General features: G+C 53.5%; 22 protein-coding genes and 1 long non-coding RNA gene across 69 annotated transcripts; 11 read left to right on the forward strand and 12 right to left on the reverse strand.

The window, feature by feature from the left end:
• Positions 1-1,846: 1,846 nt before the first annotated feature.
• Positions 1,847-11,141, forward strand: PKLR (pyruvate kinase L/R). 2 transcript variants are annotated; one of them, XM_070779713.1, is made up of 12 exons: positions 1,847-1,993; positions 2,182-2,364; positions 2,999-3,181; positions 5,887-5,978; positions 6,076-6,207; positions 6,357-6,543; positions 6,865-7,135; positions 7,257-7,407; positions 7,709-7,861; positions 7,955-8,121; positions 8,846-9,027; positions 9,889-11,141. In XM_070779713.1, the coding sequence occupies exons 3-12, from the start codon at positions 3,037-3,039 to the stop codon at positions 9,993-9,995; spliced, it is 1,587 nt and encodes a 528-aa protein (XP_070635814.1). In that variant the 5' UTR covers positions 1,847-1,993; positions 2,182-2,364; positions 2,999-3,036; the 3' UTR covers positions 9,996-11,141. The 2 variants fall into 2 exon arrangements, with proteins under 2 accessions (XP_070635814.1, XP_019809212.1); XM_019953653.2 differs by having other exon boundaries at positions 3,070-3,181.
• On the reverse strand, positions 10,613-21,122 carry HCN3 (hyperpolarization activated cyclic nucleotide gated potassium channel 3). Its single transcript, XM_019953648.2, has 8 exons — positions 20,650-21,122; positions 17,022-17,451; positions 15,935-16,096; positions 15,313-15,531; positions 14,796-14,942; positions 14,124-14,364; positions 13,129-13,293; positions 10,613-12,665 (listed from the first exon to the last, which is right to left on the reverse strand). The coding sequence occupies exons 1-8, from the start codon at positions 20,931-20,933 to the stop codon at positions 11,962-11,964; spliced, it is 2,352 nt and encodes a 783-aa protein (XP_019809207.2). The 5' UTR covers positions 20,934-21,122; the 3' UTR covers positions 10,613-11,961.
• Positions 21,123-24,895: 3,773 nt separating this feature from the next.
• CLK2 (CDC like kinase 2) lies at positions 24,896-33,708 on the forward strand. 5 transcript variants are annotated; one of them, XM_070785144.1, is made up of 13 exons: positions 24,896-25,056; positions 26,695-26,864; positions 27,612-27,837; positions 28,495-28,579; positions 28,933-28,999; positions 29,176-29,292; positions 30,092-30,258; positions 31,134-31,228; positions 31,854-31,983; positions 32,084-32,166; positions 32,330-32,409; positions 32,583-32,673; positions 33,175-33,708. In XM_070785144.1, exons 2-13 carry the CDS (start codon positions 26,695-26,697, stop codon positions 33,358-33,360), a joined length of 1,497 nt encoding a protein of 498 aa, XP_070641245.1. In that variant the 5' UTR covers positions 24,896-25,056; the 3' UTR covers positions 33,361-33,708. The 5 variants fall into 5 exon arrangements, with proteins under 5 accessions (XP_070641245.1, XP_070641240.1, XP_070641224.1 ...); XM_070785139.1 differs by having other exon boundaries at positions 24,897-25,056; positions 28,492-28,579; XM_070785123.1 differs by having other exon boundaries at positions 24,899-25,056; positions 27,609-27,837; positions 28,492-28,579.
• Positions 33,709-34,162: 454 nt separating this feature from the next.
• Positions 34,163-38,589, forward strand: SCAMP3 (secretory carrier membrane protein 3). The gene is made up of 9 exons (XM_070785154.1): positions 34,163-34,439; positions 34,775-34,852; positions 35,496-35,618; positions 35,703-35,823; positions 36,295-36,423; positions 36,860-37,019; positions 37,129-37,230; positions 37,725-37,842; positions 38,137-38,589. The coding sequence occupies exons 1-9, from the start codon at positions 34,374-34,376 to the stop codon at positions 38,281-38,283; spliced, it is 1,044 nt and encodes a 347-aa protein (XP_070641255.1). The 5' UTR covers positions 34,163-34,373; the 3' UTR covers positions 38,284-38,589.
• A 139-nt stretch (positions 38,590-38,728) lies between these two features.
• On the forward strand, positions 38,729-45,183 carry ENTREP3 (endosomal transmembrane epsin interactor 3). 2 transcript variants are annotated; one of them, XM_070785108.1, is made up of 12 exons: positions 38,729-40,149; positions 40,337-40,393; positions 40,592-40,702; positions 40,809-40,928; positions 41,089-41,196; positions 41,748-41,923; positions 42,051-42,150; positions 42,484-42,553; positions 42,809-43,354; positions 43,951-44,019; positions 44,122-44,375; positions 44,468-45,183. In XM_070785108.1, exons 1-12 carry the CDS (start codon positions 39,925-39,927, stop codon positions 44,639-44,641), a joined length of 2,010 nt encoding a protein of 669 aa, XP_070641209.1. In that variant the 5' UTR covers positions 38,729-39,924; the 3' UTR covers positions 44,642-45,183. The 2 variants fall into 2 exon arrangements, with proteins under 2 accessions (XP_070641209.1, XP_070641216.1); XM_070785115.1 differs by having other exon boundaries at positions 41,751-41,923.
• A 2,110-nt stretch (positions 45,184-47,293) lies between these two features.
• GBA1 (glucosylceramidase beta 1) lies at positions 47,294-69,746 on the forward strand. Of its 3 annotated transcripts, none has more exons than XM_070785185.1 (12): positions 47,294-47,441; positions 61,287-61,365; positions 61,700-61,787; positions 62,196-62,387; positions 62,501-62,647; positions 62,870-63,003; positions 63,201-63,373; positions 63,603-63,840; positions 64,254-64,478; positions 65,164-65,327; positions 65,730-65,846; positions 65,939-66,600. In XM_070785185.1, the coding sequence occupies exons 2-12, from the start codon at positions 61,339-61,341 to the stop codon at positions 66,042-66,044; spliced, it is 1,611 nt and encodes a 536-aa protein (XP_070641286.1). In that variant the 5' UTR covers positions 47,294-47,441; positions 61,287-61,338; the 3' UTR covers positions 66,045-66,600. The 3 variants fall into 3 exon arrangements, 1 of the variants encoding a protein (XP_070641286.1); XR_011565436.1 differs by lacking the exon at positions 47,294-47,441 and adding an exon at positions 69,570-69,746 and having other exon boundaries at positions 61,209-61,365; positions 65,939-66,099; XR_011565435.1 differs by lacking the exon at positions 47,294-47,441 and having other exon boundaries at positions 61,209-61,365; positions 65,939-66,099; positions 66,460-66,600.
• On the reverse strand, positions 66,596-71,586 carry MTX1 (metaxin 1). The gene is made up of 8 exons (XM_019953760.2): positions 71,047-71,586; positions 70,003-70,072; positions 69,794-69,873; positions 68,141-68,233; positions 67,837-68,019; positions 67,633-67,709; positions 67,047-67,201; positions 66,596-66,943 (listed from the first exon to the last, which is right to left on the reverse strand). Exons 1-8 carry the CDS (start codon positions 71,569-71,571, stop codon positions 66,729-66,731), a joined length of 1,398 nt encoding a protein of 465 aa, XP_019809319.1. The 5' UTR covers positions 71,572-71,586; the 3' UTR covers positions 66,596-66,728.
• Positions 71,587-71,703: 117 nt separating this feature from the next.
• THBS3 (thrombospondin 3) lies at positions 71,704-82,621 on the forward strand. Of its 4 annotated transcripts, XM_019953772.2 has the most exons (23): positions 71,705-72,596; positions 73,594-73,800; positions 74,442-74,698; positions 74,805-74,907; positions 75,733-75,759; positions 75,962-76,044; positions 76,130-76,181; positions 76,315-76,463; positions 76,824-76,964; positions 77,205-77,282; positions 77,657-77,809; positions 78,005-78,115; positions 78,208-78,315; positions 78,592-78,751; positions 79,082-79,200; positions 79,337-79,389; positions 79,674-79,867; positions 80,031-80,209; positions 80,319-80,367; positions 80,547-80,743; positions 80,988-81,160; positions 82,091-82,230; positions 82,319-82,621. In XM_019953772.2, exons 1-23 carry the CDS (start codon positions 72,518-72,520, stop codon positions 82,375-82,377), a joined length of 2,871 nt encoding a protein of 956 aa, XP_019809331.2. In that variant the 5' UTR covers positions 71,705-72,517; the 3' UTR covers positions 82,378-82,621. The 4 variants fall into 4 exon arrangements, with proteins under 4 accessions (XP_070641280.1, XP_019809331.2, XP_070641274.1 ...); XM_070785179.1 differs by lacking the exon at positions 75,962-76,044 and having other exon boundaries at positions 71,704-72,596; positions 76,130-76,174; XM_070785173.1 differs by lacking the exons at positions 71,705-72,596; positions 74,442-74,698 and having other exon boundaries at positions 73,671-73,800.
• Positions 82,622-84,934: 2,313 nt separating this feature from the next.
• MUC1 (mucin 1, cell surface associated) lies at positions 84,935-89,245 on the forward strand. The gene is made up of 7 exons (XM_070785199.1): positions 84,935-85,092; positions 85,570-87,023; positions 87,134-87,189; positions 87,306-87,436; positions 87,585-87,706; positions 87,789-87,938; positions 88,872-89,245. Exons 1-7 carry the CDS (start codon positions 85,032-85,034, stop codon positions 88,938-88,940), a joined length of 2,043 nt encoding a protein of 680 aa, XP_070641300.1. The 5' UTR covers positions 84,935-85,031; the 3' UTR covers positions 88,941-89,245.
• Positions 89,246-90,905: 1,660 nt separating this feature from the next.
• Positions 90,906-100,652, reverse strand: TRIM46 (tripartite motif containing 46). 3 transcript variants are annotated; one of them, XM_019953799.2, is made up of 10 exons: positions 100,451-100,645; positions 98,794-99,055; positions 98,217-98,560; positions 97,439-97,582; positions 97,223-97,318; positions 96,269-96,522; positions 95,660-95,781; positions 94,448-94,750; positions 93,082-93,379; positions 90,906-92,047 (listed from the first exon to the last, which is right to left on the reverse strand). In XM_019953799.2, exons 1-10 carry the CDS (start codon positions 100,511-100,513, stop codon positions 91,654-91,656), a joined length of 2,280 nt encoding a protein of 759 aa, XP_019809358.2. In that variant the 5' UTR covers positions 100,514-100,645; the 3' UTR covers positions 90,906-91,653. The 3 variants fall into 3 exon arrangements, with proteins under 3 accessions (XP_019809358.2, XP_019809367.2, XP_070641320.1); XM_019953808.2 differs by lacking the exon at positions 100,451-100,645 and adding an exon at positions 99,838-100,408; XM_070785219.1 differs by lacking the exon at positions 93,082-93,379 and having other exon boundaries at positions 91,875-92,047; positions 100,451-100,652.
• A 521-nt stretch (positions 100,653-101,173) lies between these two features.
• Positions 101,174-103,782, forward strand: KRTCAP2 (keratinocyte associated protein 2). The gene is given in 6 exon segments (XM_019953847.2): positions 101,174-101,223; positions 101,225-101,268; positions 101,600-101,754; positions 101,893-101,956; positions 103,327-103,393; positions 103,630-103,782. Coding segments are annotated over 6 exon segments (486 nt in total). The 5' UTR covers positions 101,174-101,188; the 3' UTR covers positions 103,751-103,782.
• A 15,608-nt stretch (positions 103,783-119,390) lies between these two features.
• Positions 119,391-120,031, forward strand: DPM3 (dolichyl-phosphate mannosyltransferase subunit 3, regulatory). The gene is made up of 2 exons (XM_019953897.2): positions 119,391-119,508; positions 119,676-120,031. The coding sequence occupies exon 2, from the start codon at positions 119,681-119,683 to the stop codon at positions 119,957-119,959; it is 279 nt and encodes a 92-aa protein (XP_019809456.2). The 5' UTR covers positions 119,391-119,508; positions 119,676-119,680; the 3' UTR covers positions 119,960-120,031.
• A 341-nt stretch (positions 120,032-120,372) lies between these two features.
• On the reverse strand, positions 120,373-122,812 carry SLC50A1 (solute carrier family 50 member 1). The gene is given in 7 exon segments (XM_019953871.2): positions 120,373-120,707; positions 120,709-120,768; positions 120,852-120,971; positions 121,231-121,392; positions 121,972-122,095; positions 122,260-122,337; positions 122,645-122,812. Coding segments are annotated over 7 exon segments (666 nt in total). The 5' UTR covers positions 122,725-122,812; the 3' UTR covers positions 120,373-120,665.
• Positions 122,813-123,792: 980 nt separating this feature from the next.
• Positions 123,793-130,366, reverse strand: EFNA1 (ephrin A1). The gene is made up of 5 exons (XM_019953885.2): positions 130,197-130,366; positions 126,190-126,485; positions 125,118-125,183; positions 124,901-124,951; positions 123,793-124,726 (listed from the first exon to the last, which is right to left on the reverse strand). Exons 1-5 carry the CDS (start codon positions 130,286-130,288, stop codon positions 124,614-124,616), a joined length of 618 nt encoding a protein of 205 aa, XP_019809444.1. The 5' UTR covers positions 130,289-130,366; the 3' UTR covers positions 123,793-124,613.
• Positions 124,627-140,756, forward strand: LOC109553770 (uncharacterized). The gene is made up of 3 exons (XR_011565454.1): positions 124,627-124,756; positions 128,495-131,924; positions 133,072-140,756. It is a non-coding gene; the product is annotated as an uncharacterized lncRNA (long non-coding RNA).
• Positions 140,757-169,631: 28,875 nt separating this feature from the next.
• EFNA3 (ephrin A3) lies at positions 169,632-178,406 on the reverse strand. Of its 2 annotated transcripts, XM_019953917.2 has the most exons (5): positions 178,206-178,401; positions 171,779-172,092; positions 171,251-171,316; positions 170,986-171,063; positions 169,632-170,771 (listed from the first exon to the last, which is right to left on the reverse strand). In XM_019953917.2, the coding sequence occupies exons 1-5, from the start codon at positions 178,331-178,333 to the stop codon at positions 170,641-170,643; spliced, it is 717 nt and encodes a 238-aa protein (XP_019809476.1). In that variant the 5' UTR covers positions 178,334-178,401; the 3' UTR covers positions 169,632-170,640. The 2 variants fall into 2 exon arrangements, with proteins under 2 accessions (XP_019809476.1, XP_019809486.1); XM_019953927.2 differs by lacking the exon at positions 170,986-171,063 and having other exon boundaries at positions 178,206-178,406.
• An 11,482-nt stretch (positions 178,407-189,888) lies between these two features.
• Positions 189,889-195,369, reverse strand: EFNA4 (ephrin A4). 9 transcript variants are annotated; one of them, XM_070785378.1, is made up of 4 exons: positions 193,815-195,369; positions 191,406-191,701; positions 190,975-191,015; positions 189,889-190,294 (listed from the first exon to the last, which is right to left on the reverse strand). In XM_070785378.1, the coding sequence occupies exons 1-4, from the start codon at positions 193,925-193,927 to the stop codon at positions 189,971-189,973; spliced, it is 774 nt and encodes a 257-aa protein (XP_070641479.1). In that variant the 5' UTR covers positions 193,928-195,369; the 3' UTR covers positions 189,889-189,970. The 9 variants fall into 9 exon arrangements, with proteins under 9 accessions (XP_070641479.1, XP_019809528.2, XP_019809542.1 ...); XM_019953969.2 differs by having other exon boundaries at positions 189,889-190,572; XM_019953983.2 differs by having other exon boundaries at positions 190,950-191,015.
• Positions 195,370-195,501: 132 nt separating this feature from the next.
• Positions 195,502-205,660, reverse strand: ADAM15 (ADAM metallopeptidase domain 15). 17 transcript variants are annotated; one of them, XM_070785282.1, is made up of 23 exons: positions 205,480-205,660; positions 204,184-204,290; positions 203,485-203,561; positions 202,972-203,050; positions 202,720-202,796; positions 202,435-202,627; positions 201,580-201,645; positions 201,429-201,497; positions 201,183-201,352; positions 200,955-201,039; positions 200,370-200,518; positions 200,120-200,321; positions 199,784-199,876; positions 199,349-199,653; positions 199,061-199,262; positions 198,726-198,803; positions 198,188-198,260; positions 197,917-198,055; positions 197,471-197,540; positions 196,772-196,843; positions 196,165-196,355; positions 195,922-196,046; positions 195,502-195,822 (listed from the first exon to the last, which is right to left on the reverse strand). In XM_070785282.1, the coding sequence occupies exons 1-23, from the start codon at positions 205,556-205,558 to the stop codon at positions 195,770-195,772; spliced, it is 2,754 nt and encodes a 917-aa protein (XP_070641383.1). In that variant the 5' UTR covers positions 205,559-205,660; the 3' UTR covers positions 195,502-195,769. The 17 variants fall into 17 exon arrangements, with proteins under 17 accessions (XP_070641383.1, XP_070641403.1, XP_070641397.1 ...); XM_070785302.1 differs by having other exon boundaries at positions 196,284-196,355; positions 205,480-205,659; XM_070785296.1 differs by having other exon boundaries at positions 196,284-196,355; positions 196,772-196,846; positions 205,480-205,659.
• A 373-nt stretch (positions 205,661-206,033) lies between these two features.
• On the reverse strand, positions 206,034-221,704 carry DCST1 (DC-STAMP domain containing 1). Of its 2 annotated transcripts, XM_019958345.2 has the most exons (16): positions 221,470-221,704; positions 221,008-221,133; positions 220,865-220,939; positions 216,196-216,324; positions 215,706-215,845; positions 214,746-214,959; positions 214,516-214,659; positions 213,735-213,856; positions 213,180-213,337; positions 211,047-211,146; positions 210,825-210,920; positions 210,559-210,685; positions 209,842-209,958; positions 209,208-209,350; positions 208,979-209,092; positions 206,034-206,352 (listed from the first exon to the last, which is right to left on the reverse strand). In XM_019958345.2, exons 1-16 carry the CDS (start codon positions 221,525-221,527, stop codon positions 206,101-206,103), a joined length of 2,115 nt encoding a protein of 704 aa, XP_019813904.2. In that variant the 5' UTR covers positions 221,528-221,704; the 3' UTR covers positions 206,034-206,100. The 2 variants fall into 2 exon arrangements, with proteins under 2 accessions (XP_019813904.2, XP_070641541.1); XM_070785440.1 differs by lacking the exons at positions 220,865-220,939; positions 221,008-221,133; positions 221,470-221,704 and having other exon boundaries at positions 216,196-220,858.
• Positions 221,705-221,802: 98 nt separating this feature from the next.
• Positions 221,803-235,688, forward strand: DCST2 (DC-STAMP domain containing 2). The gene is made up of 15 exons (XM_019954083.2): positions 221,803-222,108; positions 222,277-222,447; positions 222,726-222,827; positions 223,066-223,263; positions 223,822-223,887; positions 224,353-224,566; positions 224,743-224,900; positions 225,635-225,799; positions 226,895-227,062; positions 227,193-227,293; positions 228,226-228,356; positions 231,808-231,935; positions 232,285-232,378; positions 232,484-232,624; positions 235,492-235,688. The coding sequence occupies exons 1-15, from the start codon at positions 221,841-221,843 to the stop codon at positions 235,535-235,537; spliced, it is 2,151 nt and encodes a 716-aa protein (XP_019809642.2). The 5' UTR covers positions 221,803-221,840; the 3' UTR covers positions 235,538-235,688.
• Positions 235,689-235,696: 8 nt separating this feature from the next.
• ZBTB7B (zinc finger and BTB domain containing 7B) lies at positions 235,697-251,453 on the reverse strand. Of its 3 annotated transcripts, XM_019954106.2 has the most exons (4): positions 251,388-251,453; positions 251,127-251,227; positions 238,329-239,485; positions 235,697-237,964 (listed from the first exon to the last, which is right to left on the reverse strand). In XM_019954106.2, exons 3-4 carry the CDS (start codon positions 239,477-239,479, stop codon positions 237,499-237,501), a joined length of 1,617 nt encoding a protein of 538 aa, XP_019809665.2. In that variant the 5' UTR covers positions 239,480-239,485; positions 251,127-251,227; positions 251,388-251,453; the 3' UTR covers positions 235,697-237,498. The 3 variants fall into 3 exon arrangements, with proteins under 3 accessions (XP_019809665.2, XP_019809681.2, XP_019809655.2); XM_019954122.2 differs by lacking the exon at positions 251,127-251,227 and having other exon boundaries at positions 251,388-251,410; XM_019954096.2 differs by lacking the exons at positions 251,127-251,227; positions 251,388-251,453 and adding an exon at positions 245,012-245,051.
• Positions 251,454-258,746: 7,293 nt separating this feature from the next.
• FLAD1 (flavin adenine dinucleotide synthetase 1) lies at positions 258,747-267,233 on the reverse strand. 6 transcript variants are annotated; one of them, XM_019954166.2, is made up of 8 exons: positions 267,097-267,233; positions 266,310-266,534; positions 264,149-264,893; positions 263,110-263,257; positions 262,560-262,658; positions 262,292-262,481; positions 261,471-261,544; positions 258,747-260,291 (listed from the first exon to the last, which is right to left on the reverse strand). In XM_019954166.2, exons 2-8 carry the CDS (start codon positions 266,388-266,390, stop codon positions 260,099-260,101), a joined length of 1,530 nt encoding a protein of 509 aa, XP_019809725.1. In that variant the 5' UTR covers positions 266,391-266,534; positions 267,097-267,233; the 3' UTR covers positions 258,747-260,098. The 6 variants fall into 6 exon arrangements, with proteins under 6 accessions (XP_019809725.1, XP_019809708.1, XP_019809734.1 ...); XM_019954149.2 differs by lacking the exon at positions 267,097-267,233 and adding an exon at positions 267,002-267,069; XM_019954175.2 differs by lacking the exon at positions 267,097-267,233 and adding an exon at positions 266,846-266,995.
• On the reverse strand, positions 260,339-260,954 carry LENEP (lens epithelial protein). The gene has a single exon (XM_019954202.2). The coding sequence runs from the start codon at positions 260,827-260,829 to the stop codon at positions 260,434-260,436; it is 396 nt and encodes a 131-aa protein (XP_019809761.1). The 5' UTR covers positions 260,830-260,954; the 3' UTR covers positions 260,339-260,433.
• Positions 267,234-267,972: the final 739 nt, after the last annotated feature.

Consider the following 267,972-nt stretch of genomic DNA (forward strand, 5'->3'; position numbering starts at 1 on the left):
GCCAGGCTCTTCTGTCCATGAGATTCTCCAGGCAAGAAGACTGGAGTGCATTGCCATGCCCTCTTCCAGGGGATCTGCCTGACCCAGGGATCGAACCCACGTCTCTTATGTTTCCTTCATTGGCAGGCGGGTTCCTATCTAAAACAGAGACCTTGAATGTTTTCCCCTGCAAATCTCTCTTCCCTTCCTTAACTAACTGCTCAAGCCAGAGTCCCTCAGTGCCATCCTTTTGGGTCTGGAAGCCTTGCTCTGTCTCTCCTCACTTGGCACCACCATTCCATTCTGTCTGCTCTTCTCCAACATACATCTCAGATCTGGTTCCCACTCTTCATCTCCACTGCCACTATGCTAGTCCTCCCACCTTGACTTCCCCTAAAATGCCTCACTGGTCCCCCTTCACCTACTGTCTGGTCTCTCAAGCATCAGTTGACTGCCACCCTCCTGTATGAGACCACTGCCCTGTGAGGCCCTGCTTCTGTCTCCAGTTTCACAGGGACCATGCGCCTCTACACTCACCACAGCTTGCCCTCTCTGCTGCTGCTGCTGCTGCTGCTAAGTTGCTTCAGTCATGTCCGACTCTGTGCGACCCCATAGACGGAAGCCCACTAGGCTCCCCCATCCCTGGGATTCTCCAGGCAAGAACACTGGAGTGGGTTGCCATTTCCTTCTCCAATGCATGAAAGTGAAAAGTGCCAGGCTTTTCCTTCCTCAGAGTCTCGGCATATATTATTTCCAACCCCATAGAAAACTCCTTGCGCCAAATTGTCCCCACTGGTTCTTCTCCTCCTCCAAATCTCAACTTAAATATGATCACTTCAGGGACTTACCTGGTGGTCCAGTGGTTAAGATTCCATGCTCTCAGTGCAGGGGGCCCAGGTTTGATCTCTGGTCAGGGAACTAGATCCTGCATGCTGCAACTAAGACCTGGCATAGCCAAATAAATGAATATTGTTAAAAACATAAGATCACATCAAAGCAGCTTTCCCCAACCACCTCATCTAAAACGCATCCCCTTCTCCTCACAGGCTTCTCTGTTCCAGCACCATGATCCATTTCTTCATAGAACTTACAAAGTATATAGTTATATATTTATTTGCTTAACACTTGTTTATAGTCTGTCTCATCTCCATACTAAAAATTCCACAGAAGAGCATGGGCTCTGTTTTGCTTACCACTGCATCCTTAGGAACTGGCACAGAGTAGGTGCTCAATAAATATTGCAAATGGTCATGAAGTAGACAGGAGCCAACGTGATAATGACAATGGTGCTATCAGAGCCCTCCTAGAGAATCGCATTGCATGATCAAAATGTTCCCCATCCCCTTTCTTCAACCTCCAGTCCCTGTACTAGATCCCCTGCTTCCTAGATTCATCTAGGGCTAACTTCAGTAAAGTACAAAGGGACCATAGTGAAAGTGAAAGTCACTCAGTCTCGATCCCGCGATCCCTATACGGTCCATGGAATTCTCCAGGCCAGAATACTGGAGTGAGTAGCCATTTCCTTCTCCAGGGGATCTTTCCAACCCAGGGATCAAACCCAGGTCTCCCGCATTGCAGGTGGATTCTTTACCAGCTGAGCTACCAGGGAAACCCCTCAAAGGGACCATATTACTGGCAAAAAAAAAAAAATCTCTGTTCAGGTTGATGACCAGACAGAATGTATGGATTAAAAATTTATCAGGAAAAATGGATGAGAGAAGGGCAGAAATGCCAGAGGACAGGGGCAGAGAGCCAGCAGGTCCAGGGGAGGGACTCTGCGTGGAGATAGGGGTGGCTCACTGGGTGTGTCCCTTTTCTTTTTTTCTGGCTCCTTTTGATAAGACCAGCAGTTTTGTTATCCTCTCCCCCTTCTCTCTCCACAGTCCAGGAGGCTCCAGCTCTGAATTTTGAAGCTTGTCAGTGCAGAAGAACATGCTCCCCAGCTGGCTCTGGTCATGGATTTCTAAGTCCCAACGGGATGTAGTGAAGTCCATCCTGACTGGCGCTCCAGGAGGTAAGAAGAGGCATCAGATATCATTAAAGAGAAGGGAAGAAATGAAAGTAGGAATCAAGTGTGGGTGGGAGAACAAATAGACCATATTTGCTGCTGGCTAGGAGGTATTTGGGGAGGATCTGTGTTCAGAGTCTCCTCCATGTTAATTTATAGACCCCGGTCGGGGCCTCTTCTCCCAACCCCAATAGGCAAGGCAGAGGGGAGCTTGCAGCCTGGGAGCCAAGGGGCATTCCCATGACTACTGGACTCTGGCCCCTGGTGCACAGGACTTCCAGTGACACTTTAACCAGGATACAGAGCTGATTCCCCACCCAGCTGGCCTCCTGCCTCCGACAGTTAACAGTATGGAGCAGATCCCCGGAGACAGGCAGGTGTGCAGTGGCATGGACGGTGTGGTTGGCACTGGGGCTCCTCTTCCTCTGAGCTGGGCTAGGGCAAGCTACAGAGACTTCAGGACCTGGAGGAGCACTGAAGGGGCTGAGGAAACTCAAAGGAGGGAGTGGGAGGCCAGTCAATTGTCAGGGGCTGGAGGGAAGAAGACAGGAACCTTAGGAAAGGGAACTGGGTGATTCTCAGCCTGGAAATGAAGGGCCACTGTGAACTAGATATCAAAGGGGGCTGAGGCTGAGAGAAGTCAGCAGCTAAAGGGCAAGAAGTCTGAGGATGTGAGGGACCAGACAGCTAGGTGATCAAGAATTTGAGCCTGGAGTTAGTCAGACCTAAATGGGAATCTTATCTCTGTTAATTAGAAGCTATACAAACTTGGGCAACTGATCTAACCTTTCTCAGCCTCTGTTTCTTTACCTAGAAAATGGGAATAATTACAGAGCATATAACAGTACCTGCTTGCTAGCATCCTGGTGACTAAATAAGTTAATGTATGCATAATGCCCAGCTCAGAAGACTCAACAAAAACTGGAGAACTGAGGGAAGGAATAGAAAGCACACTGAGATGAAAGGATGGGGGCCAGCGGCAGGTGCCCACACAGCCCCTTTGTACTGCAGGACCTGTGGGGTACCTGCAGCGGGCTAGTGTAGCCCAGATGACTCAGGAGCTGGGCATTTCCTTCTTCCAGCGGCAGCAGCTGCCAGCCACTATGGCAGACACCTTCCTGGAACATCTGTGCCTGCTGGACATCGACTCTGAGCCTGTGGTCGCTCGCAGTACCAGTATCATCGCCACCATCGGTAAGCACCCCCACCCCTCCTGCAGCGTCACAGGGCCTCGTGTGTTTTTCTCAAGATGCTGCCTCATCTTTTGTGTTCTTTGACACTTCTCCTTGTTTGATTGAGGGATAAATAAATAAATACATATTTTAAATTTTTATTTATTTATGGCTGCACAGGGTCACTGCTGCAAGAGGGTTTTCTCTAATTGCTGAGGGCAGGGGCTACTCTCTGGTTGTAGTGTGCAGGCTTCCTCATTGCGGTGGCTTCTCTTGTAGAGCATGGGCTCTAGGGCAAGTGGGCTCCGGATCTGCAGCTTGGAGTCTCTAGAACAAGGCTCGGTAGTTGTGCTGCTCAGGCTTAGTTACCCTGAAACATGTGGGATCTTCCTGGATCAGGAATCAAACTGGTGTCCCCTGCATTGCAAGGGAGATTCTTAACCACTGGACAACTTCAGAAGCCCAGCAAATATTTGTTGAGTTCTTGGTAGATAAGCTACTGGGTCCTGGAAGTAGGTCAGTGAAATGAAATAAACAGACAGGGACTTCTCTGGTTAGGATTCCATGCTTCCACTTCAGAGGGCCCAGGTTCTATCCCTAGCTGGGGAAGTAGATCCCACCTGCACAGCATAGCCAAATAAGTAAAAATAATTATTTTCTTTTTAAAAAGAGACTTCCCTGGTGGTCCAGTGGCTACGACTCCATGCTCCCAATGCAGGAAGCCCAGGTTCAATCCCTGGTCAAGAAACTAGAACCCACACCCCACAACTAAGACCCAGCACAACCAAATAAATAAATATTAAAAAAGGAAAAAACAGACAAAGATCCCTACCCTTGGGGAGCTGACACTCTAGCTGGGTGCGACAATAATAAATGCAATGTTATTTAAAAACTAAAGAAAGTATTTAGTATATTAGAAACTGATAAGTACTTTGGGGAAAAAAAAAAGAAAAATCACGCATGGTAAGGGGTATTAAAATGCAAGGGCAGGAGGGAGGTTGCAGTCCTAATAGGGAGTCAGGGTAGCCATTGATGAGAAAATTAGACCTGAGCAAAGACAGATGTCTGAGAGAAGAGAGTTCTAGGCAAAGGCAATAGTCAGTGCCAAGGCCCTAGGTCAAGGAGGCTGGAAACCATCAAGGGGAAGAGCAGCAAAAATGAAGAGGTTGGAGGAAGGGGAAGATCGTGCAGGGTTCAGTAGGCCATTTTTAGAATTTGAGTTGCGTTTCACTCCAAGTGTAGTGTGAAACTGAAACCACTGCAGAGTTTTGAGCAGGAGTTACATGCTGTTACTCAGGTCTTAACAGAACTGCCCTGGCTGCTATATTGAAAGTAGATTGAGGTTGGGGGTGGGGGTGAGCCCCAAGCTGCTCCTACAGTATTTCTGGTTTAGACCAGGTGGTGGAAGTGGAGCTGCTGAGAAGGGACAATATTCTGAATGTATTTTGAAGGTAGTGCCAACAGGATATGATGGATTGGATATCGGGTGGGGGTGGGGGTGAAAAAGGAGTCAAGGACTAGTCGCAGTTTTTTGGTGTGAGGCGCTAGAAGAATCCATTATCAACTAAGCAGGAGAGACTGTGGTGGAAATGTTTGGAGGAGAGATCAGTTCAGTTTGGGGCTTGTTGAGTTTGATTGCAAATATTAGACATGCAAGGGTGGTATAGAGTAGGCAGTCAGATACACAACTCTGGTTTTGGGAGAGGGGTCTAAACTGGAGATGTAAATTTGGAAGTTGTTGACATACTGACGGTATGTAAAGCCATGAGACTAGTTGAGACTACCAAGGGGGTGAAAGGAAAATGAGAGAAGAGGAATGGTCATCTGATGGGAGCTAAGGCTGAAAGGGAGCAGCCAGTGAGGTAGAAGTAAACCAGGGGTGGTGTCCTGGAGGCCAAGCCAAGAATGTATGTCAAGGATGTGTGTCAAATACTGTTGGCAGATCAGCTAAGATGAGGACTAACCACTGGATTTAGCAACAACACAGAGGCTGTTGGTGACCTTGACAAGAACAGATGTAATGGAGAGTGGGTACAAGGAGAATAGGGGGGAGGGGATACAGAGATAACTCTTGTCATGAATTTTGCTGCACCGGTGAGCAAAGGAATAGGGCTGTGTAGCTAGAGGGGGAACTGAAATTAGGAGAATTTGTTGTTGTTGCATGAAATAACACCAGGCTTACATGCTGATGGGAATGATCTAACAGAAAAGGAAAACATCAATGACATAGAGAACTGGGGGAACTGCTGAATCTGTTTTTGATTGGGTGAGAAGGAGACCCAGTACACAAGTGGAAGAACTGGCTTAGGGAGGGACTGGAGAGGCTGGTCAGCTGGGTCTCAGTTACTCAGCTGTCCTACTAGCAGGGAAGGAATGGAACTCAACTCTCCTCAGTCCAACAGGAAGGAGGCTCTAAAGCTTGGCACCCATCCCCTTCTCATTCACTGGAGTTCCCCCACACTGCAGCACGGAACATCAAGGCAAGGCAACACTGTCGCCTCAGGCCTGGCTGAGCCCACCCTTCTAGGGCCTTGCAGTGCAAGGAGGCAGGTCCTAGCTGGAGAGGGGAATGTAGTCTCTGATCTGTGTGCCGGGGTGGGGTCAGGGGACAAAGGTCGGGTGACAGGACTTCTGCGGCCTGGGGCGGCCCCGAGGGTGATGATGGGTTCGGTTGTCACTCAGGTTTGGTGAGAAAGTTGTCTGAATCGGGCGGGTCTCTGGTTCCAGGGCCGGCATCTCGCTCCGTGGAGCGTCTCAAGGAGATGATCGAGGCCGGGATGAACATCGCGAGACTCAACTTCTCCCACGGCTCCCACGAGGTTCAGGGCGGGGCCACGGGGAGACGGGTGGGGCTAGAGGATGCCCCAAGGTCCCGGCCAGCTTCCCCTGAAATCCTCACTTTGTTCTGGTCCCCAGTACCACGCTGAGTCCATCGCTAACATCCGGGAGGCGGTGGAGAGCTTTGCAAATTCTCCGCTCAGCTACCGACCCGTGGCCATCGCCCTGGACACCAAGGGACCAGAGATACGCACTGGGATCCTGCAAGGGGTGAGAGAGGACCCGCGACCCGCCCTGTTCTGGGGACGGCAAAGGGGGCGGTGCAGCTTGAAGGAAGTTATCCGTAGGGCGGAACATTGGGAGGGGCCAGTTCTGACCTCCGCAGGCCGAACTCAGTGATCCTCTGGCCCCGCCCCTAGGACCCGGCGTCAGAAGTGGAGATAGTGAAGGGCTCCCGGGTGCTGGTGACCGTGGACCCAGAGTTCCAGACCCGCGGGGACGCGAACACCGTGTGGGTGGACTACCCCAATATCGTCCGAGTCATGCCGGTGGGGGGCCGCATCTACATTGACGACGGGCTCATCTCCCTAGTGGTCAAGAAAATCGGTGCGGACGGGCCTCCCGCCCTGGTCCTGCGCAGTGGGCCCTCTTCCTTTCGGTCCCGCCTTCGCCTTTCACTCCCACCACACCTTCCCGAGTCCCTGGCATCCAGACTCCAGGGCTACCCTGGGCTGGGGCTGGATTGGCGGGTTAGAAGTTTCTTCCACAGACGTCCATGTGCCATTCTGTGCAGAGCCCAGGCTGAGCATGAAGAAACAAATAAGACATCATTCCGTTTTCTTGCGGGTCCAAGCCCGGTGTTCGCACTGCTGTGACTATGCCCCCGCCCTCACCCCTAACCTAAGCGGATTCTTTCCATACCCGCAGGTCCAGAAGGGCTAGAGACCGAAGTGGAGAACGGCGGTGTCCTGGGCAGTCGGAAGGGCGTGAACTTGCCAGGCACCCAGGTGGACCTGCCCGGGCTGTCCGAGCAAGATGTCCAGGACCTGCGCTTCGGGGTGGAGCATGGCGTGGACATCGTCTTTGTCTCTTTCGTGCGGAAAGCCAGCGACGTGGCTGCCGTCCGGGATGCTCTGGGGCCGGAAGGACAGGGCATCAAGATCGTTAGCAAAATCGAGAACCACGAGGGCGTAAAGAAGTGAGACTTGGTCTTTGTTCCCATCAGGCCCTACGTATCCCCATCTCCCTCCTCTTTCCCTGCCTGCCTCTCTCTGGCTTCTCTTGGGTCTTTCCCAGCCCTGACTTCCCCAACCGCCCAGGTTCAATGAAATCCTGGAGGTGAGCGACGGTATTATGGTGGCACGGGGTGACCTGGGCATTGAGATCCCGGCTGAGAAGGTTTTCCTGGCTCAGAAGATGATGATCGGCCGTTGCAACTTGGCGGGAAAGCCCGTTGTCTGTGCTACACAGGTCTGCCATGAGCCCTGGGGGCAGGGCCCTCTATGAGTCTGGGAACACTGAGGGTAAATACACACACCTTAGGTCTCTAGCACGTTTTGCTGTCCAATGTTTGACCCTCAAACAACAAAGCTATGAAGACTTACTGTGACCCCCGTTTTCAGATGAGGAAACAGAGCAGCCAGGATCACACAGTTTGTGAGTGTGACTCTGGTTTTCAGGGCCCTCAGAGCATGGATGTCAGAGACATAGTCGGGGCAGGGTCCCCAGTCAGATATGACTCCTACAGTTCTGACCTCAAGATATCCCCCAGATGCTGGAGAGCATGATCACTAAGCCCCGGCCAACTCGGGCAGAGACAAGTGACGTGGCCAATGCTGTTCTGGATGGGGCAGACTGCATCATGCTGTCAGGGGAGACTGCCAAAGGCAACTTTCCTGTGGAGGCTGTAAAGATGCAGCATGCGGTAGGAGCTCAGAATGCAAGGCAAATGGGCTGGAAAACCACCCTTCTTCAGATCCCAATACCCTTGCCCAGCCTGACCTCCTGGTGCCCACAGATTGCCCGGGAGGCAGAGGCTGCCGTGTACCACCGGCAGCTCTTTGAGGAGCTACGCCGGGCAGCACCACTGAGCCGGGATCCCACGGAGGTCACCGCTATTGGTGCTGTGGAGGCTGCCTTCAAGTGCTGTGCTGGTGCCATCATTGTGCTGACCACAACTGGCCGGTGAGGAGAACACTGGGAACACACCAGGACAGAGCTTTGGGTCCAGGGCAGGCTGGGATGGGCCCCAAGCGTGACTTTTGTCTCATCATCAGAGATCTTTCTGGGGTAAGAAGAGAGGCAGCTATGGGAGCTGGAAGCCTAGAGAGACAGATCTTGGAGCACACCAGGAATTGTGCCTATCTCCTCAAGGGGTTGGGAGGGCAAGGTGGCATCACTGGGTATACTGACTTCCAGGCCATCTGGGCTCCCGGGGCTCAGAAACAGGTCCTCTGCATTTAGCCCACAAAGCCTTGCAATGCTGGGGTATTACAGAAGGCTCCAGAAGGTCTGAATTCAAATCTTTGCTCTGAAACTTAGCTATGACATCTTGGGTAGGTCACCCAGGTTCTATAATCCTCCTCCACTTGCTCATGGGATTATGAGGATTAACAAGAAACATTTTTTAAGTTAAATACTATATAAAGATGCATTCCCAGAAGGGTTTTCTGTTTTTCAAAGAGGTTTCTCCTTATTATCTCATTTGATAGATTTTTTTTAGTCATCTCACAGTTTCCCCATGTGGTCAGAAAGGCAGGTATTCTTACACCCACTTTATGGGTGAGAAAACTAAGGCCCAGAAAAATTATGATGACTTACCTAGGGTCACACAGCTTACTGGTGGCACCTGGAACCCGAACCCAACACTCTTCCAATATTCTGGGCTGACCCTGTCTGCCTCCTTCAGCTCAGCCCAGCTTCTGTCCCGGTACCGACCTCGGGCAACAGTCATTGCCGTCACCCGCTCTGCTCAGGCTGCCCGCCAGGCCCACCTGTGCCGAGGAGTCTTCCCTGTGCTCTACCGTGAACCTCCAGAGGACATCTGGGCCGATGATGTGGACCGTCGGGTCCAATTTGGCATCGACAATGGTGAGACCCCTAGCTCCCTCCCACCCTCCCCTGGATTTGTATCCTGAGTCCGCCAACCCCACTTCCTACACTCCCCCAAGGGGTCTTGCTTCTCTCCTCTGGTCCCAGGTTTTCTCTGTGAGATTCACTAAGACTGAGATACTTGAGTCTCCAAGCGTGGGGGGAACATGCTGAGAGAGGGCAGAGGGAGCAAGGGCAGGGACCAGGGCCATCCCTAAGTGGTTGACACAGCTGCTGCCTCCACCAGATGGCTGGAGCTGGGCATGACACAAGGAGCAAGAGATGAGAGGAGAAAGAGGGACCCAGGGTCCTGCAGCTGCAACTGAAATCGAATTGACAGTTGCTATGCTCATACCCTGGGCTTCCCTGGTAGCTCAGCTGGTAAAGAATCTGCCTGCAATGCGGGAGACCTGGGTTTGATGTCTGGGTTGGGAAAATCCCCTAGAGGAGGAAATGGCAACCCACTCTAGTATTCTTGCCTGGAGAATCCCCATGGACAGAGGGGCCTGGCAGGCTACAGTCCCTAGGGGTCTCAAAGAGGTTGACAAGACTGAGTGACTGAGCACAGCACATGCTCATACTCTCCCTCTTTCCGTCTGCACAGCCATGCAGGTGGATAGACTTGCTACTCAGCAACATGCTCCATGGCACCCCATGGGCACAGCTGCAGCTCACACCTCCTACAGTGGTCACACTCCCTGCAGTGCCCCCGGGGGCGCACTGTACAGTTTGCCTCGGGCCCCTCCTTCCTTATGGGTGCCCTTGAAGAAGGCGGTGAAGGGTGGTGGCTGGTTCTCTTTACAGGGCTGGCCTGGGTCCCTCAGTGGCTGATTATCATCTTCTCTCCTTCCTCCCCTCCAGGAAAGCTCTGTGGCTTCCTCAGTTCTGGGGACCTGGTGATTGTGGTGACAGGCTGGCAACCAGGCTCTGGCCATACCAACATCATGCGGGTGCTGAGCGTAACCTGAGGTGCCCCTCCTTCTCTGACCAAACCAGCCCTGGACCTGCCCCTCCCCACTCCCTCCTGCAGCCCCACATCTAAGTCTTTTCTCTCCCAATCCTCCCTACCCCAGGCCACATCTGCCATCCAGTTTCCTTCCAGGGCACTCCCTCCCTTTCTCTATTTCATGCAGGCCTGAATAGTCTGTATCCAATTAAGCAATGGCCATCCAACAGCACCAATGGTACATTCCCTGTATCTAATGCTCTCAACTGGTCCCTAAGATGCTCTGAGCCTTTAATCCCAGCTCAACTATTAATTCTATTCCCCCAGGTTTCCCATAGCTGAGGGTGGAGGGGAGGGAAGCATGGTAATCATGGCCACAGTTTCCACAAAATCTCATCTTAAAAATCATCTCCCAAGGACAGTGTCACCTTTTTCTTCATTGTGACTGGAAGCTAGGAGAGATGGAAGCCGGGGAGCACCGGAGCCAGGCGGGCACACCTCGTTAGTGTCTCACCAGTTCGAGGCTTGCAGGCCACTCCCCATTTGCTCTCACACCCATCCCATGCTTTACTGGGTCAGGTGTTCTGGCCTCCTCCTGCGCCCTGAAATGCCCACTTTGTTCCCACACACAAACCAGGAGGCAAAACAAGTGTCTCTATTTTCTTTTTAAACCCAGATGTTTGGAAGCCATATAAAACTTCTCCCATACACGCAGAACCCCAGAACTCCCCGCCTAGGAGAAAAGGAGCGTTAGGGTCCTGGCCCCACATTCTTTGATGCTGGAGAGTAGACGTGGGGACAGAGGGGTGGGCTACAGGATTCTCTTGTCCCTGAGAAGGCAGAGGTACTGGCTAGCCTGCCCTTCCCTAGGCTTGGATACCTCAGTCCCTCCCCTTGCTCCTGCACCAACAGCAAACTCAACAGGAATGAAAAAGAACTAAAAATAAGAACAGTCCTTCTCCCCATCTCAGATGGCCCTTCCTGGTCCTACCTAGATAGGGAGAGTGTTCAAGTATTGCTGCTGATGGGAGTTGCACAAGGACCACAAGAGCTGGGATGGAGGGCCCTGTCTGTTCCTGCTTCCCTAGTAGGAGGGGAGGGCAGGGATGGATAAAGGAATGGGTAAATGGATAAAGTGAGTTGATAATAAATAAAATTAGCAAATGAATGAATAAATTATTAAATGAATAAATAAGGGAGGGAGGAAAGAAAAAAATCCCATCTAGGGATTCAGCCACTTGCCCCCTACCTGGGGGGATCTAGACTGGCACACTAAATAAGGGGGTGTCAGCAATCCCATAGCTTCAAGGGGGCCATCACCCGGACAAGGGCACAGGAAGGAGAAGCCTCCTAGTTTACAAAAAGGTAGTTCTACCACAGAGACAGAAAGCACAAGGAACTCGGTAGGAGGTGTGTTCCCCCTCGGGATATAGACAGGGAGGGTCCAGGCATGGCAGTAAAGCTGGGTGCCCACACCAGGGGCCTGAGACATTTGTTGACATCAATGAGGGCACGGGTAGTTGGCAGTGCCCAGCTATGCTAGCCGGACAGGAAGATTAACCATGCCAGGCAGAACCTGAAAGGTCATGGACAGGAAAACAGAGACATCTAGTTACTTGGCAGTACGGTGATGGCAAGTACTTGTGCTTAGTAAGGTGGGCGCATGGGCTTGGGCCTGCACCTGGCAGGACCATGGCTAGGGGAAAACCCTCATCAGAGGACTCGGAGTCGCTTCTACTTGGCAGTGGAGACATACAGCGCCTGGCGCAGTGCCTTGAACATGGTAGGCGCTAAGAACCTTTGATGAATGGGTGCATGGATTAGGATGGGTGTCAGGCTACAGGGTGCCTGAGCTGAGGACAGAGACCATCTTCTTGGTACTAAGGGGAGATAGTCCCATAGGGCAGTGTTTCAGGTCCCCTCAGTGTCCCCAAGAGGTGTCTGCCCTCAGGCGTATGCTACTGCACCCAAGGGCTTACCTAAAGGTTTCACATGTTGGCAGACAGCTGGGGGCCCCGGGGAGTAGCTGGCTCAGGCACTGGCAGCCTGGGGAGCTGGGCTGTCCCTGGAGGCTTGGTCAGGAGCCCTGAAGGGGGCAGGCGTTCACTTCCTGAGCCCTTACGCCCAGGAGAGCCATCACCCGCTGCCCTCTGAGGCAGAGAAGGTTGGGAGGCTGAGAGCGGGCGGCCCCGAGGTCCTAGTCGCCGTCCACCCCCTCCTGGGGGAGGCCCCAGCAGTGACACCTGTGAGCGCCCAGCCCGGGATAGGCTGGCATGGAGGGTTCGGGCGGGCGGGGCCGGCAGGCGGGAAGTGGATGCCCAAGGCCCCCGGGCTAGAGGGCCAGCTCGGACAGGCACCAGGGGGGACGCTGGGGAGCCTGCTCCAGCTGATCTTCGAGCAGAGCGAGCAAGGAGGGTGACTGGAGAGTCGGGCGAGAGGGGAAGAGGGCCCCGCTGGTGCGTCAAGGCAATGGCCACATTGGAGGTCACGGCGGCTGCTTGCAGGGGTGCGTGCACTAGTGGCTCCCACAGCACCGGCTTTCCACTGAGCTGAGCGCCTGTGCTGGGCGCCAGGCCCCGAACACCCCGGGCCATATCCCTGTCGTGTTGAACCAAGTGCTGCTCCATGACGCCCCCGCTGCTGCTCGGACTTGGCTCAGAGCGCTTCCGCTGCAGTATGGAATTCTTCTTACCTAGAAATTATCCCAGGGGGAAGGAGTTAAGGATAGGATAGGAATTCAAGATGAAGGTTGGATATCAAAAGAATGAGGGTAACAAGATGGAGTCAAGGGACACGGGCAGGGTGAAGGTAGGGGATGGGGATCAAGTGTGTGGAGATGGAGTTGGGAGATGGAGATTGGGAGATGAGGGTTGAAGGAAGAGGGTTAGGGGATGAGAGTATGTATCAGAGATGGTGAGCATCAGGGACTGCTACTCAAGCAAGGAGGGTTCAATGCATGGAAACTTGGAGCGATATCTCCAGGGTTCAGAGATGCTGAGTTATAGGGACAGTGAGCCAGTGTGTTGAGAGCCCTACTGGGGGGCATCTGCTGGGACTCGGGTCCCCTGGGGTGTGCCAAGGCATTGGAGCCTGGGCCCTGGGATCCTGGGGACTCCTTGCCATGGACAAGGGTGAGGGCGCAGCCTGGACCTCACCGATACGGCGCAGCCGATCCATGGCCACTGTCTCGAAGGCCCGGCGCATCATAGGGAACTCCTCGAGCACGGCGTTGAAATGGTCCACGCTGAGTGAGTACAGGCGGCAGTAGGTGTCCGCACGCACGCTGGCTGTGCGTCGGCCCCGAGTCAGCAGGCAGATCTCTGACAAAGTTGGGAGGAGGCCTTCAGGATCACTGTCTGCAGAACTCCCTCTTACTGGGCCTGCAGCAGCTGACCCAGATTCCTCAGGCTCCTCCCCAGATGGGAGCAACTTATGACTCCCCACCCATCCAGAGGCCCTGAGTGCTCCAAGCACCCCCACTCTCCCGCATAATTACTGTCCTGCCTCTGTCCAAATTAAAGCTGATAAACAGGCAGGTCTTGCTGCACTCCTAGTTATTCCACTTCACTGTAATTCTCACCCCACCTCCATGGCTTTAGCCCAAGGGGTAGGCCTAGGGCAGTGCCCTCTCTTCCCTCCCCTTTGAAAGAACACCAAGGCAACCCAGAAGGAGAAAAACAGTGCCAAAGGGCAAAGGGCAACACAGTGGGGATGCTGGAAGGTGGTGGGTGATTTGGGGACTGAGAGATTATGAGTCTCAGACCCTTTTGGGCAGCATCAAGGAGAACTGTGGAACTGCCACAGGCTAGGTCCCCGATTCCCCCACCAAGTCATTCCCCCAGGGAGCCACAAAGCTCCAGCCCCTGGGATAGCACTGCTATATTCCTACCTTTCCCTCATCTTGTGGGATCCCTGGATCTCACTGGCCCAGGGATTTTCAACCTGACCATGCACTAGAATCTCTTAAGAAGCCTTTAGAATTACAGAACTCTAAACCCCAGACCCAGAGATTCTAATTGAATAGGCCTGGGGAGGGGCTGGAACTCTGTGGTCCTGGAGCACAGCCAGGTGAAGACCCAGACCCATGGGAGCAGCTGCCCTCCTTTCTCTGCTCCAGAACCCCCACCCACCCACCCTGAGGCCTGCTGACCCCCAAAGTAGGATCCGTCAGTGAGGCGGGTGTCCCGGGCGCCACGTGCCAGCACACTGAGCAGCCCATGCTGGATGAAGTACATCTTCCTGCCCACGGAGCCCTCACGCACCACGAGGTCCCCCGGCTGGAAGACCTCAAAGCGTAGCTTGGTGAGCACGGCCGTGACGAAGCTGGGATCAGCATGGGCAAACAGCGGCATGTGGGCCACCAGGCCCCGGCAGGTGAAGTTAATGATCTCCTGGGCAGGGGAGGGGCCTGTCAGGCAGGCTGTGCCCCCTGCCCCGAGGTGCCCCCATCAAGCTCCTCTGTCTCCAGAAGCCCCACCCCTGGGGTCATGATCTGCCAAAGGATGCGGATGCTTCAGTCGGCCTGGGATCATCTCTAAGCTCCTGCCCTCAGAGCTTTCCCATGAGCCCTTGCAGGACCACACCCCACCCCACCCCAACAGAGATTCCTGCAGCCCCTCCTCATGTATACTTCACCCCTGAAAGATCATCAAGGAAGACCTTAACTCCTAAAAGTGCTCCAAAGGCCTGAACTCCCATGGGGCCCTCTTGCAGGCCCCACAGGCTGTAGGGGCCCCAGCTGACTAATAGTCCCCACCCTAGAGGTCGTCCCTGAAGCCCAGGTCGTTGAAGAGCCTCCCTCCAGGGCCCCGCCCAGTCCCACCTCCCGAAGTGGTTCGCTCAGCTCGCCTAGGATGCTTTCCTCATCGAACATCTTGCCCTGGTAGCGGTGCTCATAGTACTCATGGATGCGTTGCCGTGTATCAGCTGGCAACTTGTGGAAGGACATGTACTGCTCCACCTGCTTGTACTGGAGAGCCAGCCGATGGCCAGCAGGCAAGAAAACACAGAGACAGAAGTGGAGCCAGAACAGTGTGGTGGGGGGAGGGTTGTGGAGGAAGGTCACAGCCATGGGCCACAGCCAGAGGGTAGAAACATGGAGACAAAAGGATATATGAGTAAGGGTGGATACAGGGAGGACACGGCACAGTCACAGGAAAACCCAGACGTGGAGGAGTCCAAGGACAGGTGCATTGGTACAAAGAAAAGGTACACACGGGACAAATGGATACGGGGCAAGGCAGGACACAGAGAGCCAACAGGGATGCATCAGAATGGGCTCCACGTGGAGCTCCCCAGCCGCCAGCACCCCTCCCCTTCCTTTTCCTGCCCCTGCTGACCTTCTCCTGGTACTGACGCCGGGAGGAGTCCAGGGACTGGATGAGGGCGGTGGCATGACCGATGAACATGGCGTAGCACGTGGCACCCACGATCATGCTGAGCATGGTGAGCCAGACGTCGGGCATGCCTACAGGTGCCTGCTGCCCGTAGCCAATGCAGAGCATGTGGCTCATGGCCTTGAACAGGGCGTGGGAATACTGGCGGCCCCATGAGTGGTTCTGGGGGGCAGAGTGTATTGCAGAGCTCGGCACAGACCCCTCAAAACCTCATTCTCCCGCTTCCCACTTTCTCTTTCAGTCCTTCTGTCTGCCGCCTTCTACTTCAACTTGCCTGCCAAGGGAGGCACTGAGGTTTGGTTCTAGGGGGCCCTGAGGCAGAAGGGGCCTCTTTTATAGCATGGGAGCTGCAGTTTCTCCCTAGGTTTCCTTCCCCATATGCTCCCCCCTCCAATACAAGTACTTCTTCTGGGCCTCTTTCCTCTCACCTCCCCACCTCCTCACTTCTGTCCTCTCATGGTCATCTCTCCACCATCGCCCACTTGGCCCCTGTGTTTACCCCTCCTGCTCAGGGAGAAGAGCCCTTGGAAGGCCCAGGAAAGGCTGAGCGGTGGGGAGTTCTCACCACCATGTGGCTGATGGAGACCCAGCAGTCAGGAGGGAAGTCTTGCAGCATGGGGACCAGGAACTGCAGACAGCCATCCCAGTGACACAGCAGCAGCATCATTCCGATGAGGTTGAAGATGCGAACCACAGCACTGGCCAGGTCATAGGTCATGTGAAAGATCTGAGGAGTCCGAGGAGGGGCTGTTGTGGACAGGAACCTCTCCCTGCCAAGACTTTTCCATGCCTGGCCTTGCAGATTCTCTCTTCAAATTTCTCTCTGGCCCTAGCCTCTGTGAATGTTAAGACTGTGGCTATAAAACAGCATATATAACTAATACAAAGGAGGTTGTATTACTACTCTCATCTCATAGATAGGAAAACTGATGCAAATCATGTGCCCCAAATCACAGCAAGTGCCACAGCAGAAACTCAAAAAGGTCTGCTGCACAAGCTGCCCAAGCATAGCCTGGGAAAGGGGAGAGAGGGCAATTCACAGTGTAACAGCCCCAGGGCATGTATAAGGATCAGTGCCAGAAGCTCTCTTCCCTTCCAATAATAATAATAATAGGTAATCTACTGAGAACTTACTGTGCCAGGCACTGCACTAGGTGCTTTACAGGTATTAACTCCTTTAGCCCTTATAATCTTATCATATGTAAATATATTTAACATTTTCATTTTATAGACAAGGAAACCAGGCCTCATATAGTAAATAGTAAAATTGGGATCTGACCACAAGCAATGAGACTGCAGAGTTCACACTCTGAACCACTAAACTCTGCTGTTGTCCTGAAGCTGAAACTCCAGCCTTCCCCACGCTCTACAATTATTAGCTCCTCTTCTATACCTTCCTCCTGGAGTCTAACTAACCCTTCAGTGTTTGTCCAGCAACTATGCTCCATTCTCCTGCACCACCATCCTTGCATCCTGTGAATCCAATCCCCTGAACACTCATTCTGTCCCTGTTTCTCCCCCAGCAACACTGGAGACACCCCTCCCTCGGAAGCCCCACTCATCTGCCCCACCCCAAAAAGTTGCCAGGAGCCCCACTCATATCGCTGTCTGGAGGAGTCTGCAAGCCCCCCCTGCCCACCTCCCCACCCCACCTCCTCCCACTGGTGTATGTAGCGGATGAGGCGGGAGAGGCGGAGCAGCCGCAGCAGGCTGAGGATCTTGGTGAAACGCACGATGCGCAGGGCCCGCGCTGTTTTGTAGACCTCAGCATCCAGTCGTGGCTCCAGCTCCACCACCAGAAAGATGTAATCCACAGGAATAGAGGAGATGAGGTCAACCAGGAACCAGGTGCGCAGGTAGCGTGTGCGGATGGCCCGCGGTGCCAGCAGGATCTCAGCACCCTCCTCTACCACAATGCCTGTGCGGAAGTTGAGCACCAGATCCATCAGGAAGAAAGTGTCAGAGAGGACATTGAAGACAATCCAAGGTGGAGAGTTCTCTTCCTTGAAGAAGGTGATGCCCACGGGTAGCACAATGAGGTTCCCCACCATCAGCAGGAGCATGATCAGGTCCCAGTAAAACCTAAGGTAGGGGTGGGATGGGAAGTAAGACCACAATGAGAGTCAGCCACTAAACTAAGGGCAGATAGTCTCAGCCAAAAGTGGACAAGGATACAGAACAACGGGGTGACCATTTACAGCTAATGGGAGTGTAAACTGGGACCACCATTTGGAAAAATAGTTTGGAATTATCTAGTAAAGTCAAACATTTGCATTCCCTGCAACTTGGCAATTCTATTCCTAGGTATATACACATTCAAGGGAAAGATTCCAGGAGATATATATAGGTATAACAGCATTAAATCTGGAAATAATCCAAATATCCATCAGTAGAAAAATGTAAATAAGATAAACACAGTAGATAAATACACTGATGCCCTGGAATATTATACGACTGTGAAGTCACCCAACTGCAGCCTACATTCCACAGTAGGAATGAATCTCACAGATTTAATGTCAAGAAACCAAAGGATACACACTGTAGGACTCCACACACAAAAAGTTCAAAAATTGATCAAACTCAACTGCATTATTTAGGGATTCACAGAGAAGTAGTAAAACTGTAAAGAACAGTTAGGAAATAAGTACCACAAAAGTTAGAATAGTGGTTGTGGAAAAGGAATGTGAGAGCAGCACGGAGCCTGCCGGGTATCCCCAGTGTAGTCTCTCTTGACCTAGACAATTGTTACATATGAGCTTGTTTTACAGTTACTCCTTCAAATATGTGTGTGTGTGTACACACACACACACACACACACACACACACACACATATACATCCTGGTATACACTATACTATTTATATATATCTGCCTTATCTATTTTGGAGAAGGCAATAGCACCCCACTCTAGTACTCTTGCCTGGAAAATCCCATGGATGGTGGAGCCTGGTAGGCTGCAGTCCATGGGGTTGCTGAGTCGGACATGACTGAGCGACTTCCCTTTCACTTTTCACTTTCACGCATTGGAGAAGGAAATGGCGACCCACTCCAGTGTTCTTGCCTGGAGAATCCCAGGGATGGGAGAGCCTGGTGGGCTGCTGTCTATGGGGTCGCACAGAGTCGGACATGACTGAAGTGACTTAGCAGTAGCAGCCTTATCTATTTACTATATCTCTACTGTATATATTAATATATATGCCTACTAAATATACCCCTAATATGCACATATATATTTTTTAATATAATATATATATGTAATGTCCTCATTATATGTATATAATCTATGTCACTATTATTAAATATTTTTTAAGTTAAAAAAAGATAAATATCTTTTGCTGATCTCACAGGGCTATTAAAAAATATGCACTGATATGGATGTGGATGGATGTGACAGTGTTGTACAAGACTAGTTGGTGTTATGACTCACTTACTCTTTATCCCAAGATTTCTGAAGAGACTGCTGCTTTACCCATCTCCAGCTCTCTGCCCGTTCCTAGTTTAGGACTGAAAATCTTCCCTAGCTTTCCCAACCCCAACCCTCCTTCCCAACACAGTTGGACTCATGGTTCCTGTTTTTCTGCTGGGATCTGTTTCCCAGATGGGGATGGTCTGTCCTGCCTCCTGTTTGAACTAGCTTTTCAGATGTATCCCTCCCCTCTTCAGAGCACTTCGGCAGGGCTGCACATACAGAGAAGCTCCACAGCAGATCCTGAGACAGCAAAGCCTGAAGCTCTGCACTCCTTTCCTCCCCTAACCTCCCCATGCCCACTGAGACTTTGGTTGCACCCAGGCAAGGACATGGTCAGGGGAGAGCCATACTGCTGTGTGGAAGCTGTGAAAAGAAGAGGTCATTCAAAGAAGATCATTGGACAGTCTGAAGGTCCCAATTAGATATGGGGGTTTCAATTTCAGGAGACACCTAGTTGCAGCATCAACCAAGGACCCAGCCCCTTCTGACTCTGCCTGAAAAAAAATCAATCCTTTCAGCCCCTGAATGAAGCTTGGTGGTCCCCAAGTCCAGGCCTCCAGGAAGCCCTGTGTGATTTCAATCAACAGCAAGCCCTGGATCTCCTCTTCTTCTCTTTCCTGGCCACTGGAGAAATCCTGTACTGTAAGCTGGGAGAGGAGAGGGAAAGAGGGTTTGCCTTGCCATAGAGCATCTTCACAGCCTGACTCACAGGCAGTCACAAGCCTGGCGGGTGATACAGAAGAGAGGATGGAGAAGAAGCACAATAATAACGGGGATACATGGTTTATGGGGATACATTTGAGGGTGAAACGGAGGGGGGAGGAGGGAGATGCACAGCAGACTAGAAAAGGTGCACTAGTAGGGTGATATTGAGACAGTAAAAAAGAGGGGAGTGAAAGGAACAATGAGAGAAAAAAGAACATTAAGGGAGTGTGTATGTCTGTGGATTAAAATGACGTCTAGGTTTCCAATGGTGTTTCCAGGCTCCTGATTCACACCTCATCCTCTCTGCTCATTTAGCTCCCCAGGATAGGTGCTTTGCATATATCCTTGCCTCATCTAAAAGCTGTCCTTCATTTCCTCCAAGGACAGGGTTGCTCTCCTCCCCTAGCGACCTTGATGTAGAGGTACAGCCTGATGGGGACTACGGAATGGCCCCACCCCCACTCTTCATCCCTTCTCTCTGGTAGTCACCTGGGCGGTGGTCACATGGGCAGTGGACTTGCCCCTCTGTTGCTGCCTCAAATCACTCTGAGTCCAGGCCCTAACCCGCCGAATCCCGTCTTCAGCACCAGGGACAGCGATCAGAGCTGCTGTCTGGACACTCCCTTTCTCCCCTGGCATCCCTATTTTTTTTTGGTAGCCTGCCCTGCTGAACTAGGCTGGTACTGGGGGTAGAAATGAGGACAGTGGGGACAGCTCGGTTTCTCCTTTAGACTGACCCTGAGTTTCGGAACATGACAAAATTTCCCAGATCCCCAGCAAGCAGAACTGGAGGAGACAGCAGTCCCTAATTCCAATATTCCCCTTGGTCCAGGCGGGGTGTCGGGTTTTTTAAATGGGAAACCCAGGTCTCTGGTGTCCGCTTCCAGGTCTCTTCCAGTGCCCCTAGCCTGAAAAGTCACCGAGACCCTCCGGCTGGGGATCCTTTACCCAAGAATTAGGTTGGGGGAAGTGACTCTGTCGGCCCACCAGGGGACCCCTGGGCCGGAAATGAAGTGTCCGTGGAGGGTGGGGCGGGCCCGGCTCCTGTGTCGCGGCCTTGGGGGTGGGAGCTGTGTCCCCTGCCCACCCTGCCGGACCCCCAGTACCGGAAGTCGCTGTACGGGTGGATGATCCAGGCCCCCGCTGACTTGACCCGCTCCTGCTCGATTTCCACTGCTTTGTGGCTGCCGAACACGCGAAGGGAGAACTTGTTGACCGTGGGCTGGAGCAGGGTCCCGAGCTGCCTCCTCTTGGGCTCGGGCCCGGGCCTGGACCCCGGGACCGGACCCGAGGCTGTGGTTGTAGACGCCGGGGCAGCAGGAGGCGCAGCCTCCAGCCCAGGGGTCGCCCCGTCGTTGGCCCCAGTCGTTGGCCGCTGCTCCGCCTCCATGACGCCCGTCAGCTTACACGTTTGGCCTCCTATACCCTGCTGCGGCCATTCGAGACCTCCCGACCCCTCCCGGAGTCGGAGCGGGAGCAGCCGGGCGGGCTCGGAGCGGAGGCGTAGTCGGCTGGGAACTGCCAGAGCGCCGGGCGGAGGGGGTGTGTGCGACAGACTCCTCCGAGGGCGGCGGGCGGGTCGCGCTGCGCCCCCTGGCGACAGCCGAGCGGAGGCTTGGCAGGGCGGGCGGAGGCGGGGTCGACCGAGAGCCTTCTCGGAAAGAGGCGGGACCAATATAGTCCGTAACCTGAGGAACACTGAAGTAGGCGTGGCTTAGCCAATGTGGGCCGTCCTCCAAGTATAGGAAGAGGAGGGGAAACGCTGCAGAGCCAACAGAGAGGGCGTAGTCTAGGGCTGAAGGGCTTTTATCCACTGAGCGTCAGGGAGGCGGAGCCGTCCGCAACTGGCGGGAAAACCGGACGCTGGCTGTAGCTCGTGAGGCTTGCGAGGACGAGGAATTGGGAACCAGTGGAAGAGATGGGGAATGGCTTTTGAGCTTCCTCTTATCCACTCTGCCTTAAGGACTTCCTGCATTTCACTTTTTTCCCTCGCAACACTCTCCTAGGCATACTCCTTTCCTCTGACTTCTTCATATTGCTCCCTCTAGTATTTAATTTCCAAACTTATCTGCCAGCCCTCACCAAGAGCAACTCCGCCAGTCACTGAGTGGACGCTGAGGATGAACACAAGGATGAACACAAAGTCCTGTCCATAAAGCCAGCGCTCGTCTATGCTTGCAGACAGGACAGGTAAATTACAGCGCTATGGGATGGAAAGGGCTGTAAATTCTCTTTTGGGGGGCGGGGCGCGTGCTGGGCAGCTTGCAGGATCTTGATTCCCTGACCAGCGATTGAACCTGGGCCTTTGGCAGTGAAGGTGCAGAGTCCTAACCACTGGATTGGCAGGGAATTCCCTAAAAGTTCTTAAATATCTCAAATTCTTCCCCTTATCTCCACTTCTTATTGTCACTGCCTTATTTCAAGCGCTCAGAATTTGTTCACCTAGATTATTTCAGATGCCTCTTAAGGGGTCTCTAAACTTCTCACGGCAATTAGTTTTCCAGTCTGCCAGAGTTACCTTCCTAAATCCAAATGTAGCTTTATTACTTGCTTAATGTCCTTCAAACTTCCCCATCTTCTGTGGGATTACAGTTAAACTCCTTAGAATGACATACAAGGCCCTGTAAAATCTAGACTAGTTTTAACAACCTCTCTTCTGATAGTTCCTCTCTTGAAAGCCAGGACTCCAATTCTGTTTAAATGCTTCGTTTTGCTTTGTCTCTAGACCTTTGTATTTTCTCTGCCTGGTCTTCTCCAATTCACTTTTCAACAGTTGGTTCAGATGTCATCTCCTCTAGGAAACCTAGGCACACATTTATAACTCTTTTTTCTCAAGCTAGGGTCTAGTCTACAGCTTCCCTACAGTGACCAGGGCACCACTGTTCATAACAGCTCTTGTCACAAGGCTGCCATTATTTTATGGAACAGGTCTTTCTCTTCCATTAGATTATGGAGCTCTGAAGAACAGGAGCCTTACACCTGACACAATGCTGAACACAAAGTGGACACTTGGTAAATGGTTGTTGAATGAATAAGGGAAAGTGTTCATGGAAGAGGAAGTGAACTACACTTCCTCCTCACCTCTTTATTATCCTTCCTCATCTATTTTAGGAACTTTTTCTAAACTATTTCTGGCCAACTGATGTAAGCTCCATCTGATTATCTTCCATCCTGGCCCCCCTCTGATATTTCTTTACTTGAATATAGTTATCCTCGGGTTATTTTTTTCATTTCCCTTCAGTTCAGTTCAGTTCAGTAGCTCAGTTGTGTCCAACTCTTTGCGACCCCATGAATCGCAGCACGCCAGGCCTCCCTGTCCATCACCAATTCCCAGAGTTCACTCAAACTCATGTCCATCAAGTCGGTGATGCCATCCAGCCATCTCATCCTCTGTCGTCCCCTTCTTCTCCTGCCCCCAATCCTTCCCAGCATCAGAGTCTTTTCCAGTGAGTCAACTCTTTGCATGAGGTGGCCAAAGTACTGGAGTTTCAGCTTTAGCATCATTCCTTCCCAAGAACACCCAGGGCTGATCTCCTTTAGAATGGACTGGTTGGATCTCCTTGCAGTCCAAGGAACTCTCAAAAGTCTTCTCCAACACCACAGTTCAAAAGCACCAATTCTTTGGCGCTTAACTTTCTTCACAGTCCAACTCTCACATCCACACATGACCACTGGAAAAACCATAGCCTTGACTAGATGGACTTTTGTTGGCAAAGTAATGTCTCTGCTTTTGAATATGCTATCTAGGTTGGTCATAACTTTCCTTCCAAGGAGTAAGCATCTTTTAATTTCATGGCTGCAGTCACCATCTGCAGTGATTTTGGAGCCCCCCAAAATAAAGTCTGACACTGTTTCCACTGTTTCCCATCTATTTCCCATGAAGTGATGGGACCAGATGTCATGATCTTCGTTTTCTGAATGTTGAGCTTTAAGCCAGCTTTTTCACTCTTCTCTTTCACTTTCATCATTTCCCTTATTATTGCTCAAGTCCTCCTATAGCGTGTTTAACTCACCTAGTTTTTCTCAATGCCTCCTTCTTTTTCCTTTTTATTTTTTAATTCAGTAAATTTACACTTCTCATATATTATGTGTAAGTACATAACATAAAGTTCTCAAATTTTCCCTTCTTTGGCACTTGATTCTCCATCACTCCATTTTTCAAACCTTACCTCCACGGCGATGCCCCACTCCTCTCCCAAAAGTGCATAGCTTTTGTTCAAGAGGAAAGGTGGGAGCCCTCTTTGCTGTGGTTAGGTTGTCGAACTGCTTTTTAAGAACTGAATATTTAGAGGCTATGCTGGAGAATCACACCACATCACAAGCCTCAAAAAGTTAGCAGAGTGGCGACATCCCGTAAACGACAAGTCCTTCTTTTCAACCTTCAAACCTATCAATCCTAACAAAACAAGACACAGAAGTCTCATGAAATAGGTAAAAGATTGAGGAAAACTACGGAAGGACACCGCCTAAATTAAAAGACACTTACTCCTTGGAAGGAAAGTTATGACCAACCTAGATAGCATATTCAAAAGCAGAGACATTACTTTGCCAGCAAAGGTTCGTCTAGTCAAGGCTATGGTTTTTCCAGTGGTCATGTATGGATGTGACAGTTGGACTGTGAAGAAAGCTGTGGGCCGAAGAATTGATGCCTTTGAACTGTGGTGTTGGAGAAGACTTTTCAGAGTCCCTTGGACTGCAAGGAGATCCAACCAGTCCATTCTAAAGGAGATCAGTCCTGGGTGTTCATTGGAAGGACTGATGCTAAAGCTGAAACTCCAGTACTTTAGCCACCTCATGCAAAGAGTTGACTCATTGGAAAAGACTCTGATGCTGGGAGGGGTTGGGGGCAGGAGAAGGGGACGACAGAGGATGAGATGGCTGGATGGCATCACTGACTCGACGGACGTGAGTTTGAGTGAACTCCGGGAGTTGGTGATGGACAGAGAGGCCTGGCGTGCTGCGATTCATGGGGTCGCAAAGAGTCGGAAACGACTGAGCGACTGAACTGAACGGAAGGACACTAGGTGGGGCAGCTCTGCCCGGTAATCCCCGGCGACTCTCTCCCCGCCCCATGAACTTCCGCCCCCAGCAGCTCCTCTGCTCCAACGGGCCGACGGCAGCGAGATACGCGAGGACGCGCAGGCGTGCGCGGCCCTGGGGTGGGGGGGGGGGAGCGGAGCCCAGGGGTAGCTGGGAAGCGACGCAGGACGTGCGTACGTGCTCGCTCGCGGTGGCGGCGGCGGATCGGAGAGGCCAGAGCCGGAGACCGAGCAGGGATCGGGCCCCGGGCGGGGGCGGTGCGAGCGGCGCCAAGCGAATCCTGGGGGCGGGGACGGAGCCGGGGCGGGAGGGACTGGAGCGGAGCCCGGGAACTAGGCGGGAGGTCCCAGGGTCTCGGGTTGGGGGGGTGGAGCCGCACTTCGTCGCCGCGGGGGTGCCGGGACTCCGGCCGCAGTGCCGCCGCCATCACGGACTTCCTGTGGGACAAGCGCACGGGCCTCGCCGCCAGAACGGTGAGCGCGCGGGCTGGCGGGCCGCGGGGCCGCGCGGAAAGATGGCGGCGACCGTGGGGCGGGCGGAGAGAAGATTGGACTGGGGGCAAGGGCCCCGGACGAGATTAGGAGAGGGGCTGAAAAGCCCCATTCTAGAGCCCCATTTCTAGGGGCTGAAACCTGGAAAGTGGCAGAGGTGCAGTGTAGGAAGATGAGGTGGAAGGTCGACCTGCCTTAGATGTATTTTGGGAAGACCAGTAGGGAAGTTGGGAGAGATCAAAGTAGGAGAAGGAGTGATGGAGTGCGAATAGGAGTGGTTTCAGAGATGAGAAAGAGCAGAATATCAAAGTTGGACCAGAGAACCGTCGTGTCACTTGGAGGGTAAGGAGAGAGTTTGACTTCAGGAGTGAGTTCTGGATTTTCTAAGTGAGAAAGGGGAAAAAATTGATAAAAGAAGTTGAGAAAGGTTGTAGGCTGGAGATACTTGGGGGATGGGGAGAAGGAAAGCCTGTGAGGAACTTTGGTGGCAGTGTGTATGTGATAAGATGACATTTGTGTGGCTGTCCTAAGCACACTTGGATTACCTGTTAGAATAGTGTGTTTGCATCTTCTTGGTTGTCTTAAGCACTATTGGGCCAAGAATGAATCGAATGCCACCCTCCTCCTCAATTTGAGAAGTAGCTCAAAATGGGAGCCAGATGTTGGAGCCTCTTAAGCCTTTTCTGCACCTAATGCTGAAAAACCCCCACCCACCCAAGAAGACTTCTGTCCCTGCTATCTTTGGATTTATCTCATTCTGTCCTCCTAGTCTCATCTTCCCTGATTTTGACTGACTTCTCTCTGATTCTTTCCTTGAAGGAAAAAAAAAGAGTTTGTGCATCATGCCATTTCAATCCAATCACTGAAAGGTGGCCAACTTAGTTTACTGGTGCTGGTATTAATTAAACATCAGTTATTCTGTACTTAGTAAGCACAAAAGAGGGGAGGCTGGATGTGAAGCTGACTGCAGCCTGGAGCCTCCTGTATTGTATTAAGACTATGGGAGATTTGGCCAGTGATGTGAGAAATGATTGAGATAGTTCAAAGGGCCAAACCCAGATTCCTGAAACTTACTTATATTTGGTTTACACAACTATACCTGGAAACCTGGGAAACTGGATTCCTGCCCTCAGGACATGGATGGCCTATTTGGGGAGATAATCTACACTTTGAGTAATTGTAAAACATTTGTGATAATATTGTATAGTAAATCATATTCTCTTTGAGTTGTGAGGAACTCAGAATGCCACAGATCTACCCTAGATACCAGCCAAGGATGAATTGTTGCAGTCTTCGTGAGTTGCACAGTCTCACCTGTAATGAGCTGTGGCCCAGACCTGAGTGTCATCATGAGACCCTGTTTGAGGAAGATCAGAACAGAGCAATGAGCTGAGTAGGAGGAAGATTCCTAAAGTTTTCAACCAGAGTTAGTATACTACTTTATCAAGGAGAAATTGTAAGCCCAGAGGAAGACTGAGGAGTTGTGAGTGGTTTAAAAAAAAAAAAAAAAGTTGGAATTGAAGAACAGAAAACAGCATTTCTAGGGCAGCCAGTCCTTGGAGGGGATTTCGGAAAACTCAGATCCTGCCCCTACTATTTCTCCTTTCCCTATCCTTACAGATGCCTCATCCTCGAAGGTACCACTCTTCTGAGAGAGGCAGCAGAGGGAGTTACCACGAGCATTATCGGAGCCGAAAGCATAAGCGACGAAGAAGCCGCTCCTGGTCAAGCAGCAGTGACCGTACGCGGCGGCGCCGACGGGAAGACAGTTACCATGTCCGTTCCCGAAGGTGAGGCTTCAGGAAGAAAAACTCAAATTAGACCCACTCACTTATTTGTTTATTCAACAAAGATTTATCAGTTTCAACCTAAGTAGTTAATATTACGTGATGCTTAACCCATTTACACTGTGGTGTTAAGAATGTTATCGTAGAGGAAGTATGTTTGAAAGGGGCTAAGGAAGCCTCCAGCAGGTTTGATTGCAGTGGGGCAAGATGTATAAATCAGGGAAAACTTCCCAGAGAACGTGGCATCTAAGCTTGCCTGAATGACAAGAGAAGTGTTGTAGGCAAAGGGAAAGCAAATGCAAAGGACTAGGAACTTGAGATGACTTATCAGTTAATAGATAAAACAGAGTTAGGTCTCCATGGTTTTAATAAGTCAGCCACATGTTCAGTGGAAGGGATGGGTTAAGGATTGTTTGGAGCAAAGCTGCATGTCAGTCAGAAATGGCTTGAGAAAGAAACAGCTCTTCATGCCATTACATCTCTGGAGGAGAGGAGGAGGCCCTCAGGAGGAGTTGTCCCGCAGATGTCTTTTTAGAGGTTACGGTGATGTGCAGATGTGGGGATCATCCTCTGTGCTTAGTTACTTCACTGCCCTGGCTCTTGTTCCTCTCAGAGTGGCTTGAGTGTGTGAGAACTACTTTTCTCACGGTACTGCTTTTCCTCAGTGAGGGGGGACCTCGTTAAATGGTATGGCAAGGACTGTGACCTGAACAGATGCACCTAATTAGGATGTGTGTTGTCCAACAGCAGCTATGATGATCGTTCATCCGATCGGAGGGCGTATGACCGGCGATACTGTGGCAGCTACAGGCGCAACGACTACAGCCGAGATCGGGGAGAAGCCTACTATGACACAGACTACCGGCATTCCTATGAGTACCATCGGGAGAACAGCAGTTACCGCAGCCAGCGCAGCAGCCGTAGGAAGCACCGACGGCGGAGACGGCGCAGCCGGACATTCAGCCGTTCATCTTCGGTGAGTGCTAGCCCAGGCCCTTCCTCTCCCCACTCTTCTTCAGCCCTCTGGGACCCCGGTAAGTGAGGAACATTGGGGCATGAACACTGAGGTGCTCGCTTGGAAGCTCTCCAGCTCTTGGAGGGCCCTGAATCTGCTTCGGAGGTGAATGGGCACAGAGCATTTGTGAATCCCCGTGCCCTCCCTGGCATGCTGGGCTTATTGTGTTGGGAGCAGCTCTTCCACCCCCGAGAGGCCTCCATTTTCTAATGGGGACCTTGCTTTTGAACAGCCTTTTTCCCCCAAGCCCTGGACTCTGGCCCCCTCAGCAGGTGGGCTTGGGTGGGAGCAAGGGGAGACCTGTGCCTGCCTGGAAGGGCACCGTGTAGAGCATGGGGTTGTGGGTGACATTGGCAACAACACCACTTCTCCGCTCTGCCCGTGCCTCTCCCCGTTCCCATTTTGGGTTTGGGGACTTGGGATTGCGCGCCGCTCTCTCTTCTCACCCCGATCCGCCTTACTGCATCTGACGTGTTCCCTTCCACTGTCCCCCATCATTGTCTGTCCCCCCTGGCTGGGCGCCTGTGACCGGTGACCCCTCCACCACCCACCCCGCCTCCCTCCGGCCCCCGCTCCGACACCTGGCTTGCTCCGACCCCCCCCGCCCCCCGACAGCAGCACAGCAGCCGGAGAGCCAAGAGTGTAGAGGACGACGCTGAGGGCCACCTCATCTACCACGTCGGGGACTGGCTACAAGAGCGATGTACAAGCCAAATCGTAACAATCCTATAGCCTGTAATGGTCCCATAGCCATCCTAACGTCCTGAGCCAACCCAAGCCACAGCCTCTTTTGCCTTTTCTCAGTGGTGTTGTTTATCTGGGTGGTTTGAGTTGCTGTTGAGAATTGACCTCTGCTGTCCACTCCCAGCTCTCATGGCCCCTGGGTTAAAGGTGGTGGGAATCACGCAGGGGTTTTCTTCCCCTGTGACCATCTGTATCTGTTCCCCCTTCCTTCATCTCCTCACCCCAGATTGCTGTGCCCTTTTTTCTTCAAACTGAACTCATTCCCCACCCTTTCTTCCCCCCTTCTCCCCCACCCTGCTTTTTTCATTTCAGATGAAATTGTAAGCACCTTGGGAGAGGGGACCTTCGGCCGAGTTGTACAGTGTGTTGACCATCGCAGGTAAATGTCAGCCCATTCCAGACTCCACACCTGCTAGCCATAAAGAGGTAGTGAGGGTTATCTGGGGCTTTTTTTGGTTAATGAGCCAAAGATAGGATTTCTTAATCCCCAGGCAGCCCTGTTCATTCTTAGATATTCTTGAGATTCCAGCAAAAGCCTTTCCTGCCATCCTGTAGGGGTGGGGCTCGGGTTGCCCTGAAGATCATTAAAAATGTGGAAAAGTACAAGGAAGCAGCTCGCCTAGAAATCAATGTGCTGGAGAAAATCAATGAGAAGGACCCTGACAACAAGAAGTAAGCGGTGCTGGAATATGTGGGGCATCTGAGAGGCTACACCTCAAGACGGGAAAACCTTCCCAACATGGACTAGACAGGCAGAGGAGTTGTAGACTGTCTCATCTTCTGTTCATCATCGTAGAGTAGTAGAACATTACTGTTACTGAAAGGAAGGAAGGAGGGGCAGGAAGGGAGGGTCTGTGACATTCTGTAATCCATTCCCCTTGTTCTGAGGACAGTTAGATTGCTCTGCAGTTGAACTCCAACTCAGGATGACCTTTGTAGGAATGTGCCCTGGAAATGGCCCTAAGACTGAGAATCAACATTTTTCATCAAAAAAGTACTTTAAATTTTAATAGAACTATGCTGATGAAGTTGCAGGTGTTTATGTGTAGTCTTTCTGTTCACACACATTGCATAATGTAAAATTTAAGAGGATTACTGAAAGACATAAGTAGGTGTAAACATGGGCCCAGAGATGGCTGATGGTGAGTGAATTTCAAGAGCGGGAGCTGGGGTCGTGTTGATGGAGTGGCAGTTTGACAATTCAGGGTCCACACTGGAGCCTGGCACTCAGCAGCTCCTGTTTAACTATTTGAAATGTTGCAGGAAAATGGTTTGAAGTTTGTCAAGTAGTACTTCTCTTCCTGGGTCTGCCAGAAAGGCCATTCTGTAGTTGAACTGAATTTTCTTGGTGATAATAGCTGGCATGTTTTTATCCAAGTATGTGCAGTCAGCAGCAGTAGTCCTTCTTTGTTGGAGGGGTGGTGGACAGATGGGAGCTCATCAGACATCCCCCTTCCATCTCTTTTCCCAGCCTCTGTGTCCAGATGTTTGACTGGTTTGACTACCATGGCCACATGTGTATCTCCTTTGAGCTTCTGGGCCTTAGCACCTTCGATTTCCTCAAAGACAACAACTACCTGCCCTACCCCATCCACCAAGTGCGCCACATGGCCTTCCAGCTGTGCCAGGCCGTCAAGTGTGAGTGGGGTGGGCCGGGGCGGACTCGGGGCAGCCCTTCCTCCACTGGACCTCTCTGGTCTCAGTTGTACACTGGTGAAGCCCCTAAACAGTCGACTCGATAATCTGCAGTTCTTCTATTCACTGTCGTGTTGGCATCTCTTCCTCTTCTGACTTAACTCCTTCACTGTTGTCATCACTGATGGCTTCTCCTCCACGTTCAACCTAGCAGGAGCTAGAAAAGAAAGCATTTGAAGTCAGAGCTCTTAATTACCTCTCTTCTTCTTCGCTCCCCTTTGGGAAAGTCAGTCAGGCACTAAGCACAAGGAGACAGACAGAGTCCTCGAGCTAGAGGTTTGCATTCATCTGGAGTTGAGGTGCCCTCTGCTCTCAGCAAGCCACCTGGGAGCAGGGGGTAGCCAAGGCTCCAGGTTGAGAATTCAGACTAGTACATACATCCTCCTCAGTCATCAGAATAATACAGTTTCACAGAAGTAAATTCACAGGAGTCAGATAGACACACGTTAAAGCACAAAGATATAACTCATGGGGACTTCTGTGATAGTCCACTGGTTAAGACTCCACGCTCTGTTGCAGGGTTCAGCCCTTGGTTAGGGAAGTAAGATCCCTGCATATCACGAGGTGTGACCAGGGGAAGGAAAAAACCATAGCAAACCATCTTTATACATTGCTTGAGAAATATATATATAACTATGTTAATAAGCGTAGAGTTTGTTAGACTAGGCATTTCATTTGGAAGTAGAGCAGAAAGCAGCCAAGTGCTTCCGGACCTGCCTCCTCACCAGCTTTGAGCTAGGTGACCAAGCTTGGGGTCAGCTGGTAGTAGGTAATTCTGGCCACCTGGACCAACCCTGACCTGGCCTTCTCCTCTGCAGTCCTCCATGATAACAAGCTGACACATACGGACCTCAAGCCTGAAAATATTCTGTTTGTGAATTCGGACTATGAGCTCACCTACAACCTAGAGAAGGTAAGGTGGACAGGGTCTGTCCCTTGGCCAGTGCGCTCAGGCGGCCATCGCCACTTTGCCTTTTTCTTAGCCCTTTTTGTCCTCCCTTTTACTTTTTTCTCCCACACTTTCTGCTCTGGCTCTGAAAAAAACGGAATACCAAAATAGATGGAAAGGGAAAGATTTAAGATTTAGATTCAAAGAGAATTTGGAAGCAGAACTTCAGTTAACTTTCCTGTATAATGAAAATGCTTACAAGGTTCTTGGTTTGGTTTCTTTTCTGTAAGGAAAGCTCAGCTCTACTAACTGGAGATCAAGGGGATCTCAGCTAAGGAAGCTGTTCCTCACTTTGCTATCTGCTATATATTATCGAAAAACTGTATACCAGTCACTTAGGTATACTCTTCAGATGCATGCTATTCTATAGTTACTCCTAAATCCTCTTTCTCCCCCATTCCTAAAGTAATCTGATGGATATGGGGGAGGCTATAAAAGCAGAAGACATGTGTGGGAGCAGGCAGGAGGTCAGAGTTGGTTTTTTAATAAAAGGCTCAGAAGCACTTTAGAGAATAGCAGCAGAATCTTGGTCTGTTTTTTCTCTCAGTCTCGGTGCAGAGGTTCATGTTTTTCCTGCTTTGCCTCCTAGAAGCGGGATGAGCGCAGTGTGAAGAGCACAGCTGTGCGGGTAGTAGACTTTGGCAGTGCCACCTTCGACCATGAGCACCATAGTACCATTGTCTCCACCCGCCATTATCGAGCGCCAGAGGTCATTCTTGGTAAGAGGGGGAAGGACAATCTTGTCCAAGTATGTGAGGTGGTATGGTGGTGAGGGGGGCCCCGAGCCTCATAATACCTTTCCTTCCCATCCTTACCTAGAGTTGGGCTGGTCTCAGCCTTGTGATGTGTGGAGTATAGGCTGTATCATCTTCGAATACTATGTTGGCTTCACCCTCTTCCAAGTAAGTGGTTGGGTGTCTTATGAGACCACCAGGCGTTCTTCTACCTGATTTCCTTCTCTGCTGAGAATCTGCCTGCTCATTCCTCCACATTGTTTAGCTTCCTAACAGCTAGACCCCAGTATCCCTTCTCAGTCCCTTGCTCAGTTCTGTCTTTGTTTCCCAGACCCATGACAACAGAGAGCATCTAGCCATGATGGAAAGGATCTTGGGTCCCATCCCTTCCCGGATGATCCGAAAGACAAGGTGAACCTGGAGTGGGAGGAATGTAACCCTTCTCCTTTTCTCGCCACAGAATTGGTCTCTATCACGTTTTCTTTTGTCTTCAACACCTGGCTTGCCCTCAGCTACTTTCAGATGGGAGAAATCCCATAACAAGAGGAACCTCCTGATTCCTTAACTTCCCCCTTCCCCTCTAGGAAGCAGAAATATTTTTATCGGGGTCGCCTGGATTGGGATGAGAACACATCAGCTGGGCGCTACGTTCGAGAAAACTGCAAACCACTTCGGGTGAGCCGGACTGGGAGTGAATAGTGCCCACCACCCAGAGGTCCCTTCCTTCTTAAGGTGTTTTGCCCCTGGAATGCCTTTCACAAGCAAAGAGTTAGGAAACAAGGGGAGGAAAACTGAAAGAAGACATCTTTTGTTGATAGGAGAGAAAGGGAGTGGTTTTATGGAAGGAATGAGGTTAGACAGCCATTTATTTCTTGAGCCAACCAGAGAAAATAAACTGCCTTTGAAGAGCTTACATTTTATTGAGCTAAAGAAGATTCATGAAGTTGTCAAGGATAAAAATAAGTAGAACTTTCAGAGAGTATGACGGAATAATTGTGCTAGTGGGAAGGCAGGTTGAGCTGTAACATCAGAAATGGCCCTGGTGTGGTCCTAGTCAAGTAGCATCATATGGTCACGAGCAGAGCCTTGGTCCTTGAGGATTGAAAGCTAGGGCCTTGAAGAAGGCGGGGCTTACAAGGCACCGTGCCTCACCTTTTTCCTGCCCTCCACCACCAGCGGTATTTGACCTCAGAGGCAGAGGAACACCACCAGCTCTTCGATCTGATTGAAAGCATGCTAGAGTATGAACCTGCCAAGCGGCTGACCTTGGGCGAAGCCCTTCAACACCCTTTCTTCGCCCGCCTTCGGGCTGAGCCACCTAACGCCAAGTTATGGGACTCCAGTCGAGATATCAGTCGGTGACGATCTGTCCCTGGGCACCCCTGTGTCTCTTAACAGCAGTGGGTGTCCAGTCCAGGACACTGGTGCTTTTTTATACAAGAGAACAGAGCCGGAGCTCACTCCTTCCTCCTGGCTCCCTATGTACCTGTGAATATGTGAAATAGTGTAAATATGAAAGAACTTGTACCACCGCTTCAACCCCTGCCTTGTACATAATGCTATTCCATCTCACACTCTTCCCACCCTCACCTGCCCCTTCAACAGCTGAGTTGGATCTGGGCAGAATGAGGTAACCAGAAGGCATCTACACCATGTTTTATAAGGAATTTTGTACAGTCTTTGTGAAATAAAATGATGTGCTTCACCCGACCCCCATCCCTGGAGTTTGAGGTTTGGAGGTGCTGGGGTGGTGGGATGATTAGATTGGCAACGAAGGGAGTCCCATCTTACCCTTCAAAATTAACCTCAGGCTACCAGTTTATCTGAGCGATGGGTGGGTAACATTTGACTGTAAGAAAGGGTTGTAAAGTTAGCACATATTTGATCTGGAATAATGAGGTTTGGGAAAGAGGTTCGGTTAGTATAGCTGGGCCCCAGGGTAGGGTCAGAAATGCAGATAAAAAACTTCCTGAACTGGGCTCCTGGGATACCGCCACCACCGGTCTGAGGACTCCCATCATACTTCTCTTGCGAAGGCTAGGACGGATCGCGATTCTAACGCGAGGCCTACTGGGATGTGTAGTTCGTTAATCGAAGGAAGTTACGTCGGGAAGGGGCGGTACTTGGCTACTGAGACAGAGTTAGAGATGTCACGTGGGGTACTTCCTTCTTTTCCTTTATTCGAGACGCAGGCGCAACTCGCTGCTGCTGCGGGGATCCTTGTGACCCTTCCGGTCGGTACAACCAATCCGTGCACGGGGAAGCGGGGCGGACCGAGAAGAGCGGAGCGGAGGGAGCTCTGAGAGCCGCTGCCGCCGCCACTGCCGCGGCAGGGGCGTGGAGGGCAGGGGGCGGCCCAAGCCGAAGTTGCAAACATGGCTCAAGGCAGAGACGGTGGAAACCCTTTCGCCGAGCCCGGCGAGCTTGACAACCCCTTTCAGGTGACTTGCGCCGGCCTCTTTTAGGCGGCTGGGGTGGTTTCTCGGTTCTAGAGGGTCGGGCTAACTTGTATTCCTGTTCGTGACATTTGATCCGAGAAAGGGCCGCCACGTGGGTGTGACGACGACTCCAAACCAGTGAGCATCCTTGGGGGGCGGGCCCTGCCCCTTAAGGCGCTGGTACTGGTAGTGTGGGGTGAAAGGTTGGGGGCAGATATATTGGGACAACAGCGTGGCCCCAAGCTGCAGTTCTTGGAGCCACAGCAATTGAGAAGAGGCCCCTATGAGTTCCCGCAGAGGCACCAGGTGCCAACTGAGCCGCAGTTCTCTGCCCACAGGACCCAGCTGTGATCCAGCATCGACCCAGCACGCACTATGCTACTCTTGACGTCTACAACCCTTTTGAGACCCGGGAGGTGAGATTCTGGAGAGCACAGGAAGCCCGGGAAGGGTAGGGTATGCCAACAAGGCCACTGTGTTGAGGTCCAGGGGACGTTTCTGCACGCAAAAGAAGGAAGAAGCACCGTGATCTTGGCTCCCTGGAAGAGGCCAGTCTGCCATGGGATGCCTAACCCATCTAAAGACATCAAGGCCAGAGATCTCAGTTTGAGTTCTAAATGTCAGTCTTGGGATTACCTGGATTCTATCAGGGCCTGATGAAGACCCTGTCTGGGGAGGCTTTTTTAAAGATGAAAAGGGATGGGCTTGGTTGGAGTTGAGAAAACAAAGTATGCTTAGGTACACAATTAGAAAGCAAGGGATGAAGAAAACTAGACCTGGTTGTCTCACTGGAATATAAAAATGTAAGAGTTTTTTAAAAGTTTAAGGAGGTTGATTTCGTAGATGAGTGCTTTGAATCTTGGCTAAGGAACTTGATGTGAGGGTAGCTGGAAGTTATTAGAGAGTTCTATGATATAAACACAATAATTAGCTTTCTAATTGGGGGAAGGGCTGCCACTTTAGGTAATGAGTTTTAGGTCTAAAGGTATTCAAGTAGACTCTAGCCTCCTGTGTTATGGGGGACTAGATGACGCTTAAGGTCTTTTCCAAACTCAACAGCCACCAGCAAGCTATGAGCCTCCTGCCCCTGTTCCGATAGCTCCACCCTCAGCTCCACCCTTGCAGTCCTCAAGAAAACTCAGCCCCACAGAACCCAAGAACTATGGCTCCTACAGCACCCAGGTAGGGGGGCGTATAGGTAGGGGTATGGGGAGAGGGCATCCCTGTGGTTCAGGACTCACATTTCCAGCTGCTCTTACTGGGCAGGCTTCAACTGCAGCAGCCACAGCTGAGCTGCTAAAGAAACAGGAGGAGCTCAACCGAAAGGCAGAGGAGTTGGACCGAAGGGAGCGAGAACTCCAGCATGCTGCCCTGGGCAGCACAGCTAGTAAGTGGATCCTTGATGGGGTTGCGGAGGGCATCTGACAGCTTTGAAGTCTCAAAAAAGGAGCTCAGAGCATGGGCACTGGAGCCAGATTGCAGAGTTTGAATTTGGGTGCAGTGGCTTATTAAGGATGAGCTCTTAGGCAAGTTACTTAATCTTGAGTGCCTCAGGTTCCTTACTTGTAAAATGAGAATAATGTTTGTACCTGTTTAACAGGATTGTTGTGAGGTTAAAGTTACATAGATAACTATATAGTTATATAGATGCCCAAATCCTGGGCATAGTGGTTAGAAGTTATAAGCCATAGTAAACAAAAGTCATAATAAACACTACTAATATAATTTTTCCTATTTGCTCTTGTCTTCCTGAACTCTCGAATTGGAAATAGAAAATCCAGGGGTAAAAGGAAGGGGGAGTGATTTGTTGGTCTCTGTCTTACTAGTGGGACCCTCCTGCTCTTTTTGTGCCTTACAGCTCGACAGAACAATTGGCCTCCTCTACCTTCTTTTTGCCCGGTTCAGCCCTGCTTTTTCCAGGACATCTCCATGGAGATCCCCCAAGAATTTCAGAAGACAGTATCCACCATGTACTACCTCTGGATGTGTGAGTAGTCAGAAACCTTTTTGAAAGAAAAGTATGGGCAGTAAGTTGTACATCATTCCTTTTCCTGGAGCTCACTCGCCCAGAACTAGATACTTTGAATGAAGTATCATTGAAGGCTCATTTCTCTGGCATTTTCCGGATTACTCCTTTTACAGTACTCAGAACTTATTCTCCAGTCTTCTAGTAAATGTACGTTCTTGCTCTCTCCCCCTTCTCCTTGTCCATATGCATAAATGTATTCTGGATCCTTTTAAAAGTCTTTGCAAATGGGATGACACATAGTTGAGATTTGCTGGTTGTCTCCCCTGTTGAGGATCCTGTGAAGGTGGAAGCTGCTTTCCTTTCCCTACTCTGCCGCATTCGGTGAGGGTTGTGGGGTGGGTTTCTCGGAGAAGGAGCTCTCACTGACCCATCATCCTGTCCCTCTGACCCTTAGGTAGCACTCTGGCTCTTCTTTTGAATTTTCTTGCCTGCCTGGCCAGCTTCTGTGTGGAGACCAGCAATGGCTCAGGCTTTGGGCTCTCTATCCTCTGGATCCTCCTCTTCACTCCCTGCTCCTTCGTCTGCTGGTATCGCCCCATGTACAAGGCTTTCCGGTAAGAAGGGGCAGTGGGGATGATGGCAGGGAGGGGACTTGGAGGGGCCCCTTTCTGCTCCTACAACCCTGATTCTTTGCCTACACTTCCCATTCTTTTCTCTTTGCAGGAGTGACAGTTCATTCAATTTCTTCGTTTTCTTCTTCATTTTCTTCGTCCAGGATGTTCTGTTTGTCCTCCAGGCCATTGGCATCCCAGGTTGGGGGTTCAGGTCTGTGAGACTGCAATTTACGCTAACCCCTTCCTCCCACTCTTTCTGATCAAGTCAGCATTGGGTACTGGAGTTGTTCAGAAAAAGGAACTGTGGTTTTAATCCTTGGGAGATGCTGGTTTAATAGGGGTACAGGACACCCTCCATGATAGAGAGCTCAGACAGTACTGTCGACAGACAGATTAAGGGAAAGCTGGCTGGACATGCTCAGTCTGAGGAGGCTTCCTGGAGGAGACATGTTTACACATGTTGAAGAGGAAGCATCCTCAACAGAAAGGTCTGTTTGGAGTGAGGATGTCTGGAAGAGCTTGGAGAGCTAGGATGGTTCAGAAGCTGAGATTAAACTAGTTTGGGACTGTAGTGCATGGCAAGTTGCCAGACCCACAGGGAAACGGCCCCTGGTTTGATGAAGACGGGACCAGTGGAGAAGCTGGAAGGACTGGGACCTAACTGAACAGTTCTCCTCACTTCCGTGTATTTTCTCCTCCTTACAGTGGCTGGATCTCTGCCCTGGTGGTGCTGAAGGTCAACACAGCTGTAGCTGTACTCATGCTGCTGGTTGCCCTGTTCTTCACTGGCATTGCTGTGCTGGGAATTGTTATGCTGAAGCGGGTGAGGGGCTGTAGGTGGGGCCTGGAGAGTGATATCACGTGTCCCTGGGGACTTGACTGGAACATTCAGGAGCAACTGGGGAGGGCCAGGCAGATGGAAGGATTCTCAGCTAATGGACCTGAGCGGCGGAGGGCGGGGGTGGGGGGTTGTAGGGTATGTGTGCGTGTGTGTTGGTAGGGAGCCAGGAAGGAAAAGCTAGAGCTACAGGCTGGTGAGTGGTCGTGATGGTATTAGATTGGAGTGGGATTAACAGTGGCTGGAACATGCTGTAAAGTCTGTGCTTTCTACTTGCAGATCCACTCTTTGTATCGCCGCACAGGTGCCAGCTTTCAGAAGGCCCAGCAAGAGTTTGCAGCTGGTGTCTTCTCCAACCCTGCGGTGCGAACCGCAGCTGCCAATGCAGCCGCTGGGGCTGCAGAAAATGCCTTCCGGGCCCCGTGACCCCTAACTGGGATGCCCTGGCCCTTCCACTGAGGGAGGCGACTAGCCCCCATCCCTGAGGTCTCTGGGACTTTGAGACATCACTGTTTGATGTCTCCACTATAGTACCCCCAATCATACAACCATGACTGCTGAACCTGACTTAAGGGTGTGGGGAGCCCACCGTGACCCAGTCACTGCTTCCCTCCCACCCCTTGATCAGGCCACACTGCTGCCACAACTACACACCCGACCCGCTTCCCTCTGCTGTGCCAAGGCTGTTGCTTCGGTTATTTAAATAAAAAGAAAATGGAACTGGAACACAAATGGCCGTTTCTGGAATTTTAATGGGAACTAGGGCTTACAGAGTCCGGCACGACTGAGCGACTTCACTTTCACTTTTCACTTTCATGCACTGGAGAAGGAAATGGCAACCCACTCCAGTACTCTTGCCTAGAGAATCCCAGTGACGGGGGAGCCTGGTGGGCTGCCGTCTATGGGGTCGCACAGAGTCGGACACGACTGAAGCAACTTAGCAGTATCAGGTCTTACAGAAGATAAAGTGGAGGCGACTGGAGTGGAAGCTGAATTGTGGACTCTGGAGGGAAGGTCGGACCTGGCCTTAGTGTAAATGGAGAGCTGTGGCGGCGGGACAGCAGAGCCCACTGGCTGGCGCAGGAAGTGGGAGGGAAGTCCCCGGTTGGGCGTGGAATCGCGGAGCTGCTAGGGAACTCCGCTCTCCACCCCGCTCCTTTAATGACTTTCTCCTTTAAGAAAGAGCCGCTACCTCTGCTGGGAACGCAGCGGCCGAGGGGCGTGAGAGGCTGGGCGGGGCCCAAGTAGGCGGCCGAAAGCTTTAGCTCGGGCCCTGCGGGGCCGGAGCTCCGCGCCAGACCAGCGGGGGCGGGCAGCTCGCCCGGCCGTCCGCCCCATCCCTCTCTGTCCCTCCCCCTTCCTCTCCCCCTCCCTCTCCCCCCAGGGTCTCCGACTGGGACTACAACTCCCGGGGTGCACCGCGCTCGCCCTCGTACCACGCCCCTCCTCCCGCACCATCTCATCCCCCATCCCCCGTCTCCAGTCCTGGACCTGCTGCAGCCTGAGCTAGGGGAGCAGGAGCATGGTGGGAAGGGGAGTGGGGCTGGCGACCCTGGAGACGGTGGCGCCGCAGCCTCTCCCCACCAGGCGGCCTCGGATCCAACTGGACACTCTGAAGGCACACCGACCGCGCCTCTAGAGTCACCCCACGCCGACCCGACCCTCTTCTCTAGACTTCTTTCCCATCCTTCTCGCCTTTTACCCTCCCACCCTTCCCGGTTCTGGAACGTCTCCCTCTCTTCACTCCCGGACCGGCTCTTTTCGGCGCCCCTCTTCCCTAGGGAGATGCGATGAGCCGGTGCCCCCGCGTCCTCATCGCCGTAACGGGCACGGTGCCCGTCCAGTACCCGTGGTGGGGAGGGAGCACTCCGCGGCCCCTCCGTGAGGCCTCCCCCTTGGACTCCCCCCCAGCTGGAGTCCCTGGGCCATGCCTCAGGGGACCCAGCCAGGGGGTGGGCTCTAGAGGGAGGGGGGTGGAGAGGAGGAAGGACGAGGCCTTGGGCACCTCTGAGATGCTCCCAAGCGCCAGGGGGTGCCGAGCAAGGCTCAGGCAACCGGGCGGCAGGCATGATGCCCTCGCCTAGCGATTCCAGCCGCTCGCTGACTAGCCGGCCCAGCACTCGGGGCCTTACACACCTCCGCCTCCACCGACCCTGGCTACAGGCCCTGCTCACGCTGGGGCTGGCTCAGGTGCTCCTGGGCGTCCTGGTGGTCACCTTCAGCATGGTGGCCTCCTCCATCACCACCACTGAGAGCGTCAAGAGATCCTGCCCGTCTTGGGCTGGGTTCTCGGTGAGTTGGGTGCACAGTTGTTGGGTGGGGGAGGCTCCTTGGGCCCCACCCCTCAACACCAGCTGCCAGTCCAAATCCTGGCCTCTCCTGGTCCTCTTACTCCTTACAGAGCTGGGTACACCCTGTGGTGCGGGGCTCACCCAGGTGCCTCCCCTTCATGCTGAGCCTGTGCCCGCTTTATCCCCAGCTGGCGTTTTCCGGGGTTGTTGGCATCGTGTCTTGGAAGCGGCCGTTCACTCTAGTGGTAGGTGCCAGGGTCTGATGCCCACTGGGAGGCAGGTGCCTAGCACCTGAGGGGATGCCCATTTATGTCCCCAAGAAGGGAACTGACCCTTCCATTCATGTTGACCAGGCATAAAAGCCTGTGCTTGAGAGTGGCTCCCTTTGTGGTAGAGGGTATTTTGGGGGTCTCAGCCCTGAGTCTATGCCCTCTTTTCCCCAGATCTCCTTCTTCTCCTTGCTTTCGGTGCTCTGTGTCATGCTCAGCATGGCCGGCTCTGTTCTCTCCTGTAAAAACGCTCAGCTGGCCCGAGACTTCCAAGAATGCAACTTGGTGAGATCTGAGGAGGGAAAGCCTGAGTGTGCTAGTTGGGGGAGGTGTGTGGAACAGCTCGGCTTGTCCGGGCTCAGCCTGCCTCACTCTCTCCACTCTCACTCAGGATGGGAAGGTCTGCGTGTGCTGCCCCTCTGTTCGTCTTCTTAGGCCCTGTCCAGAGTCGGGGCAGGAACTGAAAATTGCTCTTAACTCCACCTGTGATGAAGCCCGAGGGGCCCTCAAGGTGAGCATGCACCCCATCTCCACCATTCCTTTCCCTCCCACCATCTTCCTGGCTCTGGCTCGCACTCTTGTGTCTCCTCCTGAGTCCTCACAGGCCCTGAATATGTGGGACTTACTGCACCCTAGGCTCCTCTCACATTCCTCTCTCTCGCCTTCCCCAGAACTTACTCTTCAGCGTCTGTGGGCTCACCATCTGTGCCGCCATAATCTGTACCCTCTCTGCCATTGTCTGCTGCATCCAGATCTTCTCCCTGGACCTTGTGCACACGGTGAGTGGGAAGCTGGGGTCAAGGCCAAGAAGGTAGGCTGGGGGCAGGGGTGTTTGTGTGCTGGGACTGGTCTTGGGGGGAGGGAATGGCTGCAGCTCTGGCTTTTGAGCACCAGGGGCTGTGGCTCACCTAATAGGCATGTTGACTGTAGGAATATTTAAGAGGGAGGGTGAGAAGGGGAATCACTGGGAGTAACAGAAATGTGTGATGTCAGCCCCAGGGCATTGGAGAATGGGACTAAAAGTTGGGCAGAGTCCAGAAGGTCTTAGATGGGGGCAGGGATAACGGGTTGATGGGCTGGTGGGGACAGAACAGAGAGTGATTCTGGGTGCAGAAGAGTCCATTAAGAGGAGGAGTTTCTAGATAGGCAGGGTAAGAGGTGAAGGTCCTCAGCTGGGGCAGTTAGAAGAGGAACCTGTTCTGGCAAAGGAAGGGGCCAGAACTGAGCTTCTTGGAGGGGGCAGGGTCAGAAAATGTAGAGGAGAAAGGAATGTGGGAATCAAGGAGCTGTGTTCCCAGAATCCAAGCTTGCTGACCTGCTTGCTCCCCAGCAGTTGGCGCCTGAACGCTCAGTCTCAGGCCCTTTGGGGCCTCTGGGCTGTACCTCCTCGCCCCCAGACCCTCTCCTGCACACCATGCTGGACCTGGAGGAATTTGTACCACCCGTGCCCCCGCCACCGTACTACCCCCCCGAGTATACCTGCAGCTCAGAAACAGATGCGCAGAGGTGAGGCCAAGCAGAGTCCTATTGGGGGAGCTAAGGAAGGAGACTGGGGCTGGGGCCAGATTGGTGGGGAGGGATCTTTTCAGAATAGTTCTTTTCCAGGCTTTGACCCTTTCCCTCCTTCTGCCAGCATCACCTACAATGGCTCCATGGACAGCCCAGTGCCCTTATACCCTACTGATTGCCCCCCTTCTTATGAGGCCGTCATGGGGCTACGAGGAGACAGTCAGGTGAGAGCAGGGCTTGGTGCAGGCTGGGGAGTCCAAGATAGAGCCTGAAAATCTGAGTGAGCTGCTGGTACTGGATAAAGATAATACTAGTTCTCGTGATCTAAAGCACTAGAACATCCACTGTCTCTTTGATCTGCCTGAGAAGGTAGTGAGGTGGGTGGGGTAAGAACAATTATTTCCATTTTACAGACGTGGAAACTGAGGCCCACATAAAGTGACTTGGACCAAGTGACAAAGCTGGACTGGAATCTAGGTCTCCAGAGCTCTGTCAAGCCTATGGGGTGGCCATGTCGGTGTGCAGGGCTGGATGCTTGACCCTTGTGTCTTCTGCAGGCCACTCTGTTTGATCCTCAGCTGCATGATGGCTCCTGCATCTGCGAGCGAGTGGCCTCCATTGTAGACGGTGAGCAGAAAGTGGGGAGGGTGGACCAAGACGGACGCCTGGGATAGCTGAGCTGGTGGGGGGCAGGGCAGAAATTAGACGGAGTTGGTGGTTGAGTGACAAGCGAGGGTTGGGTTTTCCTGGAATCCTGGACTTAGTGGTCTCCTCTGAGGTAACACTGGAGGCAGGCTGGCCCCCAAAGGGCTTGCCCTGAGGAAAGAGGCGCTGCCTCGCCTGGCCAGGCTGATGCTACCCAGCCGCCCCTACTGCCCACAGTGTCCATGGACAGCGGGTCTCTGGTGCTGTCTGCCATTGGCGACCTCCCGGGGGGCTCCAGCCCATCGGAGGACTCGTGCCTGCTGGAGTTGCAGGGCTCCGTGCGCTCCGTTGACTACGTGCTCTTCCGCTCTATTCAGCGCAGCCGCGCTGGCTACTGCCTCAGCCTGGACTGCGGCCTTCGGGGCCCCTTCGAGGACAGCCCCCTTCCCCGGCGGCCCCCAAGGGCAGCCCGCTCCTATTCCTGCTCTGCCCCCGAAGCCCCACCCTCACTGGGTGCCCCCACAGCGGCCCGCAGCTGCCACCGGCTGGAGGGCTGGCCGCCTTGGGTGGGACCCTGCTTCCCCGAGCTGAGGCGGCGGGTCCCCCGGGGAGGCAGCCGGCCAGCTGCGGCCCCTTCCCCCCGAGCCCCGGCCCGCCGCTTCAGCGATAGCTCAGGTTCCCTCACCCCACCGGGGCACCGGCCTCCTCACCCGGCTCCCCCACCACCGCTGCTGCTGCCACGGTCCCACAGTGACCCAGGCATCACCACCTCCAGCAACACTGGTGAGCCCCCACAAGGTTCAGGAAAGGGTAGGCACTGGGAGTGAGAGGGCCAATGATGCCCGCCAGGATTTGGGACATTACTGGGGTTTCTGAGGAGGCAGAAATTCTGGTTCACACCTGCATCAGACACTTATGTCACCTGTGAAAAACACACCAGTCAGTAGCTTAGTGGTTAAAAAAAGAGGATTTGGTTGTTCGAACCCAGTCTCACAGGCCCCAGCTTGGGTTACCTACTCCTTCCAGCCTCGGTTTCTCACCTGTAAAATGGGTATAATAACAGCACCTCACTGTACATACTGTGGCGTTACTGAGGAGAGATGCAGGTCAGATGCTTCCGCCCTGGCACAGAACATGCTTGTCATTACCATTATGTGCCAGGGACTGGGGAGGATGCAGCAGAGAGTGATGGCACCTTAGTCCCTGATTTGGTGGATTGTTCCATCTAGTTGCTGGCAGACATGGGCAGTAACAATGCCCCCTTGGTTGGGAGTGGGCTGTAGGAGCTGGGCTTGGGTTCTCAGGAGGGCGGTGAGATGGGTGGGGGTGTCTACAGCGCACTCGCAACTCCGTCTGTGTTTCTCTCCCCTCTTCTTCAGCTGAATTCAGGGACCTTTATACCAAAGTGCTTGAGGAAGAAGCTGCTTCCGTTTCCTCTGCAGATACAGGTTAGGCACATTGTTGGTGCCCAGGGGGTGGGGGATAGGGCAGTGCTGCCTGGCCTTTTCTGCACCTCCCATTCCACCCACTCTCCCTCTCTCTCTCTCCAGGGCTCTGCTCTGAAGCCTGCCTCTTCCGTCTAGCCCATTGCCCTTCCCCCAAGTTGCTCCGTGCCCGCTCAGCAGAGAAGCGGCGCCCTGTGCCCACCTTCCAGAAGGTCCCCCTGCCCTCGGGCCCTGCACCAGCCCACTCCCTGGGGGACCTGAAGGGCAGCTGGCCAGGCCGGGGCCTGGTCACCCGTTTCCTCCAGATGTCCAGGAAGGCCCCAGATCCCAATGGGAATGGAGCCCATGGGCATAAACAGGTAGAGTCAGGGGAGCCAAGGAAGACACCCAGGAAAGCCTGGAACTTCGAGTTAGGGGCCACACTGATGCTCTCTCCTGTGGCCCCATCTAGGTGCCCCGGAGCCCCTGGGGCCGGCCAGGCCAAGAGAGCCTCCACCTTCGCAGCTGCGGCGACCTGAGCTCCGGCTCCTCCCTGAGGCGTCTCCTGTCCGGCCGCAGGCTGGAGCGTGCTACCCGTCCCCACAGCCTCAGCCTCAATGGGGGCAGCCGGGAGACTGGGCTCTGACCCAGGTGTCCTCCAACACTGAACAGATCCAGATGAATGCTGGGGCCACAGTAGCCCTCAGCACCTCTTGCACTGGCTGACGCACAGAGAAACCTGCTGAACAGTCCCAGAAGTATCCATTTCCCTCCTACCTCTAGGGGCTCCTGCTGCTTGCCTCCGCCGTCTGACCTGGGAGAGTTCCTGTCCTGTGCTGCATGGGTGTTCAGGTTCTGGGGGGCATGCCTGTGCTTCCGGTGCTGGAGGAGGAAAATAAAGTCCAGTTCCTCCAGCGTGACAGTAACTCTGATTCACCAGGGGTTGTGGCCAGGGCACAGGCATGTCCCGGTTGTTTAAGCATAGGGGGCTGTATGCCTGTGCAATGGGGTGGTGAGGCATGAAGGGTCAGAAAAATCAGGCTGGCCTCTCAGCTCTACCACTTCTAACTGCATGACCTTGGGCAAGTTATTTAACCTCAACTGCCTGATCCATAGAACATTGTGAGGACGAAAGTTTGTAAAGCTCTTAACACACTAAGCGTTCAATAAATTTCAGTTTTTCCCTTCTCTTCTGGATCATTCTTTATCACCATTGAGATTTGTGCTAGCATCTCTCTTCGTTATGAAAACTCTCAAGACACCAATATCTATTTCCAGCTACCACACAGTATCTCTTCCCCTTTTCATAGCCAAACATTTTTTCTCTTCCTTCCTTCTACTCAAACATCCATTCTCTCCTCGCCCATCAGGCTCCTTCCCCTCCCTCTCCCTAGGCACTGCTCTTGAAACAGATTTTTCGGTAACCAAAAGAAGTATCAGACCCAGTGGCCGTTTCTCTGCTTGCATGCATTTCACTTGACCTCTAAGAAGCATTTAACCCACGTAATCAGCATCTTTTCTCTTGAATTTTCCCCTTTCTTGTCTTTAAAGACATCACATTGTTGTTGTTTAGTTGCTAATCTGTGTTTGACTCTTGAGACCCCCATGGACTGTAGCCCACCAGGCTCCTCTGTCCATGGGACTTCACAGGCAAGAATACTGGAGTGGGTTGCCATTTGCTTCTCCAGGGGATCTTCCCAAACCCGGGATGGAACCTGAGTCTCCTGCATTGACAGGCAGATTCTTTACCACTGAGCCACCAGGGAAGCCCAGAGACATCATACTCTTCTATATTTCCTCCTCCTTTGCTGTCATGGTATCATTTGTCAGCATTCACACCTCTGCCTAGCTGATTAACACTGGAGAGCCCTAGGGCTCTCCCCTTGGCCCTCTTCTTTTCTCTACCTCCACTTTGTCTGTAGGTAGCCCTACAAGATCCATGGCTTTCACTGCCATCTATGTGTTCATGGATAATTCTCTCCTTTACCTCTCCATGAGCTCCAACCTCCAATGTGACATCTCTCCTTGGATATTTCATGGGTGTCTCAGACTCAACATGGCCACAATGGAACTCTTGATTCCCAACCCTTGTGCCTGTTCCTCTCCAAACATTCTTCTCTTAATACGTGGCACCACCACTCACCCCCTGCACTTTCCATAAGCATAGGAATTACCCTCATTTCTTATTTCTCATCTGGCATGTCCAGTCTTACCCTAAACTCTTCCATGTCTCACCAGCTACCTAGCCCTAGTCACCACCCTCTCTCCTTGCCTCTTAATTGATCTATTTCCATTCTTCCCACAATCCACTCTCCAGTCAGCAAAGTGGTAAGGAATCATGTCATATTAAAGTTCTGCCTAAATGTAATGGCTTCCCATTGTATTTAGGATGATCTCCAAACTCCTTATGAAACTATGGTCAGGTACAACCTGGTCCACTCAAACTGCCATTGTGCAAGAGACCACCAGCCAGCTCTTCACCAACACGAAACTCTGCCCTATAGCTGTTGCTTTCACCTAATTCGAGAGTCTTAGTTCAATATTCATCTTCTCGTTGAGCACTTCGCATTCTATCATACTGCCCTGTTGTTTTGAATACTTAATTGCTATCTCAAATTATCTTGTTTGTGTCGTCCCATAGAATGCAAACTCCTATGAGCAGGGGGTTGCTCACTGCACTTGGTCTAACACTTACTAGGTCCTCAACAAACTCATTAAGTTACTAAAAGCATGAGGTCTTGTAAACAGCTTCGGGACCCTATGACTTTGGGGGTAGTAGTGGGGCCCTCAGGAGAGAGGGGGTAGGGAGGGGGCACTGCCCATAGATGGCGTCAGGCTGCAAGGCTTCTTGAATAATTCACCATCATAACAACCCAGCTTCAGGGAAAGAGGGTTAGGGCGCGGCCAGAACGACAAAATGAGATAGGAGGGAGTGGAGATTGGGGTTCCCAACGGGGCAATTTCTGGGCACTAAATGTTCCCTATCCCGAGACTCCCAAAGGAGGAAACTCAAGAGAACAGCTCAGCTTCCAGTGACTCGGACTCACTGAAGGAAAGCAACCTCCCCCATCCATTAGGGTGTGCTGGCGAGTATATACGGAGGCGCATGCGCGCTTCTTGCTTCCCGCGCCCCCTTTCCAAATAGACCCCGAATACGCTTGCGCCATATTTGGGCTACGGCTGGTCAGCGGAAACAGTCCGTCCTCAGCACTACCAATAAGACGTGCGGAAAGTGCTTGCGTCCCGCCTCCTGAAGATTACGGGTCTCCCTTCCCGAGCGAGGCCCCGGTCCCGCCCAATCGGCCCTGCGCGCCTTGCGGCTGCGCGTGGTGAGGCGCACCCTGCCTCCGCTGAGCCCTGTTCTCCAGCCCCGCCTACCAGCTTTACAGGCTGCTCTGGGATTTCCTTTCGCCTCCGGTTGGGGCTGCTGTTTCGCTTCACCGACGGTAGGCGTAATGGATTTTGCACTGCTTAGATCTTAACTTTCCCTTCCCTGCATCTGCAGCTCACCTTTTTATCAGCACTGTTATCATTAGTTGTAGGGATGGTCGTGTTTTACTAATGATGAAGAGGGGGAAAATCTTCAAATCCTCTTCTACTCACTTGCATTTTTGAGGGCTGGAATGGGGAAGAGTTCTGTATAATTTATCCATTCTTCAATCATCCGACAAATGTTCAGTGAGCACAGCACTAGCGCAGCGTGCTGTGCTCCCTACTGGCGATACACATTGACCCCTGCTCTATTAGGCTTTGGCATGGACAGATCAACAGACAAAGGAGTTAGGCCACTGGGTGCTATTATTAAGTCATTTTTACAATTAACTGCAAGCAGCAAGAGCTACAAAGGAGATGCGAGATTTGTGAGCTTGTGTTACAGGAGTGGGTGTGTGTGTGACAAAGAGAATTTCTCAGACATAATGACAGGGGCTGAGATCTGAAAGAAAGATGAATAGGCATTAACTAGGCCTGGAGGTGAAGAGTGGTGCAAACTGAAGAAGAGTCTGTGAGGATTCTGAGGAGAAAGGATAGAGAACAAGGGGGCCAGTCCATGGCAGGCTGTAATTAGAGATTGGTCCCCGTGCCTTGGCACTTACCCCTTACAGTCTGATTTCTACACAGCAGCCAAAGTGATCTTTTAAAAATATAGACCTGATGGCAGCGCTTCCCTGCACCAAACTGTCCAGTGAATTTCCATCTTGGAATAAAATGCAGACTCCTCACAGTGGCCACGAAGGCCTTACAGAATCTGACCCCCAACCTTTTTCTCTAATTTCACTTCCTGCCACTCCCGCCCTCACTCCCTTTGTCCAGCACTCCCTACCCCTTTGTTTTGTTTAGTAGTGCTCATGGCCATCTGAAGTTCTGTGTTTGTTGTCTATCATCCCCGCTAGAACATACGCTCCACCGGGTCAGGGACTTTATCATCTTATTCATTACTGTATCTAGAACAGTGCCTGGCCCATAGTAGATGCCCAATTATTATTTGTCAAATATTCACATTGGGGAGCACATAGCAGGGGTGCCCTGCGCATTTCAGGGTGTCAGGAGAATGGTACTGATGGTAGAGACATTAAGGCTGAAGACTTACTGATGAAAAAGAGTATTTATTCTTTTTTTTTTTTTTTAAGAGAGAAGAAAATATCCTAGCTCAGAGCAGAGGCAAGATGGAATGTGGCCTCTTAGGCAAAATGTGATTGGAGCATATAGTCCACACGGAGGGATGAGAAATGAAGCTGAAACAAAGATGCCAGGTCCTGTAAACCCTCTTAAAAAGCAGTATGGAGCCATTGAAGGATTTTAGGAGGGAGAATGGTAGCTTCAGTGTTTGTATTTGAGTTACACCATTGAATGCTTCTTGAAGAATGGATTGGAGGAGAAAAGTAGAGTGTAGGAGGTCAAATGAGAGGTGTTTCAGTAGTTAACAAGAGAAATGATAGGAAGAAGGATTTGAGGAGAGGACAGAATCAGGCACAAGCCCCAGGTTCTTCAAGGAAGAGGTTCTGTTCATCGGGATAGAGAACACAGGAGGAAGAGTGGGTTTGGCTGGAGGAGATGATGCCCTCGTGATGGTGCTGCTGAAGTGTCTGTGAGACTCCAGCAGGAAAGGTCTGGAGGGTAGAGTCATCACAGAGTCCATCTCAAGAGGAGGATTGGGATTGGAAGTGCATATTTTGGAACCAAAAGCAACCAGAAGATAATCAAAGCCATGGGTTGTCTCTGGAGAGAGCGTGATGTATGAGAAGAGAAGGTCTAGGACAAAACCCAAAGGAGCAGACAAAGGAGGCGAAGCCTGCAAAGGAGAAGGAACAGCCAAAGAAGGGAGAGGACCTCCAGAGCAGCAGAGTACGAAGTCATAAGAACAAAAGAGAATGCTTCTAGAACAGAGGGGCCGGTGTCAACTGAGGTAAAAGGTACAGTTAGATAAGTGCTGTGTGCTTAGTTGCTCAATTGTGTCTGACTCTGTACTGTAGCCCGCCAGGCTTCTCTGTCCATCAGGATTCTCCAGGCAAGAATCCTGGAGTGGGTTGCCATGCCCTCCTCCAGGAGATCTTCCCAACCCATAGATCGAAACCAGGTCTCCTGCATTGCAAGCGGATTCTTTACCATCTGAACCACCAGGGAATCCCTGGCTGGACATTATTCACTAGACTTAGCAACAGAGGGATCATCAGTGACCTTGGCAAGAGCAGTTTTGGGGAGCCAAGAGGAGCAGCTTCAGCCCATGCAACATAAGAAATGGAGAGAAGACTCACCAAGTGTAGCAACTCATCCCAGACGTTTGGCTGTGAGTAATATTACACACATTGTTGCATGAGGTTCTCATAACAACCCATGAGGCAAGAGGTTTGACGATGAGGAAACTGAAGCTCCAAGAAGTCAAGTAACTTCCCAGTATCTCAGTTCTAGTAAGGAATGAAGCAAGGGTTTTAATCCTGTATAATCACTAGGGTGTCCATGTCAAAAACACCCTTCCCCTTCCTTATTGCTTCCTCTTGAGGGAGACAATTGGTGGCAGCTTGAGGGAGCAGGGGTGGGAGTAAAGGCCTGGGACCGAAGACTCCTTCCGCTGTACCTGGAGGAAAAAAACAAAGGCTAGATAACCATAACAATAATAATTCCAGCATCCATATGGAGTTTTACAGTTCACAAGGACCACCTTCTCATACTTTTTTATCGGCAATGAGACTCATGACAGCCTTGCATGGGAGGCTCAGGACAGTGAGGAGTTGTTCAGCATTTGAATCATACTTCCTGTTGCCTCAACCAAATCCCCTCAATTAAGTCTCACTCTGGCTCTAATAGTCCTCTTCAGAGTTAGCTTCATTATTCTGGAAGTTCACCATTCTTTTGCTTCAGATCACACCAAAAACATTCCCTTAAACACTGACAAGCAGGGCCTTAAACAGCGAATGTGGTTAGTAACTTAACTCATTCATTCATTCAGTAAACCTGAGCCCCAATTCTGTGCTTGTCTCTTGAGGAAGAGTTTTAGGTTTCAGAGAAATAGGAACTGTGAAATTTGCCCTGTGGCCATTTAGAAACTCACAGAAGGGACTTCCCTGGTGAAACAGTGGATAGGAGTCTGCCTGCCAATACAGGGGACACAGGTTTGATCCCTGGTCTGGGAAGATGCCACATGCCATGGAGCAGCTGAAGTCCATGCGCCGCAACTATTGAAGCCTGCAAGCTCTAGGGTCTGCGAGCTGCAAGTACTGAGCCCGTGTGCTGCGACTACTGAAGCCCGCACATCTAGAGCCCATGCTCTGCAGCAAGAGAAGCCATCACAATAAGAAGCCCGTGCAACCGCAACAGAGTAGCCTCCACTCACCACAACTAGAGGAAGCCCATATGCAGCAAGGAAGACCCAGTGCAACCATAAATAAATAAATAGATAAATAATTGTTTAAAAAAGAAAGAAAAAGAAGCTTACCGAAGACTAAAAATATACTACTGAAATGTCAGGGAGACTGTAAGACATGATGACTAAGATCTGCTTGGGCTTCAGAGTAGGAAAGAGCTGCATTTAGGCTTGACTCTGCCACTTACTTAACCTCTCTGAGTCAGTTTTCCCCGTAACATGGGGCTGTCAGGCTAATGCATGTAGTAAGCACCCATGAAAGATTAGCTATTGGTATCTTGAGAAAAATTACAGGAAAGCATATGAGGTACAAATACTTTCATTTGCACTGGACTTTACAGGTATGCTATGGTTATTGTTTAAGAGTTGGTTAATTAGGGGCCTTGTTCACCGAAACTTGGTCTCACCATGTCGTTCTTTCTCTTACCTTCTGGCTGAATTATTCAGCCTCTTTTCTCCACTGAATTTCCTCACTGAGCTATCCTTATTCCATTACTCTTTATATCCTTAATTAAAGTTTAATTAAGCAGTTGTTTCCTGATCTTCGCCTATGCTGTCTCTCCTTTGAATACCCTGGATCAGCCGGGGCTGGACCCCGGCAGCTGTCCCAGGTCTCAGTTGCAGCATGTGGGACCTTCCGTCTTTGTTCGTCGAGCCATACAGGATCTTCAGCTGTGGCATGCAACCTGGCAGCTGTGGCTCATGGGATCTAGTTCCTCAACCAGGGATTGAATCCAGGCTCCCTGCACTGGGAGAGAGGAGTCTTAGCTCCTGGACCACCACGGAGGTCCCAATATTAACTTAATTTATAGAAATTATGCTTTTTATTGGAGTCAAAACTATGAACTCCTTATTGCCTGTGATTTTAAATCTTGTTGAAAGCTTCCTCACCCTAAGACCTACAATCTTTTCTTCTAAATGTATAGCTTTGTGTTTCACAATTAGGTCTTCAATGTGTGAGAAGCTCACATTTGTAAAAGTAGAGTAGAAGTGAGGACTCCTTGAGGGGTTGGTAACAGAGGCAGCAGAGAAGACAGGAGGCACAGATTAGGTAGCTTTGCTATCACTCACTCACCCTCTATAGGGAAGCTCTACTCACTTATCCCCTGCTTAGCAAAACCTGTATCTTAATTAATATGTTCAGAGGAGAAACTTTGATATTCTTAAAGCAAAAGACATGCTATAAAAATGAACCAATCATCAAATAAAGAAGAAGTTACACAAAACTAAACATATGATGCTATCAGTAAGAAATTCAATATGCATAGAAACCTAGAAACAATCTTCTGGAAAGTAGAATAAAAGGTATGTGAAGGAAATGGGAAAGAAAAGATAAAAGGATTAGAGAAACCCAGGAGGGCCAAAAAAAAAAAAAAGAGTTGGTTAATTAAACCAACTATTGCCATAATCACTTGGCAACATGTCAAATTATGTGTCAGATCATCAGTTGTACACATTAAACTTACACAATGTTACCTCTCAGTGGCAGTCGCGGTTTAGTCGCTAAGTCGTTTCAGACTCTCTTACCCCATAGACTGTAGCCCACCAGGCTCCTCTGTGCATGGGGTTCTCCAGGCAAGAATATTGGAGTGGGTTGCCATTTCCTTCTCCAGGGGATCTTCCTGACCCAGGAATCGAACCCAAGTCTTTTCCATTGCAGGGAGATTCTTTAATGACTGAGCTAGAGACATAAAAAATTTTATCTCTATAAAGCTGAAAAAAAAGTTTGTTGATGAATCCGGAGATGAAGCTACAACCTAGTAATTAAGGGGCAGAAGGGTCTCACTGGAGGGAGAAATCATTTGGTGTCAGTAATCAGTAACAGTGGTGTTTCTTCAGATCAGAAACCAGAGCTGAAAGGACAGATTAAAGGTTGACTGGTAAGGTTTTATCCATTCAGTTATCTCTTGGTATTTTTTGAGTCCTCCTCTGCCATACCCGACATGAGAGTGTCTCTCTTTGACCATGGAAGTGACAGTGGGACCAGGAGGAGGCACCCTCTTTGGGGAGTTGACTTGAGACCTACAGAGTAAGGAGCCTGTGACATGCTCCAGCTCCAAGGCTGGAGTTTGCTGTCTGAGCCAAGGGTTGGCTGAAGTGAGATCAGAACTTCTGTGCTGGGTCAGCCAAACTATTTTTGTGCTTTAGCTTCTCACTTATATGTATTTCCCAGTTGCCCTCCCTTGGTGTTTAGCTAAGTCTTTTTAAAGTGCTGTGCAAAGGGAAACGAGGAACGCGTTTGTGGCCACCTAGTATGTACTCTTGCCTGGAAAATCCCATGGACGGAGGAGCCTGGTAGGCTGCAGTCCATGGGGTCGCGAAGAGTGGGACACGACTGAACGACTTCACTTTCACTTTTTACTTTCATGCATTGGAGAAGGAAATGGCAACCTACTCCAGCATTCTTGCCTGGAGAATCCCAGGGATGGGGGAGCCTGGTGGGCTGCCATCTCTGGGGTCGCACAGAGTCGGACACGACTGAAGCGACTTAGCAGCAGCAGCAGCACGTCCATAGTGACTACTGCAGCCTGGGCATTTGAGGTGACTCCCCTAGGGCAGTGGGTCTCAGTTGTCCCCTACAGGGCATTTTGGAAACATGTCTTTAGTGGAGACCATGATTAGGAGCAATTGGCTTTTCTAGTAGTCATGTACGAGTGTGAACGTTGGACCAAAACAGAGGCCGAAGAATTGATGCTTTCAAATTGTGTGCTAGAGAAGACTCTTGAGAGTCCCTTGGACTGCAAAGAGATCAAACCAGTCAATCCTAAGAGAAATCAGTCCTGAATATTCATTGTAAGGACTGATGCTGAAGCTGAAACTCCAGTACATTGGCCACCTCATGGGAAGAGTTGACTCATTGGAAAAGACTGATGCTGGGAGGGATTAGGGGCAGGAAGAGAAGGGGATGACAGAGGATGAGATGGTTGGATGGCGTCACCAACTCAATGGACATGAGTTTGAGCAAGCTCCAGGAGTTGGTGATGGACAGTGAAGCCTGGCATCCTGCAGTGCATGGAATCACAAAGAGTTGGACACAACTAAGCAACTGAAGAACAACAATTAGGAGCACTTTTGAGAATTTAGTGGAAGGAGGACAGGAGAGAGATCCAACCAGTCCATTGTAAAGGAGATAAGTCCTGGGTGTTCATTGAAAGGACTGATGCTAAAGCTGAAACTCCAGTACTTTGGCCACCTCATGTGAAGAGTTGACTCATTGGAAAAGACTGATGCTGGGAGGGATTGGGGGCAGGAGGAGAAGGAGACAGCAGAGAATGAGATAGCTGGATGGCATCACCGACTCAATGGACATGGGTTTGGGTGGACTCCGGGAGTTGGTGATGGACAGGGAGGCCTGGCGTGCTGTGATTCATGGGGTCGCAAAGAGTCGGACACAACTGAGCGACTGAACTGAACTGAACTGACCCAGCATATTAGAGCACTTCCAACTATGTAATATATTTAGTTGTAAAGAGTTTCAATGTGGTAGTAGTCCTACCAAAACCATGAACCAACTGCAAATATGTAATGAAATTTTTTTTACTGACTTCATTCAGGTTTAATTTATATACTATAGAAGTTTCTCCTTTTAAGTGTACAGTTCAATGATTTTGAGTAAATTTATAGAATTTTGCAATTTCGATTCCCACTCCAGCTGCAGGCAAGCACTAATCTGTTTTCTGTCTCTCTAGATTTGGCTGTTCTAGAATTCCATATAAATGGAATCATGAATGTGTGGTCTTTTTGTCTGGCTTCTTTGACTTACCATGATGTCTTTGAAGTACATTCATGTCATAGAATGTTTGGAGAAGTAAATGCAACCCACTCCAGTGTTCTTGCCTGGAGAATCCCGGGGACGGGGTAGCCTGGTGGGCTGCCGTCTCTGGGGTCGCAGAGAGTCAGACACGACTGAAGCGACTTAGCAGCAGCAGCATGTCATAGAATGTATTGGTATTTTGTTCCTTTTTATTGTTGAATACTATTCTATTTAATGAAATACCACAGTCTGTGTATTTGTTCACCAGCTGATAGACATTTGGTTTGTTTCCATAAATAACGCTGCTATAAATATTCATGTGCAAGTCTTTGTGTGGATAAATGTTTTCTTTTCAGTAGCTACCTAGAAGTGGAATTGCTGGGTCAAATGGTAACTCTGTTTAACATTTTGAGAAACTGCCAAAATGTTTTCCAAAGTGGCTGCACCATTTTACATTCCCAAGTTCTAATTTCTCCACATCCTTGCCAACACCTGTCATTGTCTGTCTTTTTGATCATAGCCATCCTAATGTATGTGATGTGGTATTTCATAGTGGTTTTGATTTGCATTTCCTTAATGAAAAATGTTGTCAAGCATCTATTTGTGTTCTTGTTGGACATTTGTACATTATCTTTGGATAAATGTTTCTTCAAGTCCTTTGCCTGTTTTTTAATTGGGTTATCTTCTTATTTTTGAGTTATAAGAGTTCTCTGTATATTTTGGATACTAGGCCCTTATCAGAGATGTGATTTGAAAATATTTTATCCCATTCTGTGGGTTTTCTTTTCACTTTCTTAATGGCATCCTTTGAAATACAAACATTTTTCATTTTGATGAAGTCCAATTTATCTTTTTCTTCTATCATTTGTATTTGGGACTCATAAATAAGAAACCATTGTCTAATGAGACTTTGAACTTAAGCTATAATGAGATGAGAATTTGGGGGACCTTGAGAGGAAGTAAGAGTGTTTACCAGTGGGAGAGACATTGGGGAACAGAGGACGGACTATGGTAGATTGCCTCCTAGATGGCTCCCAAGTGATCCTCACCACCTGGTGTGCATGCCTTTATTTAGCCTCTCTGTCCAACACACATCTCTATGGAAGACCTGTGTAGGGACTTTGCTGGTAGTCCAGTGGTTAAGACTGCTCCTAATGCAGGGGCCACAGTATCGTTCCCTGGTCAGGGAACTAAGATCCCACACGCCACACATGTGTAACAAAAAAATAAATAAAGCAATTACCCTTCAGTTGGGCTTCCCTTGTGGCTCAGCTGGTAAAGAATCCACCTGCAATGCAGGAGACCTGGGTTTCATCCCTGGGTTGGGAAGATCCCCTGGAGAAGGGAAAGGCTACCCACTCCAGTATTCTGGCCTGGAGAATTCCATGGACTGTATAGTGCATGGGGTTGCAAACAGTTGGACACGATTGAGGGACTTTCACTTTATCCTTCAATTAAAAAAATAAATAAAATTTAAAAAATATATATATTAATAAAAAGATGACTGTTATCCAATAGGATATTGTAAAAATGATAATGTGTGGCTCCTGAGGCTAGGACATTGTGGCTTCTGCCTTACTGTCTCTTAGACCGCTCACTGGGGAGGAATCTAGCTGCCATGATGGGAGGACATTCAAGCAGCCCTGTGGATTATTCCATGTGATGGGAAACTGAGGCCTTCTGCCAACAGCCAGCCCCAGTTTATCACTTATGGTAGGTGATGAACTATGTTAGGCTTCCCTGGTGACGCAGACAGTTTACTGCCTGCAATGTGGGAGACCTGGGTTCGATCCCTGGGTCGGGAAGATCCCCTGGAGAAGGGAATGGCAACTCACTCTAATATTCTTGCCTGGAGAATCCAATGGACAGAGGAGCCTGGTGGGCCATAGTCCATGGCATTACAAAGACTCCACATGACTGAGTGACTAACACTTTCACTTTCAGTTAACTTGGAAGCAGAGCCTAAGCGCAGTCAAGCCTACTGCAGATGACAGCAGCCCTGACCAATGTCTTGGCAATAATCTTTTTAGAAACTGCAAGTGTGAACCATCCAGATAAGCCACTCCTGCATTCCTTTCCCACAGAAAATGTGAGATAACAAATGTTTATTGTTGCCTAAAACAAAGAAAAAGAAACCACTGGCTAATCTTCCTTATTCCAGAAATGTTATAGTTTTAGCTCTTATATTTAAGTCTGTGATTCATTTTGCTTTGATTTTTTATTATGGAGTGGGGTAAGGGTCTAAGTTTATCTTTTTTGCACATGATATCCAGTCATCTCAGCACCATTTGCTGAAAAGAAATTCCTTACTGAATTGCTAAGGCTTAGAATCAAATAGTAAATTTGTTAAGACTTGTGGAATGCATTGAATCTTATTTATAAAGACTGATTTTAAGCATTTTTATTTATCATGTATTTTATATTTTCACAGCATAATGATTACATTTTGTAAAAATTACATGAAAATTACACACTGAAATTATTAATTCATGGGCTGTTTTTCCTTCTGTTAAATCCTAATTTATTCCATTTAGGTTAGTACATATCTGACTATTCTATAATGTCTTGTAGATAATCCTTCCTAAGCATTTATTTATTGAAAACATATTTTCCTATAAATAAAAGTCCCATTATCTTTTCTTTATATTCCAATTAAGGCAACAGTATTTAGTCTCTTAATTGTGTGTATAGGTAAGTCATAGTATCTATACCTTTATTTCAGGATAGTAGAGAGTATGTGAGGAAATACTTATTATGAAAAGGGGGTGCTCAGGCTATTGGGCGGAGATTTCCCGTGAAAGGGAAAGTGAAGCTCAGGAACAGAGGCAGACCAGCCCCTCCCCAGCTGAAAACCAGTCCATCTTGCTCAACCCTGGAGTCCTGGATTCTGTTTCATTATCGACCAGTTATCCCCTGACCAATGCCTTTGAAGAACACAGATCCAGAAATGGTGCCACGTAGCCAGCACTTTGGAAGCCAACTTGGGCTTCATTTTTAGCAGAGAAAACACACCGTGGAAAACGGGACAATTTTAAAACAATACGAAGCAACACTGCAGACCAGCACAGCAGCTTTTGAAAATAACCAGCAGCTAAGGTAGCATTTGGGACGCCAGGAGGCACTCACCTCCAGGTGTGATGTGTGTCACAGGACTCTGGATACGAATCTGTTATCAAACACAAGTCTGTGTGCTCAGTGCAGTGAGGCCAGATAAGACCAAAACATGTCGAGTTTGGAGCAAAGAGAGGTTTACTGCAGGGCCGTGCAAAGTTGCTTATGCCTTAAAAACCCCCAACTCCTGGAAAACTTTCAGCCAAGCCCTTTTACAGGGAAGGGTGGGGGGCGTGGTTAGTTGTTGCAAACTTCTTGGTGTCAGATCATTTTTTCTTAAGGTCAGGTCATGGTCAGGTCACCATGTTGCTGTAAACCTCCACCAGAGCGAATGTTATTCTCTGTTCTGACAAAGGCCAAAGTGCTAAGGCTTAATTTCCACTCTCCGAGGCCCAGGCTAAGAGGAGGAGTCCCTGGGCTGGCCAGTTACTCTGCCCCAGAGCGCTGGTCCAGCACCCAGTCTGTGTCCTTCCACCAGTGCCCAGGCCCTGCTGAAGAGGCAGATCTCAGCGGGTGGTGCACTCAGGGGCAGGTCCCCAGAGCCTGCCCAGCCATCATCACTGAGGGAGCCAGGCGCCCAGCACCCAGCCAGTCCTCAGGTTTTTCATTTAAACCGGAGCAAATTATTTGTGTAAGGTCAGTGGGAATACATGTGGTAGCAAATGCCCATCAGGTTAGTGCCCAGCTCACAGCAGTTGCCCTTCTCAGAACAGCTCCACCCGCAGAGGTAGACCTGAAGTCTTGATGGGCAGTGTCCTTGCAGCTTAACCCTGACCTCTGCCACCTCCTAGCAGGTAGACAGCTGATCTCAGCTATATCAGTTTTAGAAATGTGAACAGAGAGACTGAAGCTGGTTGAAGCTGTGCATGGCACTTAATGGCAGTGCCATGCACTCCAGTTGCTGAGGCCTCTGTGGATGGTGACCCATGAAGACTGACACCGCCATTAGACCCCAGATGGGGAATGGAGGAGAGGGCGCAGTTGCCTCGAAGCCTGGGCCTGGCCAGGGAACGGTGTGGCGAGGGCTCTAGAGCTTTGTGGGACACAGCCCTCAGCCTGTCCCCTGACCCCCCCAGCTCACTTGCTGGCCCCGAAGAGAAGGCCTCTCATCTTCTTCACCCACTCTCTGCCTTGAGGACCACTGCCCGGTTGAGTGTTGGCAGCCATAGGGTCCCATGTGTACCTGCTCCACCCCTTATTACAAATCCAGGTCCCACCACTGAGTAGTCAAGGGACTATGGGCAATTTCATGACCATTTAGAGTCTTAAGTTCCTCATCTCTAAAGTGGGGAAAAAATTAGTATCTGCCTTGTGAGAATGAAATGAGACAATGAACATAAAGCAGCGTAGAATAGGTACTCAATAAATATAATAACCAACTTTATTAAGATAAAATACAAAAGCCTCAAGGGCAAATCACCTTGATAGAAACAAAACAAAAGACTCAACAAAGTCTCTGCCTGCAAAGGGAAACAGGCAAGGCAGAGGGACTTTAGAGCCAGCAGAGCAGGTCAGGGCAAACAGTATGTGCTTAATAAAAATTGGTGGACCAAGTGAGCTCGAGGGAAGTAAGATGCTGGATATCACCTGCTCTCCTCCCCAGAACACGTCATGTACAGCATTTCCTTGAGAAACAGGAAGTCTGAATTTGACATAGTGATGGTGGTTCAATTAAATGGAACAATTTGGCACCTAGCCATCCTGGGCCAGGCCTTCTGCTTGAATGAGTAAGATCTCATTTGTGGAATTCCAAGCTCCTTATGTAAACTCAGCCCTACCTTGTTGTAGTATTTGGTGCCAGTCTTCATTAACATGGTGGTGAGCCCTTGCCTGTCGCGTGGGAGACCGAGTTCGATTCCTCAAGGGGAGGCCACACGCCCTTTTTGGGCTTCCCAGATGGCACTAGTCATAAAGAACCTGCCTGCCAATGCAGGAGACATAAGAGACGAGGGTTTGATCCCTGGGTCAGGAAGATCCTCTGAAGGAGGAAATGGCAACCCACTCTGGTATCTTTGCCTAGAAAATCCCATGTACAGAGGAGCCTGGCAGGTTACAAACTGTGGGGTCGCAAAGCCTGAAGTGACTTAACAGTATGCTGGGCGTTATCATACTGACACCTTACAACAATTCTGTGCGATGGGAGTTATCGCTTCCCTTTTATAGATGAGGAACAGAGGCTTAGAGTGATTAAGCAGTTTGTTGCTGTTCAGTCACTAAGTCATGTCTGACTCTTGGCCACCCCATGGACTGCAGCAGGCCAGGCCTCTCGTCCCTCACCATCTCCCAGAGTTCGCCCAAGTTCATGTCCATTGAATCGGAGATGCCATCCAACCATCTCATCCTCTGCTGTCCTCTTCTCCTTTTGCCTTCAGCCTTTACCAGCATGAGGGTCTTTTTCAGTGAGTTGACTGTTCACATCAGGTGGCCAAAATGTTGGAGCTTCAGCTTCAGCATCAGCCCTTCCAGTTTATTGATGATCAAACAGCCAGTAAATAGTGGAGCCACGATTCAAACCAAGCTCCTCTCACCGAGACCATAGCTCCTCTAGGGTTATGGGGACCTAGAAGAAATGGTCAATTTCTCCTGGAGTTTATTTGGAAACACTTCACTGAGATAATTAAAAAAAAAAAAAGACAAGTGGTTCCCGAGGGTCTACTGCGTACCAGGCACTGTGCTTATCTTACTGATTGTAGTAATGACCTTGTGAGGTGATGGCGTTTAACAGATGGGGAAGTTTAACTGGTGAGGAAATAGGCTCAGGGAGCTAGAGTCAGCCAGGTCTTAAATGTGTATGTCACTCCCACTAAATCTGTGATGTGGCCCACGAGGCAAAACAAGCTCCTTCTCACATCCACTGAGGATACAGCTTTGTACCACACTTTGCAGTTTCTGAACTGCTTTACACAACCTCTCTGTCCTGTGAGAAAGGAAAATCAATTCCTTCTCATCTGTATCTGCTGATGAAACAAGAGAGGCCCGGGGAGGCACCGGCCCCCTGCCCAGGGCCCATCCTCCCTGCACTTCTCTGGTTAATACTCCTTATCCCTCACCCCTTCTCCATGAAGCCCTGTTGGAAGGGTCTCTGTGCACAGCTGTTAGCAATTTTGTCCTTATCTGTAAGCATCTGTGTGTCCGACTCCTGCAATCTTTGCCCTAGGGCAAAGATTGCTTAATCATCGCTCAGGATTTTGGCCTCAGTATTTTTGTACCATGATCCTCTTTTATTAGTATTAACCATTATCAGCATAACTTTAAAATATTTTCCTTAAGAAGGCAGTGTGCCTGCTGTGGTTCCCATCCTTTGGGATTCGGGAACCTCTACCCAATCCTTCATTCAGATCTTTCATCTAGATTCTTCCTAAAGCTGTCATCCATACATGCCTTCTAGAATTTCATAGATGTATAAGCCCTCAGGAAGCCAGTCAGTCGCCCTTTACAAGTATGGTTGCAGTTGCCTCACTTCCTGGGTCATGTGACACTCCCGTGGTTTCACGTGACTCGTTCCATTATGCCGGAATTAACCCGCAGAGCTAATCTGGTGTCCCCTGCATCCCTGTTTTTATTTAGTTGATCTCTATCCCTCAGAAGTTTGGGAACCCCAACGTCTTCTTGCCTGGTGATGGAGCTTTCAAGTCCTTCCAGAGAGGTGAGTGGGGCAAGGCTTCTAATTGTTGCTGTCATGGACTTTCTGGAATTCTGGCTAACCGGGCTCTGAAGCAGGTCATCATGGCTTTTTGATGGAGGGAAGGTGGGATTGAAGGAGAAGTGGTTGGGAAGAGGGGTGCAGGAGGGTTCTGCTTGGGGTGGGCAGAGAGCAATTACTAGCAGAGATCTTGGAGGGAGGGCTGGACTCAGATGTCCGTGGGCTTTGTTTCATTCTGTTAAAGGTGGGAGACTATAGGCAGTTGAGCCCTGCCTAGGAGAGTAGATGAGAGGTGGAGAGGGGCTTGCCTTCTAGCCACTCCTCATTGTGTTCTCAGGAGTATCCTATGCCTCGGGGCAGAGTAGGAATCATGGCTGCCAGCCTCATGGGATTACTTCTACTTCATACAGTGTCGTGGGTATCAGGTAAGTGAGTCAGAGAGAAGGGAAGGAGCCCCAAGGCTCCCCTTCTGCCATATGGTCTTTGGCAGTCTCTGGCATACTGGTGGTGGACTTAAGTAGATGCTCAATAAATCCTTTTGCGTGACTGAGAGCAACAGTGGGGTGGGGGTACAGCAAGATAATTTTAAAAAATATTTACTTATTATTTATTTGTCTGAGTTGGGTCTTTGTTGTGGCATGTGGGATGTAATTTCCTGACCAGGGATCAAGCCCCTTCCCCTTGCATTGGGAGCTCAGACTCTTAGCCATTGGACTGCCAGGGAGGCCCAGGAATTTTTGAAACAAGTATTTTGTTTTTCTTTTCAACTAGTGCGTCCCTTCTCCCCGTCTTCACCCCTCAGCCCTTGCCTCTCTGTGTGCCCTCCCTGCCAGGTGCCCGCCCCTGCAGCCCTAAAAGCTTTGGCTACAGCTCGGTGGTGTGTGTCTGCAATGGTACATACTGTGATTCTCTGGACCCCTTGACCCTGCCTGACCCTGGCACCTTCAGCCGCTTTGAGAGCACTCGCAGCGGGCGCCGAATGGAGCTGAGTCTGGGGACCATCCAGGCCAATCGCACAGGCACAGGTAACCACCCCTTACCCAGGCTATGGTCCTTCTGGGGCCAAGTCATGCCAGCGATCAGCATGGAGTTTCTCCCCTGTGCACTGACGCCTTTTATTCCCTGTGGATGTCCCCAGGGTTGCTGTTGACCTTGCAGCCAGATCAGAAATTCCAGAAAGTGAAGGGATTTGGAGGGGCCATGACGGATGCTGCTGCCCTCAACATCCTTGCCCTGTCACCTGCTGCACGGAATTTGCTACTCAAATCATACTTCTCCGAAGAAGGCGAGGAGGAAAGGGACAGGATGACATAGTGCAGTTGGCTCTTTGACCTCTCCTTTCACCCTGACATCCACCCATCCCTGACATTTGGGTCTCTGTTAATGCCCGGTGGGGAAAAAAAATTGTCCTATCCATCCGCTGAGTGCCGGGGGCCTCCAGCTCAAATAGTCTGCCCTTCACCCTGCACCCAAGTTCCCTTTGGCCCTGACTCAGGAATTTCTGCAGGAATTGAATACAACATCATCCGGGTCCCCATGGCCAGCTGTGACTTCTCCATCCGCACCTATACCTATGACGACAGCCCTGATGACTTCCAGCTGCTCAACTTCAGCCTTCCAGAGGAAGATGTCAAGCTCAAGGTGGGCACTCTGGCTGCCTCAGGCCCCAGCAGCATTGATACCTGGTGGTTGAGGGGCCTCAGGCTAGAGCAGTTTGCAGAGAGACATAGAACTCAGGATGGGAGGGTAGAGGCTGAGGGCTAGGCCAGATACGCTGGTTGGGCCAGTCTGTCCATGTTCCAACTCTGGGTGTCTTTCCTCAATACCTTTGTTTCCAGATACCACTGATTCACCAAGCTCTGGAGTTGGCCAACCGCTCTGTCTCACTCTTCGCCAGTCCCTGGACATCACCCACTTGGCTCAAGACTAATGGGGCTGTGAATGGGAAGGGGACACTCAAGGGTCAAGCAGGGGATCTCTACCACAAGACCTGGGCCAGATACTTTGTCAAGTAAGGAAACAGCAGGGCCAACGGGTCTGGACCAGCCTCCCCTCTCACACGCCCTGGTCTGTGTCCCAACCCTTGACCTGTTCGGCTGCCAGATCTCAGCTCCTCTTTCTACCTTCTGGGCCTTTCAGGCTTAGGCCCCTCAGTTTTCCCCATTCAGTCCGACCTCCTAGTCTCCAGGGCCCTGGTCCCCTTTGTCGGCCATGATCCCTCACACCCTTGCCCTCACCAGGTTCCTGGATGCCTACGCGGAGCACAAGTTACGGTTCTGGGCAGTGACAGCCGAGAACGAGCCTACTGCAGGGCTCCTTACCGGGTACCCCTTCCAATGCTTGGGTTTCACTCCTGAGCACCAGCGAGACTTCATCGCCCGTGACCTGGGTCCCATCCTCGCCAACAGCACACACCGCGACGTCCGACTGTTGATGCTGGATGACCAGCGCTTACTGTTGCCTCGCTGGGCCCAGGTGGTAAGGACCAGGACTCCCGTGGGTACCTTGTCTAGATGCTCAGTTGTGTCTGGCTCTTTTTTGACCCCATGGACTATAGCCCTCCAGGCTCCTCTGTCCATGGGATTTCCCATGTGAGTTGCCATTTCCTTCCCCAAGGGATCTTCCCAACCTAGGGATTGAACCTATATCTCCTTGGCAGGCAGATTCTTTATCACTGAGCCACCTGGGAAGCCCTTAGTACCCTAGTGACCCCAAATCCAGCATCCAGATGACTAGCTCCAAGAATCTCCCAGGTTGTCACTTTAAGCTCCTCTAAGTTGTGTTCATCCTGCGCCCACCTCTCAAGTTCTAGTGCCTCTTCCAGATCCCTTGTGTAGGACCCAGGCTCCATGGCTCTGTCTCCCCAGTATCCCTTCCCTTTCTCTGTACAGGTGCTGGCAGACCCAGAAGCAGCTAAGTATGTTCATGGCATTGCTGTACATTGGTACCTGGACTTCCTGGCTCCAGCAAACGCCACCCTGGGGGAGACGCACCGCCTGTTCCCCAACACCATGCTCTTTGCCTCAGAGGCCTGTGTGGGCTCCAAGTTCTGGGAGCAGAGTGTGCGGCTGGGCTCCTGGGATCGAGGGATGCGGTACAGCCACAGTATCATCACAGTGAGCCACCTCAGTCTCTCCTTCTGCACAGCAGACCACCTTGGACCCCTCGCTAGTCTCACCGGAGGCTGACGGGGGCTCTCCTCTCCAGCTTTTCCCCAGCTCGCTTACTCTTGGGGGCAAAGTTTGAGGATATCATGATGCCCTCTATTGCCTTCCCTTCAGAGATCTATGCACCCCATCACCTTGTTCTGAATGCTTGAGCCGTTGTATCTGCCTCAGATTTCTCAGTTTCTCTGGTGATGCCTCTGTCCTCAAAACCCCTCCCTCCTCAGATTTTTCGCTTTTGGCTATGCTGGGTCCTCATTGCCGCTCGGGCTTTCTCTCGCTGCGGCAAGTGAAGGCTCCTTTCTAGCCTTTGTGCACAGGCTTCTCACGGCAGTGGCTTTTCTTGTGGAGCGCAGGCTCTTGGCATGCCAGCTTCAGTAGTTGTGGTGCATGGGCTTAGTTGCCCCGCGGCATGTGGAATCTTCCTGGATCAGGGATCAAACCTGTGTCCCCTACATTGGCAGGAGGATACCTAACCACTGAACTACCAGGGAAGTCCCCTCCTTAGATATTAAGGATATAAAACACACCCCTCCCAGGGCTGAGGCCCCACAGCCCATCTCCCTCATGTGACACTTAACTGTATTCACTGGGAGCCCAACGTGGAACCTTTGTCTCTGCCCTGTTCCTACCCTAGAACCTCCTCTACCATGTGGTCGGCTGGACCGACTGGAACCTCGCCCTAAATCCTGAAGGGGGACCCAACTGGGTGCGCAATTTTGTTGATAGCCCCATCATTGTGGATATCGCCAAGGACACATTTTACAAGCAGCCTATGTTTTACCACCTTGGCCACTTCAGGTGAGTGGAAGGTGGGCACTCCGACTCCATGCCAGGCCTAGCATCTCCTGCACTAGGCTTGTATCACCCACTATGAGGGAGCAGGAAGGTGTGGAGAGTGGGAAACTTGGGAGGCTCGCATCTGTCCCTTTTGCACCATGTAGGTAGGAAGTGACTAGATGGCATTTGAGACAGACAGTTCCTCAATGCCTGATGCTGAGGCTAGGAGGCAGGAGGGCAGGGCATACCTAACTGCATGGCTGGAGGCCTGGAGAGTTAGGGCAGGTCTTAGGAATGGTTCTGGGGGCCGGTGTGCGGGGGGCAGGGTGGTGTAGATGGTAGGGAAGGTGACTTCTCAAGTGATAGACTGATGAAAGCTACCCTCAGGGCTGGGGTCCCTAACAATGCCTGTTCCCACTTCAGCAAGTTCATTCCTGAGGGCTCGCAGAGAGTGGGGCTGGTTGCCAGTAAGAAGAGCGACTTGGACACGGTGGCACTGTTACGTCCTGACGGCTCTGCGGTTGCGGTCGTGCTGAACCGGTGAGAGCAACGGGGCCTGGGAACTGGGATGAAGAGGAGACGGTGGGCTTGGCGGGATCACACACTCCGCTTCTCCTCCCTACCTCCCCCAGCTCCTCTAAGGACGTGCCTCTCACCATCAAGGATCCCGCCGTGGGCTTCATGGAAACTGTCTCACCTGGCTACTCCATTCACACCTACCTGTGGCGTCGCCAGTGATGGAGCTGATACCCACGCTTGCGCCTGGGCTCAGCATGGACATTAAAGGGACACGGTCAGCCCACAAGCCGTCTGTGGCTACAGAGGGTACAGCAGGACCAGGGGGAGCTTAAGTGACGTAAGCCCAGAGGCAGTGGTTTGGGTGACTCATTCTCCCCTCTAGTTGGTGCCAGGGGCTGGAGGGCCCTAGGGACAGGATCGGGACGCCCCAGTGGCCCTCCACCCCCGTGCTTGTGTGAGCGTGTGCTATGCGCTGGTTGCCTGTGGAAACTGGGCCCCGGCCCAGGGTGAGCTCACTGTCTGTACAAACACAGGGGTAGGGGGTGGGGTGGATGGAGAGAGAGGTTAAGGAGAGGAAGAGACGAGGAAGGCCGGACCCAAAACTGGGAACTGTTTGTCTTTCTTGGAGATGCAGAACCAGGCCTGTGCAGATGTCAGCACCAAGGCACAGGCAGTGAACGAAGCCGAGCACCAGAGGGTAGACTCGAGCACCAGAGGGCCCCCCGTACCAGCTAGGAGAAATGGCAGCTCTTAAAAGACACAATGTCTGATCTCAGTCCATGTGAGCAGTTTTATTTCTGGGGAGGGTGGCACCCCATTTCCACCATACCAACAATGGGGAAACACAGGAGCCTCTGGAATGCATGACAGTAGAAAAATCAGTCCTGAGAGCATGAGGATAAATCATTCCTCTTCATCCTCCTCAGCCATGCCCAGGGCCTGGGTGCCTGGGGCCCGGGCAGATGGTGCCCGCTGGATGGAGACAATGCCGCTGAGCAAGGCATAGCCGGCCATGGCTGCCAGCCCCGCCAGCACAGTTAGGATCTGGTTCCGGCGCCGGTATGGCTCCTCCTCAGTCTCTGGGTTTGCTGGTGTCTGGCGTGGAGGTGGTGCCTTAGCTGAGGGGAGAGGAACGGAGATGGGTGGGAGGCTGGTTCCTGGATCCCTGCCCACTCTCCCCAGGACCAGCACCCCCCACCTCCCCACCCATCCGCCCCTTACCTCCTTCCCAGGGGAAGTACAGGCTGAGGATGTGGGCGCAATAGGCACAGAGATTGTGCAGCCCCCGCAGGTGGGCCTGCAGCTTCCCACTGGGCAGCTTTGCCTGTTGCAACAGGGCCAGGTAGCTGAAGACGAAGGCATCCAAGGAGGCGGGACTGCAGCAGAGAAAAGAGTGGGATGGAGAAGGGGAGAGATGGGGTCAGAGAAGAGTTGGCCCTGGGAAGATAGGCTCTGGGCAGCGGGGGACCACCGGGGGAGAAGAGGACACACAGCCCTGGTCCTGGGGTGGGGAAAGTGCCCCAGGTGGCGCCAGCCTGGCCTTGAATGGGACTCTATCCCAGGGCTGCATAAAGGGCACATTGAGTGCCCCACAGCTCAGCAGGCCCGTCCCAGGCCTAGCGGCCCTCCACCCTCCTGTACCACTGAGGCGGCTCCAGCCCCACACACAGCCCTGCCTTCACCAGACCCAGTGTCTGTGCCGAGCGCCTCCTGTGCAGAGCTTGAGCCCCAACCCTAGCCCCTGTGGCTACATTTGAACCTGTATCTTCTTCCAAGCCACCTATGACTCCCCTGGAGTGAGACTCACGCATCTCCAAAGAAGAATTTCTGAGAGCCCAGGCGCTGAGAGAGAAGAGTCAGGCATTCTTGGGCCTCCTGGTATAGCTATGAAGGGGACACAAGGTCGGCTCGCGGCTGCGGGTTGGGTACCGCCTCCCCTCCCACGCACTTGGCCCCTCCGCCGTCATCCTGGGGGCTCCTGTTGTACAACACCCTCCTGTCCCAGAGGTACCTCCTTCTCCAGCTCCTCCTCATCCTCAGGCCTGTGCTCCCCACACAGCAGCTGCAGCCGTTCCATGTACTGCCGCTGCATGCGGCCAGGCAGGAAGAAGTTGAGGGGAAAGGGCATTGCCTCTGCATACCACTTCCGGGTCACTTCCACATAGTTCTTGGCGTCTATCCAAAAAGTATGTATCTGCATTGGGTATGTAGGAAGGAAGAGGCTGGTCTGAGCCACTGCACCTGCCTGACCCAGGGTGGGATTCTGGTTCCCATGCTGGGTGTGTGTGTGTGTCTGTGTAGGCCTGGGCACTCACCAGCACTGGGAGCAGCTTCTCCTCCAGCAAGGACATGAAGGCCAAGGTGTCTGCTCCTTGGCGGGCTGACAGGTCGTAATCCGCATTGTACTTCTGTGGAGGAAACGTCCACGGTGAGGTGGATGCTGGGGGACTGCGGGAACGCTTCCTCAAGGAGGGAGGCCTCCTGTCCAGCACCACCCACCCTGACCTCTGAGCACAGCAGAGGTAGAGTAAGGAGCTTTTCTTGCGGAGGCCCCCTCGCCTGGGCCCAGTCAGTAGCCTGTTGCTGTTGGCGGAAAGCCTGGACCTTGGAGCCTGCTGGCCGTCAAGGTCCCGCGCCCACTGGGGGGAGGAAGGAAGGCCCAGCCACAAACCCAGGAGCAGCTCCCAGAGTTTCCACGGAAAGCTGGCGGGATGCCTGCTGACGGCAACTTTCTAACAGTAACTTCCCCAATCCAGACACCACAAAACTAGCAGCGCAGAGCTCAGATGCAAGCTGGGCCTCAATCAATGCCTCGGGAACTAGGGGACGCCATCCTCATGCTCCTGGGACCCAGTGAACCCATGTCGAGGGCTCTCTGGCTAGTTCTCTCAATGCTCAACTCTTGGCCGTTTCTTGTTTCATTCCATGGTCCAGGCGCCACCACCACACACGCATTCCAACCATACCCCCAGGTCTCAGCCTGCCACACCTTCCTAGGCTCCAGTGTCTGCTCCTCAGCACCCTCCTCCACATCCTGAGTAAACTGTGTCCCCAAGTAACCTCTTGAGTGTGATCGTTAAACCTCTCTGAGCCTCATTATCCTCCATGGAATAGGGGTAATAATCTTTCTCTCAATATGGCTGTGGTAGGAGAAAACTCGTTAGAAACAGGGAAAGCTGTGCTCATACAAAAACAGTGGCCCAGTCCCACCAGGAGTTTTGGCTTTTACCTGGATCCCTTCTCTCCATTCCTCTCAAGCCTCCATTAATTCCCCAGTTCCTCCACCTTTGGGAAAGTAGAAATTAATAAGAGGGGTCTACTTCTGACAGTATGCTCCCTTTTGGAAGCAGACCATGAAAGCTGGAAGAGCCCTGAGAAAGTGTCCTGGCTAAGCTCCTGGTCTTACAAATCAGCTTACAGCTCTGAGAAATTAAGCAGTTTGCCCAAGGCGGTCACATAGCCAGGGACAGTGAAAAGCACAGCCTGGGCCTCTCTAGTCCCCTTGTGATGCTCTTTCAACTTTCCCGTCGTGGCGCTTGGTCTTGCCCACCCTGAGCCCCGTATTATAAAGCCTGACCCGGTCCCTGAAAAGACAGTAATGGCCCTTAGAGCTCGCTCTCTGATCCCATCTTCCACCCCAGCCCCCCACTGGTCTCATCTTTGAGGGCTGCATCTGTTATTTCCTACTCTCCTTTCCCTTGCATGTGTCAACAGCCTGTTCATCTCTCCCTCCCTGCCCAGCAGGCAGAAGGCATTGCAGCTCCAGATGTCTCGACAGTGGCCTAGTTGAATCTCTAGCCTACTGCATCACAGCAACATGTCTGTGTCTCCTCCACGAGACTACATGTCCCTTGAAGCCCTGGGTCACCTGCGTCTGGTTTGCCATACACTTGGTACTCAATAAATGTGTGTGGCACTGAATTGATTGAACCTCTCTCGCTGGCAGTCACCCTACCCAAACCACCTACCTCTTTTCGAAGGTGGGTGATGATCCTGTGTGGTACTGAGATGACCTCTCCATGACTGGTCCGAAGGGCAGGCAGAGTTCCTGACATTGAGAAAGAAGTTCCAGCAGACCCTTAGCCACCTATCCACACATAGCCACAACACACCCTTGTCTGTCTCCTGCACTTCCCCTTGTACACGCCCTTCCTCACCCCCCAGGAACACTGGGTACCTGAAGGACTCCGCCAGGGGTTGGTGATCTTGTGCACCTTGAGTGGGGCACCAGTAAATCTGGCATAGGTCTGCAGGGAAGGAAGCAGAAGGCAGAGAGGCCAAGGACATGGCCCACACAGGGGAATCAAGACAAGAAATAACATTTATTGAATACCCTCTGTGCTATGCTCTACACTGAGGGATTGCTTCACACAAAAAAGGTAGACGTTATTGTTCCCATTTTACAACGGACAAACACAGGCCTTAGAGACCTTATGGACATGTCCCTGATTACAAATCAGCCAGGAAAACCCTTCCCTCTTATATCCTCTCCTTCCATCTACCTGGTGAACATCTAGCCTCACTTGGAAGCACTGGCCATTCCTTCTTGGGCAGTCTGTTTGGTCTGTTCCCACTTTAGCATCTGAACATTTTATTACACTTGTTTGCTGACGTTTCTAACTTTATGTAAACACTTCCAAGGGAGGGACCAAATGCTATTCATCTTTGCATGCCCATGTTTGGTATCTGGAAGAGGCCTAATACAATGAAATGAGTAGAGTGAAAGAGTGAGTGAATGAGTTAACTAGTTTGACTCCAAAGCTCTTTCTACAGAGCCTTAGCTGTGGGTGGGCCTTTTGGTTCAATAAACAATAACCTCCGTAAATGCCGTTGAGTGAGGAGGAGGAAGGGGAGACTGAGGAGCAGGTAGTAATGCCGAGCCGGAGAACCTTGAGATCATCCAGCCTTTGTAAAGCTCCGGATGAAGAAACGGCGCCCAGAGGAAGAGACCGCCCCAAGGTCACATAGCCAGTAAATGGATGTTTAAGAACTAAAATTCATCTTCTGAACCCCCGACCAGGCCTCTTTCCATTGCTAAACAAAACCTAGGCTACCAAGGCACCGAACAGAGTTCATACCGGCCAGGCACGCTCTTGGATTGCCTCAGTTTACCCCACTGTGCCCGTACTGAGGCGCCCTGGCAAAATTCGGATGACCGGCTAGTCCGGCCCCCTCCCCAGTCCTCCAGGGCGCAGCAGAGAGCGCCGGCGCCACCCCTCACCAGCACGGCCAGGCTGTCCAGGTCCACTGACGGCAGCCCCCAGCCCCCTGACCAGCAGAACAGCTCCATGGGCGCCGCCATCTTGCCTGCCCTCTGTCCCGGAAGCACCTCCCCCTGCGCTTCAGCCCTCCTCTGTGTGGATCCGCCCCCCTCCCTTTCGGCAGATCGCGCTCGAGACCCAGGGGAGGCTGTCAGGAGGGCGCGGCTTGTCCAGGCCCGAGAGGCGGCCTGAAAACGGCGTGGGGCGGAGCCGAGGGCTTCTGGGCAGGGCGGCCGCCGCCTGATCCAGAGGTGCCTCCCGAAGGGGGGATGGATCCTCAGCCCTGCGCGCCTTGGAGAATCAGGGAGCCCCGATGGAGGGGAGCCCTGAACACCCGAGGACGCGGTGGGAGCAAGAGAAGGGGATTTTGTGCTCCATGACGGGTTCTGGGGGCCCTCACAAATCTGCAAGACGTCTGGGCTGCTCTGGGGCCCCTCAGGGCTCGGCCCCGAGCGGGGGCTGCGGGGGGGTCCCCCGAGCCGCATGTTTTCCACAGCACGTTATGTTTGGAACCAGCCCCGCGCCTCTTGTTGCCATGGAAACAAAACAGGGGCGGTGGCGGCGGCCGGAGCGAGGCTGGGCTGGGGCCTGTGTGTGTGGGGGGAGGGGAGGTGGGGCTCGCGGACTGTTGCCTTGGTAACGGGAACCGAGGCGCCCCTCCGCCTCATCCGGGTCACGGCCTGTCCGCCAGTACCCCCCAGTGTTCCCAGTCTAGCCCCCGGTCCCTGGCCGGTCCTCTGGCCTACTCCTGTCCTTGGTATCCCTTTCCTCTTTACTGATTTCTTCACTCCAGCCTCACTGACCAGTGTTTTAGGCTCTCCCTCCAGTTCCCACCGGACGCTTCCAGATTCCAAGTTTTCCTAGGAGTGAGGGGGCAAGGAAGGCACAACCACAAGTCATGGGACACCCCCCCAACCCCCCATCCTGATGAAGAGCACTTGCTCTATCCGAGCAGCAAACTTCATTCCATACGGACATCCCTGGGCACTATAGCAAGCTAGTTTCGGCCACTCCCTTGGAATTCTCTCATGCCAGCTGTGGAATAATGCCCACTGTCTGGCACTACCCCTGCCAAGGGTTCCTGCCTTCTCCAACTGTGGCTTCCAGAAAACAGTAGCATTCGGTAGCAGCCCCCAACAGCGAGATGCCTGGTGATGCGGAGAAAGGGAGGCACCTGGGGGAGAGCACCATTAGGAAGAGGCAGGAGGTTAGGAGGCCTCCAGGACTCTTCCCCAGTGTCCCTGGTTCCCGGGGCTGGGGATGTCTCCAGGGTGATTGGCAGCTCTTTGTTTCAGCCCCCCCTCACCGCCTGCCGGGCCCCCCCCCTTCAACTCCCCCTTCCAGTCCCTCCGCCCCCCGCTCCTGCTCTCCGCCTAGCCTTTTCCCCTCCCAGCCGCCTGCCTGCCAGGGGTAGTGAGCCGGCTGAGCGGCATGGAGACACAGGAACTTCGGGGGGCCCTGGCTCTTCTCCTCCTTTGCACTTTCGTATCTGCCAGTCAGGACCTGCAGGGTAAGCCTGTACCAATCCTCTTAGCCCCTTCTCTGCCTCCTCCCCATTTGTCCCCAGCCGACTAGCAGGGAACATGTGGGCCAAAGGAGAGGAGAGAATTCTGAAATTGAATCGGAGGGAAGAGTTGATGAAATTATGGCCCCGTGGGGGAGGAGTTGACACTGGAAGGTGGTGGATGAGTGGGAGCTGGCCAGGGTCAGCATGAGGCCAGGGCAGAGGACTCAGGGGCTGGATGCTAGCTAGGGTTGCCTGGCTGGGTTGGTGTCTGAGCATCCCCAGGCACCCCAGGGTCTGGGAGACCAGCTCAAAGGTGGGCTTCTTCCATCCCTGGGTTCCTGGCTGCCTAAGAACAGGATGGGGGTGGGGAGCAAGAGGTCTGGGCTCTCCTGGAGGTCTGGTGGTGGGATGGGCCTGTGGGTGTGGGAGAGGTAGTTGGAGCAGATGACACAGGCACAGATTCTTTACTGGCTGGAAGGGAAACCACAGATTGGCCAGGACACAGGAGGCAGAGGAGCTGGGTCCTACGTTCCTGTGGGAGAAAGCCAGACAGTAGGAGGGTCACAGCCTTCAGTGGGCAGCTGTTCTCATCTAGACCGAGTGCGCCGAACCCCCAGCATGGGAGGAGGGGCACTAAGAGTGTGGGATGAGCCAAACCCAGCGGTGCAAAGAGAAACTGCCTTCCCGTTTCTGTGCTGTGGGCACCAGGTGCTTCTACTGGAGATCAGCAGTGACTCCTTTGCGCCACCTGGTGGGAGCATCTCAAGTTTGTGGGGTTCTGTTTCTGTATTTTCAAGTGAGCCTCAGGCCTGCTGGTTCCCAGAGTGCCAGTAAGGGAGGCCCAATGCCTTGTCCTCTGATAGCAACAAGGGTTGGATTTCAAGGGGTAGTGAACACTATGGGGTGGGGATAACGGATGCCCCACCCCTGAAGGCTCAGAGGAGAGGGCGGGCCTTAGCATTTAACAGAGGTCTGACCTTGATCATCCCTGCCTGGCCAGTGATCGACCTGCTGACAGTGGGCGAGTCCCGGCAGATGATAGCTGTGGTGGAGAAGATCCGGACAGCCCTGCTCACCACTGGGGACATCTATCTCTTGTCCACCTTCCGCCTGCCCCCCAAGCAGGGTGGTGTCCTCTTTGGCCTCTACTCTCGCCACGACAACACACGATGGCTGGAGGCCTCTGTCGTCGGCAAGATCAACAAAGGTGACTAGTGGGCATCTCCTTTCCTGCAGTGGTGACCCCTTTGAGCATTCTTCCTCATCCCCATTCTCAGAGCCCTCTTTATTCTCCTTGGGCTCCACCGGGGGCTGAGGACCCGTCAGGCTACATCCAGGCACCAGGGGCACCTGATGCTTAGGAGGTGCCTCGGGAGGCCAGGCACCCAAGAAACAGGGTGAGGCATCTGTGGGTGTGGGGAGTTGGATGTGGGATGTCTGGGGGGAGGGGAGGCTTGTCTCTGTGCCCCAGCAGTGGTATAGAGGTCTCTTAGATCCCTGGAACAGTTCAGGGGGTACGGAACCAGTTGCCATCCTAGCAGGGGATAGAGTGGCCTCATGTAATCAGATGGCATGATAGAGTGGTAATGGATAGATAGGTCGATCTGATAACACTGAAGGATGGAGGACAGAGTGATCTGATGACACTGAAGACTAAGAAAATCCTAGTCTTTGAATCAGTTTGAAAAACATTTTTCATGTACCTGTTATGTACAAGGTATTGAGAGATACATAGCTGAGTAAGCACTGACAGCCCTAGAGATGTGGTATTCAGAAGAACTGATCCAAGGCTCAGCTAGGAGACAGGGGATGGGGGACAGTGGCATACTGACCTCCCCTTCTGGGCAGTGCTGGTGCGGTACCAGCGGGAGGATGGCAAGGTGCATGCAGTGAACCTCCAGCAAGCAGGCCTGGCTGACGGGCGCACACACACGGCTCTCCTGCGACTCCGAGGTCCATCCAAACCCAGCCCTGCCCTGCAGCTCTATGTGGACTGCAAACTGGGCGACCAGCATGCTGGACTTCCGGCACTGGCCCCCATTCCTCCAGCAGAGGTCAATGGGCTGGAGATTAGGACTGGACAGAAGGCTTATTTGAGGATGCAGGTGAGCAGAAAAGGAAGACCCTCTGAGTGTCGGTGAACAGTTTGCACCGGTGGGAGGAGGAAGTTGGTAGGTCCTCCCCCATGACAATGTTTCTCTCCCCCCACAGGGCTTTGTGGAATCCATGAAGATGATTCTGGGCGGGTCCATGGCCCGGGTTGGAGCCCTGAGTGAGTGTCCATTCCAGGGAGACGAGTCCATCCACAGTGCAGGTAACACATGCTTCTGTGAGCGGGCATCCCGGGTCCCAGTCCTGCCATCTTTGATACTTTCCATCCTCTTGACCTCTCTTCCCCTTAACACCAGTTCTTTCGGCTCACCTATTCCTCATCTATCCCTGGGGCTTCTTGACTCCGTTACCCCAAATCTCCTTCACCTCTGACTCTATGATCTCCAAATAACACATTCCCAGGAGGCACGGCTCAACAAAATCTCCGTTAAGGTCCTCCTGCCTATCAGGGTGGCCAGGAAAATAGAAGGATCCAAAAAAAAAAAAAAAAGAAAAGTATAACTCTGAAGACCTTTGAGTGGGGGAAAGGAAGGTAGTGGCTTGGTCTTTCTCGGTTGACTAAGCTAAAGGACTTTTTTAGTTCCCACTGACATCTGTCACCTACCAGCAGTTTCCCTAAGCATTTCTCATCTGCCTGGTCTCTCTGACAAGGGTACTCAGAGGTTCTTAAGTAAATAAAATGTCCACTTCTCCCAGATCTTTCAAAGAGCTCTTGTGGCAGAAGCTCGAGGGAGGAAATGGAATGTATTGGGGCCCTGGCCCTGCGTCAGGTCACCTCTCGCTTGGACCCTTTCTGCCACAGCCATGCCTGGGAGCAGGAGGATCTGGGTCTTGACTGTGTGGCAGCTCCCTTAGAGGGACCCTCATCCAGTGAAAGGAGCTGGTGGGGCTGGCCCATCACCACTGCCCTCCTGCCATTCATACCTCATCTTTATTTCAAGGCACCAGCCCCTTTCTCCTTCCTTCTCCTCAACCAGCCAGGCCCCTCCTCACACCTCCACCCTCTGTGTTTTCTTGTCCTCTCTAGTGACCAACGCACTCCACTCCATCCTAGGTGAGTAGGCCATGCCAAAATGAAGGGGCATGCGGGTGCGGAGGAGATACAGCAGCCTGAAATGAAGTCCTCTTCAGCCAGGAATGGAGTGGGATTTAAAGGTGGGGGGTGGGCAACGGTGGCAGCACCCAGCTTATTACCCAGAGAGGGGTCAGGGCTAGTGCCCCAGTTCTGAGCCTCTCTGCACCCTGGACCCTGACAGGGGAGCAGACCAAGGCCTTGGTCACCCAGCTCACCCTCTTCAACCAGATCCTGGTGGAACTGCGGGATGACATCCGAGACCAGGTTTGTTGGGCAGGCGGGTAGCACTGATTCTGGGTAGGGTGGCAGGTGCCAAGAGCTGATTCCTCCTCATCCTTCTGTCTACCAGGTGAAAGAAATGTCCCTGATCCGAAACACCATCATGGAGTGTCAGGTGTGCGGTGAGTGGGAGAGTAGGGGAGGGCTCCACATGGCATCAGTGTGCTCCCCACCCCCGGGGCTTTAGCCTCCACTTCTGGTGAACAAAATGGTGACCTCTGGGTGGCTTTGACTGTGTCCAAACCCACCCCCCAGGCTTCCATGAACAGCGTTCCCACTGCAGCCCCAACCCCTGCTTCCGAGGCGTGGACTGCATGGAAGTGTACGAGTACCCTGGCTACCGCTGTGGGCCCTGCCCTCCTGGCCTGCAGGGCAATGGCACCCACTGCACAGACATCAATGAGGTGAAGAGGGCCCTTTCTGGAAGAGCATAGAAAGCTGGGGTGAGGGAGTTTATCAGCGGCCCAAGAAGGTGGGGTGAATGTTGGTCAGAAGCAGAGGAACCTGGGGTTGGAGACCAAAAGACAGGTGAGAAGGGAAGGAGACAGGTCTGGGACAAAGACAACAAGGTCATGCAGGGAAGAAGCCAGGAGCTTGGCAGGGGCATTGTGAGAGGGCCGGCCAGAGGAAGCCCACAGGAGGCCAGGGTGGGATCAGAGTGCCATGAAGTTGGGGGAGGGGAGGCCTGCAAACAGGGAGACCGGAGCAGTGGTCCTGGGATCACAGGCGGGGACCTGACCCCTTCCTTCTCATCTGACCCCCAGTGTGCTCACGCGGACCCTTGCTTCCCGGGCTCCAGCTGCATCAACACCATGCCTGGCTTCCACTGTGAGGCCTGTCCCCGAGGCTACAAAGGCACACGGGTGTCTGGTGTGGGCATTGACTACGCCCGGGCCAGCAAACAGGTCAGGGTGGGCAGAGTATGTAGACAAGAGATCTGGGCCTTGCAGGGATGAGCACTTCAGGGTTGGATGTCGAGCCCTTGGGATAAACGGGATGAGGCTCCTGGCTTACCTGCTAGCTTTGCCTTGGTTTTGGGTCTGGGCTTCATGTCTGTGTTCACAGATAAGGCCATACAAGTGCTCTCTTCTATACCTGAGGAGACCCAGAGTAAGTCTGGTTCTACCCCAAGTCTGCTCCTTCAGGTCTGCAACGATGTTGATGAATGCAATGATGGTAACAATGGTGGCTGTGACCCAAACTCCATCTGCACCAATACTGTGGTGAGCTGAACACTCTGCATGCATGGGTAGGGGGAGAGTGCAACCCCCTCCTCAGATTTCCTGCTCCCCTCCTCCTTTTCTATCCAGGATGTTATGCATGGTAGGTGTTCCACATGGACTGGTTTGGAATTCTGATTCTGCCTCTTACTAGCCTTTAGCAAGTTATTTACCTTTACTGAGTTTCCACATCCTCCCTTGGAAAATGGGGCTCTTATTCTCCTTGAAAGGTTGACAGGAGAACTAAAGGGGATAAGTGATAGACCGGGCCTGTCATCTGTGAGGGTTCCTCCTGTGTGCCTCGAGGGACGGGGATACTGTTGGTCGTGGTGGGCTGACCCTCCTTCCTGAGACACTGCCTCGCTCCCTCCTCCTAGGGCTCGTTCAAGTGTGGTCCATGTCGCTTGGGCTTTGTGGGTAACCAGAGCCAGGGCTGCTTCCCGGCCCGGACCTGCCACAGCCCGGCCCACAGCCCTTGCCACGCCCACGCTCACTGTCTCTTTGAACGCAACGGTGCAGTGTCCTGTGCGGTGAGCCAGGCCTAGGGTTCAGAAGAAACGGGATCTGGGGAAAGGGGTTGGGCTAAGGGCCACGTCTAGGGACTGGTATGGGGGCTTGCGTGGGAACGGGAGGTGGGCCTGGACCCAGAAACTGGTGGGCCTGAAGAAGGTGGGGTGTGGGGAGCCAACCCAGACCACTAACTCCCACCCTTTGTGTCGCCCCAGTGTAACGTGGGCTGGGCCGGGAATGGGAACGTGTGTGGGCCCGACACGGACATCGATGGCTACCCGGACCAGGCACTGCCCTGCATGGACAACAACAAACACTGCAAGCAGGTACAAGGGGCAGGCGAGCGCGCGCAGGGCAGGGCGCCCCGGGCCGGCACAGAACGGGACTCTTCCATCCATTTCCTCTCCCTGACCTTTAGGACAACTGCCTTCTGACACCCAACTCTGGGCAGGAAGATGCTGATAACGACGGCGTGGGGGACCAGTGCGACGATGATGCCGACGGGGATGGCATCAAGAACGTTGAGGTGGTGCCTAGACGTCCTGCCCCTTCCAGCTCCTCGGCAACTGTTGCCTTATCCCACAACCCCGTCCCCCTTGGCCACTGGCAGCTCCCAAGGAAGGGTCCCAGAGCTCCACATTAGGGAGGCATAAGCCTGGTACCCAGAATGACGTGGACTACATGGGAAGTTGGGTGGGTGGGACTGCGCCACAGCGGTGGACCATCACAGGAGTGGGACCGTAGACAGGGTGCAGGGACAAGGACGGGGCAAGGTGGCCTGATTCTCTGCCTCCCACCCCAGGACAACTGCCGGCTGTTCCCCAACAAGGACCAGCAAAACTCAGATACAGATTCGTTTGGTGATGCCTGTGACAACTGCCCCAACGTCCCCAACAATGACCAGAAAGACACAGACGGCAACGGGGAAGGGGATGCCTGTGACAACGACGTAGATGGCGACGGTGCAGGCCTGGGGCTGGGGGCGTGGCTGGGAACCCCGTGAAGAGTCCGGATAGGGCAGCAATGAAGCGGGCAGGCTGAGGATTCTGGAAGGGTGATGCTTGGGGGAAGTCAGACTGGGTGAGAGGTTACCTGTGGCCGATGTCAGTGGGCACGTGAAGGAGGCTGTGGGGTTAGGCCAGGAGTGGGCAAAAGGATGAGACGAGCTCCAGGCAGATTTCCTGACTGTCCTCTGGGTGGGAGACAAAGCTCAGGACTTTCACCAACCGAGAAGCCAAGAGTGTGACTATGTTCTAGTGGTAACCCCGTGTGACCCCCCATTATACTTCCAGGCATCCCCAATGGACTGGACAACTGCCCTAAAGTCCCCAACCCGCTGCAGACAGACAGGGATGAGGACGGGGTGGGAGATGCTTGCGACAGCTGCCCTGAAATGAGCAATCCCACCCAGGTATAGGGGAATGGAGAGGGCAGGGAAGGGGTGGGTGACTGGTGGATGAAGCCCAGCCCTTTGGACGGGAAGTGGTCAGGTCACCCTTTTTCGAATTCTGAAAGGGAGATGGTGAGAGAAGGTCCCTCTCTCTCAGACAGATGCAGACAGTGACCTAGTGGGAGATGCCTGTGACACCAATGAAGACAGGTAGGGTTTGGGCCAAGAGATGGAAATTTAGGGGAAACCTTGCCTTCCTCTAGCATGTTCTCAATCCCCTCTAGGGTCCAACTTTAACTCTCCACTACTGTTGAGCAGGAGGCGATGCCCATAGTCTACCTCCCATTCCTACTGCTGAACCTCCACCTCATCGGGCTGACTGCAAGGGTTCTGGCCGAATGGAGGGTATACCCCAGAGAGATTCCTAAGCAGAAGAGTGGGGAAGGACGCGGTACCTTTAAAAGCCTTTATTTGGTGCCTGTTCTTCTGGACAGTGATGGGGATGGACATCAGGACACCAAGGACAACTGTCCACAGCTGCCCAACAGCTCCCAGCTGGACTCAGATAACGACGGACTTGGAGATGAGTGTGATGGGGACGATGACAATGACGGGGTTCCAGATTACGTGCCTCCTGGTCCTGATAACTGTCGCCTCGTACCCAATCCCAATCAGAAGGACTCAGATGGTAAGGCTGGGGTCGCCAGAGGACTGGACTGCTGTGGGGTTTGTTCAGAGAGAGGTGGCAAACCTTGCTGGGGAGAGAGGTTGACACCTTGAGGCCTGAGGTGGTAGTGCTGGCTCTGGCAGTGGCCAGGGCCTCCCTGAGCACCTGGCTTCATCCTGCCCAGGCGATGGCGTTGGTGATGTGTGTGAGGATGACTTTGACAATGATGCAGTGGTCGACCCCCTGGATGTGTGTCCTGAAAGTGCAGAGGTAACCCTCACAGATTTTCGTGCCTATCAGACCGTGGTCCTGGATCCTGAAGGTGATGCTCAGATTGACCCCAACTGGGTCGTGCTCAACCAGGTACTGGGGCAGTGAGCTGGGTGGGTGCTGTCAGACCTGACTAGTAGGCAGAGCCTAGGGAGGGCAGCACACTGGAACCAGGGCTTTTGTCTTTACTGCACACCACCAGGGCATGGAAATTGTTCAGACCATGAACAGTGACCCCGGCCTGGCAGTTGGTATGTAAGGAGCACCCAATTCAGCAATTTCAATAATTTCCCAATGGAGGGGTCCTCCAGGCAGAGGATGGGCCACTGCCTTCCCACGGGGCATTCCATCCCACCCCCACCCCACAATGGGAGTTAGCAGCTTTGCTACCCCTGCTCCTGATCCCACCTCCCCTCCCACCCACCTCCAGGATATACAGCCTTCAACGGTGTGGACTTTGAAGGCACCTTCCATGTGAACACTGTGACGGACGATGACTACGCAGGCTTTCTCTTCAGTTATCAGGACAGCGGCCGCTTCTACGTGGTCATGTGGAAGCAGACAGAGCAGACCTACTGGCAGGCCACGCCTTTCCGGGCTGTTGCCCAGCCGGGGCTACAGCTCAAGGTCCCACAGCTGCCCAGACTCCCTCGTCCAGGGCCCCTTCCCAAGGCCTCCCCCACCAACCCTGGGGCCTCCCCCACCGCCTGAGCAGGGGGAAGCCTCTTATCCAGACATCTGGCCTGGAGGTGGGCTCCCTGGGGCTCCAGAATATTCTCCTGACTCCCTGTTCCACCTGCACCTACCAACCTGTTGTCTTCCCTTCCTCTGGTACTACGGTTGACCCACTGTCTTTGCTGATGCCCCGTAGGCAGTGACATCAGTGTCTGGCCCAGGTGAGCACCTCAGGAACGCCTTGTGGCATACAGGCAATACTCCTGATCAGGTACGACTGCTGTGGACTGATCCACGAAATGTGGGCTGGCGTGACAAGACCTCCTACCGCTGGCAGCTGCTGCACCGGCCTCAAGTGGGCTATATTCGGTGAGGGGAGGGGCTGAGCCCTCCCAAGAGACCCCAGGCCCAGCCTTTCCTTCCTCTCCAGCTGGGATTCACCAGTGACTTCTCCTCTACTCACTGCTGTGGTGCCATGGGCCTGGACTGGAACCACTTCTCTCTACCTCCCCTCTTACCACAGACTAGCTGCCCTGGCCCTTCTTGCTTGTTAACATCAGGCAGCCTGGGCTCTGGTGCTGCTGAGGACCTATAAACAATGTTAGGCAAGTCCTTCTTTTGCCGTGCTCCATTTCCCTCTCTGTAAAATGAGGGTGTATCTGGGAGCCTCCAAAGCCCAGGCCAGTCTGTGGAGAGGCACATCAATCCACCTCATCACTGGTCCAGCCCAGAACCTGCCTCATCAGAGTCTGACTGGAAGGGATCATCATTTACAGAAGAGCCAACAGAAGCCCAGACTCCGCACTGCATCTCTTAGTAGCCAGGCTGAGGCCTCTCAGTTCAGCTCTGGGTCCACAACTTTGCATTTCCTAGTTGGTGGGGATGACAGGGAAGGGAGGGGAAATGGCCCAGAGCCCAGAGTGCAGGAACTTGGGTTGGTTCCCCTTTAAGGTGCCTGGGGCTGCGGGGCGCCAGGGCAGAGGATGGTGGGGGTGGACTAGAGCCTGGGAAGCGGGTGACTTCACCCCCCAGCCCATTGTACTCATCGTCATGGCAACCCAATCCTCGCTCGGAATGCGGCTGGTGCTTTGAGATGCAAAGGGGGCTGGACAAAGAGCCAGGGGCCCCAGGCCTGAGAAAAGCACCCCTCCTTCCCCCCTTTCCTTCCTCCCTTTTCCCCACCTCCCTCCTCTCTCAGGCCCGGTGAGCCCTAGGGGGGTTGGGGATGAACAGGGCTGGGTCATGGTGGCACAGTGCCCACTGGCACCTAGCACCAATGGACACTCCTATCCTGGACAGGGTGAAGCTTTATGAGGGTCCCCAGCTAGTGGCCGATTCTGGGGTGATCATTGACACATCCATGCGAGGGGGGCGTCTTGGTGTATTCTGCTTCTCCCAAGAAAACATCATTTGGTCCAATCTCCAGTATCGATGCAATGGTGAGGCTCTAGACGGAGAACAGCCTGACCTCTTGTGCCCTCATGGGAGAGTCACATCTTCTGACTTTAATCATATCTCCTTTCTCAGACACAGTGCCCGAGGACTTTGAGCCATTCCGGAGGCAGCTGCTTCAGGGAAGAGTGTGAAGAGGTGGCCACTGTATTCAGGATCCTGATTTTAGACCCTCGGGCCTTGGGGTCTATCCTGGAGTCTAATTTACAGCCCCTCAGCTAAACACCGACCCTCCTCTGGCACCCACCACGAGTTCAGCCCCAGAGGGGTGGTGACCCCACTGTTCAGGAGATGGGAAGTTTTCAAGGGGGTATTTCTCAGGCACTAACCCCAGGAAAGATAACAGCACATTGCCATAAAGTTTCAGTTCTTTTCTAAGCCAGTGCAGTTACTTATTTTAGGGATTTTCCGGGGCAGGGAGAGGACTAGTAGAATGTAAGTTAGAGATCTAGAGGGAGTTTGGTGAGGAAGGTGTGGACGGGGACTAGATGGAGGACGGGGGTTAGGTGAAGGATGGGGTGCTGGTCGGAGGATGGCTAAAGTCCTCCCAGCCCCACTTACTCACGGTGGCAGCGGCGACACTCCAGTCTAAGAGCAGCCGGGATCGACAGCCAGGAGGGCTGGGGCTGCCCCGTTCGGGGTGAGGGGGAGGCCGGGGGGCCGAGGGGGCCGGAGGCCGGGACGAGTGCAATATTGGCAGGGGAAAGAACAACACTGCACCGCGTCCCGTCCCTCCCGCCCGCCCGGGGCCCGGAATCCCGCTCTCCACCGCTGGAAGCCGGACCAGCCCGAGAACCCAGGACGCGCTGAGGAGTTGGGTTCACCTTGGAGGCCAGAGAGACTTGGCGCCCAGAAGAGGGTGAAGGGGGTGGTAAGGGGAGGGAGAAGGGGAGACCGCGATATCCCGGAAGGCCGCTTTCCGACGCCCGGGCGTTGCGCGCGCTTGCTCTTTAAATACTCAGACTGCTAGGCGCGGAGCCGTCGCCATGGTGACGCGTGTCCCAGCAACCGAACTGAATGGCCATTGCCTGGCAACGCCCGGGGTTGAAGTTTTGGGGCCGCCCACCTAGATACTCGCGCTTTCTCTAGCCTGCGGGGGCGGGGCGGGGGGTGCTTCCCCGCCTCTTCTGCCAGCTCCCCGGCGCGATGACGTAACGCCCCCAGCCCCGAGCCCGCCCCCGGTCCCGCCGCTGCACAAAGCCGCGCCAAATCGGCGGAGCCGGGCGGGCCTGCGACCTCCGGTCCTGCTCCTCTGGTTTCACTCCAATCCCGCCGCACCGAAGTGTTCTTAAAGTTCATTTCGCAATCTGTATTCTTTGGGACTAACAATTGTTTCCTAATGCGGATGTAATTGTTTCTGTCGGTCTAGACTGCAATACAGGACCTCCGAATGGGGCCCGATAAACTCCACGTGCGCCGCTGTGGCCCCAAACACTCCTCGGTCCCACATGTTTCTGCCCTTCAAAATATAACTTGGTCTTCCCAAATCACGCACCCTCATATACTGTTTTGCACCACCCCACCACCTTGTGCGTACCTGCCCCAAACGCCACTCTGCTCTCCAAAGGATAGTTCCGTGCTCCTAAATACTATCTGTCGCCCCACCTATTCTCTGCTTCCTAAATGCGTAACTAATCTGCCCCATTCCACCTCCCACATTCCGATGTCCTCGCCCAAATACCTGGGTGCCCCTTCCACATAACTCAGGACCCCTCCCACTTAGCGCCATTTCCTCCAGACAGCGCCGCGACAGGTCCGAGCCCCCTCCTAAAACCCCCAATCCCTCCATCGATGATACAGTGTGTTCCTCCCCTTCTCTGTCCAAGCCACTGCCTCTCCTGGCCAGGGCTTGCTCTCTCCAGTCTCTCTCTGCCCCCAGTTAGGCAGTGCCACCCAACCTCCTCTCCCCTGACCCGGGTAGCCCCTCAGCCCTCTCGGGCAGGCCGGGTGAAGCTCTTGGTGACCACTAGAGGGCGGGAGAGCCCGGCCAGCGAGCCGCCGCTACCTGGTGGATTCGGGGAAAGGAAAGACCCTAGGGTTGGGTGGAATTTCGTACTTCGCTAAGTGGAAATTTCTTCCCCCGCCCCCTTCTCGAGAGAAAGTCAAGGAAGGAACTTGGGCTGCTGGAAAGTCCGGGAGGGGCGGGGACTGTGGGTTTCGGGGTAGAACCGTGTATAGGACTGGATAGGGAGAAGTTAGAAGGGTGGGGCTATCCGGGAAGTAGTTGGGGGAAGGGGTCCAAAACTAACACCGAGTTTACTCATTGTCGAGCCTTCCCCTCCTTTCTCAGCCCCCAGAGTGGGACTCCAAGCGACCCAGTGAGAATGGGACAATGGTGTGGAGGACCCACAATGCCGCCCCTGGGCTAGAACTTTGACCTAGTCCAATTTCTCTGTTATTCTTCTCACCAGGGCTGTTGTCCTGGGGCTAAAATAGGACCATGGGGACCCAGGTCAGGTTCCAGACTCCCTCCACCACCTTCTGGAGCCAGGGAGTGGTTGGTGAAAGAGGGGAGGCCAGCTAGAAAACAAACAGGTTGTCAGACAGTTGAGTGATTGAAGCCCACATACCTTATTTGAGGGGCCAGAAATGGTTGGGGAGGAGGAGGAAGAGGTTGGAGGTAGGGAAAGGGGGAGGGGGTGGAGCTTTGTCACCGGTCACCTGCTCTGGCTGAGCCTAGGGCGGGCGGGGGACCGGTATAAAGCAGCAGGCGCCTGTGTCCGCTCCACCTCGTGGGCAGCTCCGGCCTGAGTTTGTTCTGTCCCCTCCCCACCACTTTGCCACCACCATGACACCGGACATCCAGGCCCCTTTCCTCTCCCTGCTGCTGCTGTTCCCAGTGCTTACAGGTGAGGGGCACAAGGTGGGGAGGGGGCTGCCCTGCTCCTGTGGTCTTCCCAACTTTCTGTGGGTTTTGCTTCCTGGGAGATGGCATCCAAGAGGCAGAAGTTGCAGACGGGTGGCCTAGTTTCTGCCAGAAGAAGGAATAAAGGAGTGAGGCTAAGGAAAACCTGAGAAGAGACCCTCCACACACACCTGGAGGACTCTGGGTGCCAGGAGCAGACGTATGTCCTGAAGAGAAGTCTGGAGGGGTTGGGGGTGGAATCAGGAGAGGAAAATCTTAGGAGTGGAAAAGCCCACAGTCCAGGAGCAGACAGATATGGGAAGAGAGACAGAGGTTGCCAGCCAGGAAGGAGAAAGAGAGCTGACTCAGGGGCCCACTCCCCAAATCCTCCTGGCATTACTTCCCCAGATGCCAGAGAATGTATTTTCTCCTTATGCTGATTTTCCCCCCAAACATACTCTGTAACCTCTATTTCTTACAGTTGCCAATGTCCCTACCCTGACAACCTCTGACTCCATAAACCCCCGCAGAACTACGCCAGTTTCCACTACACAAAGCAGCCCAACGTCCAGTCCCACTAAAGAAACTTCTTGGAGCACAACTACCACCTTACTCACAGCCAGCAGCCCTGCCCCAAGCCCGGCTGCCTCTCCAGGCCACGACGGAGCCTCGACTCCAACCAGCAGCCCTGCCCCAAGCCCAGCTGCCTCTCCAGGCCACAACGGCACCTCGTCTCCGACCGGCAGCCCTGCCCCAAGCCCAGCTGCCTCTCCAGGCCACGATGGAGCCTCGACTCCAACCAGCAGCCCTGCCCCAAGCCCGGCTGCCTCTCCAGGACACGACGGAGCCTCGACTCCAACCAGCAGCCCTGCCCCAAGCCCAGCTGCCTCTCCAGGCCACGACGGAGCCTCGACTCCAACCAGCAGCCCTGCCCCAAGCCCGGCTGCCTCTCCAGGCCACAACGGCACCTCGTCTCTGACTGGCAGCCCTGCCCCAAGCCCAGCTGCCTCTCCAGGCCACGACGGAGCCTCGACTCCAACCAGCAGCCCTGCCCCAAGCCCGGCTGCCTCTCCAGGACACGACGGAGCCTCGACTCCAACCAGCAGCCCTGCCCCAAGCCCAGCTGCCTCTCCAGGCCACGACGGAGCCTCGACTCCAACCAGCAGCCCTGCCCCAAGCCCGGCTGCCTCTCCAGGCCACAATGGCACCTCGTCTCCGACCGGCAGCCCTGCCCCAAGCCCAGCTGCCTCTCCAGGACACGACGGAGCCTCGACTCCAACCAGCAGCCCTGCCCCAAGCCCGGCTGCCTCTCCAGGCCACAACGGCACCTCGTCTCCGACTGGCAGCCCTGCCCCAAGCCCAGCTGCCTCTCCAGGCCATGACGGAGCCTCGACTCCAACCAGCAGCCCTGCCCCAAGCCCGGCTGCCTCTCCAGGCCACAATGGCACCTCGTCTCCGACCGGCAGCCCTGCCCCAAGCCCAACTGCCTCTCCAGGCCATGATAGTGCCCCATCCCTGACCAGCAGCCCTGCCCCAAGCCCGACTGCCTCTCCAGGTCAGCACGGCGCCTCATCCCCAACCAGCAGTGACACCTCATCCATGACCACCCGCTCTATGTCAAGCTCCATGGTCACTTCAGCACACAAGGGCACCTCATCCAGGGCTACCATGACCCCAGTCAGCAAGGGCACTCCATCCTCAGTCCCCAGCTCCGAAACTGCTCCCACTGCTGCCAGCCATATTACCAGGACAGCCGCCAGCAGCCCTAGCATAGCACTTTCCACCTCCTCCAATCCTGAGACTTCTCAGCAGTTGTCTGTTAGGGTCTCCCTGTACTTCCTGTCTTTTCGCATTACAAACCTCCAGTTTAACTCTTCCCTGGAAAATCCCCAAACCAGCTACTATCAGGAGCTGCAGAGAAGCATTTGGGGTTTGGTGAGTAGCTGCCTTTCCTCTAACATGCACCCCCACCCCCAACCCCCGAAGCAGCCTTCAGAACTCTATGAGGCACTTGCATCAAATCAGTCTTTTCCCTCTCACCCCAGATTTTGCAGATTTATAAACAGAGGGATTTTCTGGGCCTCTCAGAGATCAAGTTCAGGTACAGTTCTGGGTGTGGACTCTGTGGGACTGGTGGATGTTGTCATGACTGTGAGGAGGGTGTACTGACCCAGAAACTGGGACCCATGTCTGAGTTCCCCATTTCTTTGTAACCAGGCCAGGATCTGTGGTGGTAGAATTAACTCTGGCCTTCCGAGAGGGTACCACGGCCGAGTGGGTGAAGGCACAGTTCAGTCAGCTTGAAGCACACGCAGCCAGTTATAACCTGACCATCAGCGGAGTTAGTGGTGAGTCCACTTCCCCAGCTGCCAGCCAGCACCACCCTGCCCGGGACCCTCTCTCTCCAGCATCTGGGTGCATGCTTTTTCTCTTGGAGCTGGTGGGGGGAGAGCCACCTCCTTTGGGAGACTGCTCTGACCACTGCTTTCCTTTCAGTGTACAGTGCCCCATTTCCTTCCTCTGCCCAGGCTGGGTCTGGGGTGCCTGGTTGGGGCATTGCCCTGCTGGTCCTGGTCTGTGTTCTGGTTGCGCTGGCCATCATCTATCTCATTGCCCTGGTAAGTGCTCAGTCCCCAACCCTGACCAGAGTCCCCCTGCTGGAAGGAGCCGTGCGCTCCCCATAACCTCCTGTCTCCCCAGGTTGTGTGTCAGTGCGGACGAAAGAAATGTGAGCAGCTGGACGTCTTTCCAACCCTAGATGCCTACCATCCTATGAGCGAGTACTCCACCTACCACACCCATGGGCGCTACGTGCCCCCTGGCAGTACCAAACGGAGCCCCTATGAGGAGGTGAGGGAGGCGGGGGCGGCGGCGTGGGCGAGGCTTTGTCTGGGCAGTGGTTCTGAAAGGTTACTGGGAAAACCTAAAGAACTGAGAAGAGGTGACATGAAATAAGCAGTGACTGACAAGGCTGGGGTGGAGGTCAGAGGGGTTCTGTGGGAAAGGCTTAGGGAAGAAGGGGGACCTCAGGAGGGTGTGCCCCCCGCAACCAGCACCCCCAGAAGAGCATTCACTGCTCAACTAAACTGGGATGCCCAGAGGCGACATGAATGGGGCACTGCCATGAAGGTGCCCACGAAGGTGCCCATGAAGGGCACCAGGGGAACCCTTCATGGAAGGAGCACCTTGCCCCAGCTTGTCTCCTAAGAATGGAGGGTAGATTGGGAAAGGCTGGTGGGGAGAAGGGGGTCTCTGAATTGGGAAAGAAGTCTCACCAAGCCAGGTGAGCCTGGGTGCAAGCTGGGGAGGCACAGACCCCTTCTTCCTTCTTTCTGCCTTTTACTCCGTGACCTAGTAAATAATTACTTTGCCATCTGGGGCTGAAAGGCCACTCCAAGTGGGGGAAGGGAGAGTTTCCTTTTCCTGACTTTTCCTCTGCCTGGGGACTTCCTTCTTCCAGTTTTGCAGAAACGTGTACACCTGCTTGGGCTGGAGGAGCAGAGAATGGAGGGAGAAAGGGGCAGGAGGGGAAAGCAGGGGGTGCTGAGAGCCAAGGGGAGGGAGCGAACCAGAGCAGGAGGAGGAGGGGGAGTGGCCCTGTTTACAGTCATCTGGCTGGTGGTGGGGGCCAGCAGGTGCTCTCTCCGGATTAACCCTTTGAAAGCTAGTCAGGCTCCTGGACCATTCACCCTATCCTGGGGTGCCATCCAGGGACCCTGGGGAGGAAGGTTGTCCCAGGAAAGCCTCTGCCGCTCATCCTGGGTCTTTTCTGCCCCTATCTAGGTTTCTGCAGGCAATGGTGGCAGCAACCTCTCTTATACAAACCTGGCAGCCACTTCCGCCAACTTGTAAGGACATGTTGTCTTCTGAGAGTCCAGCCAGTACTGGCTGCCTCCCTGGAATTCTTCACTTCTGGGGACCCCCGCCCCCAACTCTGTTCTGGGCTAGTGAGCTGGGCATTCAGGTGGGCTGCTCACAGCCTCCCTCACAGGACCCAAGAAGTCCCCTAAACCATCTTAGCCTTGGTGAAGCCCACCTGAGCCTCTGGGGACAGGCCGGAGGCAGCGGAATGCTGGAATACTGGCTGGAATGCTTGGAAATGGGAGTGGGAACATGAACATGGCTGAATAAAATGCAGACCTCCTCCACGCCCACTACCAGCTTCTGATCTGTTGTCTATGACCTGTGGATGGGTGGGGGGCAATCAAAATGTGTGTGTGTGTGGAGGGGGGTGGTCTGGAAGAGACCTTTGGGAGAGGAGGGGAAGGGAAGAAGGCCAGAGGAGCGGGGTTCATTTGAGAAGCAGGAGGCGGGAGAGGAGATGGCATTGGCATGCAGGTGGACGGACTCCTGTCGCCTGTCCTGCATGGCCAGCAGCGCACGAGGAAGGAGGAAACAAAAGCCTGAGGCTCCAGCAGCCAGCGTGACCCAGCTCTGCCCGCCCGACAGCCGGGCTCGCCCCTATCCCCTGGCCTGGATTTAACTCCCGCACCCTCCTCTCCCCTTGGCATGGTGCCCTCAGGCGGCTCTATTCTTAGCTGTCCGGGTGTGAAGTAAGTCCTAAGGCAGCAGAGTCAACACGGCCACGATAAGGTCCGTGTCAGATCCAGGGCCTGGCGCCAGACTGCCCCACCTGCCTCCTGGCTCTGGGGTCTACTATGTGGTGCCCCAGGGATGGGGAAATAGTTCTGGTTCTGAGGTCAAAGACTTCCCAGATGGCTCAGTGGTGTATAACCGGCCTGCCAATGTAGGAGATACAAGACTCAGGTTCCATCCCTGGGTTGGGAAGATCCCCTGGAGAAGGAAATGGCAACCCACTCCAGGATTCTCACCTGGGAAATTCCATGGACGGAGGAGCCTGGCGGGCTACAGTCCTTGGGGTCACAGAGAGTCAAACATGACTGAGCACGCACACACTCCCTGACTGACGCACTGATGCCAAAAGCTCAGCTTCTCTGTACACCAGGACTGAATCGAATCTCTGAGACAGAGTTTTAGGTGAAGTAGAAAAGAATAGCTTTATTGTGTTGCCAGGTGAAGGCGGCCACAGTGGGCTAATGCCCTCAAAACCGTATGTCCCCAGTTGGAGATTTACAGTAATTGCTCAAAGAGCACATGATCAGCTCATGGACATTTTTCTGATGGGTTGGTGGTGAGGTAACTGGAATTCAGCATCATCGACCTTCAGGACCAGCTGCTCTGGGGTCTACATACCATCTTTAACTTTTCCCACCTGCAGGGGATATCAGTTTCTACAAAACAGCTCAAAGATATTGTGAATATCCATTGATGGGGAAACAGGGTGTTGCTCAAGACTGTCCTTGACTGTTTCTCTCTGGTCTCCCATTCCCTCCTTTCCCTAATTAACAACTGCTTGACTCTGCCCTTGGAACTCAGGGAAGGTCATGGAGGCTGAATGAAGGCTGTCTCCTATAATCCAAGAAATGGGGGACACAGAAAGGCCTTGTGCCAGGAGCCCCTGATCTCTTTGGGCACCCTAAGTTGCATTCCTGCAGGGCTCCGCCCAGACGCCCCATGGGGGTAGGGGTGGGGGTGGTGGGAGGGCGGGTATCCAATGCAAGCAGCCACCAGAGCGATGTGCCCCCTGGTGGCATGGTCGGTTTGGACCTGGGCTGGGCACAGGTCTGGCAGAAGACTGGGGAGCACAGGGCTTGGGGACCTCCTTCCCTCAGGCACCAGCTCCACCACGCACCCCTGCTCTGAGAAATAGCAGGGAACCCGCCATCCCCTTGGCCTGCCACATCCAGCACAGAAGCTAAGAGGAATGGGCTCCGGGAAGGCAGACATCACAGGAAGGCCTGGCATCACAGTTTATTGTTTATAAACCATGAAAATAACAGCTGTTGCTTGGCACAGGCCTGGCAGTGCTCACCGCAGGGGGGCAGCAGCAGGCACCAGAGGCCTTGCCAGGCCCAACCCAGTGGGGACACTCAAGCTCAGCTGGGACCCCAAGGGAGACTCGGCACGTTGGCATGGGTGCAGGACAGGTTAGAGCATGCAAGGGGGAGAAGAGGGGGAGAAAAGGCATGCGGCTGGGGGTACAGGGACCCAAATAAATAAAGCAGGATGGGAGGGTCCCTTTCCCTCACCAAAGAGTGCCTGGGTACTGTCCAGCCAAAAAGCCTCTCTGCCCCAAGACTGAAGTTCAGCATGGATGGGGCAGGGAGCTTGGCAGGGCGGAGGGCAGAGCTGGGGAGCATGCCCAGTGTTCCGGGTGCCTTCCCTCCCAATCAGCCTGGGGAGGAACGCAGGGCAGGTGTGGGGCAGGGGCTCTCTCCATGATTGGGGCAAGATGCCAAAGGCAGGGCATGGGGCAGAGATATGGTGGGGGTGGGAACCTGGATTAACAGGCAATAGGGAGAATGGGGGACATCCAGAGAGGTGAGTAGAGGAGAGTCCCTTGGTCAAGAAAGGCCCTGGGAAGACACAGACAGGAGAAGGGACAGGACCATGTGGGAGGAAGAGCTTAAGGGAGAAGCTGCCAGAGAGATGACCCGGCTTTAGGAGGCGTGGAGGGCCAGGGCCCAGCAGGGGCCCGGGAGGCTCAGTCCAGCTTGGCAAAGCCCCCAATGGTGACCTTCCTCTCCGGCTTAGTGCCCACGGGCTCCTGTAGCTGCACTGCGCCACCCCCGATGAAGCAAAAGGCAGGGCACACAGGTCCCGAGCAGTCCAGGGGGCACTCCAGAAGCCCTCGGAAGGACACGGCATCGAGGAAGGAAACGCGACCCCGCTCGTAGTCCAGGCAGATGCCCAGGCGGGGCGGCAGGGGCACTGTGCAGCTGGCCGCCGGGCCGTCCCTCCCTGTCAGCCCCGCATTCGCACTGGCCCCAGCCCCCAGCAGGATCTTGCCCATGCCGATGGTCAGGAAAGCGAAGGGTGGCGATGCCTCCACGGTGGCGTCCTCGGCACCGCTGTCGTGTCCACTGTCTGGGTCGTACCTGCAGGAATGGGTGTTGGGTAGAAGAATGTCGGGGGTGGGGTAGATGGTACCCAAGGTCTGAGATGTTGGGAGGATGGGATGTCGGGGAGCACGCAGTTCCAAGGATTGATTTGGGGACATTGAGAAGAGAACACATTGAAGAGACGGGCGTTATAATGTAGGGCTGGGGTTTGGTTTGGTGAGAATGGGGAAAGGCAAGCACATTGGCCAGAGGGGTGGGGGAGGGGAGGAAAGACAGGGTATCGCTCAGGCACACTGGAGAAAGGCAGTGCTTCCAACGCAGGCAAGTGGGAAGAAAATGGCGCTGGGATATCGTGCTGGGAGAGGGTTTTGAGGGTTAGAGAATCTTGAAAGGATGAGGGGTTAGCGGTGGGGAGAGGCGGGAGCAGAGAAAACATGCTGGGAAGGGGGATGCTGGGAGAGAGATGAGGGCGGGTCAGTGTCTTAGGTGAAGGGTGTTGCAGGGATGCAGGTTGGGGATCACAGGTTTAGGAGGGAACTGATGTTGAAGAGAAGACACTTCTGAAGAAATGGGGTATTGAGGGATAGAGTGCTGAGGGGGAAGAAGAGCATGTGTGGGTGGCTGAAAAAGAGGATGCTGGGGATGAGAGGGTATGGAGAAGGAAAGTTTAAGGGAAGAATTTGAGGAGGCTGAGACAAGGTGTGGGGGAAGGAAGTACTGGAGAGAAAAAGTTTTGTGGTGAAAAGATGTTGCCAAAGGGGTGTGAGGAAGAAAGGGCACGGAGACTTGGCGAGATAGTGTGTTAGCCTGAGTGACAGATGGAGGGGAGTGGAGATGGCTTCCTTTTCCATTGCCCCTTTCCCCAGTCACTCCAAAGACCAACCTCCAAAACGCTTTCACGGAGCCCACACTTCTCCTGACCACAGCGCCTCCAGCCTGCCTCATGTTACTTCCTCCTGATTTCCTTCCAGCTCCATCCCAGCAAGTGTGTGCTCCCTTCGTCACCCCGCCGTGTTCCCAGCTCCCCCACCCAGACCCCCAGAACCCCATACCTCCCAGAGGGGCCTGACCTGGGGCTGATCACGTCGGGGGCACCCTGGAAGCTTTCCTGAAGCTTGCTCTCCAGCCCGACGCCCACCTTGACCAAGTAGGAGGCTGGGTCTACGGCGCAGGCCCAGTAGCTGCGGCCCTGGGTCACAGCCACATCGCCCAGGACCACGTCCACGCTCAGGTGGCAGCCTGTCAGCAGCCGCTCGGCAGCCAGCAGCAGGGGCAGCCCTGGGACACTCCTCACCGCTCGCTGGTCCTTGCTGATGGCCAGCCGCTCTCGGCTTGTGCCCCAGCGGCCATCCAGGAAGAAGTGCAGGACTGGAGTAGGGGAGGGTTAAGACAGAAGGAAGGACTTCAGGGACAAACACTGGCACTGGGGATCTCGAGGTGTCAGCACGAGACACTGGGAATTTCAGAACACAGAACAAGTTGCCGAGGGACGGGCAGGGGGCTCTTGGGAACAGGGCCTGGAAAACTGGAATGGGGAGTATAAGGGAAGAAGAAAGGGCATCCCAAGTGGGCATGGGACCCCAGGAAGAGTTTTAGTGATGACTAGTGGGCATGGAAACCAGTCTCCCAGACCCAGCTGACTCGCTCTGGCTGCCTCTTCTATCATGCCTATACTCCAGAGCCTCCGCTATTTTCTGGAGAGTCACTTGACCAACATTTATTGAGCCCTGGTGCTGTGCTTAGTCGCTCAGTTGTGTCCAACTCTTTGTGACCCCATCGACTATAGCCCGCAAGGCTCCTCTGACCATGGGATCCTCCAGGCAAGAATACTGGAGTGTGTTGCCACACCCTCCTCCAGGGAATCTTCCCAACCCAGGTCTCCTGCATTGCAGGCAGATTCTTTACCATCTGAGTCACCAGGGAAGCCCTATTGAGCCCTTGAAAAGTGAAAAGTGAAGTCCCTCAGTCGTGTCCAACTCTTTGCGACCCCATGGACTGTAGCCCACCAGGCTCCTCAGTCCATGGGATTTTCCAGGCAAGAATACTGGAGTGGGTTGCCATTTCCTTCTCCAGGGGATCTTCCCAACCAAGGGATCGAACCCAGGTCTCCCGTATTGCAGGCAGGTGCTTTAACCTCTGAGCCACCAGCTCAAATTCTCGGCTAAGACTTTACACATTAGCAAGTCACTTAATTCTTACAACAATGCTATGGGGTAGGTGTTGTTACAATACCTACAGAGGAGGAACTGCAGGTTCAGAAAGGGTGAATAATTCACCCAAAGCCACACCACTGGCAAGAGGCAGAGCTGGGATTTGAACCCAGGCAGTCTGGCTCCAGAGCTAGTGAGGATGACCCACTGGGTTATGCAGTCTCTATGGGGCCCGGCCAGCAGCAGCTGTCCATGCCGGGGTCCCAGGCACCCAGGGCCCACTCACCGGGCGCGGGCGGAGTGTGCAGATGCACGTCCTCGCTGTACTCGCCGTAGCCGGCCTTGTTGCAGCCGCGGACACGCAGCACGTACACAGAGCCCGTGTCGGGGTTCTCCAGCAGGGCGCTGGTACCCCTCACCTCCTCCCGCCGCTGCCAGCGGGTGGGGCCTGGCTGGGCCGGCACGTCGGTGCGCCGGAACTCAATGGTGTAGTGCCAGGCAGGTGGTGAGTGGGGGGGCAGCCGCCAGCAGAGGAAGATCTGGTCGTAGGCAAAGGTGCGCTGGGTGTCGATGACTGGAGCCTCGGGCACTGTTGGAAGAGACAGTGGGGGTCAGTCACGGCCTGGCCACGGGCATGGTGTGGAGGGTGGGCAGGAAAAGGGAAAGCAGCGGGAGCCGGGGGGGTGAGTGTGAGTGAGAGGGATCTGGGAAGACGCCTGTCTGGGCCCTGGGTGCGGGAAAAGGAGAGGCAGGTGGCCTGAGGCCAGTCCTGGGCTGCCACTCCCTCGATCTGGGCCTCAGTTTCCTCCTCTGTCAAATGAAGGTATGAGATCACGTGTTGTCCTTTCTTTCTATGACCCTTTTTAGTCTATGAATACAGAGGAGCCCCAGGGAAAGGCAGGTAACGGCCACTGGAGCCCACCCAGGCAAGAGGGCGCTGAACAGGAAGAGGAAACTGCACGGGAGACAGATGCGAGGAGAGGCAGCAAGGCAGAAACTGGGGGCAGAGGGCCAGTGCAAGCTCGATGGCACAGGAAGGGTCAGGGGAAGAGAAGGAAAGCCTAGGGGGCAAAGGTCATAAGGACAAAAAGTCAGAAATGCAAGGATTAAGGGTCAGGGTAGAGGATGGTGGAGGCGGTCTGGTTAGGGCAGGAAAGAGAAGGAAGCCATGGGTGGGGAGCCGGGCTGCGTGGGAGTGGCAGGGCAGGGCAGGGGACCTGGCAGAGGGGGCAGGACCCCCAGGGCAGGGCCGCTGACTTGCCTGGGGTGCTCCGGAGCAGAGTCCGCGGTGGCCACAGCCTACAAACAAAGAGAGGGAGAAGCAGCGCTGAGCGCGGTGGGACGGGGTGGCCGGGTGGGCTAGGTGGGCAGGACGGCTGGCCAGGCCAGGTGGGAGGCTTGGGAGTTAGTTCCCTGGTGGGCACTGCCCCCCGGGCCCGCTGCTGGGGAGGAAGGGAGGAAGGCTCTAATGGGACATAGGGCCTGGCCATCTCCTCACCTCGCAGGAAATTAAGCTCTGTCAGCAGCTTCATCTCACGCCCCACATCCAGCTGGCAATGGCGGAAGGAGGAGCTGGCAGCTGGCCGGAATGTCTGGAGGGCCTCTGTGGCTCGGGCAATCCTGGGATGGGGGCAGGCAAGGGTCAGATTTTCCTGTAGCTCAGATGGTAAAGAATCTGCCCACAATGCAGAAGACCTGGGTTCCATCCCTGGGTCGGGAAGATCCTCTGGAGAAGGGAATGGCAATCCACTCCAGTATTCTTGCCTGGAGAATCCCAAGGACAAAGGAGCCTGGCAGGCTACAGTCTGTGGTGTCACAGAGTCAGACAGGACTGAGCGACCACCACCACCAAGGGTCAGGCACTGCTGTCTGGGCCACCGCCCTTCCCCTTGATTCTGCCGTGTCTGGCCCTAGAGCCTTGGTATCGGCTATGGCTCTCTTCCCTGTCCCTTTGGGCAACAGCTGGTATCCATTTGGCCTGGTGAAAAGTCCTCAGGGCCCAGCTCTCCGCTGGGCAGGACTCTCGACACTGCCTGATACATGGGCTACACCCACGATGCCCCTACCCTGCAGGAGCCTATGACCCTGTGCCATGCCCCCTGAGTACCTGTTGTGCAGTTGTTTGGCTGCTTGCACAAAGCAAGGCTGGTCTGTTTCTTTAAGAACCTCCTGAGCGTAGCCCACCAGACCTGAGCCGTCCAGCAGGCTCCGGTGCTCCTGGATCTGGGCGCTGAGACGGGCCAGCCGTTCTTGCTGACACTCCTCAATGGCCTGAAGCAGTGACGCCCGCTTCTCCTCCAGCACAGCCCCCAGCCCCCGCACCAGCTGGGACACCTCCTCCTTGGCCTGCTGACCACTCACCTGTCCAGAGAGCAACATTGACTGCCTCCTTCTTGAAGGCTGCATCTGCTCCAGCCTCCTCCTGGGGCACCACACCACGACTAGGATCACAAAGGATCTGGGGAAATCCTACCTACCCATTCAAATGGGACCAGGCTCATGGCTCCACGGTCTCCTGTACACCCACATAGGCTCAACTCCTGACCATTTGTGTTAATCTTCCTGGAGGCCCACACCATGATCCTGACTCCTTGAGGACTCCCCCAAATAAAAGAGGCCACGACCACACTAATATCCACCTGGATCGCACTAACGTCCACCAGCATCTGTGCCATCCTTACCGCCCTTCCCCACGTCAGCTGATTCAAGCAATCTGGCAAAAGGTATCAGAGCCATCGCCTCACCCTCCTTGGTCCAAGGATGTGTGCCATCCCCAGCAGGCAGCTGAGCCTGAAGGCATCTGAGCTCCATCCCTGGGGCTTTTCAAGCTCTCCCTCTCCAGGGTGATAGACACCCTGTCTCCACTGTAGCCTTGGGTACCGCCTGGCCTGGGGCACTGCCATTTCTGACAACCTGGTTTAACCAGAGCCTTGACACATCCACGGACCCCACATGGGCTTCCTGAGTTTGCAGCCAGGCGAGTGGGCTGTGCCCATCTTCACCCCCTTCCTGCTCCCACTGCCAGGCAGGACCCAGGGCCCACCTCCGTGCCCTCCCTCACCTCCGTGTGCCTCACGGTCTCCTCCAGCTCACAGATCTGGGTCTGCACTGTGTCCTGGTTTCCCAGGATGTATGTCAGGCTCTTTGTCAGCTTGTCCTGAGGGGGAAAGAAAGAGGTGGGCATCACGCCTGGCCCTGAAGCAGCCAGCAGTGCAGAGGAGAGGTGAGTTGGTGTGGGTGTGGGCAGTCCTGGTGTTGAATGAGGCAGGGTCCTCACCTTGAGGGCCTGGTAGGCACTGACCACTGGCGTGATTTTGTGGCCGCTGTGGGTGCGCCGCACACGGCAGAGCTGGCACACCAGTCGTTGGCACGTCTTGCAGTAATGGGTCACCTCTTCCTTGTGATCTGGACACATTAGTCCCTAGGGACAAAAACAGCAAGGAAATAGTCAGCCAATGGCGTGTGTAAGGGTGCTGACCTACCACAGGGCAGCTCCCTGCCCGGCCTCCCCTGGGCTGGCCGCAAGCTGGTGGAGGGGAGTTCAGACGCGGTGCTCCATGGTGCCACCTGCTGGTATGCCCTGGCAATCAAGGAGAACCTTTCCTGCAAACCACCTTCCTCCTCCCTTCCTCTGCATGTGGTAATAACAATAATGGTTAATAATTAGCCATGTCTATCTTGTTTACTGCTGTAGCCCCAACACCTAGGATAGCACCAGGTACTTGATAAATATTTGTTCAATGAATGAATACATGACAGACCTTTTCACTGTATATAAATAACTTTCACAAACATTATCTCAGGAATCCTCCCATCAACCCTGCAGGTATGGAGATTGCAGGGCAGATATATTACAAGCCTCATTCAGCAGATGAGATGGAGGCTCAAAGATGTTCAAAGATTTGTCCAGTGCCTTTATTGTTATAGAAAAAGGAGTTTGGCAATGGCAAACCTGTGGCCACCTCCTTTTGGAAGCCCACAGTGCCGGGCATGCCCTCCCACCCAGCACCACCATGCCCTCCCCCCCTTCCCAGGCCCTGCAAAGGCTGGCTCACCTTGGGGCGAAAGGAGAGGGTGGGCAGGGTGGGTTCATGCTGGGCCTTCTGGGTGCCCCAGGGATGGAAGAGCTTGAAGCACTCGTTGCAGAAGGTGGCGCGGCACTCGGTACAGCCCTTGGTGGCTTCTAGTTGCGGGGGCTTGCACAGCTGGCACAGGATGGCACCACCCACACTCACACTCTGGCGGTACCGCTCCACCACACGCTCCAGGGTCAGGTTCCGGAAAAGCCCTGCCAAGCCCCGCTCCCCCAGCTCCACATCGCCCTGGCAGGCTGGGCACGGGAACATGATCACCTGGGGGTGCAGAGCACCTCGCTTCCGCCCGGGGTATGTCCCAAAGCCTGTGGATGGGCCAGGAAGTAGGGAGGTGAAAATCACAGCTGACTCAGGGTGGGGGAAGTCTGTTCAATTAAAGAATTAATTTTCATTGTGCCAGAGCTCAGCTCTTAGCAGAGCCTGGATGGGCAGTACCCCTTGAAAAATAGACAGGTGCCCCTGGCCAGGGATGGCCCCTTCCATCTTCCTGATGGACATCCCAGCATCCCCATCCCAACCCCATGGGTGCCAGCCCCACCTGACTTAAGCAGCCGGTCCAAGCGGTCTGGTTTGGGGAGAGTTCTGCGGGAGAGGCGAGGGCTTCGGGTGGATGGGGTGGAGGCAGGAGAAGTGGGCTCGGAGCTGGGGTCCCCACCATGGCCTATGTAGCCCTGCTGGCCCAGGACCTCCCGGGCACAGGCCTGGCACACGTTGTGGGTACAGGGCAGCACCAGCGGCTGCTTATACATTTCTTGACACACTGGGCACAGCAGTTCCTTCTCCATGTTCTTCATGCTCGTCTGTGGAGGGACCAGGAGGTCGGATCAGAGCTTGGACACCTGGGTATATCTCAACAGGCGCCTCAACTGCATTTAAAGACCCAAGGGTTCTTGGAAATGAGGAAGAAAAACTACAAGGGACCCGACAAGCTATGGATTTTTCGCCAGCATCAGCCTTGGCCTGGTTCACAGGCCTTCCAACTCCGTGTCCCCAGCATGCGTCCCTCCTGCAGAGCTACATACTTAAGGAGGAGAGATGGCTGGAGCTCAGGTCTCCCCCAGTCTCAAGCCCCACCCCCTGTCCTAGTCTCAGCCGGACCGACAGCCGCTCTCACCTGGCCTTTGCCCCCCTCCCCCCGTCTCCCGGCAGCCTGCCCCAGGCACTTCTCTCAAGGACACCGCCCATTCTGCAGCTCTGTGCAGAGGCCACCCCCCCCAACCCCCGCCTCCCCGCTTCTCTGGCATCCCCCTTTCCCTCCTCCTCCGCGTGATTTCTCCTTATAACCAGGCTCTCTCCATCCTCCTGCTCACCCTGTCTGTCCTCCTGCGGTGGCTCCGGCCTGCAGCCGCCTTCGCCTCCATTGCCCATCACTAACCCATCTGGCTCCTCCTAACCCATACCATTTTGCCCCCCACCATCCGGCTCTCCTGCTACCACCCCAGGCATAACCCGGCCTGTCGCAACCCCTCCCAAGGTAGGGTAGAAAGGAGCGCGCCGCCTATTTGCCCCCTCCCCACCGGAAGTACCCCTCCCTTTTTCGGTGGCGGGGGTCCTCAGGCTATGCCCCACCCCCACACCTCACCTTGGTCCCTCTCTTCGCAGCCATCCCGGTCAGGGGCGCAGCTGACACAAAGGAGGGAGGGACAGGGAGGGAGGGGGAAGGAAGTGGTGGGGGGGAGCAGGGTTGGCACCGCCCCTGGGAGAGCCGGGCACGGGTTGCCATGACAACCGCAGGCTCGGAGGCAGCCCTGCGTGGGGGTGCGGTGGGGTGGGGTCTCGTGAAGGGGTCCAATTTGGGAACTGCACCGTGGTGCGGCTCCTTCCTCGCCCCCGACCTGTTCTCAGTTTTCTTGGAAAATACCCAATCTCACGCCCCTTCCTCATAGCATAGCCCCGTTGCCCTGCAACCCCAGCCTCGGTGCACGGCTGGAGGCTACCCCAAGCCACCCGCTGTATCCAGGCAGCTCCATGTTCCTTACACCCCAGCAGATGGACGCCTTCACGGCATTCACCTCCGGGCTGCCCCCGGGATTACCCTCTCAAACCTGCATCCCGATCCTCCCAGTCCTTTCGGCCACTGACAACCCCCTGGCTACATCCCAGCATCTTGCGGGACCCCCACCTGTTCGAGGTCCCGGCCTGCCCCGGACCCCTATGCTCCCCCTCCCGTTCCCCTCGACCCCACCTTAACTCACACTGATGCGGACCAGTGCATCCATGATAGAAGTGAAGGTCTGCATATCCTCACCCTCAGCCATGGCCCTAGCATGCCCGCCCGCCCCCGGGTGCCCGATCCCGGCTGCGGCTGCGAACCCCGGGCTTAATGCAGGAGCCGGGTGGGGATGTGGGGAGGGGTGAGGGTGAGATGTCACTGCGCATGCTCCAGGGACCAGCATCTACCAGCGCCCGTCGAGGTAGGAGGTGGGAAATAGTTTTCCCCACGTGGTTCTCAGAAGGCGGTCGGGTAGCGGGGCAGTAGTTAGGTAACATGGAACGGTATTTGAGGGGGAGCCATTTCTTATGTTCAAATTCTTCACTGGCTTCTAATCTTACTCATGGAAAGCAGAAGGATAGTTTTAGAGAAAGATAGACTCCAGGATGGAAGGACTAGATTTTGGTTTGGGCAAGAGTCCACGGGAGATATCAAGGCAGTGTTCATGGGGGGGTTAGTTTTGAAGAACAGGCTGACATAATTGACAAAGAAGACAGAAGCAGTCCATGGGCCCGGTGATTTGAAGAGTTAAGTGCAGCTTGCACTGAGAGGCAGCAGATGCTCTGGGTGCGGGGAAGAGCCGGGAACCAGGGTGGTGGCCAAGGATGCTCCTTAGACGCAATATTTCCTCCCTGCAGGAAGAGGGCGCTGCACTCAGGCGCTGAGGGGGAGAAAGAGGAAGGCGTTAAGGGAGAAACAAGGCCACGTTAGGCCTTGACGCATGCGCACAGCCAATCGTCCCCGGTTCGGCTCTCCTCCTGGGCAGAAGCACGGATTGGACCCAAGGGCAGGGCATGATGGGTAACGGGACCAACGGGATCCCCTCTACCCCACCAACCCGGGAGGACGAGTTGGGGTCGGAGTTGGGTGGACTAGCTTTCCTGGTCCTCTCCCCACAGAGCTGACGTGTCCTGGGTTCCAGGCGATGGGCATTTCCACGGGGCGGGAGGGTTCGGGGTGAGGAATTCCTGGGGGGTCGCCGCGAGGTGTGGGGAGTTGGGGAAGGTGGCTGCAGTCCCCGGAGTGCTTGGAAGTGATCGGGCTCTCGAACTCCCGGACCTGCTGAATCTGCCTGCGGCTCCTGCAGGGAGGGCTGGGCCTGACTCTCCGTCTCTCCTCTCCCCCGCCCCAGTGGTGGGTACAGGCACGTCGCTGGCGCTTTCCTCCCTCCTGTCCCTGCTGCTCTTCGCTGGGATGCAGATGTATAGTCGCCAGCTGGCCTCCACCGAGTGGCTCACCATCCAGGGCGGCCTGCTTGGTTCCGGCCTTTTCGTCTTCTCTCTCACTGTATCCTCTCAGCGGGGGAGTGGGCAGAGTTGTTTGAGGGTAGGAAGGGTGGAGGGTCAGGTAGGCTTGTACCCTTCCCGTTAACCCGCACGTCTCAGCCCCCATGGCACGACCGACGCCTTAACTCCCTCAACCCAGGCCTTCAATAATCTGGAGAATCTTGTCTTTGGCAAAGGATTCCAAGCAAAGATCTTCCCTGAGAGTAAGTGAAAATTTGAGGTTGAGTATTTGAACCCTTTCTTGTAAGCCTCACCTCTAATCTCCTCCAACACTGTGCTGAACTTCCAGGTGCTTAGACAGTAAAGATTGTTGAGGAACCATGTGTACTCACTGTCTGAAAACAGATGATACTTTTGGATACAGTACTTTTTACTCTTGGAATTGGAGCTAGGAGAAAGGGCTTCTGAAAGCAAGAAACTCATTTACTTTCTGGCCAGTTTCCGGGGAAGGTTTGAGGGAATAGGCAGGTCTGCGCCTGTAATGAATATATCCAAGGAGGGTGTTCTTTGTTTCCACCAGAAAAAGAAGGGCCAAATTCACTGAAGGATTCCAGGGTGACATGGACCCAATACTAATGAACTGTATTTGAGATGATTGTGAAGAGCCTAAAGTATCAGATAACACCAGCTTTCTGTGTCAGCAGGAATCCTCACCAAAGTAGAATAACTGTTAGATTGTTTTCCATTTGAAAGGATCCTTGTTGTTGCTCATGTACTCAAGAATTGATGATTTAGTTACGTATGGAGAATTAAGTTCATAAAGCAAATTAGGCGTCAAGGCCAGATCACCTAAGGATGCCACATGCCCCAAATTGATAGCAGATGCCATCTCCTGTGAAGCCTTCACCTGTCACTGTGGCCGTCATTTCTTCACCCTCCTTACCTCTTGCCCTCTTCACCTGGCCGCTCTGCAGGCTTCCAGAGCTCCTTCCATACAGCAGAACATCTCTCTATTAGGTTTTGTTTTTCTGTGTATTGTCTTCATTTGCTTCTGAAAGAAGCCTCTGTCATGGGAAAGCTGCTTGGCCCTCTTCACCTGCCCTCCTCAGCTGGGCAGGTGGGATTGCCCTTGCTATCTGCCCTCCCACCTTCTCTCCAGTCCTACTCTGGCTGTCTGGAGACCCTTTTCTGCCCCCATGGGTGTGTGTGTCCACACACTCCGCTCTCCACTTTATGTCCAGGGAGTGAGAACCTCACTTCCAGCACTGGCCAGCCAGTTTAGTGAATTGATCCCCTTTGGCTGGCTTCTGTTGAAAAGGCCGTGACCCTCTTCCTCAAATGCAAGCAAGCCTTACCCTTCAGACTCTGCTGTCATCTTTCCTTTTTACTGGATGCAAGCCAGGATAGGGAAGTTAGGTGATATTTGGGGCAGAGCTGGAAATGAGAATGCATCTGGTACTTCCATGTCCTGGGTATCGATAAGACCATCTGATGTCCCCTTGCTGTCATGCCTTACCTCTCCAAGCAGGTCCCCCAAGATTCAGAGAGCCCCAGATTTCTCCTAGACCCAAATATGAATGCCTGGTGTCTCCATTCTGACCACCACCCTCCTTGTCACCTTTTGCCTCCCCAGTTCTCCTCTGCCTCCTGTTGGCTCTCTTTGCATCAGGCCTCATCCACAGAGTCTGTGTCACCACTTGGTAAGTGCCTGACAGCTGGATAAGGGGTGTAGCATCCTGCCCTTTGGCACTTGACCCTCCTGTGATGGTTCCAGACTTCCCCATACCTCCCTCCTGCTCTGTTCTCCTTCCTGTCCCCTTCCCCATTTTCCTAAACCTGAGCCTAGATTCTTTCCCTCATGCTGGTGTCTGCTGTAGGAGGCACCAGGCTGGCAGCATGCCTATTAATGCCACCACTGTTTTTCTTCACCCTGTAGCTTCATCTTCTCCATGGTTGGTCTGTACTACATCAACAAGATCTCTTCCACTCTGTACCAGGCGACAGCTCCAGTCCTCACGCCAGCCAAGGTTACGGGCAAGGGCAAAAAGAGAAATTGACCCTGAATGTCTAATAAAGTTGGTTCTTTGTAGCTCTGAGCTGTGATACACTGTGGGCCTGTCCTGCCCATGCGTGTACGTGGGTATGTGCAGAATGCTGCGGCAGATGGGTACCTGCTGCTCTCAGTCCTTGGGGATGGAGGAGCATTCCTTCCTCCAAGGTTCATTTTTACCAACTGTTTATGGAGTGCCGTCAGTGCCAGGCACTTTGCCAGGCACTGGAGTGGCGTATGCTTGTGTAAGAGTCTCATAGAAGAAAAGCGTAAGAATGATCTGCAGTCCTGCCTTTTGGGAAAAGAGGTGAAGACTGCAATGCAGGAAGGCCTGCTCATCGGAGCTGGAATAGATCTTGAAACAGAGGAGTAAACGAGGGAAAGGCCCCTCACCCCTGCGTCTCTCCATGGGATTCCATTTACACCTCTGGGGGCTTTGTTATTCCAGCTCTCCACCCTGAGCAAACGAGCCCTCCGGCACTTCTGCTCCAAGTCTGCAGGTGGGAATTCCCTACTGATGTTGCCCTTCTAAACCTGTGTGTTCTCCAGCATGGACGGATGCCTGTGTTTAGAAAGACTCCCAGGTTGATCACTGTCTCTATCCTCTTTGGTCTGAGTGCCTTCATTTTTTTCCTGTCTTGTAACCAAAGGACTAGGAAACATCTTGCTGCTGCTGCTGCTGCTAAATCGCTTCAGTCGTGTCCGACTCTGTGCGACCCCATAGCTTAAGTTGTAATAATAGCAAAGTATAGAAAACGATAGGGACAAGGCCACCAACCTTGGAGCCGGCCTTAACGGAAGTGAGGGAATGTGACCTCTCAGGTCTACTTTGTCCATGCTGTGCCGTGAGGAGTGCCTCTCTGACCAGAGTGTCTGTCCTTTGGAGCACCTAGGCACCCTCCCTCTTGGTGGTGTGGGCTTTAGGGTGCTTACTGTGCCTTGGTCAGCTTGATATTCCCCACAGAGCCTGATAATGGGCAGTGAGGACCAGAGTGTTGGTTGAATGAAAGAACCTGCCCTCCTGGAACAGAAAATTCAATACATGGGATGTGCCTGAGTTAGGGAGTAAGACCCAATGAAGGCGAAGAAGTGAGTCAAAGGAACTCTGGTCCAGGATTAGACATCCCCACCCTCCCCATTTGTAGCCGGAATCCAGATCCTTTAACCTCTGTCTCTAGGCTAAGGGAATACCATGCAGTTTGCCCAGGTTACCTGCAGAGGGTGCCATGAGCTCATGTCTTCTCCAGGAGACTGGCAACACTCAGCAAGTTGGCATTGAGGGCTTAGAGAGTTCCTACTGGGTCTTAAGGTTCTTGTTGAGTCTCTCCAGTGGAAGCCAACTTTTGGAGGACATGAGAGACTGGCTAAAACCTGAATCAAGTCTCCTTGCTCCTGGCTGTGAGTGGAGGCAAAGACAGTTCAGTGGAGACCAGAGCCTTCCTGAGAAGGAATGGTAGTCCTAAGCTTTGACTTACCTAGTGATGGTGGGGGGGGTTACCATATGTGGGACCCTTGGGGAGAAGAAATGGTGCCCCAAAAGGGTCCTGGACCTGCAGGAAGCTGGGTGAGTTCTAGGTCTCAGTCCGTCAAACCCTGTCCTGGCGTGGGCAGAAGGCCAGGTGCCAGCCAGGCGAGCACCGACACGGGAAATCTGACCACCTGGGGGCATCATACCTTCCAAGATGAGAACTGGGGCCAGGTTACTGGAGGTTGGGGAGAAGCCCAAGCAGGTGCCAGGACAATGCCAAGGTATCTGGGCACCTGCTGCCACCCACTGCATAGGCCTCAGGGACAGTATATGGCCAGGAATAATGATCCCTTCCTCAGGGAACGGGTGCATTTATCAGGCAGGCTGGCGCCGACGTCAGCTCTCCACCCAGCCTGTCCCTGGGGTGCCTCGCCGGCTGCCTGCACCTGACCTACCAATTAACCCTAGCAGGGGTATCCCAGCCATCTAACACCATCATTAAATAAGGGGGCGTGAGGCCATCAGAGCTTTTGGAAACCTGAAGGTGAGAAGGGCAAAGGTGCTAACCTCTTGGCCCCAGGACGCCTGGGGCTCTGCTCCACCCTGGAGGCTGGAGGCCTAGGGGAGAGAGGGGCGGTCGGCCCCTGGAGGACCGGGGGAAGCCAGATGTTTCCTCCTGCTCCCTCACACGTGGCCCTGACACCCGCTGCCTGCTCCGGAAACAGGAGTAAATAACACAGGGTGGGCTCCTGTCCCAGAGATGGACTCCTTGGGGCAGGAGGTGATGCCACCTAAGAAGAGGGCAGTGGGAAGGTGAGACGAGGGGGCTCCCCTGCCCGGGCAGAGGCTGGACCACCCCCCCCCAGGACTGGCGCTGGCAGGAGGGGACGCCTGGCATTTAGGGCATCTTGAGGGTCAGCAGGGAAGGGGGCGCCCAGGGCAGGCAGGGAGGGGGAGTCTGCGCCAGGCCTTGGCTCCAGCCCTTTCCGGACCTTATTGTCCTTGGTGAGAACAGGACGCGGTCCTGTTCCCACTGCCCAGCCCCTCCCCCCCCCAACTCTGCTCCCCAGGGGAAGGATGTTGGGAAACAAGAGAGACCCAGAGACTGGTAGAGACAGAGCGGCTGAGAGACACAGAGACAGAGACAAAGGGAAACGTTTCAGTCAAAAGCGAGTATTGAAACTCATTGTAGCTTGAGGGAGCCCTGGGCACTGTGGGAACCGGGAAAGAATGGGACCTCCGGACTCGCCTGCCCCGTGCACACTGCTCCTTGACTTAGGGTCACTCACAGAGCCGCCTCCTAAGCAAACAATAGCCAGAACCCTTGTGTGGGCACAGTTAGTGGCACTTGATTGCTTCACCTCAGGTACATTTCTTTGCCTCCGTGCCAGCAGACTGGAAGTTTCTCAGGGGGCAAGGCCAAGATCCTGCTCCCAAATCCCCCCTCCCTACTCCCTGGGGGCTGGGAGCAAACTGGCCACCGTAGGTTGTGCTGTAAGTACTATTTGGTTGAGTTCCTGCCCTGGCAGAGAAGCCGCCTAATTGGCTCTAGAATTGGGCACCACATCCCCTGGGGTGGAGAGCAAAGTGCAGAATGCCTGGCCTGGGGCAGGAAGCAGACTTTAGAGCTGCGTGCCCGGCGCCCCCCTTTCCCTGAGCCACGAAGAGCCCACCATTCCCGCCCCAGCCTCTGCAGCCCTGGCGCTTGGGCTGGGCCCCCTTCCTTCCAGCTCTCCTACCTGGGATGTTTCCTTCACAGGCAACTGCAGGCCTGACTTTATAATGTAACATTCTATGATAATGGGCATAGCAGTTATTAGGATTCTTTCTACTTTTGTATGTACTTGAAAATTCCATAGTAAAAGTTAAATCTTGTGTGTTGTATCCTTTTTTCTGTTCTGTGGGAGAGTGACAGGGAGACTATCTGAAACCACACCTAGAAATAACACCCAAAGCCTAAATTTGAGGCCCTGTGTGACAATGAGACCTGAGCCAAATGGCCCTTATGGTCTGTGAGGAGCCCTTCTCTGAGAATTCCCCTCACCTCAAATAAGCTGGAAGTTCCCCCCACTTTTAGGCTGAAGCCACACCATCAGGGGGGACTGAAAAGTGAGATTCTTCTCCACAAGTCAAGACCCCACAGAAAAACCTTCCCCACACCCCTGTTCTGGGCCAAGAGTTGCCACGAGGGCTGACAGGCTACTTCAGAGCAATTTCTGGATTGAGGTGCCTGTACACAATTTCTGGATTGAGGTGCCTGTACACAATTTCTGGATTGAGGTTCCTGTACACTTGTGTGAGGGTCTAGGCTCATCTGCCAGGGAGACCCCTCCCCTTCCTGCTCTCAGCCTCCAGCCCCCATCTCCAGCCCTTGTGTGTGAATGCTCAGTCGTGTCTGACTCTGCGGCCCCACAGACGATAGCCTACCAGACTCTTCTCCTAGCAAGAATACTGGAGTGAGTTGCCATTTCCTTCACCAGGGGATCTTCCCGACCCAGGGGTTAACCCTGAGTCTCCTGCGTCTCCTGCATTGCAGGCAGATTCTTTACCGTGGAGCCTCGGGCAAAGCCCCTGTGATGGAGGCCTTTTTTCTGACGCAGACAGAAGGTTTGCAGGTTCTGGACATCTGTGGTACACTAGAAAAGAGCCCAGGTCTTGAAATCAGACAGACCTGAGTTCTAGTTCCACTCTGACACCAGGTAAGGGTCCTTGTGCAAGCTGAGTTAAATTCCTCACCTGTAAAATGAGGATAATACCTGCTTCAGATTGTTGTAAAAAGGATTGGAATTAAATAACAACGTGGAAGAGCCTAGCATAGCACTCAACCCACTAGGCATTTGACAAATGTCATTTTTGTCCCTTACATGACAGCAACCACGACCTTTTCACCCAACTTAGTGCTTTGCAGATATTCTCAATTTCATCACTTACCTCAAGCTTATAAGATTGATATTCTTACTGTGTACTTAACTTTATATGTCAGCCCGGTTGGGCCACATTGCCTGGATATTGGGTCAAACATTACTCTGGATCTTCCTTTTTTGGGGATGCCATGTAGCATGTGAGATCTTAGTTCCCTGACCAGGGATTGAACTTGTGCCCCCTGCCATGGAAAGGAGGTGTTCTAACCACTTCACTGCCAGGGAATTCCCACTCTGGATGTTTCTTGAGGGTGTTTTTGAATGAGATTTACACTTAAAATAGGAGTAAAGCAGATGGCCCTCCATAACCTGGTTGGCCCTCATCCAATGAACTGAAGGACCACATCGAACAAAAGACTGACCTCCCCAGAGAAGGAGGGAATTCAGTGGCAGATAACCCTGGGACCTGAGCTGCTCTGGTCTGCTGGATGCTCTTGCTGGTCTGTGCTCACGTGGCCTAGGACCTGGCCCTTTCCCCACTGTTCCCAGCTGTGGTCAGGATGAAGTCAAGACAGAGGAAGATCTTTCAGATTTTGGGTTTGCCAGCCTCTACAACCCATGAGGATGGTCTTGATCCCTGTCTCCTGTATAATGTCACAAACCTCCATCCATAGTTCATTAGGCACTCTGCCTATCAGATCTAGTCCCTTAAATCTATTTCTCACTTCCACTGTATAATCATAAGGGATTTGATTTAGGTCATACCTGAATGGTCTAGTGGTTTTCCCTACTTTCTTCAATTTAAGTCTGAATTTGGCAATAATGAGTTCTTGATCTGAGCCACAGTCAGCTGTTAAAGTGCTGCACTCAATATGCCAGCAAATTTGGAAAACTCAGCAGTGGCCACAGGACTGGAAAAGGGCAGTTTTCATTCCAATCCCAAAGAAAGGCAATGCCAAAGAATGCTTAAACTACCACACAATTGCACTCATCTCACACACTAGTAAAGTAATGCTCAAAACTCTCCAAGCCAGGCTTCAGCAATACGTGAACCATGAAATTCCAGATGTTCAAGCTGGTTTTAGAAAAGGCAGAGGAACCAGAGATCAAATTGCCAACATCCACTGGATCATGGAAAAAGCAAGAGAGGTCCAGAAAAACATCTATTTCTGCTTTATTGACTATGCCAAAGCCTTTGACTGTGTGGATCACAATAAACTGGAAAATTCTGAAAGAGATGGGAATACCAGACCACCTGACCTGCCTCTTGAGAAACCTATATGCAGGTCAGGAAGCAACAGTTAGAACTGGACATGGAACAACAGACTCGTTCCAAATAGGAAAAGGAGTATGTCAAGGCTGTATATTGTCACCCTGCTTATTTAACTTATATGCAGAGTACATCATGAGAAATGCTGGGCTGGAAGAAGCACAAGCTGGAATCAAGATTGCCAGGAGAAATATCAATAACCTCAGATATGCAGATGACACCACCCTCATGACAGAAAGTGAAGAGGAACTAAAAAGCCTCTTGATGAAAGTGAAAGAGGAGAGTGAAAAAGTTGGCTTAAAGCTCAACATTCAGAAAACTAAGATCATGGCATCCGGTCCCATCACTTCATGGGAAATAGATGGGGAAACAATAGAAACAGTGTCAGACTTTATTTTGGGGGGGCTCTAAAATCACTGCAGATGGTGATTGCAGCCATGAAATTAAAAGACACTTACTCCTTGGAAGGAAAGTTATGACCAACCTAGATAGCATATTCAAAAGCAGAGATATTACTTTTCCAACAAAGATCCATCTAGTCAAGACTATGGTTTTTCCAGTGGTCATGTATGGATGTGAGAGTTGGACTGTGAAGAAAGCTGAGCACCGAAGAATTGATGCTTTTGGACTGTAGTGTTGGAGAAGACTCTTGAGTCCCTTGGACTGCAAGGAGATCCAACCAGTCCATTCTGAAGGAGATCAGTCCTGGGTGTTCTTTGGAAGGAATGATGCTAAAGCTGAAACTCCAATACTTTGGCCATCTCATGCGAAGAGTTGACTCATTGGAAAAGACTCTGATGCTGGGAGGGATTGGGGGCAGGAGGAGAAGGGGACGACAGAGGATGAGATGGCTGGATGGCATCACCGACTCGATGGACATGAGTTTGAGTAAACTCTGGGAGTTGGTGATGGACAGGGAGGCCTGGCGTGCTGCGATTCATGGGGTCGCAAAGAGTCGGACACGACTGAACGACTGAACTGAACAACCCCATGAACCAAGACCTTAAAATAAACTTCACACATGTATCTTCTACTGGTTCTGGTTCTCTGGAGAATTCTAATACACCTGTTTTAGTGAAATGAAATGGGGTAAAATGAAAGACAGGCTAAAATAACCTGCTTGGAATTATAAGGGAAGGCAGAGCTGCAGTTGAAGTTCAGCTCTATTTGCCATGATGCTTAACCAGGGTAGTTACAACGCAGCACCTGGCCCCCACTGCCTCTGGCCTCATGGCCTCACACTCTTCTCCACGCTCGTCCATTCCACCCCAGCCCTTGTGTGTCTCCTGTGACACCTCACGGGCTTTGCACATGCTGTTCCCACTGCCTAGAACAGCCGTCTGGCCGTTATCTACACTTCTCTCTCCATCCTTGGTCTCATTCAGGTCTCCATGCAAACGTTTCCCTTTCAGAGATGCCCTTCTGACCCTGCTATATAATATGGTACACTGTCTTCCTTTAGCCCCTCACTTGGCTATATTTTTCTTCACAGAATTTCTCACTATTTGATATATTCAATAGGTGTTTCCTGTCCGTCTCCCATCATTTTGTTGAAGCAGCTTGTTTTCACTGCAGGCTTCATTGAAAACAGAGATTTTGTCCCTTTTTAGTCACTAGAATACTGCTTGATGTATAGTATAGGAGGTGTTCCATACACGTTTGTTAAAAGAATCAAGAACCCAGACTTCCCTGGTGGTGCAGTGGTAAGACACCAAGCTCCCAATGCAGGGGACCTGGATTTGATTCCTGATCAGGGAACTAGATTCCACATGCTGCAAAGAAGACCTGGTGGAACCAAATAAGTAAAACGAAATTAAAAAAAAAAAAAAAAGAAGCACCCTACTAGCCACACACCATTGTCACACTGTGCGCTCTTTGCTGGAATTCAGCCTCCAGATTACATTACGTCCAAGCTGCTGGATCCTCAGAATGTCTCTCTCAGCTGCCAGGCCTGTTCCTGTGTCCCTCCTCCCTCAGGCTATCATCTTTTCCCATCTTGGTCTCCTCTGATTCGCCTGACTCTCTCGTTCCCTTCTCCAATCAGCGGCACAGTCTCTGTCCCATCATTTCCCCTGAACGCCTGGCTGTGATTTCGTCTGTATGTGTTTTTGTTGATTGCATGTCTGTCTGTCCTGTCACTCCAATGGAGCTGCAGGTGCCCTGGGGACGCTGATGGAATCAACACAGCCTAATCACCTGGAAACTTCCTCAAGGACCCAGTAATCACCATGGCACCTTTGGGCATCCAGAAAGCTCGGCTGCCTGACGGGACACACACCACGACCTCCCACTACTCTAATGGGGGAAGCTGCTGACCTGAGGGACCAGCCTCAACACAAACACTTTCAAGGGGTCTTTCTTAGATCACCTGACCCTGGCCAGGCTTTCCAGCCTCACCTCTTGCCACTCTTCCATGAAGCAGTCTTTGTGCCAGAGATGGATTACTCACTATGAACTCAAGCCTCCCAGCCTTTGTTCAGGCTTTCCCTTTGCTTTGTACACTCCATCCCCAACCCCTACTTGAAGTCTCTTACTCATCTTTCCCATATCACCTTGGGCTTCAGGGCCTCTTTTTTAGAGGCTCATGCCTTCCCCCAAACAGTCAATCCCTTCCTCTGTTTTGCATGTAATTTTGCTTATTCTCCCATCATTAGTGTACTTTAGCATAAAGGTTCCAGATTTACATCTCTGGAATTTATGTCTCTCTGAAACTAAAGCTTGCCAAAGGAGAAAACTCCATAAAACATGAGAAAACTGAAGCTGAGAGAGGTTAGGCTACTTGCCCAAGGTCACATAGCCAAGTAAAGGAAAGAGCCAGTTCCCAACCTCAGGACTTCTGGACTTGAAAAGCTCAAACTTTTAGCCCCCAAGCTGCACTGCCTTTCCTATTGTCAACTTAAAAAACAGTCACAACCTAAAAGTTGAGAGTTATGTTTTATTTGGTGAGAATTTTTAGGACTTCAAGCCCAGGAGACAGAATCTCAAGTAACCCTGAGAGAACTGCTCTGAGGAGTCAGGGGAGGAGTCAGGTTACATCGATATTTGCAACAAAGGCCAGGTATTCTGAACATCAAAATTATTTCTTGTGAATTAAAGAACCAGATACCTCAAGTGAAGGAATTTAGTGCTTTTCTATATATGGGAGGGTGCAACAGTCTGGGCTCATTCCTTTCATATGGATCTCAGCTATCTGGGGCCAGCATCCCGTGTTGTTCACATCCTGAGTCCCTCGGTGCTCGCTGCAGGGAGTGGTTGCAGCCTGATGTCTGCCGAATCACAGGTACTCTCCTTCTTCGGTGCCCTAGGGGCTCAGAAATTACCATTTGGAGGGCTTGCGTTGCTGATGACTGTGACATCCTTGTTTAGTGATGTGGCAGCAAATATTCCATTTCTCAATACCCTGCCATAATCACTTGTATTTGTGGCCTGCTGTGACTGCAGAAGAGTGATGATCTGCAAAAAGATTGAAGAGAGAGGAGCTGGACCATAAGAATCTGCTGGCTTTTGTCCAGTGCTATACAAAGCCAAAGACCCCATGTCTAGCAGATGGGAGTCTCTGCAGTAGTTATATTTCCTGGAATCAGGAGAGCTGGGTCAGTTTTCCTGGAGACTATCAAATGCTAACCTGTCCTTCCTTCTGCCCCCCATCCTACATTTATAGAAGCCCTCCGGGTTTCCCACACTGTGCTTGGTCCTGGAGTTGCAACGTTCCTAGGTGGGCCAAGCAAAGAAACGAAACATCTACAGCTCAACATGGTAAGTGCCATCTATGAAAGAGAGTCTGTGGAAGCTCAGAAGAGGAAGATGGTGTCTAACCAGCAAAACAGGGTTGGAGTGCAGGAAGGCTGCTTGGAGTGAAGGAGGAAACAGACAGAACAGGCTCCGTCTTGAAAGCAGGACTCCATCTTGGGCCGGACTGTGGACTTTGAGCTATATGCCCAGTATCTATGGAAACGACATACCAACTGGAAAACCAGGCCCCCCTCCACCCCTCGATGGAAGAGCCCCAGGGCTCTGTCCCCTAAAAGAATACCCATATTATCTGTGTAACCAAATGGCATCATAAATTCTATTATGCTTATTGGGGTATGACCACAGGCCTATTGATAATTGTCCACTATTAACTACCTAGGCTTAAGGCATATGAATCAGGGTTAACTTTGTTTTTTGTTTTTTTTTAGGATTAACTTTGATTGTATCTTTCTTTTCCTTTGTTCAGACTAGTTTCAGGGAATTTGGGGAGGTGGGTTTGGGCACGTACACTTAGGGTATATAAGGTTTTCACAAAAAACTGGTCGGGGTCCTTGGCTAAGAGGAGACTCTGCCTTGGGCCCGCGGGTGTAATAAACTGCACTCCACTATCTGCATCGTCCTTCTGAGTGAGTTTGTTTCCTGGAAACCGTGGCTACAACAGGAGGACATGATGCCTGAGCTGGACATTGAGAAATATGTAGCCACGAAATATGTATGCCAACCGTGGCATATTGAGTGTTTCACTTCCACATTGTTTTGTTTAATGCACTGGGAATTTATTTTAATGTAAGCCATGAAATTAAAAGATGCTTACTCCTTGGAAGGAAAGTTATGACCAACCTAGATAGCATATTCAAAAGCAGAGACATTACTTTGCCAACAAAGGTCCGTCTAGTCAAGGCTATGGTTTTTCCTGTGGTCATGTATGGATGTGAGAGTTGGAATGTGAAGAAAGCTGAGCGCCGACAAATTGATGCTTTTGAACTGTGGTGTTGGAGAAGACTCTTGAGAGTCCCTTGGACTGCAAGGAGATCCAACCAGTCCATTCTGAAGGAGATCAGCCCTGGGACTTCTTTGGAAGGAATGATGCTAAAGCTGAAACTCCAGTACTTTGGCCACCTCATGCGAAGAGCTGACTCATTGGAAAAGACTCTGATGCTGGGAGGGATTGGGGGCAGGAGGAGAAGGGGATGACAGAGGATGAGATGGCTGGATGCATCACTGACTCGATGGACGTGAGTCTCAGTGAACTCCAGGAGTTGGTGATGGACAGGGAGGCCTGGCATGCTGCTATTCATGGGGTTGCAAAGAGTCGGACACGACTGAGCGACTGAACTGAACTGAACTGAAGATGTTAGGTTGAAATCTAACTTACTTTTTCAAATGCTAAAGTGTTAGGCACTCAGTCATGTCTGACTCTTTGCAACCCCATGGATTGTAGCCCACCAGGCTCCTCTGTCTATGGGATTTCCCAGGCAAGAATACTGGAGTGAGTTCCCATGTCCTTCTCCAGGGGATTTTCCTGACTCAGGGATAGAACCCGAGGCTCCTGCTCTGCCGTCAGATTCTTTACCATCTGAGTCACCAGGGAGGCCCTTCAAAGGCTAAGCTTGTGGCAAGTGTTTTCCAAATAATTTATCTTTCCTCACTTGAGATGCCATTTCTATCATATGCTGAAATGGTATATGTTTGATCTTTTTTTTTTCACTTTAAAAAAGATATTTAGTTTATTTTTGGCTGTTCTGGGTCTTCACTGTTGCACATGGGCTTTCTCTAGTTGAGGTGAGTGGGGGATACTCTTTACTGAGGTGCTTGGGCTTCTCACTGTGGCGGCTTCTCCTGTTGTGGAGCACAGGGATCAAATTGGGTGTCCCTTGCACTGAGGTGGATTCTTAACCACTGGACCACAAGGGAAGCCCATTTCTTCACTTTTTATTTTGTTCCATTGATCTAGGTTGCTGTTATTTAGTCGTGTCTGACTCTTTTGTGACCCCATGGACTGTAGACCTCCAGGGTCCTCTGTCCATGGGATTTCCCAGGCAAGAATACTGGAATGGGTTGCCATTTCCTTCTCCAGAGGATCTTCTGGCCCAGGGATTGGACTCGTTTCTCCTGCATTGGCAGGTAGATCTTTGCCATTGAGACACCAGAGAAGCCCCTTGATTTAGGTAAGAAGATGTGCTACCTTAGTGGCAAAGTTAGGAGGCTCTATGGTCTGATTATCTGGGGCGTGCCCCAGTTTCTTCATTTGTGAAATGGAGATAATAATAGTACCTACTTCATAGGGTAGCTGTGAAGATTGAGTGAGATTGTGCATATAAAGTACTTATTAGAGTGCCTGGCACAGGGTAATCAATCAATGAATGTCAGCTGCTATGACGATACTATCTACCCATTCCTGTACCAGTAACTGAGGAAGATGAAATTACTAAGCACAAAGTTTTGAGTCAGTTGCAACAGTCTGCTACTTACTACCTGCGTGACCTCAGGCAAGTTACTTACCTTTTACCTTCTCTGCTTTGGTTTCCTCATTCATCCCTGGGGATATATTAATAAAAGTACCTATTGCAGCCTGCTGTGAAAATCAAACATGCAATGTCAGATAGGACATGATACATAATAGCCCCTCAATGAATGTTTAATCTTCTGCTGGTTATTATTATGGCATTATAATTTATTAGCTGTTTTCATGTGTTGTAAGGCAAGCTCCTTCTCATTATCTTCCCCCTCCAAATTTTCTGGGGAGTGGCAATCTTTCAAGGCCAGATCTACTATGGGTGAACAAGATAGAATTTCTGGATCTGCAAGGCTGATGCCTGCCTCTTGAACTGTGTTGAAAGTCAGTGTGACTAGTGAGGTCATGAAACCAGTAGGATTTTGGGAAGAATGGAGAAGGGAGTTGCAGTGGGCCTTTGAAGCTCATATGGCAGGTTTCTGAAAATATTTTAATTTTGCCTTAATTTTTACTTTAACAAAGGAATTTGCATATTTTCAAAGGCCATCTAGTTCTATAAGATAGTCAGTGAAAAATAGCAGGGATTTCTCTGGTGGGCCAGAGGCTAAGACTACAATCTCATAATGCAGGGAGCCTGGGTTCAGTGCCTGGTCAGGGAACTAGATCCCACATGCCACAACTAAGACTCGGCACAGCCAAATAAATCAATGAATATCTTTAAAAAAATAAAGGAGAGAAAAACAACAGTCCCCTGCTCCATTTTCCTACCTCTATACATATACTTCTCCATAAACCGCTCTCAAGTTTCTAGGATGCTTTTCTTTTGTACTTCCCTCTGTATTTCTAAATAACACACTCATGCTATTATTTCTTTTTTTCTATTTTAGATATAATCAATCAATTGCCTGCCATGGAAAATGAGGATATAGTTCTCTCTAATCCTGATTCCTCATATACTCCCCTCCCCCACCCTCTCAATTTAAATATATTCCAAAATTTTAGTTAAATCAACGCTTGTGTTTACATTATTATGGCTGTGAAAATATTCTACACACTGAGTCACACACAAACACTCAGTGTTTGTACTAAGACTCTGTGAATCTGTAAAAACTGATTTTGTTAATTAACCTTGGGGACATGGGGCTGAGAAACTCCATTCTCTAAAATCATACAGTCACAACTTTTCTATTTGAAATCAGAAAGTGAGAATGGGACATATCCGGCTCTTGCTGGAGGTTTAACCTGTGGTGATTACTTTGATACAGAGAAGCAGCCTCAATTTCCAACCTAGGTGCTAAGCTTCAGATATCGGGGTTTTGGACATATCATCCCACACTTATCTTAATTATGTAGTTATCTATTACATAATTATCTAAACTTATTTAACTTAACTTTGTAATTTCCAAGTGGGCCCACAGTTTACTTCTCAGTCCAGGCCATTGTTAACTCCTTCACTTACATCTGACTTGAACCTATCAAAATACTACTTCATTTAAATATCATCTGAACTCAACTGTTTCCCATATTCTGTAATGATTTGGCTTTTTCCTTTGTTTGATGAGTGGCTCCACAGTTCCTCTGGTTTGTGCTCTCTCTTGTAGCAGCAAGTGAATAAACCCAACTGTCCAATTACAGTTATGTTCTTAGTGGTCTTTATCAGACAGGCATTCTCTTTCTTTCCTTTTATAACTCTTTGTTTTCCCTGAAGTTGATAATTGCCTGACCTTTTCTTTTCTTTTTCTTAATATTTATTCATTTATTTGGCTTCACTGGGTCTTAGTTGCAGCAAATGGGCTCTAGTTTCCTGACCAGGGATCTATCCTGAGGCCCCCTGCCCTGGGAGCACAGAGTCTTAGCCACTGGACTACCAGGGAACTCCATGCCTGACCTTTTGTTTTTTTTTTATTGTATAACTGGATCACTTTTTTAAAAAATTTATTTATTTTAGTTGGAGGCTAAATTACTTTACAATATTGTAGTGGCTTTTGCCATACATTGATATGAATCAGCCATGGGTTTACATGTGTTCCCCATCCTGAACCCCCCGCCCACCTCCCTCCCCATCCCATTGCCCAGGGTCATCCCAGTGCACCAGCCCTGAGCACCCTGTCTCATGCATTGAACCTGGACTGGTGATCTGTTTCACGTATGATAATATACATGTTTCAATGCTGTTCTCTCAGATCATCTCACCCTTGCCTTCTCCCACAGAGTCCAAAAGACTATTCTATACATCTGTGTCTCTTTTTCTGTCTCGCATATAGGGTTATCATTACCATCTTTCTAAATTCCATATATATGTGTTAATATACTGTATTTGTGTTTTTCTTTCTGGCTTACTTCACTCTGTATAATAGGCTGCAGTTTCATCCACCTCATTAGAACTGATTCAAATGTGTTCTTTTTAATGGCTGAGTAATACTCCATTGTGTACATGTACCACAGCTTTCTTATCCATTCATCTGCTGATGGACATCTAGGTTGCTTCCATGTACTGGCTATTATAAACAGTGCTGCGATGAACATTGGGGTACATGTGTCTCTTTCAATTCTGGTTTCCTCAGTGTGTATGCCCAGCAGTGGGATTGCTGGGTCATATGGCAGTTCTATTTCCAGTTTTTTAAGGAATCTCCACACTGTTGTCCATAGTGGCTGAACTAGTTTGCATTCCCACCAACAGTGTAAGAGGGTTCCCTTTTCTCCACACCCTCTCCAGCATTTATTGCTTGTAGACTTTTGGATCGCAGCCATTCTGACCAGGGTGAGATAGTACCTCATTGTGGTTTTGATTTGCATTTCTCTGATAATGAGTGATGTTTTCTTTTACTTGGTTTTCTATATACCTGCCATGAATTCATCCCTCAGATTCTGAAAGCTGTATACACACCTTCTCTTAATACTCTAAACACACCAGGTGATTGCTCTGTCCCCACAAGTGTTTTCCCTTAAAGACACCTTCCTGGAGCACTTCGTCCTCTGGCTCCAAGTCCTACTGGTTGCTCCTTTGACTTTCTCTTTTAAAGTATGACAACCCTGTTCTAACACCTATCTCAGAGCACCACGTTTAGTTGTCAATGCATCTGTTTTCTTAATTCCTGCTTTCTTCCCACCACCAGAGAAGGGGCCGTGTCTTGACATCTCTATTTCTCCAAAGCCTAACGTGACGCTCGAGAAACGTTCCACTGAATGAATGAATAAAAAGCGTAAATAAGTGAATGAATGAATGAGTGGAGTTTTTGAGCAAGAGAAGTGAGTTTGCTGCTGCTGCTAAGTCACTTCAGTCGTGTCCGACTCTGTGCGACCCATAGATGGCAGCCCACCAGGCTCCCCCGTCCCCGGGATTCTCCAGGCAAGAACACTGGAGTGGGTTGCCATTTCCTTCACAATGCATGGAAGTGAAAAGTGAAAGTGAAGTCGCTGAGCCGGGTCCGACTCTTCGCGACCCCACGGACTGCAGCCTACCAGGCTCCTTCATCCATGGGATTTTCCAGGCAAGAGTACTGAAGTGAGTCTGCTGCTGCTGCTAAGTCACTTCAGTCGTGTCCGACTCTTAGCGACCCCATGGACTGCAGCCTACTAGGCTCCTCCATCCATGGGATTTTCCAGGCAAGAGTACTGGAGTGGGGTGCCATTGCCTTCTCCGAAGTGAGTTTAAGAGGAACGATATTACATCCCCACCTTGTTGCAAGACTTAAGGGTGTCTTTAGGTTGTCTACAAGCTCCACGCCAGCTTTGAGCGGGGTCTCAAGGGAGAGAAGCAGCACTGAAAGATCTTCCGGCCCAGGCTGCACCTGCAGCAGCAAAGCCTGCTGAGTGCAGCTTAGGTCAAGACCGTGGCCGGGCACCCCTCAAGGACTACAACTCCCAGAAGACAGAGCGGCGGCGGAGCGCGAGCCGCGGAGGATTCCGGAAGCTGACGTTGGCGCTGTGTGGAGCCGGGAAGACGCCGGGCGGCTAGGTAAGTGTAGGTGGAGGGCCGATTAGGGAGGGCGGGAGCGATGGGGCAGTGGCCCTGAGGTTAGGTGGTATGGAAGGTGGGTGAGGGAGAAGGACAGGGAGTGGTCTCGGATGAAGAGCAGGTCGCGGGGTGTCAGGGACCTCGAGCTCTGCTTCCTCTTCCCACAGTGTCCATGACGAAATTAGCGCAGTGGCTGTGGGCGCTGGCGCTCCTGGGCTCCACCTGGGCGGCCCTGACCATGGGAGCCCTGGGCCTGGAGCTGCCTTCGTCTTGCCGGGAGGTCCTGTGGCCACTGCCCGCCTACTTGCTGGTATCTGCCGGCTGCTATGCCCTGGGCACCGTGGGCTACCGCGTCGCTACTTTTCACGACTGCGAGGACGCCGCCCGCGAGCTGCAGAGTCAGATCCAAGAGGCCAGAGCCGACTTGACCCGCAGGGGACTTCGCTTCTGACACCCTAAGTCTGATTCCCTCCCGGACAGCCTATCCTCCCATTCCCCATTAAAGGGCCAGTTTATTTTCTAAGCTTGTTTGGTTTGAGTATGGATGCTGGGAACAGATGTGTACTAATGTTGAGAGGCTCCTTGAGGCTCTCTCAGCCTTTATCTTTTGTATTTTGCTGGTGCTTCTTCCTTTTTGCTATGAAGGAGGCACAGACCCCCTTTCTCAAGATCTCTCAGAATGGAAAAGTCATTTCACTTTCCTGGTCTTTTTAGCCCTGTTAGGAGAGATCTGTTGAAGTCTGTTCTTCATAACACCCAAGCCTAACCCCACTAGTCCAAGAGCAACTGTGAATCAGACAGGTGCTCTACCCTTTACCAAACTAGGTGGATTGATTATCCCTGAATATAGAAGGAGCCTTGATGGGCAGGGGTAGGGAACAGTTTATTTTAAGGCACATTCTAAAGATTTCCCCCCCACCTCCAAAAGTAAAAAATAAAATCTTGGAAAAAAAAAAAAAAAGTGAATTCATCTCCCAGGTTCCATCCAATCTTCTAACTAAAGCTCTTTCTTTAGTCCCCGGATTCTCAAAGCATTCTCTTTTCCTTTACCACAAACCACTGCCCCTGTGGAGCTAACCAGCAGGAGCGGCTGAAACAAGGAAGTTTCTTTGGTAATAGGTTGGTATTATAGGTGCCCAGTGGTCAGGTGAACTCCCTCAGGTTTGTAGAAGCTGATAGTTCCTGTCTCGTTCCTGGGGAGTACTTCCAAAAAAGCCAGAAGCGAATGAAGCTGGTGAGAATTCCTGGAAGGTTGGGCACCTGAAATCACAAGGGCTGCTGTGAGGAGAGGAGCTGCTTCTCCACCTCATACACACCTGTCACCCTGCCCTTGTTCTGCTTACCACAATGTAGGGATCTCTTAGTCGAAACCCATAGAGTGTCCAGGAGGCAGAGGTGAGGAGGGTGGCAATGGTGAGTGAAAAGGAGAGACGCTGGGTTGATTTAGTACGAATGACCTTGGCCTATGGGAAAGGATGAAAGATACTCCTAACCAGGCACATGGTAAATCTCCCACTTTGCCCAGAATTTCCTCAAAAAAAAAAGGTCAAACAGCCCCCATGATCTTCTGTTACCCAACCTTTCCCTCCTGTCTCCCACTCACCCAGCCCCACTGCCCTTTCTCCTTCCAGGATTTGGGTCTTCCCTTCCTCTAGACTGAAAGCAACAGTCTCTGTCTGTGGGAGATTTATCTCCCTTACCTCCCCGGACACCCCCACTCACCAAGTCAGCTAGTGGTGAGAGGTACATACTGATGGTGAAGACACTGCAGAAGAGGCCCAGGTGCTGAAGCCGCATCTCAGGGTCGGGCACCAGGAGCCAAAAGTAGGCAAAACCCAGGACAAGGACCCCCAGCAGGGTTGTAGTCTGAAGGAGCACGGCACGCTACAGAAGAGAGAGTAGCCGTACTTCTGGATGTGCCTGGAGCCCTCTGACTCTGCTGCTGGAATTAATTCATCCTGCCCTCACCCATGCTCCTGGGGAGCCAGCCTTTGCCTAAGCCTCCAGTATGGCACTTGCCACAGCCTCTTTCCCACAAGTGACTTCAGAACGGGTCTGATCTACCCAAACCCTGGAGGTTTCTAAGAGAGGGAAAGTTATCTTTTTGGGGGTGAGCTTGCTACAGAGTAGGAGCTTAATGCTTGTGTGAATGGGGAAGCAGAGCTAATCATCTCACACGCAGCCACTGGCACTGACTTTGAAGGAACTGTGGAGACAAAAATCTCTTTTCACTCTGTTGGGCAGCAAGGCACTTTCAGGCTTAGCAGAGCTATCAGCTTTGCCAGAATGGGGACAATATGTGAATCTCAGAAGGCTGACTTTATGGCGGAAGGAGGACTGCAAGGCTGAAGGGGTCTTCCGGGAAAAGGTGGCAGTGCCAGCCTGTTATAGTCTTCTAGGAAAAACAGTGTTTGCCTTGCCAGCAAGGCAGGGCAGGGCGTGCAGCAGAGGAAGGGCCTCTACCTTCCGATGGCAGTAGTGCAGATACACCAAGATATACAGAGTCTGAAGCACAGCACCCACGGCGTTGACGATGATTAGCGTCCAGTTTCCCTTCAAGGCCCCATAACTCAGCCAGCTCAGGTTGCTGCAGGGTGCAGGGGAGGGACATTGTCCCGCGGGGTTGAGTGTGAACGGGGGCGGCGGCGGGGGGGGGGGGTTACCCAAGGGGGCTCGTCCACATTCCTCTTCACCCCTCCCCAGCCTCCCTCAGATAGCCTTTACCCCCCAGCAGGCATCGCCCCCTCTCACTTGACATCCGTGGTGAGAAAGGGCAGGAACTGGACACTGTCCACGCTCCGGGTCATCCGCATGTGCTTGAGGTCCGAGCTGTAACGGGGCCCCGAAGGCAGGGGGAGAGGTGGAAAGGGAGAGCCAGGCTGCTGGGGAGTCGAAATCCCCGATGCCTGTCATCCTTTCCAGACAACCGCAGATCCCCAGCCCTACCCTCAACTCCTTGGCCTTCTCTCTCAGGTCAAATGACCAGCCTTGCCCTTGTACCCCGTTCCCCTCGACCCGATTCCACTTTGATCCTAGGTTCCAGATGTAACCTGACAGAGCGGCCACGTCTCTGTCCCCTCTCTCTCCTTTCCTGACTTCCTGGTCCTGCCCCAGCCCAGCCCGTCCGCTCTCTCACAGGCCGGTGGAGAACATGCCGAGGGTGAAGAGCACGCAAGCTCCAGAAAGAAGCGAGTCGGCCAATCCGCCCGCCTCCATCCCTCCCCGAGTCGCAGATCCCGCTCTCCGCGCCCAGGGCCAGCTAGCAGGATCCGGAGCCCCCGACGCCGGAGCCCCGCCCCTTCGCGCCCGTGGCTCCGCCCCTGCGCGCTCGGCGGTCCCCCCGGAAACTGAACCGGAACCTGGCCCACCCCTAGAACGTCAAGCACGAGCTCAGGCCCCGCCTCTCCGAGGGCTTGTCCCGACCCTGCGCAGCGTTTAGGGTCTTCACGTTGCCGTTTTCCGTAAGGCCCCCTTCCTAAGGCTCCGCGGGTTTGTCCCGGCATCAGCCGCTCCACACTCTCTGCTTACTCCTTGGATCACCTAGACCCCCAGCTTCAACTTTTTCCCCCTGGCCCGCGAGCCTACGTGGTAGAACTCGAAACAAAAGCTTGCTAGGCAGACTTCAACATGCTTCCGATGCAGGACCCCAGCTCACAGCTTCAAGTTGGCCAGAGTTTGGGAGACTTTCCCCCGTTTGCTGAAGCCTGTTTCCGGTTTCTTCCCTAAATAACTGGAACTGCCAGGAATCACCGAGTCTGTGTGAAATGCCCTCCCCCTGCAGCCAATACTGCCAACTTTCTGTGACTTGGCGAATCCACTGGCCAAATGTATCACTGAGCCCCCCCCCGCCCGCCTCTCGCCAGTCCAACCAGCTTGCTGCTGGGAACTTTCCCTCCCAGCCTCCCACACGTCTTTGCTGGTGGGGCTGTGAGGCGGGCCGCATGCCTCAGCTGGCGTTCCAAGCGGCTGCCTTGACTCACCCAACAGCGTGAGTACCTGAAGAGTAAGTATGCCGAAGCCCAGCGCTGAGAGGGTGGGAGTGGGGCAGCGGTTGGACAGAAGGAACTTCCAGAGTGGGGTGCAGCCTGGAACTGCTGTAGGGAGCACTCCTGTCCTGGACAAACCTCAGAGGAGGAAAACACCCACCCTTATGGGCTGGTGAAACGCATTATTTCTGGAGAGAGGAAAAAAACTTCAAACCCTCTTGCTACTGATACAGTGCAGAGCCTGGCAAGTAGCAGGACTCAATGGTCATAAATTAGGAAGGAGGGGCAGAAAATCATGTCCAAAAAAACAAACACATTCCTTTATTTTGAGACAAAGAACACTGTATAAAAAAACTCCAGTTGTAGAAATCAGCATAGACACACATCAAGTTCATATACATTCCGTACTTGTGGGCCCTGCCCTTCAGGCTACAGACTAGGCATAGACTCTGCACGTGGGCACTGCCCTTACAGTTACACTTTTTTTTTTTTTTTACAGTTACACTCTTAAGAACAGGTTGGCACAGCCCCCCTGCTGGTGCAGCTCTGCGGAGTGACGTCCCAGGATGAGAGAGGATGCAGTGTCTGACTACAGACCTCCCTGTGGCAGCTCCACAGAGGCAAGTCCTGGGGGAGATGCTGGGTCAACCCAAGCAAGCATGCTGCTTCTGTCCCTGGCTCCCAAGCAGGAAACTGTCTCTTGCTCTTCCTTCAGAGCCATCCTGGCTCTCCATGGGAGGGGCATCTTTGCCAAGCTCAGTGTCCATCTTGTGACCCCCAAGCCCCTTCCAGTTCGGCTCCCACGGTGCCCTTAGGAGGCCATGTCCGTCCAGCTTGTTTCTTTGGCTTAAGGGCAGGAATGGCAGAGAGAAGACTGTCTCCACTTCTTTGTCCATCCCTCTGACGCGGACGTGGGAATGGCACTGTCAGGCTCTCTGACCTCCTTAGGGTTGAAACCCTAAATATCGACCCGTTTTGCGGCTGCTGGGGGGCAGCTTGAGCATGTGGTGGGAGTGGTTCCCAGGACTGGGGCCTTGGGAGGGGCCCCAGGTAGGTGAGGGAGGCCCGCCTGCCTCCTCAGCCTGGTTCCAGTCTTTACAATAGATGTGGTGCACACCCTCACGGGATTTGCAGCAGCAGGAATGGCAGGAGCAGCACAGCCCAGGCTAGTGGGAAGAGGCGAGGAGCGGCGCTGTGCCCGATGCTATGCAGAACCTGCACCTCCGGGTCATCTGCAAGACGAGAGGGCAAAGGCCTCCCAGGTGAGTGGCCCTACTGCTGGCACTGGCCCACAGTCCAGCGAGGTTCCCTCTGCCCCTGCCTGGCACAGGAGTCACTTTTTATACCCAGCCTCTTCAAGCAGACCCCGTTTTGTGCCCCAGGCCCAATTTGCTCCAGCCACCTACCTGCTGGAAGTCTCTTCTCTTGTGCATTGGGATGAGCCTGAGGGCTGTGAGCTGAAAGATAAGGGTGGTCATAGGTCAGGTAACTTGGTACACACAGGAAGCAAAGGAGTGGGAGTGCTGGCTGGACTGCGCAACGGGATTTCCCAACCATCCTAGATCTCTCGACCTGGCCCATGACAGGATGGAGAAAGAAGGCCCACAGGACCCTGACACTCACTGATTTTGCCAGCGATCATCACCTTCAGCCTCAAGCAACGGTCTTCCTGGTGGTGGATGGGCTTGGCTACAAAATAAATCCAGAGAGTTTTAAGGAAGGGAAACTTTGTTGGAAGAAAATATAAGCACAAATGCCTCTGGCCCTGCTTTCTCTTGGTCCCTACTCATTTTAATCCCTCTCCTCACTCTGATCTTTGATTCTCACCTTCCCCACCTCCCCAGAAAGTTTTTGCCCACTTTCTGCCCCAAGTTCAATCCAAATTCCCATTCTTGGGAATAACTCTTGACTTTCGAAGTGATGATATAAAGAACATAGACACTGTCCCTTCCCCACAGTCCGTTCTCCACTCCTCCTAGCCTGAAGTTGGGGTGACCGGAACAATATGCTCCACTTCCCCAGCCACCATGTCCTTGCTCTCCCTAAGCCCCCGATAGAGTGAGGCCTGGATCCGTTCTACACAAAGTTGATCTTACAGTTCCTAAAATCTGCCCTCAGGATAAAGTTCTTAGCACTTCTTGGGTCCCCATGCCCTAACCTGTGTACTTCTCCAGGCTCCTGTCTCCCCACTTCCAAGTGTCCCTCCTGCTCCAGTCAGTCTGAACCATTTGGAGTTCCCTGAGGATGTCATGCTGTCTTTGTACATGACCTCTTGTCTGCAGCTCCTCTGCTTGCCCTAAGCTCTTGGGTCATCTTCCCCAGGAAGCCTTCTATGAGGTGCACCCCCCTCCCCTAGACTGGCAGGTGTTCAAGTCATTTTCTCAGGGCCCCTGAGCTCATAGCTACCATATCGCCCTGTTCTAATGGTATTAATAGATGTATGTCCCTTTCTAGATTCTGGAGGACAGAGACCCTGCAGTGTTTTATTTATCTCTGTGACTATAGTGCCAAGCAGAGTGCCCAGGACACAGTAGCTCACTCTGCATTTGTAATGGGAATGAAGAAAAATAGAATTCAGGATTGGAAGGGGCTGTCTGCTGCTTGCCCCCCCACTAAGCATGTACTGAAGCGTGTATGTCATGTCAGGTGTGTCCCCGAGTACGTGGACCTGTGTGCATGCCTCCCGGGCACTCACAGATGTAGTAGTAGCTGTGTCCCTCTTTGAAATCCTTGCTGAGGGTAAACCCTGTGAAGCGGTGGAACTTCTCAGACAGCTTCTCCGGGCCATGCTTGGCTTTGGGACTCTTGCAGAACCAGCGGGCATGGTCCTTGGGTTGGGGTTGGCACAGCTGGTACTGCTCGTGCTCCACCAGGTACAGTGTGTACTGCTCCATGGCCGCATCTGGCACAGAGTTATCCTCGTAATGAGGACAGATGATGTCCAGGTAGTCATCTATCCGCACATGTACTGTGTAGTCCTCATTCCAAAACCTGGGCATGCGCAAAGGTGGAGAGAGTGGGCGGTCACTCAGAAGCCAGGCCAGAGCCTTTGAGCTTCCGAATACTTACATGACCCCTCACATTTCACACTGGACCCTACCCCAAAGATTTCTTAAAAAGTCTCAACTCCTAGTATTTACTGATCTTGATCTCTGATATATCTTTCCACTATCTCCAAACATTCCCCCCACCATCATTGTCTGCCACTAATCCTCTAAATAGCATCCACTTGGTATCTTTCAGGTACCAAAGCACTTCCCATAACCTCCCTGATATTTACCCAAGGATGGGCTTCTAAATATTTCCTCAGCAATATTTCTCCAACTCTGTTCTTCCACTTGTTCCTTTAAATGCTGTTAGGCTTCAATCTGAGACCCTACTGGCCCATTCAGTAATCAAAATCCACGTAATCTTTTCTCTTTCCCATGCTAGTGCTTGGCACCCAACGATCTGTTCTCACTTTTCTTACTCCTCTCATTTTCCCCTTGACCCACTGACTGTATCTCGTATTGTTCAACTCCCAATACCCAGGACATCCGCGCCCACAGATAATGCCCAGTCCTTTTAAGTTAAATTGCTTTCATCAATTCTTCCAGTCCCCTCAAATCCCCCCTTCTCAAGTCAGTGCTCAGCTCTCTTGGTCCACTTCTCTCAAAGCACCCCAAAACCTCTCTTGTCCTTTTGTCTCCAAAAGCCATACATTCACCTCCTGTGAAATGAGCTTTAGAGAAGGCCCTCCTTCTTGCCAAGGTGGAGCCAGCTCCCCTCCCCCAGCCCATTCCCCCCAGGGTCCACAGGCTCCAGCCTGACTGCCCACAGGCCCCTCCCCCACCCAGCTCTAGACACCTGGCTCCAGTCTGGGTGGGGTCCTGGGGGAAAAGGGCCTCCCCACCTCCTGCTTCCAAGCCGGTCAGCTTCTCCGAATCCCCCCAAACACTGCCAGCTAGAGACTCAGCAGAGTTGGCTGCCAACTTGCTTCAAACCAAAGCCAGGGGCATGGGGGGGGGGGGGCGGTGCGGGGCGGGGGTTAGGCCAAGAGGCCTCTAAGGTGGGCACCCACTGCCCAGTCAGCATGACCCTTAAGAGGCCTGGCCCTACAGGAGCATGCTAGCGCACTGGCTAGGCTTACCAAGGCCCTTCCCCCACTCTGGGGAAAAGAGAGAGAGAGAAAGAGGAGCAGAGAGAGGCTTTTAAAATTCCTCTCTGGAGAGATAAACATAGAAGCCATTTCAGAACAGGTATTTCAGCTCTGGGCCTGGCGTCTTTCCTCCATTCCCCGTGACGGGCACTGACTCATTCCTCATCTACCTCTGCCACCCGCCCCAGTATTCATGAGAACCTGTAAAAATTTCCCTCATCAAATGTGGTCAGCCCCCAGGACCCCAGGATGGCCCAGTGCCCACTTCAGGCAAAGGGAGCTGACAGGTCTGAATCGGAGGGGGTGTTCCTGTCCCTGGAGTACTAAGGAGGCCAGCACACAGTTCAGGCGGCACTGCCCTTCTTCCCACGCTGCCCCCTGCCTGGGGCCTGGAGATCCCAGGGCTGATGCCCACCGCCCTGAGTCACCCCTGCCAGCCTCACACCCGCCCAGCTCACTGCCACCTCATCTTTACCCTCGGGCTGGGCCTGGCTTGGCTGCTTGTGGGCTGCTCTGGGCTGGTTTTCCTTTAGTCCTGGGCAGAGTAGTGTGTGTGTCTAGATGGACAGGGCAGAAGCTGAGTTGGGTGGGTGCACCCATCACCCTCCTCCTGGGGGTACAATCTGCTTCACTTAGCACTCCTTTGACTCTTGCTCACTATCTGGGAAAGGGGGGCAGCGGCGTCAGGGAAGGCGGAGAGGGGGGGCAAGGAAGAGGCTCCTTCCTGAAAGAGAGGAAACCTGGGAGCTTGGGAACGGAAAAGGCCAGGGTCCTCCCCCTACTCACGGCTTCCTGTCCCCTCCTCCTCCTGCAGCCAACACCTGGGATGGGCATAAACAGGGACTTTGCTCTCTCCCTCTAGGACAAGACTGGGTCAAAGAAGCAAAGAACAGACTGCAAGGGGTGAGATGGGGGAGCGCTGACTACAGTCCTATCAGACCCATGGGCAAGAGGGCATTGCCCCCTTGGCTTGGCAGGTAGCTGTCTGTTCCCTCCCTCCCCAACAGACCCCCCACCAGGCAATGCTGCCCCAAGGTCAGAGGAAACTGGCACAATCTATTTCTCAAGGGGAGTGGGGGGTAGGCTGCTGGGGCTGGGGGTGGCCCAGCTGAGTGGAGTGTTTTCCCTGATCCCAAGTTGCCCAGCTCTCCTCTCCTTACTCCACCCTACCCACCTCTCCTGTTTTCCCACAGATATTGTTCCCCTAACTTCAGAAAACTCAAGAACAAAGAATCTGATGGGAGCTTCTTCCTCCCAGTACCATTTGCCTCACAGCCCTAAAAATGCCCAGGAGAAATTAACTCCTTCCTGCCCAGAGCCCTTTGTAACCCTTTTAACCCCTTCCTGTCCTCCGGAACCATCCCTATGACCTCTGCCTCTCCCCTTCTTTTCAGTTTTACTACCTGAACCTCAGACACAGGTGACTCCTTCAAGCCTACCCACACACAGCCTATGCCTCACTCCTGCCACCTCAGAAGATCCTTAGGGGGGGCATTCCAGGGACACCTTAAAATCAGAATAAACACTGAATTCAGGCAAGCCCAGGTCCCTCCTGAAGGGTCTTTCCAGGATTACTGTAAGAAATGTTCTTACTCCGGATGTCAAGACCTGTCAGTGTAGGTAAATGCCCAAATACATAGAGGTCTTTGTGGTGGAAGGGCTTAGAATAAGAGCCCTGAAGGTCAGAGAGAGTGCCCCTGCCAGAGGCAGGAAGTGTTCAGCATCGAAAGGACTAACAGTCTAAAGGATGTAGAGTAACAGACAAGTTACAGCTCAGTTTAGCTCAAGCAGACAGATCTTTTACTACACAGACACTCCTAAGACACGGGAGCAGACTAATCCTCAGGAGCCTTCCTTACCCTTCCAGTTAATCCCTCTTGGCTTCCCCCTTGCATACGTCCAGTCTCCTCCCTTTGGTTATGGCGGGTCCAAAGCACAGCTTGTACCCACCACCAATGAATGAAAGGGAATGCAAACGGGCACACACTCCGAGGCCGATTGACAATTGTAAGTCATATAACAGCAGGCTGTGTTGTTTTTGTCTTCCCGTAATTTGGTCTGTTACACTTAGATGTAGAATATTCATAAGCTCTTACTGGGCTCCTAACTGCCTAAGGTTACTTGGAGAAGCCCCTGTGGTTATTTTGTATCCACTGTGTGCCTAGGGCGCATGTGCAGGCGTTGAAAGGTCTCTGTGGTTTTTTTGTAGCACATCAGTGAGCTCTCCTGGGTGTGTCTGGGATGGATTTTAGAGATCAGCTTGCATCCCTTTCAGCGACGCCTCCCGGTGTTGCTCATGTCTAACTTCCCACCTAACAGAAGTAACAGCTGTAGCAGAGGGAAGGAAAAGAGGGGCAGAGACCGTACGGTGCAAGCAGATGCGGGCAGGGCCCTGCCCTGGGGTGGAACTCCCGGTTATGGGCGAGAAGAAAATCTATGGGAGCCCTCCCGCCGCTGGTCACCTCCCCAAGACTCAGGTTAGGGGCCGGGCGGGACAGTTAACCTGGAGAGGGGGAGCGGTGCCAACCGGGCGTCCAGGCTGTCGGCCGGTGACTCGGGCTTACTTGGGGTTTGAACTGTTCCAGAAGACGGTGTGGCGGTTAGCAGCGGCCAGACTGCAGCACAGACCCAAGAGAGAGGCCCAGAAGAACTCCATAGCGCGGGGCCTGGCCAGGCCGGGCGGGGACGAGGGGGTCCTCCGAGTCTGGATTCCCGCAGGGTTTCTCGGCAGCGCAGTCAGCACGGCGCTCGCAGCTCTGGCCCCTCCGCCGCGCGACTCCGCCTTTTGGGCAGGCGCCGCCCGACACCCCGCCCCGCCCCCGCCCCGCCCGGCGCGAGGCTGCCCGGGGCTTGGGGGCTGGGGAGGTGGAGGAGGGGAGGGCAGGGGGAGGGGAGCGGAGCGCGCACCTCTGCTCGGTAAATCTGCTCGGCGCTGTGTTTGCTCACTCGTGGGTCCGCGTGAAGCTTTGTGGGTCTGTGTCCCGGGCGCAGTCGCGTGCGGGAGAAGGGAACGCATTCCACATGCGGGTCTGCGAACTTGCGGGTGCCTGGCTGGCGACGCGACGCGCCGATCTTGGCGGGTGCGAGGTTGTGGACAGGTCCCGCGCTTTTCCCGAGCCTTGTACGCCCGGGCTCGGGCGCCCGCGTTCCCACACTTTCCTCCTACCCACCCCCTTCCCGGACTCTGTGCTCGGCTGCCCCTCCCCACACACGAGGCTGTTTGTTTTTGTTGGGTTTGTCAATGTTGTCTTTGTTCGGGAGATTGTGTCATCGCCTAGATGCCGGGAATAAAGTGCGACCCTGTGTGTGATCAAGTGTGTAACGTGTGCGGCTAGGGCTAAGGGCGCCTCTGACCGTCAGTGCCTGTGAGAAGGAGGAACAAGGGATCGTGGGCCCCCGAGGGGGTTCGCTCTTGTTCCTAGGGCTCCAAAGGGCACTAGTGACCTGTGTGTGTGTGCGCGCGCCAACACGTGTGTACCATGAGAACAGACTTTGAACATGGACTGAGAATCTCGGCCTGAAGGGTGACAAACTGAAACCACACATGTGCATCTGGCATGTGTAAATACGTGTGATGGCGCGCAAGCGTGAAAGCGTTTGTGAGTAGTATCACAGCCGCGTGTGGGGAAGCGTGTGAAACTTTGACGAACGTATGCTAATGTCTGTGAACAGTGTGTGAAGAGGAGGGGGAAACGTGCACTAGCGAGCCGGGGCTGCGGGTTGAAGGCCCGGAAACGGTGTTTGTGCGCGGCGTCCCAGGCTGGGCGGCGGCTGTGTCTGGCCCAGTTTGGGCTGGGTCTTCCAGTCCGTCGGGCCCCAGTATCCAACTCGGCCCCCTCCCCCCGAGCCGTGTAAACAAACCCGCTGGAATTCGCCTCTCGGGGCTCCTCTCTCCGCCGGGGTCTGCTGCCGTCTGGAGCTGGGGATTGGGGGGTGGGTGTCTGCCTCACAGCTCTCGGGGCGGAGAGGGCGGGCAGGTGTTTGATTAGGGGGGTGTGTGTGTGAGAGAGAGAGAGAATCTGGAGCTGGAGGTCCCAGTGCTGTGTGCCTGCGTGCCTTTGGTGGTTCCTGTGTGCGATTGTGTGACTCTTTATATGCCCGCCCAGAGTTGATTTTGAGAGTCTGTGTGCACCCCTGGCCAGCCCTTCCACGCGGCTGCGCAAAGCGGGAAGCTGCAGACCCGCCCCCCCTCCGCCTCTCCCCGCTCTTCCCAGAGAAGCTCGGGCCCAGCTTCCCCAGTTCCCAAGCTGTTTCATCCTCTTCTTTTACGGCCAGGCCTGGCCACAACGCCTGTAATTACCGGGGCTGTGTGTGGGGGGGGGGGGGGGGGGGATGCCGGGACGCCGCGGCTAGTCCGGCGCTGACCCCTGCCGGGGAGGAGCCTGGGGTTGAGGGAGGGCCCGGGCGGATCCCACCCCGCGTGGGGCTCAGGCTGCTAGAGGCCCGACTCATTTCGATTCGTCGCGCGTAGGATAAATATTTACCTCCGCGCGGATTAGGTATTTGGCCGGGTAACCCTACGGCCAGGTCCGGGGCAGGCTTTGCGCAAGGCCCCCACCCCCTCGCACGCACCTGCCCCAGGCGACGTGCCCAGCCACGCGTTTATCCCAGGTGCAGCCACCCCTCCCGCCGGGGCCGAAGTCTACCCGCCGACCAGCCCCAGGGCAATGCACCTCACGCGCGTTTTGCTCACTTGGGAGGACACCTGGGTGTCGTCCACTCACGTGTCCCCGGCGAGATACTACCCCCCACCCCCACCCCCCGCTCTTGTCCCGTAGGCTCGAAGTCCCACGAGGGCAGGGGTTTTTGCTTGTTCACTGCTGTATTGCCAGCGCCCGGCATAGCCCCTAGCACACGTAGTAGGCGGTCAAGAAATATTTGTTGAGTAAGTGAAATCACTATTCAGTATTACTTCTGCAAGACGTACTTCTCTGAAAAGAAACCAGAAAGGTTAGAGGAGGAAGGGGTGATGGTGATTCTTCAGAGAGGGTGGTCCACAACTGCCCCCTGGAGGAGGAGGTTTGGGGCACATCCCCCCTCCCCAGTTTTTTTGACTGGGATTTCTGGGCGGGAACGTGTGGGGTCCCTGGGCTGCGCAGCTCAGACCGGGCAGGTTCGGGCTCGCTCGGCCCAGCCCGGCGGGGCCACGTCCGTTCCCGCCCTGCCTGCGTCTAGGACTGGAGCAACCCGGGTGGAGAAGAGGTGGGGGGAAATTTTGGGCACACGAACGGAACGCGGAGCCCTCTTTCCCCAGCTTGGCACTGCCCCCCAACATTCTCTCTTAAGGGTTGGAGCTCATCACTCTTCTATTCCTGGGTTTGTGGGTACGGGGATCTTTCATGCGAACTAATGGGGCGCCTCTAGATCCTGGCTGTTGTGATGAACACGGAGGATAAGGGTGCGTTTAGGATAAAACCGTTGCCCTTGGTTAATTCTTAGGCCACTAGGGGAAACAGACAAGCCACCATTTATCAGCAAACTTGCTAAGTGGAAAAGCCGAGATTGCCGAGCCACAATGCGCACTTGTGCTGCCTGGACACTTCGAGAGCCGCTGCGACACCTGGTGGGCTGGGAGGAAAGTTGCAGGCACTGAGCGATCCAGACCGAGACGGCAGAAAGGACTTTGGCTCGGAGACAGACCTGCAGACCAAGTTAGCCCGGTGCCCTCCCTCGTCGCAGCCCCCAGCCTGCCCAGGCGGGTCTAGTCTTGGTTCTTGCTTTGGGTTACCTCTCACCACAAAGTCGTGCGCCTGTGTTGGCTCTCAGCACCGCCACCCTCAGGCGAACATCTGGGCTCAGTGGCGGGAGCTGTCTGAGGTGTCTGTCTGTCTGCCTGCCTGTCTGGGAAATTCCCCTTATGAGTCCTTTCTGGGAATTCCTCAGAGACAAGATTAACTCTCTGAGTGCCCTGGGGGAGGCCTGGCCTCTGGAGGGAGGTGCTGTCCACCTGTGGGGGCACTGTTGGCCTGGAGGTACCATTTCCAGTGTGGAACAGGCAGAGCTACTTGATTGCTACTCCCTTGCTGAGCACCCTGTGGTTTGGGATAGGGAAGGACCAAACCACAAGGCCCTGGGGCACAGCTAACCTGGCCCAACCTCTAAGAGCATCACTGGGCAGTGGGGTGATGGGGAGGGTGCAGGGAAGGTGATCCTGAGCTTGGAGCAGCCTCTGCCCCACTCCCCACATCTTTAAAGAAAAACAAAGGGTATGTTTCCCATTTTATTAGTGATATGTGTGTGTGTTTTTCAAAAGTTGAAAAAGAGAACAGGAGAATAAGGGGAGCTACCAGCTACTGTGAATATCTTCAACCCTTCCCTGCCAGCCTTTAGTCTGTGAGGTTTTGTTTCTTTGTCTTTAGGAATTGTGTTAAATATGATTCACTTCTATTGTGTAATCTTTTTCTGCCCTTTAACTTTATGACAGAAGATATTTTCATGTATAACCTCTTTATAAACAGTATTTTTAACCACAGCATAGTGTTTCTTTGAATGGTTCAGAGATTGCTGTTGTAATGGGGCAGAGTAGAGATAAATAAACACATCCCCACATTCAAGTACTCCTCAGCCACTGAGCAATTGAGTTGATTGTTTCCTAGAACTTGCAAATAACTCTGAGGTTGACTTTCATTCAACAAATTCTTCTGGCACATCTGCTCTGGACCAGACTCTGAACTGGGGCTGAATCCTCAGTGGAGGACAGTAGGTGAGGGCCCTCCTCTACTGGAGCTTACAGTTTCAGATGATACCTGGGCATAAGATTATCTGGATTTTGGAGAATTTCATGGATATGTGTGTGTGCTACATCACTTCAATTGTGTCCAACTCTAAACAACCCTGTGGACTGCAGCCTTCCAGGCTCCTCTCTCCATGGGATTCTCCAGGAAGAGTATTGGAGTGGGTTGCTGTGCCCTCCTCCAGGGCACCTTTCCAACCCAGGGATAGAACTCTTGGGAAATACTTTTGATATTGCCAAACCAAACCAGATTCTTTTGGCTACTAGTCTAGTTCTCTTAACTGAGGGCCAGAACCTAATGGATCTATTTTCCTCTACATCCAACTCAAAAGGGGGCCAAACTCTGTGGGAGAAGATGGAATTCTCCCCTCCGGAGTCCCCTGCAGGGAAAAGGAGATTGGGCAGGATGGGGAGTGGGAGGGAGATGGGAGGAGCAGTGTTAAGGAAGATAGGACCAGAATTTCTGCCTAGAAAGCAACAGGAAGTTTTTTTTAAATGCTGCCTCTTCCACCAAAAATTAATTAGTCACTTACATCAACTTCTGTACTGGGAAGTCCTGGGGGCTCTGAAACATATCTTTGTCCCAAAGGAATCTAATCTACTTGCAGATATATACTGAGAATATAAAATAAGGATTATAGTAGAGGTATAAATGGAACAACAGGCCGTGGGATTACAGAGGAGGATGTTTCTTTGGGGTCAGGAGTGCTTCACAAGGAAGGGGATATATATGTTTTTTCCTCTGCCTGCCTTTGAGTCTTTGCCAACCTGGCTGATTCCGGAGGAGATATTTGAAATGGGTTTTGAAAGATAAGTAGGCATTCACATTCAGGGATAAGGGAACAAGAAGCATAAGTAGAGAGGTGAGAGTTGTGCAGTGAATACTCAGGTATAGCTAAAATTACAGAATGGGTCTGGGGCAGTGTGGCAGGAGATGGAAGCAGAAAGTGGTTTGGGGCCATGCTGCCAAGGGCCTTAAATGCCATGCCCAGGATTGTGAGCATTATTCTGTAGTCCATAGATGCTCAAGTAGGAAACATAATCAGATTTGTATTTTAGGAAAATCACTGCAGATAACAGACTGTGGGTAGAAGAGGAAGCTCAGAGGCAGGGGTGCTGGTTAGGCCCAAGCTGCGGGAGTTCTGGCGGGAGCGAGGAGGGGCAGAGAGGGGAGAGCAGAGGGCAGACTAGACAGAGTTGGAGGAGCCACGGGCGGGAGACAGGGAGGAGTCTGGGATGGCTGGCGGGTGGAAGTGCCGCTGACATAAAGGACATGGAGGCCAGGGGCAGACCTGGGAGGGACAAATGAAGAGGAATGTTTTGGACATTGTATCTTTAGGAGTGATTTTGGCTGCATAACGGAACGCCCAACTTCTAGTGGTTTAAACAAGAAGTTTTGGGACCTCTCTGCAGGTCCAGTCATTAGAATTTGGCGCTTTCACTGCCATGGCCCAGATTTGTTCTCTGATCCGGAAACTAAAATTTCACAAGCTGCATGGCGTGGCCAAAAATAATAATAAAAAGATGGTTTATGTTTCCCCCACACCAAAGTCTTCTGATGTGGGTCAGCAGCTCAACAGTGTCATTAAAGACGCAGTGCTCTCTGCCTCTCTGCTCGGCTGTCCTCATGACTCTGGTTACGGGATGACTATATTAGAGCTACATTCGAGCTGCAGGAGCCACAGGATGAAGGGGTGGGAGCAAGAGAGTTTCTCTTCCTAAGGAGCTCTTTTTATCTGATAAGAAAATCTAGCAGCTTTCTAGACAATTTACTCTCAGGGGACAGAGCTGTGTCCATGGCTACACCAGCATCTGTGAAGGAGAAGCGACTGTTCTGAAGGGCTGGGGCTGAGCCTGGGGCCCCTCCCCCAAATGGAATCTGCTCTGTTCCCCGAAGAAACAGGGGTCTTGTTAGCCTGGGAGCAGGGATGAGCACTCAACAGTGCTCATGTTGCATTTGAGGGGTCATTGGAATTTCCAGGTGGAGGTGTCTAAGGGCAGCAGTGGGGGATGGGAGCCAGGAATCCTTGCCCTGTGATCCTAACTGGAAAGAAATTCTTCCTTCCTAGCTACTCAGCCTGGGTTTTCCGGGGTAGAAAAGCCAGGTGAGGGTGGGCAGGAAGACATTCACCCCCAACGCAGCTGATGATAAACCTCATTTCTACTCCTCTGCCCGCCTATACCTCCCTTCTCCCCAGTCTTTCACTAGAGCATAGTGTAAAAGCAGGAGTTTAGACACTTTTATTTCAGAGGTATTACTTTTCTCTTTCCCCAGACGTATTATTTTTATGTAACTTTTTTTTTCTAATTATGGAAGAAATACATGATCAATGCAGAAAACTTGGAGAAGCACAAATGAAAAACAAAATACTCATAGAAGTTAAGTCTTAGGAGCAAGCACACTTCACAGTTCTTTCCCCCATGGCTCTGGAAATTTTTATGGTAAATATGTTGGAGAGGTTATAGTTTAATGCCCGTGTGACGGCCAGCTCGGAACCCCTTACGTTTGTGTAACATTTTACGATCTTCCAGTGTTTTCAGCTGTGTATTTTATCACGTACTATTCCACCTTTATAGACTCCTACACATTTTAAGGCGGGCAAAGGCCATCACTGACTAGTTGAGGAAACTGAGGCTCGGAAAGATGATGGTATTCAGCATCCAGAGGGCAGGGGTAGCCTCAGTAGGGCTGGGTTCACACCACCTTATTCCTTCCCCACACCTCATTGTCCAACTGTCCTGGGTATAAAGGAAAAGCCCTGGGCCCAAAGTGCTGAATTTGCTGTGGGCAAATGGAGGGGAGTTTGTATGGAGAAGGGAAAGGAAGAGGGTGGAGAAGGGCAGCTCCTTCCCTCCCCAGAGCCCTTGGGGAGAGGGAGGTGAGAGGGGAGGGGCCCAGTCTTCCGGGTCTGCAGCCCGCCCTGGCCTGTCCCTGCAGGCAGTAGATGTCCAGATAATGGCTCACTTTTCACTTCACCAAACATTTTTTAAGGTCAGGTGTTTGTTTATCAGGTACTCTGTTGGGCACTGCAGGGGCTTCCGAGGTAGCTCAGTGGTAAAGAACTCGCCTGCCAATGCAGGAGACAGAAGATGTGGGTTTGATCTCTCAGTCGGGAAGATCCCCTGGAGAAGGGAATGGCTAACCCCTCCAGTATTCTTGCCTGGAGAATCCCATGGACAGAGGAGCCTGGCGGGCTACAGTCCATGGGGTGGCAAAGAGTCAGACATGACTGAGTGACTAAGCAGTGAGGTACTGCAGGGAAAGCTGGATAAGGCAACCTGTGAGCAGGGGAGCAGTGCCCTCGAGAGCTGGGTCTGAGTCCTAGCTGTGAAAACCTGGAAAAGATGTTTGATGACACAGAGCCTCCATTGTTTTCATCTGTAAAATGGGGGCAGGAGTGCTTTTTTTCCCTGGAATTATCATTTGGATCAAAGGAAATAACAGCTGTGAGGGGCCTGGTGGGGACCAGACTGTCAGTAAGGACTGGTGTGTGTTTTTCTTTACCTGGGCTGACTGGGGAGAAATGTGCTGTGAAGAGATGGAGGTGAAGAGCAGGAGCCTTCAGGATCCAGGAAAGGCAAGGTGGGAGGAGTCTTAGGAACACAAATATTTGTTCTGCCAGGCAGTACTTGACAAATGCCCGAGGGACACAGCAGCCAAGAGCTCTGAGGTGCAGGGGGGCAGAGGTGAATGGGGGAAAAAATCCTTTTGAGGGTTCCCCAGGTAGAGATGGTGGGCAAGGGCATTCCATGCCCAGGGAGACAATACGGGCCCCTCTCCCCTGATCTGCAGGGGCAAGGGGAAGGAGACGGGGAGAGAATCTGTCCCCTTCCATGTTCTTTATTGCTCCTCCGGCTCCATCTTGTCCCCTCCTTCACCCTCTTCATCCACTGACTGTGGGTCAGTCACTGCTGGGTCCTAGGGATCCTGAGCTGGGTCTTAAAGAGGTGTAGGGATTGATGGGGGAAAGGCACGCAGCATGGGAGGGTGACACAGCTCGGGGCTGGGCACAGGGAAGGCGGCTGGAACCACGCGGAGAGGAGGGGCAGGAGTGGGCATATCTCGGGAATATAGGCGGAAAGTGGTAAATACCTCAGGGTGTGCTTCTGGTGCCCTCTGACCCAGTGCTGTGTGACTGAAGAAAGAGCTCCTCACGTGGGTGTGAGTCCCCGTGTCGGGAGGAGTCTGGACAGACATCCTGGAGGAGGGCCTGTGGTGGTGTGGCTCACAGGGAAACTGCTTTTAACTGGACTTAGGACAGTCCAGACTGGGCTGGAGCAGGCGAACCCAGTATGGCCTCAGAGACAAGCGGAGGGGGTTGTATTTCCTTGGGGAATCCACCCTAGCCTGAGGGAAGGCAGAGAGAGAGGGGAGGTTTGGAGACCTGAGAGTGGATAGTGGGCAGGTTGCCCTGGGAAGAATAACATCAGCTCGCGTTTATGAACATGTTTTCCATCCCAGGCTCATTGGAAGCACTTTGTGTACATTAAACCCTTACACCTCACAATCATCATAAGAGATCAGGAGTATTATCATCCCTTCATTTTACAAATGAGCGAAGTGAAAGCGCAGAGAAGTTCCTAACTTCCCCAGGTCACACAGCTAGTGAGTGGTGAAGCCAGAATCTGAATCAAGGCAGTCCGGCCGGTCGGTCCCGATTTAACCACTGCACCATACTGTCCCACTGTTTTTAGAGAGAGGCCATTAGTGCAGCTCACTGGGTCACAGAGAGAGGCAAGACCACTCTGGAAATTAGCTCTGCACGACATAGCAGCTGTGTGGAGGCGGCAGAAAGACAGAGTTGTTAGTTCAGCATGTGGAGCCCAGGTGGGAGGCAGGGCCATGAAAGCCTCCAGATAAAACCCTTGCTCTCCCAGTCTTTTCTGTTAGAGCTCGGTCAATGAGGTGCTTCAACCCAGGCCTCTTGCTATGTATAAAGGAAGGACCCAGAGATGTGAGGAGTTAGAATTCATTTTTTCTTAGACCCTTCCTTTAATCCTGGCTGTAGTTCTCTACGTTGGGCTGCCCCATGTACTTTGATCCCTGCCCATCTCCCAAGGTAGGTTCCCAGCCTTTCCGTCTATTGTGTGAACTACTGGAATTCCTTCCAATAAATCATTTTTTCTGCTTTAAGTACAGTCAGTTTCTGTCACTGGCAAGCCAGAACCTGGATGGGTACAGAGCGAGTTGCTGATGATAACAGGGTCTAAAGCCTGGGAGACTAGAAGGGTCATTTGCTGTTGTGTGCTTTGGGGGACGTTCTGTTTCAGGAGGTTAAGTTTAAAGTGCTTGGAAAAGCCTGGAGAATGGATTGAGAAGAAGTTTCTTACTAGGGACTGAGCCTGAGGACAGTGCTTTGAGCTAGAAATGTGGTGATGAAGCAGAGGATTAGGGTTTGAAGTCCTGGAATTGATGTGAGAGAGTGGAGAGCTGACTTGAACAGTGCCTGCAGGGAGCCAGGCAGGAATCATGAAAGAGTGAGGGACCCCAGGTTTATTTGTCAGGAAGGCCAAATACAGGCTTCAGGCGAGCATCCCATCACTGTAGTCATCCCCGAAGAAGGAGAACATCTTTAATGTTTCAGTAAGAGCACAAGGAGAACTCGCATTGTCTTCATTGGGTCACATTCCCATCCCCAGACCAATCCCTGTGGCTGGGGGCTACGTGCTGCGGCAGGCTGGGACAGGCTGGGACAGGCTCAAGACACTGGCTGGCTAACAGACCTGGGAGGTGGACAGGATGAAGCGCGGGGTCCCACAGGAAAACTGGGCTTCTGTTCCCAGAAGGGAAAATGGAAGCTGGGCAAGCACACAAGCAGATGTCCTCAAGAGGAGCTTGGTAGCTTGAGAGGTTTTCAGAATGGAGGGAAGGATCTTTTTTGGATGAAGAAATCTGGGCCCGGTTATAGATAAAGAGAAGAAAACTATTGGAGAGGGCCTGGAAATACATTGTGGAAACTGAAGAAGCAGGCCCCAGGAAGGATGTGTGGGGATGGGGTTCAGGAAGGAGGGTAGGAGTTCGTCTTGGCCAAGGGAGGAACAGCTATTTGTGAGTGGAGGCAGGTAGGGAGATAACGGTGGGAAGAGGCTGAGAGGTATTGGAAGGAAGTTGTGAGATCCTGTTCCCAGGCCTCACCCAGGCTAAGAGCTTGGGCTTTGGAGGCTGATTATAGAGATTCAAATTCTAACTCTGTCACTTAGTAGGATGTGACCCTGCTGCCTCAGTTTCCTCTTTTAATTCAATGAGGATGATAATAACAGGGCCCACCCACAGGATCACGGAGAGGATTAAATGAGATAATGTATGCAAAGTACTTAGAAAAGCTGGTGTGTCTGGCATATGGAAAAACCTCAGGATTAGCTATTATGATGGTAATTATTATGATTTCTATTACAGAGGGCTCACAGTGACAGTAATGAATTCCAGCACAACTGGCTCTGGCTCCTACCTGCTGACATTGGACCTCCAGCCCCCTGCCAAGTCCCCCTCAAATATTGCTGATGGTCCCCACAGGCCGTTGCACGTGGGCTCATCATCGTGTCTGTGCGCGCTGCGCGGCAGATGTTCTGCTGGGTGCAGGGTTTTTCTGCTGGTGGGGTGTGGGGCGGCAGGCATCTCCCTCTCCTCTCCAGTGTCACCTCCATCAGGGGATCGGGAAGGTCCCTGAGAAAGGCCGCTGGCGTCTCCACGTGATGTTTGGTGAGTCAGTTCTTCAGTTTTCATTCCGCAACTACTTCCGTCTATGAGGCCCGACAGGCTTCCCTGGGGCTAGACTGAGGATGGTTGGCATATTCGCCACCTTGCCATATGCCTCTCTGAGGACAGAAGCTTTGCCACGAAGCCTTTGGGGAGCTTGTTCAGCCCCTCCAGCAAGGGCCCTCCTGTGAGGTGTTCTCTCCCGGCTGCTTGGTGATTGCCAGCCCCCGTGCACACACAAGGCTCTTGGTGAGTGACCTCCTGCAGCCCCTCCTGCCACAGCAGCCCAGCCCAGCCCCTCAGCAGAAAGCTCAGGCAAAGAGCTCTGCCCCGGGCCAGGGCAGCCAAGGATAAGGGTGAGGGGGCCGAGGACACAGCTGTCAATCCCCGGCACCAGGCAGAGCTGGGCCCCTGGCAAGGCGGGTGGGGGTGGGCCCTGTCTCCAGTTCTGTGCTCAGCTTAGTCTCCAGAGGCCTGGAATCAGCCCCGAGGCACCAAGGCCCTTTGTTGTTGTTCGGTCACTAAGTGTCTGTGTCAGAAGCACACCAGGCTTCCCTGTCCCTCACTATCTCCCTTATCAAAGGCCCTTATCAAACCCAGTTATCTGTCTTCTGCCCCCACCCTTCTACTAGGTAAGGACAGACCCGAGACCTCCTCCTCCCTCCGCCTAGTCTCTGTCTCTTCCCACACTCCTGTTTTAAACAGAACTCTCTCCTCCTTGTCCTTCCAAAAAAGAAAAAAAAAAAAAAATCCCCACGTGTCATTAGGTGTACCTGGGTCCTCTGTAGACGTGGAGAAGGGGAGGGTGCTGGGAGGGAGGCAGTGCCTGACACCACCCAGCCGGTGACAGTGCCCCTCCAGAAAAGGTTAATTAACCTTCAGCTCAGTTTAGTTGCTCAGTCACATCCCACTCTTTGTGACATCATGGACTGCAGCCCCAGGCCTCCCTGTCCATCACCAACTCCTGGAGCTTGCTCAAACTCATGTCCATTGAGTCGGTGATGCCACCCAACCATCTCATGCTCTGTCGTCCCCTTCTCCTCCTGCCTTCAATCTTTCCTAGGATCAGGGTCTTTTCCAATGAATCAAGGTCTTTTCTAATTGACTTTAGAACCGGTAGGTACTCTACAGGGACGGAAAGTAGCTCTGTGGTTTCCTGGGATAGGGGCTGAGGGCAGGGCTGGGGATACTGACTGGAAGAGAGGCATGAAGGAACTCTCTTGGGAGATAGAAATGTTCTTTATCTTGACTGGGTGGTGATTACAGGGATTGACTTAAAGTCAATCATATGACTATTATTGTGTGCAAATTATACTTCTCTAAAGGTGATTAAAAGGGCTTCTCTGCTGGCTCAGTGGTAAAGAATCCACTTGCCAATGCAAGGGATGTTGGTTTGATCCCTGGGTTGGGACGGTCCCCTGGAGAAGGAAATGACAACCCACTCCCATATTCTTGCTGGGGTAATCTCATGGACAGAGGAACCTGGCAGGCTATAGTCCATGGGGTCACAAAGAGTCAGACATGATTGAGTGACTGAATAAAGAGAACAACAAGGGTGATTAAAAAATACAACAAATAACAGCCAAGTTAACTGGAGACTCTGGTTTGTGAACCAGTGAGAGGGACAGTAAATGAAGCAGCCAGGGGGGCTCCTGAGGGGCTCCTGCAGATAAAGACACTGGGCCAGAAGCTGGGGGACTGAGAGGGGTTCGTCTCAGCCAGCACCCTCCAGGTGCCCCAGCCTCTGCTCTGAGGTCCTTTCCTTTGCCCACAGCCACCCTCATTCATTCTAGGAACTGTCCAACTCATAGTAGGAAACTATATCCTTGAGAAGTTTCCTCATAAGTCTACCAGGAGCCTGATAAATAGTTTTGTCCTGGGATGCTTGTGTGGCTCACGTCCTGAACAAGGAACGCTGCTTCTGTCCCATCGGCTACTGGGATTGCCTATAAAATAAACACGACTGAAAAAGCCAGTGTTCACAGAAGACACAGATGAAATGAAAAAAAGAAAAATCAAAATAAACGAAACCCCCTACATCCCCCCTGAGCCTCACATAGAACAAGCAAGATCCCCGAGCTGGGTGGGATGTAGAGCAGGCCTGTTTGGGGTGATATTTATACAAGGGTCTTGGTTCCTCCCTCGGGCGAGTAAAGCAAGTTGTAAAATTTGAAGGCACATTTTAAAATTGTTTAAAATCCTCCAAATGTGTTTCCTGTCTGGCACTGCGTATGGGGACTCGGTAATATGTGTGCCTGTGTGGCCTGGAGTATGTGTTAATGAGGGCGTTTAGAGGTAGTGATGCCGAGGAGCCCACGAGAATCAGGGGCAAGAAAGGAGTCTGTTGTTGGCCAGGGTATGTGTTTCTCTCGATGGAATGTGTGTAAAGGGCCCGGGGACCCAGGAGGGTGGTTTAGTCTGGGAAATTAGTATCTTTTTAAAAAACCACCCTGCTTGTGCGTCATTAGTTAAAAGGCCTAGAGGGATAATCATGCAGGTATGTGATTTTTTACTTCTGAAGCGAGTAGGTGTGATGATATTTGACAACATAGAATAATTAGAGTGTCGCCATACACATTTTGATCAATTAGATGCTGATCGGTCCTCCTGCACACCATGGCCTTCTACCTTTGCTTAAGCTGTTCCCTCTGCCTGGATGCCTTCACCAGCTGTCAGAGTCCTAGTCATCCTTCCCAGCTGGCTCGGTACCACCTCCCCGCAGTGTGAATTAATCACTCCCTCTTCTAGGCCCCCATGACATTTTGTCTTTTACAATGTTTACTTCGTTCCTTCCTTTCTGAAATTTAGCTGAATATGTGTCCGTTCCCTGTCACACATCCTTGGAGGGCAGAACTGACTTGGCTCTCAGAGTCTTCCTTGCAGTCTGTGCCCAGAGTGGGCTCTTGGATAGTGTTTGCGGAATTAAGCTGCATGTTTTTTTTTTTTTTTTTTTAAAGAAGATTACTTTGCAGCAAATAAAGACCCTGCATTGGCACAGAACTAATTTGATAAAAGCCATCACACTTTAGGATATCTTTATTTCATACTCTTTGAACTTTGCCTCATTTAGAGTGTTGCTGTAATTACACTGCATATGGGACCATGGGACCAGTGGAATTCAAAATCTGATCTGAAGAAAATGTGGTATTAGGTTATTGTAGTTCTGATATATAACGTTTATCTTCTTAGGGAATCAATCCTTTGTTTTGGGATAGCTTTTGTGGGAGGGCAAGATGACCTGTGGTAAATTTGTCTTTATAATGAAATTTCCTGGCATCTGACTGATGAAGGATGCTGACACTCTGGCAACTGGGCACCGTTCCCTGCTGTGGTTTCTGGGATGGATAACATGGAACTCAAAACTGAGAATGGAAAAAACACTTGATTTGTATGAATAATTGAAAGGCACCCCAAATGTATCCTGGTTAAATAGAAATGTTAAAGGGAGGGGCAATCTATAAGCCTAGCTGCTGTATTCAGCTCTCAAAAAAAAAAAATTATGAAAAACAAAAATTGAAGGCTCCTGAGTGTTCAGAAGTGAGGCTGTGTTGGAACAGAGCTGGAACAGATGCGTGGGGTGGGCTCTCTCATGAAGGTGGGTATTCACGCTTTTTTCCTTTGCTTCCTGGCTGCCCCCTGGGAGGATGTGGTGCTTGCAAAGAGACAGGTGCTTAGGAGCCAGGCAGACGGGGTGGGGGTGGGGTGGGGATTTAAGGGGTCTTAAGTCTCAGTTCTTGAGTCTTGAGTCTCAGTTCCCTCATCTGCAGCCGTAATAGAATCTGCCTGCAATGCAGGAGACCTGGGTTCAATCCCTGAGTCAGGAAGATCCCCTGGAGGAGGGGACGGCTACCCACTCCAGTATTCTTTCCTGGAGAATTCCATGGTCAGAGGTGGGCTACAGTCCATGGGGTCGTAGAGTCAGACATGACCGAGTAACTAACACTTTCACTTTCTTTACAAGAGTTCGGGATACTCCTGTAAATTGCTCAGCACAGCACCTGACGGATGTAAATACATGTGTGGTAGCTCTTCCACTTAACTTGTGGGGGATCCCCCATCTTCTTCTTCCAGCCCATCTATGCTACCTTTTCTTCCAGATTAGGCTTACCTGATTTAGCAAATAAAAATGGGGCATGCCCAATTAAATTGGAATTTCAGATAAACAATGAAGAATACTTCAGTATAAGTATGTCCTGTGTAATATTTGGGACATACGTACACTAAGAAAGTATTCATTGCTTATCTGAAATTCCAGTCCAACTGGGGGTTCTGTAGTTTATCTAACAACTCTATGTCAAGTTGCAATTTCCTTCGCAAAGTCTCCCGGGTCAACTTAGTGAGCCTCACCCTTTGAACTCCTGTAAACTTTCATGACTTTGATATTTGTTTGACATCTAGGAAACAGTACCACTTTTACTTATTATCAGTAATAACAGTGACCTCTTGCTGAGCATCTGTAATGTGTCAGGCATGTAGGGTTACACAACCTGCCAGATTAGCCCTCACACTAACCTTGCATGGCTGGAATTAACATCATCAGAGAGGCCTAAGGGGCATGAATACCACCCAGCTGGTACACGGTGGCACCATCCTTTCAGTCCATGTGGGCAGGAATGAAGCCATGCCCATGCTGCCGCTCCCTAGGTTTCTGCCAGTGCCTGGCCCACAGCGGCAGCTGCCCACATTTATTGTTATGGATGGTGGTGCCCCAAAGGAGCACCAAGCAGTATCAGAATTGATTTGGGGCTGGACTTCCTTGCAAGTGCAGTGGTTAAGACTCCATGTTTCCTTCCACTGGATGGAGTGTGGGTTCGATCCCTGCTTGGGGAACTAAGATTTCCAAGAGCCACGCCAAAAAAAAGAGTCCTAAACAACATCAAGATAGAGACATGGGTTTTCAGACAAGATCAAGGAAGTTTCTAGACTTGTAGAAACGTCTCAAGTGCCGTTTGCTTTAGTGTGTCGATAACTTAGCTTTGTTCATTCCAATACTGTGAAACTCATCACCAAGCAAAATCCTCTCTGTCAGAGCCTGGTGTAGGATGCTTAGTGTCTGCCTAGCATGTGGCAGAGACCTGGGGCTGGCCCGGACCGAGGATACCCATACTCCTCTGGGGTTTTTGTTTTTGGTTTAAGCTCAGGAAGCAACTATAGGAAGCTATGGTCCTTTTTGCAAAGATGTTAGGCATAACTGAGCAGCCTTTTCCAATCTCCAATCTCCACGGGTGTTCTTCACCCAGGCGCAGAGGATCTGGGAGTGGGGGTGAGGGCAGATAGATTTATGATCACCAAATGGAAATGCAGCTCCTTTGTGGTTTGGACCTCAATTATCATATTAATGTTACTTCCTTGCTTGTGCTCCGAAGATAGACAAATGCATCATGGTCAAGCACATTTTGTTCCCAGGGTAGAAAGAAGTGACTGATAAGCGTGGATGGTTATAGCTGTGAATACATCTGAGCAAGGGGGTGGACCTTCACCTGCATAGGCTGGCTGCTGCTTTCTTCTTATTCCCTTTTTGTCTATTTTTATTCCCATTCTAACATATGTATTCTGGGGAGCTGCTTTTTTTTAATACAATTTTTCTAACACCAAAAATATTTTGTATTGTGGTATAGCTAGCTGATTAACAATGTTGTGACAGTTTGAGGTGAACAGTGAAGGGACTCAGCCATACACATACATGTATCCATTCTCCCCCAAACTCCCCTCCCATCCAGGCTGGCACATAACATTGAACAGAGTTACATGTTGGGGAACTGTTCTATAAGTGGATGGGAGAGTGAAGGTACCAATCTTTCCTCATAATTACCAAAGAGTAGGTATCATCTCCATACTAGAGTGGGAAGAAAGTGAAAGTGTTCGCTCAGTCGAGTCTTTGCCACCCCATGGACTGTAGCCCACCAGGCTCCTCTGTCCATGGAATTCTCCAGGCAGGAATACTAGAGTGGGTTGCCATTCCCTTCTCCAAGGGGTCTTCCTGACCAGGGATCGAATCCGGGTCTCTTATGTTGCAGTTAGATTCTTTACCATCTGAGCCACCAGAGTGGGGATCAGTTCAGTTCAGTTCAGTTCAGTCGCTCAGTCGTGTCCGACTCTTTGTGACCCCATGAATCGCAGCATGCCAGGCCTCCCTGTCCATCACCAACTCCTGGAGTTCACCCAGACTCATGTCCATCGAGTCAGTGATGCCATCCAGCCATCTCATCCTCTGTCATCCCCTTCTCCTCTTGCCCCCAACCCCTCCCAGCATCAGAGTCTTTTCCAATGAGTCAACCCTTCTCATGAGGTGGCCAAAGTACTGGAGTTTCAGCTTTAGCATCAGTCCTTCCAAAGAAATCCCAGGGCTGATCTCCTTCAGAATGGACTGGTTGGATCTCCTTGCAGTCCAAGGGACTCTCAAGAGTCTTGGGGTTAAAAGCCTTTCCAGTCTGGCAAATCTGTAGATGGTGGAGCTGGGACTGGAACTCTGTCTGACCTTGAATCCTCAGCTTTTTCTGTAGTGATGCACAAATCCTGTCCTTCAAAAAGACTTGGGGAAACATAAGGGGTTAATCACACATGTCTGTTTCTTAAAACCATACTAGAATGACTGTGAATCATTATATAATAATAATTACATAGCTCCTTCAAGTATGAGAGGTTTAGCACATTTTGAAAGATAAGCAACAGGTGAAGGAGTGGGAACTGATTTTTTGAGAAATGAAAAAGCTCTAAGGTGGGTGCCTGCAGAATGAACTCTTGCCAAAGGGTTTTGGAAGAGTATGGCATCTCTCAAGGCACAGTCTGGCCCAGGGCTGGTAATGGAGATGGCTTTAGAGAAGGGGGCAGTTAGGCACCCAGCTCTTTCCTGCATCCTCATAAGTTAAACAACTATACCCCTGCAAGCCCTACCCGTAGACAGCCAGGGACTCCCTACTCACACATTTATATCTAACCCAAAGCTCATCTTAATCATCACACTTGCAGGTCTACTGCTTATGTGACAACTCCATCAGGAAATCTGATTGGCATCTCATACACTTGGGATGGCCAAAACACACTCTTAATTTCTACCCCTAAACCCAGTCCTCACCCAGCAACTCCTTCCTCAGCAAATGGCACCACCTAATTGCCAAAACCGAAACAAAGTGAAAGAGGAGTTGTCTTTGACTGTCATCTCTCTCCCAGTCCTCATCGAATCTTGTCAGGTCTGCCTTCCAGAATCTGACCTCAACCACTTGGGCAGGGCCACCATCACCTCTCACCTGGATCTAGGTCATAGCCTCCCCTCGGGGCTCCCAGCTTCCACTCTCACTCCTATAATCCTGTTCTGTACACGACCACCAAGAGATCCTTTTCGATTTTATCCTGGGCTCCCTGGCCAAACCCTCCTGTGGCCCCAGTCACATAGTACAATTCAGGTTCTCACTGTGGTCTATCAGCCTCTTCATTATCTGGCCCCTGGCTCCTTCCTCCATCTTATCTCAAACTGTTTTCCTCCTTACTCACCATTGTCCAGCCACACTGGCTTTCTTGATGCTCTTTGACCTCCTTAACTATACTGTTGCCTCAGAGAATTTGTACTTTGAACGTCAGGCTGGAAGACTTTTCCCCAAGATATACACTTAGTCAGTCACTATGTTGCCTCCATTGAGATGTCTTTTATGATAACTAACCTGCATGAGCTAGAAAGGTCACATACATGCACTCCTACTCATCTTCATCCTCTTATTTTGCTTTATTTTTCCTCATAGCACCTGTCATTATTTGACATTTATATATACACATATCAGTTTGGTTCAGTTCAGTCACTCAGTTGTGTCTGACTCTCTGCAACCCCATGAATCGCAGCACGCCAAGCCTCCCTGTCCATCACCAGCTCCCGGAGTTCACTCAGACTCACGTCCATCGAGTCGGTGACACCATCCAGCCATCTCATCCTCTGTCATCCCCTTCTCCTGCCCCCAATCCCTCCCAGCATCAGAGTCTTTTCCAATGAGTCAACTCATGAGGTGGCCAAAGTACTGGAGTTTCAGCTTTAACATCATTCCTCCCAAAGATCACCCAGGACTGATCTCCTTCAGAATGGACTCGTTGGATCTCCTTGCAGTCCAAGGGACTCTCAAGAGTCTTCTCCAACACTACAGTTCAAAAGCATCAATTCTTCGGCACTCAGCTTTCTTCACAGTCCAACTCTGACATCCATACATGCCACTGGAAAAACCATAGCCTGACTAGATGGACCTTTGTTGGCAAAGTAATGTCTCTGCTTTTGAATATGCTATCTAGGTTGGTCATAACTTTCCTTCCAAGGAGTAAGCGTCTTTTAATTTCATGGCTGCAGTCACCATCTGCAGTGATTTTGCACGCACACACACACACACACACACACACACACACATATATATATATATATATATATATATGGATCTTCCCTGGATTGGGAAGATCTGCTGGAGAAGGAAATAGCAACTCAACTCCAGTATTCATGCCTGGGAAATCCCATGGACAGAGGAGCCTGGCGGACTACAGTTCATGGGGTCACAAAGAGTCAGATATGTTGTAGAGACTGAGCAAGCATGTATATATTAATATATATATTCTTTTCTGTTTATGTTTCTTCTCAGTAGATTTGAAGTTTCATGAGTCAAGGACTCTTTCCCCCTACTGCAGGGAACATTGCTGGGAAGACAGAATTTGAAAAAATAATCTAGCCTTAGGAACACCAGGCAAAAATAGGTAAAAGAAGCATATGAATAAAAATAATCTGTGTACTGAATGATGCAACCCCTTGCATCTTTCCCTACCTGCTTCCTGAAAGCTAAGGTTGCACTCCCAGGAACAAAATTAGAGCATTGTTTTCTGGAAAAAGTTCCAGAGAATGGTCCCAAAGAAAAGGCTAACCTTTCAGAAAAGATAAGAACGCCTCTACTCAGGGCTGTTAGTCACTCAGTCATGTCTGACTCTTCGTAACCCCATGAACTGTAGCCCGCCAGGCTCCTCTGTTCATAGGATTTCCCAGGCAAGAATACTGGAGTGGCTTGCCGTTCTCTTCTTCAGAGGATTTTTCTGACCCAGAGATCAAACCCAGGTCTCCTGCATTGCAGGCAGATTCTTTGGGGCTTCCCTGGTGGCTCAGAGGTTAAAGCGTCTGCCTCCAGTGTGGAAAACCTGGGTTCAATCCTGGGTTGGGAAGATCCCCTGGAAAAGGAAATGGCAACCCACTCCAGTATTCTTGCCTGGAGAATCCCATGGACAGAGGAGCCTGGTAGGCTACGATCCATGGGGTTGCAAAGCATTGGACACGACTGAGAGACTTCACTTTCTTTTCTTTCTTTACCGTCTGAGCCACCAGGGAAGCTCTAGATGTCCTTCTTTCCCTCCCTCTTTGCTTCTGTCCTTCACTCCTTCCATTTTCCCCTCCCTTTCTTCCTTCTACAAATATTTGTTGAGCATCTACTAGGTGCCAATCTACTAGGTGCTCTATTTGTAAACAAAGCTGATGTAGACTGTCAATACAAATTGGCACTCGCCATGGGCACTTGCCATCTCCTCTACAAGGACTAAATCATGTGCTGCTGCAGCTGCGGACCTTCAGCACCCGCTGGAAGGAGTTCAAGGTGGAGAGCAGAAATGAGGCAGTCTGGTGGTGAAGGTGGCGGTGGGGGAGGGGCGCTGGCAAGACAGGTCTTCGGACAGTTAGATATTTTCAGGAGCCCGTTTTATGAGCCCAATTCTGGTATCTCCCTATATCTAGAAAAACACTAAAATCCTTCATGGTGATGACTGTTCCTCGTGACTAGAAAAAGCTTCACAAGACTAGTAGAAACCTTCTGGAAAAATATTTGCTTGGTTCCACGTACTCCCCCTTCACCAAAATCACGTATATACTGACCTTTCCCCTCCGCTGCCTCTTTGGAGTAGTTTCTCAGGGCTAAATCTGAGATGCAGTCCTCATTTTTCCCCAAATAAAATTTATCTTACAACATTCACATTGTGCTTTTTTTTTTTTTTTAGGTCAACAAGATCTTTGCCTTGAAGAGCTAGTATTCTGTTGGGGTGCAATCAGGACCCAGCTAGTACATACAGGTACCCAACAGATATTTTTGTGCCTCATGTTGAAGTATGAATGGATATCCAAGGATCAGCAGGCGTTTGAGGAGGGACCCAGTGGGAAATAGAGATAAAGCACATGTTGTTGTTCAGCTGCTCAGTCGTGTCCGACTCTTTGTGACCCCATGGACTACAGCATGCCAGGCTTCCCTGTCCTTCACCATCTCCCAGAGCTTGTTCAAACTCATGTCCATTGAGTCGGTGATGCCATCCAAACATCTCATCCTCTGTGGTCCTCTTCTTCTCCTGCCTTCAATCTTTACCAGCATCAGGGTCTTTTCCAACAAGTCGGCTCTTCACATCAGGTGGTCAAAGTATTGGAGCTTCGGCTTCAGCATTAGTCCTTCCAATGAATATTCAGAACTGATTTCCTTTACGTTTGACTAGTTTGATCTCCTTGCTGTCCAAGAGACTCTCAAGAGTCTTCTCCAACACCACAGTTCAAAAGCATCAATTCTTTGGCGCTTAGCCTTCTTTATGGTTCAACTCTCACATCCATACATGACTACTGGAAAAACCATATCTTTGACTGGATGGAAGTATGAATGGATAGCCAAGGATCAGCAGGCATTTGAAGAGGGAAACAGAAACAGTGGGAAAAAGAAAGAGAGAAAGCACATAGAGAAAAAGAAATCACAAAGAAAATAAGAAATGTTTCAAAAATGGTAACTAATATTTTTCAAGAAGAGAAGATACATGAAATAACAAGATCATATTAAAAAGCAATTAGAAATTTAATCAGAAATTAGATATAGTGAAAACAATTAACCAAAGGAATGGAAAGTCTAGCTGAGGAAATCTCTACAAAAGCAAAAGAAAACAAGGCATTGGGCAGTAGGGGAGGAAATATAAAGATTAGAGCGACAACCCAGGAGACTAATATATCCAACTAATAAGGGAAAGGAGATGGGAGGAAGCTATCAAAGAAATAATGAGGGCTTCCCAGGTGGAGCTAGTGATAAAGAATCTGCCTACCGATGCAGGAGACCCAAGAGAGGCAGGTTCTATCCCTGGGTCAGGAAGATCCTCTAGACTAGAAAATGGCAACTTGCTTCAGTATTCTTGCCTGGAAAATTCCATAGACAGAGGAGCCTGATGGGCTAGAGTCCATGGGGCCACAGACAGTCAGAAGTGACTGAGCACATTCTATCAAAGAAATAATACTAGAAACTTTGTAAGAACCAAAATTTTAGAAAACTGAAAGCGTTAATCTCTCAGTCACTACGACTCTTTGTGACCACATGGACTGTAGCCCATCAGGCTCCTCTGTCCATGGGATTCTCCAGGCAAGAATACTGGAATGGGTTGCCATGCCCTCCTCCAGGGGATCTTCCTGACTCAGGGATCGAACTGCATTGCAGGCAGATTCTTTACCATCTGAGCCACCAGGGAAGCCCCAAAATTTTAGAGGGAGAGTGATAAAAGATTTGCATTCACACAAAGGATCAGGAATTAGTCTTAGATTTCACAGTAGCAATGCTAGAAACTAGGAGACCTTGATATCCTAAGGGAAAATGTTTCCCAACATAAAATTCTACTCCAGGCAAGCTAGCAATTAAGGATGGGATTAGGATCACGAGCACTTCAAGACACTTAAACACATAAAGCAAAACAAACGTTTCTCAGGAAGTTCTTGGAAATATGTCCACAAAGAAGAAGTAAACAGAGAGAACGGGACATGGGATCCAGGAAACAGGGCTCTAACACAGGAAAAAGGGGAAGGGAATTCTCAGACTGTCGGTGAAGGTAAACCCAAAGGTGTAGCTGTGCAGCAGAACCAAGGGCCAACCAACCCAGATTAGAGTAGCAGAGTGAAGGACTCCAGAAGGCTGTCTCCAGGAAGAAGGGTGCTGCCAAGCTACTGGGTGAGTACGACCACATTGAGAGGAAGAGGGTTTGGGGATAAGTGAGTAATCAGAAAAAGAAAATAAAAATAAGTCCAGACAATATTTTAAATTGACGTTCAGTTTTTAACAAGTCGCACATTCACATGGAGGAAAAATCAAAATGATATAAAAAGCAAAATAAATGGGCTTCCCTGGTGGCACAGGCAGATAGGAATCTGCCTGCCAACCCAGGAGACCTGGGTTCAATCCCTGATCCGGGAAGATCCCACATGATGGGAGAAGTTAAGTCTGTTTGCCGCAACTACTGAGCCTATGCTCTAGAGCCCAGGAGCCACAAGTACTGAGCCCATGTGCTGCGACTAGTGGAGCCTGTGTGCCTGAGAGCCCGTCCTCTGCAACAAGAGAAGCCACTGCAGTGAGAGCCCTTGCACCGCAACTAGAGAAAAGCCCTCCCAGCAATGAAGTCCCAGCACAGCCAAAAAAAAAAAAAAAGCAAAATTAGTGACTTTATGCACATGGTTTCCTCCCAAATAAGCACCCATATTATGTTAACTTCTCACAGACGCTTCCGATTTTTTTTTTTTTTCAATTGTGGTAAAAAAACACATGAAGAATCTGCCTGCAGTGCAAGAGACACAGAAGATGTGGGTTCAGTCCTTGGGTTAGGAAGATTCCCCGGAGGATGAAATGGTAACTCACTCCAGTATTCTTTCCTGGAAAATTCCATGGGCAGAGGAGCCTGGCAAGCTATAGCCCATGGGGCGGCAAAGAGTCAGATAACTGAGTGACTGAGCATGCACAAAAAAACAAATAAAATTATTATCATAATCATTTTCAAGTGTGCAGTTCAGTATGTTAATTATATTCATATTAAGTTCCAGTATTTTTAAAATAAGGTTATGTGTCAATAGGAATAGACTCTTATTTTATTTAATTTTTTGGGGTGCAACGCAGCATAGTGGATCTTAATTCCACGAACCTGCGCTCCCTGCGTTGGAAGGTGGAGTTTTAACTACTAGACCCTGGGGAAGTCCTGATACTATCTTATTTTTTTCAATACTCTATATACATTGTTCTACACTTTGCTATTTTCATTTTCCATTGTGTCCTGGAGATCTTTCCATGGAAAGCTTCCTCATTCTTTTGTCAAGTGGCTTAGTGTTCCATTGTGTGGGTGTACCGTAGTTTATGTGACCAGCCTCTTTAGAAAGACCCTTGTTTTTTTCCAGTACTTTACTGTTGTAAATGAATGCCACAATGAATAACTATATACATACATCGTTTCAAGCGTGTGCTGCTATAGCTCCAGGACAAATTCCCTGAAGTGGGATTGCTGGGTGAGAGGGTAAATGCATTTGTAATTCTGCTTGATATCTCCAAATCCCGCTCCATGTGAGCTGTGCTGTTTTGCCATCCCACTGGCAATATATGAAAATGCCTGTTCCCTGAAGCCTCATTCACAGACTGTGTTGTAAACTCTTGGATTTTTGCCAAGCTGATAAATGAGAAATGCTATCTCAATGTAGTTTTAATTTTCATTTATCTTATGTGTGAGATTGAACATCTTTTTAATAATTTAAGAGCCATTTGCATTTCTTTTCTGTGAAATATTTATGTTCTTTGGCCATTTCTCTTCTGGGTTGTTGGTCTTTCCAGATAATTATTAACTACAAAGAAAATAAACAGTTTTTGAAGAAATAGAATGGACCATAGTATATTACTTGGCTCAACTGTGAATAATTACTACAGTTTCATAACTATCTAAATACTTAGCATCTATCTAAATGCTAAATATTGAATGAACTTTAAGTTGGGATTTAACGATATTGGGAAAGTAGCAGCACCATGCATGTGTTTGTGCACTGAGGGTTAAGACACGGAGAACTAAATCCTCACCTTTCAGACGAGAAAGTCATAGAGAAAGATTAAAAAAAAGAAAGCGCAAACAGCAGGACTCGCTAAGTCAGATTGTTTAGAAATACGAGGGTAAATATCAGAGAAAGCAACTAGAAATTTTGAGGGTGGTTGCCTCTGGGAGTAGGGACTGGGAATTAGGGAGGAGTGTGACAGGGGCTATTGTTTTTCAACAAAGTTATTTAGTCCTATTTGACTTTCTAAACTACGTAATGCATTCCTGTGATAAGACAAAATTCAGTTCAGTTCAGTTCACTCGCTCAGTCGTGTCCGACTCTTTGCGACACCATGAATGGCAGCATGCCAGGCCTCCCTGTCCATCACCAACTCCCAGAATTTACTCAAACTCATGTCCATCGAGTCGGTGATGCCATCCAGCCATCTCATCCTCTGTCGTCCCCTTCTCCTCCTGCCCCCAATCCCTCCCAGCATCAGAGTCTTTTCCAATGAGTCAGCTCTTCGCATGAGGTGGCCAAAGTACTGGAGTTTCAGCTTTAGCATCAGTCCTTCCAAAGAAATCCCAGGGCTGATCTCCTTCAGAATGGACTGGTTGGATCTCCTTGCAGTCCAAGGGACTCTCAAGAGTCTTCTCCAACACCACAGTTCAAAGGCATCAATTCTTCAGCGCTCAGCCTTCTTCACAGTCCAACTCTCACATCCATACATGACCACAGGAAAAACCATAGCCTTGACTAGATGGACCTTTGTTGGCAAAGTAATGTCTCTGCTTTTGAATATGCTATCTAGGTTGGTCATAACTTTCCTTCCAAGGAGTAAGAGTCTTTTAATTTCATGGCTGCAGTCACCATCTGCAGTGATTTTGGAGCCCAGAAAAATAAAGTCTGACACTGTTTCCACTGTTTCCCCATCTATTTCCCATGAAGTGGTTGGATCGGATGCCATGATCTTCGTTTTCTGAACGTTGAGCTTTAAGCCAACTTTTTCACTCTCCACTTTCACTTTCATCAAGAGGCTTTTGAGTTCCTCTTCATTTTCTGCCATAAGGGTGGTGTCATCTGCATATCTGTGGTTATTGATATTTCTCCTGGCAATCTTGATTCCAGCTTGTGTTTCAGCCCAGCGTTTCTCATGATGTACTCTGCATAGAAGTTAAATAAGCAGGGTGACAATATACAGCCTTGACGTACTCCTTTTCCTATTTGGAACCGGTCTGTTGTTCCATGTCCAGTTCTAACTGTTGCTTCCTGACCTGCATACAGATTTCTCAAGAGGCAGGTCAGGTGGTCTGGTATTCCCATCTCTTTCAAAATTATACACAATTAAAATAGGTGATATGTACATTACAATATAAAGTCTCCCCCTTTTCAGTAGGAAGATACAATGGAGTGTGATACACAGGAGTGTTTATGCTGGTTATTGCAGCCAGAAGGGTTAAAGGAGACTGAAGAAGACCCAAGAAGCAAACAAAGTCATGTTTACAGACTCAACTGATGCTGAAGCTGAAGCTCCAATACTTTGGCCACCTGATGTGAAGAACTGACTCCTTGGAAAAGACCCTGATGCTGGGAAAGATTGAAGGCAGGAGGAGAAGGGGACAGCAGAGGATGAGATGGTTGAATGGCATCACCAGCTCCGTGGACATGAGTTTGAGCAAGCTCCTGGAGTTGGCAATGAACAGGGAAGCCTGGTGTGCTGCAGTCCATGGGGTCACAGAGTCGGATAGGACTGAGCGACGGAACTGACTGACTGACTGGCTCCTCCAAAGTCAGAGCATATGTGCTCAGTCGCCAAATTGTGTCTGAAGTTTTTTGACCCATGGACCATAGCCCACCAGGCTCCTCTGTCCGTGGGATTTTCCAGGTAAGAATACTGGAGTGGGTTGTCATTTCCTTCTCAGGGGATCTTCCCAACCCAGAGATCAAACTCACATCTCCCCAATTGGCAGGAATTTACCACTGAGCCACCAGGGAAGCCCTCCAAAGTCAGGCCAACTTCTGTTTCCATTCACAGTGGGATAATAAGGACTATCCTCCTACTTTCCTGCATTAAACAACTAAAAAATGGACAATCCACATGAAACAATGATATTCAGACAACAAACAACAGGCAGAACAGGCTGGTGATCCCTGAGAGACAGAAAACAAATAGGATGAACTCTAAGATTTCCCGAGATTACTGCCTAAAGAGAATTTCCAGGCGGTGATGTGTGTGTGTGGTGGTGGGGGCGGCGGCCAGGCTGAGCCTGGCGGCCTCCCAGAGTTGAGGAGAGGGAGTTGGGCATGTGGGGAGGCCGCGGTGAGCGGTTCACAGGGCAGGACACTGAAGAGGAGGCAGCTGCGTGGAGACAGAGTTCTGGAGATCCGCAGAGCATTCGCTCCAGGCCTTCAGTTGCGTGCTGAGCAGTGTATGCATGCAGGGGTAGAACCACGGGGAAGGTGGCCATCCCTTGAGCTCAGACAATGCCGGGCGTACTTTGTGTTCCTGTTAACAGAACCAAACTTGGGTCTGCTTGCCTACGCAATGTAAAGCCAGTTGACTGACACCAAGCTGTGGTGAAAGAGGGGGCCGAGTTTATTGTAGGGTGCCAAGCAAGGAGTCCAGGCATCTAGTTCTTAAAAGACCTGCACTCCTGGGTGCTTTTCTGAGAAAGGTTTTTCCAGACAAGGTGAGGGAGGAGGGTTGTAGGGTACGTAATCAACTCATGGACATTCTTCTGCTTGGTGGGTGGTGGGGTAATCTGGAGTCAACATCATGAACCTTCTGGTTCCAGCTGGTCTGGGACAGCATATAGTTAACATCTTCCACCTGTGGGGATTTCAGTATCTGCAAAACAGATCAAAGGATATGGCTCAAGATATTGTCCCTAGCCCTAGAGGAGGAACTAAAAGTCCTGAACTTCATTTAATGGCTAAACTATTGTTATTTTGTCTTGCTTGACTGTTTTCCTTTGTTTCTACATTTCCTCACTTCTCTGGTTAACTTTATTCTTTGGAACTCGAGGAAGGCCTAGGAGGCTAATGTTGTTTTTCTACAGACATGAAGGCAAGTGGAGCTCGTGGGGCACGTTTGTCCTGGGTAAGCTCCAGAGCATCCTGCTTGGTGATAGTCCCACCAGCCCAAGTGAACAGAATGCCGAACAGTTACCATTCTGTGCCAGGCATTCATCTACTGCCTCGAGCTCTAAATTGATTCTTCATTTCCTGCTCTGGGACAGTAGAGATGAACTCTTTAAATATATTTTGTTATTTCAAAATTATTTTTTCTTCCAGTTTTGAGATATAATTGACATACAGCATTGTATCAGTTTAAGGTGTATAGCATAATGATTCGGAGAAGGCAATGGCACCCCACTCCAGCACTCTTGCCTGGAAAATCCCATGGATGGAGGAGCCTGGTAGGCTGCAGTCCATGGGGGTCGCTAAGGGTCGGACACGACTGAGCGACTTCACTTGCACTTTTCACTTTCATGCATTGGAGAAGGAAATGGCAACCCACTCCAATGTTCTTGCCTGGAGAATCCCAGGGACAGGGGAGCCTGGTGGGCTGCCATCTCTGGGGTTGCACAGAGTCAGACACGACTGAAGTGACTTAGCAGTAGCAGTAGCAGCATAATGATTTGACTTACATACATTATGAAACGATTGCCACAATGAGTTTAGTGGACTTCCATCGTCTCATACAGGTACAAACTAAAAAAAAAGAAAGAAAAATATTTTTAACTAAAAAAAAAAGAAAAATATTTTTTCCTTGTGATAAGAACTCAGGATTTACTGTCTTAACAACTTTCATATATAATATATAACAGTATTAATTAGATTCGGAGAAGGCAATGGCACCCCACTTCAGTATTCTTGCCTGGCAAATCCCATGGACAGAGGAGCCTGGTGGGCTGCAGTCCATGGGGTTGCTAAGAGTCCGATACAACTGAGCGACTTCACTGTCACTTTTCACTTTCATGCATTGGAGAAGGAAATAGCAACCCACTCCAGCACTCTTGCCTGGAGAATCCCATGGACGGAGGAGCCTGGTGGGCTGCCGTCTATGGGGTCGCACAGAGTCGGACACGACTGAAGTGACTTAGCAGCAGCATTAATTAGATTAATCATCTTGTACATTATGTCCCTAATCTTAAGCTCCTGGAGGCCTGCTCAGTCCCCCAGGGCCTAAGGAATCTTATGACTCACAAGGTGAAACAAACAACACCGTAAAAGTTAAAAAAAGGACTTCCCTGGTGGTACAGTGGATGAGAGTCTGCCTGCCAATGCAGGGGACAGGGGTTCATTCCTTGGTTAGGGAAGATTCCGCATACCATGGAGCAACTACGCTCGTGGGCCGCAACTACTAAGCCTGTGCTCTAGAGCCTTTGTCCTGCGACTACTGAAGCCTCTGACCTGGAGCCCGTGCTCTGCAACGAGAGAAGCCCCTGCAATGAGAAGCCTGTGCGCTGCAATGAAGAGTAGCCCTCACTCCCACACTAGAGAAAAGTCCTAATGCAGGAACGAAGACCCAGCGCAATCCAAAATAAAAAAAAATACGAAAAATGTTTTAAAAAAGAAAATATGTTGCCTAAACAGAAAGTTAAAGAATAACCAGAGCTGCATTTTTATGATGCAGGGAATGCAGGTTCGATCCTTGGTTGGGGAACTAAGATCCTACATATATTGTGGGGTAACTAAGCCTGTGCGCTGCAACTCCTGAGCCCATGCGCTGCAACTAGAGTCCATATACTGCAGTGAAGGCTCCACACGATGCAGTGAAGATCCTGCAGGCTGCAACTAAGACCTGAGGTGACCAAATAAATTAATTAACTTTAAAAAGTGAAACTTTCAGCAAAACAGGTGCATGTTACAGTGATTCGATATTTCTTTTTTGGTTAAGATTTACTTATTTTTGGCTGTGCTGGGTCTTCGTTGCTGCCCATAGGCTTTCTCTCTAGTTGTGTTGATGGGGGGCTACTCATTGCAGTGCGTGGGATTCTCACTGTGGTGGCTTCTTTTGTTGCAGAGCACCAGCTCTAGTTGTGTGGGCTTCAGTGGTTGCTGCTCAAGGGTTATAGAGCACAGGCTCAGTAGTTATGGTGCGTGGGCTTAGTTGCCTCATGGCATATGGAATCTTCCTGGACCAGGGATTGAACCTGTGTCCCCTGTGTTAGCAGGTGGATTCTTAACCATTAGACCACCAGGGAAGCCCTGATATTCCTACACAGTCCGTAATGGTCATCTTTGCTTTGGGCATGATGTTGTGCATGTGTGCTGTGCTCAGTCGTGTGTAGCTCTTTGCCACCCTGTGGACTGTAGCCCGCCAGGCTCCTCTGTCCATGGAATTTTCCAGGCAAAAGTACTGGAGTAGGTTGCCATTTCCTCCTCCAGAGGATCTTCCGGACCCAGGGATCAAACCCACATCTTCTGTGTCTCCTGTTTTGGCAGGTGGGTTCTTTACCACTGCACCACCTGGGAAGCTTGGGCATGATGTAAGTTATGTCAGTGGAGGAGCTGGAGAGACAATGTGGGAGGAAGAATTTTTCCTTCTGGATTCTGGTGTGCTGTCTCCACAGGCTTCTGTAGTTAATGCAGCTTCTCAGACGCAGCTGGGGGAGGGCTCATCCTTGGAAACTTTCTCTCAGCCCTAGAAGTAGTGGCTGTTCCTGTTATCTTCTATTCTCGTATGCCTTTTGGACAAGGCAATGGCACCCCACTCCAGTACTCTTGCCTGAAAAATCCCATGGACGGAGGAGCCTGGTAGGCTGCAGCCCATGGGGTCCCTACGAGTTAGACACGACTGAGCGACTTCACTTTCATGCATTGGAGAAGGAAATGGCAACCCACTCCAGTGTTCTTGCCTGGAGAATCCCAGGGACGGGGGAGCCTGGTGGGCTGCTGTCTATGGGGTCTCACAGAGTTGGACACGACTGAAGCGACTTAGCAGCAGCAGCAGCATATGCCTTTAGAGTTCCGTTTATTTCTTACTAGTGAATGTCTTGTTACAGTTATGTTCCTGGCTGATACATGGGCATCAGGTAGACTTCTCAGAAGAGTAATTACCTCAGTGACCAGGCCAAATTAGCCCTAAATGAAATGCTGTTTTGGTCTTGACAAATCGCACTTAAAATCAAGTTTTAAAAGGTCAATCTGTTTTCAAGTAACCTAGCTGTGTCCCTGAATGAGGCTCAAAAATATTCAAAGCAATTTAAACAAAAAAGTCCAGTACCAAACATCATAAAATTCAGTGTCTGACATCCAACTGATAATTACCACACATGCAAAGAAGAGGGGAAATAAGACCCAAAATGAGAAAAATCAACCAACCAAAATAGATCCAGAAATAACACAGATGATAGAATTAGTAGTCAAAGGATTTTAAGTAACTATTAATAAATATTTTCCATGTGTTTGGGAAGATGAAGAAATACAGAAACATGATAAGGAAAATATGAAAAAGAAAATTAGACATCAGTTGAACTTCTGGAAATGAAAATTACAAGGACTGGGATGAAAAATACACTGGATATATATATATATATATATATTTTAGCTAAGAAGTGGATTTATTCAGATTCAGAGAGAAGCACACTCCACAGACAGAGTGTGGGCCATCACAAAGGGTGAGTGTGGCCTGGATGGAATTTAAAGCAGATTAGACACCACAGAGAAAAGCTGGGTGAACTTGAAGACTTAGCAATAGAAAGTAGCTAAAATGAAACACAGAGAGGAAAAAGACAGAAAAAGAAGAAGGAGAGAAGGAAGCAGTAGTTGTAGAAGCAGTGATCAGAGAGCCCTGGAATAATATCAAGTAGCACATATACGTGTTTGAAGAGCCAGAAAAGTGGGGAGAGGGGTGACAGAAAAATATTTGAAGAAATAACGGTCAAGAGATTTTGCACTTTTGACAAAAACTATAAATGCATATATCTAAGAATCTCAGCAAACCCATAAGAAATATGAAAGCACAGCATAATCTGCCTAATCACTGCCGAACACCACTGATGAAGAGAAAATCTTAAGAGCAGCTAGAGCAAAAAACACATTAAGAGGAAAAAGAGAAGCAGACTTCTCGTCAGAAACAACACACACCTGAGACAATGGAGCAACGTCTTTAAAATTCTAAAAGATAAAGCTGTCAACCGAGAATTCAGGGGAGATGTCTTTCTAAACTGAAGAGGGAAAAAAGATGCATCCAGACATTCAAAAGCTGAAAGAATTCATCACCAGCAGATCTGCACTATAAGAAAATTTTTTAAGTCCTTCAAGCAGAAGAAAAATGATACCAGATGGAAATCTCTGTCTACACAAAGGAATGAAGAGCTCCAGAAATGATAAATATACGGGTAAATATAAAAGACTATTTTCTTGCTTTAAATTTCTCTTTAAATGATGGTGGAGGGATTAAAAAAATAGTAATATGGGTGGGATTTATGGGATATGTAGAAGAAATAAAGTGCCGGACAACAATAGCACAGGCTAGGAGGTGGGAAACAGGCAAAAGTGAGGTGCTTATATGATAAATAAAGTGCACTATAAATAAATGGTCTGATATTACTTAACGAAGATAGTCTATGATATATTAAAGATGTATTCTGTAATCCTAGAGGAATCATGCCAAAAAAAAAAAAAAAACAACAAACCCCAACGTTTTAAAGTATAACTTAATAAAATAGTAAAGAAGATAAAATGGAGTCACGGTCACAGGCACCCACAGGGCCTCGCTGGCTGCCCGCTCTGCAGACTGAGCTCTTGGGTTGGGTTCCTCACGCCAGAGGGGCGGGAAGGGAGGCGGGGGTGTCCCACTGAGCCTCCAGCTGTTTAGGACGGAGTAAGTACTGTCAGAAAAGAGCTTCTTCTCCTGCCACCTTCTGGCAGTAAATCCAGCCTATTTTTAACTCAGGCCTCTGCTTAAGTGCTTTTGGCTAAAAGCGAACCGGCCGCTTCTGGCTCCCTCGCTGTCCCCAGCCCCCGGAGGCTCACGGGCTGCTGAGATACGCCCAGCTGCCCCGCCACCGGCCCTTACTCGCTGCGGGTGTCGCTGCCAACACCCACGGCAGGCGGCCCCTCAGCCCGGGCGCAGATGTGCGAGGAAAACCTCTAGGGGGCACCATGCACACGGAGACGATGGGAACAGAGCCCGCAGGGTAGTCCTGGGAGGCAAAGGGACCGCAAACTAGTGCTGGAGAGGGGCGTGTGTGTGTGTGTGTGTGTGTGTGTGTGTGTGTGTGTGTGCGTGTGTGTGTGTGTGCGCGCGCGCGCGCGCGCCCGCGCATAAAGACGCTCTGTGTGAAAAGGATGTGCTCCACTGCGAATGTGAATGTTTTTGTGACTGCTTATGCTATGAAACGTAAACAACAGCCTCTGCCCTTTGGGTAGCCGCCCCCTCTGCCTGGCCTGTCTTCCCTCCTAGTCCGCCAGCCAACTCCCACACGCTAGCTGGCAATCTGCCACCCATCCCTCAAGCCTCTTGCCTCCCCAAAAGCCTTCTCTGACAGGCCTTGCCTACAGGCCCAGCCAAACTGCCCTTTCACTGTGGGTTGTATACCAACCAGAGTGAAGGGTTGTATACCTTGTACAAGGTGTAAGAGTATACCTTAGCACAGGGCCAGGGCGTGCTCAGCCCTCAAGGAGTGAGGAATGCTCCCAAGGCGGGTTGTGAGCCCTTCCTAGGGGTCAGACCAGGTCCTGGCAGGCCTCAGTACACAGAGAGGTGCCAGGATCACCCTCCAGGCTTGGTCTGGGGCGTCTGTGCCCAGAGTGGAAATTGCTGGTGCCCAGAGAGGTGGATGTGGGGACATGGCCCCACACAGAGTGGGGCAGGCTCTGTGAGTCCATCCCCCTGTCGGTCCCCCAGGCTCAGGGTCTGGTGTGTGTGTGAGCGCCCAAGGATGTCTGTGGTGTGCAGAGGCGGGTCCGTTTCATTGTTGACTCCCTGTTGAGCAGCCTATGGCAGGAATGGGGGTGTTGCCCAGGGCCCCCTGGGAGGAGCTGTGGTGGGCATCTGTGTCTAACGCCCACGTGGATGCGAGTCTGTACATACGGCAGTGGGTGAGAAGCCCCTCACTCTGCGTCTGCGAATGTGTCTGGGCATATCCTGGGGGTCCTGGGGTTTGTTTTTGTGTCCTGTGTAGCTGTTGACTCGACCTGTGGGTTCCGGAGGGAGTGAATGTGGCACTGGTCCCTCCCTTAGATGTCCCCGGACTCCAGACTTGGTCCAGTCGGTTGGGCTGCTTCCCTTCCCGGCAGGAAACACTGTTTGTTTAGGTGGGACGTCAGAACGGTCTGTGTTGGCAACTGTCATCAGTCGGATCCCGGTCCTCAAGTGTGTCCCTGGATGCACGTGCGGTCTGAGTGCCAGGGAGCCCCTCCACCCGTGTGTGGGCTTGAGTTCGCTGAGTGTGTTAGACAGTGTGACCTTCCTGTGTGTGCTGGGTGCCTGTGAAAGGTGGGAGTGTGACTTGGAAGTGTGTTGAGCACACACGCCTGAATGTGTGTGGAAGGGGTGAAGGAGTGTGTGTCAGGGGTCTGCCCACGGGCGGGGGCCGAGGCGGGGGTGCCGCTGGGCTTGCAGTGCCTGGGCTGTTCCCTCGGCCCAGGGAGGCCCCTTCCACTTCAGCTGTGTAAACAGAGGCCCTGCCTTCCTTTCTGAGGCCCCTGCAGGTTGTCATCCCCCACCGCCGCCCCCTCCTGGAGCAGGGAATTTCATTGACTGTGTGGGGTCGCCAGTTTGTGAAGTTATATGACTCGGTGTGAATTGAAGTGTGCAAAATTGTGTGTGAGCCTGAACACAAGGCCAGAGCGTCCCCCCTGGCCAACAGCAGCCTCTCAGGGGCAGGTCGGGAGACTCCAAGGCCACTTGAACTGAACTCTCTCCGGTCCCCAGGCCGGTCCGTCCGCAGTTTTGTAGCCAAGTATGGTAACAGCCCCCTAATTACCCGTGGCCAGACGCTGTGGTGAAAGCCAAGAGTGTTGTACTGGCCTTCCGGAGGAGGGGCTGCATCTGCCCCTCCTCTCTTCAGCCTCTGTGGAAACCGGAGCCCAGGCCTCCCGGCTCACATCTCAGGTCACTGGCTCTGCCTGCAGCTGCTCTTCCTGCTCTGGACCCATGGTGTCCCGGCTGGCTCGGCCCTAGCACATCTGGGCTGTTTCTCTGTGTCAGCATCACGCTTGCCAGTAGGACATCCAGGATGAGCTACCCAGCCTGTGGGTCCCCAGCACTTCCCACCTCTGTCCCTCCTGCCAGCCCTCGCCCCTACCTAGCTCATGTCCTTCATCCACCCCTGTGACCCCCATCCGGGTCACATCTCCTGGTCCTAGCTCATGTCCCTCCATTTCAACCTCTGCCCCAGCCCAGCCCATGTCACCCCCACATCTACCCCATGACCGGTGTACCCCTGCTCAGCCCATGCTCCTGGGTTTGCCAACTGGGCAGAACAGGGAGGGTAAGGGAGACCACGGAAGGTTTCGGAGCTGAGTAGCTCTAAGCTGGACAGGTGTGGACGGGGCCCAAGTCCTCTTTCAACCCCAAAGCTTCTAGAACTGAAGGAAGGGAGAGAAGGGGGTCAAGGGTCAGAGAAATTCTGAGATGGAAGATGGGAGGGGAGGTCTCCACCCTGCCCCAGGCTCCAAAACATGCTGAGCCCAAAGCACCCCCCAGGGCAGCCCTCAGGCCCCCTCAAGAGCCAATACCCACCCTTGCAGGCCCCCAACCCCGGGGACAAGGCTTTGAGCCCAGCCTGGATTGCCAATAGCCCTGCTGACCTCACATCCAGAAGGGGAGGATGTGGCTGGCTCTCTAACCTCGCTCCTCCAGCCAAAATCTGTGTAGAGTTGTTAGTTGTGGCTGCTGTTTCTCACCCTGGGGAGGGTAGGAAGGAAAGGATGTGTGAGCGTTTCTGTCTGTCCATGTCCTGGGATGCCCCTTTGAGGACCTTCTGGGAATCCCAGCGTGTGTTGATACGACCCCTCTTGAGGCCTGTGTGGAGGTGACCAGAACTAGACATCAAGGGTGAGAGGACCCTACCGGGGCAGGGGGTGGGGGTGGGGTGATGCCCTGCCATCTGGAGCTGGCTTTGCCAGTCTAAAGCCAGCACCGCTCACTAAATTGAACTTCCCTGGCCTTAGGGCCATGTTCTTCGGGGATGTGGCCAGGACACCAGCAGTATGTCAGGTCCCGGGGGCACTGTCTGGTAGCCATGAGTAGAATTTAGGGGCATCCCAGGTGCTGGGGGTTGGCAGCAGGAAGGAAGTGTCTTAGCCTGGCTTCCCCACGCCCTGCTGCATCCTTCCCCTTCCCCCCAGTATCCTGCTCAGTCCTGTAGCCCAGCTGTGCATGTGGTTCTGCGCACCCCTTTCCTGCTTTATCTTCTCCATCAGCAGGTATTGAGTCTGGATCGTAGGCCCCTTTCCTGCCTGCCTGCCACCCCTGCCCTCACTCTCACCTCCAGCCTTTGCTTTCAGGCTGGCCCACCACAGGCTTCATCTCACCTCGGCCTGGGCCAGGAAGTGCTGGGCTATGCAGACTTTTAGGCCCCAAGGCAGAGGCCCTGAGCCCCGCAGGCTCAGGGTCATGGGATCTGTGTATCTAAGTGCTGAGTCCTCACCCTACTCCCTTTTACATGCTCTGGAAACTAAAGCCTTGCCTGAAGGGTATCCCAGCAGCATCCCAGAGCTTCCTGAAGCCCCAGCCTGGGGGAAAATGAAGAGATATTGATGTGTGTGGTGCTTCCTCCTTAATCCCTGCCTGTGGGGATTTAAGAGGTTTCAAAGACCAGGCTGCAATTCCTGGGAAGACGCAGATCTTCTCTTCTGGGGCATCACAATCTGGTAGGAAAAATGGGGGCTCAGGACACCTGAGTTTCAGTCCTGGGTCTGCCATGGATATCGAAGTGACTGTGGGCAACTCACTTGCTCTCTTAGAGCCTTAGTTTTAATGTATGTAAAATGTGGGCTTTTGATTGGCTCCTCCAGTCCGGGTCTGAGGTCCTTTGATGTCTTTCCCCAAGAACTCTGAGTGACTTTGGTGGATGAGGTGGCAGGAGGCAATCAGGATTTGTGGGGAAGGGCTCCGGGTGGTGGTTCAGGGTCCAGTATTCAGAGCACAGTGACAGGCAGATCCACTTTGAATGCCAACCTTGAGGGACATGGCCTCTTAGACCCTCAAGTTTTCTCATCAGTGCTATTGGTTGAGCAAGACTTCCAAAGGCGTGGTGCCCGCAATGCGTGTGAAGCAATGGGCAGGGAGTTGGGCCCATAGTAGGTTCTGAGTGAATGAAAGCTGGCTTGGTCTAGCTCCTGCTCCACTGACTGGCCTTTTTACAGCCTTCCCATTCTTAGACTTTTTTTTTTTTTATTTAATTTTTATTTATTTACTTGACTGCTCCGGGTCTTAGTTGCAGCACGTGGGATCTTGAGTTTTGGCATGCAGGATTTAGTACTTCAACCAGGGATCGAACCTGGGCCCCCTGCATTGGGAACACGCTAACCACTGGACCACCAGGCAAGTCCCCCATTCTCGAATTTTTTTAAACCCACTAGGCCCTCCCCATCCCAAGCTGGCCAGCTCCTGCCCCATGTGGCCCTGGGATTGGAGGGAGCCTGCAGCCTGGGGCCCACAGCTGCGGCTCCTTTATGGGACAAACCCATTCTCCTCAGCCTTCAAGGTCCCAGTAGGGCCCCAGCTCTGTGTATCTCCTCCTCCTGTGTCCGCGGGGTAGGGTGTGGTTTTTCCTCCGGGTTCCTGTAGCCTCCTGGCATCTACCAGTGTAACACCTGATTGTATGTTCATATGTGTGTGTGTTACTAATTCCTCTTCACCTATCATCACACACATATAACCCATGATGAATTATGATCCTGAGGCTAAAAACTGTGTTTTCTTTGTATCCTCAGTCCCCAGGATAGGGCCTAGCACTCAGCAGGTACCAATAAATGTCTATTGAATCCATGAACAACTGGATCGATGAGCCTTAACTTTTCAAGTCTTGTCTTCACATTGGGAGCCTCAGACTACTGCGCTGACCTTCCCTGGTCCTTTCCCCACCTGCCCCCGCACCCCCATTCCCGCAGCTCTGCTGGTGCAAAATCTACCCACTCTCCAGGGTCCAGTGGAAATTCCATTTCCTGTGTTGCAGGAGTACAGAGGGGGAGAAGACACAGTCCCTGCTGCCCAGAGAGTCACAATGTAGCTGGTAAGAGCCACAGGACACACAGGAGGGGCACTCACCCAGGACCAGCCTGCCCACACAGTGCCCTGGTTGGGCTGGAGTCATAGCTAGACAATGAAGAAAAAGACACCCACTCTCAGGCCAGGGAGCTTGGCTGGGCAAGGGCCACCTGGATAGACTTTAGCCCCTATCAGCAACCCTTCACTGCCCTCCCAAAGTGCCCACCTGAACAACCCTGACCTCACCTGGCTTGGGAGGGGCTATGACCTTTGACTGCTTCCACCGTGGTCCCATCTTTTTTATTATTATTATTCGGCCACACCATACAGTATGTGGGATCCTATTTCCCTGAACAGGGATTGAACTCATGCCTCCTGTATTGGAATGCAGATTCTTATGCAATGGAATGCATTCCCTGGACTGCCAGGGAAGGCCCTGTCCCAGCTTTCACCTTCTGTCCCCTCACTCTCCTGATGGACACAGGAGGCTGTAGTTACGTGCTGCCCCAGCACCAGCAAACTCTCTGCCTTTTGGCCATAATGTTTTCTGTTTGTTTTTGTTGTTTAATATTTCTTTATTTTTGGCTGCGCTGGGACTTCATTGCTGTGTGCGGGCTTTCTCTAGTTGCAATGAGAGAGGACTCCTCTCTAGTCGTGTGTGGGCTTTTCATTGCAGTGGCTTCTCTTGTTTGCAGAGCATGGACTCTATAGAGTGCGGGCTCAATAGTTGTCTCACATGGGTTCAGTTGCCCCATGGCACATGGAATCTTCCCGGACCATAGATCTAACCCATATCCCCTGCATTGGCAGGTGGATTCTTAACCACCAGACCACCAGGGAAGTCCAGCCATAACTTTTTAAATGGAAAAAAAAATTGCAAAGGATTATAAAGGAAACCAATTATATTGAAACACAGTTATAAAACATCTACATTTTTTGGTATAGTAATATATATGCTTCTTTATTAACACATTAAAAACAAGATCTAACAACTACGGTTATTTCAAAGTAGTGATGAGAGTAAATGATATTTTGCAATATCTTCAAAAACTATAACACATTCTGAACACATCTGTGATTTCTGTTGGTTACAAAGTCACAGGCACTCTTAAAACTACTGTGGCTTATTGCCCGTACATAGGAGAATGGTAAATTTCAGTTACAGGTGAGTAAAAGTAAAGATATAATCTTTTCCTATCTAGTTTCACAACCCCCTGAAATCCATAGACCCCAGTCAAGAACTTCTGGTTACAGAATAGAATGGGAAGGAAAGGAGAAAACCATCATCATTGAGCCTTATATTCCCTCTGCCATTTAATCTTTACACCAATCCTGTGAGAGATGTATTATAACTAGATTTTCTGATGAGATACTTGCGGCTCAGAGAGGTTGAGTGTGTTGCCCAAAGTCATCCAGGCCCTGCTCAGAAGCCTTTATTGCTCCTCCACACAGAGGTGTCTCCTTAGGGGAGATGAGCTACATAGCAAGATATTCAGTTGACCCTTTGGCCCTAGAGTCCTGTCTCCTCCCCAGGCCTTGTGACCTGTGGGGTTTATTTAACCAGTGTACAGAAGAGTGATGGCCCCTGGAAATCACACACACTCAGTTATTTTTATCTCCAGTTTATTTTTTTTAGACTAAGAGCAGAGTATGAAAGTCACAGCCAAAGCACTTGAAAAAGGCCCAGGAGGATGGGTGGGGACCACAGAGGATGGGCAGAGCAAGGTCCTGGGAGCTGGGCCCCGGCTCAGGGCTGGAGGGGAGGGGGCATTGTTGTCTCACGGTCTCCAAAAGTGTCTGTGCGTTGCATAGGTCCTGTCTTCACAGAAGACAAAAGAGGGGCCAGGGGGTCCCCCGGGGTTGGGGGGGCTAACCTGGTGGGGAAAGGATCTGAAGCTGGAGGGGGAAGTCAAGGAAGGTCAGGGGGTTAAGGAGGGGGAGGGACTCTGTCCGTCTGTACATTATATATAGATATATAGAGTCTGTACATGCCTGCCTGGCACCCCAATGCCCACCCCTTGTCACCCTTGTCCACTGTCGGCGGCCCCCCGCAGTGGTGTCTGCTTGTAAACTTGGATTCAATCCAAACCACAATCCTGGGAGTGGGAATGGGAGGAGGACGTGCTTATTGCTGTAAACAGGGGAGGGGCAGCAGGTGGTGCCACCCCCTCACCCATCTAGTCCCCTCCCTGTGTTCTGGCCCTGGAAGAGAGTGACTGGGGGTGTCTCCCACACTTCGATTTGCTCTCTCTGGGGCACATTTGTCTCTCGGGGGTGGGGGGACAAAGGGGGAGGGCACCAGGGGTCACAGAAAGGTACCAGGGGGCAGGGAGTCCTGAGCACCGCCCTTTACAGCTCCCGGGTTTGGTACCAAACATTACCAGAGCCACAAGGCCACTTGGGACCCGTGGCTGTCCCTGTACCTGGTCCACTACAGTGCCCTACTTGGTGGAGAGGGGACAGGAGGGGTGAGCACAGATGTATGCTGCAGACCCCACTTCCAGCCGTCAGAGGAGGGGTCTAGGCCCCACGGCTAGGCTTCCCTGGAGAGGCCAAAGGCTCCCTGCTCTGTCCCAGCCCCGCCCCATCTCTCCCCTCCAAGGGAGGGGGCAGAGCTAGGAGGCCAAGAGTGTCATCAGGAAGAAGGCGATGCCCACCGCCAGGGGCAGATGTTCCCGCTTGGGGCTGGTACCGCTGATGCTCTTCTCAAGCTTGGGCACCTGGGGGTTCTCTCCCTCAAAGTCTTCTGTGGATAGATGAAGAGACAGACTGGTGAGAGCCGGGCTGCGCGCTGGGGCGGGAACACGCGGCAGCGGTAGCAGCAGTGGAGCGGGGGACGTGAGCACCACAGGGGTGGTAAGGATCGGTGCCCCCGGGGGAAAGACATGCAAGAGGAGCAGGCACCGGGGAGGGGGCTGCGGTTCCAGCAGTGGCCACCAGAGGGCGCTGCGCAGACTCACCCAGCACGTTGATCTTCACATGGGGGCCCATGGTGAACTGGGGGAGAGTGGGGACCGGCTTCTCCCCGGAGTGCGATGCTGTGGGGTGGGGTGCGGGTGGGGAGAGAGGAGGGGAGAGTCAGGGCCAGGATCCCCTCCCCCTGCTACAGCTGGGGCGCGAGTCCCCCTCGCCTGTGCCCTCCACCTCCACCCCCAGGAAGCCAGGGGAGCCCCAAAGCAGGGGAGCCAAGGATTGGGGTCGCGGCTGGGAGCCGATTATACTCACTGGAGGCGCAGCAGACGAACACCTTCATCCTCAGACACTTCCAGTGCAGGTTGTGGGTGGGCGTGGCTGGGGAGGAGACTGGGCCTGAGTCCCTTTTTCTCCAGATGTTCTACCCCGTGCCCTCCTCGATCAGAAACTCTCCTCACTCCCTCCAGACTGCCCCTCTTGCGCAGTGTCCTTCAGTACCTCCTCCACCCTTTGGGCATTGGTCGTGGTGGCTCTGCCGTTAGCCCTAGAAGCTCCTGGGGTCCTATCCCTCGATAAACTGAACCCTGAGGTCCCGCCTCCGAAATGCCCCTCACAGAAACAGTGACTCTGTGACCTTTGGGAATGCCACTAGACCTCTTTTCTTAGCCTCACGACCCTGAGCTGGAACCCTGAGGGCCCCAGCTCCCACGCCTCATCCCGGGGTATCACTTGGAGCGACAGAGACCTAGTGCCAGCAGCGCTGGCCGGGCCCCGGCCCCTCGGGACTCCACCCCCTGGCACTTAGGCCCCGCCCCGGCCCGCCTCCAGGCCGTCACTTACAGATGTAGTAGTACTCGTGGCCGGCGTGGAACTCGTAGCCCAGAGAGAAGGCGCTGTAGCGCTGGAACTTCTCCGAGAACTTGATGGGGCTGTGGGGGGCGTGCGGTCGGTTGCACTCCCAGCGCTTGGAGCCTTGGCTGGCGTTGCAGGTGCGGTAGCCGTCCCGGCTCACCATATACAGCACGTACTGCTCCGCCCCGCCTCCGGGCCCTGGCCCCGCCCCGGGGCCCACCCCTGAGCTGTTGTAGTGCGGGCAGTAAATATCCAGATAATCGTTCACGTTCACCTGCACCGTGTAGCCCTCTCGCCGCAGGCTGTGGGGGAAGGAAGCGGGTCAGAGAGAAGAAACCCAAAGCCAACCCGCTTTCCACCTCACCTCTCCGCAGACCTTCCCTAGGGTCCTTAGAGTCTCCAGGCTTTCCTTCTGAGCTTCCTCTCCTCTCAGTCCCTTTCTCTATCCCCAGGGCCCTAGTGCCTCCAATCCCCGCACTATCTTTCCAGGCCCACTCCTGGTTCTGCCCTTCTCCTGGTAGCCACCAGAGGGTAGCAGAGACGCAGGGAAGCCCGGCCGGCCTCCAAAGGAAAGGAGGCGGGGGAGAAGGGTGGAGGGAAGTAGGGAACGTATGCTTTGGTTACCACAGAAACGGCGCAGGTCCCTGTGACTCCCAGACCCAGGCCCGGATTTCCTCCGTCCATTCCCCATAATTCACTAGTGGGGAGGAGGGATAGAAGGAATGGAAGTGCGAAAGTGGGAGGGATCCCTTGGAGGGATGTGCACCCTCCATCGCCTCTCCCAGCATGCTTTCCTGATGCTGCCAGTCCACCCCCATGGCGAGTCCGACAAGACCTGCCCTCACAGACATATGTATGCAGGCTTCATGCATATACATGCACAAGTTCTGTGGCACACACACAAATATGTCCACCGCCCACTCACAGGCAGCGTACACATAGAAAAACTAGGTGATATGTGTGCCGGACTGGCATGCCAGTATTGGTTGACCCAGCAATCTTCAGCTCTTTCTCTGCCCTTCCTATACAGACACACACACTGGCACATGCTCTCTCTACAGTATGACTGGTCTCTGTACCTTGAGTCTCACTGACCTCCACCCTGAGGGTATGGACAATTAGGTCTCCAATAATGTGACACACCAGGACTTCCCTGGTGGCTCAGATGGTAAAAAAATCTGCCTACAGTGTAGGAGAGCCAGGTTTGATCCCTGGGTTGGGAAGATCCCCTGGAGAAGGGACTGGCTACCCAGTTCAGTATTCTTGCCTGGAGAATTCCATGAACAGAGGAGCCTGGTAGGCTACAGTCTATAGGTTGCAAAAAGTCCAACACGACTGAGCGACTAACACATATGCCAATGTGACACAACAGATTAGGGAGCTAAGGGACTCAACACAAAGGCTCCATGTGGTGTCATGCCAAAACTGGTATCTCTATACCCCTCTCTCCTCAACCTGACACTAACTCCCCCTTAATGATGCTGAACAAAGTAGTGGGCATAGTGCCCAGACAAGATGGCTGTGCCTCTTACTTCCCTGATCCTTCTATGGGCAGAGAAGCAGATGCTGGGTCCCTTGTAATCCCCACCTGCCTTGCTAGTTATCATCAAAGTGTTGGTCTTAATGCTCTCTCGATGGTGGTATTGAGTGGTGTGGGGATGGGAGAAACATCTGAATGGAGAAAGAAACTCAGAGAAGTAGGCAGGAGTTTCCCCTAATTTTCTTTTCGTAGGAATGCACACATCTTGGCAGTGAGAAGGGCGTATAGTGGACACAGGAAGGCATGGGATACTTGGCAAAATGTCAAACCACTGGGGTCTCTGGTTCTTGGGAACTCCCTGAGGGGAAGGACTCGCTCCCCTTGTCACCAGGCACCTCCCAGTTCCACAAACAGTAATTAGATCCATTAGTGAAGTGAGCTTGGAGGCCTTTGGATGGGGTGGGGCCTTGAGGGTCCCTCCTCACCTCACCTTACATCCTTGGCCTTGCCTGTGCCACCCCCTCCCCAAACACTCCCTTTCAAGCCTAGCAGTAAGGAAGACAGGTAAGAGCTGGTGTTTAGGCACTCCAGTAAGAATGGGCTCAGCCTCCTTGAGTCATCAAGAATGCCACCAGCCCTACTCGGTTCCCATGGGAGTGATGGGTCACTCTGGCTCCTCCCTGGCCCTGGCACCCAGGTGGGCAGGAGTCTCGGCCTGGGGCACTGGGAGCAGGAAAACGGGTTAGACCAGGCCTAGCTCCCAGCTGCCACCCCAGCTTTACCTCTCTATCCACAAGCTCAAAGTCTACTGTTCCTCGCCCACAGGCTTTGAGGAGGGGGCCCCCAGTGCCAGACCTGGAGCAGCTGCACAGCACTCGAGGCCTCTGTCCTTGAGCCTCACTGGGTTTCCAGCCCTGAAGCAGTGCCTCACTAGGGCACTGCGTAGTTTCCCTGCAACACACTCTGGGCTGAGTGGCATGAATCGCCCCTGAAACGCCCCTACCCTCCCTGCTGGGCATGTGGGAGAAAGAACTGCTGGGGGAATGACTGCCCAGTTGGTAGGTGGTGGACAGGGGGCAAAAGGCTGGCTGCCAGGAAAACCCAGCCACAACTCCTGGGAGATCTGAGGTGTCTGCTTGGCTTGGGCGCTTTAATTGAATCTGTCATCCTCCCAGTTTTGGCAGTAAAGAGGGAGGTGCCGCTAGGCCCCGGCTTAGCTTCACAGCTAACCCCTCCTTTAGGGCCGCGCCTCTCTAACCTCGAGCCACACCCCGCCCCACCCCGCCCCCGCGGGAGAGGAGGGCAGGCTGGGCTCTGGGGACTGGGACGTGCCTGCCCCTTCAAACAGTTCTCTACTCTTCCTCACTTCATCTCCTACTAGCCTCCCACTTCCCTCGCAGAAAGGCGAGGGTCAACACACCTCACCTGGAGGGGTGCCCCCTCACCCCGGCTTTCGCCGCCCCCGGTGCACATTCCGACCCCTCTCTTTCACTCCTTCAATGCCCTGTCTGCCCGAGCCTCGTGGGCTGGGCGGCGGGGGAACCGGGAAGGAGCAAACCTCTCCCCCCGGGGCAATTAGGGGCTGGTAAACAGGGTGTCTAACAAGACCAGGGAGTAAGGAAAGGATCCCAAGAGATCCTGAACTTGTTAAATCCCTGCCCCCCACCTCTAAACGCCAAGATGCAGAGCTACGGAAGTGGAGGAGGGAAAAAGACACCGGACCCCTGTTCTCCTTCCCTCTAGCGCGCGCCCCCGAGGCTGCGCGCCACTCACCCCAGCAGGCGAAGCCGGACCACGTGTGCGCGGCGTGGGGTCCGCGCGCCCGGGCTGGGATGGGTGGTTGGCGAGAACGCTCGCGGGGCGGCGCGTGCACGCTGACACCCCCGCACCCCTCCGGCGCCCTGTGCCTCCGCGCCCCACCGGACTGGGTCTCGCCAGCTCGGGATTCGGCTCCGGGCTTCTCCGGCCGGCGTCGGGTGGGAGAAAATCAGCGCGCCCCACATCCCCGCCCCTCCTCCCTGCGACAGCGGCGGCGGCGGCGGCGAAGGTTTATTGATCTGCAGCGGCGGAGAAGCGCGAGAGACCCGCCGAAAGCGAGACACACAGAAATGGAGTGAGAGGGAGACGCACACCGAGAGGGGGGATGAACAGGAGACTGGATTCACCGAGAGGTGAAAGGGAGTGAGGCAGTGAGAAAGAGAGGAATCCAGAAACCGAGAAAGAGATGTTAGAATGAGACGGGAGAGAGGCTTGGAGAAAGGGAGAGCCATAGAGGCCGCTCCAGAGAGGCCCACAGACAGCAAAGACGGAGACAGGGACGCAAAGGAGAGAGTATCAGGGACAGGGAACCGGTTCAGGGCAGAGACTCGGTGACAGGAAGAAAAGAGAGAGGAAGACCAAACAGGGACGTAGTAGAGCCTCAATAAATATTTGTTGAATGAATGTATGAATGAAAGATAAGCAACAGAAACATTTAAGAGATAAAGAGACAGGTAGGGAGACAGCTAGAGAAAGATATTCTGACGCTTTTTGAGATTGGGGCGAATGCCAGCACCCTTGGACAGTTCTGCAAAGAAATGAAGCACAGACCTGGGCGCTTCCATTTGGCCACTGGCCGGTCCCGCCCCCCGCCATTCAGTTCCGGGCTCATGGGACCCCTCGACCTCACACTCTCATGCTTTCTTCCAGTAAGGTTCCCCCATGCTCGGTTTCTGGGCCAGACTGGGAACAGGTTTCCTCTATTCCAGAGGACCAAACGGAGGGACTGAGTGCGGGATAGGGGCAAGATCACGGTCGCTGTGCAGGGTACTGCCCCCAGGTCTGTCAAAGAGGCCACCGCACGTGTCCCACCAGTACCCTCCCACGTGACCCCCAGGAGGCGGGGTCGCAAGACCCTCTTCACGTGACCCCAGGGGGCAGAGACCCTTGGCACGTGATGGCGGGGTGGGAGCCAGGAGCCCAGCTCACGTGACCGGGGGGAGGGGACACGGGAGCCTGTGGCTCGGCCCGGCCCCGCCCCCAGCTCCCTGGCCCTCTCCACTCCCGGCTCCGGAGCACGTCGCTCTCACGATTTATGGGGCCGCGGCTGCCGCAGTGAGGGAGCCGGGGAGCCCGGGCGCAGCGGCAACAAAGGCGGAGGAAGCGAGGCGGGGGCGGCGGCGGCCTCCCGGCCCGGTACGCGCCCCCTCCCATCTCTACTGGTCCAGACCTGCGGAGGAGCAGGGAAGACAGAAAGGAGGCTCTCGGAACCTGGGCTCCCCCACCCCCTCCCAGGGCTTTCACCTGCGCCCAGGTGTATGCGGGGGAGGGGAACCTGATCAACAACATCCCCCCTTCAGCCCTATCCCCGCCATTCCCGCATCCCCTGGCTCCGGCTTATCCTAAGAACGTGAGGGTGCCCTGACCGTGGTGGGGAACCCGGAGACCCTCACCTGCGTGCTCTCCACTCCCTGCCAGACTCTAGCGGGGCGGGGGGCGGACGTGTGAGTCTGGGGGAGGGAACGAGCTAGATAGAGAAGGGGAGTCAGCTCCTAGCGGCCCCCGGAGTTCTCCGAGTCCCGCTGGGGGGGGAGGGGCCGTATCCCCACCCCCGAGGTTTCCATGGGAAGCGAGAGGGGGGCGTCGTTGCCTCATCCCCACCCCCAGTCTGACACTCCGGGCGCGAGGAGGGAGAGAGGGGGAGGCGCAGAGCCCCAAACAACAAAGAGCAGGAGCCGCGAGCGGCAGCCCCTCCCCCGGGAGGTTGGGGGTCGCGGCCGCCCGGCCCTCTGGTCCCCTCTCGAGGGGCCTCGCCATTTGCTCCCGAGTCGCCCCCTGGGATGGGGAGCCAGAGACAGTGCGCCGCCGCCGCCTGGGCAGGTGTGACAGTGACCCCCGTGTCCCCAGGGATCCCCCCAACACACAGACACACACGGAGGCGGCAGGGGTGATACACACAGCGGCTCGGCGGGGAGGAGAAGACAAGGGCAGCAAGGACTGAGCAGAATGAGAAACTGGCCCCGCAGCCGGCACCCAGCCGCCGCTCCACACACCCCGGGAAACCATACGGCCGCCCTGACACCCGCCCAGACCGCAGCGGCGCCGACAGCTACCCTAGCCCAGACGCGGCCGGCCACGCGGACAGCGACCGCAGCCCCCTCCTCGACCCGTCGCCCGCTCCCACCCCCAGACGATCGCCGACGCAGACACACAAATCACACACTCAGACACACACGCACACTGACAGCCGCGCACGCCCGCTCACACTTGGAGCCACACGCTGTCCCCAGCCCGGGTGTGTGTGTGACACGCCGACATCTCCTTGCCTTTCTCCCTTTCGCCGGTACCCCACGTTCCTATCCTATCCAAGCGGCACCTCCAGAACCCCGCAACTTGGCGACCCAGCCCCAGCTCATTCCAGCCCCGCTTATCTATACAACCAGGGCAATCCATTCACCTTCCTTCTGAGGAGGTGCTCGTCCGGACTCCTTGCCTCAGCTTTGGACCTCACTTGTTAAAGCAGGAGTCATGCCCAGAACCCCTAGAAACGCTCGCCACTGAAAACAGGTCATCCCTGGGCTCCCCAAGTGCGGCGGCCTATCCCCAGCATGCTGGTGCTCCCAAACCCCAGGCCGGCCGAAGGAGATGAAGATGGGGGAACTGTCGAGTGGGGGGTAAGCTATTCCAGAGGCGGGTGTGGAGAGAAGCCAAGGTGGGGTGGGGTGTTCCCAAGCAGCCTCCTCCGCTCGGCCCAAGCCCTGGTTACTCTACCTTAACAGCCTCTTTCAGACACCCGCTGAGTTTCATAGACGCCCACAGAGTGTGTCCCCCTCTCCCTCGCCTTATAGCCCCCAACTGTGGTTTCCCAGGACTGCCACCCCAGGTTCCCCCAGGACTTCCCAGGCCTCCCCCTCTCACTGACGCGAGACGCATGGGCTCCCTGGGCCCCCGACTCACTGCTGGTTGGAGCTGTTCCAGTACACCGCATGCCGGTTTCCCAGCGCCCCCCCGGGCCCCTGGGCCAGCAGCGGCAGCAGCGGCACGGGCACGAGCAGCAGCAGCAGCAGCAGCGGAGCCGCCGCCATCCCCGGAGCCGCCGCCGCCGCCGCCCCCCGACTGAGCCCCGCGCTCCCGGCTTCTCGCTTCCCAGCTCCCTGCTGCCGCCGCCGCCAGCCCCCGAGCCTTAGGCCACGCCCCCAGCCCTTCCCTCCGCCCTCCCGGGCGCGCCCCCAAGGCCCCGCCCCTGGCGCGCTCCCGTCAGGCCCCGCCCCGCTCGGGCCCGGAGCGCGCGCGGCGCGTGGGAGGTGAGAACCGTGCTGCCCCCTCGGGAACAACCCGAGCGCTCCTCGCCTCTCCCTCGTAGGTTTAATTTGCTACCGCCGGTCCCGTATCTTTTGCTCCCCAGTCTGGATAAGAAGGCTAGGGAGGCCAAGACAGGGATCTCAATCTCTTGTCAACATTCATTTCTGGGATGGGAGACTTGAGAAGAAGCTTGGGGTCCAAGATCCTTTAATAAGTAAAACTAGACCTCCCTCCTTTCTGAACAGTCAGGTCCTCTACTCCCTTCACATCCCTCTTCCCATGTGCGTGAGGAGCCAGATGGGGTCTAGAGGGTGGCTGAGAAGCCATTAGCTGCCACCAAGGACCTTACTGATGTTGCTCTGAACCCCCCAGCTGGGCAGGAGGCTTGTTTTTCTTGGCGGTAGTGTAGAGGAGTTCGGCCGGAGAGTGTCAAGGCTGGGTGCTGGGAGGGCCTTCAGCAGTCCAGGGCCCAAGGCAGAGGAGGGACTGAGGAGAGTCAGTTCAGTTCAGTTCAGTCGCTCAGTCGTGTGCTCAGTCGTGTCCGACTCTTTGCGACCCCATGAATCACAGCATGCCAGGCCTCCCTGTCCATCACCAACTCCCGGAGTTCACCCAGACTCACGTCCATCGAGTCAGTGATGCCATCCAGCCATCTCATCCTCTGTCGTCCCCTTCTCCTCCTGCCCCCAATCCCTCCCAGCATCAGAGTCTTTTCCAATGAGTCAACTCTTCGCATGAGGTGGCCAAAGTACTGGAGTTTCAGCTTTAGCATCATTCCTTCCAAAGAAATCCCAGGGCTGGTCTCCTTCAGAATGGACTGGTTGGATCTCCTTGCAGTCCAAGGGACTCTCAAGAGTCTTCTCCAACACCACAGTTCAAAATCATCACTTCTTCCACACTCAGCCTTCTTCACAGTCCAACTCTCACATCCATACATGACCACAGGAAAAACCATAGCCTTGACTAGACGAATCTTTATTGGCAAAGTAATGTCTCTGCTTTTGAATATGCTATCTAGGTTGTCATAACTTTCCTTCCAAGGAGTAAGCGTCTTTTAATTTCATGGCTGCAGTCACCATCTGCAGTGGTTTTGGAGCCCCCAAAAATAAAGTCTGACACTGTTTCCACTGTTTCCCCATCTATTTCCCACGAAGTGGTTGGATTGGATGCCATGATCTTCGTTTTCTGAATGTTGAGCTTTAAGCCAACTTTTTCACTCTCCACTTTCACTTTCATGAAGAGGCTTTTTAGTTCCTCTTCACTTTCTGCCATAAGGGTGGTGTCATCTGCATATCTGAGGTTATTGATATTTCTCCCGGCAATCTTGATTCCAGCTTGTGTTTCTTCCAGCCCAGAGTTTCTCATGATGTACTCTGCATATAAGTTAAATAAACAGGGTGACAATATACAGCCTCCTTTTCGTATTTGGAACCAGTCTGTTGTTCCATGTCCAGTTCTAACTGTTGCTTCCTGATCTGCATACAAATTTCTCAAGAGGCAGGTCAGGTGGTCTGGTATTCCCATCTCTTTCAGAATTTTCCACAGTTGATTGTGATCCACACAAACGCTTTGGCATAGTCAATAAAGCAGAAGTAGATGTTTTTCTGGAACTCTCTTGCTTTTTCCATGATTCAGCGGATGTTGGCAATTTGATCTCTGGTTCCTCTGCCTTTTCTAAAACCAGCTTGAACATCAGGAAGTTCATGGTTCACATATTGCTGAAGCCTGGCTTGGAGAATTTTGAGCATTACTTTACTAGCATGTGAGATGAGTGCAATTGTGCGGTAGTTTGAGCATTCTTTGGCATTGCCTTTCTTTGGGATTGGAATGAAAACTGACCTTTTCCAGTCCTGTGGCCACTGCTGAGTTTTCCAAATTTGCTGGCATATTGAGTGCAGCACTTTCACAGCATCATCTTTCAGGATTTGAAAGAGCTCAACTGGAATTCCATCACCTCCACTAGCTTTGTTCATAGTGATGCTTTCTAAGGCCCACTTGACTTCACATTCCAGGATGTCTGGCTCTAGGTCAGTGATCACACCATTGTGATTATCTGGGTCATGAAGATCTTTTTTGTACAGTTCTGTGTATTCTTGCCATCTCTTCTTAATATCTTCTGCTTCTGTTAGGTCCAATATGCCAGCAAATTTCGAAAACTCAGCAGTGGCCACAGGACCGGAAAAGGTCAGTTTTCATTCCATCCCAAAGAAAGGCAATGCCAAAGAATGCTCAAACTACCACACAATTGCACTCATCTCACACGCTAGTAAAGTAATGCTCAAAACTCTCCAAGCCAGGCTTCAGCAATACATGAACCATGAACTTCCTGATGTTCAAGCTGGTTTTAGAAAAGGCAGAAGAACCAGAGATCAAATTGCCAACATCTGCTGGATCATGGAAAAAGCAAGAGAGTTCCAGAAAAACATCTATTTCTGGTTTATTGACTATGCCAAAGCCTTTGATTGTGTGGATCACAATTAACTGTGGAAAATTCTGAAAGAGATGGGAATACCAGACCACCTGACCTGCCTCTTGAGAAATTTGTATGCAGATCAGGAAGCAACAGTTAGAACTGGACATGGAACAACAGACTGGTTTAAAATAGGAAAAGGAGTTCGTCAAGGCTGTATATTGTCACCCCGTTTATTTAACTTATATGCAGAGTACATCATGAGAAACGCTGGACTGGAAGAAGCACAAGCTGGAATCAAGATTGCCAGGAGAAATATCAGTAACCTCAGATATGCAGATGACACCACCCTTATCGCATAAAGTGAAGAGGAACTCAAAAGCCTCTTGATGAAAGTGAAAGTGGAGAGTGAAAAAGTTGGCTTAAAGCTCAACATTCAGAAAACGAAGATCATGGCATCCGGTCCTGGGACACTGACAAAGGATGCTTCACTCACTCTCAACCAGAGACCCCTCCCAACACAGCCAGTGGCGTCCCTAGGCAGTCTCACTCCTACTCTCACAGACGTTGAGGAGAGGGTGTACAGGCAGAGCACCCTGTACTCCAGTTCTCATCACAGTCATTATCCTCACAGGGACACCCAAGCACAGACATTACATCCACACATTCAGAAGAGGCACAGACACTCAGAAGCAGAGAACATTGAAATACAGGCATTTGACACAGCCATATAGACACACAGATGACCCTTCAGAGACATACAAGTATAGGTACCACTAGGTACCTAAAGATCGGTAGAAACACAGAGATTCAGGACACAGAGACATTGGAGCACACACCTAGACACACACATCGTGACACCCACAAGCCCATGCACACCCTCTGACATACACACAATTCTGCACTCTCCTCTTCTCTCTCGTCCTATGAATTAGAAATTCAGGGAAAGAAAAATCTAGAATCTAGAAAGTGTTAGTCGCTTAGTTGTGTCCGACTCTCTGCGACCCCCGCCAGGCTCCTCTGTCCATGTGATTCTCCAGACAAGAATACCAGAGTGGGTGGCCATCCCTCTCCAGGGAATCTTCCTGACCCAGGGATCGAACCCTGGTCTCCCACATTGTAGGTAGATTCTTTACCATCTGCGCCACCTGGGAAACCCCAGAGATTGAGGGAAAGGGTCTCAAATCCAGACCTAGGGATTGTCTACCCCTCATCTCCTTTTGTTGGGGAGGCTCAGATTAAGAGTGATCAGGAGGACCAGGTCTCAGCCCAGACTCTCAGAACCCAGTCCAACCACCTGAGCCCAGGGTTGAGGAATGATGTGCTTTTCTTCTTACTGTAGGACAGAGGACATACAAGCACCCTTTATCTGCTTATTGTTGGCAGGACAAGGGTCCTGACCACAATTTGGCCTCAGATGCTGGGTTTTGGGGGAGGGGCAGTACCATCCAGAAAAAGCCCTGTGCCTAGCTGCTGTCAGGAGAGAGCAGTCTGTGTCCTCCCTGGGCTCTTCTCCACCCCCAGGAGATCTCCTCTCCCTTCTCAGGAGCCAGAAAATAAATTAGGCCCCTTGAGGTGGGAATGGGGGACATTGCAAACAGCTCTCTCTCCCCTCAGACACCTCAGCCCGAGGGAGATTTGTTTCACCCAAATGATGCTAACCTGCCTACTCCAGGTGCCACGCATCGCAGCCTCCTCCCCGCCTACCCACATTCCTATTCTGCAGAAGAAGCCTCTCTCTGTAGGTCCCACAGTTGGCAGAGAGGCTGCCCGTATTCATAGGGAGTGGGAGCTTGCTGGTTTGGCCTAGGACTTTAAATTCCATTTTAGAAGCCCTGTTTATAGAATCTGGGTCCCACTTAAGGATTTGGGCTCTTTTCTGTAGGGCTCAGATACTCCTCTTTAGAATCTAGCACACTCCCTCCCAGCCCCCCAATAATAACTGAGCTCTCTTCTCTAGAATTTGGAGCCCTCTCTTCTGGATTTAAGCAGCTCTCTCTATGGGGTCTAAACCTCTGGCTTTTAAGTTCTGAGACACTCTTTAAAGAGCCTAGGCCTCTGACCATGGGATCTGGTGCCCTCTCTATCTAGGCCTCTAAATCAGCTGCTGGCTGATTTGGGTTTTTGTGTGAATTAGCAAAACCACCCCTCTCTGCAGACCCAGTCCTTAGGGTGCATCTCTTGGCAAGTGGTACCTTTGTGCAAAAACAAAGGTGCCGCTCCTCTCAGTGGGAAGTGGCCCCATGTGTCTCCCCATCTTAGTGAGGGAGCTTGGACTGATCGTCTCTACTACTCATTGCAGGGCTCCTTTGTGCCAAGAACAAACAGCACATCCATAATGTGGCAGTTCTGAATATAGGATATGTGCTTCCAGCTTTCATTCTTAGGCCTGTTGATAGGCCTCTATTCATGGGGTCTGGGCTTCTCTAGGGATGGGGTCTCTGTGTATAAGATCTGGGCCACTGTCTACAAGCTGGGATCTGATCTGAAGCTTATGCCTCTTTATGTGACATCTGGGTCATTGACGAACCCAGGCCTCCATCAATGGGGCGTAGGGCCTCTGTTTATAACTGTGACTCAAATCTTTCCTGTGACCCACAATAAGATGTATAGTTTGCATTTGCCATACAGCAAACACACACACATTCACATGTAATTGAAACAACAAGTTTCGTGAAACAATACTTAGCCTTATTACAGAGGCTGCACTCTGATATTTTTCTTCTGTTCTACTCTTTAAAAAACAAAAATATGAAGCTCGTTCAGCCCCAGAAAATTGATTTCTTGATTGTATCACCCCTAATGGGTTACAGTCCACAGTTTGAAATGCTCTAAGGCCTGGGCCATGACTGCCACCTCTCTGTTGGCTGAGGGCCTCTGTGAAAGCCGAGGTTCTCTCCATGGGGCTGATCCTCTCTCTCTAGGGCCTTGGGCTGCCTTCTCCTCTTCTGCAGGCTCTGCCTACATTTCCCTCTGCCCTCAGCTTGCCCGTACACTGCTGACTGCCATGTTCTCTCCAGGGGCACTGAGCTCAGGCCCCTGGGAGTTCTCTGAACGTGGTGCCTCACGCCGTGCACCCCCCTGCCCCCTGGGGCCAAGGAAGCAGGGAGCTGAACAGGTCGGGGGCAGAGGGAGTACTCAGGCTGTGTGGCCCAAGGCGGCTCCTGGGACACCGGGTGGCAACCACAGAGCCGAGCTATGTTCAATAAATCATGGAGGCTAGGGCCTGGGGGAGGGGGAGGCCAGGAGGAAAGGGGGGCCGTGGATAAATAATTCATTAAACAAACAAACAAGGAGCCTGTAAGAGGGAGGATGGGGCACGCGTGTGAGCAGGAGAGGCAGCCGCCGGCTCCAGACATGAAATATTCACAGGTTCCACACCTTGCTTAGGGCCCATGTGTGTGTCCTGGTGCGGGCAGCCTGTTGGCATGGTCCTAACATGGGACCCTGGGTGCCAGCAAGGAGGGTGATGCATGTGTCTTGTGACTTCCAAGTGTGATGTGTGCGTCAGCATGGCTACATGGTTCTCTAATGCCCTTGAGTTGACGTGGAACAACACGCATGACTGAGAGTGGGGAACTTGGTGCACAGGACCCAGGAAGCTAGGATTCAGGGCTTGATGGGCGGGGTCAGAGCATCATAACCTCTGATGCTAGTTATGCCCTGACCCCTCAGATGAGTCCAGCAAGTAAGAACCCTGAAGTGGAAAGGCATCTCTGGGGTGTTACACTGGAGGTTTGAGTATGTCCTCTGAATGTGCTTCTTTCTAGAAAAGCTGAGAGGGAGGCAGTTGGGCTTGGCAGTTAACAGGATGGGATTGGGTTCAAATTCCATTTCCACCATTCACAGGCTGTGCTGGTCACCTTAGTTCTCTGAGACTGTTTCCTTATCTGTAAACTGGGGATAATAATACCCTTCCTTGAAGAGCTGGTTGTTATGAGGATAAAGATCCGTGCCTGGGAAGCATTGGACACATAATTTAGGACCCACAAGGTGCTTGATTGATGGAGACCGCATCATTATTATTATCCTGAGGTCTGCCAACCTAGACTAGCTCCAGACTCTTTTTTTCATCTTTCTTCCCAGCCATTTCCAAACTTCTCTAATAGCCATCATAGTGGGAGAGGTGACCTTGGACTTGGGGAATAGTGATGGGATAGGAAAAGCTCAGATAGAATGAGGCGGAGTAGAAGTTACAGCCAAAGAGACATTCACATCCTTGAGAGTGTGAAAAGAGAGGTCCTTGACCTTTTCCTCAGACCCCAGAGCCTCTCTTTAGCCCCTAAATCTCTCCTTCAATCCAGTCTCCTCTTTCCTGCCACCAAAATTGAGCTTTCTAGAAAGCGGCTGCAAGGGGACAGAAGGAACTGGGATAGAGTCTCAGAGGAGCATTGCAGTCTCCTCACCCCACCCATCCCCAGGCCAGTCCCCACTGCCATAGCTCTAGCCTCTACCCTCTACCTACTGGTTGAGCATTTCCCTGGCAAAGATGGCTATGTCTGGGCAAAACCCAGAGAAGTGGCACCCCATAGTGGGTGGGGAGAATCCAGGCTGGAGAGAGCTGCAGAGGGCAAGGGTGGAGTACCTAGGGCCTCCTAGTAGGCCCTAGCATTCCCCAGCCCTCTCGTGTCCCCTGGAAAGGATCTGCTTCCAGTGGGAGAGAGCCAGCAGACAGGTCTGAGCTGGCCTGCTCCTCCACAGACAGAAGAAGAACAGGCTGGGGGAGGGGGCCTGAGATCTTGGTGGGGAGTGGTGGCTATAACCCCCACATCTATGGGGAGCTGGGGCAGAAGGGACTGTGGCCTGGTCACAGCTTACCATAGCCTAGGGGCCAAGCCCTTGTCTCCCTTGGCTAGCCTGCCGCTACTTGGGGTGTCAAGGGTCTGGGCCCCCAGGTGGTGAAGGTGGTGCCTGCCCACCTCTTCCCAGAGAGCCAACACTGGTTCTCCACTTCCCCTCCCCTGGGCTGGGCAGGTTCAGGCTAATCTGCGCCAGAGCTTCACGGCAAACATTGATCTGTAATAAAACCACAATGTGTGTTCGGGAGAAGGGATTCCAGACACAGAAAAATCCAGACATACATACACACTCACACACATACACATGGATGCAAAACACAGCTCTGAGGAGTGCAGACACCAGCGGTCCTGAAAACACAGCTAAACATGGACCTCTACGCTGAATCAAAAGCATGATTAGCTCTACACTTCCCCTCCATGCCATAAACTTTGTCCTTCAAAACCCAAGCCTTCTCTGACAGTTCATTTTCCCTGTGTTCCCATAGCACATTCTGCACAGCTCCATAATGGCATTTGCACTTGGCATTGTAATTATTTGTTGGCCAGTTCTTTCTCCTCAAGTAATCTGAAGATTCCTTAAGGGAAGGGATCCTGACTTAGGCAAGTGTATATCCTCAGCAACTAGCACGAAGTGGTATTTAGTTAATAGGCATAGGTGAGGTTCTTAATAAATAATTGTTGAATTGATGAACAGAAGAATAGATGGATTCTGATAGTGAGACACCCATGCCGAGAATCCCTCAGAAGCACACAGCATAACTAAGTACATGCTACTCGGGCCTCTGGTCCTGCCTTCTTGTCTCCAGCTCCCCTGACCTTACTGCCTCTTAGCTTCCTCAAAGGCCCTCCTTTTTCCCTCTTTGCTCAGTGTGAGACCATGAATTTGAGTACCACCTGAGGGCTGGTAGGCAAGGTAAGGGTTAATGACACATCATTAGTGCTTAATTGGAGAAAGGAAGCTGCCCTGGCACCAGACAGGTGGGCAGGCCTGCCCCTCAGCTGGAAGCAGGCATCCCTAGTTCCAGCACCCTGCCGGGCACGTGGGTGATTTGGCCCTGGAGACCCTCAACTCAGCCCAGGGCACCTCCCCCAACCATTTGCTTTGCCAATGTAGTCTCCAGGCAGTACAGACCAGCCCTCCCCATCTGTCACCAAACATCCAGAGGGAGAGGCAGACTTCTTATCCTTTCTCCTTTAGCTAGGCTGTGCCCTCTCCCTCCCCTGGAGAGACTGGAGGCTGGGAGCAGAGATGGGGTAAGGAACTGGATCACTGAGAGGTAGATTAGAGAGCCAGTGAGGGAGAGATTTGGGATACAGACAAGCGACAGAGCTGGGGATGTGGAGATGTCTGCCCAATTTGACCTTAAATGAAGAGAATGCAAATGAGATGCAGACGATATGCAGATGAACGCGAAGATCTCAGAATTAACATTCCGGGTGGCGGGTGGCGTAAGCTCTGTACCCAGGACCCCCACGGGTGGCGTAAGCTCTGTACCCAGGACCCCCACGCTTTTGCCAATACTTCCCTCCTAACTTCCTCGGCTGAGTGAGTAAAAGGATCTCAAGAAAAATAAGAGCTTGGTTGGGCTACAACTGCACGACCTGGGAAACAGGGCTCCGCTCTCGCCTCCCCGCCCCCAACCCAAGCACCACCCAAGCTGCCATTGAAGCACAAGCAAAGACCACTCTCCAGGTTACGCTCGGACGCACCGTCGGTTGCTATGGGGACCCCCTCCACGTCCAGGCCTGAACCAATGGGCATCACCGCTGATGACCTCATGCCCCAGGCGCAAGGATTCTATTGGTTATTTGGAAGTCAGCGTGCCCCTCTCCAACTGCGTCACCGCTGGGGATCCCCCGACGACCCCAGCTGGTGTGGCCGACTGAAAGAAGAACGCGCTGGGAGCTCACAACTTGCCGAATGAATAAGGAAAGGAAGGAATTACTGAAAAGGAAGAAGAAAAAACGGTGGGGTTACATAAAAAAGACCAAAACTTTAGGGTTTAGCCTCTGGTGAAAGACTTGTAACCCCAGAAAGTGGGGAGCAGGATCGAGGTCGGAGACTGGGGCTCTCCCGTTCTCGGAACAGCGACATAGCTTGATGCGAAGATGAGGGGTTTTTGCATCATTCTGGTGAGACTAGGGCAAGCCCAGCAAATTGAGGGCCCCACCCTCGGCCATCTAGCGCCGCTGAGTTTAGGGGAGATCGGTGACGCCTCAAAACCTGCAGGTCTGCCGATCCTCCTGGAACCACGCCCGGGAACACGCCTCGAGGACTTCTCATGGGTAGGGCCCAGTCCCGGAAGACCGCCCAGAGTCTTCGACCTGTCTAGGCCCCATGAGCGGACTTGGCCCTCGCTTTCCTTGGAGACGCGCCCCGCAACTGAATCAGTTGTCCACACAAGGCCCGGGCTGGGCGGAAAGTGAGTGTAGGGAGGGGCTGGTTAGAGGCCTGCGGCCGGCGGGCCTGCGTCTCCCCCGCCGCCTCCTCTCCCTCCCCAGCCCAAGTGCGTGGCGGCCCAGGTGTCCACCCTCACACCTGCAGGGAGCTAGGAGCCGGCGAGGGCCTGCCTGTGTCTGTGTCAAGTGTGCGCGTCTGCCTGAGAGAGAGGGCGTGTGTCTTGAGTGTGGGGAAAGCCGGTTTGGCCCCGCGTCTCTTTCGCACATGCGTTATCAGCGGCGAGATCCGCGCGCCGGCTACGGGCTCGGGAGCGAGCGCGCCGGGCTTGGTCCGCGAAGGGAGGGTGTCTGCGGCCGCTGGGAGCAGGATGAGAAGCCCGCAGTCCTTAGTGCTGGTCGAACCAGTCATCCCCGGCCTGCGTCGCCTCTGGCTTCACTGGAGAGGGGCGGAGGTAGCAGTACAGTCGGTTTCCACGGCGACGGATAGACACCTTCTGGTTGGCAGTAGAGACTGAACTCGAACACAGGACCGAAGACCGAGCCCATAGCTCAGGCCTCAGCTCAGACTTCACCCTCTTCTCTCTGGCCTCTCGCCCCCCCTAAGAATCGTGTTTTGCGGGGAGGGCCCTGACACGAATACGCAAGCACATGCACCTACAGAAAGTGGCCTTGAATCAGGGGGCGGGTCAACTCATGTAGGCTTCGTCCTGGGTGCTGTCCTCCGCCCCAGGCCTCAGCCTGAGCGATGGAAACAACCCAGAAGGACGGGGTGTGAGCCAGGTGTGCAAAGGGGTGGGGCAGGGGTTCGAAAACCTCCAGCATTTCGGCCTGGTCATCAGTCTCTGGACCTCTAGCACCCTCCGCCCGCCGCCCCCTCCACGCGCATGTTCACACGCCGCCTCTTGCCGCCGCAGCCCCGCCGAGCTAATCAGCACAACATCCACCTATCGATCGTTGGCTGGGTGCCAGGCGGGCCGGCACCGTGCCAGGGGAAGCTGTGGGGCACCGGGGCGAGTAGAGCATAGCACCGGGGGAAGGGGCACCCCTTCTTTGGCTCCCCCCAGGTCACTGGTCACTGGTCACTGGTTAGTCTTGCGGGGGGGAGGCGTCATAGCTTTGCCTGCCAGAGGTGATAGAGACAGAGTGGGGCTGAGAGCAAAGGGGGCCCTCCCTCCTCGGCCCCACCCCCTCCTCCTTATAAAAGCGAAGAACAAAGAGGCCGCTGGGGAAGGAGGCTTTGATCTGACCCCACCTTCTCAGTTCTAGGCCAGGCACCGCCCAGGCTGCCCTTACGGAGTGGGGGGACACCCAGCTCTCAGGGACCCAGACATTCTGAAACCCAGATGCTCTCTTTCTACTACCCCTTGCCTTTGCCCCAACATCCTGCTTGGTGCTGCCGAAGCTTGAGCAGTGCCCTGAGTGTGTATGTGGGGGCTATCAGGAAACCAGCTAGAGAGGTGGTAGAGGGTGCCAGGCTCCACAGCTGCTGCTGACACCCGCCCCACACTGCCCAGAGGGGTGCCCACTGCGGCCTGGCATGGATGGCTTGGGCACAGCTGGCATGGGGGTCAGGCCAAGCCACGCTGAGAGCAGAGACTTCAGGGAGCTCTGATGCTGTACCACTCCCTCCCCTCCCCCCGCACCCCGCTCTACCCCCCCACCTCCGGGGCCCAGTGTCAGGCAAGGAGCTAGAGGGCAGAGGGCAGTAGGTTGCAAAAAGCAACAAAAAGATGGGTAGTTGGTTTATTGAAGTCCAGACACTTACAAAAATACAAACTGGCATGAAATTCAACCTCATGGTAAGTCCGTCTTCACAGAAGACAAGTGAGTGATCCTCTGGGGAGGTGAGGTGCTGCCCCAGGGAAGAGGCCCACAGGGCACCGGGGACAGATGGCAGGCCTGGGCTTCTTGCCTGACCTGGTCCAGCAATCCGCCTGTCCCCAGGTCTTCGCCTTGGCCCCCAGCAGGCTCCAGGATGCCATCCCATCAAGTCCCAGCCTTCCTGAGGGCAGGGATTTGAGCATCAAAGCCGCTGATGGAGACCTTATGTTTGTGTTGCCTCTGCCCCAAGGTGCCCAGGGCTGTCCGCTGCTCCCCTGTGGCTCCTCTTCAGCCTGTGATGAGGAGGCCAATACCTGGAAGGGTCACCTCAGATCACTCTTCCATCTTGTCTGTCTGGCTTGGCACTCCCAGCTCAGGTAGGGGGCAGGGGCCCCTCTCCAAGGAGTCTTGGGAGGGCCCTGGTTCCTGAGGGTGCCAGGAAGGGTCCGCTTGGCTCAGAGAACTCTCAGGAGTCGCAGAATTGGGAACAGCAGCAGCAGCAAGAGACAGAGGGGAGTGGGAGCGGCCCCTCCTTGCCACCCTGACGTGCCACTCTCTCCATGGCTCCCGACAGGATGGGCTGACTCAGGTTCTGTGAGGGGAGGGGTAGCACTGATGGGTCCTCCTGCTTCCACAGCCTCCTTCTTGCTCTGCCCGTTAGTTGGGCACTCCCACCCCTTTCTTCAGGGTCTCCCGAACTAGCCAATCCCTCCCATAATCTGCCACCTCCAAGCCCCGACCTGCAGGTCTCCTCCCAGGTGCCATTAGAGGCTACCAGTTCAGTGAAGGCCTCGGAGGGCCTTGCCCCTGGAGATGCCATTCCCACTGTGCAGCGGGGGCTCCCACAGGCTAAAGGGGGAAGAAGAGGCCCCCCAGAGTCTAATGCTCCCAGATTCTTCCCCCCGCTCCCCCCATTCCCAAGGGCCAACACTAGCCAGAAGGGTTGCTCCCCTGCCCCAACCCACTCACTGTCCTCCTTGCAGCAGATAGACACCTGGAGCCTCAAGCACTGGCCAGGACTCCCCGGAGTTGGCACTGCTGGGTGGTGGGAAATTGGGAGGAAGAAGTTAGCATGGGCTAGTTTGGATGCTTCAGAGTCACTTTAAAACCCTCCCAACTTCTCCCCTCTCCAATTCCCTGGAAAGCTTTTCCTTATTTTGGGGCTACATCTAGGTGCCCACCGTGTCCCTCCTCATGTCGCCTTTCCCGGCTCCTTTTCCTTGCCCCGTCTCTTTATCAGCTCACTCTAGATGTCCCCCTACCATGTCCTGGACCCTTGCCCGCTCCCCCCTCCGAGGCCTGGCCTTCCTTCCTCTCCTTTCCCCACCCCTCAGGCTCTCTGCCTTGACTGCTGGCAATGGCAGGTAGCCCCACTCCCCTCCCTGCCTTCCCCAGGAGGTGGCCAGGGTGCCCATCCTCACTCACAGATGTAGTAGTAGGTCTCTCCGGGCAAGAACTCCATGCCAAGGGAGAAGGGTGTGAAGCGCTGAATCTTCTCTGGAAATCGAACAGGGCCAAAGGGAGCGAAGGGGCGGGAGCACTCCCAGCGCTTGAAGGCACTCGGCCCCTCAGCCTGGCAGGCCTTGTAGCCCGCCCAGTCCACTACGTATAATGCGAATGTCTCGGGGCCCTCAGGGGGCCCTGGACTCTCATAGTGTGGGCAGATGATGTCTAGGTAATCCTTGAAGCCCAGCTCCACCACGGCGTCTCCTCGAAGCAGCCTGCAGGCACAAGGTAGATGAGGGCAGAGGGGCTCCTTGGCATAGCACACTGGGGGCACGAGGGTCAGAGATACCCCTTCCCAATGGTCCCTGCCAGCCAGTCCCCCACCCACTGGAGCCGGAGCAGCTTGGGAAGGTGTTTGAGTTCCCCAGACTGACAACTCTTGAGAGACAAAGAGAGTGCAAGAAACGGATGAGGTAACGGATGCACAGTTTCCGAGAGGTTAAGGGACTGCAGGGCCTATAACCACATGGCTCAAATGTGAGAAGGCACTCCCACACCCTAGCTTTTGGGTGGGAGCTGCCACCCCTCTCTAGCTCTAATGCCCAACACAAGGCCTTGGTGTAGTGCCTGTGCTTGACAAATGTTAGGTGGATGGCTGCTGTGAAGAAGCTGGGGCACAGAGGCAAAGGGCACAGATCTGGGCCCACAGTGCAGTCACAGACTAGAGATGGAGTCTGGGAACAGTATCCTCTTTAACTGATTCACAAAGAGGAAGGCTGCCTTTTTAAGATGTCAATTCGATGCTGAAAGAATGCCATAGTAAGAAAAGAAAAAGAGTGGATGGTGAGAACCTCCCCTCCCCCTCCTTTTTTTGCCAGGACAACAAAGTGCCAGACTTGGAGCCCCCTCCACATATCTCCCAATCTTTGGCCTCCTCAGGACTCCCTTCCACCTCTTGGGAGACGCCGGGGGAGCCAGTATGGGTGGGAGGACCTAGGACACGTCAACCCCTCCCGCATCAAGTAAAGCATGAACTACTCCCACCCCCATGCTCATCATACACAGAGCCCAACTTGACTTATGAAAGGCCCCCAGCTCTCTCTCAATGGGTGGTCTCAAGACCACCTGCATCTGGAGTTGTGATTAGGAATGCAGATTCCTGCAGATTCCTGGGCTCAGCTCAGACCCGCTGGAACACAAGCTGGGCCTTTGTTTAGTTCCGCGGCATCCCTAGTGCCTGGAAAAGTGTCAGGCACAAGGAAAATGCTTAATAAATATTTGGGAATGGAATGAATGAGTCAGAAACCTCAGGGTTAGGGGGTAGAAACCTGAATTTTTAACCAGTCTTCCAAGTCATTCAGAGGCAGTGGTCTGGAACACAGAGAGGAATTCAGAGGTGAAGACAACAACAGCCCTCACCATACAACATTGGTATTGTAATGACCTGTTCTGAAGCCTGCTCACCCAGGGATCCTTCGGGATCCCAGAGGGCAGAGCCTAGGTCTTATTTCTAACCCCCAGCGGCCTAGCACAAGTCCGGGCACACGGTACACGCTTAATAAATGTTAGTGAGTGAACAAACGAACAGTCACAGATTGTTTTAAGTAGAAAATCAGAAGGGAAAACATGGAGAAAGAGAGAGGCAAGGAAAATTGGGGAGGAGCATGGAAACAGGGAAAATACATACAGGTTCCAAGGCAGGCAGATCAGGAAACAGAAAATAGTCGTTCATATCTGTACAGCCTTTACCTCTTGGACACACATGACCTCAGTCTACCTGACTTCCCAGGGTACTAGTCATTATTACCCCATTTTACAGATGAGATAACTGAGGTTAGGGAGGTCAGATGACTTGCCTAAAGGTGATTTAACTCTACAAGGGCAGGGCCGAGACTGCACAGAAATAGAAGGGCTAATAATGACTGAGATGAAAGCGTTCTAGAATGAGCTCAGGAGAAAGACCGAGCGCCAAAGAGGAGGCCAAGCGAGCAGGAGAGTAACCCTCTTTCACAAGAGTAACCACCCCCCCTCCGGCGCTCCGCAAGTCCGCTCGCCCAAGCTTCGGCCGGAGGAACGCTGGGGATCCCCAAGACAGAAGCGAGGGGGGCGGGGCTCGGAGTGCAGGCTGAGGTTCCCCCAGCTCCCGGCTCTGAGACCCCACCGATTGCCTTTCGGGCTGGGTCCTCCGCTAGCCTCCAACGCGTGCGGGCTGGCATAGGGGACCCCAGGCGCGCCTCGCCCCTCCCTCCTCCCCCGCCGGCTCAAACAAAGGATCCCCGGCGCGCGGCCGGGTCCAGGCGGCGCCGCGCACAGAGCGAGTGTCGGGCGCGCGCCCGGCCCGGGAGCGTGCAGGCCCGGCTCGCCGCCCGCCGGTTTCGGCCCGGCTACCTGGGGTTACTGGAGTTCCAGTAGACCGCAAGGCGGAGGCCACAGCCCCCTCGCAGAGGGGAGCTGAGGAGCACGGCCCAGAGGACAGTCTGCAGCAGGGGCTGCAGCCGCATCGCCCCCTAGGTCTGGTGTGGTCTGGCCCGGCCCGTCCCGGTCCGCTTCGCAGTCGCGACGAGAAAGGTACAAAGTGCAGAGGAGGTTTGGGGTGGGGCTTGCGAGAAGTGGGGTGGGGTGCAGAGACTCACAGGCCACGCCCCTGGATAACTTTTCACCAATGGGGTCGCGTCTCCGCCTCTTCATTCAAAGCCAACTCTTATTAACCTTCTGGGTGCCGCAGCGCTCTCCAGCTTCGGCAAGCTGTTGCTGAAGTTGGGCCCATTTCAAGGAGGCGGCGAGGAGGGACACAGTCCCCTGTCTAGGAGTTGTTTTAGAGAGGTCTTGTCTTTCGTGCTTGTGTTAGTACAGGGTGCTTCCCTGGTGGCTCAGCGGTAAAGAATCCGCCTGCAGTGCGGGAGACGCGGGTTCGATCCCTAGGTTCGATCGCTAGGCACCTGGCGGGCTAGAGTCCATGGGGGTCGCAAAGAATAGGACTGAGCGACTAAACAAAAACAATTAATATAGGGTGTGTGTGTGTGTGTGTGTTCAGTTGCTCAGTCGTGTCTGACTCTTTGTGACCCCATGGACTGTAACCCGCCAGGTTCTTCTGTTCTTGGGATTATCTCGGCAGGAATACTGGAGTGGGTTGTCATTTCCTTCTTCAAGGAATCATCCCGACCCAGGGATTGAACCCGCGTCTCTTGCGTCTCCTGCATTGGCAAGTGGATTCTTTGCCACTGCACCACCTGGAAAGCCATAATACAGGGTAGAAAGCCTGATTAAATCTTTGGAAGATTTAAATACGGGCCCACGCCTCTCACCCAGAAAGAGGCAAGAGAGGTGCGGGGCTAGGATCCATGAAGTTTATCCAGCCATCTTAGGCACATTGCTCCTTTTTTTTTTTTTTTTCTTTTTTTGGACGTCTAGAGATACAGCGAGAGGAAGGGACAAATCGCCTCCCGGGGACCCCTCACCCCACCCTTTACAGAGCCTCAAGTGGCAAGCTTGATGCTTGCCTTGGGATTGGCACCTGTCCCTTTCCACCCCACACCTTCGTTCTGGGAGAACGAAGGCCACAGTCTCCAAGACGAAGCAATGAGGTGGTTGCGGGCCGGTACAAAGCACCTTTGTTCCCAAACCCTCCGGTGGGGTGGGGGAGGGGGGAGGCAGGTGTGCGGCCTCGGAATCGTGGGAGCCGCTGCCCCGCCCTGTCCCAGCTCCGGGGCTCTGAGAACACCAGCTAGTTCCATTTTCCCTAGCCACTGGTCAGAGGGTGGGGAAGGCGAGTCCAACAGCTTGACGGGTTTGTCAGTGGCCGCCGCTAAAGGGCCGCGCAGCGTTGGGGGCGAGAACTTGGCGACTGGGGGTGGTAGAGGGCATACAGCGTTCTTTGTGGTGCTGGATTATGCAGAGACATCACAGGCCAGGCAGAAACAAGCCGCGAGCATCCCAGGGATCCTCTCACCCAGCCTGGGACTCTAGCCCTCCCTATCCTGTCTTCGTCTGAGGCGGCAGCGTCTCCTGGCGGCCAGACCTGGAATCGCAATTGGGGAGACCCTCCTTCCCAAAGCAGACAAACTTAAAGGCGCGCTCCCAAGACCTCGCTTTTATTGTAACTCAGCAGACAGGCTGTGCGCACTTCCTTTATCTCCGTCCAGCTCCCAGACCCTCCCCAACCCCCAGATGCCGCGGCGTGGGCCAGTCCCCAGAGTGCTGTTTGACAGCAAGTGGAGATACCCGGTGTCTTAAGACTCCTGCTCCACAGCATCCAGGCTCTGGCTCCTTCAGTCACCGTGGCGGGCTTCAGGGGTCAGGTCTGCCTATTGGCGTCCTAAATTCAGGCTGGAGGCAGCAGAACCTCAGGAGAAGTTAGAGGTAGGGCGAGGACGCTGCTGGGGGCGGCGGCGCAGGCCTGGGATGTGGAAAGCCAAGAAAAAAGGTCAGAGGTGCTATTTTCCCAGACCACTCGCCCAATCCACCCATTCTCCACGCCTCTCCTCTCCTCTCCTACCTGGAGGGTACCACTGGGGGCGGGATTCCAGCTCCAGGGCCAGGCAGGTCACCAGAAGGGCGCCGGCCGTGAGGGTCAGCAGGCAGTGGCTTTCTCGGGGGTGGGGGCTTGGTGGGCCCCTGTGACTGAGAGAGAGAAGGCAGCTTGGGAGAGCATATCATGTTGTTCACCTCTGACACACTGATGCTGGGGAGCACCAGCTTGAGAGGTGGCACCATAGGTCACCTGTGTCTCCAAACGAACCTGTCACCATTAAAGATGCCCCTGGGGTATGTGGCCTCAGGCACAGAGGGCGTCTTGCCACCAGCACCACAGCCCTGGGTGGGGGGAGAGGCTGTGCCCTTCTCTCCCCCCACGGTTACCTTTGGGCGCCTCACCACCGGGTCAGCGGGCAGAGGGCGGGTGGGGGGATTGGGTCGGTCTGCCAGCTCAGCCTGAACAGAGAGAGGGGCAGTGACTATGAGAGCACAGCCAGGGGCAGTAGACATGCGATGGGTCTCCCCAAGGGTTCAGGTCAACATGCAAAGTCAGCCAGGGGGCAGGAGAGAACTGGGGCATGCGAATGGGGCTTGAGCGCATGCCAGGAGAGGCCTCAGGGGAGAAAGGTGGGGGTCACTGGGGGGGTTGTCCCTGGCCAACTGCAGTCCCGCCACTGACCACTAGATGGTGGTAGAAACCAAGGCAGGAGGCTCACCCTTTGCTGCTTCTGGGGCTCAGAGTGTCTGAAGGCTGAGGGCACCCTGGTCCCCTAATGACGAGTGCTACTGGCAGGGAACAGGGATGAGAGCTGCGGTTGGGCACCAAGCCTCCCACCTGCCCTGGGCCAGGACCGGGCCTGGCCCAGATTTACCTGGAGTCTCTTGGGCACAGGGTCAGGAGGCAGCGGCCTGGAAGGAGGGGCCGGGAAGCCAAGAGCACTAGCCTGCTGAGAGAGCAGGAGGAGCAGACAGGCAGGGGACGGGGGAGGGAGCAGAAAGACAGATGTGGGCAGAGAGGTGTTAGTGCTCAGGGATGGGCAGCCAGGGCCCCAGGGGCAGTGGGGGCTGTGCATGCGTGCGGTTATTCAGTTGCATGCAGAGGGGGTGACAAGTGGTGGGGTAGGCATGCAGACCACCTCCACACACGCACTCCTGTCATCAGATCCGGGGGGCTCAGGGCAGAGGCACTCACCGGCCCTTCTACACCTGGTGACCAGGGCCTCATCAGGTCCTGGCACACTGAAGACCACTCTGAGCACCCCCTCATGCCCTCCTGGGGCGCCACTGCTGGGAGCACAGGTAGACCCGCCTTTGAAAGCCACTGGCTTGGCCAGCTCACAGAGCTCAGCGCCCCTTCCTCTAGGTGATTGCCCCTCCCAGTCCAGACTGGACTCTGCTTCTCAGCCTGCGGCAGGGGAGGTGGCGGGAGGGCTGGCCCTGACTCCAGTGACTGACTCATGGGCGATGCAAGTCTTATCTCTGAGTTCAGAGCCTTGGACACCCCCTCCCCAGGGCCCAGGCTGGATTCCTGGCTGGATCGGGGCCCTCTCTGCTCTGTCATACAGACTTACCTTGGCACCTGGCATCACGAGGGCCCTCTGTGGGGGTCCTGGGCGTTCTGGGGGACCAGACTGGGCTGCCCTGAGCGTGGAGAAAGACAAGGAGGGCAAGGGCTCAGCCTCAGACCATTTTGTGCCCATAGGCAGCCCTGGAGTGGGGTTAATCCTTTGTGGCCCTTTGGAGCATGGTTTAGGCCAAATCAGAGGTGAGGAGGGGAAGCTGATCAGCCTGAGGGAGGGCCCCACTCATCCAGCCCTGGGGCTCCTGGAGAGAAATGGTCCTAGCACCGCAGTGGCCCCACCTGGGTCTACACGCGAGGTGAAGAGTTATGGGGCACAAACAGGGAAGGGGCTGTATGGGGTGTGGCCTGGGGGCTGCCCAGGGGGTGGGAGCAGGGCTCCAGAGCTGCTGTCCTTAACAGAGATGTTGAGAGAGTTGGTTACAGGGAGGCTGGTACCTGTATTGGCAGCTGGGTCCTTTGAGCTGGCAGAGTCGTTGGTGCAGGCGGGCACGGTGCCAGTAGCTGGCACCAAGGAGCACCAGGACCAGCAACAACAGGAGGCTAAGGGGCAGCCCTGTGGTCAGGGAGCTGGTTGCTGTGGGTGAGGTTAGGTGATCAGCGAAGGTGAAAGGGTCAGGGGTCACAGGGAACCAGCAGTGAAGGGATCAGGAAAAGAGGGGCGATGAAGGATGCCCTCTCAGCTGCCCCTGCCCCTGCCCCGTGCTACCTCTGACGTGGGTGGTGCAGTCTGGCGGTGCCCAGCCCTCCTCACAGTGGCAGCGTCTGTTGCTGTCGCAGACCTAGGATGCACAGGTGGGATAGTGAGGAGCTGGGCTCTCTGGGGCCGTGTTTCCCTGTCCCCAGCTTTTCAGGATCTCAGATGTCCTGTCTCCTCCCAGCACGGCTGGGAGGTGTGCTGAGGATGAGGGGGTGGAAGTGCCACCGCTCTGGAGAGAGGGACTCTATCGGCGCCAGCGGCGGAGGAAATTAGACTGAACTCACGCGGTGAGTGCCTTCTATCTGCCAGCCACTGTGCCAGAGCTAGTGCTGTACTCACCTCATGTGCCCAGGAAGTGGGTACTACTATTATGCCCGTTAGATGAGGAAACTGAGCTCAGAGAGGTGAATAACCTGCCCGGGTCCCACAGTTAAGACACAGTAGAGCAAGGATTAGAACCCAGGTGTGTCTGTTTGCAAAGCCCACCATTATTTTCCTTCCCAGAGGCTCCCCTGCTTCCCCTTCATCTCCCCCCATGCCAGCTCACCCCATGCCCGTGGCATCTCCTTTGACATTCCTGTGCTCCCAGGACCTCTATTGGCTGGCACTGCTGCTCAACACACACCTGCCCAGCGGGGAGAGAAGAGCAAAGATCACCCTCTAACACACTTTACTGGCACTGGGAGGCTGAGGCCCGCCACACGTTTACAGATGGGGACACCAAGGCTCACAGGACCACAGGACTCTGCTCCATCTGAAGTGAGGATCTGAGCTCCCCTCAGAGACTGCGCTGTTTGCACTGGTGGCTAACGAGGCCTGGGCACTGCTCACAGCAGTTCAGACATCCCTCCCCACCTGGCCCTGCCCACCGAGGCTGCTCACCAGGCCGGGGCCACAGGCTGTGCCAGGCAGAGTCAAGAGGGGCTGGGCCACGTCATTGCCCAGGTCCAGGTGTACCCAGCTGCAGTTCAACCTCAGCTGGGTCCCGTTGGCTTCCAGCATCTCCCAGCGAAGATCTCGGGCTGAGCCCAGCAGAGGCTGGGCCCTCCCGCCCTGGCACTGGAGTTGCCCACACATAGCATCTCTGGGGTGAGGGAGGAGGTGCAGGGTCAGTGTGGTGGAGCCAAGATGCCCACAGACCTAGAGGAGGAGCCAGGTTCCCTCACTTACCGAGGGGCACAGGACACATAACTGCCATCAGGGTTGCGCCCACAGCTCCCAAAGGCGTCCCCTCTAGTATTGGCAGTAAGGAGGCAGAGCGGTGCGGCGGGCTTGGCCCCAGGCCCCCAGAGAGCCTGGCACTGCTGGGCATACGAGGCACAACGTCCTTGCATGCACACAGCCTGTCCACTGGCACATGGCTCACCGTCCCCCATGCTGACATCCGGGGGGCACTGGGAGCTGTCTCCTGGGCAGAACTCAGGCAAGTCGCAGTCACCTCTGGTGGGGCGACACTTCCAGCCAGCTGGACGCAGCTGTGGAGGGTGGGTGAATGTCAGTTGTGGGGGTGGGGCAAATCCAGCCAGGCCCTGGGAGTTGGGGTGACCTTTTCCACCCTGGCCCCTGGCAGGTGGGCTCTGGGTGGCCGGTCCAGTCTGTGCCCACCTGGCAATTGTGACAGCAGAGTCCATCAGATGCGCACTGGGCCCCTGGCCTCAGCTGGCAGGTGAAGTAGTCACAGCAGGGATCGGTGCATTCCTGTAGGGAAGGGCACAGACGGCCAGGCATCAGAGCAGGCTGGGCCTGGGACCCCACCCCAACTGCCTCCTGGAGCCTGAACCCTAGGCATTTGCACGGCAGATGAGAGCTGGAGCCCCACAGTCTGCCTGCTGTCCCCACAGACAGGCAGGCGGGGAGAGGGGCTCTGGGGGCTTGAGACAGCCGATGAGCCAGGGTGAGGGCACAGAGCTGCAGGGGCAAGGCTCTGGGGGAGGCGCTTACATCTGGGAAGCCACAGTCACACTGCTCCCCGGGCTCCACCAACATATTTCCGCAGACACTGGCCATAGAAGGCAGACCGGACAGCCGTTCAAAGAGGCAGCTGCCCATCCCGCCCAGGAGGGCTTCTTCCAGGGCCTGTCGGCTGCAGTTGCTGAAGTTCAAGCCTGGCAGGAAGCTGGGGATGAGAGCAAGGAGGTTGGGGCTGCGGACCTGCCCCTGCCCCTTCTGTCTCCACCCTGCAGTTACTCACTCTGTGGAGGCCTGCATGATGCAGCTCTTGGCTGGGGCTGGACCCGGGCAGGGGCAGCTGTTCCCAGGGGAGTCATGGCCCAGGCCCAGGCTGTGTCCCAGCTCGTGGGCTATTGAGGAGGCGACTCCCAGGATGCTCGTGGAGTGGTCCTGTCATTGGGGAGGGGAAAGCCCAGGTCGAGCACCAGCCTGATTGCTCCTGTTCTCCCTTCATCTGGCCTCTTGGGCCCTGAGCAGGTCCTGCCTCCCTCCTTAAGTGCTTCTAAGCCAGGAGGAGAGCCCAGGCCTGGGTGGTAGGGAACCTGTGCTCTGGCTCAGCTCTGTTCCCCATATCTCACTGTATGGCCCTGGGAGAGCACCACTGTTCTTTGGGCCTCAGCTGTCCCCCCGCCCCCTTGAAATGGGCAGAGCTTCTAGGTGAAGACATGATGAGCTGGCCACAGGCGAGGGGCACCTTTCATGTACCCCTGCCCTCTATAATCTCAGCTTGGGGCTGGCAACTTTGCTGGGGGTTTCCGTGAATATATGGCGCCACAGCTGGCAGGACCTAGATGGGGAACAGGGAGGAGATGTGGTCATAGCTCACCATGTTCACGCCTCCTGAAAACTCAGGAGAACAGATGGAGTTCTGAATGGCCATGCCGACCATGGGCCCAGAGAATGAAGTGGCCCTGTGGGATTGAGAGGTCAAAGGTTAGGGCGTCAAAGTAAAAGTGGCCAGAGCATCAGGCCCTCGGGGAGGGAGTTGGGGTGTGAAATTGGCCAGGCCAAGGCAGAGCCAGACCCTGCTGGCTGGCCCTGGGGGAAGCCTTACGTCACCAGCTGGGCGCTGTCGTGGGGCAACCGAGGCAGCAGGTTCGTCCTGCGCCAGTGGAGGAAGCTGTCTAGTGTGAGACCTGGGTTCTGGCTTATCTCTATCAGGTTGTGCTGGGTCCAGGCCTCCAGGCCCACTAGTGCCACCCGGACGTTCATAGGCCTGAAGAACTGAAAGAGAATGGGACTCAGGAGAGGGCTTCCCGAGGTTGGGGGCCATAGGGATGCTGTCAGGCCTGACACTCACTGTGTCCAGGAGGAGGGCCACTTCCAGGGTGCGGTTCAGGAGGCTCTGGAAGTCCCGGTGCCTCTTGACCTGCGGGTTAAGACAAGTGGCCAGGAAAGGTAGCACAGCTGTCAGAGGCCAGGGGAGGGCAGCCAGGGCCCGGCCAGCTCACCTCGGCATGGTCAGCCACAATCACCAGCTCAACAATCTTGGTCTCTGTCACCACGTCCCGCCTCCACTGTGGACAAGAGGAAGGAGCATCAGACACACCCACCAGTCACCACCCGCAGCCACGCCCACCTGGCCAGGCTGTGTCCACACCCACCCTGTGTGGTCAAAGCGAAGAGAGTGAAGAGTCCATTTTACAGAGAACCACTGAGAGCCTGGGAGGCCGGGGACTTGCCCAAGTGGACTAAGAATAGGTTATGAAGCTGGGAGTAGAGCCCTGGTTTTCTGGCTTCAAATTCTGTGCTTTTTCCAAATTAGGAAAAAAAAAAAAATAGCTGACACCATGAAATACTTAACATATGCCAGACAGATTGGAGTTCTAAGCATTTACATACATATATATATGTATGTAGGTTCATTTAATTTTCACAGTAATCCTATAAGGTAGGTAGTTCCATTATCCCCATTGAATAAATTGGGTTCTTACTGCTTGATGATCAGTAACTATGTATTTGCTATATCCAAGTGAGAGCTCTCTGTGTTTGGATCATAAGACAGATGAAGGGTTTGAGTCAAGTGCCTGCATCCAAATCCTGGAAATACCATGTATTAGTTGAATGGCCTTGACCAAGTCGCTTAACCTCTTAGAGCCAGTTTTCTCACTAAAACAGAGCTCTGGATAGCACCTATGCCCCAGGGTTGCTGGGGTGAGTGAAGGAGTTAATGTTTACACAGCGCCTGGTGCTGCAAAATCGCTCCGTGAGCAGGAACTATCTTTACTATGAGCCAATAGTTCTGAGGGCCAGGGGGCCAACCCCGGGAACAACAGAAGCCCAGCCCTCCTGCCTTCCCTCCTCACCCGGTGAGTGTGACGCTGTCCCAGGGAGGGCTCCGGTAGAGCCTGAGGGAGCACAGATGTAGGCCAGCTCAGGGCACAAGTGTGGCGTGGCAGGAGGAGGTCTTGGATCCGGGAGACAACTGGGGGACCCTGAAGGTCCCCGGGCCCCAGCTCCACAGAGTAGCTTCTCTCTGGGGACAGGATCACTAAGCCCCTAAGCAAAGATGCAGGAAGTCAGAAAGCTTACAAGCTCCATGCCTCGTTTACCCTCACTCTCTCCACCTTCATGGAATCGACCGCTTGTACCTGAGCCCGGAGCAGGTGCAGAGAGAGACCCAGGAGTGCGCGTGGCCACGCACTCTCCCCTCGTAGCAGCAGTTCTCCTACAGCAGAGAAGCATGAGTGCTGACCTGAAGGCCAGGCCAGATCTGAGCCAGGCGACTAGCTTGTTGGCGAGGATATGCAGTGTCCTCCCAACCTCTAGGAATGCCACCTTCCAGTTGCCCCTTCCCTTAATCCCCTCAGGCCAGAAACAGGGCACAAGATGGCCTGACTCACCAGAGTATGTCCCTCACCGACCACCCGGGTGCCATCAGGCTGGTACCACACCAGAGTTGGGCGGCCTGAGACTAGCTCCCTGCGGAATGAAGAAAAAGGAGGGCAGGGTCAGCTGCCTCTTAGGATGGTGCAGTGACAGCTTGAGGGCTGGAGGTGGTAGAGGGGCGGCTGGAGGCCAGGCAATCCCCCTGACCTTCCTGCTTCCCCTCAAGTAGCAGAATATGATGGTTGGGCCATAGACTGGCTACAAACCCAGGCTATCTGGGTTCCAATCTAGTTTTTAGCACCCACCAGCTGTGTGACCTTGGGGGAGTTATTTAACCTCTCTGTGCCTTGACTTCTTCATCTATGAGGCCAATAATAATACAAACAGTATCTACTTTATAGAGGTTGTTACGAAGATTTAGTGAGTTCAGGCTCTTAGTACGTAAGTACCACATCGTAGTACCACATCATAGATGCTATATGAGTTGTTAGTCGTGTTATTAGTAACATTACTGCTATCATTATTACCTATTCTGCAGCAGCTCCAGGATATGACTCTCACCATCCAATTCCAGTTTGATCCGCAAAGCCTCAGGCAGACTGGTCTGTGGGTACCAGAGGGCATGTCACCTCCCTGGCCCTGTCTGTAACTCCTATCTTCTCTAACCAGAAAACCTCAGGCCCTTAGGAGAGCACCGACGATTAGATCATTGGTGGGGGGATCCCGAGGGAGGGGCCAGGAAGCCCTGCCTGGCCTGGGGCATTGTTCTGGGGGGTTGTGTGGGGAGGTCAAGGAAGGTATCTGAGCCGCCCCTTCTCGGCTTCCTGCCCAGAGAGGAAGCATCATGGAGGGCCCAGTGCAGGCCCCAGCCCTTCCTCTGACTCAGCTTTAGAATTGGGAGGGGAGGGTATCTGGTGGGGCCCGACCCTCTCCAAGTCCCCCCACTGAGAGAACCGACAACATGAGACCAAGAGAGCAAGTCTGGCCTCAGTGGAGATGGACGACTTGGGTGGGGCTGAGGCAGACAGATGTGTGTGTAGATGGGAGTAGGGGGGATAAGTGAAGCCAGGTGCTGGGGTGTGCAGGGAGAGGCGGCAGACCTGGGATGGCCATGCTGCTGTGGAGTCCACTCACCTGCTCTCAGCCTGTCTCTGTCTGGAGACACCTGACTACTCAGGGTGGTGGGGGGTGTGAATGTATTTCTTTGAGGGGAGAGAGAGGCTCACCTGAAGCGCCTCTGCTAGGCTGAGTGTGGGGTTGTCCTGAAGGATCTGGGGCTCCAGAGGTCCATTCTGGGCCCTCTCTGGCCTTGCCTGCATCTCCTCAGTGACACCTGCAGGGTTCCCAGGACACCCCAAAAGAGTGCTGAGAGAATCAGCGCCAGGCTGGAGGTGGCTGCTGCCCTCTGACCCACCTGGCTCCCAACCCATCAAGGCTCTTTTCTGCTTGAAGGACTCCTACATTGCATTCTGGGACTTAAAGGAGAATACTGGGGATGGGTGGGGGCTTCTCTCCAGTGTTTCCCTTTCATCCCACCAACCCATCCACAAGTTCCCAAAGAAGTTCAGCTTGCCCAGCCTGTTGTCCTTCCCTGTCCCCCTCAGACCAATCCCAGGTTCTCACAGGGACCCTCCCCCTGTTCCCACTCCCTCCCAACCCCCTCCTCCCCTGGAACGCCCCCTCTCAGGACTGGGCGAAGCCTTGTGGCCCAGTGCCCACTCACCCTCCCTTTCCTCACATCAGAGATGCCGGGAACGCCCATTTCTGGGTGAGCATTGCAAACACCCCCCTCCCTAAACACCCCTCATGCCCAGTTAGGCACACCCGCTCCCCACAGCCTCTGCTTCCTCCAGGAGTCCGCCCCCCGCCCCCAATAGTCCGCTCTCCTCCGGACACTCCACCCCCGCCTGCCCTCTCGGCCCCCAGCCCAAGACAGCAGCGGGAAGTGAAAGTTCCAAGGAGGAGTTGGTGTCCCAGCCTCTTTCCTGGCCAATTCTCCCATTCCTGGCTCCTCCCGGGCCCCCTCCCGCTCGGCGAGCTTTCTGGTGGGATCAGCACCAGGCTGAGGGGTGCCGGCGTCTTGGGCCTGGGATGAGGGGCCAGGAATTACCCTCTTCGCCAAACCCTAGGAGCCGTGCCTTCTCGGCGCCCTGGCACCGGGTGGAACGATCAGCTAGGCCCCAGAGGAGCGAAGACGTCAGTCCCGGGGAGCAGAGCCCCACTATCGCGATCCTGAGGGGGTGCTGGGCGAGGCCCCGCGGTGCCCAGTCCCGGAGCCTGAAAGTGTCCTCGGGGACCCTGCAGAGGATGACCGGCCCGGGGGCGCCGGCATCCCTCCACCTTCCCTCCCCACTCCATCTCCCCGTCGCCGGGTCCTCGGCCCAGAACATCAGACGAGGGCAGGCTGTGCTCTGAATGGGGTCTCTCGGGGTCTCCGACCGACCCCAGGACCCCAGGGCCTCCCGACTTCCCCGCGCGTCCTCCCAGGGCGACCCCCGGCCCACTTCTGGCCAGGCACTCACCTATATCTGGGAGCGGCCGGGAGGGCAATGGGCTGCCCGCGCCCAGGAGCCCCAGGGCCCAGAGCAGCGCCAGGCGCATGGCAGCGCCGCCCGGGGCCGGGCGAGGGCAGCAGGTGCTGGGCCGGGCGCCGAGAAGCCGCGGCTGCCGGGTCGGCTTCTCGCACCTCGCAGCCAGGCGCAGCCACAGGCCCCTCCCAGGCTCCTCCCACTCGGCCAGAGCCAGGCCCCGCCCCGAGGCCCCGCCCCTGGAAAGGCTCCACCCGCACAGTGCGCCGGGTCCCAAAGAAGTGTGGATCCAGCCCTTGACTGCGACTGCCGCACTGCTCACCCTGCTCTGCACAGCCACTTCAGGCTGCTGTGCAGGATGGGAGCCGAGGCCCTGTCCGACCGGTTTGGGAGTCGCGCCTCCACCCGGCCCTGGGTCAGGACGCCTTCGTAACTCCTTCACTGCTCTCCGCTCTCACGACCGCAGCCGGGCTTTGCCGGATCAGGTGGGCTGGTTCTCCCAACTGCCCAGCTCACCCTCCGGTACCGGACGCCTGCGAGGCGCGGGCAGCAGGAGTGTATGAAGCATTTTATTAAACAGAAAGGAGCGGATGGGAGAGGGAGCAAGACGCCCCTTCACTCCGCGTAGGTAGCATCATCGTTGCTGTCGCTGTAGGCGGAGGAGGAGAGCTCCTCGCGGGGTGTGCAGACCGGGCACCGCTGCCGCATGTCATTCCAGCACGAGCGGCAGTACACTGCCTCGCAGTTCGGTGTAGGGCACACGTAGGACTCGGGCGTCTCGGGTGCTTGGCACACCACGCATCGGCGGCGCAGCAAGGGGCGCAAGAGCGGGCAGCGGCGGTGCAGGATGTCAACCAGATGGCGGCGCTGTTGAGAGACAAGGCGGGTTTAGAGCCGGTTGGGCAGCAGGCGAGAAAGATGGGGAGCTGCAGAACAGCGCTTCTTTTTGGAGAAGCGCTTCTTATCTGAAGTCTCAAAACCTGACTATGCCCATATGTTTGAGGAAGCTGGATTTGGCAAAGAAGAGCCCTGGAGGGCAAGGGTTCTATGGAAGTCGGTCCTGGAGAGCCTCCCTCACTTCGTGATGGAGAGTGAGAAGATGCAGCCGGTAATAGCAACAACCGTCATCACATGTACTCTCCCGTAAATCGTAAATCGTCTTATTTGATTCTCACCGTGAGGCTGAGAAGTGAGTAGGGCAGATAAGACTATCACTACTGTGTTCTCCTACTCTACAGATGAGAAAGCTGAATCTCATAAATGTTAAATGACTCCCAAAGGCAGACTGAACAGTAAAACCTGCCTGGATCCAGGTACCCTGATTTCAAATCACAAGTCTGGCTCATTATGCTCCTTCTGTCTCCCAGCCTCTCTCCACACGTTTTCCAGGAATTCTCAGGCCACCTTATCAGGTCACTCTTTGCTCAAGAAACTCCAGGGGCCCCACTGCCTGCCAAGCAAAGGCAGGACTCCTGGCCTTGGCCTTCTGAGCCTTCCACAATCTGGTCCCTTTCTAGCCTCTGCTCCAACTTACCTCTCCCTGAACTTTACATGTTCTGTGCCAGTTTCTCCTTAGACTTCAAGCCCTGGCACTTGGTTGGCATTTCCTTTGGATTCTGAATCCTTGCACATTCTGCTTCCTCAACTGGGAATGAATGCCCTTCACATTTCTACCTGCCCATCAAAATCCAGTTAACTCCATGATTTGGTCATGGAATCACATTATGTTCATTTTGAGTGAGTTTCTTAGGAGATCTGGATCAAGATGATGGGCTAGAAGCACATGGCGCTCACCTCCTCCCATAGTATCAGTATGTTCATCAGACATTCATCCAGCCTGTACTGCATGTCATGGGAGTTGGGGAGGTCTAGGAGCTGGAGCGAAAATTTAAGCAAACATGGTCTCTCACTTTTATGAGCTTTTTTAGGGCTGATTAAATAAGAGTGGCTGCTCCTTGTGTTTTTAAATGATATTGGGCCCCGTACCAAGAAACTGTAAGTGAATTAATTCAATTCAAACAATAACTATGTAAGGCAGATCTCTTTTTAGCGGAAAAAACTGATGGCTTGGAGAGGTGATCATTTTCACACAATGACAACTAACACGTATATACAACTTGCTATGTACCTGCACTGTGAACTCATTTAATCCTTACTACAAACAGATGGAGTAGTTAAGTCCATTTTACAGAAGGGAAAAACCAAGGCTCAGCATTTAAGTCAGTGGTCAAGATCACACAGTTGTCGCAGTAATAATGGGAGGGGCCAGGATTCAAACCTCAGCTCTCTAGGGATTTCCCTGGTGGCCCAGTGGCTAAGACTCCAAATGCAGGAGGCCTGGGTTCCACCCCTGGTCAGGGAACTAGATCCCACCTGCTGCAACTAAGAGTTCACATTCCGCAACTAAAGATGCTGCATGCCTCAACTAAGACCGGGCACAGCCAGATAAGTAAATATCTTTTTTAAAAAATGATATTTTTATATTAAAAAAAAAACAAGCTCTCTGGCACCAGAGCCTCATAGCCAACCACCACTCTATTACTGATCTCTAGTGAGCAGGCCTCATAGATTTGTCCAACCTCCCCATTCTGCAGAGGGAAAAACTGAGGTCCAGTGAAGACCATGGCCAAGGTTACAAAGCTCACTGAGGGCGTGTGGATTGGAGCCTGGTTCTGCGGACAGTGTGGCCTTTCTGTATACCACATCCCTCTTCATGAGGCCTCCCTGATCCCCAGCCCACCTGAGTCCCCTCACCTATGGCACCTCCTCACACCCGCCACACACCCCCCACCCCTCTGCTGGAACTGCACTGAGCTTCTATTCTGAAGTCCTCTCAGAAGAACCTGTGGCTTTGCCTTGGGCCCCTTGTTTCTGATGAACCCGTCTTGCTTTTCTTTGACCCGACTATATCAAATCTGATTCCTCCTTTTTGCCTGCTTCCCTATGGTCCAGGTGGCTCAGTTGGTAAAGAATCCACCTGCAATGCAGGAGACCCCAGTTCGATTCCTGGGTCAGGAAAATTCCCTGGAGAAGGGATAGGTTACCCACTCCAGTATTCGTGGGCTTTCCTGGTGGCTCAGATAGTAAAGAATCCTCCTGCAATGCAGGAGACCTGGGTTTGATCCCTGGGTTGGGAAGATCCCCTGGAGGAGGGCATAGCAACCCATTCCAGTATTCTTGCCTCGAGAATTCCATGTATAGAGCAGCCTGGCAGGCTACAGTCCATGGAGTTGCAAAGAGTCGGACACAGCTGAGCGACTAAGCACATCACAGCCCTATGGTCCACTTAGGATCTCAGGCTAGGCTGAATACTGGGTGCAGATATGGACACAGCCTTGACCTCCAGGCACTGGATGACCAAGGCCTTTGCATGCATCCCATCAGAACTCACTGAGCATCAGTAGACTTGGGACCTTGGTAGGGGTTGGATGGACTAAGGGGAGATGCCCCCCCACTCTGGTTCTGAGACCCAGAGGCACAGGTCTGGACTTACGGGAGCCCTCTGCTGTCTTGCCCGCCTCACGATGGTAGCCCTCCTCAGCTGGGTGAAGGCTGCTCTCTTCCTTAAGAGATCGTTGTAGAGGAACAAGATCCGCTTCTTCTCTCTCTGGGGCCAAGGAGACAGCACAGAGGAGGAAGACATCCCCCAAGGTGGGGCCGATGGGGGGCTGGGTGCAGGCTGGTGTGTGCGCACCTGAGGGTGGGGAGGCTGGGGGGCACACCTTGGGGAAGTAGAAGGCTGCGATGACCCTCCGGAGCCGGTAGCCGAAAGCCTGGAGCAGACAGAGGCATGCTAGGAGGCCGCTCGGTAGAGCTGCTTTCAAATAGGCCCTGGTGTTCAGGGGCACGGGCTGGGGCAGGCAGGCTGTGGGAGGAGGCGGGCCTGTCAGGGGCACGGCCCAGACCGGCTGGCTGCAACTCTGCACTGAACTCCCCATGTTCATGGGGTGTGGGTTAGGTCTCTGATTACCCTGTTATCTTCCTGCCTGCCCCTCACCCTGCAGAGCTGTGTTGTCAGTATTGTAGCCATTAGGCCCAGGAAGCTATTTGTTCAACATGGCACAGATGTAGAAATTTTCCATCATGGCAGAAAGTTCTACTGAATGACATTGCTCCAGAGGGCTGGGACCTTGGGGGACCCTCTGGACTCCTCTGACCCAAACCTGTTATCCTCCAATCCTTCAAGCTTGACCTGATGTTTCCTACTCTGATTCTCTAATGCAAACACACCGACCCCCATTTCACCATAGCCAAGGCCCAGTCCCCTAACTCTTTGTCTTGGAAACACCCCGCCTGTCTCCTCTCCCCGGGCCCCAGCCATCAATTCCTCTGATCCAAACTTTCAGCATCACTCACGCATGTTGTTTGAGTCTACCACCATCTCAGAGGAGGTGTTCAGGGCTCCAATGGTATTCCGAAGAAGCCGGGCAAGCATGGAGTCTCCCCCGACTTTCACTTCCAGTTTATGACTGCCTGATGCCAGGATAGAGGTCGTGGTGTGTGGAGGGAGTGGGGGAGTCAGGAGAGAGTTGGAGTTAAGGGCAGGATGGGGACTGGGTGGAGGGGAGAAGTCAAGGCATAGCAATACTTCTCAACCGCACAGGACTTTCCATCCCTTCACTGATTACTAATGCCTCCTTTTGACAGATACAAAGGGGAGTGGAAACTGAGGCTCCCAGTGACAGCTGTCAAGTTGCAGGGCTGATATTTGACCCTAAGGGGGGCAGGTAGGGGCTGAGAAGCGAAGGAAATGACAGAACTAGGGACTTCCTTTGTGGTCCAGCTGTTAAGAGTCTGCCTTCCAGTGCAGGGTTCCATCCCTGGTTGGGGACCTAAGCTCCCACACGCCGTGAAGTAACTGAGCCTGAGAGCTACAGCTACTGAGCCCGTGCTCTGGAAGCCATGCGCCACAACTAGAGAGAAGCCCATGAGCCACAACTAAGACCTAACGCTGCCAAATAAAATAAATGTTTAAAAATTGGAAGAATTGGGGTGGGGTGGCTGCACAAGGGTGGGAGTTCTCCAGGGGGTTGTCTCCTTGGGCCTGGAGCCTGGAGTGGGGGCTGGGCTCACTGCGGAAGGAGTATTGCACGAAGGAGTGGTGGCGGATAGTGTCGAAGATGGAGTAGAGAGCCCAGTCCAGGCCACAGAGCAGCAGCAGCAGCAGCAGCACCGGCAGTGTCTCCACGAGCTCCCTTAACTGGCCAGGGGGCAGGAGGGGCGGAGCTGGGCAGTGCTGCTGGTCCAGGCCTGGGGCCTCCTCTGAGCCCCCTCTGCCCTCCACCCCTCAGATCCCTGCTCTAGTAGGATCTGGGGTCCTGCCCTCGTGCCATCCTCACCACGTTTCTCATTTCTGCGGCCTGGATCGTGGGGTCCCAGGGGAAGATGACGGTTTTCTTCTCGGCTTTGCGGAGTGGCAGCAGCGTCTGCTTGCCCTGGGAAAAACGTCCCCACGGTGAGAAACACTGAGCACCCTCTCCTCTTCCCTTCTGCCCTCCTGGAGCAGGAAGGCACCCAGGGAACGGGACAGGGCACTCCTGGGCAAGGCTGCGCACACTCACTAGCTTCTTCCTGCGTTCATCGATCTGACAGAAGTAGGTGCTGATATAGATGTTGTCAAAGCGGATGTCCCCGTTATAGCTGTCCATGTAGGAGAAGCACCTGTGGGTGAGGGTGTCTCCATCGCCTCCAGGTTTACTCACCCCCAACCCTGGGCTTCCCTGCTGTGGTCAGTCAGCTGACCACCCAGCATGCACCAAGCACCGTCTATGTCCTAGGAGAAGGCCCTGCCCTGCCCTCCAGCACCCCCACAGTCCGGAGAAAAACACACATGCACATCCTGCTGAGACATAACAAAGGTGAGGAGGGGAGGGGGGGCTGTGTAAGTGTGTGCCTGGGAGGTAGGGGAAGGTTTCCTAGGCATGGAACTTTCAGGAAGAATATCAAGCAGAGGAAACATTAGGAGCAAAGGAGGGAGACAAGGAAAATCCCTCAAGGATGCAGAAATCGCCCGATGCATTGACTCCCACGTCCATCTCGCATGCCCCTGCCTCTTGGCTGAGCCCTCAAAACATCTCCTGGGAGCTCACTTGAAGCAAAACTCATTTCAACCATCATTTCCCTTCTCCTCTGATACACCCCTGAGTAAAGCGATGTTTTCTGTGTGAGCGTGTGTGCACGCGCAAACCTAGCTTTTCTGTGTATCTCTCAAAGTCCCACATAATGCTTCAGTTTCCTGAGGAAAAATGTTAATTGTTGGAAATGTGTTTAAAACTGTAAAAGTACATTAAATAAGCTCTGTAAACTGTGAAACATGATTTCCAATGCTATTGGTTCTGGGACCCTGTAAAAATCTTTGCCTTTTAGATAGAAATGTCTATAAGTGCAAAGAAAGAATGTGAGCGCCCCCTTGTGGGAAGCACTACCACTGCTGGTCTGGGCCTGCGGAGCCGGGTCTCCTCCCCTCCCCGGCTCAGCCCCTCCAATGAGTGACCTCACCCAGGTTGAAAGCCTGGAAGTGGCTTTTGACTCTGTACCTCCTTCCTTCCCTCCGCAAGCTGGCTCTGCACCTTCCCCCACCTCCCTCCATTTCAGGCCAACTTCCTGCCACGCCCCCCACCCCCACCTCCATTCCAGCCTGGCTCCCTAACCTCTGACCCACCTTGGCCTCCCTGCCTCCAGGCTGCTCCAGTACGGCCTGCAACCTTGCCACTGGGGGGCAGTTCAGGACCCTCCTGCAGGGATTTCCAGACTGTTCTGACTATGCCCGGTCCTCAACCACAGCCTCTGCCTTCCACATCCCACAAATGCTGGATTCCTGACCCAAGAGAATACTTTTCCTCTTCTTGGCTGTGGCTCCCCATCTGCAGCCTTTTGAAGCTCAGTTATGGCCCTTTCAGCGGCACTTCCTCAGCTCCCATATCTGTCCATAGTACAGCCTTTGAATCTTCTCTGTCTTGTGGACGCCTCTTCTACCTCCCCTCAACCATGAGCGTCTTGCGGGCAGAACCATGGCTCATTCATCTCTGTCCTCCCACAGGGCTCTGGACACACACATAAACACTCACTTGCAGTCTAGGCCCCACGGACAGGGGCAGAAGGAGCAAGAACCCCTGCGGCTGCCCTTGTCCAGCCCCTGCCCATCTCAGGCACATGGGGCTACAGACAGGAAACAGAGGGTCCAGAGGTCGGCAGGGAAGCAGAGTGAGGCCCAGCGCAGTCCAGCTGGACGCCAGGCTGGGTGGGGTTGAGGACTTTGGTCCAAATGGAGGGAAAGTAGCTGCCAACACAGCAGGCGGGAGAAAATGAAAGCAGAATTGGACGATAAAAATGGCACAAAGTCAGAGCCAAGGGGAATATGAAGGGCAAGAAAAAAAAAATCAAAAGTCAAAGCTAAAAGTTAAAAAAAAAAAAAAAAAAGAAGTCAGCGTCGGGATAAAGGCCGGAAGGAGGTAGATAAATGAAGACGGTCGCCCTTTTAAGGTGGTGGGAACATGGGGTAACGTTTCTTCTGACAAAATGTCCACATTTCCTTTAACTTTGTGTAAACAACGAACCCAGCTTTGTAAAAAGGCAAAGTCAAAGGCGAAGAGCGTTCAGATGCAGTCGAGGAGGGCTCTGCAGCCCCATTCCTGGCCCTCCCTCAGGGCGAGGCCGGCGGGGAGGCTAGCTCCGAGTGGAGGTTGAGGACTCACGAGTGGAGGACCAGCAGGAAGGTGCAGGAGAGCAGCACGTGCAGCAGCCCCAGGGTCCGCTCGAGCTGGGCCTCCTGGCGCCTCACGTAGTCCCGCACCTCGGTGCTCACGTGTTTCCAGCTCGTGTTGAGGCCCAGCACCCCAGCCCGCCTCTCCTCCTGGTTGGACGGCACAGGCGTCACCTCAGAGGCCCAGACCCAGCTTTCCAGGCTGGCTGTGGCTTCTCCCCCCGGGGTGCTTCCCTCGTGCTCTCCTCCTCCCAGGAACTTCAGGGGGGCCTCTGCTTTCTGTTCATCTCCCTCCTTGACACCGTCTTGCTCCTTTGCACCTCTGTGAGCTGACACCCTCTCACACCTGGCTGCCCCTTCCCACAGGCTGGACACCACCGCCCCCCACCCCCGCCATCATCCAGTGCCTTAACCGCTCCCCGCCTCGCCCCCTCCCTCGCCAGCCACCTCTCCTGCGTCCTCGCCCCACTCTTCCTCGCACCCTGTGCGCTGTGGCCTCCTCCTCCCACTCCCTACCTCCCCCCACCTCACACTGCCCCTCTCTTACCTTGAGGTTAATAGTCGCTGAAAATTCCCCCTCCAGGCCATGAATAGATTGGTTGAGGGAGTCATAGGTCTGCCCAAAGTTGCCTTCCACTGGGATGCGACTGCGGCACCAAACTTCCATCACTGCTGGGCAGTGGGACCAGGTCAGGGGCCTCCCTGTGCCCGGCCTCCAGTCTTCCCTTTCCGTGATCCTCTGTGTTTTGTCTCTCTGCCCGTGACTTCCTTTCTTTCTTTTCATTTTTTGGTGCGACTTATGGAATCTTAGTTCCCAGGCCAGGGATTGAACCTTGGCTCTTGGCAGTGACAGCTTGAAGTCCTAATCGTTGGAGTCTTAACAACTGGACTAAAAGAGAATTCCCTGCCCATGGCTTTCTACCACCATGAGTTTTCCCCTTCTTCACTCCCCTTGAATTCTTTCCCCCATTTTTTTCACCTGTCTATAACCGTACCAAACACTAATTATGATAGCCAACACTTAACAGAGCAGTTCCTCTGTGTGCTGGCTCCGTTAGCTGCTTTTCATGTATTATCTCCTTAAATCCTCAAGACCCCTAATGGGATAAGTACTATCATGATGCCCATCTTTCAGATGAAGAGACAAAGCAGGAACTTACCTGAGTCACAAATCTGGTCAGCTGGAGACGCTGGGCCCTAAGGATGCCGTGTCCTCAGAGCCCAAAGCCTCCCCTCCTGACTGCCTTCCTGCCCGACACCTTCCCAAGGTCCCCCAGGACTCAGATCCCTAACCCTGGTGCTCCCCACCCTCCTGCCTCTGTGCTCACCCTTGGCAATGCTGCAGAAGAACTTGAACTTCATGGGCAGGCAGAGTAGGTGGTTGAGGAGGGGCACCCAGATGCGCTGCATACACACTCCATGCTTCTGGTCAAACCAGCGGCGGCAGCTGAACATGGCCTCATTCACCACATCTGCAGGAAGGGCCAACGGGGGTCTGAGGTCCCCACACCCTGAGCCGACGCCCGGGCCCCTGCCCTGCCCAGGGACCCCCACTCACAGGAGCAGCGCAGCTTAGTCTTCAGCTCATACGTCTTCTGTGTAGAGAGGTGGTGTCTGAAGGCTGAGGCAGCAGGGGTCTCCTCACCCGGGGCTGTCTCTGAGCCCTCGGCATCCTTGGGTGAGAATCCACTCTCACTGTTCACCTGGGCATCCAGTTCCTCAAAGGAGTTGGTGATGTTCTGGGTCTCAGCTTTCAGCGACTCTTTACTGCTCTGGGGTTGGAGGCAGGAAAGGGATCAGGCATGGTAACTTGGAGCTTCTGTGCCTGACAGCCTGTCTGTCCCCAGCATCCCAGGCTCGGGCTCTTACCTCCAGGTACAAGGAGCCGAGGCCTGGAGATGGGCTCTCATCTCAGATTCTTCACTGTTTGTAGGCCTTGGGAGCCCTCTCCCCTCCCCAGGTGCTGCTACTCCACTTACCTCCCAGGCTCCCAGCTCCTCCCAAGGCCTCCCATTCCAGATCCTTGCTAGTCAAGGAAGGTTCCCCAGGTCCTTGACTTTACCCCTCATCGCTACTCAGGCCGCTGTGCCATCTGCACTATCCCAACTCCAAAGCCCCAAGGTCCTTGTCTCCCCAACTCCTCAACTTTCCAATTTTTCCAGATCCCAATCTTCAGTCTTCCAGTACCCTATTCCCTCATCCCCTGACCCTCAAAATTTCCCAACTCCTCAAGGCCCGGGCCCCCAGTTTCCTGACATTCTAGCTCAGCCGCCCAGAGCACTACCTACTTGGGTGTTTGGGAATGTGTGTGGGATGTGCCCCAGGGGCCAAGGGGTAGGAGCTGTTCTGCCATTTGGTGCCCAGAGACCAGGGCAATGCTTGGGAACAGTTCTGCCCAAATGCCAGTACCACTTGCCCTGTTGTGAAACTGTAAGTCCAAGGTCCCTGCTCTCAGCTCAGGTCATCTAGGCCCTGTGGGGAGAGGGACCCCGAGACCCTGCCCGTGTAGGGTCCTGACCAGCAAGTCCTTGAACACTGCCCGCAGCGGGGCTGTGGAGATACGCCAAGCTGTGCGGGTGTTGTTGATCTGCAGCTCCACCGTGCAGCCGAGCGATGCTATCACCGCGTTGAGGTTGTGCCGCAGGTTGGCCACTGGTCCTGAGGGAAGATGCCCTGGTAGATTACCTCCCTCTAGAGCCAATTAACTTTCTCCAGCCCATCCCGAGCTCCCACTCTGCGGGCGGTGACCACCTTCTAGAACTGTACATTGATGGGGCCCAGAAGCTGGTGAGAGGTCATCTCATTCAACCCCTGATTTTTTTTTTTTCCTTTTGTAAATGAAAGAGGCTCAGAGACTCAGAGGAACTCTCTTAGGGGACACACAAGTCAGAATAGCTGGGATTAGACCCCCCACTCTTTGTTCTTCACCAAGCCTGGCTCTCAGTGGATAGCCCACCCAGAGTCACTGCTTCAGTGTCACTAACTGGTACCCAGGGGCACACACTCACCCTCATAGATGGCGGCCAAGGCATATCCCAGTACAAAGAGCCTGCCCTCTTTGCCCAGCATCTTGGGTATTAGCAGAAGGCTGGCACAGCGAATATGAGGCGAGGTCCCCCAGCCTATAACCCCCAAGCCTGTCAGGAGAGCCCAGGAAGTGGTGAGGCAGAGTAAGAAAGCTGCCTCCCCCACCAAGTTTAGCAGAGGACCTACCTCCCACAGCTCTTTTCTAGAACCGTCACCGTACTGCCCCTGGAAGGGCTTGGAGAGGAGGCCAGAGATTGAAAAGCCAGGGTCAGTGATTGCCTTGGTGCGTATGTGAGTGTGCGTATTTGTGTTAGGGAAGGGGGCCAACATTTTCCCTTTCCAGGCTGGACTCACAGGTACCCTAGGTACTGAGGGGGCAGAGAGAGCAAGAGGTGAATTCTGGAAACAGGTGTTGGTGCTCAGAGCAGTCGGAAGAGAGGTCATAGCCACCTCGATATCCCTGCGCTCTGACACCTACAGCTCTGTCCCTAATTTTAGCCTTCGGTCATGTACCTCCTGGTGTGTTTCGGCAGCTTCACATGTGTCTCCCTGTGGTCTCTGCAGCGAGACAGTGAGCTCCTTGAAGCTCATAATCCAGGGAGAGAGACAGACGGGTAAACAGATGACTACAACGCGAAGTGCACAGGGAGGTGCTTATGGAGAGCTGTGGGAGCCCAGGAGGGGGCAGGCGTTTCTGCGGGGAGGGGTGGGGCTGGGAAGGCTGGACAAAGGCGCGAGGTGACAGCTGGGCCTGGGCGATGAGTAAGTGTTGTGAGGCATTCCAGGCCAAAGGAGTAGCATAAACTGGTCAGGGAGCCCAGAAGATTCCTGTGTGGATGGAGTGTTCTCCCAAAGATGGCCAAGGCAGACCCCTAGTCCGTACCCTTCTCTCCATCTGCTCTGGCCTCACGGAGTCCCCAGCGTCTCTCCTGGGAGCTGCCTCGTCCCTTACTTCCTCTCTTGCTAACCTAGATTTCAATTTTCTTGAGGCAGCCAGAGTGATCTTACAAAAACAAAAATCGGATCCTGTTCCCCGCTCTGCCTGAAACCGTGCAATGACTTCCCATCTCTGCTTGGGATCAAATCCGGACTCCTCTAACACCATCACCAGACTCTCGTGATCTGGCCCCTTCCCACCTTCAGAGGTGACCTCATCCTATTCAGCCCTTCGCCCACCGCGTCCGCCCACACTGGCCATGTTGCTGTTTCTGGAACTTGCCGAGCTCGCGTGTCCGCCCGGGTCTTTGCCCTGGCTGTTCCCCTGCCAGGAGCTCTCCTCCCCTAGCCTTCACCTGGCGGCTCTACCTTGCCATACAGGTTTGCTGCAAACCCCGTCAGCTGCCACCTCATGGTTTGTTCTCCCTTCTTCCTTGCTAACACAACTTGGGTTTTGTTTCAGGGCAATGGCCTGTCCCTACCCTGGCCCCTGGGGGTAAATCTGGATCCGTCTAACCCAAGCATGCTATAGTAGGGCATCGAAAGGGAGGTGATTCTGTGGTCTTGGCCTTTTGGCCAAACTGAGGACGATAGTGGACAAATAGTCGCCCTACTTTCTGAGGGTGATTGTTGACTGAGGGCTGCTCTACCTTCTAAAGAGAGCCTCATGGAGTTTGCTATCTGGGCATTCCCCAAAGAGCAAAAGAGGTGTCTCACCCCTCTACCCCAACCAGCCTAGACAAAGACAGGGCCAGAAATCGGAATTATCTGGAAGTGGAGGGAAGTGGTTAGAGCAGGCAGACATAGGGGAGGATGGGTGTTCACTTCCCCATGGCACGTGACAGACTCCGAGAGCACCCTTCTGAGGCTGGTGTTGCAAGAAGGGGAACCTGGCTGACCCCTCCCAACTGGACACCCGCTGAGCTGCAGAGACTGGCACGGCCACCCCAGGGCTGCCCCAGAGCACAGAAAGGGAAGAGCGTTCATGGAGGAGGCCAACAGGGCCTCCCAGGAGTACGGGGGAAGCAGGCACATGGAGCGTGGTACTTCTCATCATGACAGGGGAGGGGTGACTTCAAGGGGTCCTGTGTTCCCTGTTTGGGAGGGCAAGGACGTTTCCTTTGGGACAAGCATACATATGGAGGGCATGTTAAGTCGCCTCCGTCATCCAGACTCTTTGCGACCCCATGGACTGTAGCCCGCCAGGCTCCTCTGTCCATGGTATTCTGCAGGCATGAATACTGGAGTGGGTTGCCATGCCCTCCTTCAGGGGATCTTCCCAACCCAGGGATCGAAACTGCATCTCTTATGTCTCCTGCGTTGGCAAGTGGGTTCTTTACCACCAGCGCCACCTGGGAAATAGAGAGGGCAGCAAGCCTCAAAGCCATCTGTGGGGGTCCCATCTCAGAGGGCTGCCCGTTTAGGGGGAGACATCCAAAAATAAGAGTCTGCAGGTAGCCTGTAGGAACTACAGGGAGCTTCGTTCAAGGTCAGTCAAAGAGAACTGCCCTCAGCAGGAAACCGGGCCCCACGCAGTCCACACAGAGCCTCCAGCCAGACCATGAACAGGGCCCCCTGAGACGACCAGGGTATGAGGGAGTGCTGCACAGAGGCGGGGGAATTCTAACAGTATCGATGACTTCAGACTTTTGTCCCTTTTCCTCTAATTCTTCTAATCCCCTTTCTGACATCAGAAGAGCCAGAAAGGGAAGGAAGTGGAGAAAAAAAGTGAGTGAGCAGGCTGTGCCTCTTGTCCGCCGCAGGACCCCACTCCACGGATCAGGCCTGCGCTTCGGGGCAAGGGCGTGGTCAGAAGGGAAGATGTTTGAGAACGACGTGAGATTGAAATCTTGACGTAGAATGCACTGGACTGGACCTTTTAAGCCCCGAAAATAGTCATAATTACTGAAGCAAGACTAGATCTTCTAGATTTAAATCACAGAAAGCTAAGGGTCTGTGTGAGAGGTCATCAGTGGGGAGAAATGTGGGAAAACAGCGGTCAGAGAGAAAGTAGTTTCCTGTTGGACTACATCGAGGCAGTTGACTCAGTGAGCTGGGGACGATGCCACGTCCGTGCCCCTTGCCTGGGAGAGGGTTAGAAAGGACACATGCTGCAGTTTGGACCAAAGAGGTGTGGGGGAAGTCGGCTGGGGGGTTACAGGAAGCTCTTTGTTCTTATAGGAGACACGAGGAGGGAATGCACTGGTCTTTTGAGATTGTCACGTGGGGACGTGGCGTCCGGATTTGCTGCAGCCATTTTGTGACCTGAAGAGAAATGATCTACAGGCCAAAAATGGCAGAGAAAAAAGTCAAAAGGAAGCTTGGTTCTTGGTGGGTTTACTGAGCTGCCGAACTATCCAAATTCCCAAACTACTCTACGTTGAAACTTGTTAAATGAGATGTTAAATTTCCTCGATGGTTAAACCACTTTTAGGCGGGTTTTCTGTTCCTGTGGCTCAACATGTCCTGATGCAAGGCCTCCCTTCACGTCACCTTCTCTCAGAAGCCCTCCCTGACTACTCTCCAGCTAGTTCCCAATCCCTTTCTATCACATTCCCCTGGTTTACATTTTTCATACCACTTGGAACCATCCAAAATGCTCATGTCTATTTCTTCATTTATTGTCTAACTCTTCCCGCTAGAATGTAAACTTGAAAGAGAGTGTAAACTCAGAAAAAACTGGGTGTGTCGTGGGGAATAGTTAAAAGGAATTAAGAGGTACAAGCCTCCAGTTATATAACAAATAAGTCAGAGATATATAACAAGGAATTTGGTCAATAGGAAATATGACCAATATTTTATAATAACTTTAAATGGAGTATAATCTATAAGGATATGGAATCAAAAGGTTGTACACCTGGAACTAATATAACATTTCAAATTAACTATTTCAATTAAAAGCAACATGTTCAATAATATTGTAAAAACTTTGTACAGGGAAAGATGGTTCTTAGACTTATTGTGGTGATCATTTTATAATGTATGCAAGTGTCAAATCACTATATCGTATGCCTGAAATTAACATAATATTGTACATCAACTATATGTCAATTAAAAAAGAAATCATTATAAATTTATAGCAGTCACTGCACATACATATATAGACACACATGTATGCACTATATACCATAATGTATGTATGTGTATGTAATGCATGTTATATATATTATAAACTCTATGGGTCTAAAATTTAAAAAGTGAGCTGAGTGCTTGTCAACCTTGTTCACTGCTGAATGAATCCTCAGCAGGTGCTTAGTTAGTGCTAAATGAATGAGTGAATGAATGAATTGAATTTATCAGAAGCAGCAGGAAACAAGATCAGAGAGGTCAGGAGAGATGGGGATTATGAATGGTTTTGGGGTTTATCATGGGAGTTAATCTCTGGAGGAGGAAATGGCAACCCACTCCAGTATTCTTGCTTGGAGAATCCCATGGACAGAGAAGCCTGGCAGGCTACAGTCTGCGGGGTTGTGAAGAGTTGGACATGACTGATCACACACATAGGGGTTAATAGGGAGTCCCTCAGACTGGGGAGACTCTTGTGGGCAAGGACTGTGTCTCCTGTGGACTGGGGCCTCTTCCCTCTGATCTCCCCTCAAAACCCAAGATGAGGCTGAAATTACAAGGGACACTTAGGAACAGAAGAAACAAGAGGAGATTCCTTCCTGGGCACCCAGGGCTGTACCGTATCCCTGCTCTTAGCCCAGCACTAACCCACCAAGCTGTATAATGTCACCATCTTCTGATCTTCATAGATGTTCATAGGGTTCACCAGAAGCTGAAAGAGACCTAAAGATACAGGGTTCAGCCAAAGGTCAAAAGGTGCGCCCCACCTCTGACCTCTGTTCTGTACTCACCTATGGCCAGGAGCCCGCCGGTGCCTGCCCCCAGCAGGAAAGCGCTGACGGGAAACTCACCTGGCTGGCGCCATAGGAATTGGTTACAGGATCTGGGCAGCCCCCAATTCAGGAACCCCTGCACCGCTGAGGGGTCAAACGGTTTAGCCCAGCAGGGCCAACATACCACTCTTCTGGCTGGGACATGGTTCATTAGGATTAGGGGCGGCAGACAGGTGGAGGATGGGGGAACTTGGACAAGGGTGGCCGGGACGCGAGGGACCCTGGGGAAGTGGGGCAGACACGAGGGAGAGAAGAAAGGGCTAGGCCAGCGGAGGGCGCTGGAGGAGAGGGGTGGAGGCTGTGGGCCCCCAAAGTGGGGGAGGGGCAGGAGTCCTGGAGGAGAGACTGGGTGAGAGGAGTGGGGGCCAGGAGTTGCTTCAAGTCACTGGGAAGTGTCGGGGTCTCTGGTGACTGACTCACTGGTGTGGGGTAGTTTCCTTTGCCCTTTTGCTCGATTCTGATGAGGTCTAATGGCCATGAGTCTGCTATGGGGAAGTCTCTCTCATTCCAGAAAGCTCCTCGAGGATGTCTTTGGATCAGAGGTTCGGCTTCTGTCTCCTCTGCCTCACCCACAGCTTGTCTGAGGGCTGTGTCTTTTAATTCCTCAGCTGTGAAATGTGGAGATTAGAGACCTTACCTATCCCTTTGCAACTAGATAAAGAATTCTAAGACATACACGGTAAAAGCCCTCCGGAACCTTAGAATATGGTGAGAAATTCTAGGGCCTTTAAAGAGCCACAGAACCTGGTGGGCCTCACCTGGAGACAGGCAAACATTTAGTCTCCTCAGCCATGTCCAAGGTCACGAAGGATGCTGTGCAGCCCTTGGAGGCAGAGGAGCCGAGCGTGGCGCGGGCTGTGGTCCGCAGCACGGGGGGCTTTATCCTGGGCTTGTCCCTGGCCACAGCCTACGGGCTGCTGGAGCTGCTGGTGGAAGGGCATAGCCCCTGGGGCTGCCTGGTGGGCACCTTCACTTTGGCCGCCTTCCTTAGTCTGGGCATGGGATTCTCCCGCCAGGTCCGGGTCACTGTCCTTTTGCTGCTGCCCCAGGCCTTCTCCAGTGAGTTTGGCGCCCAGTGCAGGGGGTGGGCCCAGTGGAGGGGCTGGGGCAGGAGGGATCTTGCGGGAGAGGGAGGTTGAGGGAAGCCCTGCTGCCTTCTGTACGGCGCTTGTACATGCTGCCATGGGCAAGGCTGCTGGCTTGGTTCCCACGGTGCTCTCTCCCCAGAGCAGGGCCGGACACTGCTGTTGGTGGCTGCCTTTGGGTTGGTGTTGCAAGGGCCTTGTGCCAACACCCTGCGCAACTTCACCCAGGCCAGTGAGGCTGTGGCCTGTGGGGCAGAACTGGCCCTGAACCAGACCGCCAAAGTGCTGGAGAGGGCCAAGCAGCCCCTCGTCAGTAAGGCCACCCACCTCCACGGGCCCCTGCACTCCCCTCCGCCTGCGCGTTCACAGTCCTCTGGCTCCATTCCTCTCTGTTGGTCCTGGGCCTTAACTTCAAAGCATCCAGCAGGACCCCCTGACCCTCGCTCTCTGGCCCACTCCACTGCCAGATGGATTATCTCCCAGACCCCAGCATCTGGACAGCTCCCCTGCTCCACTCCCTACTCCAGGGTAATGGTTAGAACCAGCCTCTAGAGGAGGAGACCCAACCGGACCCCTGCCCCTGCCTCTCAGGTGCTCTGAACAAGATTAAAGCCATTGCCCAGAGAGCCAAGCAGGTGGCTGACCGGGTCCGAAAGTTCTTCCGGTCAATCATGGATGGCGTGAAGCACGTAGGTCAGCACGTTAGCATGTCTGTTTTGGGGGGCCAGGATTTACCCAGTCTCCTTACCCTCACCCCTGTCCAGGACTTCTTGGGCCCTGCCAGAGTGCTAACTAGACCCCACTGGATAAAGCACAGCCCGGCCCCTGACCACAGGCCTTTCCGGCCCCGGGTGCTGCCCTGGTGTTCCCCCCAACCCCCCTGAGAAGATGCTGCAGGACTCCTGGGTACCAGCCCCGTAGCCGTTCCCAGCCAGGGCCCTGCGGAACGTGTGGTATTGGCTCCTGCACATCGGCGATGTGTGCAACTCGGAGCTGGGCAACCCCTACTTGAAGTGTGCTCGGGTCTTTGATGACGCCAAGGACAGCTGCATGAAGGTCATACCACAAGCCTACCACCTGTGCTTCGTGCTCATGCCCTTCAAGCTGATGCTCTGTGGACTTGCCAGTGGTGAGAGAATGTGGACTTACTGGTGGGAATGGGGGCCCGGCAAATGTAGGGGTCAGCTGGGTGAGCGGGCCCAGGTGAGCAGTAGTGTAGTCGTAGCGTGTATGTGCTTAGTCGTGTCTGATTCTTTGCGACTCCATGGACTGTAGCCCACCAGGCTCCTCGGTCCATGGGATTTCCCAGGCAAGAATACTGGAGTGGGTTGCCATTTCCTCCTCCAGGGGATCTTCCTGATCCAGGGATCAAATCCACATCTCCTGCTTTGGCAGGCAAATTCTTTACCACTGAGCCACCTGGGAAGCCCCCTTCCAGGGGACTAATGAGGGGCAATAAATATGGGGCCAACAAGGATGTTGGGTGCCATGCAGGATTAGGGAGCAGGTAGGGGGAAAACCAGTGTGGAGGGTGGGGTAGTAGGGAGAAGCCAACAGGTTTTGAGCTGATGTGGAGGCCAGCAGGAACAGTGAAAATTTGGGAGGCCCTGTGAGAGCAAGGTCTCTGGAGATTGGAGAGACAGGCTACGTCTCCTTGCCCCTGCTGACACTCAGTCTTGGCTCTCAGTGGTCCAGGTGTTCTGCATCATCCCTGGCTATATCCAGACCTTCCTGCGAGAGACCATGAGTACCCGTGAGTGATCCCCGCCTAGCCCTACTCATGCGGTGCTCCCCGGAGGCCTCCCTCCCTCATATCAGCATGTGCCAACCCAGGAGTGCTCCCAGTCCACAGATGAGAATTCAGGAAAAGACCTCCAGAGGTTACCCAGGCCAATGTCCACGTTGTACAGATTAGGAAATTGGGGCCCAGTGAAGAGAGGGTGCTTCATTAAAGCCTGACTTGAGAGCAGGAGCTGGGGAGAGAAGCAGGGCCCCCTGTTCCTTGTGAAGGCAGAAGCCTGGTGCTAAGCGTGCATCGGCCATGGCATAGACTGTGGAGGCTCTGTCCCCTCCTCAGTCCACTGTAGGTCCGCACACTGGGGGTTTGTAGCTGACCTGGGAGCCATGGGACCCCTGGGCTGGCCAGGCCCCTCCAGGGTGCAGCCCTGCCCCCTTGTAACTCTCCTTGCTCACATCTCCCCTGGACACGGGGCCTCAGCTGTGAGGAATTTGATTAACCGAGTGCGTCAAGAGTTTGAGTTCAACATGACAGCCACCCATTACTTCTCTGTGGATCTCAACGCCTCTCGGAGCCTGTCCCAGGTAGCTCTGGACCTCCAGGAAGCCGTCAGCATGAAGCTGTACCGCGTCCGAGAGGCCTTGGCTCTGATGGGCTACACCACACCTCTGCTGCTCCTGCTTCTTTACCTCCAGTGAGGCGCTGGAGGGCCCCGCCAATGCAGGGGTGGGAGAGAGGGCTGTTGGGGGCCAGCTTGTCCCCATGGCATCCTGGGAGGCTGGAGCTCGTGGGCAGGGGTGAGAGTTGGGAGGGTGGTGGCCTGGGATGTCTGGTTGGGGCTGCTGAGGGGCCTCACGTGTGTCCCACCAGAGCCCTGTATTACCGGTACGGTTACCTGAACTGGGACAGTTTCAACAACGTCTACATCACCAGCCGATTCCTGCGCATGGAGGCTGTCCGCTCCAGGGCAGGACTGCCCACGGTGCTGCCGCTCACCGCCCACGAGGCCAGACACTACATCCAGCCAGGCAAGGGCCCTGAGGACCCGGAGATAGGGTCCCTCCAACCCCACTGCTCTGCCCAGAAGTGCTGGGCACAGGCCTGGCTCAGGGCAGGGCCAGAGATGGGGGACGACAGAGAAAAAGAAAATTTCAGGCTTGGGAGGTGGGGGAGACACAACCCTATCCTTGGGAAGCCTCAGCCTAAAAGGGGGGGATGTCTCAGAGCATGCAAACAAAGAGAAGAGGGGCAGGTAATGCTTCTGGTAGCACCCCGGATGTCAAGACAGAGGGAAGGATAGGTGGAGAGTGGATGTGGAGCAAGGGAAGTGAAGCTGGGGAGGCTTTTGGAGGTGGTGAGCAAGAATGTGCATGCGTGCTGATATGGAGGTGAAGCAGCCAGCAGGAGGTGGGGAGCAGTGCTGTCTCTGAAGTGGGGGGCGGGGAACCACATAAGGGTATCAGGGATGCCTTAGAAGTGGGGATTCCTGGAGACTGAAAACTGGCCACCAGGTCAAGGTGGAGATACTAGGTGTGTATCTCGAGCCACAGAGGCCCTGCCCAGGAAGGGTGCTTCCTTCCCACTCTTGCACAGGGGTCCTCACAGCTTCCGCATCTTCCAGGTGAGCAGACATGACCCAGTCTGATGAGGGGCAGGAGCTGCCTCCAGGAGGGAGGTCTCTCTAGGAGCTAGGGTCTGGTGGGAAGGAGAATTGCGGACAGTCCTCCTGACCAGCCCTCCCAACCAGCCCTCCCTCATGCAGGCTCCATCTTCTTGTCCCGGTGGGAGCAGATTTTTTGCATCCTGGCAATCTTCCACCTTGCCCGGCACCTCCTCCTCGTGCTGTTCCTGGTCTTCCTGGACTATGCCGTCTTCTGGGTCCTGGACCTGGCTCGGTACCACCTGCAGGGGGAGGTTGTGGCCCGAAGTGAGTGCCCGAATTTCCCTAGCTTCCTTAGTCCTGGGGGATGGCCTGAATGTCCCCCTGTTGCTGCTACTTACCAGCCGATGACATTGCCCGTCCTCCAACCCCATCCTCTGGTAACCCCTGTGCCCAGTTCAAGATTACACCATAACACAGTAGAGGAAAACATAAGCTCTAAAGTCAGACTGGCCTGGGGTTAAATCTCAGCAGTGTCCTTTACCAGATGGTGACCTTGAGCAGTTTGCTCAACCTCCCGGACCTTCAGTTGCCTCATCTGAACCATGGGACAGTAATGGAAGCAGCTTCTCTGGGTGGCTCTACATAGATGAGACCACATGTGTGAGTGCCTGGTGGACCTTGGATTGACAGCATGCCATAAACCAGAGAACAGAGTTAATCTAATCCTTTATACCAGAGGCCCAACAGAAAAAGTAAAAAAAAACCAAAAACTCGAAACGATCGATACACAGTCAGTGCTTAACAAATGCTTTACTTTTGAAAAAATTTTAAAAATTTGATTGAAATACAGTTGACTTACAATGTTTTAATTTCTGCTGTACATCAAAGAGATTCAGTTATATGTAAATATATATCTATTCCTTTTCATATTCTTTTCTATTATGATTTATCACAGGATACTGACTACAGCTCCCTGTGCCACACAGTAGGACCTTATTTATCCATCTTATATATAACAGCTTGCATCTGCCAATCCCACACTCCCAAACCCTCCCTCTCCCAACAAATGCTTTAAAATAAACGTTTCTGGGTGGTCATGGAGTCTGGGCATGGACCCATAGGCTATCAAGGTCATTTCAGATCTGGTGGCCTGAGAAGGCAGACCACGTAGGTACCAGTGCCGGTCAGTTCTGGACCACGGAGCCAGGCCTAATTTCCAAGAGCTGATGCCGGGGCCTGGAGCACCATGAGGGGAGCCTGGGGGTGCCTGGGGGTCCCTGGGGGGCTTCTGGTGGGGCCTGGGGGCCATCTCTATGCTTTGCACCATCCACCTGCCACCCTCCAGAAGATGTGGTCTTTTGTGCATGGTGGAGTGGGCAGCTTCGAAGAACATCCCTCACACAGGGTCTCGCTGCCCAGGCCCTGTGTTCATGTCCATAACTGTGGAAGGCACTGGCTCCACGGGGAAGATTTACCGCGACCTAGTATCGGCATTCGATGTCCTCCAGCAAGGCAACATCACCGTCCTGTCCCGACGCTGCCAGCTGCATCCCTCAGAGCCCAACTCCACTGGTTACATAATCATCGGTATCCACACCTCCGAGGGCGCTGGGGGGACAGACAGTTCAGGGCATGAGGGGCCCAGCCCGCTGAGGGTGAGTGTGGCTGGCACCTGGTGCCCCCCAGCGGCAGCTTACTGGGTCTGCTGTGCCCCCAGGCGTCATGTATGGCCTTTGCTTCTTTGTCACTTTGTTCGGCAACCATGTCAGTCGGCTGCGGCGGCTCATCTGTGCCTCCTACTACCCATCTCGGGAGCAGGTGAGGGGCCAAGGCCAGCTCCTGCTCCCCCTCAAGGGGGCTAAGCTCCTGGCTGGCTGTCTTGGTTTGGGGGAGTTCAGAAGCCTTCTGCAGCCCAGCTCTCTCCCTCTGGTTGAACCCCAAAGCAAATGACCTGGACCACAGAAGGGAGAAATGGTGCCTCTTGAGATAAAGCTTGCTTCCAAAGATTAGTTAAAACCCTGGGGAAGGGGACTTCCCTGGTGGTCCAGTGGCTCAGACTCCATGTTCCCAACTCAGGAGGCCCAGGTTTGATTCCTGGTCAGGGAACTAGACCCCACATGCCAAAACTAAGGATCTGGTGCAGCCAAATCACAAATTAACAACAAAACAAATAAAAACCCTGGGGGACAGGAGCCATGCTGGTGTTGAGGTGGGAATGAAAACCTGCCATTTGTTTACTTACTCATGACTCATTGAGCACCTACTGTATGCTGGTCACCATGCCGGTCACCATGCCGGCGGCTTCAGGGATGCAGAGATGAACCAGACACAGTCTCGGGGCAGGTTTTAACAAAACAGTTACAATGGAAAAAGTATTTTTAGGAAATTCCCTGGCCATCCAGTGATTAGGACTCCGAGCTCCCACTGCAGGGGGTGACAGGGTGAGGGTGCAATCCCTGGTTGGAGAATTAAGACCCCACAAACCTTGGAGCACAGCCAAAAAAAAAAAGAGAAAGAAAAAAGTGTTTTTATTAAGGGATAAATAAACTGCTATGGAAACCCAGAGGAGGGGATGGGTGCGTCCACCTAGGGAAGCCCTGAAGTCTTCCCCCAGGAAGGGGCATTGAGCCAAGCCTACAAGGAGTCATAGGAAATGGAGAGAAGGTAAAGGTAAGGGGTGGGGTGAGTGCAGAGGGCATTCCAGGCAGACAGGATCAAAGGGACCCCATCCTTGACTTCCCCTCCACCAGGAGAGGATCTCCTACCTCTACAATGTACTTCTGAGCCGCCGAACCAAGCTGCTGGCTGCCCTGCACCGATCAGTGAGGAGACGGGCAGCTGACCACAGCCACATGAGCATCCTCCTAGTGCTGGCCGGACGGTAAGCCCACTGTCTTTCCTTATAAGAAGTGGAGTGAGAGGGAGTAGAAAAAGAACCAGAGGTCAGAACGGATCACTGTCCTTCCTAGGTGTCCAGAGATTTGGTTGAAGAGGGTGCTCATTCATGAATGGATGGGGGATGAGACTCTGTAGGGGTGGGGAGTCAAAGGAGGAGGAGGACAGGAAGAAGGGAGGTTCTTGCTATAGTTGGAGGGATGGAGGTTAGACTGTAGGGAGACCTACCTTTGATTTGGAGGGTGATACGGAATGAAGCAGGGCAAAGACTAATAGAGTTTTGCCAAGAAAATGCACTGGTCATAACAAACACCCTCTTCCAACAACACAAGAGAAGACTCTATACATGGACATCACCAGATGGTCAACACCAAAATCAGATTGATGATATTCTTTGCAGCCAAAGATGGAGAAGCTCTATACAGCCAGCAAAAACAAGACCAGGAGCTGACTGTGGCTCAGACCATGAACTCCTTACTGCCAAATTCAGACTTAAATTGAAGAAAGTAGGGAAAACCACTAGACCATTCAGGTATGACCTAAATCAAATCCCTTATGATTATACAGTGGAAGTGAGAAATAGATTTAAGGGACTAGATCTGATAGATAGAGTGCCTGATGAACTATGGAATGAGGTTCGTGACACTGTACAGGAGACAGGGATCAAGACCATCCCCATGGAAAAGAAATGCAAAAAAGCAAAATGGCTGTCTGGGGAGGCCTTACAAATAGCTGTGAAAAGAAGAGAAGTGAAAAGCAAAGGAGAAAAGGAAAGATATAAGCATCTGAATGCAGAGTTCCAAAGAATAGCAAGAAGAGATAAGAAAGCCTTCTTCAGCGATCAATGCAAAAAAATTGAGGGAAACAACAGAATGGGAAAGACTAGAGATCTCTTCAATAAAATTAGAGATACCAAGGGAACATTTCATGCAAAGATGGGCTCGATAAAGGACAGAAATGGTATGGACCTAACAGAAGCAGAAGACATTAAGAAGAGATGGCAAGAATACACAGAAGAACTGTACAAAAAAGATCTTCACGACCCAGATAATCACGATGGTGTGATCACTGACCTAGAGCCAGACATCCTGGAATGTGAAGTCAAGTGGGCCTTAGAAAGCATCACTACGAACAAAGCTAGTGGAGGTGATGGAATTCCAGTTGAGCTCTTTCAAATCCTGAAAGATGATGCTGTGAAAGTGCTGCACTCAATATGCCAGCAAATTTGGAAAACTCAGCAGTGGCCACAGGACTGGAAAAGGTCAGTTTTCATTCCAATTCCAAGGAAAAGCAATGCCAAAGAATGCTCAAACTACCGCACAATTGCACTCATCTCACATGCTAGTAAAGTAATGCTCAAAATTCTCCAAGCCAGGCTTCAGCAATATGTGAACCGTGAACTTCCTGATGTTCAAGCTGGTTTTAGAAAAGGCAGAAGAACCAGAGATCAAATTGCCAACATCTGCTGGATCATGGAAAAAGCAAGAGAGTTCCAGAAAAACATCTATTTCTGCTTTATTGACTATGCCAAAGCCTTTGATTGTGTGGATCACAATCAACTGTGGAAAATTCTGAAAGAGATGGGAATACCAGACCACCTGACCTGCCTCTTGAGAAATTTGTATGCAGGTCAGGAAGCAACAGTTAGAACTGGACATGGAACAACAGACTGGTTTCAAATAGGAAAAGGAGTTCGTCAAGGCTGTATATTGTCACCCTGTTTATTTAACTTATATGCAGAGTACATCATGAGAAACGCTGGACTGGAAGAAGCACAAGCTGGAATCAAGATTGCCAGGAGAAATATCAGTAACCTCAGATATGCAGATGACACCACCCTTATGGCAGAAAGTGAAGAGGAACTCAAAAGCCTCTTGATAAAAGTGAAAGTGGAGAGTGAAAAAGTTGGCTTAAAGCTCAACATTCAGAAAACGAAGATCATGGCATCCAGTCTCATCACTTCATGGGAAATAGATGGGGAAACAGTGGAAACAGTGTCAGACTTTATTTTTGGGGGCTCCAAAACCACTGCAGATGGTGACTGCAGCCATGAAATTAAAAAACGCTTACTCCTTGGAAGGAAAGTTACGACCAACCTAGATAGCATATTCAAAAGCAGAGACATTACTTTGCCAACAAAGGTTTGTCTAGTCAAGGCTTTGGTTTTTCCAGTGGTCATGTATGGATGTGAGAGTTGGACTGTGAAGAAGGCTGAGTGCCGAAGAATTGATGGTTTTGAACTGTGGTGTTGGAGAAGACTCTTGAGAGTCCCTTGGACTGCAAGGAGATCCAACCAGTCCATTCTGAAGGAGATTAGCCCTGGGATTTCTTTGGAAGGAATGATGCTAAAGCTGAAACTCCAGTACTTTGGCCACCTCATGCGAAGAGTTGACTCATTGGAAAAGACTGATGCTGGGAGGGATTGAGGGCAGGAGGAGAAGGGGACGACAGAGGATGAGATGGCTGGATGGCATCACCCACTCGATGGACGTGAGTCTAAGTGAACTCCGGGAGTTGGTGATGGACAGGGAGGCCTGGCCTGCTGCGATTCATGTGTTGCAAAGAGTCGTGTCGCAAAGAGTCGGACACAACTGAGTGACTGAACTGAACTGAACTGGAGAGGATGAGGGTTAGTTAGGCCGGCTGGGCTGGCCTGCTTTTTAAAAAATTAATTTAAAAAGTGTAATATAGTTGATTTACAATTATGTGTTAATTTCTGCTGTATTATATAGCAAAGTGATTTAGCCATCCACACATATACACTCTTTCTTAAAAAAATTCTTTTTTGTTATGGTTTATCACAGAATATAGAATAAGGTTCCCTGTGTTATACATTAGGGCTTTGTTATTTACCATTCTATATATACTAGTTTGCATCTGCAAACCCAAAATTCCCACTCCATCTCTGCCTTTCCCCCTCCCCTTGCAACCACAAGTCTGTTCTCCATGTCTGTGAGTCTGTTTCCCCATGTCTGTGAGTCTGTTCCTCCATGTCTGTGAGTCTGTTTCCCCATGTCTTTGAGTCTGTTCCTCCATGTCTGTGAGTCTGTTTCCCCATGTCTGTGAGTCTCTTTCTCCATGTCTGTGAGTCTGTTTCATTAAAGTTCATCTGTGTCATATTTTAGATTCCACAAATAAGCGTTATCATATAGTATTTATCTTTCTGGTGTGAGAATTTGGTATGAGAATCTTCAGGTCCATCCATGTTGCTGCAAGTGGCATTATTTCGTCCTTTTCCTGGCTGAGTAGTACTCCACAGTACACATGCGCCACATCTTTATCCGTTCATCTGTCCATGGATGTTTAGGTTCCTTCCACGTCTTGGCTGTTGCATATAGTGCTGCTGTGAGCATAGGGGTGCATGTATCTTTTTGAATTATATTTTTGCCCAGATATATTGAGCTGACCTGCTTAGTGTCTGGGACCCTTCTCCTCAGGTGTTCCTGCCTGGTTCCATTTATCAGCTACTTCAGCCAGCATCAGACCTACTGCCTGGGCTGCGGGCAGCCACAGGACGAGGGAGACACAGAGAATTCGGTGGCCTGCGGTACCCCAGGCTGCAGAGGTGAGAGTTCCGGGGAGGATGCCTCTGCTGGGGCTCTCAGCATTTGTATGTGACAGTCAGCTTTTATAACTTCTGTACCTCACCTTTTGTACCCCTCCCTTCCTTATGACGCATGTCCTCATTTACACAGAACCCTCAGGTAGCTCATTTTCTCTGTGTGCCTTAATCCTCCAGTGCAAGTAGAATTCCTATGCAAGTGGTATTGCAGCACTTCCCCAGAGTGCATGGTTTGATGAATGGTCTCCCCCTTGGGTGGAGTTGGGGAGGCAAGGGCTGAAAGCTCGGGAGCACAGTGCTGGGGTTGGGGTAGGGGAACAAGTTCAATTCCTTCCCTCCTGGCCTCCTCCAGGTCTCTTCTGTCTCACCTGCTTCCGTCTCCTGGGCAACACCTGCTCCGTGTGTGCATCTCCCCTCTCCTACCAGGAGGAGCTGGATCTAGAGCTGTGAGTCTCAGGCGACATGGGGTGGCTGGAGACTGTGGGAGCAGTGGGAGTGGCCACTCCTCCTGCAGGACCACTGTAGGCTACTGAGATGGGAGGCTTCTCCAGGGACTCCAGTGACGAGGAGGGCCCCCGCCTATGGCTGGCTGCCGCCCACCGAAAGGGTCCTGAGCAGGAGGCGCTACTGCGGCAGCAGCTCCAGGAAGCGCTGGGCAGGACCCTCTCATGGGATTCCATGTCGGAATCCAGGTGAGCGGAAAACTTCAGGAGTGGGGGCTGGGAGGCCTAAGCACGTTCAGTCACATTTATCAAGGGTTTCTTGGGTGCCTGGCGCTCTGCTAGAGCTGGAGATATAAAAGGGGTGGTGGGGGGAGGTTTGCCCCATGCCTGCTGTGTCAGCACCCCTGCTCCGGGGTGAGTGGGGGAGAGTGACATCAAGTAGATAAGGGACAATGTAGACAGCGCCCCAAATGAGGAGTGAACCAGGCTCTGGGAAGCACAGAGGACTGAACACCCAGTTTGGGATGGAGGCTTCACGAAAGAAGTCAAAAAAATTGGTGGGCTTGATTTTCACTCACAGAGAGCCAAGTATATCAAATGCTGTGAGATTATCAAGTAGGATGAAGCCTGGAAGCCAGAGGGTTTGTTAGGCTGAGGAGTGCAAGAGAACATTCCAGGGGGAGGCTTGTGTGAGTCTGGAGAATATGGCACACTTAGAGGTGGGGGGAGGGTCAGGGAGAGGTGTATTTGTGGCTGGGTGGAGACAGCAGAGCATACTGGGAGATGAGGTTGGCCATCAAGGCAGGGAGAGGTGAGAGAGGGCCTCAGTTTACCATCTGAAGGTCCTCAGTCAGAAAGTGATGTATTTGTATTTGTCTTTGGGGACAATAAGCTAAGAAGGCAGAGTGGAGGCAGGGTGGGAGCAGGGAGACCAGAGAGGAGGCTGTCTTAGCTCAGGAAAAGTTGGTGATGGCCTCAGGATTGAGGTGCTGAGAATGACAGGGAGCTTGTGTTTGGAACTGGGTAGTGTTAGGGCAAGAGGAGAAACAGGTTCTGCAGAAACAATGGCCCAGTTCTAGACCTTTCTGGTATCTGTAGGGAATCCACTGGGAATGCCCAGGGGACAGTTAGAAAAGGGCAGGGCTCTGGGCCAGAGGTATCTTTTGGGGGGTTGTTGACTTGGAGACTGAGAGAGATGAGCTGGATCACCCTGGTGGAGGGCAGGGCAGCAGAGGAGGGGGCAGGGACAGGACCCTGAGGGGCTCTATCACAAACCAAGGAGGGGAGAGACTCAAGAACAGAGAGCCAAGCAGATCCAATGCTGTGAGATGATCAAGTAGGATGAAGCCTAAAGACTGGCCATTGAATTTGGTGGTCGAGAGATCCTTGGAGTGGCTTGTGGGACTATTTCTCATGGTGTGGGGAAGGCCAAAACCAGTCCTCGTGGGTTGAGGTGGGTGACTAGTAGAGAAGACTCAGAAACAGGGTACTTGGCTCTGTGTCACTGTTGCAAGAAGTTTGGGAATTCTTTTTTTTTTTTTTTTTAATATAACTGCTATAGTTCAAAAAAGAAAGCTTGATGGTAAAGAGGGGAGAGTTAGCTTCATAGAACAAGAGAGTAGCTTGAAGGGAACCTAAAAGACTTTTCTTTATCCAAGAAAAAGCTTGTTCTTTACCCAAGTATGGGGAGATTTGAGGATTTCAGAGATGAAAAAAGTGTTGAAGAGTGAGAGATGCCGGAGAGATGGGATCTAGGGCCAGGTGAACAGGGTGGCCTCAAATAGGACCGGGCTCGCCCGAGGCAGGAGGGGAGAGGGCATGTTCCTCCCAGCAGAGCTGAGCCTGCTCCAGTCTGGTGGCCTTGCTTTTCTCAGGGTGAGGGGGTGGGGGTGGGGACTGGGGGTAGGGATAGGAGGCATGCACACCTGCTGAAACAGTAAAGAATGGGGTTGGGAGTGGAATAAAGGTTTCAAGGAGTGGGTGGTGGAGGTTGAAATGCCTGCCTTGGGGAGTGTGCAAAGGAGCCAACTGGGGAGGTTAAGAGATTTCCAGGGAGCGTTAAAGGCTCAGATGAAGTTGAAAATCATCACGTGTAATGAGACTCCAGCATGCTAGGTTACGTGGTTTTCCCCAGCAAATGTGGTAGCCATGAATGGGCTTCCAGGGTTAAAGGCTTTTTCTGGGCAGGTCAGGAGATGACGGGGTGAGAATTGGGGTGTTTTAGTCAGAGTATCTAAGATGACTGGGGAAGAGAAAGGGGTTGAGACCCCAGTGGGCAGCCCAAGGTCCATGTGTTGCTGGAGTGTTAAAGCAGAGGCCAGGAAGGATGCAGACAATGGGCCAGGCCCAGGAAGAAACCAGGGGCTAAATCCAGAGAGTAGCCAAGATTGAGGGTGATGTCCGAGTAGGAGCAGAGAGGAAGGTCATTATGGCCAAGGAGGTTGAGGATTGGAAGTGTCTGGAATGTTGTGTTGGAAGACTGTGCCCACCAGCGAGAAAGCAGCTGGGCCACAAGAGCGGCTCAAGTCTGGTACCAGCACCCTGGATGCGTATGGCAGGATGTCGGCAGGGCCTGGGGAGATAGGCACAGCCCGGGAGTGTAGCTTCCACTGCAGCCAGGGGCTTTGCAATACGCCACAGGCAGGCCAAGTCTGAGAAAGACAAGTAACCTCCACTTGGGAGGACTGAAGAGAAAACTGTCCAGTGGTCACATTCCAGTGTGAATGGGGCACCGGAAGTTAGTAATGAATTCAGAGGCTGAAGGGGAAGGAAAGTTTTATTTTGAGCGGTTCCAGAGGGCTCAATGAAGTTAAAAGCTGGGCAGCCAGGGAGGTACACTACAGCCTTGAGTGAGTATTATTTCTGAGGTCACTACTGGTTCTGCCCTTGCAAAGCACATGACCTTGGGCACATCATTGCCCACTCATCTCTGAGCCTAAAGTCAGAAGATATCTACAGACACACGCTGGCTTGCCTTGGAGGGGCCTGTGAGAGCCGCAGTGGCTGGAAGATAACAGGAGCCAAATCTGAATAGACAGGGCAGGTGCAGGAGGCAGGAAGTCACCTGTGAAAACAGAATCCTGGTGACTGGGCCACCCTCTTCCTCTCCTTACTAGTGACCTGGATGAGGAGAAGGGGCTTCGGGAGAGAAGGCACAGGTAGCCACTCCAACCTGAGGCCCCATCTGTCAGCAGCCCCCTCAGCCCCACTGACCACCTCAGAAATCCTCTGCCCTCAAAGCAGTCCCATCTCTCATTTCCCTCTCCTCCCCATCCCTCCCACCAACCTCCAAAATAAAGAAACCAAAGGTGGACACAAGCGTGAATCTTAAATTATTATTATTTCTTCCTGTCGCTTACACCCAAGGTGGGGGGCAAGGGAAGGGGAGGGGACAGGAGAGGGGGGACCGCCTCCCCCCTTAAGGCACTGAGTGGAGAAGCCGCAAGGGGGGGGGGAGGCCACACTGTCCTCACTCCCCGGGGCTGGGCCCCTCATCACCTGAAATGCAAAGAGGAGGCCCAGAGCAACCCGGCCTCCCCCTACCCCAATATATTACATCATCACTTTTTAAATAGAGACAAGGACTGGTCCCGCTACCCCCTCCCTGTGACCCCCCCCACTATTGGGGGTACCTGGGCAGCTGTGCAAATGGGCATGGGGGTGCATGGGAGGGAGAGCACCGGGCCCCTGAACCTGCCCCTTTTAAGGAGGGGGGGGCCGCCAGGCCAGGGAGGGGAAATAGTGCAAGGCAGAGCCCAGGCCCGAGCGGGGTCCAGCACCCAGCGAGGAAGGGGGGGAGATACCCCCACCCCCAGCAGAATTGGGTAGTTAAAAATCTGAAACTAGATTTCAACAAGACCAACAGAAAAGGCTATGTACAGAACGGGGGTGGATTCAATCCTAAGGGAAGAGTGAGGGAATTATTCTCCCCACCCCAACAGGGAGCCCTGGCAGGCAAGGGTCTGAGGGGAGGACTCCTTTCCCACAGGGCCGCAGCCCACTTTCCCTGGGGGCGGGCGAGCAGTTCGGCGCCCCGGCCTTGGCAAGGGGGCGCGGCTCAGCCGCTGGGGTGGTGGAGGTGGAGAAGGCGGCTCCCTGGCAGTGGCCGCCAGGGGCGCTCGCCCGCGCAGGGCACAGCCGCCAGATGGCGCCGGCCGGCCCGTTCTCCGCCAGGCTCCCCCCCAGCCCCTCACCCGGTCCCACACCCAGCACCGCGCCAGCCCGGGGGCGGCGTGAGTCAGGGGCGGCAGCGGCGGTGGTGGCGCTCGCACCTGGGCGGGGAGGAGGTGGGGAGGAGAAGAGGGTAGGACACCGCCCGGCCCGCCCTGCCCTCTGGCCCCGGGGAGGGAGCGGCGGGAACAAGACATTCCCTGCCCGGGGACGCGGGAGGGGAGGGCAGGGGAGGAGAACCGGCAGCGGCTCCCCTGGCTGGGCGGGGCCCTCCCGCTGCCCCCAGGGGCGGGCGAGCCAATCAGGCCACCCCGCCCCCTTCTCCAGGACCCCATGACTCAGCGCTGGGAGAAGGGCGGAGGGGGACTGGGATGGCTCCTTCCTTTCAGGCCCAGTCCCCGTCTTTCAAGCTTTTACCTTGCTTTCCCCCACTTACCCATCCTTTGCCGCCCCCCTTTGCGTAATTCACTGCCAGGAAAAGGGAACAGAAACCAGGAAGGAGGGGTCTCGAAAGGGAGGGGCAGTCCTTCACCCCCTTACACAGCCAAAACCCCAAGGGGCATGGGGGCGGGGCAAGGCTTTGGTCCCAAGCCCCCCACCCCCTAGAAACCCGCATAGCCGAAGAGGGACCCCACAAATCAGAAATACATTATTGCTTCTACTCCCCAGGAGCAGCTGGGGACAGGGACCCCACCTTTACAATGGAGCTGTAAATATATACATAATATCATATGTATCACTCCTTGGGAGAGCACCCCAATCTGGGGAGACTCTGCCCCAAAACCTTCTCGGCTTGGAACTGGAATGAGGGCTCTGAGGGAAGGAGCCTATTTCCGATGCCAGGGAGACTCAGTGCCTGAACCCCCAGCGCCGTCTCTGCTGTATACATGCCCACTGCTTGGCATGGGCCGTCCCGGTCCCCGTGCTGCTCCAGCTCGGCCACTCGTCCCTCTTTAAGAGGTGTCCATGGCACCTTCAGCCTGAGGTGTGGTGGGTGCCCCCTCCTCCTCGTCGTCATCAGGGGGCCCTGGGGTGGAGTCTGGGGGCCCAGTAGGGGCGGACGTCTCCCAGAATCGAGGCAGAGACAGGCGGAAGGTGTCCAAGTGACCGTTGGAGAGGTCGAGGCCAGCAGGGGACGAGGTGGCGGCGGAGGGCGGGGGGTAGTGAGGGGGCGCATCGTCCTTGCGGCGCCGCCGGGTGCGCACCTCCAGGCAGTTCTGGCCCTTGAGGTGGCGCTGCAGGTGGTCCTCCTTGGCGAAAGCCTTGTGGCACAGGTGGCACTCGTAGGGCCGGTCCCCTGTGTGCAGGTGCATGTGGTTCTTGAGGTCGTAGCTGTGCAGGAAGCGGGCTGGGCAGTGCGAGCACGAGTAGGGGCGCTCTCCGGTGTGCTTCCGCATGTGGATCTTCAGCTTGTCATTCCTGGCACAGGCAGGGGTGCGGGGGAAGGGAGCCGGTCAGGAGGGGATCCCTGGATCGTCTGGGCCAGGTTCCCTGGCCTCGTCCACTCCCGTCCCCTAGCGCTCCTTTCCCTATTTCTGCTCCGGGAGACCCTTGCTGACTTAGCCCCAGGTTAACCACCTGCCTCCAGCACAGTCAGATCTCTAAGGTCCCAGATCCACCTTCCTTGACTTTCTTTCTCCTGGTCTCTCGCCTCAGCCTGGGGACCACCCCACAGTCCCTCCAGGATCCTCTCCCTCCACACCCCGGGTCTCACAATCCCTTTCTCCCCTGCGCACCGCCCCCCCACATGGCCCCTGCTGGGCCTCCTCCCCATGGTGCTCACCGGGTGAAACGGACGCCGCAGACTTCACAGGCGAAGGGCTTCTCACCCGTATGGGTCCTCATGTGGCGTGGCAGTTTGCCCGCCCCATGGATGATCTTGTGGCAGACTGGGCACTCCTGGGGCATCTGAGAGCGGCGTTTGCGCACTAGCTTGTCCTGGCTGTCCAGGCCTGGAGGCAGGGTGTCCTGGTGCAGGGAACTGAGGTAGGCCATCAGGTCGGGATCGATGGCATCCTCGTCTGAGCCCAGCTCCTCTGGGGACAGTGGGGGCCCGCCGCCCTGTGCTAGCCCATAGGGCGGGGGGTACACCAGCTCCTCCTCTTCTTCCTCACCCTCGCAGGCCTCGTAGCTCAGGGGCCCCTCGGGGGGTGAGGCAGCCCCTGTGGGAGGGCTGTAGCTGTCTCCCAGCCCGCTGCCCACTCTGCCCGCCTCCTCCTCCTCCTCGTAGGTGAAGGGATGGGTGGGCACTGTGGGCACCTCGGGCACCAGGTGGTTGGCCCGGGCCCCCTTGGTCTGCAGGAAAGCTTTGCGGGGCTTTCGGCTGCGGCGGGCAACAGGCCGAGGAGGCGGCGGCGGCGGCGGTGGGAGGGGTGCCTGTGGAGGGCTGTCGTCACCGTTGGGGACTCCCGAAGCTGAGGCGGTGGCTGTACAGGCGAAGGCTTCCAGGTACTGGCGCGCGCGCTCACAGTCGTCCTCGTCCGGGCTGGGCGCCTCTAGTCCACTGCCCTGCAGAATCTCCATGCAGGCCGCAATGACACAGGGAATCTCCAGTAGCCGTGCAGCCTGCAGTACGGCCGGCATGTTGGCGCTGCTGGTGGTCAGGGTGGCTGTGTAGGCAAACTCGAGCAGGGCACCCAGTGCCTCCGGCCCCACGAAGTCCAACTCGCACACGCCGGCCCCTGCACCCCCAGCAGTTGTCCCACCGCCCCCAGCACCCGAGAGTGCACCCCCACCACCCTCGGTGAAGAGCTTCTTGAAGTAGTGGCTGCAGGCAGCCAGCACAGCCCGGTGGGTGCGGTACTCCAGGCCCTGCGTCCGGATGGTGAGGTCACAGAGGTGGCCCAGCTGGCGCTGCTCATTGAGGCAGCTCAGGAGCTCACTGCTGTGGTCTGGGAATGGAATCCCGATCAGGTCATCCTCAGGGCTCCCCATCTTCTCCTGCAGAGCGAAGGAGAAGGGGAGGTTAGGAGCGCTCAGCCCTGCCAGGGCGCCCAGAGACAAAATACCAGCACTGGCCATGAGCATAGGCCCTTCAAGTACTTTACACCCATTTCATCTTCCATGACCTTCTAAAGTAACAATTATCCATTTCACAGGCAGGAACCTGTGATGTGACTTTCTATGTGAAGTGTGGAACAGGTTCAAAGCCAGGCGGCGGGCCGAGCCCTGGTCCTAACCACTGTGCAGCGTTCTGCCTCAGTGAGCGCGGGCGCTCTGCCTTTCTGGCCTTTCCTGGAGACCCATCTGCTTCACCTGCCCCGTTCCCATCCCTTTGGAAGAAGCACTGGTCTGGGAGAAAGGATGCCTGTGTTTTGGTTCAGGCTTCATGAAGAACTGGCTGAAGGACTCCGGGTGCCTCTCGCAGCCAGCCTCAGGCATCTGAAAAGTGGGGTGACAGTCTCTGTGATGGAACCTCCTCTCAGCCCAGAGGCCAATGAGAGAGTTCAGATTCACATTGGGCCAAGGTCTGTTCAAGGCAAGGTCAGGTGCTTTAGCTCACATTATCTCCCTAAAACATTTGGTGTACTATAAAACACTATGCAAACCTGGGAGGTGGCTCCCCAGGACCCGACTTTCTTCCCCACCCACTAAAAGTTCATCTCCCCTTCTAGATCTCCCCCTTGTAGAGGCCAAAAGGGAAACACAGCTCCCAGCATACCTTCCCCCACATCCTCCCCTCCCCCATGGGGCCAAGGAGCAGCCACCCTTTGCTGGGGTGTCGCTGGCGCTGGCGCGGGTGCTTCCTGCCCCGCACCGATAAGCATCGTCCCCGCCCCTCCCCCCTGCCAATAGGCCAAGTTCCAGCCCTACCCCTCCTCCACCGGGCTGCCACCGCCAGCTCTCCCTCTCCATTCCTGGCCAGGCAGGAGAGCCCCCTTCTCCGGAAGACCTTCTTCCACCCTCTGTGCTAGCCTTTCCAAGACACAGCCACAGAAGGCACAGCACTTCGGCAGTCCCAAGGCTGGTGAAGGGAGGCGGCTAGCAGAGTGAGTCTGGCCTGGAAGTGAGGGGATCAGCTTCTAATCCTGGCTCTGCTACTATCTTGCTGAATGACCTTGGCCAAGTCATTTCTCTCTATGCTTCTGTCTCCTCATGGTACACAAGGAGCCGGTGGGGATGAAAGCTGCAGGGGCTCAGCCCTTCCACCCTGACATTTGGTGGTCTAGAGCAACTGGAGACAGAGTTGAGGCCTGGAAAGAGCTGGGCTCTGGAGTCATCCAGGCTTGAGTTTGAATCCTCACTCTGCGGCTGATTAGCTCTGTGATCCTTAAACAAGTTGTTTAATCTCTGAACCTTCTTTTCTGTCTATAACATGGGATAACTCCACCTGACTCCTAGGGCTGTGGTGAAGGTTAAATGAGCCCGTGGGTGGCACAACGCCTAACACATAGTAGGGGCTCAATAAAAGTTTTGGCCTTGGGAGGGAGAAACCAAGCCTCACCCGGAGGCAGACTCCACTAGACAGATGGTCTCTGCTGGGAGAAAGGTCTGTCTCCCTCCGTCAAATCACCCAGGGGGAGTCTGGTTACTACTAGCTACATGACCTTGAACCAGTCACTTTCTTTCCCGTTTCCTCATCTGCAAAATTAAAGGCTGACCCGGATGATCCGTAGGGCAAGTCTCACTGACAGTTTGCCAGTGTCTTCTCTGTCATTCCCAACAACCGCTCAGTCTCGGCCACTGATGGGGAAGGGTTTTGAGGGGGTCGGAGGAGTCGAGGGCTACAGGTTTCCTTTTGAGGACACGAAGAACTGCATCGTCTCTGCCTGCCTCCCAGTCTTCCCTATAGCATTCGGATGCCTGCGTGGAAGCCTTGAGTGAGCAGCACCCATGTGCTGGCTCATAAGCTACAGTCAGACACCCTCAGATAGCCCACCCCTTCCCACCTTAAGTCCCCAAATCACTTCTCTCCCTGGGGGCCAAGCAGTCTGGGAGCACTCCCAGTTTCCTTGGGTTTTCCTACCTGTACTTTACAAATAGTACAAGTGGCAAATGGCCCCAGGACTTAGGAACAAACAAAACCAGGTGGGCAGCAGCAGTGGCCACTCAAGTAGCAGTGGGCACCCTCCCGAGCCCAAGTGAATCCTGTCCCTCCTGAGGGGGATGGGTGGGGCTGTCCTCGCTGTCCATTGGCCCGGAGCTGTGCACCCACAGGCACGTGGCTCACCCTGTCCCTCTCCCTTCTTCCCTCCACACCCCACCCATTCCCGCTGCTTAAGCCCGCCTCCCTTCTCCCACCCCAGGGCCATCTCCGTGGCAACTTGGTGTGGCGGGGTTGCTGATTGGCTGACCCTGCTGTCAGGTCACAGGCTCAGGCTGGTTCACGATGCAGATCACAAGGGGCTTGGGCAAGGGTAGGTGTTTAACCCGTAGGGCCTAACTCCAAAGCCCACCGCCATGCGGTAGCAATGAAGGGAGAGAGAGGCAGAGGACCCATTTGGGAAGGGGAGGTGTTCCTATGGGTCTCTAGCTTCTGGGAAACTCCCCTAGCCCTTACCCAGGGCTCTGGCACCCATGCTGACTTAGGTGCCACCTGGAGCTAGGCTGGTGCCAACCAGGCCAAGGGGGCACTCCAGGCCCCATCATCTGGGAGGGATTGATGGGGAGGAACTCCCCCCTTCTTTCTGCCAGGGTGGGGCACTGATGCCAGGGTGCCCACCCCAACTTGGGCACCCTTCCCACCTCTGTATCCCAGAGGGCCCAGCCCCCCGACGCCCATGAGGACAGCCCATCCCCACCCAGCCTGGCATGCCCCCTCTTGCTAAGACCTTGTGGGCATGGGTGTGTGTGGTGGTTGGTGGGGGGGCAGCTGTGCCAGGGAGCCAGGCAAGGTCTGTTTGCCTGGTAGGGGGAAGAACTAGGGGCCCCGCCCCATCTCTCCCCCCTTTCCCGTCACCCCCCCCAGGCTCCCCTCACTGTCAGGCCGGCTAGACCGGCCAAGCCGGTGGGCAGCTCTCTTGAAACTGGGCCCTGAGTCAAGCTTGCCCCATCTTTGGTGGGGGGAAGACTTTGGGGATAGAACAGTATGGGAGGGGGCAAAGGTGGGAGCCCCTATCACCTACCCCTCAGTGCCCGAAGGCACCTCCCAAGGTGTGTCCACCACCAAGAAACCAAAAGGTAGAGGGCACTGGCCCTGGCACGGGAAGGAAAAGGAGGCTGAAAGTCTTTCCAGGTGCTGACCTCAGGCAGTGTCCAGTGAAGGGCTAGGGGAATACCAGGGCCAACACTGCCGGCTTGAGCCAGCTGAAGAGCTGGGATACGAGGCCCTGAATGGGGCAGCTGAGTAAAGCTGGCCCCCCTTCCCCACACCCTGGGGATTAGGGGAGTGAGGCTTAGTGTGGGGGGCAGCAGGCGGAAACAGGATTAGCGGCGGAGAAAATAGATATGGGCCTGAGACTCAGGCACACAGAGCCCCCCCTCCTTAGGCTCAAAGGCCCCCACCTCCGGGCTCTGCCAGAGAGCCCGAGAGGGACCTGGCCAGCTTCTCCAGGTGTAGCAGCTTGGGGTGAGGATGAGGGCCAGGCTGTGATGCCTCCTGCCAGGGTGATGGAGAGGCCTGACGCTCTTCCCACCTTGGCTGGCCACCCTTCCCCCTTACTTCTTTCTCCTTTCTCCCCACCAACCCCCACCCCAACTCCAGCCTCAGGTTCTCTTCCTGTTTTTTTGGAGCGAAGTTTGCACGAAGCCAGGGCTTTGGCCTGTGGCTGGACCAAGGGTGGGGGTGGGGAAATAGGACAGCCAGTCCAAAGTCCTCAGGGACCCAGGAATCCTAGCTCCCCAGCTTCTTCCACCCTTTCTTAGGGCCTCTGGGGCCCAGGGGCTGAAGCCATCTGGACTGCCCAGTTGGAAAGGCGGGGTGAGAGGTGGAGGTGAATCCCCTGGAGGACTGGAAGGGCTTCGAAGGAGAGGCCCTTGGCCCAGGATGCCCAAGACATGCATGGAGCCTTTCGCTCCCCACCCAGCCCCTCCAAGCTAGTACATGCCTTCCCCATCCCCCATATGTCGCTTCCCCCTCCTAACCTCACCACCCCCAGCACTCACACTTCCTGGGGGCCGAGGCGGGGAAGAGAGACCGCAAGCCACGAAGGGGGAAGGAGGCAAGGGGAGTTGGTTGCTTCCCGGTGCTGTGGGGGTTAAGCCTCTCCTCCCTCAAAATCTCCAATTCCTGGTGCTTCAGCTCTTGACAGGAGGGAGACCTCAGTGCTCCCCTACACTTTCTTTCCATGACACCTGCCCTAGTCCACAGCCTCTGAGATCGCATCAGGGGAAATCTGAGGAAGATAAAAGATGGCGGGGGAAGGAATGGGGCAACTCCACCTTCCCTAGTCTTCCCCTCTTTTCCTTTGGGGACCCCTGCCCTCAGCCCCTCTCCACTCTTGGCCCCTTGCCTTGGCCTCTTCCTGTCTCCTTCCTGCCTTCTCGGACCCTTGTCTCCCCTCTCCGCGACTCATCCTTTGCTTTCCTCCCTTCAGCCCTTGCAAGCCTCCTGCTTCCTCTCTCTCTACTGCGTCCTTAAGTCCCTAGGTCTCCAAGGAACCATCCCTACCTCTCCTTTCTTTTGGCTTTTGGTTCTTTCACTCAGGCCTCTCCCACTTCCTCCATTTCGCCCTACTCCAAGCATCTCTTCTCTTCTCCCCAGGCCGATGGATGGATGCGGGTGGAGAGGGGCAGAGGAATTAAATTAAGAAACCGGGCCTGCCCTCCAAGGCCTGGTCTTGCGATGAGATGGTTGCATTTAGGCACCCACGACCCCATTCTGGATGAAGCACAGGATCAAAATCGGGGGGAACATTCGGCGAAGATGGGTGGGGGGTGTACAGTGAGAGCGGATGTGGGGTAGGGTTGGGGGACAGCCTAGGCCTCTCTGCCCGTCAGAGTTTCCAGCCCTGGAGCAGCTGGAGTTTCCCCAGAGGCTGCCCACCCAAGGCCAGGCAACCATGCGCCTGGACAGACCCTGGCCATCAGTGCTCCCAGCAGGGGTCTGCCGGAGCAGCGCCAGATCCCCTTAGGACCTGAGGAGACCCACAAGGTGCCAGGGTCTACCCTGTGCCCACCCCCTCCCCCCCAGCCTAGCGTCCCCGGCTGCGTAACCGAGCCGGCTGGTAACCCCACACCCGCCAAGCCGCCGGCAGAAACCTGAGCCCCCCAGCCCCAGAGGACACCCCAGCCCAATCCCCGGAGCCCGGCTCCCTGCCAGCCTGTCCAACCTCCTGTCCTGGCCCAGCAGCCCCTCGGCTCCCGTAGGCCCCTTCTTCTGCTCTCCTGCCCTCCTACGTCCCTTGGACACACAGGCTCCCCCACACTCCAGCCCCTCGGGCCCTCAGGTCCCTAAACCACCCCTGTGAAAATTTGGACACCCTCTTCCTAGCCTGTTTTTCAGCCCCTCTCTGACCCTTGGCCAATTCTAGGCCTCCGAGCCTCCCCTGGGGCCTGATCTCCCAAGCCAGAGCGGGGCCTACTCACCTGAACGCTGAGGGGCCTTGCCGGCAACTCCTCCTGGCCCCTGGGGGGAACAGGTTGGGAGGGGTGGGGGAGGGCCTGGCTGGGGGGCAGGCAGGGTGGCTGTTCCCCGCTCCAGCTCCCTCCTTCAAAGGGGCCGCCCACGACTTGGCCCAGCCCCTCCCCCCTACAGCCTTAACCCTCTGGGTGCTGTCCCCCCTCCCCCCAGATGGAGGGAGGGGTTACCAGAGGCCTGGCAGCGTGGGAGAGGGCCTAGAGTCTCTGCCTGTGGTGCCCGAACCTCCAGCTATACCCACCCCCGCCTGTCCTGACTCAGTCCTAAAAGGGGAAAAAGGTGAGCGGTAGGAAAGGTAGGAGCTGGGACAGTCCAGGAGGACAGAGGTGAGGAGGAGCAATGGGAGAGGCTGCTGGAGGTGGGACCAGGAGAAGGAAGAAGGGAGGGGAGGGGACAGGAGGCGGCAGTGGCCAGAAGAGGGAGGAGGGGAAGCCTGGACAGTCAGTGCCAGGGGTGACAGGTGCCCAGGTCCCAGCCCCTCAGGGCATGTGGACTAACAGGGGACCACAGGGAGGCACTTCAGACCCCCAGTGGGGCCCTCAGCACCCTTGGGAGCTGGCCGAATTCTCCCCACCCCGTACTGGGCTGGGGCCCTCAGGGGCTGGGCAAGGCAGCACCCCGCCCTCCCCATGCCTCACCCCAAACCCACTCACATACCACAGTTCCTTGCCCGGGTGCCAGCCCCTGCCAACCAGGCCAGGGGGCAGCACTTGTGCCAGCCCCCAGTGGCCAGGGGGATCAGGGGGATAGAGCTGGCCTGAGGTGGGGTGGACAGATGGGGGGAGCTGTGGGCACCGAAAGAGGAAGGAGCCGGGAGGGGGCATCTGCTGGGAAGCGCCTAGCCCCACCCCTTGCGTAAGCTGCTGCCACCCTGGCCGGTTGGGTGGGACCCGCCTGGGCCTGAGGGGCAACTCAGGAGGGCTCTGAGCCCAGAGGAGGGTGGGCCACAAAGTTCCACTTAAACAACTCTGGGGGTCTCTTATTCCTGTAACGAGGCGGGCCCTAGGTCCCCCAGCCACTAGGCCATCCCAGGTCCTGCTGGGCTGGGAGGGGGGACCACAGAAATGCCCCCTAAAATATCCCCTCCCCTTTCCCCCCAACAGCTGCTGGCTCAATGCCGCTGGCCTGCTGCCCCTCACCAGCTCCCGGCCCGGTTGGCACCTACCCATCAGGATGCTGGCAGTCCTGCCCTCCTCTCCCTCCTACCCCCCTGGCTCCCAGCACCCATGCCAACTGTGGGCCTGGGGTGGGGGAGGGTCACCCCTGTGCCTTGGTGCCAGCTAGGCGGGCCCAGGCCCCTAGGTACTACAGATAAGGCCCGAGACCCTGTTCTCAAGCCATCTCCTCAAGAGGCAGTACACGGGTTAGGGCCTATACAAAGAATCCAAGGGGGCTACGGACAGCTTGATGAAGTTATCGAAGGTTCCACTCCCCAGGATGGGGGCCAGTGTCTTCCTGCCGCCAGGTGCTGGCCTCCCGGCAACCCCTTGCCCGAGCATTTGCTTGGGCACCAGAGTCCCTGCAATTCCTGATCGCCCTAGTGCCCGCAGCCTGCCAGGGAGTGGGGTGGGGCTGCTCTCTGCCCTTTGATCCCTGTAAAGGGAGGGAACCAGCCTAGAGGGCACAGGGCAGGGAGGGAGTTCATGGGGCCCCTCCATTCCACCCCTGCCAGGGGCAGCAGGGCAGGGTGTGGGCATCTCTTGGGTGGAGCCCTAAGGTGAGAATGGGTAGCATATCTCAGCTGGGGGTGAGGGGGGGTGGATGACAATCATGGATACGTGGTGTCATGGGGGAACAAGGTGATGAGGACAAGCTGGGGGGATCCAGAGGGTCCCCAGGTTCCAAGTCATCCCGGTCCACTTTTAGTCCCATCCAGAAAAATTCCAACCTAACCAAACTGTGAGATCAAGGAGGACTACAACTCCCAGTATGCACCACAATTGCTTTGCATGTACCTTGGGAGTTGTAGTTCCTTGAGAAGCCCTGTGCTCTTGCCTTCCCCAGAGCCTCGCTGCTGATGGGGTGGGGAGAGCAGAGCAGGGGATGGGAGGTGGTCGTGAATCTCCAGGGGGACTGTGTTTAGAAGAGGTAAAAGGCAGGAGGTCTATGGCTGAGGGAGAGGACCCCTGCTCCCAGGCAAAGCGGGAGGAAAGGAGGAAGGAAGGAGGAGAGGATGTCTGTTGAAAGGGGCATATGGGTGGGGAGGAGCTGGGTGGGGGGGCGGTGGAAACAGGAAGGAAACTGAAGCCAGAGACATGAGGTCGAAAGTAAGGGCCTGGTGGAGCCCCACTCCGAAGCCGGCAGGGACTGGGAAGGCGTTTCCCCCTGCTGGGCCTCGGGACTATTCTGGTGGCCTAGGGAGGCCTAAGAGGAATTAGTGATGTCAAGTAAAAAGTCAGTTGGCATGTTTGTGGGGGTCACTGGCTCCATTTACCTGCCACTAGCCCTCTTTTGTCTGGGGCACCGTCAGCCCCTGGATCTGGCACGAGTATTTCTGGCTGGAGAGCTCTGAAAGCTGACTCGGCTCTGTGATGCTAGCAAGCAGAGGAAGGGGTTGGGGAAGATTAGGGCCAGGGCCTGCTGGGTAGTATGGTGGAGAGAGATATATATAGGGTTAGGCCCAGGGGTGAGGTCAAGAAATTGTGCTGGTAAATGTGGATTCCACCCTCTAGGGCTGAGGCCATGGCAACTGGGAGGCCTCAGTGAAGAGAAGGCTAAGATGCCAAGGAAGGCCACTAGCCTCCCACCCACCCCAGGCTGTGGGACAGAATGAAGAGGGAACCATTTTCTGGTGTCCCTGTGGAATTTGCTAAAGGTAGCTTTTCCCCTTGTGTCCGGTAGCCTATGAACATTAAAAGTGGCAACTCAGGGGACCAGAGGGCAGCTGGGTGCCTTTACTTAGTGGGGGTGGAAGTCAGAAATGGGCAGAGGCCCTGCTTCCAGGCCAGTTTCCGTAGGCTCCCCAAGGTTCTGGGACAGATGTTTAGAGGTCCCAGCCAAGACTCTTGCCAAGACCTGGGTCTGCCTGGGTGGGGGATCATTTTTGCCTCTCCAGGGTCCGTGATGGTGGACAACGGTAGCTCTAACCCCTTCCCCCTAGTCCCCCAGGCCAGCCTTGGCGCCTGGCCGCCTATGTGTTGGCAGGACTGGTGGTGGTGGGGGGGCGGCGAGGCAACTTCAAACTGTCCGGGCAAAACGTCAAGTTTACTCACGAGTTTACTCAGCAGAAGGAGGGGGAAGAGGCCAGGGCGGGCACACCCCATGCCAGGGTCCTATCCGTCTGCCTGTCCCCACCTTCCTCCCCCACCCTCCTCTTCAGCCCTAGGCCAAAACAGGCATAGGCCCTAAGGCCTGGTAGCAGGGCAGTCTTAACTCTCTGAAGGTCAGGGAGCCAAGGAGGCTGGAGGCAGGAAGCCCCGAAGCAGTCCCAGAGGCTTCTATCAGAGGGCAGTGCCCTGCCTGGAGCCCAGTCACTACCCGTCTTGGGACCTGGGCTTTGGGCCAGAACTGGGTCTCTTAGCCACCAAGAAGGAGGCAGTACAGGCCAGGCCTCCTCTATCTGAGCAGTCCCCTGGGCAGTGACTTCTGACCCCAAATGCCCAGTCCTAGGCTGTGCCCCAGGCAGCATGATGCCATCTGGGCAGCCATAGGATCAGGGGCTGGTTCTCTCTGCCCTGGCTTGGGATGGGGGGCCAGCACCCTAGCTGACCTACTTCCCTTTCCTCCCCACCTGCTTTCATTCTCTGCTTCTCTCCCCCAGCCTTCACTGTCCCCACCCCAGAGGCGCTCCGCCCCCCATGCCCGCTGGGCCCCCCTCCCCCACCCTTCCCCAGGGTGCCAAGTGCAAGCACACAAAGGGCCCGATGGTGCATTGTTAGCCCAGCCCCCGCTGCCCGCCGCGCCCTCCCAGGACGGGCACTAGGCCAAGGAGGAGCTGGGGGCCCTGGGTGCCAGGGGGCACCATGGGGAAGGGGGAAGAGGTCAGCACCTGTCTCCCAGTCACTGGGGTCCATGTCAGCCAGAGCTGAGCAGGGATGAGAGTGCCCCAGTGGAGCAGGCCTCCTTGACACCTGAGCCTAGTGGGCATTGCCTGCTTTCTTCCCTAGAGCCCCTTTTGGGTGGTATTAACCCTTTCCCGACCCCTGTACTAAGGTTGAGGGGTGTGGTACCCAAGGGAGGGGACGGTGTCTGGGGGTGCGAGCAGGCTGCATCGTGCCCACAGCAACCATGTAACAGAGGCACGCTGGGGGAGCCGGGGTCCCGGGGGCCAGGACAGGCAGCACTGACAGAGATTTCTTCTTGTTTCATCAGCTGCTCCAGGGGGAGCCCCCTGCCCTTCTCCCCAGTCACCACTAAGGAGGAATACTAACTGCTACCCAAATTCAGTCACAAATATGTCCCTTTCCAGCCCAGCACAACACTCCATATGCCCACTGTCTCTGCCCAACCTGATGCCCACTCCATGCCAGCTCTCCCAGCAGTGCCAGACGGGTACAGGGGTGACCAAACCAGTTGGTGTGTGTGGGGGCAGCAGGAGGCAACCCCATAATCCTCCAGGCCTCATTCCCCCTACACACATGCACCCTCAGGGAAGAGAGAGTTCCCATCCCAGTTTAACCCCTCACTGCCCAATCTGGCTCCCCCTGCGCCTTGATAAACTGTCTCCCTCCTCCAGGAATAAGTTGAGGGAAGCGGGAATAGCTGCGCTGACTCATTCTCTTTCTCAGCTGCAGCTCGGGGTCTTCACTGCATTCGGGTGGGGGTCAATTCAAGAACGCCTTCCACCTGGCCCGGAAGCCAGGACAGCCTGCTGGTCTCCCCCTCTCCCCAGCACCCACTTCCGGTGTCCCAAACTAGGTCAGCAGCGCTCGTTTCCTGTGGGTCAGCTAGCACCCGCGCCTCTGCCCCTCCCCTGCTCCGGACCCAGGCTCCCTGCCCCCCCCCCCCCCAGGGCGCCCCGAGGTCTCACCACGTCTCAGCCGCCCTTTGATACGTGGGGGTTGTGCGGGGCGGGGGGCAGGGGACCCGCCCTCTCTCCAAACACCAGCAGGGCCGGGGCGCCTGGGCAGGCACGTGTCCGGGCACAACCCGCTGCCCACGCCGCCCCCCCACTCCCGGCCCCCCCTCGCTCTGGCCGGGACACGTCGCTCTCTTACTTCGGGTGGGGTGGGAGGAGAGAGGGAAAACTGGAAATTGAAAGCAGCGCCCCCCACCCCTTTGAATGGCAGCCCCCTGCCAGCCGCGTTCAGACTAGGTCCTACAACAACACAGTAGCGACCCCCACTCCGGGTAGGGGCAGGTGCGCCAGCGCCGGTGGGGGACGGACGATAGGTAGAATTCTTCCTAGTCGCCCACACTCGCTCTTGGGTTCTAGGGGCAGGAGCTGGCTTTGAAAAGGTGGCGGCGGTACTGGAGCCCGAACGAAGAGAGTGGGACTGAGGGGCGGCGGAGAGAGGGGTCGTTCTGTATCGCTCGGAGGTTGTCGCTGAGCCCCACTACCGGCGAGAGAGCGCGGCTGTGGAAGCGCAAGAAACCAAATAGTCCAGCCGGTAACTTTCCCCCAAGCCGCGGCTCCTCCTGTGCTCCCCCCACCCCCCATGCAACTGGCCTGAGTCCAACCCACCGCGCCAGGGGGCGCGGAGGAGGTGGGGGGAGCGTTGTCCTAGTTAGAGTCCGTCAGCGTTTCCATTCCCTCAACTCGGTCGGGTCGGGGGTCTACCTCTAAAGTCACGAAGGCGACTAGGGGAGCGCTGAGCGCCGCCTCGCCCTCTCTCCATCCCGGAGCCGCCAATCCGTCTGATCCCAGAAGTGCATAGAAAGTTTCTGGGGACCCTCCGCCCTGGGTTGGGGGAGGCTGTAGTTCCTTCTCTACCTTTCCTCCCTGTTAAAATCAATTCCCAAGACCCGGAGTGTTGGGAAGGCACAGGAAAGGGGAGTGGTGGGAATCTGGTCTGCATGCGCGCGTGTGTGGGGGGGTCCCACTTACAGGACAGACGAAGGACACTGCAGTAATCTCGAGTATGGGGGACCCCTAGCCAGGAGGCAAAAGTGGGGTACACTCACCTCTCCGCCTTTGGGTCCGCTGGCTGGAGCTGCTGAGGCTCCGGGTGTGGGGAGAAGCGCGTCCCCCGCCAGGCCCGGGGGCTTGGGGCCCTGCTCCGGTCCTGGTCAGAAGGCCGCGGTCAGTGGCTCGCCGCTCTCTGCTGGGGGGCTCCTCCTCCGCAGCCCTCTGCCTCCTCCTGCCGCCCGCCCCCCCCTCGGCCGCCGAGAACCGTACATTCACCTGGCTCCCACCCGCCCCCCCCCGCTCAGGGCCCGCCTCACCTGTCCTGCTGTCTCACCTGTCCTCCTGCTTGCTTTCCCCCCATCCCTCCCCTCCCTCCCCCCGCCCCCTGCCACCCCCCAAACTCCCCCTCCCAACCCTTAGCAACACCCTCTGTCACTTCCTGGTTTTTCACCCGCCCCCCCCAGGCCCCCCTCCCTCCGCCCAATAAGGACATAAACTTCAACCCCTTGGTCCAGCCAGTCTCTGCAGGGCGCAGATGGATCCCTCCCTCCTTTTTCGCTCTGTTCTTCCAAGCTCTTACTTTGCACTCTGAGCTTTTCCCACCCTCCTCTTTTCCCTCCTTCTTTCCTTGTCTCTCTCTTTCTCCCTTCACCTGCCGCGGTCCCTTTCCCCCTCCCTCTTCTCTTTCTCTCTCTCTTTCTAGCCCCTATCTCTCCCAGTCCACCTTAACTCGAGCTCCGCCCTCGACCCCCATCCAGCCCTCCGCCGCTACTCCGCCCCGCCCCCTGCACTCCACCGCCCTGTCCGCCCATTGGCCTGAATGCCCGCCCATCCCAAGTGGGTCCCGCCTTGCGTAGGGCCAGGGAGGGGGCGGAGCCGAGGGGGCTGGCCTGAAACCTGGAGGGGAAGAGGAGGGGGCAGTGTCCGCAGCGGCCGGGGAACCGAGCACCCCCCCCCCCCCCCCAGCAAAAAGGGCTCTCTCACTTCTCTAAGAGGGGCTTCTGTAGGGTCAGCACCTCGGGAGGGAAGGGTATGAGGAGGTCGAAAATAGGCTAGGTGGGGGTGAGGCAGGGACTTAGGGGGTTGAGGAAGGGGGTCCCGTGAGGGACTATAATCAGGTCAGGGCCCCTGGAGGTAGGGGGAGGGGAGCCACCCGGCCATCAACTCCAGCTCCTACGCCCCACCCCCAACCCCCTTAGAAGGAACGGGGGAGATGAGGCTGCAGGCACCCTGCCTCCCTCCCCACGCGTGACGGCGCCCCGCGGGGAGGGAACGGCGCCCTGGGCAAGCAGCCTCTGCGCTCCAGCCGGTGCCCGCTGCGGCCTTGGCATTGTCGAAGGGGAGGGGCCAGGTCCGTGAAGGGGGAGGGGGAGGAACGCTGAAGCTCCTGCTCCCCGCCTCCATCCCGCTGTGCCCTAAGTGGAGAAACTGAGTCTCCGCGGAGAGACATCTGGACTTGGATTTGCTCAGAGACCCAGAAGGCGAGGGGGACCTGAGTGTTTTACGATGTATATGTAGGTTTAGGGGGATCGAGATATGTGCTTCAGTGCCCCCCAACTGAGGAAGGTAGCCCGTTTGGGACGCTTCCAACTGGGCCTGAGGCGCTACGTACCCCAAAGAGCCCCTCCCACTAGTGTAAAACTGATTCAAATCCGGCTATCGCGGGCCAGGTTCCGCTCCCCGCGGCCTGCCGGGCCGAACCGGGTCGAGCTCGCTTTCTCCAACCCCAGCCCCCTCCGCAGGGGGCCTCCCTCCCTTTTCAGCAGGTGGCTCCGCGGGACACCAGCTCAACCTGTTGGACCACAATAGGCGGCGCCAGGGGGGCCCTGGCCCTCACCCGGGCTGACCCGGGATCCCCGCGCAGGGGGAGGGGCGGAGTGCTGGTCCCTCCCTCCCTCTCCCTCCGGCCGTGACTCAGCCTCGGGGCCGCTGCCCTGCTCCCCAGCCAGGGGCGGAAAGTGTGAGGCGCCCCTGAGGGCCTAGGCCAAACCAAACAGCCCCCCACCCCAGACATTATCTCACTGTAGAATTGGGGGGGTTCTAGGAAGGAGGGGGTAGCAACAGCAGGAACGGGGCGCTCCCGATAGGTAATCCGCTCCGGGTTTTCTTATCGTCCCTGTCCCCCATGGGTCCCGAGGCTGGTCACTGCTCCGGGTTTTCTTCTCGGCCCCGCCGGACAGATTCTGGTTCGTCAGAGCCCGGAGCCGGTGGCGTCCAGGCCAGGGTTTTCCCCTCCCTCCTGCAGCTCGGGGTCGCGCTAGACTGGAGAAGGGCTGTGCCAGGGGCAAGGCGACAGTGCCAGAAGCACAAGTGAAATGGAGAGGGGGCTGCTTCGGGCTGGAGAGGGCATGGAAAGTGGCTCGGGGAGGGCAGAGCCAGAGCCTCTAGAAGCAACAGAAAGGAAGGCGCCTTGGCATCAGCCCTTAGGTATAGAAAAATGAACAACGGCCTCGCCATGTCCCCCGTTCCTGGGGGTCGTGGCAGGTGTCTTGTTGGACCCTACCTGTATCTTTTAGCAGCCGGAATGCATTTCCCACTTTAGTCTGGACAGTCCTGGAACCCTTAGTGACCTCCTCCCGCCCGCCCCCCCGCCCCCGCCCCCAACACACACACATTCTCGGCTCCCTTCCTCGCTCAGAAGTCAGAGGGTGGAACCCCAACTTGAAATTCCCGCCTAATCCCCAACTCCAAGCCTTACCTCGCCAAACAACTGAGGCTATTTCAGCCCAGAAAAGTTGACTGGGGGCCCCGCCCCCTCCCACGAAACCCCCGAGGCCTGCCACCACCCCTGCCCAGCCACTAGGCCTGTACTGGAACCGGGAACTGGAGGGCAAGTGTGGGATCTCCAAGGGGCTTCCTGGGGATCTGGGCGCTTCCAAGATCCACACTTTCAGACATATATTTTCAGGCAACCAACTAGACCTAAATTTGGGGGGCAAGTTAGCAGGAGGTCTGTAAATACCCGGAGGATGAAGTGGTTGACCAAAGAGAAGGATGAATGTCCAGGCCTGCTGGGAGTTAGCCCCTTTTAAGGAGAACTGCACACCTGGGGCTGGGGCCACGTGCGCCAAGGAGCAGCTGCAAGGGAGCTGGATACTTGCAGAGCCCGGAGAAGAGAGTACTTTGACGGGAAAAAAGGCAAAGCTGGGCCTGGGCGGGGTCCTGAGAGAGTGGGTCTAGGGGCCTGTTTTGGAATGTGGAGGGGCTGAGCTGGAAGCGGAGCTTCAGCCTGCGCCGGGCGCCCACCTCTTCCCCACTCTCCGCCTTCCCCAAGCTGCCTCCGCTTCCCTCGAAAAACCCGCCGCCCAGGAAACCGCTGGGGGCGCTCAGACCGCAGCCCCGGCGCCCCCACCGTGACCGCCCAACCCACCTGAAGGGACCGTGGCTGCCAGGGTTGCCCCCCTCCCGCCGACTCCCCCCACACCTGCGGGCTGCTCTATTTATAACTCGGCGCCTATTCCGGGCCTCTGGGCGGGAGCGCGCTGCAGCGCAGCGCTAATCGTCGCCGGGATCTCTGCGCCCCCCAGGGCAGGGGGAGATAAATTTAGCCTCAGGAAGCTCGGGGGAACATTTTCCAAAACTCCGCGTCCCAGAGAAGGCGAAACAGAACCCCCTTGCCCTCAGCTTCCTCCCGCCAGCCGCCAGGCGGCGCAGGTCCCTCAGCTTCTCGAGCCTTGAAGCTGGGATAGGCAAAGAATTGAGAACGAACGACCTAAGGGCACAAAGGGGCGCCCGTCAGAGGGGACAGAGAATGGCCAGAAAAATGGATATGCTCCTAAGGTTGGCAAAGACGGGAGTAGACAGCTTCAGCTGGGAGTAACTAGGAAGGACTTCTGCCTTTTGAAGGGGAAATAACTCATGTGCAAACGAGATGCAAATAGGGATGCAAATAAGAGCCAATGCCCTTGGAGGTCGGCGCTCTGGCGCCAGTGAAACAACTGCCACACTGCCTTCTGCCCGCCTTTCAGTGTTGCTGGGAAAACGTGGGACTCTCCCAAGAGCATCACTATAATATCTAGTTAATTGCGCATGGCTCCTCAGACCACTTTTCTCGATCCCTCTCCACCTACTTTCTGCACACCATTGAGGATCATGTTCGAAGTAATCAGCTGGGAATCCCGGTTATGAATGAGGCCGCTTTTCCTGCGCATGCTGTCGTATTTGGGGAGTCACTTCCAGTTCTGCCGGTTCAGTTCTTCGAGTTCCGACGAGGAAACTGAGATAGAGTGAGGAAAACTGACCTCACCCAAAGCACCAGTGCAGGTACAAAGCCGGTACTGGTAAAACGCTTCCTAGGTGACGCACGCAGTGGTAAAGAACCTGCCTGCCAATGCAGGAGAAGCCAGAGACGTGGGTTCCATCCCTGGGTCGGGAAGATCCTCTGGAGTAGGGAATGGCAACCCACTCCAGTATTCTTGCCCGGAAAATTCCATGGACAGAGGAGCCTGGCGGGTTACAGTCCATAGTTTCTCAAAGACTCAGACAGGACTGGGCACCGCGCCTTTACCTTTTACCCCTTCAGCTCTGCCTGGTCTCTTTCCGCACTTTACCGGCCTAGTCCTCTACCCCTTGTTGCCACTAGGGGGTTCCTGGGGGGGGACGAGGGGTAGATGAGCTCTTACCCATTCCTCCCTGTCTTGGTGCTCCCTATCTTCCTTTATCCCTCCCCTCATCCCCCTCCAGTGAGTTCTGGAGAGAGTGGTTTGGACATTCAAAACCGGAGCTTATTCTAGATGGGAAGAGAACACTACAGGGAAACTGCCATATCTCACTTTTCCTTCTAGACCAGTGGGGAGTCTCTTGGCTCTGTGGCTGACATGGAAAGGGCATAGCTGGGCCTCCCAAATGCCCCCAGCAGGAAATGAAGAACAGGGGAGCTTAGGGTTGAGGTCAAGCGGGAGATCATGGACTGGGTGTAGAACAGAGTTGATTGTCCCCTCCACCCTTTCGCTTTCCTGGCCCTGCCTCCCAGGCCACTTAGACCACCATCCCAAGCACGCGTTCAGAAGAGGAAGGCAGGCTAATTGAGAGAGGCTCTGAATTTGAGATGAAAAAAATCTGGGTTCACCAAATGACTACCCTATTGCAGAGTGCTGTTTGTGTGACTTTGGAGAGGTCACCTCAGCTCTCAGGGCTTGTTCCTTCATGTAAAGATATGATAATTACTCTTGTCCTGCCTACTTTTGAAGTGGACTTTTGTAAGGCTCAGAGCACTCTAGCTGAAACAGGCTTTTGGAATGGTGTATGAGGTTTTTGTTATCCTCCCCATCTCTCTCTTCAATCTTTCCACTTTCAGAGCTCTGACACTCTCTTTCCAGCTCTGACACTCTCCCTGGGCTACTGGCAGTCACTACTTGTCTCCCTCCTTCAGCTCCTACCGTGGGCCACAGCCCTGGGCCCTGCCTTCCTCTACCTACCACTTCCCCAGTGGCCCTTGCCAGACATCCCCTCCCCTGGCAAAGTCAGAAGCCTCAGACTTTAGGATCCACCTCCAGCACTGCTGCAGCTTAGTGGGAGTGAGGTCTAAGGAAGGAAAAGGAGAAAGACTTCTCGAGCTTGAGCTCGAGTGAGGGAAGGGCTGGAGCCTGCCAAGCAGGGTGCAGACTACAGTGGGGAAAGGGAACTCCAAATTCAGAGGCGAAGGTGAATTCTTTATCCACCTCTACCACTAACCTCTCTCTGGGTGGATTTAGGACCTTCTCACTGCTGGGCCCTGGGGTTCTGGAGACACAGGGAAGAACACTGACCTGCATTTTGTGGATGCAGGGCTGCCAGGGATAAGAAATAACCTTGATTTGGAGTACTATAGAGTAGCATGCTACCATAAAAAAGAATGGACAGGCTGTAAGTATATTGGTATGAAATCCTTTACAAGGTATGTGAAGCAAAAACAGCAAGGTGCAGAGTAGGGTGTAGAGTATGTTATTAACTAGAAGGACAAATATATGCAGAATGCAGCCACTTCTCTCCACTGCTATGGCTGTAAGCCTGCTATAAGCCACCAACACATCTGGCCCCAGTTGTGCTTATTACCTCCTAAGAGGTCTCTACTGTTCTACCCTTGGTCCCCTAAAGGCTATTCTCAACCCAGCGCCAGTGTGAACCTTTTAAATAAAAAAGCCAGTTCATGCTCAGCTGCCTGCAACAGTTCCTTATTTCACTCAGCATACAATCTCAAGTTGTTACCATGGCCTACTAGGCTTGCTCCAACTCCCACCCCTAGCTCAACTTTCTCTTTTTCCATAGCACCTACCTAATAACATCAATGTGCTTGTTTTTATGTTTATATTTTCTGTCTCTACCCACCAGCATGCAAGCTCCATAAGTATCAGTTCAGTTCAGTCGCTCAGTTGTGTCCGACTCTTTGCGACTCCATGAATCACAGCACGCCAGGCCTCCCTGTCCATCACCAATTCCCGGAGTTCACTCAGACTCACGTCCATCGAGTGGGTGATGCCATCCAGCCATCTCATCCTCTGTCGTCCCCTTCTCCTCCTGCCCCCAATCCCTCCCAGCATCAGAGTCTTTTCCAATGAGTTAACTCTTCGCATAAGGTGGCCAAAGTACTGGAGTTTCAGCTTTAGTATCGTTCCTTCCAAAGAACACCCAGGGCTGATCTCCTTTAGAATGGACTGGTTGGATCTCCTTGCAGTCTAAGGGACTCTCAAGAGTCTTCTCCAACACCACAGTTCAAAAGCATCAATTCTTCGGCACTCAGCCTTCTTCACAGTCCAACTCTCACATCCATACATGACCACTGGAAAAACCATAGCCTTGACTAGACGGACCTTTGTTGGCAAAGTGATGTTTCTGCTTTTGAATATGCTATCTAGGTTGGTCATAACTTTCCTTCCAAGGAGTAAGCGTCTTTTAATTTCATGGCTGCAGTCACCATCTGCAGTGGTTTTGGAGCCCCCAAAAATAAAGTCTGACACTGTTTCCACTGTTTCCCCATCTATTTCCCATGAAGTGATGGGACGGGATGCCATGATCTTTGTTTTCTGAATGTTGAGCTTTAAGCCAACTTTTCCACTCTCCTCTTTCACTTTCATCAAGAGGCTTTTGAGTTCCTCTTCACTTTCTGCCATAAGGGTGGTGTCATCTGCATATCTGAGGTTATTGATATTTCTCCTAGCAATCTTGATTCCAGCTTGTGCTTCTTCCAGTCCAGCATTTCTCATGATGTACTCTGCATATAAGTTAAATAAGCAGGGTGACAATATACAGCCTTGATGTACTCCTTTTCGTATTTGGAACCAGTCTGTTGTTCCATGTCCAGTTCTAACTGTTGCTTCCTGACCTGCATACAGATTTCTCAAGAGGCAGGTCAGGTGGTCTGGTATTCCCATCTCTTTCAGAATTTTCCAGTTTATTGTGATCCACACAGTCAAAGGCTTTGGCGTAGTCAATAAAGCAGAAATAGATGTTTTTCTGGAACTCTCTTGCTTTTTCCATGATCCAGCAGATGTTGGCCATTTGATCTCTGGTTCCTCTGCCTTTTAAGTATAGGGATCTGTTTTGTTCTCTGCTGTATTCAAAGCAGCCAGAATGGCATACAGCAGATGCTCAATAATATATGTTAAATGAATGAATGAATCTTTTGCCATTTGCAACAGCATGGTTGAACCTGGAGGGTATTATGCTTAATGAAATAAGCCAGAGAAAGACAAATATGGTATGTTATCACTCACACATGGAATCTAAAAAACAAAACGAATGGATATAAGATACAGAGAACAAACTAGTGGTTACTAGTGGAAAGGGAAGGGGGAGGGACAAGATAGGTCTAGGGGATTAAGAGGTACAAACTACTATGTATAAAATAAATAAGCTACAAGTATATTTTGTACAGCACAGGGAATATAGCCAACATTTTATAATATCTTTAAATGGAGTATAATCTATAAAAATTTTGAATCACTATGCTGTATACCTGAAACTAATATAATATTGTAAGTCAACTATACGTCAATTTAAAGAACTTAAAAAAAAATGCTGTCCAAGAAACGGGTCACCATGGTTACCTCTGGGGAGGAAAGCCAGGGGATAGGTGCTAGGGGATAAAGAATTATCAGAGTTCTTTGCTCTAGGCATACGTTACTTTGACAAACAAAGAAAAAGAAAACAAGCCCAGGGGAAAAGGAGTTAACTAAGAAGTCTGAGGAAGAGCTGGTCCCTGGCAGTGGGAGAGGGTCGCATACACCACCTCCAGGCCAGTGTCCCAGGACAGAACGGGGCAAAGGCATAACTGGGTCCCAGAGAATGCTGGGTAGAGATCCGAGGGACACTTTGGCTGGCTCTGAGGTTGTGGGGGTCTGAGTGGGCATGTCAGTAGGCAGGAGCAAGACGATGTAAATAACTGGTGTGTACTGATCCCAGGGAGTGATTCAGGGAGAGCATGTGTTGGTGGCTGCCAAGGGGAAGCGAAGAGTCAATTCTGCTCATTTTGGCTGTGTCCTGTGCATTGTCATAAGCCCGCAGGACAGCTTTCCCTTGCAGCTTTGTGTGTGAGCTAGGGGAGCAGGGCCTGATCTCTGTAAGCTGGGAACTAGTACCAGCTCAGTGCTTTCCCCAAGATCTTCAGGGACAGGGAGCTGGCTAGATCAGGTCTTCTATTTAGGTTCCCAGCCTTACATGGAGGGCCTCATAAAGACCCCACCCAAGCTAGACTCCTCCCTTTCTACAAGTTGGGAGGAACCGGGCCTTTCCACCCAACGCCCTCCCCACCCAGGCACCAGTGAGTCAGGAAACCTGGCTTTCAGTCTTTCTATCCAGGACAACCTCCTTTCCTCCCTGGGTCCCAAACTGTTCCCATGCTGACTTTTTCTGATTCCCCTGTAGACATTTAGAACTTTCGGTCTCAAGGCCTATTTATTATACATATAGTTCAGTGATTCTCAAATAGAGAGACTGGGGGCAGGCCATTCCTGGTATTGGGAGGGTATGGTAAGATCAGCCATCTGGGCCAGTAGGCTCCCCGAGCCAGACTTGGAGGAGCGCCAGGTCCTGCTGCAGTCTGACTGGGGTCCTAGCCAGCAGGCCAAGCTCCTGTGCACCAGAGGTGCGCTGGAGGTGGGGGCTGGGTACGGAGGCCCAGAGATGAGGCAGGTCTGACAGATGGCACAAACTGGAACCAGGATAGCACTTCACTTGGTGTTTGTGGCCCATCCTTGGTCAAGCACAGCCGGCTCCGGGAGTCTTGATGGACGCTGGCCTGGGTGCTATAAAAAGAAGAATGGGAAGCTGAGAGGCAGGCTCTACCACAGAAGTTGCAACCGTGCCTCCTGTCTGCCTGCTCTACCCTGCCCACCTGAACGATGCCGGCCATGGTGCCCGTGGAGTGGAGGCAGGTCTCTGCCACCATTAATCCAGCAGCTCCTTGATACACCAGCAGCAGAGGAGGATGTAGGCTATTTCCTTCAGGGTCCGCTGCAGGCCCTCCCACCCTGTGCCCATCTTCATGATGGGAACCCTAAGTCCAGTGTCTCTCAGGACTCCTCCGAGGGAGAAGGGCAGGGTCTGGGCTAGGGGCTGTGTCCGGGGCTGCATGTGGGCTGCAGCTGAGGAAGGGTGTGGTAGCTGCGTCCTGTGCCTTTTATCTTCATTGTCCCCACCCCCTTCAGACCTCATGACTGTGGGCACAAGGGCCCCAGGGTCTAGCACAGGAAGGTTCTGGGCCCGAGAATGGGCTGAGTCAGCCCCTGTGCCCAGGGATGCTGGGATGGGGTTAGTAGGAGGGCTGGCCACTCCATCTTTCATCCTCCATGGCCAGGCCAGCTCAGCTTCCCTTTTTCCAGCCTGGGTCTTCAAACCCTGGGTCTACTGGCTGGTTGTCCCTCCCCTCTACCCCCCAGGGTTGGCACTGCTCCCTGCTTCTGCCCTCTAGTGGGCTCCTGCTGAGGCTGGCACTGAAAATCATCAGAGAGAGCTCCTTTCCAGCCTGCTCTCCCCCATATCCCCCTTAGAGTGAGCACTGGGGGCTCCGAGCTGCCAGGGCCTGGCTTCCTTTTGCTTCTCCCGTTCCCTGAAGCAGGAAGACAAAGGCAGAGCCAGAGCAACAGGCACAGGAGAGGTGGTTTATTGACAGGTTAGACCCCAGGACGGCCTCCTTCCTTCCCTCCTTGGAAAGGGTGGGAGTGGGAGGTCACGTGCGGGAGTTCCGCTCCTCGTCTTCATTCTCAAGCAGGTAGGCCGGACGGTAGGTGGGCTGTCCTTCTGGGCTCAGGCACTTCAGGGCCGGGTTCTGTACTGTGTTCTCCCGGCTTCCCAGTGACGTGTAGCTGGGTGGGGGGTGGGGTGGGGGGGGTGGAGGGTATGGTAGGTTTGTGGTGGGCTTGGTGTTCCCAGTCCCAGCACCCTCATGTCTTCCACATACCCATCCTGTTCCCCCAACAGCTTACCCTCGGTCATACAGGATACAGTAGGGGACAAACAGTTGGCGCAGAAAGTCCCAGATGTCTCTGTAGGTCCAGTCCTGGGAGGCCAGCATCAGAGCGGAGTCACAAATACTCCCCCTCCTACATCTACCTTCATCCACCTGGGAAAGGGCCTATCCCAGTTCTTTTGCTCCCCTAGCCTTGGAGGGAGGGCCTGCTACTAAACTCTCCAGTACATCTTGCTCTGTGTATGCCAATCAATGAGAGAAACCATCCCGTCCCCTCCCCATTCTCAATCCACCCTCCGCTGGCATGTAATTTCCAGGAGGAAAGGGAGAGGCTGTTTAAGGCTATTTGTGTAAGCCTGTGCTGTCCAGTAGAACTTTCTGCAATGATGGAAATGGTCTGTATCTATGCTGTCTAACATGGTAGTCATTTGACATAGGGCTAGTACAACATACAACTAAGGAACTGAAGTTTGAATCGTATTTAATTAAAAAATTGAGATATAATTCATAAGCCATGATATTCATCTTTTTAAAGTATACAATTCAACTTTTTAAAGCAATTTGTATTTCATTTCAATTAATTACAATTCAAGTGTAAATAAATGGCTCACGGCTACCATATTGGACAGCACAGGTCTAAGACACTGTTCGGTCCACAATGCTTGCTGTTGAATTAGTGCTCAATATAACCTGATCAAAAGGCTGAATGAATAAATACCACTGCCTCCCTTGGCTGATGGGGCCATTTCATCCAAGCCCAAGCCCGCCCCAGGAAGCCAGGGTACAGTGACTGACGGGGGACAGGAGACTGAAGGCAAGAAACCCCCTTCCCCATACCAGGAGTGGGTTGATGCGCATGAATGCAGGCCAGCCTGGGTCGGTGGGGCTGAAGGGGCAGAGGCTGCAGGAGTAGGGGTCAGTGCGGCGGGTGCCCATCAGCACAGCCTCCAGCTGGGGGTGCCGTGCCTGCAGCTCACTTAGGGCCTGCTTCATGTCTCCTTCAGCCTCCAGCACCTGCAGATTGTACCTGAGGAAGAGCGCCGGGAGTCAGGAATGGGCCCTGCCAAGTCCCTCTGGAATCCCAAATCTCCAAGGCCCCTAGTACCTCTTGATGGTGTCCTGTAGAAACTGCTCCAGCTCAGGGAAAGGGGAGATGCTGCGGATATACAGGATCTGGAGGGGCTCCTGAGCATCAGGGCACTTCCTGGGGAGGAGGCAGGATCCATTGGCTTGCCAGGATGGGCAAGGAAACACTCCCCAGAGAGCTTGCTCTGTTCCCTTTGGCCACTGGGATAGACACCCTCTCCTTCTCCCTTTTCGGCCTTCTCATCTGAAGGGAAGAACCCATTTCCTCTGGCAAGCCCACTCTGATCTCTAAAACCTGGAGCCCACACCCGTTTCTAGTATGTAGGCCTTACCTCCCGACAGGACTGTGACTTCCCTGTGGTCGGGGAAGGTGGCTGGCACATCCATACCCAGGGCCAGGTAGGTGTCAGATGCTCAATAAATATGGGGAGGATCAGAACTGGTCACTGTGGCTACTGCCCTGCCAAGCCCCACCCAGACACCCCCCTTCCTTCCTGCTTCTTAGGATGGGGAACTAGCCAATTGGGGCAGCTCTATCTCTGGGGTCTGCCTCCAGGGGGTGAGCTCACCTCTGCACTGCGGCATGGAAGAGGTGCAGGAGGGCAGTGCAGTCCTTGCCCCCGTTGAAGCCCACGCAGAGCTGGGTGAGGCTGTACCGAGCCAGGGCAGTCTCAATGGTCTGGAGGGCACCTGCCACCTTCTCCCCCAGAGAAGACCCTGCCAGGCAGGCAGGGAAGAGGGCATCAGTTAGCTACATATGGCTGTCAGAGGGCAGTGGGGGCCAAGCTGCCCTTGCTTTAGCCCCTCTCTATCTTCCCAGTGTTCAATTCCTTCATCTGCCCCCAGCCCGCCATTTAGCCATACCTCACGGTATTCTTCACCTCAGTGTATTCCCTCTGAGGGGTCCTGGTTTCTTTTCATTCTCCTACAGCTCATGCTGCTTCCTTCCCTCTTTCACACTGTCCTCCTGCCCATCTCCTGGTCTAACCAAATTCTTCTTGCATGTGTGCGTGCTAAGTCTCTTCAGTTGTGTCTGACTCTTTGTGACCCTATGGACTATATTCTGCCAGGCTCCTCTGTCCACAGGATTCTCCAGGCATGAATACTGGAGTGGATTGCTATGCTCTCCTCCAGGGGATCTTCCTGACCTAGGGATCAAACCTTGGTCTCTTAAGTCTTCAGCATTGGCAAGGGGGTTCTTTACCACTAGCGCCATGTGAAAATCCTCCTTATCACTCAGCTTATGTGTCACTCACTCAGGGAAGCCTTCTCCAAGCCCAGATCAAGGCTGATCTCCCTGCTGTGGAAATCCCTTCATCACTGACCCCTCATGCACGATTACCTTTTTAACATCCCCTTCTCCTATTAAAACTCCTTGTCCAGAGCAGGGGTACCTCTGTCCTGTTGCGCTAAACCCCCAACACCCAGCACAATGTTGCTGAAAGGAGGTACTCAATTGATATTTATTGGAAGAATGAATGAATCAGCTGTAGCTATCTTCTACCTTCTCTTGGATCTGCGGCAAGCCTCCAACAGCCCACCACTCCTAAGACCTAGGGTGGCACCAGTGGTCTGGCGCCTTCTGCCCCTTCCCCAGGAGGTGCCTACCTGACTCAGTGAGTTTGTACACAGCCTCACCGGCCTGCTCCACGGCATTGGGCACGTAGGGCACCACTGATCCTTGGGGTAGACGGGCGGTCAGGTAGGCCAGGCACTCCTCCAGGGGCCCTTCTTCCTCAGAGTCCAGTGTCAGTTTCACCTGATAGTAGTTACTGCCCCAGTCAGGGTAGGAACCCAGGCCAAGCCTGCGCCCAAAATGGGCCTGGGCCTCAGCCAGGATGGGGGCGATAGAGGCCTCATTAGCTGCCACATACATTTCCCGCAAGTGGAACTGAACAGCTGTGTTTTGGAACAGCCCCTTCAGCCCTTCCAGCACCCGACGCAGCAGCTCCGGAATTCCCGGGAAGAGGTAGACATTTCGGACGGAGACTAGTGGGAATCGGAAGGGGTGGCCAGTGTGAGGATCTGTGCCATAATGCAGGCGGGCAGAGGTGGGCACCCGCGACAGTTTCTCCCAGCCCGCCCCTCCTAGGGCCTTGATGGCCGCTTCCAGCTCAGGGTGTGGCTTGAGCTCGTCCCCAAAAGCCTGGGCCACTGCCTCAAACGTCACATCATCATGTGTGGGGCCGATACCCCCTGCTGTGAGGACGTGGGTGAAGCGGCTGGAGAAAGCTGTGATCTCAGCTGCGATGGTGGCTACCTCGTCGGGTACCACAGAGACTCGGCACACCTGGACCCCCAGGGAACGCAGTGTCCGGCACAGAAAGTAGGTGTTGGTGTCTTGAGTGTGTCCCTGGGAGATTGGGGATGGGGAAGATGAGCATGTCAGTGCTGTGGGGATGCAGGGCAAAGCAGGAAGGATCAAGCTGCAACTGCCTGCTGACAGAGCACTCTGCTCTTTGGGGGACACCCACCTCTGGCAGCCCACAAGCCCACACTGGGCCCAAGAGTGGGAAAATCCATGTGAATGGAGTCAGGGGTAATGTGATCCACCTTGGGCTTCCATCTCTGCGCTTGGACCTTGACCTCCTCTCTGCTTATGGATTCAATTATCAATTTTATGTGGACCATGCATCCACTTCCTCATCAACCCTGACAGTTTCAGTCCCCTGGCCCCAAGTGCTTAAGGGCATCTTCAGATTTCTGGCCGTTGTTACTTGGGTCAGTGGCATCCTCAGACACTGTCTGCAGCCTGTCAGGCCCTTCATGCTGTCAATTCTACTTCTGAAATGTCTCTCCATCTGCTCTCTTCTTTGTTCCTACTGCCACCAAACAGGTCCTTGGCACCTTTCACCTGGATGGTGGCAACAGACCCCTGGCCAGGCTCCCAGTGTCCTGCCACAGCACTCTGCCCTAGGCCTCTGCAGCAACCTTGCTAACATGTCACTGTGACTGTGTCACTCTTGGCTCAAAAGTCACTTGTTATTTCCAACCATATACAGAATAAAGTTCAAATTCCTTTGCAGAATATTTGAGGCTGTGTGTCTCTGGTGTGTACGCATTCTTCTTTTCTAGCCCTATCTCCTTCTACTTCTCTAGAGTTTAGTGGTTAAGGTTGGCTCTGGAGTAAATGTGAATCAAGTTGGAATCCCACCTACCACTTATAGCTGTTCAGGGAAAGCCTCTCAACCTTTCTGAGTCTCAGTCTCAGTATCTATTCATTGAGATTTGGAATAAAAGTACCCACGTCATAGGGTTGTTGTAAGGATTAGGAAAATCACATATGTGATGTAATACAAGCACACTGCCAGGCCCTAGTAAGCACTCAATATTACTATTACAAACCTGATGCCCACCATGACCTCTAGTGAGACTTCCCTGATCATTCAGAAGAGATTTCCCCCTTCTAGTACTTTCCTTCTATCTCTCCCGAATGCTTTGGGTCATTTTTCCAAATAGGTTGGACATAACTCTGAAATAATACATGCACCTGTACCTCCTATACACGCTGGACTCCTTGTCATTTCTGTAAAGGTCCTCCTCCCCCTACCATACTGCTTGGCAATTTGTAGGGAATTTGCTACAAGTTTTTCAACAGAGTAATCGAAACAATAAGGGTCACTTTCCCTCCAATATCTTGGACTCACTCCAGGGCCCTACTGCAGCAAGAGGGCTCCCACCCTGGTTCACCCTCCCTCAACAGAACGTGGAGCAAGCTCCCAAGGACCGGAGAATGCTGCCCCTCCCCCCTCCTCTGTCCCAGACACACCTTGAGGATCTCATCTCCAACAATGATGATGCCCGCCGTCACGCTGCGCCCTGGCGGAGGTTCAGAGGCCCTAGATGCCATGGTCCTGCCTTCTCTGCCCCTCCGGAAGGCCCTCCAGTAGCCACCCAGACCCCCAATTAGGGGTCGCAAGCATTGGGGGCCAGCCAGGTCTACAGGGCACTGAGGGTCATAGCCTGGGAAGAGGGATTCCGGGGTGGAAGGAACCTGGAGGAGCCAGAAAGGACAATGGGGAAGAGGAGGAGTGCGTAGTTTTCCTCACCAGGCCCTTGACAATCGACTCCTTTATCCCTGTCCGTTTAATAAACGTGTTCTTAAACTCTAGCCCACACCTCTTTCAATGTCTTCTATGCTCCGTCCTAGTCGCCTTAAAATGTCCTTCTCTCCCGAATCTACCACTTAAAAATGTCTTCTGCTGCAGAGCTCGGCTCCTCTAGGGTCGGCTCTATCCAGGGCATCTGTGCTTTTATATTTATATGTGTCTTCTCTTTGGGGCACCTGTCCCTTTAAATGTCTACCTTATCCTGGGCCTTGGCTCCTTTAAATACGTTCCCTCCTTACACCACCGACCAGAACTCAGCAGCCTTCTTCTGCAGGCTTCCACACCCTTTCTGGCCCAGAATCCTGTCTTTTCCCGCCACGCTTCAGACTGCTGAGCTCTTCCAGGTTCTCACCTGCCTCTTACTCTTTCACCGGGTCTTTCCCTCTCCTTTCCTCTTGTCTCGGGGCAGCTTCCGTACTCAGAGTCCCGCCTCAGATTCACACTCACCTCATATTAATTGGTTATTTTGGCCGTCGCTCAGACTACTTCTATGGGTCCATTGGTGTAGTCGACCATTGCTCGCGAGCTTCATCCAGAGGGCGGGAGTGGTGCTGGGTTGTTATTGGCGACAACCACGTGGCCACCCTCACCCGGAAGCGAGGGGGCTGGGCCTTAGCCGAGGGGCGGGGCTTTTCTCTCAGGAAAGAACCTGAGGGGTGGAAGGAGCCGAGGGCTGAAGGGGCTCTAAGGTGTTTGTGGTGCTCCCCTCTGGTGCTGGAAGTAAGGAGACGCTTGACTCTAACCTCCGCTCAGTGTTCAAATTCTTGCGTGCACATACTATCTGTTACTCATGAACCATGACTCATTCTGAGGAGTCAGGGGCTGCACTGGTGTCAAAGGGGATTTTACACTGAAGCAAGTGGAAGTTGGACGGACACCAAGAAAAATTGTCAGGATTGCCCGTGAGTTAATGAGATCCTGGTGGTGAGCTTTTATTGTGTGGAACTTTCATTTGTCTCTTATAAACGATAAAGCTAATTACTTCAGCTTTTTTGACAACGAAGTCTTGCCCCACCTTGTTCTAGATGGTGCTTTAAACATAACCTCTCCCAGTTAATTGGTCTTGTAGGTACAAGTGAGGGCAGCGACAAAGGGAGGGCCACTGTCCACTTTGGATTCTCAGCTTCCACTTATTTTGCCTCTGGTCTAAAAGTACTTAATACTCCTGTCAATCGTCTGGGGGCCTTTTTAATATGCTGATTAAATCTACAGGATTCTGGCCGTTTGGGTGGGGCCAGAGATCTGCATTTAACAAACGCTCCTGTCATGCTGATGCCATTGCTTTTTGTAGTAAAGGTCTAAAATTTCATGTGGAGAACTGAG

Source organism: Bos indicus, chromosome 3 (genome assembly GCF_029378745.1).
Source record: "Bos indicus isolate NIAB-ARS_2022 breed Sahiwal x Tharparkar chromosome 3, NIAB-ARS_B.indTharparkar_mat_pri_1.0, whole genome shotgun sequence".
NCBI classification, from domain to species: domain Eukaryota; kingdom Metazoa; phylum Chordata; class Mammalia; order Artiodactyla; family Bovidae; genus Bos; species Bos indicus.

Bases quoted from the DNA above. Each gene is read 5' to 3' on its own strand.
- PKLR (XM_070779713.1), top strand. From the start codon at position 3,037: ATGACTCAGGAGCTGGGCATTTCCTTCTTCCAGCGGCAGCAGCTGCCA. The intron at 6,208-6,356 runs GTGAGAGAGGAC...CCCCGCCCCTAG, and splicing joins GCACTGGGATCCTGCAAGGG to GACCCGGCGTCAGAAGTGGA. The intron at 8,122-8,845 runs GTGAGGAGAACA...TGCCTCCTTCAG, and splicing joins GTGCTGACCACAACTGGCCG to CTCAGCCCAGCTTCTGTCCC.
- HCN3 (XM_019953648.2), bottom strand. From the start codon at position 20,933: ATGGAGGCGGAGCAGCGGCCAACGACTGGGGCCAACGACGGGGCGACC. The intron at 14,943-15,312 runs GTCAGCAGGGGC...CTGGCTCTCCAG, and splicing joins GGCGTCAGTACCAGGAGAAG to TACAAGCAGGTGGAGCAGTA. The intron at 13,294-14,123 runs GTCAGCAGGCCT...CAACTTTGTCAG, and splicing joins TGACGGATCCTACTTTGGGG to AGATCTGCCTGCTGACTCGG.
- CLK2 (XM_070785123.1), top strand. From the start codon at position 26,695: ATGCCTCATCCTCGAAGGTACCACTCTTCTGAGAGAGGCAGCAGAGGG. The intron at 27,838-28,491 runs GTGAGTGCTAGC...GCCCCCCGACAG, and splicing joins CATTCAGCCGTTCATCTTCG to CAGCACAGCAGCCGGAGAGC. The intron at 31,984-32,083 runs GTAAGAGGGGGA...ATCCTTACCTAG, and splicing joins AGCGCCAGAGGTCATTCTTG to AGTTGGGCTGGTCTCAGCCT.
- SCAMP3 (XM_070785154.1), top strand. From the start codon at position 34,374: ATGGCTCAAGGCAGAGACGGTGGAAACCCTTTCGCCGAGCCCGGCGAG. The intron at 35,824-36,294 runs GTAAGTGGATCC...TGTGCCTTACAG, and splicing joins TGCCCTGGGCAGCACAGCTA to CTCGACAGAACAATTGGCCT. The intron at 37,231-37,724 runs GTCTGTGAGACT...TCCTCCTTACAG, and splicing joins ATCCCAGGTTGGGGGTTCAG to TGGCTGGATCTCTGCCCTGG.
- ENTREP3 (XM_070785108.1), top strand. From the start codon at position 39,925: ATGATGCCCTCGCCTAGCGATTCCAGCCGCTCGCTGACTAGCCGGCCC. The intron at 40,150-40,336 runs GTGAGTTGGGTG...CTTTATCCCCAG, and splicing joins CGTCTTGGGCTGGGTTCTCG to CTGGCGTTTTCCGGGGTTGT. The intron at 41,197-41,747 runs GTGAGTGGGAAG...CTTGCTCCCCAG, and splicing joins CCCTGGACCTTGTGCACACG to CAGTTGGCGCCTGAACGCTC.
- GBA1 (XM_070785185.1), top strand. From the start codon at position 61,339: ATGGAGCTTTCAAGTCCTTCCAGAGAG. The intron at 63,004-63,200 runs GTGGGCACTCTG...CTTTGTTTCCAG, and splicing joins AGGAAGATGTCAAGCTCAAG to ATACCACTGATTCACCAAGC. The intron at 63,374-63,602 runs GTAAGGAAACAG...TGCCCTCACCAG, and splicing joins TGGGCCAGATACTTTGTCAA to GTTCCTGGATGCCTACGCGG.
- MTX1 (XM_019953760.2), bottom strand. From the start codon at position 71,571: ATGCGGCTCGGGGGACCCCCCCGCAGCCCCCGCTCGGGGCCGAGCCCT. The intron at 69,874-70,002 runs GTACCCAGTGTT...TCTCAATGTCAG, and splicing joins CCCCTGGCGGAGTCCTTCAG to GAACTCTGCCTGCCCTTCGG. The intron at 68,234-69,793 runs GTAGGTGGTTTG...TTTCCTCCACAG, and splicing joins TCACCCACCTTCGAAAAGAG to AAGTACAATGCGGATTACGA.
- THBS3 (XM_019953772.2), top strand. From the start codon at position 72,518: ATGGAGACACAGGAACTTCGGGGGGCCCTGGCTCTTCTCCTCCTTTGC. The intron at 76,464-76,823 runs GTGAAGAGGGCC...TCTGACCCCCAG, and splicing joins ACTGCACAGACATCAATGAG to TGTGCTCACGCGGACCCTTG. The intron at 79,201-79,336 runs GTATAGGGGAAT...CCTCTCTCTCAG, and splicing joins AAATGAGCAATCCCACCCAG to ACAGATGCAGACAGTGACCT.
- MUC1 (XM_070785199.1), top strand. From the start codon at position 85,032: ATGACACCGGACATCCAGGCCCCTTTCCTCTCCCTGCTGCTGCTGTTC. The intron at 85,093-85,569 runs GTGAGGGGCACA...TATTTCTTACAG, and splicing joins GCTGTTCCCAGTGCTTACAG to TTGCCAATGTCCCTACCCTG. The intron at 87,939-88,871 runs GTGAGGGAGGCG...GCCCCTATCTAG, and splicing joins AACGGAGCCCCTATGAGGAG to GTTTCTGCAGGCAATGGTGG.
- TRIM46 (XM_019953808.2), bottom strand. From the start codon at position 99,978: ATGGCAACCCGTGCCCGGCTCTCCCAGGGGCGGTGCCAACCCTGCTCC. The intron at 99,056-99,837 runs GTGAGGTGTGGG...GTCCCTCCACAG, and splicing joins CTGCGAAGAGAGGGACCAAG to ACGAGCATGAAGAACATGGA. The intron at 94,751-95,659 runs GTGAGGAGATGG...CTCTTCCAACAG, and splicing joins AGAGCTTAATTTCCTGCGAG to TGCCCGAGGCTCCAGTCATC.
- DPM3 (XM_019953897.2), top strand. From the start codon at position 119,681: ATGACGAAATTAGCGCAGTGGCTGTGGGCGCTGGCGCTCCTGGGCTCC.
- EFNA1 (XM_019953885.2), bottom strand. From the start codon at position 130,288: ATGGAGTTCTTCTGGGCCTCTCTCTTGGGTCTGTGCTGCAGTCTGGCC. The intron at 126,486-130,196 runs GTAAGCCCGAGT...GCGCATGCCCAG, and splicing joins TGGAACAGTTCAAACCCCAA to GTTTTGGAATGAGGACTACA. The intron at 124,727-124,900 runs GTAGGTGGCTGG...CTCGTCTTGCAG, and splicing joins AGAGAAGAGACTTCCAGCAG to ATGACCCGGAGGTGCAGGTT.
- EFNA3 (XM_019953917.2), bottom strand. From the start codon at position 178,333: ATGGCGGCGGCTCCGCTGCTGCTGCTGCTGCTGCTCGTGCCCGTGCCG. The intron at 171,064-171,250 runs GTGAGTATAATC...CCCACCCCACAG, and splicing joins GTTCGTCTGCTGCGCCTCCA to CATCGCACTCCGGGGAGAAG. The intron at 170,772-170,985 runs GTGAGTCTGCGC...ATCTATCCACAG, and splicing joins TGTGAAGATCAACGTGCTGG to AAGACTTTGAGGGAGAGAAC.
- EFNA4 (XM_070785375.1), bottom strand. From the start codon at position 193,927: ATGCGGCTGCAGCCCCTGCTGCAGACTGTCCTCTGGGCCGTGCTCCTC. The intron at 191,702-193,814 runs GTAGCCGGGCCG...TTGTGCCTGCAG, and splicing joins TGGAACTCCAGTAACCCCAG to GCTGCTTCGAGGAGACGCCG. The intron at 190,295-190,974 runs GTGTCTATCTGC...TGACCCTTCCAG, and splicing joins GCCAGTGCTTGAGGCTCCAG to GTATTGGCCTCCTCATCACA.
- ADAM15 (XM_070785276.1), bottom strand. From the start codon at position 205,558: ATGCGCCTGGCGCTGCTCTGGGCCCTGGGGCTCCTGGGCGCGGGCAGC. The intron at 204,291-205,479 runs GTGAGTGCCTGG...GGAACCCTGCAG, and splicing joins CCGGCCGCTCCCAGATATAG to GTGTCACTGAGGAGATGCAG. The intron at 203,051-203,484 runs GTAATAATGATA...TTCATTCCGCAG, and splicing joins CTGGAGCTGCTGCAGAATAG to GGAGCTAGTCTCAGGCCGCC.
- DCST1 (XM_070785440.1), bottom strand. From the start codon at position 216,658: ATGACCTCTCTTCCGACTGCTCTGAGCACCAACACCTGTTTCCAGAAT. The intron at 213,338-213,734 runs GTAAGAGAGGGG...CCGTCCAACCAG, and splicing joins CAGCGACTATTAACCTCAAG to GAGGAGAGGCGGGCTGGGGT. The intron at 209,351-209,841 runs GTGAGTGATGCT...CTCCTCCCACAG, and splicing joins GGTAGACTCAAACAACATGC to CCTGCCTGCCCCAGCCCGTG.
- DCST2 (XM_019954083.2), top strand. From the start codon at position 221,841: ATGTCCAAGGTCACGAAGGATGCTGTGCAGCCCTTGGAGGCAGAGGAG. The intron at 222,828-223,065 runs GTCAGCACGTTA...AGCCGTTCCCAG, and splicing joins GGATGGCGTGAAGCACGTAG to CCAGGGCCCTGCGGAACGTG. The intron at 227,294-228,225 runs GTGAGGGGCCAA...CCCCTCCACCAG, and splicing joins ACTACCCATCTCGGGAGCAG to GAGAGGATCTCCTACCTCTA.
- ZBTB7B (XM_019954106.2), bottom strand. From the start codon at position 239,479: ATGGGGAGCCCTGAGGATGACCTGATCGGGATTCCATTCCCAGACCAC. The intron at 237,965-238,328 runs GTGAGCACCATG...TGCCTGTGCCAG, and splicing joins TGCGGCGTCCGTTTCACCCG to GAATGACAAGCTGAAGATCC.
- LENEP (XM_019954202.2), bottom strand. From the start codon at position 260,829: ATGAAAGATGGAGTGGCCAGCCCTCCTACTAACCCCATCCCAGCATCC.
- FLAD1 (XM_019954166.2), bottom strand. From the start codon at position 266,390: ATGGCATCTAGGGCCTCTGAACCTCCGCCAGGGCGCAGCGTGACGGCG. The intron at 261,545-262,291 runs GTATGGGGAAGG...CTGGCCTCCCAG, and splicing joins TGCGCATCAACCCACTCCTG to GACTGGACCTACAGAGACAT. The intron at 260,292-261,470 runs GTAAGCTGTTGG...TTCTTTTTATAG, and splicing joins TGTATCCTGTATGACCGAGG to CACCCAGGCCAGCGTCCATC.